The sequence below is a fragment of the Molothrus aeneus genome, chromosome Z (assembly GCF_037042795.1).
Source record: "Molothrus aeneus isolate 106 chromosome Z, BPBGC_Maene_1.0, whole genome shotgun sequence".
Taxonomy (NCBI): Eukaryota; Metazoa; Chordata; class Aves; order Passeriformes; family Icteridae; genus Molothrus; species Molothrus aeneus.
Window position 1 is genome coordinate 2,008,302 of NC_089680.1, and position 284,834 is coordinate 2,293,135.

General features: G+C 44.4%; 8 protein-coding genes across 8 annotated transcripts; 3 read left to right on the forward strand and 5 right to left on the reverse strand.

Annotated features, from left to right (window-relative positions):
• Positions 1-2,326: 2,326 nt before the first annotated feature.
• On the reverse strand, positions 2,327-46,394 carry ARK2N (arkadia (RNF111) N-terminal like PKA signaling regulator 2N). Its single transcript, XM_066569621.1, has 5 exons — positions 46,293-46,394; positions 30,986-31,796; positions 12,535-12,717; positions 8,311-8,437; positions 2,327-4,722 (listed from the first exon to the last, which is right to left on the reverse strand). The coding sequence occupies exons 2-5, from the start codon at positions 31,704-31,706 to the stop codon at positions 4,539-4,541; spliced, it is 1,215 nt and encodes a 404-aa protein (XP_066425718.1). The 5' UTR covers positions 31,707-31,796; positions 46,293-46,394; the 3' UTR covers positions 2,327-4,538.
• An 8,610-nt stretch (positions 46,395-55,004) lies between these two features.
• On the reverse strand, positions 55,005-63,956 carry HAUS1 (HAUS augmin like complex subunit 1). Its single transcript, XM_066569115.1, has 9 exons — positions 63,788-63,956; positions 62,543-62,717; positions 61,436-61,571; positions 60,307-60,441; positions 59,229-59,352; positions 58,601-58,666; positions 57,340-57,411; positions 56,207-56,254; positions 55,005-55,257 (listed from the first exon to the last, which is right to left on the reverse strand). Exons 1-9 carry the CDS (start codon positions 63,839-63,841, stop codon positions 55,198-55,200), a joined length of 870 nt encoding a protein of 289 aa, XP_066425212.1. The 5' UTR covers positions 63,842-63,956; the 3' UTR covers positions 55,005-55,197.
• Positions 63,957-67,934: 3,978 nt separating this feature from the next.
• On the forward strand, positions 67,935-75,468 carry ATP5F1A (ATP synthase F1 subunit alpha). The gene is made up of 12 exons (XM_066569113.1): positions 67,935-68,072; positions 69,177-69,255; positions 70,258-70,427; positions 71,182-71,355; positions 71,433-71,599; positions 71,729-71,877; positions 72,795-72,946; positions 73,076-73,300; positions 73,405-73,512; positions 74,046-74,190; positions 74,418-74,568; positions 75,215-75,468. The coding sequence occupies exons 1-12, from the start codon at positions 68,013-68,015 to the stop codon at positions 75,294-75,296; spliced, it is 1,662 nt and encodes a 553-aa protein (XP_066425210.1). The 5' UTR covers positions 67,935-68,012; the 3' UTR covers positions 75,297-75,468.
• Positions 75,469-78,449: 2,981 nt separating this feature from the next.
• Positions 78,450-98,425, forward strand: PSTPIP2 (proline-serine-threonine phosphatase interacting protein 2). The gene is made up of 14 exons (XM_066569496.1): positions 78,450-78,482; positions 87,243-87,343; positions 88,919-88,996; positions 89,847-89,881; positions 91,346-91,452; positions 92,156-92,218; positions 93,075-93,173; positions 93,998-94,043; positions 94,433-94,512; positions 96,282-96,380; positions 96,876-96,972; positions 97,269-97,350; positions 98,044-98,078; positions 98,376-98,425. The coding sequence occupies exons 1-14, from the start codon at positions 78,450-78,452 to the stop codon at positions 98,423-98,425; spliced, it is 1,005 nt and encodes a 334-aa protein (XP_066425593.1).
• A 4,730-nt stretch (positions 98,426-103,155) lies between these two features.
• Positions 103,156-157,968, forward strand: EPG5 (ectopic P-granules 5 autophagy tethering factor). Its single transcript, XM_066569164.1, has 44 exons — positions 103,156-103,203; positions 106,814-107,731; positions 109,864-110,107; positions 110,954-111,090; positions 111,664-111,771; positions 112,738-112,811; positions 114,518-114,626; positions 114,940-115,054; positions 115,555-115,705; positions 116,604-116,759; positions 117,113-117,270; positions 120,731-120,885; positions 121,444-121,584; positions 121,791-121,955; positions 123,108-123,227; positions 125,047-125,306; positions 127,143-127,283; positions 127,675-127,819; positions 128,624-128,821; positions 129,548-129,658; positions 130,470-130,589; positions 132,000-132,166; positions 132,358-132,582; positions 134,454-134,577; positions 135,494-135,635; positions 136,703-136,874; positions 138,023-138,185; positions 138,765-138,907; positions 140,169-140,325; positions 141,312-141,506; positions 142,438-142,651; positions 143,460-143,620; positions 143,737-143,944; positions 144,704-144,779; positions 145,597-145,700; positions 145,898-146,073; positions 146,548-146,733; positions 148,218-148,427; positions 148,583-148,727; positions 149,729-149,971; positions 151,707-151,926; positions 153,507-153,722; positions 154,825-154,939; positions 156,042-157,968. The coding sequence occupies exons 1-44, from the start codon at positions 103,156-103,158 to the stop codon at positions 156,222-156,224; spliced, it is 7,719 nt and encodes a 2,572-aa protein (XP_066425261.1). The 3' UTR covers positions 156,225-157,968.
• Positions 157,969-159,974: 2,006 nt separating this feature from the next.
• Positions 159,975-168,187, reverse strand: SIGLEC15 (sialic acid binding Ig like lectin 15). The gene is made up of 5 exons (XM_066569729.1): positions 168,136-168,187; positions 165,923-166,306; positions 162,663-163,022; positions 161,565-161,595; positions 159,975-160,075 (listed from the first exon to the last, which is right to left on the reverse strand). Exons 1-5 carry the CDS (start codon positions 168,185-168,187, stop codon positions 160,003-160,005), a joined length of 900 nt encoding a protein of 299 aa, XP_066425826.1. The 3' UTR covers positions 159,975-160,002.
• A 16,190-nt stretch (positions 168,188-184,377) lies between these two features.
• Positions 184,378-198,825, reverse strand: SLC14A1 (solute carrier family 14 member 1 (Kidd blood group)). Its single transcript, XM_066568919.1, has 9 exons — positions 198,729-198,825; positions 193,464-193,626; positions 192,550-192,739; positions 191,985-192,113; positions 190,711-190,903; positions 188,957-189,104; positions 188,239-188,373; positions 187,259-187,308; positions 184,378-186,255 (listed from the first exon to the last, which is right to left on the reverse strand). Exons 2-9 carry the CDS (start codon positions 193,609-193,611, stop codon positions 186,079-186,081), a joined length of 1,170 nt encoding a protein of 389 aa, XP_066425016.1. The 5' UTR covers positions 193,612-193,626; positions 198,729-198,825; the 3' UTR covers positions 184,378-186,078.
• An 11,568-nt stretch (positions 198,826-210,393) lies between these two features.
• On the reverse strand, positions 210,394-222,822 carry LOC136568746 (urea transporter 2-like). The gene is made up of 8 exons (XM_066568918.1): positions 222,657-222,822; positions 220,566-220,755; positions 220,029-220,157; positions 217,046-217,238; positions 215,652-215,799; positions 214,034-214,168; positions 211,942-211,991; positions 210,394-210,663 (listed from the first exon to the last, which is right to left on the reverse strand). Exons 1-8 carry the CDS (start codon positions 222,820-222,822, stop codon positions 210,394-210,396), a joined length of 1,281 nt encoding a protein of 426 aa, XP_066425015.1.
• Positions 222,823-284,834: the final 62,012 nt, after the last annotated feature.

The following is a 284,834-nucleotide window of genomic DNA, read 5'->3' on the forward strand; positions in this document are numbered from 1 at the left end:
CAAACTTTCAGCCACAGAATTAGTCTGCATTGCAACTAATTCACTGGGGGAAACACAATACAAAAGCTAACCTGGTTCTGGGTAGTTTTCATCAGTTTTTGTGTTGCCCAAAAATAGCAATTCCCACAAAGTCAAGTGGCTCCTGCATAAGGAAATGCCAAGGGCCACAGGAGGAATTTCAAGCTTTCCATCCAGTGTACCCTGAAGCCTACACACTCTGGGCATCTCTTGGTGGTAGAGAAGAAAAAATTCAGCAGATATTTTATCTGTCCTCTTCCCACATCTGCACCAAACTCCAGGGCTCTGTTCTCCCTCAGCTGCTGATAAACACAAAATAAAATCTGAGATTGGTGCCCACCAGGCACCAATGACCACCAGGCCCAGATTTCGTATTTTCAGGCTCCACAAATGCCAAGAACTCAGTAAGGCTGAAAACCATTCTACCTTCATTATCCATATTGGTACTTAAAATACATGGATAAGTGGCCTTATTGATTTGCACTGGGAGCTTTCTCATGTGATAAATACACATAAAACACAGCAGAGGTACTGAATTATAATCATTATTAATTTTATTCCTATTCCCATTTCCATTTTGCCTGTGAGGGGGCAGGCAAGGCAGCAGGACTCCACGTTCAGCACAGTGCAGTTGTCCTTTACCATCCTCCTCTTTCCTTGTGGCTCCAAATTCCTCCATACAATTTTGTGGTTCTCTGAACACCTGGCACCACCCCCCTGGCCAGAGAGGAGCTGCCCTGGAGCATCGGCCTCTGAGCCAGGCAGGGCCACTGAGCAGCAGAAGGTGTCTGGGGGGATGGCACAGGGGATGCAGTCAGAGGAATAATGGTGGGAAGGTTGCTCAGACACCTGAAGGACTCAGGCGTGTGGGGAGGTGGAGGCTGTGCTGAAATTGCATCCCTGGAGGGGATTCTGCAGGGCACAGTGAGCCCCACAACAGGGAGGGCAGGGAGCTGCTGCAGCCAGTGCAGAGGAGGCCACGGAGCTGCTGCCAGGGCTGGAGCCCCTCTGCTCTGGAGCCAGCCTGGCACAGCTGGGGCTGTTGAGCTGCACAAGAGAAGCTCCAGGGACACCTCAGAGCCCCTGCCAGGGCCTCCAGGGGCTCCAGCAGAGCTGCCCAGGGACTGGGGACAAGGCCTGCAGGGACAGCACCCAGGCAATGGCTCCCACTGCCAGAGGGCAGGCACAGATTTTGGGCTCTTGGCAATTAGGAATTGCTGGCTGGGAGGGTGGGCAGGCCCTGGCCCAGGGTGCCCAGAGCAGCTGTGGCTGCCCCTGGATCCCTGGCAGTGTCCCAGGCCAGGCTGGATGGGGCTTGGAGCAGCCTGGGATAGCAGAAGATGTCCCTGCCCATGGCATAGGGGGTGCAATTGAAAGATCTTTAAGGTCCAACTTCCAACCCAAACCAAACTGTGCTGGGAATCTGTGATGGGCAGCAGCCACTTGTCACTGGTACCTGCACATCCCCTGGCACCAAGGCTACAGGGAGAAGTGTCAGTCCTGCCCTGGTCTGAGATAAAAGGAAGGTTTTGCAGCCAGGAAATCACTTCAGCATTCTGGAAGTGCAAAATTAAATGTGTTACAGCAAGAAACAGTGCTGAATTTCAGCAACTGTAACCCAGAATTTACAAGTTTAATTTGTAGATGTGACAAACAGCAGCATATTTGATGGAAGTGGAAGGAAAAAAAACCCCAACAAATCAATATTGTTTAAATAATACACTCTATTTTATTTTGTCTTAAAATAGTTTAACCTTTATGCTACAGACTTGTTTCAAAAAACAGAAGGTCTCATCTTGCACCAAAAATATATATATTTATATATATATATATATAACACTCTGTTTTATTATTATTTCTCTCCGAAGACCATTAAATAGTAGATGGAAAATGAGAACTAAATAGTGAGTGTCGAGAAGAATCGAATTTTATTTTTAACTAGAGCCGCACATTTTAAACATTTATATTCTGAGCAGTGATTTGTCTTCACTACAGAAGATTCCAAGTTCACACTCCAGCAATTCAGGAAAACTGCTAAACCCTGAAGGGCTCGAGCCAATGCACACTGAGGTCGATGGGCAGCCCCACACCGACCCCAGTGGGTTCTGGTCCAGGCCCCAAGTGCATTGGTTCACAGCCATACAATGGCTAACTTTTCTCTTTCCTGCTGAGAAGAGCAAAAACCACCCAGGCACGTTTTTGCTCTTTAAAAAAAACCAAAACAAAACAAAAAAAAACCCAAAAAAAACCAGAAGTTAAAAAAAAAAAAAAAAAAAAGGAAATAAAACCAAACTATTTCCTACCTATATCCAGTGATTGCTTTTTTCAGATCACTAGCCTTGAAATTTGTTAAGAGAAAATACATAGTGTTTTAAATAAAAGAAAACCTGCATCGGACTACCATACATGAGCTGTTTAAACAAACACAGTGCACAGTTGGAGGAAGTTTGGTTAGGAGGCAGTTGTTTTTATGTACACGTGGAAGTCACATCATATACAAACTGAAAAACAAGGAGAGACAGTTTGCATTTTTTCACGGAAGGGCTGCAGACGGGGTCCCTGCAGCTTTCTTCACAGCCACTCTTCAGGAGACTCTGTGAAACGGGAAGAAGCAGCCACAGGAGGTGGCTGTTCCAAAGTTACCTTTACAGCAGGAGTGTGAGCCCACAGCTGACGGAAAGACCAGAGAAAGGACGGGCAGAGCAGCACGGAGCCTCTCCCTGCTGCGGGGCCAACAGGATCCATCCATGCTCCCCTCCCTCCCTCCCTCAGGAAGGAAGGAAGGAATTGGTCACTAAAAAACACCACAGGTTTTTCTCGGGCCATGCAAGACACTTATGTTCAATGTTCTAGAAAGCTGGAAATGGGAATATCAATCCTTACCTAGCTGTTCTGTAAAGTGCAGCATGAGCTGTTCTGCTTATGGAAGAAACAGATGTTTGTTACTAAAGATACCCCCCTGCTGGGCTGTTTTGCCTTTATGTGACAACACAGGTAACTCTATTTTAATTTTTTATTTTGCCCACAGATAAAATTAGGGGAAACCAAATAAATTTTGAAAACCAGCCGACACAAAAGAAAAGCAGAACATCCCATGTCCTGACCACCCTTGTTCAGCTTTAAATAGTGAAAAATCTAATGGCAGACCTGTACAAAATTCCCAAGAGAAACTTCTGGAATATGAAGGAATGTTTCAATTGCACAGTAGACATTTAAAATGAATAATATCATCTTGTTAAAGTCAAATCTTTGGTTTTTGCCTTGGGAAAGACTCAAAATGACAGATGAGGGACAGGAATTTCCATGTACACCACAGAAACTGCAGCCCGCTAAAGTGAGTTGTTCCACTGATTTTGGTAAATATTCTGGTAGAAAGTGTTTCCTGAATCTTGGAATTCCCAAAACTAGCAGGAGAGGCATGATTGAAAGCCAGGGAAATGGTGCAGATTACTAATTAAAAAAAAAAAAAAAGTTAAAAACCATAACCTTAGTTTCTGACCCTGATCCTGCAACATCTTTCAGGACAGAGTTTTAAGCACTTGAGTGGCCCCACAAATTCCAGGAACAGGTCCCAGCTGACCACCCTTTTGCCAGACTGGAGCTTTGGAATTTGCTTGGGATTTGTTTTTTGTTTTCTGAGATGGTGAATGACACAAACAAGCAGCAGTAGAGATGGGGACTGTGAGCAAAACGTTTAATTCCTCTTCTTCATCTACTCCAGGCAAAACTCAGATAGAGGTAATGATAATAAGCTATAATTAAAGAGGAGAGGGATGCTGGGCCTTTTTATTACTTTTTCCTGTGCTTTTGCAATGTTCAGCTGTTCCTAAGTCACTACTATTACTATTTTAGCCATTCCAAGCTGTGGGAATTGACCAGCGAAACACAGTAGTCAAGTGGACAGAAGACTCAGCACTGAAGAGTATAAACTATAAATTACATTGAAAATAAAAAAATGTTTTAATTAAAAGCTGTTCAGTGCATTTTTTATGGGCCATTTGCATTAAAGACAATCCCTCCTGCTGGTAACATAACCAAATCAGTCTGGGTAAAAATACTCCTGGCCCAAATTTTGGAAGTGTTGAATACCCCCCAGTTCCACTGAAATCAGTGAGGACACAGCATTTCTCAAAATCACTGATGCTCACACAGCAACACACTAACTTCTACTAACAAACTCAAGATACTGATAAATTAAAAAAGTCCTGGAGTCGGGAGGTGGGGAGCGTGGGAGGACGTAAGTTTGCACGCAGTTATTTCGTTAGGTATACACGCACACGTTAGTAACTGCAGATGTGTTTTAAATTTGGTGCTGTTAATTCTGGGCAGGAATCCTCCTCGGAGAAGGCAGAACCCTCTGAAGTGATACTGAAATCAGACTACATTCCTGTGTGGAGGCGGAGAAACGCCGTGGGTTTGGGTTTCTTGGTGCCAAGGACGGGGCCTCTGGAGGTGATGGTTTCACCGCTCTGTGCCAGGGAGGGCAGGAGGGGAGGGGGCAGAGCACAGTGACAACGGCCTTACAGGAGGTATTTGCGCCTGGTGTCCTCGTCCAGAGTCAGATCCACCACTTCTGGGGGCGAGGACCAGTTCTGCTGGGGAGCCACTGCTGTCCATGGCTGCGCGGGCTGGGCGCTGCCGAAGGGCGAGCCGCGCTTCCAGGAGGCCACGCTCTGGATCACCCCTCCCCTGGGATGCACACACCTGCAGCCAGGAGAGGGACACACACACACACACAGCGTCAGGGACACTGCTCAGCTCAGACACCACACCCCCTCCTCCAGTGTTCCATCGTTAGCTGGTGAGCGCTTCCCTCTCCAAACTGGATTCTCCGCTTGTAGAGCCCGTGGCATCCCAAACACCCAGTGAAATTTAAATTTGGGGATTAAATTATTCCAAAGGAATGCTAGTAAGTGTAACGTGATCCTCCTTAAAAAACATGTGCATGGATCCCAAGGATCTTGAGGAAGCCTGCCCCACCATGTGTAGTACCATGCACAGTTTCCTGATGCAGCTTTACCCATTGGACTTTCTAAAAAGAGAAAAATCTGCAGTGAGGCTGCCGAAGAGAAAATTAAAAGCTATACTGCAATATTAAATCAAAGCCATATTAAAACAAGGAGGTAATGATACTTTCATTACAGTAATTGCAAGAGAGATCTTGCTAATTATGTTATTACAGTCGTTATGCCTGACTTTTTTTTCCTTTTGGTCTTTTTAACTGAAAATTACAAACACGCTGGGAAATGCTCACTGACAACAGTTCAGCCCCACTTCAGCAAAACATTTCAGCTTTAAGTGACTGCAGCCAATGAGACTAAAAGGTGTATCTGAAGATAAGGCTCCAGTGCCCTGCTGAAGCATGATACACAGGTACCTTTCACATAGCATTTTTACCTATTATATCCATAATAGATACATGACAAATGAAGCTCAGGTTAAGAGCAATTAGAAAAAAATAAATGCACAGCGAAAGGTAGAATAATTTTGTGTATGATGAAGTGATGACAGGAATTTATTAGAGGCTTTAGGATGATCACTCAATTTCCAGCTGTAAATCCTGCACAGGCACTAATAAAACTTGATACCTAGGGCTCCAAAAATTGTTTTGCTCTTGTAAGCACTGGTAGTGGCTGCAGCTCCTCCTGGCTGCATGGATAAACACGAGGTGCTCTGGCTGCTGGGGTAGCCTTTTCCCATTTCTTTGTGAAGGCACGTGTATTTCAGGAACTCCAATTTCCTGCACTGATCAAATATCCCTGACATTTACGTTTTATTTATTCCAATTTAAGTCTGTGCTATTTATTCTCTCCAAAACTACTTAGGTTATGCTCAGATCTCTTGGTTCTGGTTGGAGTTTTGTGAAATAGAATGAAAAATCTCATTCTCTGAGCTGTAACTTCTCTGAATATAAATGTCTCATTGCCTTCTCAGATACGCTGCTTAGGTTTAGATGTGATGTTCAGAATGGCTCTTTTATTACTTCTTCTGTCATAAAAACACATACTTAAAGTATGTATCTACAAGGAATCAGCAGTAAGACCCTGGAAAATGTATGGGATTTCTTTCTTTTAAAGCTTTCTTTTAAAGAGAAGTATTTTTAAGCTTAACTGGCAAGAAAAGCTTGTAGGCAGAGCAAATTAAATATGATGTTTGGTCTTAGGGACTGTGATGCACCATTCTGAGAACAGTCCTCAAGTGTTTAGGCAAAGCTAAGACTAACTTTTCTTCCTGAAGATTATGAAAACAAGCCATAAATTACCTCACAAAAAAAAAGATACCTCTGAAAAGTAAAACTGTTTATCCTCAAACTAGTCACACAAGCAGCCAACAGCAAAACATTGAGTCAAACATGAGCTCAGAACATGCTTCCAGTCTACAGCTAAGGGAAGATACCAAGTAGAGGCAATAAAAAACCCAAAAAAGCTCCTAGGAAAAACTAGAGGAAAACTGGTTTGTATGCATGTATGATTTAAAAAAATTCTACTGGTGAAAAATTAAACAAAACTGAAAAATATGACTTGGTGTCCTAAGTAGATGCCAAGGAATATCCCAATGATGAGAAACAGCACCAATTCACTCAGAATCTGAAGAACTACAAACAATGGACAAACTCCAGGGTGTCACAACTCACACCAGACATGGAATTGAGAGCATGACAAAAACCAGGATCCAAACACCACACTAACTAAGCATGCAGAAATTACTGATCAAAAAACTAACTCTTGTCCAAACAACAAGCCCTGCCAGAGGCCCATCAATACTTCATAACTGCAAGCCTAGACCTGCAAGAGAAATAAAACTCTAAATAGGATTCAAACAACTGAAATGTGTGAGGGAGTATTCCAGGGAGGCAGTAAACACAGGTCTGCAGGAGATGGGTACAGGAACAAAGGAAAGCACAGGAGAGTGCTTTTAGGCTGATTTGCTGAAATCATTTCAGTTCTTATCTACTAAAACTCATTTTAAACAGCAACTCTGCATTTAGCTCATGTTTCCATTCCCACAGAGAGTGAGTATTATTGAGGCAGCAGCACGGAAAGCTTTCAAAGAGGGGGCAGAAGCACAAGGGTCCTGTGTGCAGTGCTGCACAGATTTACAGCAGCCAGTGCTGGAGGGTGGATCCACACCCCTCACCATCAGCACAAACACCCTCCCAGCCCTGGGTTCTGCTGCATAAACAGCCAGGAGAGCTGCTGCCTAAGGAATTACCATCCTCCAAAAGAGTTGGCCATGCAAGGACTAGGACTTTTTCCACTGTTCTAAAAGCTAAGACTAAATCCCCTTTCTGGACCTGAAAATTCCCTTTTTTTCACATCCAACAGCACTGGGCTGCGCTCACATTATCCATGAAGTTTCCTGCCTGGGAAATTGGGTCCTGAACTTTTTCTTTCTTCCTTCCTCAAGAAATATGCAGTGAAAGGACAAGGAACTCTCTTCCATGTTCCTCACACCCTTTTCTGCCTCCAAGCACCCATGAGGCAGCAGAAAATTTTAGAAGCAGCTTGCCTGTGTACTGTTTTAACTTGGTTTTATTCCACCAAATTCACACTCCATACTATTAGAAAATGTCAGTTTTGCTTAACTGCTTCATAATATTTTAAGCCAAGGAAAGACCACAGACTAAAAATGATGAGTAACATAAAAAAATACCTACCAGGAAGAACAGCTGCACAGGTTTCTGACTGAGAGAGAACCTCTGGCACCCCTACCCCCATCTACACCTTGACCTCTCTTGAATCTTGAAATAAACCTAAGATTCAAAATGATCTGATTTTTAACCTAAAAGGGATATCTTATGACATCAGCCATTGAAAAAATGATAGTATTTTTACCCCTAATAACTAATTAAATAAAGTGGAAGCTGTTAAAAAAACTTAATATTTTGAAAGGAAATAAGAACCCACATAAAGATTTTCCCTTAATTATTTGCATATTTTTGTATCCTTAAAATCTGAATTTCTGATGTATGATGTATAAGTATCTCAATATTTGGTATTTTTATACTACATATCTTTTAGCCAGTTATATCTTTTAGCAAGTTAATGTTTGATATTGAAACACAACTTTTTCTGAATAACTATCGAGTTGGTCACTTTTAAAGAAAAACACATTCCAAAATCACCATGACCAGCAAAACAGAAAAGTGCAACATTTGCTGCCTTTTGGGCATCACTCATGGATGGGTAACTAGAGAAGTGAAGGTCAGTAGTTCTTTCTTTATTGATTTTGGTATCCCAGACATTCTGATAAAATTAAATCAATATTAGAGCAAGAAACAATAATTCATACCTGGCATGTTCCTGAACTCCAACAATCTCCACTTCGCTATCAGAAGAGGCAATGTTAATTTCTTCATTGGCCTGGGCATTTCCACAAGAGATTTTGTCACCTGGAAGGAAGCCTGGATCCAAACGATCTAGAGATGGGAAAAATGGGAATACAGACAGTGTTTAACAGCTTACATGACCCAGAAATCAGCTGGAAAAGGAGATTCCCAACCTAACAAAAAACCCAAGTTTTTAGATCAAATTTTTCAACTTACAATTCATCACCTGACACAGGAAAACTACTGGATTTAGCCAGTGTCAGCAGCTCTGGTGATGGTGCTGTCACACAAATGTGAACAAAGCCTGACTGTTGCAGGAAGAACAACCAGAATTTCCCAGCTGAAATGTTATGGCAGTCAGAAAGACTCTTATGATAAGAGTCAGACTGTCCCTAAACCTTCTTGACATTGAGAAACAAAACAATCTAAGCAAACATAATGATCCTATAGCAAAAAAAAGCCAATAGGCTGGACGGAAACATCCACGCATCAAGGAGAATTGATTTAATTTCTTTAAATAAAAAACTAGGGGAAACTGGTCAGCAAAAAAACACAGCAAAGCCATCCATTTCTGGCAGTGCTGCTTCACACATCTGCTCTAATATTATTAAAAATACTTGAAAAGTGGTTTATTTATGTCCCATATGCAGCAGGGCTGTTTTTGCATTACAGTTCCTCAATGGCATCCAGTTTGTCAGTCAATCAAACCACAAACCCCCTCTAAATACAGCAAGTGTGGCACATTTTTGCTTTTTCTGCCAACTGCTGCTAAGAAGGTTCTTCACCCCAATTAGAGAATGTGTTGAGTCATATAGGATACTACTTACATGGGAAACACAAAGCAGCTGAAATTATTATTTCTCCCACAGAAAATAGATTCCTTAAAAAATCAGTTAATTAAAAGATATGACTTCTACTCTTTTTTTTTTCCCTCAGGAAAAAGAGAAAATTATTAATTCCACTGTCTCTCTTTATCATTAGCCTGAGGGATGCTGGGCAGCCTTGAAGTAGCTGATACTGCCTACTTCTAAAAAACCACTTGGTCAGCTGTACTACACAGGGAAAGAGTCATTTGTTGAGCAGGAAATTTGAGAGTACGTGAATATTTTATGTGTGTCTAGTTTGAGTGGACACCTCCTCAAAGATGAGAGGAGGAGGAGAAGCAATAATGAACCACAGGATTTCAAAGGTGTGTGAACAAGCAGAACTGATTATACCCCCAGGGACATTAAAAGGAAACAGAAGAAATTAAACTTGAAACAAGCGCCAGGGAAACTTTCTAATGACTGCTTTAAGCAGGTGGGAAAGATGCAAGGAAATAGAATCACAGAATGGTTTGAGCTGAAAGGGGCCTTAAAGCGCACCCAGTGCCACCCCCCCTGCCACAGGCAGGGACACCTCCCACTGTCCCAGGCTGCTCCAAGCCCCATCCAGCCTGGCCTTGGACACTGCCAGGGATCCAGGGGCAGCCACAGCTGCTCTGGGCACCCTGGGCCAGGGCCTGCCCACCCTCCCAGCCAGCAATTCCTAATTGCCAAGAGCCCAAAATCTGTGCCTGCCCTCTGGCAGTGGGAGCCATTGCCTGGGTGCTGTCCCTGCAGGCCTTGTCCCCAGTCCCTGGGCAGCTCTTGTGCAGGAGCAGAGACCATGCTGCATGTGCCATTTCTGGAAAGCCAAGACCCTTGGTCACTGGATCAGGGTTAGCAAGGGAAGGGAACACATGCCCTGCAGGTACCTGAAGGAGGAATTTCCACCTCACAGGACAAAAACATATTGGTCAGCTGAACTTAAAACAAATTAATAGCCCACAGATAGTCTCTTCCCAGCATTGCAGTTGAGCTGAACATTTATTGGCAAACATCACTGACTGCCAGAAAGCCCAAAGTGGGTCATGGGTACTTCTTTAAGTGGATGGGCAGACTGTGAAACATGAAATGAAAGTGCTCAGAGGCTTTAATTCACTTCCCAGGGGCTTCACATTGCCTGAGGGGAGGGTTGGATTGGACACTGGGGAGAAATTCTTCCCCATGAGGGTGGGCAGGCCCTGGCCCAGGGTGCCCAGAGCAGCTGTGGCTGCCCCTGGATCTCTGGAAGCGTCCAAGGCCAGGCTGGATGGGGCTTGGAGCAGCCTGGGACAGTGGAATGTGTCCCAGCCTGTGGCAGGGGGTGGAATGGGATGACCATGATATTCTATAATATAATAAAATAGCTATTAATATAATAGCTATCATTTTACTGCCTTCATTATCTTGTCAGGGTAATGTCTGGCAAAGGAGCAAAGCAGACCAGCTCCTAAACAGTCCCAAAAAGTATCCCCAAAGGTATAAATTTGCGTCCTAAAAGAGCTTCCACATATTACCACAGCTTTAAGTTCAGACAACAAAAAGACAATTACCAGTAGCAAAACCATGATTAGCAGAGTAAATACTGCAAGAGTAGCTGAGTATTAATCAGGATTATAGCACAGACAGACAGATTTACAGCCTCTGGCCATACAAATTTCATGCCCACACTGTTAATTTCTTTGCACAAACATTAGGATGACGCCCAAAGTGATGTTTTGTTTGCCCTACACCACCAGAGCTTGCAAAAGAGCCCCAAATATTTGCCCATGCACAAAGATGTGATAGTGTAATAAGATTCTTCACTTTGATAGAGCTGCTGATGTTGCTATTTTCCCATGGGAACACATTCTTTTAAGTCTGCTAAACAAGATGCTGGCTGAAGATTACACTTGTGAACCACATGCAAGATTTGAAAATTCTGCTTTCCCAATGTGCAACCCTAGACCTGGTAGGAAAAGGGCAGCACTGGCAAAGGTGCAGTCAGATGTGTACTGAGGCTGCAGGGTAAGGTGTATGCATGAGCAAACAGAGATTCATCCTTTCAGCTGCTGACATAGCCATAGAACCAGGACCAAATCCATATCAACATTCCCAGGGATGAAGAAGTCTCTTGATGTTTCCAGTTTTCTTTTACCTGCAAGTCCCCTTGGATATACATGGAGGAAGGAAAAAAATTCCTACCTGCACTGCAGCATTTTAAGAGAAAAGTGGAAGAAAGCTTGGTAAGAAACATTACCTTTTATTTCCTTATATTCATTTGGTGTACTTATCCATTAGTGCTATGTAATACAGGTGATTTCAGCTGGTCTAATTGTTTAACAAATCCCTTAATAAAGAACTGGGATTTCAAGAGGTCAAATAGCTATCAGTCAGCTGCTGTCCTGCAAAAAATAGCAGTGAGCTTGGAAAACAAAGGCAAGCTTCAAAAAGGCCTGGAACAACATCCAGCCATGGACCACAGAGAAAATAATGCACAGAGATTCTCATACTCAAATTGTGCACTTGGAGACTCCATAGTAATGGAGCATCTCTTTACCAAGCACCACCTAACTGTGTTTCTTTAAGCCTTAGAGACAGTGAAAAGCAGCTCAGAGCCTCCACAACACTCCCCATGTGGGTGCCCTGTAGCAGGAGACCTTAGGGAAACAGCACGAAACACAAACCTGTTGTGCTCCACCAGGCAAGACTTATGTGTCTAATGCAGCCTGAAATCCTAACATGGGAGTTAAGAAAAGGAGTGGAAGGGAAGTAAAACGTTGGTATAAAAAGCTGTGGGATGAAGCTGATAGAGAATGATCCCTGCGAACATCCAGAACACTGTCCAATTTTCTAAGGGGTATTGGAAATGCAGATGGAATATGGGAAGAATTAACAATTGTATTTTAGAGATACAAAGAGACAAACAAACAAACAAAAAAAAAATTAAAATAACCCCCATACACAGGCAATCCCAATCCTAAAAATGAGATTAGGACCAGTTGACTAGCTGGTGGCATGGGTTGTCATAATCAATCATTCAAGATTAGGTCACTTTCATTAAAAAAAACCCCCACCACTAAAATCCCAGATCTAAGCTCCCTGTATTAATTAGAAGGAAAAGAAGAAGAAGAAAAGTAGTTAAGAAAATTAATGTCAAAAATATATTGCAGGAATATTTGTCAATTTTTATTATTTGTATTTTGGAGTAAGTGTCAGACCTTTTTAATAAGCACCTGTCCTATTCTCTCACAAAATCCACACAGAGAGCTTTTACAGCTGTATAAACTATAAAAACATTGAAAGCAAGAAAGGGAGGCCCACCAACTGCAATGCAGGCAAAAATGTCAGAGAATTTAAACAAACCTGTATCAGCACTCATTTCATTCAGCAGCCCTCTGGTTCTCCAGGCAGATCCTGAGTCTTGATTTCCTAAAGAATTATTGTGCTCTTGAACTACTGCAGCCGCCAACAGATTGTCCACATTTACCACTTCTGGGTCTGAGTTTGTGTCTGATATATCATAGTGAGCCACCACAGGGGGTCCATCTGCAGGGGAGAAAAGCAACATGGGTTAGAAACCAGCACAGACTGAAAGACACCCCAAAAAGTACAAATAATTTTGTTTAAGGATTAATGCAACATTCTACATGAAGCTCTTGAAGTTACATAGTGGTAAATTATATGAATTATTAAACTTCAGTTAATGAACATAGCCTGAGATTACAGAGACATTTTGACCTTTGCATACACAGAAAACACAAGTGTCAGAAACACACGTTTATCAGAGTATCAGTTATTTGTGTACTGTCTTTTACATTAACACATAAACATCTCCATATCTGACAATGTTACATTTACAATCTTTAAAGGATAAAACCTCCCGTTTAAAAAAAAAAAAAAATCAATCACAGGACATTAAATTGGGCAGACAAGATATTTATCTAGAGAATTTTACAGAAGTCAAATGACAGCTTACATTATTATAGGGTTGATTGAATAAAACTAACTTTTTCATAAAACTGATCCAGTGACAATGAATTTAACATTAGGCAACTTTCTTTTCATAACATTCACCTGTCAAGAACAGGGAAATTTTTAAAAATTGCAATGTTTTTTGGTGGTGTTTGTCGGGGTTTTTTGTAAGATCAAGAATAACAAGAAACAAAATTATATTGTACAGTGATAAATATGCTTTTCATTCAACATGATTGTCATATGAATTTTTGGCACCATAATGAAGGAGAAAGAGGGAGATAAAACTGCTTACATGATTCTGTCCTTGAGGAATAACAAAAAGCTATTTTTGATCTATTTTGTTAGGACCAACTAAATTCTTTGTGATGCTTGAAAGTAACTTTTAACTGGAAAGCATGCTAGAAACAGAAGAGGCTCAGGAAAAAAACAGGCAAATTCAAGACAAAGATTGATGTGGAAGAAGAGAGAATGGGTAAATAATGCAATTCTGAGAGGGTGCGAGTGTTTTAGCTCAAACGCCTTGCCCCATCTGCAGCTCACTGACTCAACATGGATGAAGGTGGTTGGAGCTCCCCCTCCCCAGATGAGAGGATCAAAACTTTCTTTGGACCAAGGCTTCATCCACACAAATGAGCAAAATGGGCCAAAAGCACAAATGGGACAAAGCTCAGCATCTTTGCAGTTCTTTAACTCCAAGGAGATTCTTGGAGTTCTGCAGCTGAGCATCTGCAGGACCTTTTGTTATGGGTGTGATACATGGAGGGTACAACTTGTATGGGATAATATAAAATAATCATAAACTCAGAATGTGTTCAGGAAGACAGGACTTTCAGAGTTACAAAATGACTAATGAAATATTTTGAAGTGATAAAGAATAAAATGAAAAGCCTTAGGAAAAACTGGTTTCTTTTCCGAGTTTTGAGTAGCTGTTGAAGACAGAAAGAACATGATGAATTAGAAGTTTCAAATTTACTTCTCTGAAAAGCTGTTCTTCTGAGGTTTTAGAGCAGATTTTGGTTTTAGGGTTTTTTTTTGGAGGGGGGTGTTTTTTAGAAACTTACTGCCTGAAATAAAACTCAACTGACTATTTTCAGAAACCCCTACTTTGTGATTAGCAACACAGTTCATCAGAGAGTGACATTTTGCTTAAGTCGTACTAAAGATCAGTTTTGCAACAAGGTATGAAGAAATTCACAAAATATTTCAGACCTGCCTCCAAAACAACAATTCCATGAAACAATGTTACATTACAAACTTAAAACAGACCCAACAAAAATAAATGAGTAGTTAAATGCCAATGTATTAAAGACCAAACTGTTCGCAACATGAAACACTGATGATTATGACTGGAACAGAATTCCTGATAATTAACTGGAAGGCAATCTTTGTCTTTTTAAAAGGCAATTACAAAATAATGGAATACCGAGTTCAGAATTAAGCTGGCTGATGTTCAGTTAATTATTTGTGACAGCTGATGATTAAATTACATGCAGAAGTTAGGGCTGGACTGAATCATGGGAGGCATGTTTTCTTTCAGTCTTATCATCAGAGTTCAGCGTGAACATATATAATGTGAGCTGTAAAAATAAACAGTCGAGTGCAGAAGATACGAGGGTCAAGTACAATATTGACTATTTGACCATTTTTTCAACAGGTTATCTAAGATTTCAGGAGCTTGGGACTGTTCCTTCAGGCCTTTGTTTCTCTCGCTTCTGACTCAGACCTCCAAAAGCAGAAGCGAAATTTGATTTTTAGATAGACGTGTCCACACGAGTAAAATTGTATTTGGACAAAAGGCACCAATAGTCTCAAGTCAAAATTGTACCACTCCTACATGTATAATCATGCAAAAATGTATAATAAATGTATATACATGCAGAGTGATATTCTCATCACCTACCCATAGAAATAACTTGTGTGAAAGTCTTCATCAGTAGGAAATACAAGCATAAACTTGTTATCTGTAGCTCCACTCTTGTATCTTCCACACTTCCAAAGAGCACACCTTATAACTTAGCTTAAATTCAGTATACATCAAACAGACAAAAATATTTTCAGTATAATTTACACACTGTAATTATATTTGTCAGGGTAATAGCCACCAATTTAACAATCTGGAAAAAAGAACCCCAAACAAGGTGCCTATTTACAAAGCAAGCACAGCAGAGATCTATTTTTGCAGTTCTCAGCCTTGCCTTTCAGGATCAGATCTGGAAATTTGGAAAGGCCCCCAACACCAGGTTTATCCATACCTATCATCAGTAAATGACTAACAAAGCCAAGATAATGGCCACCAGACTGCAACAAATCCTCAGATTCCCCATATTTACAAAAAAATAAATAAGCATAAATGCTCATATGTGTTTAAAAAAAAAAATCAACAAAAACCAAACAAAACCAAACAATAAAGAAGTTGCAGGCAACAACAACTAGATGGAAGTTGCAGCAAAGGCATATTTAAAAAAAAAAATCTTAAAAAAATCCTCTGTTCCCAAAAGCTGTTTCCTTTTCAGGGCTGCATGGAAGGGACAGGAGTGGTTAAATTTGGAAATAAATAATACTTCCCTAGCCAAGTATGTGATCATCCAGTGATGTGATGCAAAGTGAATGAATGGTACCAAGAAATAATGACAATTGACTTCAGCTAGGAAATAAAGTGAAAAAATGCTTTTAGGTTGAAAAGGTAAAAAGGATTAACTACAACCACAGGTAAAATTCACCATCTTTTCTTTATAATAGAGACACTACACGTAATTACTGACCCTAACAGAATTTCAAAAGATTAAAAAACAGACATCAAGACAAAGCATGCCAGAATCAAAACTTAATGTAGAACAGTCAGGAGGTTCCCTGGTCAGTAATTTAAAGTATCTGCTTTAGAAAAATTACATCTTTTGAGAACCCAAGGTAGCTGGAAGAAGTACATTTCCCTGGTGACAAGCACTAATTCATTTCTAAAGCAATAAATGCTTGAAAAAGGAAAGGCTGAAAGTTAATAAGTACCAGCAGCAAAATACAGCTGTTGACATTTAATGCTATAAGGGGGGAGGGAAAGCCTGCTTTCTTTTTCTCTTCCCCAAAGAATTCAGAGGCAGAGGTCATCACGGGGACAGCATTTCCAAGTGTCCAACTCTCCCTTAATTTACACAGCTCATCACAACTAATTCCACTCTGAACAACTGAATCAGAACTCCCATACACAAAAATCCAGGTCTACACAAACCAATTCTCATTTTAAACTTGCAACACAGAAAATTAAATCACTTCTCATCTGCTACCTGCTCCCTTGCTTTTCTTAGAGCCACATCTCAACACTGAGCAGCCTAACCCATGCTGTAAGGTCCACACTCCTATTATCCCTTACTTCATTATAATGGCAGCACAAGCCAAAAAAGGGGAACTCAAGCGTAAAATTTCAGCTGTAGGTTAAAGGCAGCCATTCCATAAGAAGAACTGTCCCTTTGCACTGCATGGGCTACTTGTCATTGCAAAGGAAACACAAGATATTAGCTGGCAGAACCTGAGTGGGGAATTAAGTCCTTGAAATTTGTGGAGACAGGCTGAGAGCTGCAGGTGTTTGGACTCCAGGGACACCTCAGAGCCCCTGCCAGGGCCTCCAGGGGCTCCAGCAGAGCTGCCCAGGGACTGGGGACAAGGCCTGCAGGGACAGCACCCAGGCAATGGCTCCCACTGCCAGAGGGCAGGCACAGATTTTGGGCTCTTGGCAATTAGGAATTGCTGGCTGGGAGGGTGGGCAGGCCCTGGCCCAGGGTGCCCAGAGCAGCTGTGGCTGCCCCTGGATCCCTGGCAGTGTCCAAGAACAGGGCTTGGAGCCACCTGGGACAGGAAGGTCTCCCTGCCCATGGCAGGGGATGGAGTGGATGAGCCTTAAGGTCTCTTTCCACCCAAATCATTCTATGATTACAAGTCATTATTTCTCTTCACCTTTCTTATATTTAGGCATGCTGAGCAGAGCTCATCACCTAACCTCCTTCCCACCGCAGCCAGAGAGAGAAAGTTCAGAGTCAGATAAGCTCAGCCTGGAAACTGCAGCTTGGAGCATCAAGAGCACAATCTCCCCTCATTTCCCAGCAAACAGAAAAAGCTTAGACACCACCTCAGCCCAAGCACCTCAATTTTACAGTGCTCAAGTTCCACAAGATGAATTCCAGCCTCGGGGATGGGACTTAAAATTTGCAATGTTTCCTCTATAAGTAGAGGAAAAACCACTGAATTCTCCAGAGGACCATCTCGATTAAAATAAATCCAAATTAAACCCCGAATTTTGGTGGTCTGAGCTGCTCATTAGTGTCCCTGCAAGGAAGAGACATGGAGCCATATTTAGGTATGAATATCACCCCAAGTTTTAAGACACACAGACCAGTACAGTAATAAAAGCAACAATAATTACAGCACTTTGTTCTTACAAAAAGCTCTCCATTGGTGTATCCTGGAGAACTCCGAGGTGGTTATTAACCTCCTTTGTCCACGAGGGAAACTGAGGCAGGCAGCAGCCTGCAGCTTGCTCAAGGCTAAGGAGCAGAGGAGCTCAGCGTGGCTGAAAACAACATTCCCCTCCAATTACTGGGCTATTTTTAACTGCTGAATGTTTGAGGAGTTTAGAAGCAGTGCTTAGGAATGCTTTTGGGAAAGGTGCAAATGCTAAAAGGGCTGCACACAGAGCCCTGGGAGACACAGCCTCTGCCAGCCTCACCTCCACCTCCTGGCTGTGAGCACGGGCACTGATGGTCGCAGCCTCACTACTCTAACTGAATTCATTTCTATGGAACAAATGAGAATACTGAGATGTTTTAAAGTAAATAAAGACCTAAGAATGCCCTCATTTACACTGGATGCTTAAATTTAACAGATAACTCCCATTTGCTTTCAGATTACACAAAACATAAAATGGACTTTATAACCTACATAATTTTTAAGGGCAGATGACCACAATCAAAATAATATACTGATACAAAAACTGCAGGGTGAAGTGACAGCCTTTTTGTTTCAGATAAGCAATACAAACCTGGTATTAATTAAAACATGACCCAAACCTGCCATTTCAAAAGTATGTGCAGCTCAAATGGCACAAACTACCTGAACCCTCAAACAATTCCCAAAGGGGAGTGGGAGCTGGAGATTTGTGCTTTCTTTTGTTGTTTAGCAACATGAAAGACTTCATTGCTATTTAGGTTTATTTATTTATTCCAGTTACAGTAGTTACATGTCAAAATTTACAGGGTTAAGCAAATAATACATTGTAAGTACAATAAAAAACAATAGCAGTGTAACAACATTCTCTCTAAAATCATAAAGTGAACTTTATCAGTGAATCCACTTTCCTGACATTTCCTTTGTTTTACACAGTAAAGCTTTTCTGTTTGGTGTTTCTTTTAACCATAATAATAAAATAAAATCAAAACAACATGATCAAATTATTATCAGTTTTCAGACTGGATACTTTTTAATATATCACAAGAAAAGAAATCCCAAAAATTCAAGTCTTGCTAAATAACATTCATACTTTCAGGCTTTTTGATGACTGGATGGAAAATATCTTGGATTTAATTTAGCAAATTATGAATGAAGATAACAAAGCATTTTTCACTGTGCGTTAAGCAAAGGCACATGGAATATGGCTATGGACTGAGAATACTGGGAAGTGGAATTCACTTTGTATCTCACTACAGGAGTTGTCTTCTGTGATGCTGCCTAACAATGCAATAATTATGGTAGCAGGTATATCAACCAGATCTCTTCCCCAGTTTTACTTGGAGAAGTGTCTCAGGAGGGTTTTGGAAATCGTTAGTCACATCCTTACATAGCCATGGTAGTTAAAGAAAGTAAACAATTCCCTGTGTTAACACAACTTCCATTAGGAAAAGGCAGATAACATGCACCCCTGCAGAATATATCATATTTTCCCCAGCACAAACTGCACCTTTCCATGGAAGGACTGATACAGCCTCTGATGGTCCAGACTAATCCCCTGCTCCATCGCTCTGCGCTTGAAACCCCTGCTAACTTAACAAGCCTATTTTCCCATGTGCCTTCATTTTGCTGACCTAACACCAAGAGACTAATGAAATTTGTGAGAAATACCAACTTCTGGCTTCGTCTCTCGCAAGGTACTGTCCATCTCTATCAATCAGCCTGATTATTTTGGCTTCTAAGTACAAATCACACAGTGCATTTGTTCTAACACATGTAACTGCAGTGGTCACAGTGCAGACCCTCATTATTTCAAAAACATCTACTCAACTGGCCTGAATTACACACCCCCATCAGGCAAAGGCTCCCCTCAAGGTCAGCTGGAGGATTCTCTGGACAAAAAAAAAAATGCAGAATGAGTTCAATTTTTAATGAGATTAAATGCCAGCCCCATTAAAACCAGTAGAAATTTTCTACTACTATCAATGGGGCTAAAGTTTAATTTCTTAATGCCCCTAAAATATTATTTATAAATTTATCCACATACAGTATGTGGATACAGAAAGAGACAAAATACATTAAAAGAGAAAACATTGATAATAAATATGTTCCAATTTGTAACGTAACTGTCAAATATAATCCCCTTTCATTGAAGTTAAGATTGGTTTTTCAGTCCTTACCCCAGCAGCTCAGATAAAATAACCCAACAATCCTGCACAAACACTAAAAGACATTGAGCTTAAAAAAATAAATGTGTATTTCTGCCTGAATTGTTTTGTCCTAGTACTGTTAAAAATGACAATGAAAGTTTTAGATTTTGACTCTTTTTTCCCTGCACTGTTATATTTGCAATAGAAAATCTGAAAAAAAGTTTCATTGCCTTGAGTTTGTTTAATGTTGTATGTAAATTTTTTACCTAAATAAAACCTGACCATTTAGATATTTATCCTTACAGACCTTCTTCACCCCACTGAAAGGAGCATGAATGCCTTGGGAAGAATCTGCAGGCAAGCCTGCAAAAACACTGCACACTGAAGCCCCTGGACTTCCAGGAACTCGTAAAAAGGGACTGATCCTAGAAGGAAGTCCTTTTACTGCAATGTCATTTTGACATTTAGTGAAATTTAAACTGAGCCTTTATATAAAGGCTTACTTCTTGTGCACTTGCACAAAAAACATAAAACCAAAACCACTGTGTTTCACCTGCTGCTAAACTCCAACTCTGGGGTTGTAAAGGTGCTCCATTGTGCCCAGGCTGGAACAGCTGCCACATTAAAAAACACATAATTCAATATTTTAAGTGGTAATATAGCAGCTGAACCAGAGCAGCTGTGGCTGCCCCACCCCTGTCAGTGTCCAGTGCCAGGTTGGACAGGGCTTGGAGCAGCCTGGGATAGAGGAAGGTGTCCCTGCCCATGGCAGGAGGTGGGGGTGGATGAGCTTTGAGGTCCCTTCCAACCCAAACCATTCCATGATTCTGTGAACAGGCCAGTTAGGTTTAAACTGGCACAACCATCCCTGGAATTACACCAGTCTACACCAGCTCACCTGACTCGATGCATCTGACCTTTCCAAACCATAAGTAAAATTCCTTAAAGGAACTAAAATGTTTCTTCACACCATTCTGAAGTACAAATCCTGGGGCAATTAGAGAAACTCTAAATTATCTGTGGTTCTCCATGTCTGTGCAAAACTCGTACTGATTTCTACTTGTTAAATGTGGTGGTTTTGAAGTAGTTTGATGAGATGTGAGCATGAACACACATTCAAAGTGTAACTCAGGGTTGAAAAGTGGATGAGCTTTCTTCCAATAGTCCTAAAGTAATCTTAGAGAAGTCAGACTGTTTCCATGAGATACAGAATGGGTAAGATAAAAATTTATGTTAAAATTTCATCTGAAGAAATTTTAACTCCCTGAGGGTTTCTAGTCGAAGCCCTTTGAAAATAAGAGCTTATAATGGAAATTGTGACAAACTCAACTGCAGCCATGTCATAAAAATATAGAGAAAATATTCCCAGGAGGCAAAAAATATAAAATCTGAAACTATGTGTTGGGAACCTGTTTTCTCAAAGAGATGCCAAAGACTGTCACACACAGGTAAAACACAGATTTATCACTAGTATTGGTATCTGGAGGTTGGTTCCTCCTGGATTCGGAATACAGAGCAAGAAGAGAATTGCTCCTGTTTATGGGCAAATCCTTCACCAGGCAGGTTATGCTACACCTGAACTACAGAAAGGTGGGGTTCCTCTCTCAGCTTCAGGGCAAACACACTTCCCCACGTGGAAAACCAGCTCATGGAGCAGTGGAAAACCAGCTCATGGAGCAGTACCCAGCTGTGCACACTTTTCAAAGGAGAGGGTTTGTGACAAAGCTGAAGATTTGGGTCTGGTCGTGAGCCAAGTGGAAAGAGTGAGGAAAGGAAATATTATTTATCATTTACAAAACAATTTACAGCCACTGATCTTGCAGAAGTGTTTTTAGCCTTCAAATAGGTAGCTTTTGTGGGGAAATGAAGTTGAAGTTGTATCTAATAGGAACTATTCCCCCAGTCTTCTGGAAGCCTTGAGATAATTTTATCCTAGAAAGAGTACAGCTTTAAAGTTTGTATGTTCAACTTCTGTCATCCTCTGCTTGTTCTTTTATGTTCACAGCTGTTTGCATTGAAAATAACAGTTAGCAGTGATGGAAAAAAGAAAATGTTTAAATTTTTGCCTCCAGTAACCAAACACAAATTTTTATCTATTCATACACTGAATTATTTCAATTTTTTTTTCTTTTTTTTTTTTTTTTAAGAACAACCTGACTAAAACATTGAAAATTTGCAGAAATTTCACTGGCTACATATGTAATTAAGTTATTATCCATTTATGAGATACATATGTAAAGGTGTTTCAGTCTGAGACATAAATAAGTTCAACTGAACTCCTTACACAATTTGTTCTGAAATACCTAATTGTTCCATTTATACTATTTTACAAAAAAATACTATGGGCATGCTTACAGACATACACATTAAAATAAACCAGTCACTGCAAAAAGCTGCTTCTGCATGCATGGGAAGATTTGTAAAGTTGTCATGCTTTAGAATATTCTGCTCTTATTATCATCATAAAGAGATTTTTTAATATATATATATAATTATATATTATATATATATATCATCTATGAACACCAGACGGATCCACTTTGGTGAGGGCTGTTTTATCAGCAAACACTCTTCCCTGAAGAATCTTTTTAAACAGATGAGGACAAGCTTTTAAATTGCAATCAAACACAGAACAACTTGTTTAACTTTCACCTGAAATGCACACAATTTCAGACAAGGGAGTTTTCTAACAAGTTCATATCAAAATCTTTGTATCAAAATTATGCATGAAGGTGATCTGAAAAGACTTTATCCCAGTACTTAAAAATTATCTCCTGCATAGTCTTTCAAACAGATACTCTGAAAATAACACAGGTCTCTAACCTAATTTTTTTAATGAAAGCATCATATACTTTAAAAAAAAAGTCAATCTAGGGCAAGAAAAATGTTAAAATACCAGTGTAGATATTATACTGATAACAAAAAGTATTTCTGGAGTTCCTGTTACAGGTTTGATCCAAACTGTCACATAAATTGATGGAAAAACTCCCATTGACTTCAGGGAGGGTAAAAAAAGCCTGACCTACAGAAGATACTGTGGTTACTCCCAACAGGAGGAAAAGAAAGTAAACTAAAATAATTAGGGAAAAAGTGACTGTGGTTTAAAAAGCAGAGTAACTGAGCTAAAGGACACCTAAGCGTTTTCTTTACTTAAACTGTGGGCTTTCATTTTCCATTGTAAAAATTTTTATTTAATTTTCATTAGAAACTTCTATCAAGTTCTACCTGATTAAAAATATAAATTTTTTTGTAGCTACAGAGAAGTTACTTCACATGAAGGAAGGCCTTATTGGAGAGGTGACCCAAAAATCCCTGTGTGTGTAGCAATAATAGTAAGAATTAAATATTTCTAATATATAGTTTAAATTAATCCTACTTTAAACATCAGTTTCAAGCCTGGATAACTATTAGTACAAAAAAAAGAACCCACAAAACAGTAAATTCTTGCCTCACTTAAATGAACCTGATGCTGTGGCATTCCCCATCACAAGTAAAGAAGATTTCAGTGGTGTTCACGCGTGGTCCTCCAGTGTGACCCAGGCCAGCAGCTATCAGACCACCACGGTGTTTGCTTATCAAGCCTTCCTTTAAATTCCTGTGCCAAGGCTCAACCCATCCCCTGATGGCTGCTTATCTGAGGGCAGACAGGATTGTTTTTATTCCAGTGTGAAGGATGTGGCTGGGCTGCATCCACAGGAGGAAGCGGCAGCTGCTCTGTGTGCACAGGTTGGGGTGACTCATCTCACCCCAAGTTATCTCTTAGGGACCGCTGATAAGCCAGGTTAGGGACAACTCATGGGAGAGAAAGACACTGCCTGGAGGCATCCTCGGTGAGCCTTATCTCTTCCCACTGAGACCCAGGGAAGAGCAGAGCAGGCACCTGGAATTGGTGCAGATGACCTGCACACAGAGCCGTGTGTGCAATGTGCCTGTGCGTGCACACAGGTTAAGACAGGCACCTCCATAAATACACCATGTGCAACACAGCAGTGACACTGATGAAAACCCCGGACAGAGACTGAGCTGCTGAATGGGAGACAAAAAGGAATTCAATCTGCTGTGCACGCTTGCTATGGACAGCCAAATTTTTAGGGTACGGTTATTTATTAGTTCTGCCTAAAAATCAATAAGCTAATGTGTGGCAAGGTCAAGCTGCAAATCTTGAGAGTAAACAGAGAGTTAAGGAAATGTCATGGGCCTGGATCTCTAGGGTGCTTTATCTCTTTAAATATAAAACTTATTTCCTTATACAAATGTTTTAACATGCAAAAAGGGCATCTGGATGAATACCCTGAATGCTCCTATTGTAGCAAATACAGCCCTACTGCTTTTGGGATATCTAGACATGGATTCTAAGTTATATTGTCCCAAGTTTGGTGATGAAAGCTTAGGGTGGCTCCCCCCCCACACCTTTAAAGGTGTTTGTTTATATGTGTGTACTGGCACATGCAGGTGGGTATACTGTGATTTTTTTTAAACTATGTATATTCGCTATAAATTAAGAAAAACAAACAATATCATGGCAATAAAACCCAAAAGAGAAAACAAAACAAACACATACAAAGAGAAAAGCAAACCTCGCTTTTAGCAGAATCCAAAATAACATCAAGATTGCAAAATCAGATTTATTTTTCTTTTTAATTTTTTCTTTTTTTTAAGTTTATGATTTATTCGGATCAGGCTCTGCCATATTCCCATTCTCTGGAAAGACTGGTGTAAAATTGTTATTGAAAGTCACTGGAAACTCCAGCGTGGCATCGGCATTTTGATAGCCCGTGTATGAATTAAAGGGCTGCTGAGGAAGCACTTGGCTATCAGGCATCTGCACGAAAGCCCCTGACTGGGTGGTAGGGGGGATTCTTTGGCCAACTAGTTGGATTTTAGGTTCCCTGGGCTCCAGTTGCTGCTTGCTTTCTTCGTCCGTGTCAAGGTGGGTTAGCTTTTCTATCCACATGCGGAATTTCTCCTCTGTCTGCCTCTGCATCTCGGCAAAGCAGTTCATGGCCTCTTCCAGGACATTGCCTATGCAGTTCCTATCCCACACGGTGCCCCTGTCAAGCAATCCTGGAATTTCCCTGGTCGCTCCTCCAGATCCCCCAGCACGACTGAAGCCAGCTTTAAAGACATTGAGGCCATTTGATAAGACATCATTAAGTAAGAACATAATATTGTTCATTAAGGCATGTTAACTGAGGAAAACAACTTTTCTAATTCTGCCCCTTGGATACGACAACAGGAGAGGAATTAGCATATATTAACCAACAGTATTACTCTTATAATAAAATTTTACACCCACTGAGGTTATAATAGAAATTTTGGCATCATTCTCAGTCTCAGACAATTCTGTCACAAAGGTCTCTTTTTTATCAATTACTCCAGTTCCCTTGCAATTTGTTTTGAATTCAAATGAAGGTGTCAAAAACATTATACAGTAACATGTTTAGTTCTATTAAGCTGCAATCCAAAATGCTATTTTTTAACAGACAAACCTGAATAATTATGTGCACTTTGCTTTCACATTTGGACCCTTTTATAAATGGGCTGTTAAACACAGGTGGAATTGGCCCAAAGCTCTTGGCCTGATTTTGGGAAGCACAGAGAATGAGGAGAACACAGGACACAAAACACAAGAACACGGGGGGTTATGTGAGTGCTATGCTGACACAGGAGGGGAGAGCATCCTCTGCCAGGAGTGATGGACACAGCTCCATCACAGCACAACCTGCACACCACGGAGCCCTGACCAGCCTCACACCAGCCAGGACCCTGCCCTGAGCCACCATTCCTACAGCCAGTCCCAGGCAAGGCAGAAAACAGGGAATGGTTGGAAGGAAACTGTTCTGCTTCCAGCTATCCATCAAAAGGACGGTGGAAGTGACTGGCTTTGGGACTATCAGGAAGAACTGCAACAGCCAGAAGAGAAGGCCAATCCTCATGGCCTTATTCTACAGATCAATAACAAAAGGCAGTGGAAATTATATTTTAAAGTCTAGAGTTCACTCAGGAATCATCTAGGAAGCAATAAACCCCAAAGAAAATGAGGCTATGTACCCGCTTGAGGAATAATAAACAGTATGTGCCTGCCATCCAAACACACAAATGTCACCTAAGGTAATACCAAAACAAGACAAGCATCACATTAAACTCCACAAAGGTACAGAAGATGGTAATTTAATATCTAAATGTGAAACTTGTGGCACTCTCTAGCCTAAGAATAATACAAAATACCCTAAGAATGAGAGAAATCATTGCTTGACCTAAGTAAATATTTACTAATAAAAACCTAAGGCACTAAATCTTTATTGGGATTTCACTGAGTACACAAAATTACAGTATCACTTAAATACCACATTCTTTTTAGGAACTGTTTAAATGAGGTATACACAGATCCTACAGGAACAGATAAACAAAGCCCTGGATTATTCCCCCATTTCTGAAGAGTAGTTTTTAAGTCTTTCTTGCCCATCTGTTTACCCATCAGACATGCTGGAAATTCAGCATTCAGGTCCTCTGCTAAAAATATTTACTTTATACTAATTTACATCCCTCCAACTGCATTTTAACCAAAACGAATTAAGTAAAATGGTACTTTTTTTTTCCAAAACATGGCTCCTTTTGTATGTTCAATAACTTTTTTCCTCCCTAAAAGAAGTATTTCTTCTGTTCATTTACCTCTAATACTGAACATCCAATATGATTCTGTGTATTTGTCTTTAGCCCAGATCTTAACTTAAATTCAAGGAACTAACTTATAATCTTTCTGATTTCCATAGACATACAAGTAAGTAATGTTAATTTTTAATTGCAATTTAAATAAAAACTATTGATGTTGATAAGTGAGACAATCTTTTCAAGTTTTTGAAATTAAGAATGAACTAGAATGGTCAAAGTTGACAAAACTGTTTTGTAAACTGAATAAAGTATGTATTGAAATATATATAGCCCTGCAATACAAATTTTAAAAGGCATCATAAAGTACGATGGAGTATCTCAAATTTACAGCAGCAGCAAAACAATGTTTTAAATGCTTCCTGTACAGTTACTACAACAAGTTGTATTCAATCTTTTCTTTAAAAAAAATCCCCAAGCCTAAAAATGCATTTTTACATATTAAAAATGCCAGTATTTATTTAATTGGTCCCTCTTCTGCCTATAAACTTTAAACTATAGTTTTCTAATTATGCTAAGTTTAAAGGAGAAGAAATTTAAGGTCACTAAGGGGTGAGAATCAAAGATTCCTCTCTCATTTTCAAGACGACACCTCCTGCAAAACAGCACCCAAGAAATGTCCCAATGTTGTCATTTTATGGGATCTCTTAAGTACAATCTAGGTAATAACCAAATCCAAAGTAATTTAATTTAGTAAGTCTGGCAACTTAACAATGTAAGATATGCTTCATCTTCATTCTAACTAGCAATGGTTGGTTCCTCTGTGTTATTCTGCTGCAGACACTTCCAAATTAGTATCTTACAGCAAATCATTCTTAACAGACTAATTATCTTTCCTATCTATTAACTATAATTGTCATTCTGAATTCATCCTTTGCAGATGCTTTATCCAAGATCTATGCACAGCTCTTAGGAGGAAGGAGCCTGTGCCCATCTCTTTGGGTTTAATGCATATTTAAAAAGACTTGTCTTTTTTTTTTTTTAACAAAGTGAGATGTGGCTTTTTCAACATTAAGACTCAAACTTTTTGACAGATTTTTGTGATAGCCTAAAATATAAGTCATCCCCATTTCAATCCAGATTTTTCTGAGTTGTAGAAACCACAATGGTAGTAAAATGCAAAATATTTTTGTATATTATTTGAATTTTTAAAAATCCCTTGCTTCTTCCAAAAAAGAAGTGTTTACATAGCAATAAATATTGATTCCCAGACTTGTTCTCATGCCAATTTCATTCAGAGTTAATATGCAACATCACATGGAAATTGTTTAAAGGAAAAACTTCCTACTACAGCAGGAAGCCTAGCAGAATCTATTTCAGGACTCCTATGCCATGTTTATGTGGTGTTGAAGAATGGCAAAATTTTAGATGCCAACAGAGAGGCTCAGTCATGAAAAGGTAAAAAGTTGCTCCTCATCTGCAATAATCCAAAAATCACAGCATTCCCTGAAACAAAGAGCCAAAGATTATGACTGCTTACGCCAGTGAAAAGGCTCTCAGGAGCATCCCTGAAGTTTAGACTGAACCTGTATTTTCAGGTGTAAATTAACACCACAGGATGCAGTCAGAATTCCGTAACTTGCACTGTGCTGAGCTCCTGTGCAGCACACAGTACTTGTATTGAAATATCACCAGTAAAATCTCAACTCTTCAGTCTTCCTTGAGGAGAAAAACAAGCCTGGCACTAATTTAATCCACAGTACCTTTAAGCTCAGCAGAGAGACCTGACTGTCTATTGAACAGCTGCTCTGTTTGTAACTTAATGGCGTCATCATCATCATCATGTATTTCACTGAACATTTTCTTTACCTTACAAATTTAGCCAAACCTATTTCAGAGCCAGTGATGTGGATGATTTTAAAAAAAGCTTTATTTAAACTATTGCACTATTTAAACTGAATAGTTCTAGTGACACAACATGAAAGGTTACTGTATTCTCAAATGTGGCAACTTAATTTTTCAGACCACACACAAGCAAACTGCCTGCTGTTAACACTACCTGTGTTGACAGCTTAAGAGTCTGTGTAATTTCTGTAATGAGGGCCAAATTACATGTCACTAAATTTTTTTAAAGCATCTCTGTTGGCAAAGCTGCTTTTCGGGCAACAGAAGGCTAAAAATGAAAACTATATGAAAATAAGTGATTAAGTAAGTAACCAAGACTGCAGCTGAATGTCCAGACACAGACTAAGGGGAACACAAGCTGCCTGTAAAAAACTCTTCTGCATCAATGTGTAGAGATAACTCTTTTAAAAGTAAAGGCAAAAGTTTCCATTCCTATGTCCTGACACTGAAGTCAAACCGTTCAACTCTCCAGAACACTGGCAGACTGAAATTCTAATAACGCTTTTTGACACCCTGCATTGTTTTCTATCTACACTCAATTCACTCCCTCAATTCTGAGGCTATTCACAGAGTTTTGCTAAGTGCCCTAAAATGGCTTTCTAGCCAGAGAAAGGAGCTGAGTCCTTTGCCAGCTCCAGGCAGAGGGATGGCAGATGGCCTGGGAAGCCACCGCAGCGACGGAGCGCTGGGAGTCCGACCGGACTCGCAGCTCCACCGCAGCTCTGACAACCACAGCGTCTCCCTCACCCAAGAGCAGCACAGGATGCGTTTTTTGGACAAACCACATCCTTATCTCTACAGAGGGTATTTTTCCCTCGCACTTGGGAGGCGTTTCCCACAAAGCAAAGCCATTTCTATTTAAAGGAAAACCGCAATGTGGCAGGTACACGTTGCACCCCCATTGCTCCAAGGGGCAGCTCAAACCTCTTAATGTTTTAAACAGAACTCAGCACCGAGCAGATGCTGTGAAATCAGAATAAATGTTACTGTCCCTCCCTCAGGATGGTTTGGCCACTCTTGCACTGCAGGTAAAGCTGGGCCTTGGTGTAACCATCACTAATAGTCAAGCTCTTCATGTGATGGGACCCTTCCACCAAAAGCATCTCATGTGTGGTCAGGACTGGGAGTCAAATAGAGAGGCACCCAGGGATACACAAAATATCCTGGAATGGGCCCATCAGGTCCCCACAATGGCCCTCAGAAACCTGAAAATACCATGTGGTGCCATTCTGGGTCACAAGGTACTTTTATGACTTAAAAAAAGAATGTGACCTGAGGGATTTATTCTGTGTGTTTTGGGGTTTTTTGAGAGGTGGGGAACAACCTGTCCCAAAAATCAGTGAAATAGTTATTCTTCAACAGGCTTTAAATTAGGATTGAATTGCCCAAAGTGTAAATATTATAAATAAAAAAGCAAAAACTCTGAAAAATACACTACTAACTACTAAATTGGTAAAAATAATTTTAGATTTCTATTAAAAGCTTACTACACAATAATTATAGGAGGATATTATGCCTTTTCTAGACATTCTAATAATAAACATTTACTTCCTTTGTACAACCTGCTTCCTAGCAGGTGTGGGAAAAATGCCAGTTTTCATGGTGACAACATCATCCACCATAATCAACACAGTTAAGTCAGTTATTTGTAAAATCTGCTGCAGTATTTTAAATAATTCATCTAGAAAGCATTAGTTCAGCAACTCAATATTGCAGTTTTCCTTTAAATGTTCTTGCCCTATGTAAGATGTTATTTTTCTCAAAAAGAAAAAACTTCTAGCACAACAGGCAAAAAGGCATGTAACCCAGTAAAAATTGGCAAGCAAAAAAAGTTTATTTTTATGTATTTTTATTTTTATGGATTTTTGATTGCCATATGATGATGGTTCTATGGTATAATATGCTGCAAGAATAATTCACACAAAATCCTGTCCACAGCACTTGGACTAATAAAATAACAAAGACTCGGCAGACAAAAACCTTGAAGAATTCAACTTTCTTTTGCTAATAAAATGACACTAATAAAATGACAAGAAGGCCCCTATAATTTGCTGCCTTCCATCTTAACACAGATGTGTCAGAAAGTTTAAGGTGTAGAAATTATTGATCCTAACGACATAGGAAAATGGTAACAACTTTGTCTAAAATATTGAAAATTTAGATGTGAATATAGCTTGGGCACCTGTGTAATCATATCTGTATCCTAAAATAGGTGACCAGCTGCAATCTGAAAGAACTTAGAATAAGGCTAAGCAGGTTTGTCATGCACTGACATGTTGAGCTGAAAGCACAGAATAAGTGCAATAATGGCCAGGGCCTTACTGTTACACAGGCAAGAGGTGTGCCGTGCCATTTCTAACACAGCTGCCAAGCTGTGGGCTTTTTATATTACAGCAAAGCTGGCCACTTATCTTAAGAATAAGATTATCATCATCTAAGGGGATTTGACAGCACTGACATGAGTTCATATAGGCTTACAAAGATCTGAAAAATCCAGAATTCAAAGGTAGTCCTTCCTCCCATTTACCATATCTACGCTTTGCTGGTGTGCAAAAGTGCACAGGAACCTCACAGAAGAGATTTTTTTAAATTTGCCCACGTCTTGTTATTACACTGCAGTCTTCAAATTTACACAGAGCTGCAGTTCTCCTGGGTTTTTCTCAAGTGTCACTCATCTAACTTAGCATGACAGCTGAGAAACGATGTCAGGCGCGTTACAGTTCAGTTTAAAAAACATCCTCTACCTGGTATCTCTGCAGTGATTGTCTTGCTGCTCCCTGAAACCTCCTCGTCGTCTGACGAGCTCGTGCTGGAGTCACAGGTCAGGTCACTGTCGCTGGTACTGCTGTCCTGCAGCAGGTTGTACTTCTTGCGAGCAGCCGCCTCCCGCTTCTGCCTCAGCAGCCGGATCCTCTCCTTGTGCTTTTGGCTCCGGTGACCCTTCACCTTGGGAACTCGGCCATTCTGCTTATCGCTAGACTGTCGGTTTTTCTTGGCAGCCATTGTTGAAGTCTCACTTTCGGATCTGGATCTCCTGGATTTCCTCCCGACCGCAGCTCCGGACACCGCAGAAGGGTCTCCCTCCGTGGCGGCTTCAGCTTGGCAGGGCTCGTTCTCCTCTGCGGAAGACAACGTGTCTGAGTCGGCCAAATGCCCGCTGGAGGAAGGGGAAAGCATGCAGTGGTTAGAAGAGTCACTCTCATAAACTCGGCCACCCGCTGGCTTGTCGCTCTCTGTAGATGCCAGCTGAGACTCCGAGGAGTCCCGCCTCAGCTCCATCAGCAAGCAAGGCATGGAAGAGAGCACTGCAGAGTCTGCTGCAGTGGGCACGCTGTCCTTCTGAGGTTGTGTCTCCAGTTCTATAGGCCTGTCTTCATCAGGAGCAGTCTCTTGCTTTTCAGAAGTCTTTGGTGGAATTTCTGAATCAACAAGTTCTTCTGCTTTTCCTACTGCCTCCATCTTCATTGCAGAGCAAGGTCCTTCCAGTCTCAAAGCATTGAGCACGTTGTCTAGGAGGCTGGGTGAGCTAGACGTGGTCTCCAGCAATGCAGCAGCCTGCACAGGAACAGAACAGTAGGAAAGAATTAGACAAGTAGCTCAGCCTGCTCTCCACAGTGTTACCTTAAACAACTCACTGCTTTTGGTTGCAGACAGAATGGGTTTACAGAGCCCCAGAGTGGTTCAGGTTGGAAGGGACCTTTAACCTCACCCAGTCCCACCCCCCGCCATGGGCAGGGACACCTTCCACTGTCCCAGGCTGCTCCAAGCCCCATCCAGCCTGGCCTTGGACACTGCCAGGGATCCAGGGGCAGCCACAGCTGCTCTGGGCACCCTGGGCCAGGGCCTGCCCACCCTCCCAGCCAGCAATTCCTAATTGCCAAGAGCCCAAAATCTGTGCCTGCCCTCTGGCAGTGGGAGCCATTGCCTGGGTGCTGTCCCTGCAGGCCTTGTCCCCAGTCCCTGGGCAGCTCTGCTGGAGCCCCTGGAGGCCCTGGCAGGGGCTCTGAGGTGTCCCTGGAGCTTCTCTTGTGCAGCTCAACAGCCCCAGCTGTGCCACGCTGGCTCTACAGAAGAGCATCTTACTGCTCAGCATCATGTTGGCTTTCTTAATTTACCTTTTCCTAGTGAACTCATCCTGTTACACCAAATTATTCTTTCATTTACACACTCATGAAAAATGGTACTGGAGTCACACTGAATGAGGCTGCCAGCAGAACCATTCTGCGTGGGAACCTTATATATCAAAGACTTATTAAATAAAGAAGTGCTACTGAATTGTCAGAGGCACAGCTACAGGCTCTGGCTCCAGAGGTGTCACACAGATTGCTCTCACCAGAGCACCACCATGCTGGTGAGTCACACAAAGATGTTTTAGGAATATCTACTACACCATTCAGGAAGTCCTTGATTGTCTCCCATGCAAGCCCTGTTTATATGAGAACCTCAAGGCTGATTTAGTTTCTCTCAAATCTGCCAGGAAAGAAGTATTAAATACTAGGGGCTGCAAGCAAAAAACATTATCTATCCACACCAGTATCCTACATTTTACTTCAAGTTATAATTTAATAAATTGCATTGCTTCAGTGCAAATAAAAAGACCAAGCTATTTATCTGATTGATAACTTGTACATTATCTACCCAAAACTACCTGAAGCAACTTCAAAGAAATCTTCTTGGAGAGATCAATAGTTACCATTCTGTCTTCATTATTCACACTTTGCCTTTCACCTGAATTTTCTCTTGGAATACAACACAGAATAAAGATCCTTCAAATACCACATTCACTTACAGATGAATGGCATGGAACAAATCCTTTACAGCTTCAGAAGTACAGTAAATTATAAATTTATGGCACTTCAAAAAACAAAGTGTAGGCAAGAAAACGCAGCAGTGAGATCTTATCTGAAAAACTACATTTCTGCAGAGGTGGCCAACCAGCACTTGAGCACCCTGAGGAAGCACGGATGGTTCAGAGAGATTTTTCTGTACCCTGAGAATCCTTCTTTGTTTTCTGATCCATCCCAAGCTGCCTGCAAGCATGTTAGTGTATACATACATGTATGTAATACATAATATAAGGGTACTTCCCTGCTTCTAAAGGCGCTGTGCCAAGCTCAGCACTGTCCTGTGTGCCCTAACCCACTCTGAAACTTCATTTTTAGAGAATACTAAAATAGAGTTCATGCTTCCTTCAGGCTAATGAATTAATTGCTGTATGGTGCAAGGAAATGACGAAAACACTCATGGGAGTGAAACACCAGCTAAGGAAAGAAGGATTGGTTAATATCAGACATCACAAGAAAGATGGAGATGGGCAAGACCAAACCTGCTACATATGAGGAAAAAAACCCACAAACCCGAAATCCTGAACAATAAACTCAGCATATCCCTTCCAAAAAACAGACTAAAATGTTTTTTAAACTAAATATGTTCCTGATATACATGTTCCTCCTTTCCACAATATTTTTAGTCTAAAAATATTTAGACCAAAAATATTGTGGAAAAGATACTTTCTGCATACTTTCGCTGAGTAACCCTCTCTTGAAAGCAGCTTCAAAGAAGACTTTCTGGAGACAGTAATTTCATGTAAGCAGTAAACATCATGTAGGAACAATTTATTTCCAAGGCTACTGCAGAGCAGCAACAACCCTAAAAGATGAATACACACATTCTGAGACATAAATGCATGTCAGTAAAATCAATATTTCTATGTAATTCACTCACAAACATGTACTATCAAATAATTCTCCTATTATACAGGTAAGTAAAACACAGATTTGATGATGGAATAAGTGGAATTTGTTTTGTACCTGCTAGTGCAGCTCCCAGCTTTCCTCTGGCCATGAACTTTAAATTGAAAAATATCTTCTCTGAGAGTTTTGAAATGTACACACAGGGAAAATATTGGTTGCTCAGACACAAACCAAAGGAGTATTAGCTTGGCCAAATGAAAACATACTTAAACATTCATACTAATAACTGCAGAAAAATTTCTGCACTGTTCAACCTTTTAGCCTGGGGAGCACAAAGAACAGCTTGACATGAAGCTAAAGGGCAGCCAAAGTCAGCTGTAGACTTTTTTCCACAAATGTCCTATTTGGAAACATAATTTACCTCACAGCTCCCAAAGGGGCTATAGCAACACCGGCACTTGCCTTTCCATCTCTCTGGTCTATCAGCCAGAAAAAAATATGTTTCATCTGCACACTGCCACCTTGCCAACAGCTCCATTAAAATTATTTTATTGGAGTTTTTTAATATTAAGTGGGATGTTTAACTACTCCAACCACACTGGTTTGATCCCTCACACAGTGACTTTCAGTGAGTTGGCAGTAGAGGAGGGAATAGTAATTTCATGATACTGATGTGTTTCTGTGTATATAGAAAAACCCCACATGTTCTGGTAAGGTTTGTACTCTACAGGTCCATTGAACTGGCTCTTTAGACATCATCAATTCCTTTATTAATATATATATATATATACCAGAGCTTTGCCTTTCTCTCAGTGGGAAAAAAATAACCGTACCATGACTCAAACAGACTTTGCTTCACAGAAGAATACAGTCCGTTTGGCAAAAAATATCTATGCCAAGGAAATCCTTGTCTCAAAGAAAGAAAAAAATGTCTGTATTTAGCTCCCTCTGAAAAATGTACAGAACAGCAAGAAGAGACTTTATTGAAAAACTCCCACTCCTTTCTTGCCATTCACCTTTCTAGTAACAGTACTAGAAGAGGGAATCTCAAGGTGGTGCAAGCAAAAGACCATTTTTCTACTGAAATGAGAACACAGCACTGAAAATAAGTTGTGATGCTTACAGACACAGATGGATACTTAATTAGATGTTGATCAGACATGGCATTCTCCTTTTATTGGTGAACAGATATTGCAACAAAAATTTTAAAAGGCAATTTTGTAAAAACTTCTGTGCTTAATTTTTCCAACAGAAAATGTTATTTTCCAAGTCACACAGACAACACCAGTGTGAGGAAGCCATTAAATTATCCTGGGAAATATTTTCAAATCATGGACTCATTTGTAAAGGCACACAATTTGTACACTAGGGAATCTGCACTTCAGGGAAGAAATCCAGAAGGATTTTGAAGGTCAGATTTGCAGAGACAGCCCAGCCTCTCTGGGTTTTGTCCCCATTCTTTCCCCACCTAACTGTGACTGCACCACCATATTCCCTCCTGTGCACAGAACTGGCCCACTCTTCTGCGTGTAGATTCCTTTCAATAAGCCAGCAGAAGTCAAAATGAGAAAGCAAGTGACATTTTCTGCCAGAGCTTGCAGGAAGGAGGGAAGGGAGAGCAAGCACAAATCATCCCTGTTAAAAAAAAACAGATCTGATTTAAAGCTGCTTGCTGTTTTGTATCATCACACCTTGAACTCACAGGTTCTGCCTAGAGACAGCAGAAGGTCCTGAGCATTCCTTCACGGTGCCCTTTGCTCTGGGAAGAGATTTTTGTAAATTTAAAAAAAAAAATTAAGAGCAAAAAGCCTCAGAGGTGATAGTAGCTTCCTAAAGAACAATTTTCATGTAATATGTACTACAGCACAAAGACTTATATTAAAGACAGCAGGTTTCCAGAGCAGAGTTTCAGGCATCAGATTATAAAAGTAAATAATTTAACAGAGTGTTAGAGCAGCAGATAAGCTGTGTGTCTCTGGAGAGGGACCCAGAACAAAGAAATCCCCAGGGAATTACAGAATTTAGGCACCTGCCCCTCACCCATCTTGCCTGCACCTCTCAGTTCACTGCTGATTTTTGGGGCTTTACAGCACCTTATTGGGTCCTTCTCCATGTCCAGGCAGGCCACCCAACCCATGTGGAACTGCAGCTGCTGCTGGTGGCTGTTGCCTGCTGATCTCTGGTTTGAGCTCCTGGTGCCTCTGCTCCGTGGCAGAGCACAGGGAACTACAAAAGCCCTCACCTAGGTAAGCAGTCCTCAGCAGCAATTAAAATATCCATTTGTTAGCCATGTCCTTCCCACAACACAGATAAAACAGAGCTCTGTATCAGCTATTAGGAAGATTAGCTGAATTACACAGCTTAAGGCTGAAGCGTTCATCAAATCCAGCTACTCAGGCCAAGCAATCAACATAGTAAATCATGTGTCATATATTAACAGCTAGAATGTTACTCATTCTATTTACAACTTACTTACTTCAGCTGAACAAGGAGTACCTCTCAAACAGCCTGTAATACTTAATAAACCCCATGACACCCTAACCTTAATTGGACATTGTCATTTTAGGTGTTATTGAGCTGACTAATGATAAAGAATGCCTACCTTGTATGCAGCAAACCAGCTCTTCTTTTTCTGAACCTATGGACAGGACAGATTCTTGTTTTGCAGGTACTAGTGTTATCACAGCAGCTTGCTGGAAAACTCATTTTAGCTTATTACTGACACATTTCCTCTTAATCACAGTCCAACAGACCACTTCTTTTCCCTTTCTAACCTTCTTATGCCAATTCTAGCAATTGTTGTAAGGAAAAAGAATTATCTAGCAGAACACTGCCTTTTAATGCCCTTTTAGTTAGTGCTGAAAGAAAACAATTTGAACAACCCACCTCCTCTCACCACTTACCATTCAACTGGAAGATACAGGTTTTTTTTAATGAGAAACTGTACTTATATTATTGAAGCAAATAACATCTTGTACATTCTTTAGGCTTTTGTGACTACATAAATGAAAAGTTAAAGCTGTATATAAGTTATTTGTTCAGAGTACAGAGTTAACTAGAGATCCTTCCAAATTCTTCCAACCTCACAGCTTCAGTGCCACAGATGTCAGTTATTTTCATCTAAATATGAATGTTTTGATATTTATAAGGAACTAAACGCTATAATGGCTCATTTCTAAACAATTATTTCCATCTCCACTGGGTTACATTATCTCACATTTACCCAACAGAGATGGAATAAATCAGAGGTGTGAGAGAGGTAACGACAAGCGCATAAAACAGAGGCTAATAAAATTATGTAAAACAGCTGACTATTTTTAAAAATGTAAACACACAGACAAGCTCATTAAGAACTCTGACTCGAACACTTGATAGACTGTGTGTCTGAGGAGGGTGGGCTGGGAAAGGAGAGAAGCTGCAAACAGCCCAGATACGGAAGAGTTGACTGTAATGCATGTATGCTTCAGAATACAGGATAAATTGTTGGCAAAAAGCAAAGTTAGGCCCTCTTCTGACAGAAGGATGTGTAACTCTGAAGATGTGAAGTGCTAATGAACCTGTCCACTTCTGAAGCTTCACCAAAACCCTCTGCCACTGTAGGGGTCTCAATCATGTTTTCTTTCTTCTCAAATCACCTTCCTTCCCATCAAAAATGAACAGTTAATCCAGTGAACTCACCATAGACATTTTAGTACAAAAAACACATAGAGATATCAGAGAATTACAGAATGGTTTGGGTTGGAAGGGACCTGAAAAGATGATCCAGTTCCAATCCCCTGCCAAGGGCAAGGACACCATCCACTGGATCAGGCTGTTCCAAGCCCCATCCACCCTTCCCTTGGACACTTCCTGGGACAGAGCATCCTGTGCCAGGGCCTTGCCACCCTCACAGCCAAGAATTTCTTCCTAATACCTCATCTAAACCTACTCGCTGTCAGTTTAAAGCCATTACCTTGCACCAGAGAGCAGAATGCTTGATTAACTAAAAATGAGTAAATTCAAAAAATCAGACATCTATCAGGAAAGACCGATCTGCACCCAGACAAATGTATAAATACCAACACTTTCTGGCTTCCCTCCCGAAGATACCACACATTCCTTTTCATCTTCTTTTAAGTCTTACACAAACCAGCGCACTTAAAACAACAGAAGTGAGACCAGCACTCAGTCAATTTAAGTCAAGACAGTTGACTCAGCTCTGTGTGGATGTGTGTGCACGATGCTCCACGGCAGATTTTTCATAACACCGAGCCGCCCCCACAGGGATACTGTGTAATTTATATAGCGTTCCTTTGAAAATGCTGCCCTAAAGCTGACTCACTGGCATGCGATTCTACCTAAGGCACATTTCTGGGAGTGGAGCTGGATCTTTATCAGATGATTCACAAATCAGGCCTGGTAGCAACCCCAAAGAATAGGACCCTTCGGAACAGGCAGGGTACGAGAATTGCAGTACAAAGCAAAAGAAGAAAGGATTAAACTAATTCTGTGTTTCAACTGGTTTTGCATAAATAAATGAAGGTTAAAAACAGGCTGCTCCTACTCAGTGCTCAACAGGCTGCATATACAAATTACCAAGGCCTGAATACAAATTACAAGTGTATGTGTTAATACAAAGCTTTGCGGAGCATCCTTTGCCATCTTGAAAGGCAACATTTTTTTATCCTACATAAGAAGTAAGACTGCACATTTAAATACAGGTTTTTGCATTGTAATGCTTTATGCACATATTCTGCCTCCTTCAAAGGACACGCAAGTACCAGCTAAGGTTTATTTCACAACTCCGCACACAGGCTTCCATAAACATTCACCAGCTGCACTTGGAACCCCACAATAAAAAAATCACAGTCCTTGCACACAGATAAAAGCACGAAGGGTTGGCTCCACTTAGCCTTCTAAGAATCTCCTTTCTTCCTCATAATGAAACCATTTTTCTCAAGGGCACAGCAATTTAAAGTCTACAAAGCTCTCTACGCTAAAAATTAGAGTGGGCATATCTTTATTACTACCTGGTTCTAAAACTTTAAATGACCCACTTTCACATTTTTTCTTTCAGTAAAACAAGTGGCAGAAATCAACACAACAAAAGTTCCCTTTTCCCTCTGGTATACATCAGTTTGCAGGAGATCACCCTAAAGAGGATCATCACAGGGATGGACCACCTTTTTCTAAGATACCGAGTTGAACAGGTTTTCCCACTTTACCTATCCATTTCTGTTTCTTGAATGAAAGGGGCTCTGTGCTTCCCCACTACATACAAACAGATGTCCTAAAGAAACGCTGGTCTGTTGTTCTACCACGATAAATGTAATGCTCACGTAAAAGCCACATTTTGAATTGCCTGAACACCACGTAACAAATTAATCCTAATTTTCAGAGCAGAAGTTAGGAACATTTGAAAGTAATCAACATTGTGTCATTTGCCAACAGCTCCAACTGGTAGATCAGGACAACTGCAATGTAACTTCAAAGTAGTAAATACATCTCAGCAGTGCCATATTCAGAGAATCGTAAAGGTAAGAAAATACCTCTAAAATCATCAAGTCCAACCTTCAACTCAGCACCACCACCATGTTCACCACTAAACCATGTCCTCAAGTTCACCACTAAACCATGTCCTCAAGTGCCACATTCCACAGCAATTTTCCAGCATCTCCACATCTCCCCAAAAGCTCATTGCACTGAACTAGACTTGCTGTGGGTTTAGGACAGCCCTTTAACAAAGACAACTTATGAGATACTAAGAAACTCTACAGTTTGTAAATATTTTATGGTCAGATGTTTTTGCACATCTTTGCCATGGTAAACAAACAAAACCAACTCTCAGGTATTTTAAAGTTTCAAAGGCTTTAATTCAACACCAATGACAGTTTTTGCCATAAGGTATAGGGCAGTAAGATTCCCATTTTATGGTCTGACCATCAGGTGACACATCCAAATTCTACAGAAAGGCTGAAAAGGAGCTGCAAGCCCCACAAGCCCTGATCTCAAACAAGTTTCTTATCCACATAGCTACTCACGGTATTCACTTGCTTCTTTAATTTCTGAGCTAGCAGTATCAAATCTAAATACTGCAATAGAGATTTACAGGAGGTATACCACAGAAAAATAAATGGTATCAGTACATTAAAGCAAAGTCATGTGGCATTCAAATGATGAAATTTAACAGCTGGTGGGATGCTCTTGACACCAAGAGGTGCCAGTTGATTTCAGCATCCACCAGCCTGCTAACAATCACAGCGCAGTCTTTACATGTCCAAAGTGCTCCTAAAAGAACAAAGGATTCACATCCCAGGTCTCAGTACGAAGCAAACACAGGTTGGCTCTACAAATGAACAAAAACTACTTTGGGCATTTAAAAAAGAAGAATGGACTGGGTCAAAAGCTAGTCACGTGTGTGATAACCAAAAATGCCTCTAGCATGGGCTTTATTATCTTTCTACAGTATTTACTTCCAGTTGGCAGAGGAGAAGAAATTTGAGCTCTACTTCAAGAGAGCAGACAGACCAGAATGCAGACCAGAATGCAGTTTCTTTCCCACAAGACACAAAAGACTTTGCATGTATTTGACTGCAGAAATTAAATAACAGTATGTAAGAAGATACCAAGTTACCAGCTACATAAAAAGAAAAAGAAAATTAAAAGGTAGTTTTCAGCAGAACCCTGCAAGCAAGTACTGTCAAGATTAAAAAAAAAAAAATTAAAAAAACAAACATTAATCGCCTCTTTCCCTCCCCTTCCCCAAAAAACTGCAAACCAAACAATCCTTAAAACGCATCTTTTACCCTAAAACGACTTCTTACATTATTATTCCTGTTTAGGAAAAAGTGGCTCAGCTGGCAGAACTACTGGTTAGCAACAGGAGACAAACTATATAAACAGCTTTCCCAGTAAAAGGGGAGATGGAAGAACAAAACCAAAAGAGCATGGAGCCTGGATTATCAATTCAACCTCTTTCCATTAATTCAATACAGCCTTATTGCTGCTGGAGCTTGGAGAGCTCCATTCAGACAAACAATGATATCCACTGCAGGTGTTAAACAGTAAAAAAAATATTTTGATCTTGTAAAACAAACAAGGGAAATCAGGTGTCTGTTATCAAACTCACTTTAGGTTGAGGTGAGGTTTATAAGTAATTATTGAGAGCTTATGAATCCTGGCAAGATATTCAATTAACTTCCTTAGCTCAGTTTTATTCAACAATTCCTCGATTTTCTTTATTACAGTGAGTGGATCCAAAGTCTGTATTTTGCATGTAAGATGACTTGCTGACAACAGTAAGTGGAACCATGAAAAATAGAACTTCACCATGCAGGCTTTCAAACCACAATACTCAAAGAAATACGTGGGTTTTTTGTAACTCCTCACAGATTCTGCACAGTGCTACCAAAAGGTGTTACCTCCTCTGGATGAACCTTAGTTATTGGCAACAGAAATTGCACTTACGGGCTCACAGGCACTACTATCCAAAAGACCATTCTTTCCTACAAGGGCAACTTCATTTCCAAAAAACTTCTCACCAAACACGACGAGGACCCCACAAGAATTTCATCCAACTTCCTTCATTAGGAGGCAGCCTTTAAATCACTGCATTTCCAACCACAAATAGACAGAATTAGTGGACAACTTTCCTGATCCATTCTTTACCAAGATTTTTTCCCGAAATTGCCAGATTACTTAGAAATGTCTTTCTGGCAAGACCTGGCATTCCAAGAGAGCACGAACCAGGAGAGTGAGCTGAGGAGCCAGGAGAATTACCAGCTGATGAGAAATCCAAAGTACAAGAGAAGGGCACTGGTGCAGCCCCACCTTGCTATCAGGACAACCTGATTTTTTTTTTTTTCTTCAAGTGTTTGAGCACCAGCCTCACACTGGAACCACCAAAATTAAATAGTCCCAGTGAAAAACAAATTACTGAAATTGTTTCATCATGCAGACAACTGATATTATAAAGTCTGGCTCTTAGTTATTCCCAGCTCTGTTACTGTGAGTCACTTGGCCTCTACCCATGTTGGATGAATGGAACTGAAATCTGCCTTCTCTAAAATAAGTTGTGAAATGATAACCATCAAGCATCATGAAACAAGACACTAGAGCAAAGAGGTAGCAAGAGGAACAATCAAAGTCTGGGTCTCCCTGCTCATTTTCAGGAAATTTTGAAGCATCACACAGAAGAGTGTCTTGCAGGACACTGCAGAATCCTCACTATAATGTCAAATCCATGATCCACACACACTGAAACAAGAAGGTGTGCTTGAAGGAGTCTTCAAAAACTTGCATTTATTTAAAAAGTGACCGCCTGTTCCACTTATGACTCAAAAGTTGTCAGATTGAGTATTAACAGCTTTCAAGCTGTTTTCTTGGAGACCAAATATCACAAGGCACGGTAAGGCTGAAGCCTGTACACTATTCTGCTACTTAGATCATTTATAAGTATTGGAGAGACAGACTGTGTGGTCAAATTGATACAAAACCCCTGAACACCTTCTTAAATAATGAGGTGAATCATTCTGAACGTAAAGCTGACACACCTCAGGACCTCCTGGAGCAGTCAGTAATGCATCTGACACAGAGTCACTGCAACACCTGCGCTGCTGAGCTGCATCTCATTTCCAGCCCTGCGTGAGTGACCCGTGTGTGCCCAGCTGCAGGAGCCAGTCACATCCAGGAGAAACTGCTACAGGCTGCATTCACGCTGATCAGACACCGGGAGAGGCAGCACTACCGGGTGGGAATGGGCAAGCACAGATTAAATTTGAATCCTTAAACAGTAAAACAGAGTAAGTGATGAGGTATCAGTCACAGCTTAGCTCAGAGACAGACTGCGTCCATCAGAGGAGGCAACAGCACAGGCTAATGTTTAGACCATATGCACATTTTGATTTACAGTCCCTTTCATCCAGTTCTCTTTTTGCTCAAAATTGCACATTTGTGGACATTGTGTTCTAAAGCTCGGGTAGCAGACTCAGAACTGCAATATGCATTAAAAACCTGGAACAAAGATGTGACAGAAAGTACTATTTCTGTGATTTGTGTTGTCCAAGTTCCCTGCAATTAACATCTGCTGCCACAGATTCCAGTATCATAAGTTTGGCTGTTCCTGAGTTAGAGTGATAAAGGCTGAACTCCCATTCATGCACTGAACATTTATTTTGGTTCTGGAAAACCAAAAGTTGTTTCCTTTCCACATAAGGTCATCCAGAGCAGCAACACACACTGTACCACACTTTATCTCAGAGCTCTTTCCCAGCACTATGCCTATCCCCCTCTCCCAGTGCTGCTTCATTTTCAGCTCCCATCACCACCAATAATGTTCAAGCCAGCAAAAATATTCAAGTTCTAGTAATTCTTTTCCAGAGTACAAGTTACATGCTGGCAATTATGATATTTAAATCTTTTACTTTGATCTAGTAAATGTGTTATTAAATCTGCTGCTCAGTTTCTGTCAATGCTTGCAGTTTTCTAAGCCATTCTGCCAACTGCAGATAAAAACACAGAAGCTGAGATTGACCACAGACCCAATTCTGTCAAAAAAGTACCATGAACAAAACAAGTTTGAAGTGTTATACACAAGTACGTGTAGGTTGCTTGAAACAATTCAGTCATTTGAAAAACTTTCCAAAGCTTTCATATCGCTAGATAATTGGTGGTATTTTGGTCAGAGGTAACCAGGGAGTTGGATAACTCAGCGTGCAGCCCCTTCCCCGTGTGGTGCATGCAGACCCCCCATCTCATCAACAGATGTTTCAGTGAGATGTTGATGTACAGGCAGGTCAAAGATGGCACATACATCCTTGGTGGTGCAGGGAGTTGATTTGATAATATACAAGGGAAAGGGAAGAAAGTGAACAGGATCCAGGCAAAGAATCCTGCATTTTAAAGGTAAATATACAGCGAGGAGAAGGAGGTCAGGACAGCCAAGGCAATTATTTCTTGTTGCTCTCATTGAGTTACACCAACTTATCTCCCTAATGTTTGATGTTCAAAGCCCCTCACGATAATCCATATTTACTCTTTGTTCACTCAACCTTAACTTACGCGATTAATCCCACCCCCTCCACAGTGCCCATTTGTCAAAGGCACCCAAACATCCTTCCTACCTCCTTCTTTATCAGCTAGAGCAGGGCAACATTTTCTGTGTGCTGTGGCTGTTCTCAACTGCCTTGTGGGTGGCTTCAGGTTCCTTCCCGTTTCCCCTCCCTCCACAGCACCCGCTCCTGGTTTGTGCTCTGTGATTCCCTCCAAGCAGGCAGAGCTGCGCTGCCACACACCTCACACGTCTGGATGTGCAGGGCTGCAGCCCTTCCTCCTGCCTGCACCTCTTCGCCACGCCAACCAGCAACTGGGCTGGGGAGCAAAGAGAAAATAGCTGACACAGTGTAATTAAAAAATTCGAGTGTTTCAAAATGAGTCAGAACTGTTGCCCTCATGTAGTCGAGCAGAAACACCAGCTGCCCAGACTCACACACTGCCTTCCATCACCTGCTGCCTCCCTGCCCTTGGTTCCCCAGACAGAGCACCAGTGTCCCTGGAAAGCCAGAACCACAGAAAACTGCTTTTATTGGCTTTCAGTAGCCACATAACCACCCCCTTTGGAGCTTGTCTGGACAGCACCAGCCTCCTCTAGATCACTGGAGGTGAGAAATACTCAGAAAATTACTCTTAAGAACAACTGCTGCTGGACAGATGAGCTCCCCACACTTCCTCTCACTGCCTTCCTACCGTGTATCTATTTATATTTATCTATCTATACATATGTGTATATATATTGGGGGGATGTCTGGGTTTAGCAAACGCATGGCGAGCACCTCACTGCTCCCCTGGGCGTTTGCTACAGACCTGTTTGCTCCACAGGGGCCAGGTTTCCCTCCTCCAGGGCAGCAGGGAAAGCTGTGCTGCCCTGGCAGCCTGGCTCCCAGCACTGGAACCACAGGAGCAGCAAGTGCAGGTGGCACTGGGGCAGGAGAGCCGCACGCTGGGGAGCTCAAAGGAGCACCACGCTCAGTTTCCACCTCAAGGTCAAACACTATGTTTTTAATAGATTTAAGCAACTTAGCATGCTTTAAGAGAAACATTTTAAATGTAGCATTTGTTTCCTGTTCCAAGGGGAGAGGCATTACTGTTTGTACTTAAATTTTTAGCTTGAAGAGTGGAAATAGTACAGCCCTTCAAGCTGTAAGTGAAATTATTATTTGATGCTTGGCAAGTACCAGAGAAGATCTAAAACCTAATAAAATCCCTGGGAGGGGGAATGAAAATAAATTTTACATTTTTAAAGGGATGCTCAAGAGTTCAAAGATTTACTTACTCATTCACTTTTAAAAGCTAGAATTACTTGTCAGGGGAAAAAAAAATGTCAAACAGGACTGACTTCTGCCATCTCGACACACAAGTTTTTTTTTCAGCTTTTGAAGTGCTGTTAGGTACTTTGTGCTGGTTTAAAGTGCACAACTAGTTACAACCACGACCTTGCTTAACTAAGTTATTACAGTTATAGATTCACCAAGGGATCCACAAACTTTGAGGCAAGCTGCCTTGTTACACGGCTAACAAACTAAGACATAAATACACTTCGATGCTACTTAAAAAAGGTGGAAGCAATGTAAACCTAAAAATAAATTTTAATTTTTTTAAAAACCGGGCAAACAAAACCAAAACAACAAGTCTTTCAGAAAGTGGCCTTTGTCGTTCAATAACCTCCAGGCAAATAAAGTTACAGTACTGGAACTACGGAAATTGTTAAAATATTACAAGTCCGCTCAGCCCACCTTGTTTCGCTTTTAAAAAGGAACCAGTAGCACAGTTAAGTTTTATATTCCCCTCGGATGGCTGTGCGGCTCGGAGCCACATCTGCAACCCATTAGATGTCAGGAGCCCAAGGGGAACCCGGGCTGGATACGCAACGAGCGACTCGAGCGTCCTTCCCATAGAAAACACATTTTCCCACCAGAGGAACACACCATCCAAGGTAAACGAAGACGCAAGGAAACCCCTGGAGAAGCACAGAAAGGACCCCTTGGAGAAACAAGGGCTACTCTCCAACTCTCCAACAGCTCGCACGACTTCAAAAGTCGTTGCAGGAAGAGCAAAAAAGAAAAAAAAAAAAAAAAAAAAGAGGCACGTTACAAAAGTCCCGGGAAAGACAAAGCGGCCCCCGAGCTGCTCCAGGGATCTGTGGGGAGTTTCGCCCCCGCGGGGTCAGGGCACAGGAGGGCGGAGGGGCCGGGGCTGGAGCAGCAGCAGCAGCGGCGGCGGCAGCGAGACCACCCTGAGGGGCGCAGCCCCCGCCCGCGCCCGGGGCGGCCGGGCCGGTACCGCCCCTCCCCGCGGCCCCCCGCCCGCACGGCAGCGCGCTCACCTGTGCGAGGCTGGGCCCCTCGCGGCCTGCCCGGCGGGGGCAGCGGCCGGGGCATGGGCAGCGGCCGGAGGAGCCGGAGCCGCGGGAGCAGCCGGAGCGGCCGCCGGGAAGCGCCGGGAATGTCACCGCGGCCGCCGCGCCGTCACTTCCGCCCGCCGCGCCGCGAGCGCCCGCGCGGGCCGCCCGCGCCCCGCAGCGACCCCGCGCGGCCGGAGAGGGAACGGCGGGAGCGGCCGGAGAGGGCGCGTGTGCGGCTGAGCGCGTCTGTGTGTCTGTCTCTGTGTGTGTGTGTGTGTGTGTGTGTGTGTGTCTGTGTGTCTGTGTGTCTGTGTGTGTGTCTGTGTGTCTGTGTGTCTGTCTGTCTGTCTGTGTGTGTGTGTGTGTGTGTGTCCTTCTATGTGTGTGTGTATGTGTGTGTGTGTGTCCGTGTGTCTGTGTGTGTGTCTGTGTGTGTGTGTGTGTGTGTGTGTGTGTCCTTCTATGTGTGTGTGTATGTGTGTGTGTGTGTCCGTGTGTGTGTCCGTGTGTCTGTGTGTGTGTGTGTGTGTGTGTGTGTCCGTGTGTCTGTGTGTGTGTCCTTCTGTGTGTGTCTGTGTGTGTGTGTGTGTGTGTGTGTCTGTCCATGTGTCTGTGTGTGTGTCCGTATGTCTGTGTGTGTGTGTGTGTGTGTGTGTGTGTGTGTCCGTGTGTCTGTCTGTGTGTGTGTCCGTGTGTCCGTCTGTGTGTCTGTGTGTGTGTCTGTGTGTCTGTCCGTGTGTCTGTCCGTGTGTCTGTGTGTGTGTGTCTGTGTGTCTGTGTGTGTGTGTGTGTGTGTGTCCATGTGTCTGTCTCTGTGTGTGTCTGTCTGTGTCTGTGTGTGTGTGTGTGTCCGTGTGTCTGTCTGTGTGCGTGTCCGTGTGTCCGTCTGTGTGTCTGTGTGTCTGTGTGTCTGTGTGTCTGTCCGTGTGTCTGTGTGTGTGTGTGTCTGTGTGTCTGTGTGTGTGTGTGTGTGTGTGTCCATGTGTCTGTCTCTGTGTGTGTCTGTCTGTGTCTGTGTGTGTGTGTGTGTCCGTGTGTCTGTCTGTGTGCGTGTCCGTGTGTCCGTCTGTGTGTCTGTGTGTCTGTGTGTCTGTGTGTCTGTGTGTCTGTCCGTGTGTCTGTGTGTGTGTGTGTCTGTGTGTCTGTGTGTCTGTGTGTGTGTCTGTCTGTGTGTGTGTCTGTCTGTGTGTGTCCGTGTGTCTGTCTGTGTGTGTGTGTGTCTGTGTGTCCGTGTGTCTGTGTGTCTGTGTCCCTGCGTCATTGTGTCAGTGTGTGTCCGTGTGTCACTGTGTCCGTGTATCTGTGTGTCTGTCTGTGTGTCATTGTATGTCTGTGTGCCTGTGTGTCCCTGTGTGTCCCTGTGTGTCTGTGTGTGTGTGTGTGTGTGTCTGTGTGTCCGTGTGTCCGTGTCCCTGTGTGCCTGTGTCTCTGTGTGCCTGTGTCACTGTGACTCTGTGTCCCTGTATCCCTGTCCCCATGTCCCCGTCCCCATGTCCCTGTGTCCCCATGCCCCTGCTGCCATGTCCGTGTCCATGTCCCTCTGTCCCTGTGTCCCTGTGTGTCTGTGTCCCTGTGTCTCTATGTCCCTGTATCCCTGTCCCCATGTCCCCATCCCCATGTGCCTGTATCCCTCTGTCCCCATGTGCCTGTGTCCCTGTGTCCCTCTGTCCCTGTCCCTGTGTTCCTGTCCCTGTGTCCCTGTGTCTCTCTGTCCCTGTATGCTGTCCCCATGTCCCCATCCCTGTGTCCCTGTGTGCCTGATCCCCTTGCTACCATGTCTCTATGTCCCTGTCTCTCTCTCTGTGTCCATGTGTGTCCGTGTCCCTGTCCCTGTCATTGTGTCCCTGTCATGGTGCCACTCTCACTGTGTCACTGTGCCCCTGTTTGCCCGTGTCCCCGTGTCACTGGGCCACTATCACCATCCCTGGTCACTGGGTCACTGTCACTGTGTGCCTGTGTCCCTGCCCCTGTGTCAGTGTCCCTGTGTCCCTGTGTCCCTGTCCCGGTGTCCCTGTCCCTGTGTCCCTGGTCACTGTCCCTGTGTCCCTGTGTCCCTGTCCCTGTGTTAGTGTCCCTGTGTCCCTGTCCACCTGTGTCCCTGAGTCCCTGGTCACTGTCCCTATATCCCTGTGTCAGTGTCCTTGTGTCCCTGTCCCTGTGTCCCTGTGCCCCTGTGTCCCTGAGTCCCTAATCACTGTCCCTGTGTCCCTGTGTCAACCAGCCCTGTGTCACTGCCCCTGTCCCTGTCACTCTGTCCCTGTCCCTGTGTCCCTGTCCCTATCGCTGTCCCTTATCACTGTCCCTGTCACACACATCCCCCAGCACCCCTCACACACTCCGAGCACGTTCTCCCTTCCACACCGATCCTGGCGATCCTGCACTCCCTGAGACCGCAGAATCCCGGGACCTTTGGGTTTGGGAGGCACCTCTGGAGACCCGAGCCCCGGGGGCTGCATGGGGGGGAAGCGTGCGGTGCAATCAGAGCGACATTGTAATGCCCTCTTTAAACACGGTAATGCACATTTTAATCATTGTAACGCACATTTTAATCACTGTAATGCACATTTTAACATTGTAATGCCCTCGTTAAAAACCGTCCAGGTGTTTCTGCACCCCGCCGGCTGTCCTGCACAGCTGCAGGTGTTTCCTGAGACTCGGAAAGGTGGAAGGAAATAATTTCAGCACAGTCTGAGTCCTGATCAGGGCTAGGAGCACCGGGGAAATTCAGGATTTAAGCATTCACCGTAGAGCTGCTCGTGGCAGGACTCAGTGCCAGGGCTGGAAATGTGTGGGAAATCCACCTGCACTACCACCCAAATCGTGGGCATGGACTTGGGAAAAACAGGCATCATGCCACCCCAGAAGCATTTATCATACCAGGAGAGATGGAGAGATGCAGCTGGAAGCAGAACCGTGCATTCAGGCTTCCACAATTATTTTTTAAACCGGTACTTTGAGAGGTACTTCTCACCAATATGTAAAAAAAAATTGTCTTGTCAAGGAAGGTGAGTGAATCATTTGTGGTGTCAGCACCAAGGAAAGCACTAAGGGGTGAATAACACCCAGAACCTGCATTTCCAGGAGGGAAAAAAACATCCAGAACCTGCATTTCCAGGGGGGAATAATATCCAGAACCTGCATTTCCAGAGGGATTTAACATTCAGAACCTGTATTTCCATGGGGAAATGACATCCAGAACCTGCATTTTCATGGGGAATAACATCCAGGGCCTGCATTTCCATGGGGGAAAGTATCCAGAACCTACATTTACAGAAGGGGGAGTAATATCCGGAACCTGTATTTCCAGGGGGGAAACATCCAGAACCTGCATTTCTGGGGAGGGGGACAAAACATCCAGAACCTGCATTTCCAAGGAGGAAGGGAGAAATAACATCCAGAACCTGTGTTTCCATGGGGAAATTACATCCAGAACCTGCATTTCCGAGGGGGGAATAACATCCAGAACCTGCATTTCCAAGGGGGGAATAATATCCAGAACCTGCATCTCAGGGGGGAATAACATCCAGAACCTGCATTCCCAAGGGGGAAATAACATCCAGAACTTGCATTCCCAAGGGGGGAATAACATCCAGAACCTGCATTTCCAGGGGTGGAATAACATCCAGAACCTGTATTTTCAGGGAGGGAAATAACATCCAGAACCTGTATTTCCTGGAGGGAAAACATCCAGAACCTGCATTTCCGGGGGTGAAATAACATCCAGAACCTGCATTTCCAGAAGGGGGAATAATATCCAGAACCTGCATCTCCAGGGGGGGAATAGCATCCAGAACCTGCATTTCCGGGGGTGGAATGACATCCAGAACCTGCATTTTTGGGGAACCATGTGCTTTGCCTCCTGAAAGACACCTGGAGGACACCACGCAGCTCACAAGCAGTCGCGAACAGTTTTGGATGGAGTACAGGAAAGCACAAGGACGCGGGTGGGGAGCATCTGCCTTGGATTTGCAGGAAGAGTGATACACGGGAAGGAGCTCTAAGACTCCGCGGCTGAAGGAATCGGCGGCAGGCTTTACAAAAAGAGAGGAAAAGGAATTCCGACTGCCTTAAGTACCGCGGAATTAGTGAACTGAGCAGGGAGACAGCAGCCATGTGTAAATGTCTGGATGAAGCAAGTGGCATCAAGGGAGAAGGCTGGGGATACATTAATTATTTTAATGGGGTGAAATTACAGAAGGGCATATCTAAGCTGGGAATCTGTGTGGAAAGCTTTTGAATGGAGAAGCACAGGCTGGAAAAATCGTCTCCCTAAGGGAAGTGGTGAAAGCTTTATTGCCTGAGATTTTAAATGACAGATTGGGGAAATACCAAGGGACTCATTCTGAAACATCAGGGAGATTGCACTGAAAGATTAGGAAGGGAAGAGGAAAGGCTGGAGGAGGTGCTGGCTCCAGGAATTTTGGGAGTACAGCCCAGCACATCTTCGAGGCTCCTCTGGCTCCACGTTATCATTCTTTGACTGTGTCTGCCAAGAGTGCAATGATTTCAGCGTTAGTTACCCCACAAGGACGTGATAAGAACTCCCCCGCCAGGAAGAAACGCGTTTGAGCAAAGGGAATCTCGGCGCCTCCCCAAGCACAATGGGAGGAAATCAGCTCAGTGCTGGAGCACAACCTTGAGCCACATTCTCTCGTCAAAGTAAAAGTTTGATGGTGAGAGCATTTTGGCCCACTAGGGCTCCCAGGCTGGCTTCTCTCAGCCAGCTCCTGGCAGCGGGACACTCAATCCCTCTGTCCCTGCTCCCCTCTCTTTCCCAGCCCCAGGCCAAATGCTTCCCTCCAGCTCCAGCCTGAAGAATGACTTTTCAAGGGCTCATCTCGGAGGCATCCATAGGCACATTACCAAGCATCCTCTGCAAAGGAAGCTTCACCTTCTAAGCCACATTTTAACAACATCCATTTTCCAAGTCTCTGAAATCATAAATGTGCTGCTGAGATCCAGCCAAGCCATCCCCCTGCTGCTCTTGAGGACACCCAGGCTCTCCTGCAGCCACAGCAGTGTCCAAACAGGGACCATGGAAAAGGTATCCAGAACACCACAGTGTTCATCCACCCCCAAGGTACAGCCAGAGTCCCTTTGGGAAGGAAAAGAAATAAAACATTTCCTTGCTGCTAGGTTTTATCAGCCAACATAATCTAATTAACCAGCACAGCTGCTTCGTTAGCATTAGAGGCATATTTATCAAGGGGCTACAGGAAGCATTTATTAGATTAGCTTGTATTTTTGCAGCTGCTGGATGGTTTTTTACTAGAGTTTACACAGTTCAGGACAGTGAAATGCTGAAGGACTTCAAGGCAGAGGGAGGCAGGTCCTCCCATGTAGGTGGTACCTGGCAAAGACAGAAGGACTCACAAGTCTCACTTTAAACACACTCTCATTGGTAAAAGCCTCTGTGGTGCACATGTGGTGTTGTTCTGTGGGAGAAATATTTGTGAATTGGAGAAGCAGAAACACAGCCCAGTGCTGAAATTCTTTAGAGAAGTGAGCATTTAACAAAATAAGAAATGTTTTCAAAATTGCTTGAAGTTACTAACAGTGACTGCCTGCTTGCAGGCAAAGTGAAGGATTTCCTGCAAGGTCACAGAGACCAGGATCACTATTGTTTCACTGCTGACCCTGTACTTTAAAAATTCAAAGAATAGCTTAGAAATACAAAACATTTCCCAGACCTCCAAGACCCATTCAGTTCTAAATGTAATTTGAAAGAGCTTTTACACACTTGCCATTTGACACATAAAATTTTGCTCATAAGTACCCAAAACAGCATTGAGTATCAAGCTATTTGGAGTGTTTTACTGGAGGTGGTACCAAATGCAACCAACTTACTTTTAAAATAAATCTTGAAACTTTTAACATTTTTAGTTACTTTTAATTAAAGTCCCATGTTAATATCCTACATCTACCAAAAGATTTATATAAATGAAAGGAGATTTCTGAATACTTTCAGTCAAAGGAAGATTGGAAAGGAATCACAATGAAATGTTTGCAACAGATGGAGTATTTCTATAGCACTAGCCAAAAGATACAGCCAAAAGAGATTCCAGCCCCACCTTTTGATTCAATGCATTTTAAGTAAAAAGATACATTTTTCAGCTTAGAAGCCCTAAATTTGCCTGATGGATTCTGCATTTCTCTAGCATTTTACTTTAGTTATTCTGGGTTTAGTATCTGAATGTTTTCTTTTAAATAGATTCACAATACTATGCTAGTCTGCAGATGATTTTTTTTTTCCTAAAGGAGTTATTATTTTCCATATTGGCCTGATAAGAACAGTGTGTCAATTTGTGGTAAAATGTGTATGAGTTTTTGCTTGAGGCTCATCCCCATTTTTCACATTGAATTCACAATTTTAATTACTCCTTTTTTGTGTGTGTGTGTTTGGTGAGTTTTTTTGGTGGTTTTTTTTTTTTTTTTAATTTTGTTTTATGGTGGAATCCCTCGTGCTTTCCAGGAGGAGAAATGAAGTGCACAGCAATAAAACACAAACACCTCTTGCACATTGTTGGGAAAATGGAATGTCTGCAGCTCAGCCTGGCCCTGCACCTGCTCTCATCTTGCAGGTGTTAACACAGGTGTCTCCAAAGCTCAGTCTGGGAGCTCAGAGGGGAGCAGCTGATGTGCCCTGCGGGGACAGTGAAGCAGTGGAGGCTCCCCAGCCTCACGTCTCCCTCTCACTTGGGTGATTGTTCCTTACCATCCAACAGCCGAGGGTCCAGCTGGCACCCACCCACTGTGACTCCCATGAAAACACCCAACAGCTGCCAGGGCAGAGGGGGGAAGCCCAGAATCAGGGGTTTTCTCAGCCAGCATGGTGTGCTCCTGTCTCAGCAGGACTTCAGCGAGCTGTTCTTCCTCCAGCATCCCATCCCTACATGGGAAAAGCCGGTCTGTTCCAAAACACCAAAGGAAAGGGCTCCCTTAAGGCACTCTGACCAAAGAGAGCTGAGAAACCTTCCCAAAGGGCTCCACAAATCTTGTTTATTTGACTTTTCCCGATTCCCAACCAAGAGCTGAGCAGTCAGACCTGACAGCTGCTTGCTGATTTATGCTGCGTGCGCCGAGGATGGCTCAGCTGCGACACATGGCTCGGATGCAGCTGCTAGGGATTTTTTTTTTTATTTTCCTCCTTGAGTTTCCAGTGCTAGGAAGCAACACGTGGCTGTGTTTGAGCAGCTCTCCAGACAGTCTGGCCCTGCTGCTCTCTGGATTCAGGCTCTTCACGTGCTGTGAAACAGCAGCCGGGGAGAGGTGCAGCTGCTCCGTGGGCGTGGGGAGGGGAGAACAGCCCCAGGCTTCACAACCAGTGCAGCATTTCATGATGAGGTGGAGCTATGGAAGTGCCACAGTCCCCAGGAAATCCTCCCAAGCCTGGAGTCATGGTTACACGTGTGAGATAAAAAGTCTTCCCTTAATCTTAGCCAAGTAAGTCTTGAGGCACTCATTAAAAAGCAGGGCTGGCAGCACCCTCAAGCCCTCATCTATCCCATCTTTGTATCCCAAAGAGTGATTAACACTCCCTCACATTTTAAATGCTCAAGCAAATCATTCCTAATTTGCTTTTAAGAGGTTCCAGTGATTAAGATTCCCTAATTGCCAGGCTATGACCTCCAGTGCCTTACATTGGCTTTCTTGTTAGATCATTCTTTGATGTCTACCCAGCCAAGTTCTGATGTCTTCCAAGACTACAACTTCTTTCCCCTACACAACAGGAAAATCAGATTATATTCTTGTTCTTTCCACGTTCAAACACCATTCCCATGGCTTTTGTGTGGGTTTTACTCATAAGCAGTAGCTGTACCTGTAATCATCCCTGCACTATACTGCCTGCTCCAAATTTCACATCAGTGACCCCTGAGGTAATTTCTCTTCAGCCAGTTTAGCCCATGAATTTTCCACTTGCTTTTGCCCTCATTTCCTACCCCAGAAGGAGTGAAAATAAATAGCCCCAAAACTAAGGCAACTCACCCTTTCCTCACAGCTTGATTTAAACACCTGGAACTAAACAGCAACTCCTTCTGCTGTATGAAAGAGGTTGGAGATTCCTATGGGCAGTAGCTCTCTGGGCATCCCTCTGTTCTTCCCCATCACAGAAAAAAAGGAGAGGACAGAGGTCACACTTGTGGGTTTTATTGTCAGCAGTGTAATTTTGAACCTCTCATCTTGCAGATCAGTGGAAAATCAACTTTTGCAATGAAGCAACAGCTCTCATGGCCGTATTCTCTTGCAATTCCAATTGCAAACAGATTGTCACTGAGACCACCACTATTTGCCTGGATGCTTCCCACAACAAACAGGCCCATCCATGCTCAATGTCCTCAGGTGCTACCACTCTTTCTAGGTTTTGCTTTTTCCCTCTCCACAGGAGATTTTCTGATTTTTGGCTTTGGAATCAAACGGTTTCTAAAAGCTGGCATATGCAAAACACTCCTGAAAGTGTGGAATGCTGGTGTGGTGATGGCATAGAAATAACAGAGCTCAGGGAACCCTCGTGGAAGATGACATTTGAGGTGGAATTGTTAAGGGCAATTGGACTTCAAAATCGTCATGTCCCACAGGGGTTCTTCAAAAATACTGTTTTTAGACCTAGAAAGGTCTTACTGTGTGGGGCTTTTATCTATAGAGCTGCTTTACAGGTGCGTATCACAGAGGGAAAAATAACTCATGAAGACAACAGCAAGTTTGGATGCTATTTAATGAAAAATAGGTGAAGCTTATAAACACAAGGCTGACAGAGAGAAGAACACAGCAGGAAGCTGCCAAGGTACAGGTAAGAGCTCTGAAGTGCATTGCTAGTGCAAGTAGGTAGGCAACAGAAGGAAGATCGTGTTCCAGGCAGGCCCATTCAGGTGAGCTGGGGTTTGCTGGGCTATGTCAGCTCAAAAGGCAGAGCCTCAATCTCCCTTGTGAGCTCTTCATCCAAGGCTTTCTACCAGGAGAGAAAACCAAGAGCAATCAGGGACCATGAGACAGCTTCCACATGCTGCTGGCAAACAAACATATATCTGCAGTGGTCAAACCCTGGGAGGCTGTCAGCAGTGATGGAATAACCCTGGTGTTGAGCTGGATGGACTTGCCCTCCAAACAGAAGGCTGGACAAGCTCAGCTGCCTTTACTTTGTGCCCAATGTGATTTTGGACATGTCCCAGCTCACTGGTCCCCCCCAGAGGTGAGCATTCTGACCTCAGAACAGCCTCAGGCTGGTAAGGGGAGCTTCTACTCCCTGAATCAAAAACAAGTGGTGAACCAACCCAGGCAGTCTCACCCAAAAATGTGCAAAATGCTCTTACCTATCTTAATGTGATTACCCTACTTATTGTGATTTTTGATCACAGGTTTAAGGCTTACCACTCGTGCTTATGAGCAAGCAGGCAGTAGCCCAAAGGAACAAAAACATGTTTTATGGGGCTCAAACGTGGCTCAGCTCACTCAGAAAAGCTACATATGAACTTCCCAAACAGATTTATGGTGTTTGGCTCAACAGCCACACCTGAAGATTACTCAAGCCTGGAGGAAATGGGCACTGTGTTTTACAGGGGAACATCCCCATTGCAGTCTACAAGGCAGATGTTGACTAAAATAAGCCTGGAGCCCTCTGAGAGTTCAGGAGGAGCAAGGAAGCTTCTGAGACCTACAGTGAGTGGATAAAGATTCCAATAGACAAAATTCCTGGGGATATAGCTACCTAATCTGCACTGATGTCACTGTGCCAGACTGCCTTTGCAGCTCAGACATCAGTCCACCAGTTCCCCTGATCAGTATCTACAACTTCTGCCTCACCAAATCTCCCCATGAGAACATTAAGACTACAGTCTAAGGTGGGTAAATCTGTAATCAATTAATATATGTAGCTCCTGGAAAGATAAAAAAACTCTTACAAGTTCTTTTCTCGCTTCTTCAACCTTCACTTGCGCCAGGGGAATGCTCTAATGAGAGAAAATGGCATAAAAATCAGCATTTCATCAAGAAACAAGAGTCCCTGCACCTTTACAAGAATCTAATGATGAGCCTCAGGTAAATTAATGGACAATTAATGAAGTTTTGTGTAGGTACTCCACATGCAGAAGGTATTCCCATTAAAAGTCTAGTATTGGCTTGGTTTGGGCAATCGTGTATTTTTCAAAAGTCTGGTATGGCCTAAAGTCTAAAAAAACCCCTTCATTTTAAGCAATTTTCCAAACCTACCAATCAAGGGACTTGATTTCAACAATATTTTTGCAAGACTTTTCCAAAGCACACTAAGTTTGCAAGGATAAACCTCCCTCCCCTCCTCCTGCCTGCACCAGGGGCTCTCCCTGTCTCCACTGACAGCAAGGCTGGAGGAGGGAACTGGAGAACCTAATCCCATTTGAATGTCCTGTTCCACTTGAGAGAAGGAGAATGCTGCCTCTTGGAGGAAGATGGATTAAACAGAGCAGCAGTCCCACTTTTCCAGCCACAGGCTTTTTTTTTTTCTAGTAGCAAGACATCAGTGTTTGTATGAGGGAGAAAAGAAACATGCATTTTCATAGAGCTGAGTACCCAGCACCCTCAAGAGAAATCAAAGAAAATGATGGAGCAGCCAGTTTACGGGACAAAACCTACATTTGGCTATTTCTTCAGGATCCTTAAAATCCTGTTCAGAGCTCCAAACTCTGCACCATGTGCTGTGTCCACTAATATGGCCCAACGAGCATTACAGCTAAAATACTGGTAAATCTAAAAAAGTTGGTTATACTAGGGGATTCCTTTTCTTCCATATTTCTTTGTCAAATTTCTAGCTAATTCACCTGAATACTAATTTACCCAGCAAATCTGTCTACTCTGTTAGAACAAAGTTTGCCTGACAAGGAAGCTTAACTTCTTGGCTTTGATTAATAAACAGAGATCAAGTCTTTGGTCTGCATCATTACCAGACCTGTAGGACATCTACCTGTCCACCAAAGGCATCACAAGGATATCCCTTACATTCTGAAGGCCACTAAAATTAACCTGATGGCAAATACAACATAAGAGTGGAACAAATAGTTACAGGAGGTAAATCAAGATAGGATGCCAGTTCCGTCTTCAATGGCTCCATTTCTTTACGCAGTGCAGCCAGTTCCTGCAGAGAGAGAAAGGCAGATCATATTCTAGGGAATTATTTGCAGAATTGATGGAAATGAGTGAGATAGTTACCTACAACATTTCAGAATTTGAGAGATTTCATCCTCTATAAAACACATGGAAAATCGAAGTTTTGCACACACAGTAGCAAAAAGACTCCTCCCCCTTATGCTTATCAAGTGGGAGTAATTTCTTTTTGGGGCTGCAAACTGAGCACCTTCCACAGTCCTGAACTCTTTTCAAATAATCAAAGTTATATAAAAAAGATAAAGCCATTTGTGCTGCCCATTTCACTGATGTCCTGGCAAAGCAGTTCTATAAATGTCAAGGAGTCAAACTGTACGTTATGCTTGGGATCTAGAAGAGGACAAGCCTAGAAAATTTGCCTGTGGCTTTCTGGATGCAATATTCCAATAAAAATTAGTTCTGGTCTCATGTAACATTGGGCAATGTGAGCACTGCCACCCAGTGCTGGTTGGTGAGAAGCACAACAGAGAAACCAGGAAACCTATTTTCACTGCTCCACTCAAAAACATAAAGGAAAAGATAGCAAAAGTAGTAAGGAGAAAGACTGAGTTCCCACTACAATAACAGCAAAAAACATGAAGATGTGTTGAGTGCACAGGACGTAAAATCTGTAGTTACAAACTCAAGAAATGTGCTTTTCTTGAAGATGTTCCACTAGGCTTACGATGAAGCTGAAAAATGTTATGTTTAAAGACACAGCAAAAAAAAAAAATAGCACACAGTGAATCTGAATTTGGGTTAATTTGACCTTATCTCCCATTTTTAAAGTGGAAGAAATTTGCTTCACACAAAGTAGCAAGGATCACATGGGTCATTCTATCAAGAAACTGCAATACACAGGTAGCCATGTAATGGGATATAGTCCACAGAATATCCACTCTGTTTATAACACAGATCAGAAATAAAGGAGGCAGATCTGTTTTCAGTGGCAGGGAATTTATTCTGTGGAAATTCTCCAGTAGATGCCTCTAGGAGAGACAAACCCACCCAAAAGAGCCCAGTTCATAGGAATCCACCTACAGGATTTTTATTTGTGTTTCCTTTGACCATTAAGATTTGTTCAGGCAGCCAAAGAGCAAACTACAATTCCTGAAAGCACCCAACAAGCAAGCCTGGCCTGTCCCACTGTAGCAACATCCCTCTTGTATCCAAAAACCTACCTCAGATGATTTCACCAGTGCCTCATGTGTCAGGGATTGGTCCAACCCCCTGGCAACAAGCTTAGCCTGCAAACAGGAGAGAGCACAAAATGCAACAAGGAGAAAGATTTCACCATTTCCTTCTGTTTAAATCTAAACAGGCAGGGAAGAACACAGGTTGTCCACAGCAGAAATGTGTGCTATTGGAGCCACAGCTATAGCTGGCGTACAAAATGAGGTGCTGCTAAAATTTGTATTAAGAATAACAAGTCTTTCCAGAAAAGCAGTGGGAGAAGTGCACACGGCAAGGCTAAAGAAAGGCTTCTCAGGAAAATGTCAGCTGTAATACAACACTTTCCATCCTGTGCTTGTCAAGGTATCAGGTATGGCTTGACTTTAGCCATAAAGTAACCTGCCAGAGTTTCTCAGGGAATGAGGAGACAGCACTGTACTGATCACAGGATGCACTGAGGAGAGATCAGCAGGGACAACTGAACTATATTCACATGCTGTCCTGTTAGCTCAAGAGTCCCCAGTACTGGAGTTCAGGAAGCTTATGGAATGTCTCTGTAACTACAAATTTGGGCTCAACCAACCACGGCTGTGTCATCCCATCACAGTGTCGTGTAAGAAAACTCCTTCCACCTACCTCAGCATCACAAATCCTTATCTTCAGATCCTTAGATTTATCTTCCAGGAACTTCAAATTCTTGGATTGAGTCTCAGCTTTGGCCTGTTGTATTCCCTGAGATTTCTTCAGTTCTTCAACATCCCTTAAAAAATAACACAGAAGGAAAAAGCTGTTACATTCAAAGATGTATCAGTATACAAATACTGTTACTTACCTACGCTCAAGCTAAACTCTGCAATACAACAAACACAAGAAAGAAGAAAACTGAGAAAACCCTGTATTTCCCTGTGAGATTTTCCAATGGAAATATATACAGCTGTTACCTCCAGAACCCCACAGACCAGGGAAAATAGAGGCAAAGAAGAAAGCCATATGCCTAAAAGCAAAAGGTAATAATCTTGTGCATAATTCTCTAACTCACTTAGAGACCTGTTACACTAAAGCTAAACCTCAGATCAAGGGGAGGCAAACCTGCAGAAATCACACAGGAATCTCGTTTACAAGGCAAATTACCACTTTAAATGACAAAAAAACCCCATTCTAGAAATAATTAGACTGGAAGGGAGAACATCTGGGCCAGCCCCCACTCAAGGCTGGGGTTGATTGTGCTGTGCTTGGCAAAGCCCTTCAGATTACATCCTCCAGGGAATGACTTGACACCGATTTTTTTTTTGAGTTATCACTATTAATATGTCTTCTACACACTGGTTAAGGGAACTTCTTACCTGAGAATGGTTTTTGTTTTGCCTCTCTTAATCTGACTACAGAGGCCATGCTAAATGTGCTAAGAAAATCAGATTTGTCTTCAGCCTCAGACAAAAGTAACTGGTGGAAGATGGAAACTTGTATCTGAAAACAGGTTGGAGATCACTTTTGCTTTAAAATAATTGGTTTGATGCTTTCCCAGATCTCTTTAGACTACTGAAAGTACCCATAACACATGGATTTTGATAGATGCTTCCAAATACTTTGAATTGGAGATGTGTCAAACCCCTAAAAATTCAGTTTTCCTTGTTAGTTACCATAACCAACATTGCCCAAGACAGAAATCACCAGTATTACTTTAAACTTTCCCTCTTCTTCATCCATTACTCACTTCTCTAACTGCTTTTCCACCATCAGTGCTGAAGTTAGTTTTTTCGTGAGGATCCTCAATTTCTGTTCCATTTCTTTGTTTTTTGATTTTGTTTTATACATTTCCAAGGTCATGTCATTGATGGCACTGTAGAAGCTGGTGAAGAGAGAATCAGTGGGAATGCTTAGGAATCAGCTCTTCTCAAAGTCAGAGTTGTTGTTATTCTTTTGTCCACACTTTAAATTAATGACTTAGTTTCCTCTTGATGTTATGGCAGGGGTAAATTTAAATAAGATATACTACGGGAATTTGCTTTCCATAACTAACACAGACTTCCACATGGAAGGGAAAACAGTCCAGCAACCTGAGTAAGTGAGCAAGTGAACAACACAATTGGCACTCTGGTGAATAAAACCACCACGTGCTCCACTCCTGGCTTGCCTCACTGTCATTGAGGGAAACTGTATTCAGTCCCTGAAAAGGCATGGTCACAAGATGTGCCCGGCAGCATCTGAGTACCCTCCTCTTCCCAAGTGGCTCAAAGCTCTTCCCCTTCCAGCTCAGGAAGAGAGATGTAAGTGCCAAGACCCTAAATATCACATAAAAATTGGGTTCCAAGGCAGACTCTGCCTCTTCTTTGCTGCAAGTGTTGCAGTGCCACGGGCCAAAGCCACGCTAGGGAGAGAGGCCCAAGGAGACCAGACTAGCAGATGCCATTTCCCTATGGCAGAGGGAATCTCCTCGCATGAACTGAGGCCAGATGAGACAGACAAGGATGAGGAGCTGAGGCTGGAAGACCAGTCACAGTTCCCCAGTCCTTGCCTAAGCAGTGTGAACACCACTGTAGCCTGGGATACCTGGCACAACAGTCCAACTGGCAGCAGCCTGCAGCCACTGACCACAAAAGCAGGAGAAAAAGGAGGGATTTAACTCCATCCCAGGCCCTTCTCAGGCTTCAGAGCCTTCCTGTGCCAGGATAACCTAGAGCTAGCATTTTTTGCTCAGTTCCCATGCACTCTAAAGCTGCCCAAGGGGTGAAAAATGAGCCTGACAAAGAAGATTCCTAGTGCAAAGTTTGGACCTGCAGATGTGGAAAAACAGAGGAAAACAGCAGAGACCCTCACCACGAATGCAGAGTGTGAAGAATTACCTGGTAAGAGAAGTGTCCTCCACGTCAAGTTCTATTGCACTTTGTACCAGGTCAGTGAGGTCATCGTTGGCCTCTTTGGACATACTGCCTTCCAAAAAACTCAGGCTTTCTCCAAGAATATCATGCCAGTAGTCAGCTGGAAAATATACAAACCAAAGCAGTGATTTTTTAAATATTACTGCTCTTCTATTGAACTCTTCAAAGCTAGAACCCAATCCCACACTGGAAACTTGGCTACCTGCCTGTTGTTGGGGGAAAAAAGACACTTTTAAAAAAGGCTTAAACATGCCAAAGTGCTGCCACGTCTCTATTTGTCAGATTCAGTGTATAAAGGGAGAAAGCACTGCTCCATTCCCTCCCTGACCAGTCTGTCTGACATCAGACAAACAAGAGCTCACTCCTGTGCTACAGCAATGAGCACATCCAGGTCACCTTCCCACAAAGCCCACAAGGCTGAGCCTTGTTTGTGGCAGACCCAGGAAGTCTGTCTCCATCATTTTTTGTTTGGTGCCAAGGCACTTGGAAGGAACAAAAACATCTTCATGTGTACCATGCCAGCCTTTGCACAGAAAAGTAAAATTCCTTCCTGAGAAAAGCCTATGAAGTGACAGTCCTTTATTATGTGTTTTAAAAACACACTATGGTCCCCTGAACCACTCACTAGCTCAAAAAAAACCCAAACAAATTAAAAAATAGTCACTCTAGGCAGCTTCAGCATGACATAATCATCTCAATGTTGTTTCAGGCTCCCCCAGGGCTTTCCTTAACAGTGGCTTAGCACCAGCTCAGACTCTTGAATGAGCTGCAGGGACATTTCCCTCTCTATCCAGGCAATATTTCCATGCTGTGCTATCCAGCCCAGCAGACTAGGAGGTTTTAGCAATTAACCTGCTTGTCCACATTTATGGCCTGCTCAAGATGGCTTAAAAAACTGTCCTTGAGCAATCTTACGTCACTGTAAATTGTAATAAAAAACGCATTAAAAAAAATCTGAGTCTGTTTCAAATACATATATTTATATATATTCCAAAGTTTTCAACAAATACAATCAATCCACTCAGAACAGCCTGACTCAGGTGGAACTGAGAAATGGAGTTTCAAACTCACCTTCTGCTTCATATTTACTTGTCCTGTCCTTCATGTCCTCTATCAGCAACATAACATCCTTGTCTCTCTCTTCATTGTTCTCCATAATTTCATGCAAAATATCCACTGTCCTTTCATTCACCTCATATTCTGGAATAGGCACACCCCCATATAATTTCTTTAGCCATAAAGTAACCTGCCAGAGAAGGGAGACAAAAGAGCAAGCAATCATGTGAAATGACAGAAAATAGCTGCTAGATGTGAAGAATGTAAACCACTGCAAACTCTGCACTCCTGAAGAGCAACTCCTACATCAGTCCAGGAGGCATGGGTGGGAAAAGGGGAGAAAAATTCCTTTCCCTCTTCTTTAAATACCCACCCTCTGTGGTCTAGAAGAAGACTATATGATATTCTTTTTTATCTCCCTCATTTCTTGGAATACCTGCTTATCTCCATGTGATAAAATGTTACCTTTTTATTCACGTGACCTGTTGGCTACAGACACAGTAACAACCCAATAGATGTTAAATAGGCGTTTGGAAAAATGGTGAACACCGTGTTAAAGTGTGTGGGATAAAAGTGACCGAGCCATCACTGGGAGCAGTCTCTCTGCAGGATAACAGGAGAGAGTCATCACAACGTGAAGCCAAAAGCCCTGCAAAGCAGTTGTACCATCAGAAACAAGGTCAGAAATAAGAGACCAACACAGTGCTCTCAGGTAGGTAGGGCTGTGATCGTGGAACCATGGAATTGTTTGGGCTGGAAAAGCCCTCCAGGATCATCGAGTCCAAGCATTCCCCCAGCACTGTCCAGCCCAACACTGACCCACGGCCCCAAGCGCCACATCCACACGGCTTTTAAATCCCTACAGGAATGGGGACTCCACCACTGCCCTGGGCAGCTGTGCCAGGCCTGGACAACCTTTTGAGCAAAGAAACTTTCCCTAATATCCAACCTAATTAGATTAGAAAGGTTAGATTATGACCAGTAATAACCGAAGAACATGGAAGTTCAACAGCATGTAACGAACATAAACACTTGCGTAAGCCTGACTAATTAACCTGACGGAGAATGGACTCAGCCGTATAACTTTAAGTGTATTTTTTCTCCTCCCTCATCCTGCTGCCGTACGCGTACACAGGCAGCGATGGAGAAAACCACCGCACCATAAGGCGCAAAAAGCACGAACGATGTGTCTGTGTGTGTGTGTGTGCGTGCGGAAAACTGTGAAGAAAAGAGAAAGCGAGCCCTGCCGGCCCCCGTTACCCGTGTAAGCTTCTCCTGGAACGAATCTCCGCCCGGTGTTCCCGCCGCCGCCATCCTGCCCGGAGCCTGTCGGGAGTGGGCGGCTGAGGGGCGGCACCGCCGCCGCTTACGCCGGAGAGGGGGGGAAATAGCGGTGGAAACGTGTTTAATAGTTACTCGGAGAGTTAAACGCCGTCTGTCCGTTAAGGGAAGATGTTAAAAAAACCGCCAAACGAACCCCAGCAACAGAAAAAGGAAACAGAAGAGATGCAGGAGGAAGGCATCAATAAGTACAGCAGAAAGATGTCTGGGGGTGCGGCTGGACATGAGCCCAGGGTGCCCATGTAGGTAATGGTCCCTGCGCTGTCCCAGCCAGGGTGTGACACAGCCCCAGTGTTAAAAATAGGTTAGAAACTGTTGTAAAATAGTTGATAGAATGTTAAGCGAGTACTGTTAGTTTGGTTATTGTAAAAGGGGTTAAAAGGGTAGTTATAGGAAATACGGTACTCAGCGTACCATATTATACCTAAGTAAAGTGCACCAGCCCCCAAGGGAAACGAGCCAGCCTGGACAGAACTGTAATGGACCAATCGAGAGCCTTAAACCTTCATGCAAATGAAGGATCCAAACAGAAACCAATATAAAGGGGCAAAAAAAGAAAAAAACAACAGGATAAAAAGGGGCTTCTGACCCACTGAACCTGTGCCGCTCCAGCTGGGGCATCGGGGATATCGCTGCTGAGCAGCCCCAGCGCCGGCGCTGCAGCACCCCCGACGGGAGCGCTCCTGCTCGGCCCGCCGGCCCCTGCTTTAGGCCTTTCTTTTTCTTATAATAAGTGCTGAAATCACTCTAGCACCGGGAGCTTGCTCTCGTTTTCAACACCAGGGCAGGGCCTGTCCCCTGTGCTGGCACTGCTGAGGCACCTCCAGTGCTGGGGACAGCTCTGGGCCCTCAGGACAAGAGAGACCCTGAGGGGCTGGAGCGTGTCCAGGGCAGGGAACGGAGCTGGGAAGGGGCTGGAGCCCCAGGAGAGGCTGAGGGAGCTGGGAAGGGGCTGAGCCTGGAGCAAAGGAGGCTCAGGGGGGATCTTGTGGCTCTGCACAGCTCCTGACAGGAGGGGACAGCCGGGGGGGTCAGGCTGTGCTCCAGGGAACAGGGACAGGAGCAGAGGGAACGGCCTCAGGCTGGGCCAGGGGAGGTTTAGATCGGATATTCAGAAAATTGTCTTCACAAAAAGGGGTCTGAAGTCCTGGCCCGGGGGGAGTGGTGGTGTTAGTTCTTAACATCCGTGTGGGTTTTATTTTTTTCCCCCCTCAGGCACTTTTACAGAAATGTAAGTGATTTCCGAAATAAGCAGCATGGAAAGAGTTGGTGAAGAATCACTTTTAGTACAACACATGCCAAAGTAGCTGAGGATTTTTCACTCAACCTTTTCAATTCCTAGAAGGGGAATCCACTGGAATCTGTGGCTTTACCAACCTCTCTGGATTACCAGAGGGACCGATCACACTGTGCCTGAGTTTCAGCACTTTCTCACTGCAGACCAAATCCTGTCTCACATGTGAGACATAAAATCATCCCCAACTGCAGACTGAGGGGTGCTGCAGGTGGGGGGATTCTGCCCCTGGGCTCAGGTGAGAGCTCACCTGCAGAGCTGCCCCAGCCCTGGCTCCAGCAGCACAAGGAGCTGGAGCTGCTGCAGCCAGTGCAGAGGAGGCCACGGAGCTGCTGCCAGGGCTGGAGCCCCTCTGCTCTGGAGCCAGCCTGGCACAGCTGGGGCTGTTGGGCTGCACAAGAGAAGCTCCAGGGACACCTCAGAGCCCCTGCCAGGGCCTCCAGGGGCTCCAGCAGAGCTGCACAGGGACTGGGGATATTGGGCAGGGATAGATGGGATATTGGGAAGGAATTCCTGTGTGGGTGGGGAGGCCCTGGCACAGGGTGTCCAGAGGAGCTGTGGATGCCCCAGCCTTGGAAGTGTTCTGGCCCTAAGTTGGATGGGGCAACCCTTTAGGGGAATGGAGCATCCAAGATTCAATGGCGGGGGCACCTTTAACAGATGACCTTCCCTGCCCTGGAGTTTACTTTCTCACTTTCTATGCAAATTTATAATCTGCAGTTCATTCTTCATTTCTTTCTGAAAATGAGTTGGTGGGCTTCGAGGGTCTCTGGTGGTCTTGATTCCCTGTACAGTCCTAGACTGCTTCTTGGCTTCATTGCTGTTCTGTGCTGTGTTTGTCTCCAGGAACTAGAACAAGGATGTTTGTCCCAGAAAAATGCTGCCCAATCTCTGAATGGCCCCTTTTCCAGCCACATCCTGTTCTTCCTCACAGCTGTGTTTTTACCAACAAACCTTGATTCTTGTTACCAACAATCTGTGGTTGGCTATACAATTATCCAGCTATTGGTGTTTGAGGCACACAACCTCTAATCTTCTGGGCTTCTATACTCAGGTTAATCAACCAGATTTAATCCATGAAACAGATAGCAGCTAACAAGCAAGCTCTGAGTAATGTCCATGCGTTAGAGAAAACAAATTACTTCTTGGTGGAATTGCCTTGTCAAGCTTGATATGCTTCAATGATGTCAGACCTAGGGGCAGGTTAACAAAGCTTGGGAAGAAAGGATGTACCACTGATAGCGGGCACAGAGAATGCAGAGTTTACAGGCAACAAGGACATCTGCTTGAACTTCCAAGATGAGAAAGAAACTAATAAAGTGAACCCAGCATCTGTGTGAAATCAGCTCGGACTGGGTAAACAATAATTCTGGCAGGGGGAATCTGTGACAACTGACCCAAGAAACCCACCGACCCAAAAGAAGAGAAAGACTAGGCATGAGAAACAGTAGAATCATTAACCAATACTAATTAATAAGAGAATTATGTAACATAGCCGCTGAACACTAGTTCCTCTGTATGCTAAAATGTATAAATCGTTAAGCATTTTGATTGTTCTAGAATACCACTGAGCACCCAGTCTTGCACAACCCTGCAATAAATAATCCATGTCTCTCTAGTGTGTCTAATTATTGGCTTATTGCACAACAGGTAAGGAATCAGATTTTTGCAGACAGCATTGTCACTGCCCTATCCCTTTTCCTGCCCCTGATACTGAGCCCCACCAGCTTTGCACCCCTCAAGATTTTATCAGTAGCTGTAGCAGGACAGCTATGACTAAGCAGCTGCATATTGTGAGCTTGGCTTTTTAAAGGAAATCAAGATGATTCCAAGAGGAATGGCTGTTTGGATGAGAGCCACGAGGATTGAAGTCAGCAGGACTGAGCAGTCAGTACCTGGGAGAAGAGTAATTCTGGCAGTGGGAGAGTGTGGCCAGCATCTCATTGACCAACAACTCAAAACAGACTAACTAAAATGAAAAGTGAGAGATTTAACTAGGAAAGAAGGGTCTGAGTGGTAATTAATTGAAGTGGTAGTTAATAGAATGGTACTAACTAACAGAGAAGTTATGAAATTTGTAAGCAATGAATGCTGACGCCTTTGGTTGCTGAAATGTATAAACAGAGTAACGTTTTGATGATGGATAACCTAGACACCCAACTACCTGCTTTGTGCTAACTAGAAAAAGAGACAGAAATACCTTGCCTCGGTGTGTGAAATGGTGCTGCACACCGGGGAACGAGCCCGCGGGGTAACCCTTCTGTCCCTGATTCTGTCACTGTCCCTGTCTCTGCTCCTATCCTTATCCCCGTTCTCTTCCGTGCCCCTGTCCCTACCCTTGTCTATGTCCCTTTCCGTGCTCCTGCCCTTGTCACTACCCGTGTCCCCGGCCCTTGTCCCCGGCCCTGCCTCAGTTCCTGTCCGTTTTCCTTCCCGTGTTCCTGCCCTTATCCCTATTCCTTCCCGTGTCTCTGCCCTTGTCCCATCTCCGGTCGCCCCTCGCTCCCCGCCCCTTCCGCCCGCTCAGGGCCATTTCAAGGACACATCCCGCAGCGGGCTTTTTTTCTAAAAGCCTCATTTAGTGTTTTATTTTGCTTTTAAAAATTATTTCTATCATTTTTATTGCCCATTCTACATATTCCTGTGTAGACGGACAGACAGGTAAATATACACACACGCATCCAAATCAGGGGCACGGGAAGCAGTTCCCTGGCGCTCCCCGCCCCCTGGGCGCGGCCTCGGCGCCAAAAGGGGCGTGAGGCGCCGCCGCCATTTTGTGTGCAGAGCGCGCGGCCGGCAGTCCTCAGCGTCCGCCAGCCTCAGCCTCCCCCGGGACCCGCCGCCGCCGCGATGCTCTCCGCCCGCGTGGCCGCCGCCCTCGCCCGCTCCCTGCCGCGGCAGGCCGGCCTGGTGAGCGCCATGCCCGCCCCGAAGCCGGCGGGGCTGGGGGGACGCGGCGCCGCCGCCATCTTGGGGGCCGCCGTGACATTGAGGGTGTGAGGGGGTGACTTCGGAGTGTGGGGAGGGAAGCACGGGGTGTGCTGTCAGCGCTGTGGGACAGACCCCGCAGAGGAACGGGGTGTCCTTGAGCGAGCTCGGGGTAGTGGTTTAAAGCTGTCAGGGCAAGGTCAAGGTTGTGGGTGTGAGGGGCTGAGGGGTTTATCCCTCTCACACCCCCTCAGTGTTTGTGAGGAAACGGAGGGTGGGAAGAGCCGTGAGGAACCAGTATTTCCAATGAATATGAACGGGGGAGAGGCCTTCTCGGGGTGCAGGATGCTGCCCTGGAAGCCTTGCTTAAAGTGCAAAAGCATGATCTTGTAATGCATTCATTATCACAGATTTTTTTCTTCTTTAGTGTTCAAAGTTGGCCATGAGAAGAGTTTCTTCTCAGGAAGGGTGATTAGGCATTGCAAGGGGATGACCAGGGAGGTGGTGGAGTTACCAGGCTCAGAGGTGTTTAAGGATATAATGCACTTGGTGCCATGTTCTAGTTGGCAAGGTGGTGCTTGGTCATAGGTTGACCTCAGAGCTCCTTTCCAAAGTAATTGCGATTCTGAGGTGTTTTTGGTATAGTGCTTTGTGTTTTTTTTTTTTTTTTCTTCTATGTGTTTAAACAATACCAATATCACTGCAGTTAGATTTGTGTTAGAAGACACAACCTTCTCTGTCTGCAGAGCACTGATTGGTGCAGTGATTTCTTTGTGCCCCAAGGTTCTCATGTTCAGCACAGAAATGACAGATGTGAGGAGGTTTCTCTTTGGGAGCTGCTGCAGCGATTGATGGTGACATCAGCGCACTGCAGAAAAATGCAGTGAAGGATTTGGAGCAATCTCCTTCATTATGTGTCCTTTCTTAATGGTGCTGGACTTGGTTCTATAGCTGTGAATGGGGTGCTGTGAAGCTTAGCTCAAAGCTGAGATGCACATAAGCAGCTCAAGATCAAAGATGTGTTAATCTCTCAGCAATTTTTTTGTGTGATTAAAGAAATCTTACTGAAACAATGGCTTATTTTAGGTTTCCAGAAACACCCTCGGTGCAGCATTTATTGCTACAAGAAACCTCCATGCCTCCAAAGCATGCTTTCAGAAAACTGGTGAGTCTGAGGAAGGTCTTGAGTGTGGTTTAAGAATTTGGTCTGTCAGACAAAAAAGGAATTTGAATACGATGAGTGTTAGTTGATGGGACTTCAGGACATTTATGTTCTGAGCATATTTAGGTGAACTGTTACCTGTTCACATGCAGCAAACTGCACTTTAATACCTTGACAATGCCCCCAGAGCAGGGAGTGGCTGTGTGTCAGCTGGCTTACACAGAGTACCTGCTTCGATAGCATTCCAGTCACCTGCAGCATTATTTGAAAAAAAATAGCCCCAGATTGGAGTCGCCTGCAGCAGAATGAAGGACTGGATGACTTCCCCAGGCCTGCCTGGGTTTGACCTTGTGTCCTTGAGCACAACTTTATTTTGCTGCCAGCACTCTGGTGTTTAGAGAAGACAGCTGCACTGTGTGGCATGTGTTTGGCAGTGCTTTATGCAAGTTGTTTTAAGGCGATAAAGGACATTACTAATAAGTAAGGTTTACAATGTTACTTACTGTTTCTTAACTGAGGAGATAACAAGCTGTTGGAAATCAAACTGAAGTATGGAGAATATGTTTTTATATCTTAGATCAAACTACTTGCTCCTGAAACATAACAAAATTCATTTACATATGTGTGGGTCTTGGATCACAGATTGTTTGGCAGGGTGTTCTGATATCCAAGGCTAAGTAGCTGCTCTGCCAGCAGGCCTGTTCTGCCTGGGCTTGGGCTGGTTAATTAATCTAATTGCTTTCTAGGGAGCAAGAGCATAGGATGTAATCAGGAAAGTGGATAACTACCAGGCCTGTTTTTGTTGAAGCTGCCTGGTGATGATGAGTTGAAGCTGCTTTTATTTGCTGGCAATACAGAGGCTGGTATTTATCTTACCCAAAGTAAAGGTGTTGCTAGCTAGACTGTGGAGCACAGCTGAGAAAAGGCACCTTGTGAATTTGAGGCAAGATTGCCGATTGCTCATTGTACCCTAAGATGCTAATCTGATTTGCACCGTCTCCCCAGGTACTGCCGAGGTATCCTCCATCCTGGAGGAGCGCATCCTGGGAGCCGACACCTCGGCCGAGCTGGAGGAGACGGGCCGCGTGCTCTCCATCGGGGACGGCATTGCCCGCGTGTACGGCCTGAGGAATGTGCAGGCAGAGGAGATGGTTGAGTTCTCTTCCGGGCTGAAGGTAAGCTGATGCCACTTAGCACAGTCTCTCTTTAGCACAGAGATATTAAAAAGACAGTTCTTTAAGGAGAACCTGAGACTATGCTTGGAGGCACCACTATGAGCATTGCATTGCAGCTTCATTGCAACTTTAGTACATAGTAATACATTTTTTTTTTAAACTTACGACACTGCTTTCAGTATCAGCATCTGATTCTCAGCCAGCATTTGAACATTTGAGCTGTCTTTGTCTTCATTTAGAAAGTAAAAGGACTAACCCGGCACTGGATTTTTTTCTTTGGTTTCAGGTTGTCTTTTCTGTTTGCTGTTTAGTATTGACGTCTCTGCTTCAATACATTATGCAGCTTGCTGGTTTGTTGTAGTCCTATCAGTGGGTTAAAACCTGTTCCAAGAGTACTGTAACAGCTCTTTGAGCATTTTTAGTGACCCATTTCACCTTGAGCAGAGAAGAAGCCAGTCCTTTTCTCTTGTCCAGCTTCTAGGCAAGGGAGTAACATACTTGAACCTTGCTTACCTTTTCTGTTCTTTTTAGAGAAACAATTGACTTGAGTGCTAGGCTGCTGGGGTATAACTAGCTCGTAAGTTGAAAACTTAGGCAACGTGGCTAGAGACACTTGTACATAAAAGCAGAAAATTGTCACAAGGTTGAGGTAGATCATGTAGGATTTTGTCCACAGTGAAATGATCATGTCAATATGAAAGTTTTAGTGCTTGTCGGTATGGGTTTTCTCAGAGTGATGTGATCTCTGTCCCAGGGCATGTCCTTGAATTTGGAGCCTGACAACGTTGGTGTTGTCGTGTTTGGTAACGACAGACTGATCAAGGAGGGGGACGTTGTGAAGCGGACTGGTGCCATTGTGGATGTTCCCGTGGGGGAGGAGCTGCTGGGCCGTGTCGTGGATGCCCTGGGCAATCCAATTGATGGGAAGGTAGGTGTAGCTGGGTGCCAAGTACCTCTGCTGTTACCTGTGTGATACAGACCTCAGCAGTTTTTTCTCTCTTTTAGGGTGCTATTGCATCTAAGACACGTAGGAGAGTTGGCTTGAAGGCGCCTGGGATCATTCCCAGGATCTCTGTGCGTGAGCCCATGCAGACTGGGATTAAGGCTGTGGACAGCTTGGTGCCCATTGGCCGTGGCCAGCGTGAGCTGATCATTGGTGACAGACAGACTGGGTAAGTTAAGTGCTCAAGCCTAAAATGTTCCTTAAACAGAGACTCAGGTGCAGTGGAGCTGGACATAGGATTGAGTAAGGGCTGGGAGAACCTTGGGCAGCTTAACTCACCAGCCTCTCTGTTCCACAGGAAAACTTCAATTGCAATTGACACCATAATCAACCAGAAACGATTCAACGATGGCACGGACGAGAAGAAGAAGCTGTACTGTATCTATGTTGCAATTGGCCAGAAGAGATCCACTGTTGCTCAGCTGGTAAAGAGGCTCACTGATGCAGGTATGAATTTTGGAGATGGTTGAGCCTGGCACCTGATGACATCCTTTTCTCATTGTAATGCTGTGACCTCTCCTGGCTGCAAGTGTAGACAGAATTCATATTACATGAGTAAATTACTTGACTTTATGAACAGGAAATCTCTATACCTTTCTAGGGGAAAAAAACCCTCATTTTTGCTGTATTGCAGTTAGGAAGACTATTTTTAGGCTCCCAAACTGCTGAATTGCTTCTGGAAAAGTTGCCCTGTGATTTTAGGGTTTTTTTTCAGCAGAGTTGGAAGCTTCATCTTGGCAGTCAGGCAGGCTTGGTGACAAGCTATGGCCTTCAAGTTGCCATTGACTTGGCATTTGTCCCATGTGCCAGTCAGTGTGAATGGCAGCTGGAAATGCAGTGAAGAGTTTTCACTGCCCAAACATAAGGCTTTAAATAATAGCATATCTTCAGAATCCGTGATTTCCATGACCAAGGCTCCACATTTAACAGACCTCGCAGGAGATCAGGCACTTTGACCTCATGCCTGGTGGTCCTGGCAGCTGTCATGGAAGAACCCACATGTTAAGGATGGTAATTTGTTTGACACTCAGGGAGGGTTGTACTGTCTTACAGCAGCCAGGAAACCATGGACTTTCAGTATGAGTTTTTTTAAGAAGAAAAATTTGTCTTCATCTTAAGCTTTGTTTTGAATGGGAAAGAAGTCTGCAAGTGTTAGATGTTAGCTGCCACAAAGTTGCCCTTGAGACTTCCTGAGTCACTTTTGCTAGCTGGTGTGTTTAGCTACAGCTGGTGTGCTGGGCTTTCCTGTAGCAACAGTGACACTGCCTGGATGTGCTTCAGCACTGGTCCTTCACACACTTGTGTTTGCTGATTTTGGGCATGATGACACAAGGCACTCAGAGGTGTTTCCAAATCCTTTCCAGATGCCATGAAGTACACTATTGTGGTGTCTGCCACAGCGTCCGATGCGGCCCCCCTGCAGTACCTGGCTCCCTATTCAGGCTGCTCCATGGGGGAGTACTTCAGAGACAACGGGAAGCACGCACTCATCATCTATGATGACTTGTCCAAACAGGTCAGCAAACTTTGGTTTTAGGCCTCGTGGTGTCGCATTGGTGTTTGTAGCTGTAAGAACACTCAGGTTTAGAGCTGTGAAACGTTCAGTGGGGTGCAGAGCTCTGAAGGCTGTCTCTGCTCCACGCAGGCTGTTGCCTACCGTCAGATGTCTCTGCTGCTGCGCCGCCCCCCTGGCCGCGAGGCCTACCCGGGCGATGTGTTCTACCTGCACTCTCGGCTGCTGGAGAGGGCAGCCAAAATGAACGACTCCTTCGGGGGCGGCTCCCTCACCGCCTTGCCTGTCATCGAGACTCAGGCTGGGGACGTGTCTGCTTACATTCCAACCAATGTCATCTCCATCACTGATGGACAGGTATGGCTTCCTCGCAGCCCAGCATCTCTGTGGAGCTTAGTGGCTGGTCTCTGAGGAGACCTCCAGGCTTCTGAACAAGATAATGATACAATTCTATCCTGCAGATCTTCTTGGAAACTGAGTTGTTCTACAAAGGTATCCGTCCAGCCATCAACGTTGGTCTGTCTGTGTCCCGTGTGGGTTCTGCTGCTCAGACCAGGGCTATGAAGCAGGTGATTAAGAAATTGCTGTTACTCCTCGTGCTAGAGATGAGTGGTGTGTAGGTGTGAGCAGAGAGGGATTAAAGCTTTGCATCTCTCAGTGTTACAAAATTATAAAAGAACAAACTTTAGAGATCTCTTTAATGCTTCCATTGCCTGCTGAGAAAGGCATGGGAGAAAGGGAAGTAGTGTCTGCATAAAGATGCAGGATTCAGTTTTGATGTGTTGAACTGGGTACTGATCACTTACAAAATAGAGAATGCTCTCTTAACTGCAGGCTTTTAGTCCAGACTAAATTATCTAGAATTAGACTAAATCTAGAATTAGAGAGATGTATATCAACAGTTGCTGTTTCCGCAGAGAAATAGTGTGGTTATGGTAGTGTGGGATTTTTGTAATGTTCGTAATCATCGGTTAGTTTTTAAATTTGACTTGTATGGAGTGCAAGGCAGAGCTGACTTGTAACACCAGTCAGCTGCTAGCTAACCTTCAAACTCCTGGGCACAGTTAGAGGTGGTGTCAGTGGCTGTGGCTGTGCCCTGCAGGTGGCCGGTACCATGAAGCTGGAGCTGGCTCAGTACCGGGAGGTCGCTGCCTTCGCCCAGTTCGGCTCTGACCTGGACGCAGCCACGCAGCAGCTGCTGAACCGCGGCGTGCGCCTGACAGAGCTGCTCAAGCAGGGCCAGTACGGTGAGTGCGTGCCCCGGGCTTGGCAGGGCTGCCTGCCACTGGTGCCCTGTGCTAACGAGGTTGGGCTTGGTTAGCATTAGTGGCTGTTCTGTGCACGTGGTACATGCAAATTGGCTTGCACTGAGCTGTCCCTGCGCGCTTGGACAGCTGTCCGTTCCAAGGACTCTGTAGTCTGTTATGTCCTGAGGGAAGAGTTCCAGTGGTGTGAGTGCTGTCTTTTCCTGCAGTTCCCATGGCTATTGAGGAGCAGGTGGCAGTCATCTATGCTGGTGTAAGAGGTCATTTGGACAAGCTAGAGCCCAGCAAGATCACCAAATTTGAGAGTGCTTTCCTGGCTCATGTACTGAGCCAGCACCAGGACCTCCTCTCCACAATCAGGTATGGTGGTTTACCTTGCTTTATCCCAAGGGTATTGATGTCTGGAGTGCAGATAATGGTCACTGAACTGTTAGTGTAGTGTGTCCTAGAACATCAGGCATTCAGCTGGCTGTATCAAAACTGGGGGTTAAATCAGCCTTCCTACCATCTGCCATCCTCAGCTTCAGCTCTTAGGAAAAGCAGCTGATGCTTAAAGTGAACCTTCTTGCAATGTGTCTCCTCTAACCTGTTCCTGAAATCTTGATTGATTCAGTTCCCCTATTGTGGACAGCTTTGAGCTGTTGGAGTGCTGTGGGTTAAGTGCTGCTGAGTGAACTGTTGGGGATTATTTCCATAGTCCTGTCCTGGAAACTGGTCCTGGCTTTTTTTGTCATGAAGACAATCATACGCCTTCTGTCTCTGGGGACCAGCTCTGTAGGTTGGGCCTCGTTGGAATTCAGATAGCTGTTCTGAATTAAACAGGACTGGCTCTTTCAGGAGAAGGGATATTCTGTCAGTGGGATGGCTTCATGCACCAAACAAGTGTGTTCGTTTATCTCCTGAATTTGTTAGGAATGGGGAGGTTTGTTGTAAAGCTTCTGTGTTTGTCTTGGGGTTGATGCTGTTTTGATTGTTGTGTCAGAATTTAACTGAACTCTTCCCACAGGACCGAAGGGAAGATCTCTGACCAGACAGAAGCAAAGTTGAAGGAAATAGTCACAAAATTCCTGTCTACTTTTGAGGCATAAACTCTTAAAACTAACAGACCAGACCAGGCTGGTTCTAGCAGACCAGACCAGGCTGTTGTGATCCAGTGTTCCAGCTCCGTCAAAGACGACAAAAGCATGTGCGACTTGAATGTACAGATCTCGGTGAGAATAAAGGTTCCCATGTAAAAAGGCTCTGTTCTGAATGTAAAAATACTGTGTTCTGAGTGATTTCTTTTTGCCTATACTTCTGGCTCGCTCTTGCGCCTGTAGAATCACAGATCTGAACTCCCCTGGACACAGCCCTGCTGGAGGAACGAAATCAGGGGTATCCTTAATAGCTGAGTGGGCAAACTCCCCTTACACAAGCCAGGAGAGTGATAGAGTTGAGGGACCTTCTCAGTGTTTATCGTTTGTGCCAGGCAGGCGTATCCTGCAGAGAGGGACATTGCAGCTGGGGGTCACAGGGATCACCCACTGGGCTTCACAGGAATCCCTTAACTGTGACACTGACAGAGCATTTCTTGGAATTGTTGTCTAACCCATCCTGGTGCCTGGCCTTTGGACTACTGGTCTTTGTGTCTCGGGACTATTGCAGGTGTAGCTGTCAACAGCAGTAATACCTGGAGATTTAAATCTGAGAATCCCAGAATGGTTTTGGAGAAGACCTTGAAGATTGTCTTGCTCCACCCTTCTGCCATGGGCAGGGACACCTTCCACTATCCCAGGTCACTCCAAGCCTTGTTCAGCCTGGCTGTGAGCACTTCCAGGGATCCAGGGGCAGCCACAGCTGATCTGAGCAACCTGTGCCAGGGCCTCACCAACCTCAGAGCCAAGAATTTCTTTCCAATATCCCATCTAACCTCGGCCTCTGTCACTATTAAGCCATTGCTCCTTGTCACTCCAGGCCCATGTAAATAATCTCTTCATCTTTCTTGTCAGCTCTCTTCAGGTACTGGAAGGCTGCAATTGGGTTACCCCAAAGCTGCCTCTTCTGCAGGTTGAACAGTCCCAATTCTCTCAGAAGAGCTGCTCCATCCCTCTGATCAAGTTGGTGCCTCTGGATTCCCTTCAGGAGCTCCAGCTCCTTGTGCTGTTGGAGCCAGGGCTGGGGCAGCTCTGCAGGTGGGCTCTCACCTGAGCCCAGGGGCACAGGGGCAGGATCCCCCCTGCCCTGCTGCCCACGCTGGGGCTCAGCCCAGGGCAGGGGGGTTCAGGCTGGGGCAGGACTGCTCTTGATACCTGCACAGTCCCAGGTTAACTTCCTGTACAGGAGTGTCCTGCATCCCAATCCAGCTGTGGAGTTACAGGCAGCTAGAAACATTCTCACACAGTTCAGGCTAACAAGCTTCTCTTGTTAATGGCCTGAGTTCTTTGAGAGAGTGGGCTCTGCAGTACCGGGCAAAAATATTCACACACTTGAAATCCAGAGATGGCAGATACCTTTTTCGGAACAGTTGGTGCTGTGCTCCGGGAGGAGGATCCTGTGCTCCTTCACCATCTTGTTACTTTTGTCCCAGGGCCCCAAAAGAGGTGGCTGAGGGGCCTTACAGGTGTGAGGGAATACTGCTGTGGAACATTTCCACTCTGATCTGCCCAACATCACGTTCATTCTAGGACAGCTTTTACAGCTTGTGACTCTCTTTCTGCCCAGTGACTAACCCCTTGTTACTACTTCATGTTGCTGTGCCATGTTTCATGTGCTGCTGTAGTTGGAAAGTCCTGAACTCAAAAGTATCTCAGTCCAAAACAAAGATGTATTGTTTTCTAGTAACATAAGATAAATGTTTCTGAGTGGTGCCAGGGGCTGGGGCTGGGAAGCTGGGAAATGGTGAGTGGATCACAAAATCACAGTGGTTTGGTTTGAAAAGGACCTTAAAGATCTGTGTCCACCTGCTGCTGTGTGCAGGGCACCTCATCCCAGGCTGCTCCAAGCCCCATCCAGCCTGGCCTTGGACACTGCCAGGGGTGGGGAGCCACAGCTGCTCTGGGAAACCTGTGCCCTAGCCCCACCATCCTCTCTGGGAAGTCTCTTCCCAACATCCCATCTATCCCTGCCCTCTCTCAGTGGAAAGACAATTCTCCCTTGCTCTGTTACTCTCTGCCCAAAGTCCCTCTCCAGCTCTCTTAGAGTACGTTTAGGTGGCATGGATTCATGCTGATGGTTTGTGCTCTCTTGTGTCAGGAGGCTGCGCACAGGGTTAGTATGCCTAAATCAGCCTCAGGTTACAATTGAACAGACTTATTTCAGTGAGTTGAAAATGCCTTTTTTTTTACACTACTGGAGTGTTTTAGCTGCCCCTGTGTTCAAGCAAAAACAGCAGTTGAGTGTGGTGGGTGTGATTGAGGCATTTCAGTACACAGTGTCCAATCTTTGCTTTCATATTTTCCAAGCATTGCTCAGAGCTCCCTCATGGAGTGCCTTGTGTCAGGCAATAGCCCCTAATAAAACTGTGTGACATGGGATGTGTGTGGTGAAGGAGGCTTGTGCGTGTTCAGGAGTGGCTGGGCAGGGGCTGAGCCTGGAGCAAAGGGGGCTCAGGGGGGCCCTTGTGGCTCTGCACAGCTCCTGGCAGGAGGGGACAGCTGGGGGGGTCGGGCTGTGCTCCCAGGGAACAGGGACAGGAAGGAGAGGGAACGGCCTGCAGCTGTGCTAGGATAGGTTTAGATTGGATATTAGAAAAGTTTCTTGACGTGCGGAGTTTTCCTGCCCTAGCACAGGCTTCCCAGGGCAGTGGTGAACTCATGCTTGGATTAAAAAGTCCTGTGGATGTGGATGTGTGGGACATGGGCGGGCTTGGTAGCGCTGGGCGAATGGTTGGACTCGATGACCTTGAAGGGCTTTTGCAACCTAAGCAATTCTATGATTCCATGAAACCTTCCCAAAGTATTCCTGGAGCTCCGAGGCGGGCGGGCAGGGTGCTGCAGGTGGCCTGGGCAGGGCTGTGCAGCCGCCGGCCGAGCTGCTCCGGCTCCGCTCCCTCTGTCCTTGGGGCGCCGCTTCGGCCCGCACGGGTGGGTTTGTCCCGCAGTGCCGAGCCTGCCTTCCCCGCCGGTCCCGCCCGCCTGCCGCGGCACGTCCCGCTCCTCCACCCGCGGGCATCCCGGGGCGGGAGCACCGTGCGTGGGAGGAGACTCGGCGGGGCGGGCCGGGCCGGGCAGGGAGCGGCGGAGCGCGGCGGCGGCAGCAGCAGGATGCGGGAGGCGCGGTTCAGGGACAACTTCTGGGTGAGCGGGAGCACGGCGGGACTGGGACAGCGGGGACAGAGCCAGCCGGGGCCGGGGGGCGCAGCTGGAGGTGGAGGGGTCACTGCTCTCTGGTCGGAGTTGGCTCCAAAGCCAACGATCGCGGTCGTGGGGTGACTTTGCTGGATGCTCTCGGTCGATAAGCACTGGCAGAGGGTACCCAGAGAAGCTGTGGCTGCCCCTGGATCCCTGGAAATGTCTAAGGCCAGGCTGGATGGGGCTTTGGGCAACCTGGGATTGTGGAAGGTGTTCCTGCCCGTGGCAGGGGATGGAATGAAATGTGCTTTAAGGTTCCTTCCAACCCAAACCATTCTGGGATTCTGTGATCCCCAGCGAGCACTGCCCACCATGCATGTCTTGAGAGTTGTGGCTTTACAGCCTGCCCCATGCAGCTCCAAAAGAATCCCAGCAGTGGCTGCTGCCTTGCTGGAGGAAGTCAGTGCCAGGCTGAAGGGTTTGATACCATTAATTTGCCATCAGTGAACTACTTCAAGACAGCTTGGTGAAAAATGTTCTCCTCTTGTGAGCTAATCCTGGATAGGAGCAAGTCACTTGGTATGATGCTGCTGCCAGCAGTTGAGCCATGGAGGAAAACCCACAGTTCAGGGAAAACCACAATTTATTCTTTTCAGTCTGAATTATGCTTTTATAAAAGGAGAAGGGCAGGAAACCCACATATCTGCTGCAAAGCTAAAACTCTGTGGCTACTCAGTTCCTCTTGTGGTGGATCTTCATTCTAGGTATTGGTGACCAGGAAGTAAATTACCAAATTTGGTCTTTTGGGGCTGAAAATCTTCATCTGTGAACGGTGCTGCTTGGGGTTTCCCAGATGTTGCTTGGAAGCATGTCCCATCTTGTAGGACATGGGAGAGAAGCACAGGCCCCAGGAAGAGCTGGCACCAGGTTTGGGGCTCCTGAGTGTTGAGGAATAAGTGCAGAGCCTCACCCGGCATCATTAACGAGTTAACTGGCATAGCGTTGTCAAACACGTAAATCCCACACAGGTGTCAAACCTGTTGTGGAGAGTAAAGGCCAACTCTGCATCTGGCAGCTGCTTCCCAGCTATTTGTTACACAGAAGTTTTCCACAGTGCTCCCTTTGCTTTGCAGACGTGCAGAGGGGAGGTTCTGAGGGTGCTGGAGGAACCACTGTGATGGCAGAAAGGCTGAGCAGGCAGGTGACACATGGGATTGAAGAAGAGCTCCTCACCGCAGGGCTGACTTTGGCTGTTTCTGCCCGCTTTGTTCCTCTCCTGCAGTGGTGTGGTGGTTTTTGAAGGAGGATCTTGGAGGAGGGGGCTCAGTGGGAGAAAACAACAGGACAGGAGCAGCCTCCAGCTCCCAAGACAAGGAGGATCTGGGGTGTTGCGTGGGGCGCTCACCCCTGCTTGACCACTTCCGAATAATCCCTGGTTCTTGCTGAGCCCCAAACCGCTGGTGCTGCCAGGGATTTTTCCAGGGTTTTGTCCTTTCTGAAGCCCGTGTGCTCCAAGCCCCCTGACTGGGGTTGGATGGGAGCGTGATGGATGTGACTCAGTGGAGAGTCTGAGGCCCTTCTGCGGTTGTTGGGCCCATGGAAAAGGCAGGTACCACTCCAAAGCAGCTGCCACACCACGTACTGGTGACTGTGCATCAGTTGGGAGGGCTGGGGAGGAGGGGTGAATAAGGATAGGAAGGGAAAAAAACAAATCAAGATGAAGTGTGGAGGGCTGCACATGCAGCTTCCACCTGCTGCTGAGTGCTGTGAGTGGGCAAGCACTTCCTCCTGCAATTTTCCTCTTAGATTGCTTTGCGTAAGGTAAAAAATAGAAGGAGAAGTCTTTGCTGAGGCAAGTGATTTCCTAGAATCATAGAAGCATTGAGCAGTTTGGGTTGGGAAAGACCTTACACACCATCTAGTCCACCACCCTGCTATGGTCAGGGACACCTTCCACGAGACCAAGTTGCTCTATGCCCTGTCCAGCCTGGCCTGGAATGCTTCCAGGGATGGTGTACCCACAGCTTGTGTGGGTAACCTCTGCCAGTGTTTTAATACCCTTACTCATAAACAATCCAAGCAATTCCTTCCCTGTATTTAATATGAATCTCCCATCTTTTTGTTTAAAACTGTAATTCCTTGTCTTATCATTACAAAGAGCTTGGTGAAGCACAGTTTTTGTCTTCTGTAGGTTCTTCACTTGTCAGACAAGGTGAGACCCAGAGGGCCATTGCTGCACGATCGTGGGCAGGTGGCAGATGCTGCCACACACCCACACACTGTTCTTTAGTGGTGATGATGGCTCAGCTTCAGATCTGCTGATCTGCTGGTCCAACAAAATGTACATGTCTTCTCCCTCCCCCCCCCCCCCAAATGAACTCATCATCCCATTCTACCTGCAGAATCCCTAAATGCTGGGAAAAATGTATGTTACTCTTGTGGGAGCAAATTTGGTTAGGACAGCCTGATGAGAAGGAGGAGACTACTCCAGGGGAAGTATGCTCCAACCGATGGGACAAAGTCTAAAAAAAGTGCAAACTCTCAAAACCTAGGCCAGTTTTGGTATTGGATCTTCCAGCTTTAAAATGTGACTGGTTGTGAGTGATGACCTCCAAATTTCTTTGTGGGGATAGGATGGTAAGGGTGAGGGTGGGCAGGCCCTGGCCCAGGGTGCCCAGAGCAGCTGTGGCTGCCCCTGGATCCTTGGCAGTGTCCCAGGCCAGGCTGGATGGGCTTGGAGCAGTCTGGGACAGTGGAGGGTGTCCCGGCCCATGGCAGGGGCTGGAATGGGATGAGGTTTAAGGTCCCTTTCAACCTTAACCATTCTTGGATTCTGTGATTGTAGGCCAAGCTGCAGCCCACCCTTTGCTCTGTTGGAATAGCAGGGCTGTGCTTCCAGCCTCACCTGGGGATTGATTAAGTTTTAAACCCCAGCAGTTGTGGTTCCTTCAGTGGGTGCTGTGTCTGCTTCTGCACTGGCTCCTGTTCCCGGCTGGAGCTGATGGTGTGATATTCCTGATGTGCTCTGGTGGGAAAGCACTGGCCCATTGGCTCTCTGCCCTGAAGTTTGCTCATGCGCCTAGGTCTCAATACAAGATGATGAATTTTCTTGAATAAAGATGTTTGCTCCCTGGCACCCCACTGCAGCTCCTGCTTGCTCAGGGACTGAAGTCCAGACATGCCTGAAGCTGAACATTTTTTGTCCTGCATGCTCTGACTCCCATGTCACTCACTCCCACAGGCCTGTGAGTGAGCTGTGCAAGACCAAAAATACCCCAGAGCTTGTGTCTGTTTGCCTTTGTCCTGCCTGTAGTGATTGCCACGAGTTGGGCAAGCCTGACATTTTGTTTTCATTTGTTTTTGCCATCTGCTCTTCTTCTTTCACTATGTGAGGTCTTTTCTTTCACTTTTTTTCACTTTCTTAGTACATGCCTTTTTTTCCACAAGCCTGTTCTCACACACATTTTGGGCAACCCAACAGCCTTGGTTCTCATCAGTGCACTTTGGTGTGGTAAAACCATATGGTAAAAATATAAAGTACATCAATGCTAAGAACCACTCTAATTCTGATCTGTGGGCTAAACAGGTTGCAGCTTGGGGAATAAAATTTTGGTAATTTTGCCTTCGACGAGGCAGTGCTCTGCTCCCTGTGGTGTTTTTAGCAATGTTGCTAAAACAACCCATGGCTGGGGGGATGCAGCCCTGGGTTCCTGGGTTTATTCCCTGGCTGCTGTCTGATGGTGGCTGTTTCACTTCCCCTTCCCCCTGCCTGTCCTTCTCTAAATGGGCACTGGCTTGGTGGAACTCGGCAGCAGCATTGTGAAATCCCCAGGTCATTGTTTCAAAGGAACAACGTGGGATTTGTGGGAAGAAGAAATTGCATCGAGGCGGAACAGTCCATGTCTTTTGGTGTCTCTGGGATGAGCGGGGATGGTGCTGGCGCAGGGGAAGGAAACTTCAAATGGAAAATTACTAATAAAAAAGCTGCCTTTTGCAGGATGCTGGTCCCAGGTGGGTGGATTTGCAGCAAGGCCTTTTCCTCCCTGCAGTGAGTTTGTCTGTCCTGTTATACCCTCCTGGTTGTGGGGACGAGCTGCAGCCTTGTGCAGCCTCTCCTCGCCCTGCTCCCTGCGGGCACCAGCATGAAGCACTTCTCTTTGTCTCAGTGGCTTCTGCAGGCACTGACTGAGCAAGGACAGCACAGCCAGCTACACTTGCACAGTGTTTCCAACTGCTTAAATAGTCACCAGCTTCTGTTGAGTTTCTCTAAGCACACAAGGCTGAGGAAACATACTGGGAGCTTGGAACATAGATCCTTCAGGAGATGGTCCATGAACAAGCGCAGAGCCCCAAACCTTTTGGTTTGGGAAGATTGGGACAGACGGAGGGCAGGAAGGCTCTGCAGAGGGCCCTGGACAGGCTGGATCCATGGGCTGAGGCCAATGGTGCGAGGGGCAACAAGAACAAGTGCCAGATCTTGCACTTGGGTCACCCAACCCCTGCAGGTCCCGGCTGGGCAGAGGGGCTGGAAAGGGCCCTTTGGGAAAGGCCCTGGGGGTGCTGGTGCCAGGGGCTGGACACGAGCCCAGGGTGCCCAGGGAGGCAGGAGGCCAATGGCCCCTGGGCTGTCCCAGCCAGGCTGTGACACAGCCCCAGGGCAGGGCCTGTCCCTGTGCCGGCCCTGCTGAGGCACCTCCAGTGCTGGGGACAGCTCTGGGCCCTCAGGACAAGAGAGACCCTGAGGGGCTGGAGCGTGTCCAGGGCAGGGAACGGAGCTGGGAAGGGGCTGGAGCCCCAGGAGAGGCTGAGGGAGCTGGGCAGGGGCTGAGCCTGGAGCAAAGGAGGCTCAGGGGGGCCCTTGTGGCTCTGCACAGCTCCTGACAGGAGGGGACAGCCGGGGGGGCCGGGCTGTGCTCCAGGGAACAGGGACAGGAGCAGAGGGAACGGCCTCAGGTTGTGTAAAGTGATGTTTGGATTGGATATTAGGGAAAATTTCTTCATGGCAAGGGTTACTAATCCTAGAAAAAGGCTGCCCAGAGCAGTGGGGGAGTCCCTGTCCCCAGAGGGATTTACAAGACATGTGGATGTGGCACTTGGGGAGATGGGTTAATGGTGAGGTGGGCAATGCTCGGGTTGGACTTAATGGTCTTAGAGGATTTCGTAATTGAAACATTTCTCCACTGTCATTTTCTTCACAGGGTGTGTCTGCAGGGGTTTTCCGTGTAAATTGGGGGTAGGAGATGGAAGTGTCAGGCTCAGCAGCTTGCTGTGACTCAGACAGGATCATGACGTGCTTTCCCATCCCCAGCAGAGCATTTTAGCCCTCCTTTTGGCTGAAAATGTAACCAAGCCCCAAAACATCACAAGCAGCACAGAAATTCCTTCTCATTATTGATTCCACTGGGCGCAAATCCAGGCAGCAGATCAGGAAGGCGGGGGGGGGGGTTCATGTCCTGTGAGCTTGGGAAACATCAGGTGCTGCTTTGTCACCTTGAAATCATCTGTTTGCAGTTTCCATGAGCTGTGCTCTGAATAGCATGTGGGCTCAGAGCTGTGCCCAGCAGGGAGGACCAAGACAGATGTGTGCAGGAGAATGGCAGGAGGGATCCTCATGCTCTGTTTGGGCAGGGCTTGGTGCAGCTCCCCATCTTTCATACTTGCCTTTGGGTTAGCTTATTATGGTTTTAAATCATCTTCTCTGTGCCCATGGCTCTGTGCTTGCCGTGCTGTACTTCCTCTTCCCTTGCTGTTGCCAGCCCTGCCTTTGCAGCCACAGAATCCCAGAATGGTTTGGGTTAAAAGGGACCCTGAAGACCATCTCATTCCATCCCCTGCCATGGGCAGGGACACCTTCCACTGTCCCAGGTGGCTCCAAGCCCCATCCAGCCTGGCCTGGGACACTCCCAGGGATCCAGGGGCAGCCACAGCTGCTCTGGGCACCCTGTGCCAGGACCTCACCATTTTCATAGCCAGTAATTCCTTCCCAATATCCCATCTGTCCCTGCCCTCTGGCAGTGGAAGCCATTCCCTGTGTCCTGGGAAGCCATTCCCTGTGTCCCTGTGTCCCCCCAGACCTTGTCCCCAGTCCCTGTGCAGCTCTCCTGGAGCCCCTGTGGGCACTGGACAGGGCTCTGAGGTGTCCCTGGAGCCTTCTCCAGGCTGAGCACCCCCAGTCATGCTGGTCCTTTTGAGTCTTTCTGTGCCAAACCTGCCCAGAAGGTTTCTGCAAAGGCTGGTTTGAGACCATAAAACCCTGCCCAGCTCCATCTGGGCTGGGAGTTCCTCCCATGGAAAACTCACCTGGAGGAATTAAAAAGCCATATAAATGTGGCACTCGGGTACATGGGTAGGTGAATGGTTTGGCAGTGCTGGGGAACGTTTAGACTCTGTGATCTCGAGGGTTTTTCCAACTTAAACAATTGTGTGATTCTGTGTTTCATATAACACCTTGCACCCTGAGGTCTGGTCCTGCCTTGCGTGCTTAGGAAACACACACGTGCTGGAATTAAATCCTTCTAGTGTAGGAGGAAGAGTGGTAAAACAAGGAGCTTAGTGCACATTACTGATGGGTACTCCCAGTTTTCCCCTTGACCCTTCTGCCTGGCACAGGCAGCCCAAGAGTGCCTGGCAGCAGAGCAGGATGCAAGAGCCTCTGGGTGCCCCTGGGCGTCCAGTGATCAGTGATGGGCTCTGAGCCTCCCCTGGACATTCAGTGATGGGCTCTGAGCCTCCCCTGGGCGTGCAGTGATCAGTGATGGGCTCTGAGTCTCCCCTGGGCGTGCAGTGATGGGCTCTGAGCCTCCCCTGGACATTCAGTGATGGGCTCTGAGCCTCCCCTGGGCGTGCAGTGATCAGTGATGGGCTCTGAGCCTCCCCTGGACATTCAGTGATGGGCTCTGAGCCTCCCCTGGACATTGAGTGATGGGCTCTGAGCCTCCCCTGGGCATGCAGTGATCAGTGATGGGCTCTGAGTCTCCCCTGGGCGTGCAGTGATCAGTGATGGGGCTCTGAGCTTCCCCTGGGCGTGCAGTGATCAGTGATGGGGCTCTGAGCTTCCCCTGGGTGTGCAGTGATCAGTGATGGGGCTCTGAGCCTCCCCTGGGCGTGCAGTGATCAGTGATGGGCTCTGAGTCTCCCCTGGGCGTGCAGTGATCAGTGATGGGCTCTGAGCCTCCCCTGGGCGTGCAGTGATCAGTGATGGGGCTCTGAGCCTCCCCTGGGCGTGTAGTGATCAGTGATGGGCTCTGAGTCTCCCCTGGGCATGCAGTGATGGGCTCTGAGCTTCCCCTGGGTGTGCAGTGATCAGTGATGGGCTCTGAGCTTCCCCTGGGTGTGCAGTGATCAGTGATGGGCTCTGAGCTTCCCCTGGGTGTGCAGTGATCAGTGATGGGGCTCTGAGCCTCCCCTGGGCGTGCAGTGATCAGTGATGGGCTCTGAGTCTCCCCTGGGTGTGCAGTGATCAGTGATGGGGCTCTGAGCTTCCCTCCTGCCTGGGCTTGCAGCTGTGCTTTGCATCCATTCTGTTTCCTTTGAAAGTGTGGACAGGAATTCAAGTGAGTGAATTCCTGATCCTGTGTTTTGCAAATGTGATGAAGCCTGACCCCAGTACAGTGTTTCCTTTTCACAGACCCGGTTAGTGAAGATGTGAACCTGAGAGGTGGTTGTGGGTTTATCAGTACCTACCTCATTTTAGAGGGGCATTTGTACTTTGTAAAGGAAATTTGGTTTCTGCTTAGGTCCTGCTCCACAGTCCTGTCTTCCCATGCAAAGCTGATCTGGGATTCCTGTGGATTTTCTGCCAGTCCCACTCCATCACATCTCCCGTTCACTTCTTGCTTTCTGGTCACTGACAGTCAAGTACTTGAATAGGGAATTCCACTTAATTAAACTGTTCCTTTATCACAGATACCAGCCTTGTTCCTTCTCCTTTATTGCACCAGGAATAAATTCTTGAGAAATGCCATCTTCTGCTGCCCACACTGCTGTGCCAGATCTCTGCATACTCTTGCCCTGGCTTTGAACCATTTCCTGAATCCCTCCATCCTGCCACAATCCTATTCAGGTTTCTTGGTAACCTTTCGTGGCTTTTGTTTCCTGTTGCTGAGTTTCATACCTGCTCCTACTATTGCTCCCTTTTCTGCAGCCATGCATAGGAATGGGGAAAGAACAGGGTAGACTAAGTCAGCCTACATCCTTGCTGCTTTTTTCTTTTTCTTTTTCTTTTTCTTTTTCTTTTTCTTTTTCTTTTTCTTTTTCTTTTTCTTTTTCTTTTTCTTTTTCTTTTTCTTTTTCTTTTTCTTTTTCTTTTTCTTTTTCTTTTTTTCTTCTTACTTCTTTCTTCCTTTTTCCTTTTCCTTTTCCTTTTCCTTTTCCTTTTCCTTTTCCTTTTCCTTTTCCTTTTCCTTTTCCTTTTCCTTTTCCTTTTCCTTTTCCTTTTCCTTTTCCTTTTCCTTTTCCTTTTCCTTTTCCTTTTCCTTTTTTTCTACATGCATACATGCAATATATGTTTTTAAGGAATAATTTGGAAGAAGATGACCCTTCAGAATCTATGGCAAGCATGAGTGGCATAGATGTACCTTGTCTCAAATTGCCACCACTGTTCTCATTCTGAAGCCTCTCCCACCCCTAAAATAACATATTTTATTTCATAAAGAGGCACTTAGACGCTTGCTCCCCCTGATCCATGGCCTGTGCAAATGCCTCTGGAGGTGGCAGGGGCCATGGATTGCACTGGCAGGGACATGACTCCTGCTCCTGTGTTTTCAGAGCACGGACCTGACCAGCACAGTTGGCTACGACAGCATCATTCAGCACCTGAACGATGGCAGGAAGAACTGCAAAGAGTTTGAAGACTTTCTGAAGGAAAGGTAGGGAGCTGCCTCTGGAGCGGGCTGGGTGGAGCCTGGGAGTGGTGCTGTGGCACTGCTCCGTCTCCTGGTGTTCCCAGTTTGATTTCTGCCACATTTAACTGATGCTAAAAGGCTGTCCCATGACGTTCACCTTGCTGTTTGCCTTGCAGAAGATCAGGTTAGAAGATCTTGACCCAGGAGAGCCATGGCTTTGTCCTGTCTTTGTCTCTGTGCATTATGAACACCCCACAGATTCAGTGTTAAAAAGTGGTAGGGTTAGGTACTGCCATTAAGAGGATATGACATAAGCAGAGGTTCTGTGGCTGGTGATGACCTGGCCATGTATTTTACCTTTGGGGTTAACCTGATTAGCAGTGGCTAAATATGAAGAGCATTGTAGAACACTCTACATTGAATTAATGTCATTTTGGTAACGACAGCTGGGGAAAACCAACCTCTGACTGCACAACTTGGTACAGAGCATCCTGGAACAAACAAAATGTGTATGAACAGGAGGAGAGCTGCAATTTAAAGTGTCTGATGCACCTACATCTGTTCAGGCTGTAATCCCACGTTCCAGGAAAATTTGGACCTTCCACATGAGGAAGTGGACCCTGAGAACCAAGTCTCGCTCATCAGTGACAATGCAGAGTGCCAAAAGCCTCCTCTACACCCTGTGCCCTCTTTGGCCTTGAAGGAGGTGTGGGTTGCCACTGAAGTGTCTGGCCAGGAGGAGATCAGAGGCTGGGCCTGGATTTTCCACTCTCTGGACTTGGCCCAGTTGTCCAGCAGAGTTCCAGCTATGGAAAATATGCCTGCTGGATGTTTTGTCTCAAACAAAGTTCATAGGAATGTTGCTAGGTATATAAAAAAAAAAACCAATCTATAATACTTTTTTTTTTTCAATTTCCCTATTAGCTTCTGGAGTTTTTAGAGTTAAGGTAGGTGAATTTCATTGCCAGACTCCAGAAATCAACCACACAGAGGTCTCCATGTGTGTTGGTAGTTAAGGCATTTTAGAAAGTTGTTTGTTTTATCCAGTGGATGTTTTAATGGCAGCCTCTAGCAATACTTGTTCCTTTCTGCTGGCCACATGGAGAGAACTACATTTGACCAAGCAATTCCAGCCCTGGTTGTCTGTAGTGATTTAAAAAAACAAAGAACTGGTTATTCTTACACTGCAGCACAGGAGCTCTCTTTTCCTCCTTCCTTTCTTCCAAGAGGGGGAGATAATATGGTCTCTCAGAGATGTTATTTATGTCACCTTACGAGGTTGGTCACTTTTTCAGATGCTTTCCCTAAGGATTATTGCCAGGTGCAGAGAGTACTTATTGCCACACATAGATGGGATGTAGGGAAGGAATTCCTGGCTGTGAGGGTGGTGGGACCCTCTCTGGCACAGTTTGCCCAGAGCAGCTGTGGCTGCCCCATCCTGGCAGTGTCCAAGGCAGGTTGGACAGGGCTTGGAGCACCCTGAGGTAGTGGAAAATGTCCTTGCCCATGGCAGAGGGTAGAACAGGATGAACTTTCAGGTCCCTTCCATCCCAAACCAATTGATGATTTCTCTCTTTGATGTCTCTCTTTCCTCAACAGAGCAATTATAGAAGAAAAATATGGCAAGGAGCTCATTAACTTGTCGAAGAAGAAGCCCTGTGGGCAGACAGAGCTGAAGTAAGTTCACAGTTGCTTTTATGGGTGTCCCTGAAGGAGGAAGAGAAGGAAGGAAGCTGTGAGACAAAACAGAATTGAAACGGGACTCAGACATTCAGAAGACGAGCCGAAATCATTCTCATGAATGAGCAGTGCTCAGTTGGGTTCTAATTGGCTTTGAGCTGGAGCCCACCAAGTTCCCCTTAGCCACAAATTAACCAAAGCACTGTTAGATGCTCAGGGGGATGTGGGCTGGTGGGTCAGCAGAAGGCTGGGGATCATGAGACCTTGGGTTACCTCCGGACAGGTTTTGTAGCCAGAGGGAAGTACAGGTACTTCCCTGACTCAAACCATGCACATCTTTAGAGCCCAGAATGCTGTGGCCACCACGGCTTGCTCCATTTCCCAAGTGATCCTCAGTGCCTTCTGCTTTCTCCTTTATTTCTGCACTTTATACACGCCCTGGTCATTTACTTACAGTTTCATACTGAGGTGTCACTTAAAATGTTTCTGCCATCTTTACTGTGCAATATTAACAGGAAGGAAAGCTCCCTATTTTTCCAACCACTGGCAACCACACCATGTTGAAATTATCCCAAATGATGGTTTTAGGAGGTTGCCAGAAGCATTTGTGAAACTTTGAATTTTTAATAGCATCCAGTGTACAGAAAGGTGTCAAACCAAGTGAACTATGTTGTACCTGCTGAGAGGGGAAAAAGCTGGAGGTACTAAGAGGAATAAATAAATGTGCTTTGAATTCTTTGGCCATTGTTGAGAGAGCTCTGTTTTGGAAGAGGTGCTATGCTGTGCCTGTGCCTGACTCTGCTCTCTGCTTCTCCACTCTTTCTAATGCCCTGCTTGTGTTTTTCAGCACGCTGAAGAGATCCCTTGATGTTTTCAAGCAACGTAAGTAATTATTTGTGTTTGCCAGGACAGTAAAGCCTGAAGGCAGCTGCTTGGGAAGAAAACAGCAGAGAAATCTCTAAAGCTGTGCAGTGCTGAGGCCAGGCAAAGGCTGTACTGCTGGCCTGGTTCATCCCAGTGTGTGGGGCTTGGGACAGAGTGAGCCAGCACATGTGTGGGAGAGGAGACCCACAGGGCATCATTTTGGGATCTCTTGGGCTTTCAGATCTGGCTGCAGCTCAGAGATCATGTTTATGTTATGCATAGGAAGCTGTGCACAGGAAACTCATCTAGAGTTTGTTGGACAGGCTTGTCCTCTTCACAAATACACTGTAACTCACATCTTGAACCTGGGACAGCTCTGGGCCCTCAGGACAAGAGAGACCCTGAGGGGCTGGAGCGTGTCCAGGGCAGGGAACGGAGCTGGGAAGGGGCTGGAGCCCCAGGAGAGGCTGAGGGAGCTGGGAAGGGGCTGAGCCTGGAGCAAAGGAGGCTCGGGGGCCCTTGTGGCTCTGCACAGCTCCTGACAGGAGGGGACAGCCGGGGGGGTCGGGCTGTGCTCCAGGGAACAGGGACAGGAGCAGAGGGAACGGCCTCAGTCTGGGCATGGGGAAGTTTAGATTGAATATTAGGGAAATTTTCTCATGGAAAAAGTTGTCCAGGCCTGGCACAGCTGCCCAGGGCAGTGGGGGAGTCCCTGTCCCCAGAGGGATTTAAAAATGGTATACATGTGGCACTTGGGGACGTGGGTCCGTGGTGGCCTTGGCAGTGCTGGGGGAATGGTTGAACTTGGGGATCTTAAGATGGCTTTTCCAGCCTAAATGATTGTGTGATTCTAAGTGGAGCATCTAAAAGATGGTGCTTTGCCCACTGTACATTGTCACGGTCACATCCTGCCGTGGTACCGTCAGACAGCCCCTGGAGGATGAGCACTCTGCTGTCCTGTGCCCAGTCCATCCCCTGCCTGATCCAGGTTTCTTTGCTGCCCCTGTGGGCCTCCCTAACAGGGCTCTGCCCTCACCACTGCTGACAGTTCACAGCTGTGGATTTGGAGCAGCTTTGGGGGCTGAATCAGGAGCTGCCATTTGGCTCTGCTCCCTTGGTGGATCCTGAGGGTGTTTCACAGTGTGGCCACCTTGCCTTCAGCCAGAGGAGCCTGAGGTTGTTTTAGCCTTCATTTTTCTGTGCTCCAAGCTGCTGCCTGCTGGGCCTGGGGCAGAGCAATGTGTTGAAACATGCCCAGATTTACCTGTGTGAGGGGGAGAGTTTTCTCAAACTGGGGAGCAGGTCCCAGCAGGACTGATCCTTGCATTGGTGAGCGCTGCTTGGAGGCTGCTTCAAACAAGCTGGAGCTTTTTCACATTTCTGAAAGGGGACGTGTGGTGTGCTCTAAGTTGACTTGAGAAACAGTCTCTTTAGGAATATATATATATATATATTAGTAATGAATTTGTTTTCTCTTTGCAGAGATAGACAATGTGGGACAAGGTCACATCCAGCTGGCACAAACCCTTCGGGAGGAAGCAAAGAAGATGGAGGATTTCAGGGAAAAGCAAAAGCTGCATCGGAAGAAGGTCAGGCATGGTGGGAAGATGTGCCTTCCTGCAGGGTGTTGATCCTGCCCCAGCCAGGGGCTGATCCCGGTGCTGTCTCATGCCGTGTCCCAGCCCCTGCCACACCCCCAGTGCCTGTGCTGCTGGGAAGTGCTCAGCTCCTTCCTATGTGTTGTAACTGTGTTGAACTGTGTAGTAACCTCCAACTTCCTTCTTCTCACTTCCACATCTTCTTCGTGTGTGTTTTGGGGCCAGCCACAGCACTGGAATGTTTTTAAAACATTTGTTTATAGGGCTGTATGATCTCCACAGGGGCTGCTAAAATGGCCAAGACTTTTAACTTCTTCTGGCTTGAGATGGCTTTGTCTAGAAAACCAGGGAAAACTGCTAGAACCAGGGACTGGTTTGGACCTAGCAGAGAGGAGTGGGCTTCCCAGTTTTGCCAGAGTCTGTGAAGATGGTACAGTGCTATATATTGCTAGGATTTAGTTTGTAGAGCTCCTTTGCATACACAAAGGCTACAGTTGCCTGCAGTTCAAGGCTCAGGCAGAAGCACAAAAGATGTGTTTTGTGAAGATGATTCGGGTGGATGAAGGCCTTTAAACACATCTCAGTGTGGTGTGTGGCTCTTCCACTTGTAAGCCACGCAGTATGTGACTTCCATCAAAGTCCTGGAGCTTTGATGGTCAGTGATGTGCTGACCGCAGGTCTGTTGTCTTCACAGATAGAGCTGATAATGGAGGCCATTCACAAAAACAGGAATCTTCAGTACAAGAAGACCATGGAGGTAAGGCAAATGTGCTGCTGTTTCTTGCCATATGAGTTAATGCTGCTCCACACACAGACACAGAGCACTGGGACAGGCTTAAATGAGAGGGGTTTCCTCCTCTGCTATGACTCTGTGACTCTGCTGTGTCTGTGTGAGTGGTGTGCACGGTGTGCTCAGAAACAGTGAAGAGCACACCAAGGACAAGGCCAGTGGTAGCCTTGCAGGGTTGGATACAAATGGTTTAGAATCAGAGAATTATTTAGGTTGTAAAGCCTCTAAGGTGCTTGAGTCCAACCATTTTCCCAGCACTGCCAAGCCCACCACTAACCTGTCTCCCCAAGGGCCACATCCACACCTTTTTTGAGCACTTCCATGGATGGTGACTGCACCACTGCCCTGGGCAGCCTGTTCCAGGGCATGAAAACCCTTTCTGTGAAGAAGTTTCTCTGAATATCTACTCAAAACCTCCTCTGATGCAACTTGAGGCCACTTCCTCTCCTCTTGTCTCTTGTTCCCTGGGAGCACAGCCCAACCCCCATCTGACTGTCCCCTCCTGTCAGGAGCTGTGCAGAGCCACAAGGGCTCCCCTGAGCCTCCTTTGCTCCAGGCTCAGCCCCTGCCCAGCTCCCTCAGCTGCTTCTCATCACACTCATGCTCCTGCCTGTTCCCCAGCCCTTCCCTGAACATGCCCTTGATTGCCAGGAGCTTTTCACCCCAGCCCAAGAGCAGCCTGCCTTGCAAGGCTTTTCCCAAGCTGCAGGGCACCTTTTGTGCCGTTCCCTGCTCTGCAGGCAGGCTGTTCCCTTGCAGGCTGAGCTTTTTGCCCCGGAGGTGTGTCTGCATCAAACATCTGTGTGTGTGGTGTCTGTCCCAGGCCAAGCGTCTGTACGAGCAGCGCTGCCGCGACAAGGACGAGGCGGAGCAGGCCGTGCACCGCAACGCCAACCTGGTCACGCAGAAGCAGCAGGAGAAGGTATGGGCAGGCATTCAGCCCTGTAAGAGCCTGAATGAGGGGTGCAGGACTCCAGGCAGCTCTCCAAAATGCAGTTTATTCCATCCAAGAGGTTACAGCAGTCCAGGGTCGTGGGTGACAGAGCTGTGCCCACAGCTGTCAGCTCCAGCTGCAGGCAGGCCTGGAGCCCTTTGGTTTAGGTTACAGTGCATTATAGACTTTTCTTTACTGAGCATCTTAATGCAGTAGAACCAATCTATACCTTAACTATTATCTATAGCCTATCATAACTACTATAATTACCATATTCATGTTACTATTCTCCAATCACTACAAGTCAGTACATTACAGTTTCAGCTAGATGTTTTTCAGTTTTCTTGCAGTGGAAAATTCTGAGACCTTTTTTCTACTTGAAACATTTGCTGACTTGTTTGCCTGTGCTATCTTTCTGCTTGGTAAAAAACATTTTCTTATTTGAAGTGGGTTTGTCCTTTGCTGTAAGCCATAAAACCCCCTTCTAACTAACACACCCTTTGCCTCCTTGGTTAGCCAGTAAGACTGGCTCAGCAATTCTTTTCTTCTATATCAAAACTTGCTTCCATCTCTACTCCTTCTTCAGATTCTACATTTAAAAATTCTTCTGCTAAGCACTCATATCTGTGAGACTTTCTTGTCAAACTTTCATCCTTCCCAGCAGGCCGTGGCGTGGGGGGGGAAAGGGATGTCTTTTCTTGCAGCTTGCATGCCCCAGCTCTTGTTCCAGTTCTGGGTTTGGGGTGAGATGGGGAGGCTGGTGATGCACACAGCCTCTTCTTCACCTTCCTTGTCTCTCCCGGTTTTGGCAGCTGTTCCTGAAGCTGGCTCAGACGAAATCAGCACTGGAGGACACTGGTGAGTGTGGAAACGCCATGTTGGGAAGGCGAGGGGCAGGGGGTTGTGAAACTGTGGCACAGCTCGTGGATGAGCTCCAGCTCTTGGGTCAGGCATGACTCCTTGGGAACACATTCCCAAGATAGCAGCAGTGGGCAATGTCCCTGGAGAAACCTGCATGATCCCACTAAAGCCATGTCCTTCTGCTTTATCCCTGATCTCCCACCCTTTTCAGCCTTTTTCCCAGCCCTAGAATTACCTTCTAGCAAAGGGATTTTTTTAATGAATGTTAATCACGGAATCACAGAATCATAAAATTATTTGGTTTGGAAGGGACCTTAAAGGTCATCTCATTCCAACCCCACTGAAGGGCAGAGGCACCTTCAGCCAAAATATGATTTGTCTCACAGACAGGAGTTACCAGCAGAGTGTGACCACAATGGAGAAGATCCGGGACGAGTGGCAGAACGAGCACATCAAAGCTTGTGAGGTAAATGCCCCTAAACACCTCCATGTGGCAGCGTGGTCCTCTGGGTTTGCAATCCTGGCTGCAGGGCTCAGGGACAGTGCAGATTTCCTGGTTTTGTATTCCCCTGGCAGTGAAGCAGCAGGATGTATTGCAGCCAACCCTGTGTGTGTGTGTCAAGCATGGCTTCTGGATTCAAGGCCCCATTGCTCCAAGGTTTCTGCTCTCATTTTATTATTTTTATTTTTCCCACCATCTTCTAAAATTGACAGAGTCAAGGTAGTGACATTTTTGCCCACTACCTGCTTGCATGGGTGGCATGGCTGTCATCTTGGAGAGCTGTGGTCACCTCTGCATACTCAGTAACCCCAGGCCATATGTCCTGGAGCCTCAACAACACCTTTGTTGCTCAGAAGACTGAGCAACTGTCTGAAACTCTAGAAGACTTTACATGACTTTTCAGCAGAGGCTGGTGGTGGCTGGGGATGCAGGTGAAGCCATCTCCACATGCACACTGTGCCAAGAGCTCTTCACCTGGTGTCTCACAGACCATGCAGTAGTGTGGGAACCTCTCTGACAGGGTATATCAGCTGAAGCAGACAGCCTCACAGGGAAGTGGTCCAGCAGGGATTTCCAGCACACGCTGGGGAATTCCAGACTGGTTACAAGAGGGCTGAACAGCTGCTCTGCTGCTGGCCTGTGATCTGTGACCAAGGGGTGGACAGAGACTGCAAAGACAGATTTTATCTCAGATCTGCTTCAGGCTTGCAACCAGCTTTCCCATGCCCAGCTGTGCTGATCCCTTCCAAGTTACCTCTCTTCAGGCTGCTATTCCAATTTTCCCTTTTGAACTGAATTTTCTGTCTGTTCTGTGTGGTGTGCATGGGTGTCTCTGTGCTGGTGTGCTTTTGGTGTCTTCTCTGGAAGCCTCTAGGATGGGGACACAGTTTAGTGGTGGCTTGGCAGTGCTGGGTTAGTGTTTGGACTCAATGCTCTTAGACAGCTTTTCCAACCCTAATGGTTCTGTGGTGGGGAGTGGAAAGCAGCAGTTTCACTTTTGCAGATGGATGATGTGGAAGTTTTCCCCTCCATGTGTTGCAAAGGTCATAAGTGGTAACAAGTGTGGATGTTCATGGGAATGTGTAAAAACATGTGAAATTGATTGAGGTGTACCAGACAGCAGATTTCAAAAGGAAAAGGGACTGCTTGGAAAAGGGCTAGGCAGGAAAGAGACAGAAACACCTCTGTTTTCATACATCCTCTTTGTTTTTTAATTGCTCCATATCTGGAACATGGAAATGTTAAAAAAACCCAAACATGTACATGTGACACCTGGGAGAATGTGTTAGTGATGGCCTTGGCAGTGCAGGAGTAATGGTGAGATTTGATGATCTTAGAGGGCTTTTCCAATCTAAATTATTCTGGGATTTAAGGGTACCCTTGGTAAGGGAAGTGGGCTGGGACCACAGGGGCACAGGATACTTTGGGAACCTGTACTGCCTTTAGGAAGCTGGCTTGGTCTCCCCAGAGATAGAAGTGTGCTGGGTGGTCCCCTCCACATTAGTCTTGCAGATTTTCCAAGCCTGGTACATCACCTGGATGCATAGAGGGATTATTTCTGCTCTGGACAAGCTGGAGGGCTCACAGCTTCCTTGCTTCCTGCAGAAGACCTACACCAACTCCACCTGGCAGTTAGCTTTGTTGTGGCATGTGGGGGTGGGAAGCAATCAGGACAGAAGAGATTTGCCCTCATTTTGAAGATGTTATGGACAGTTTTGTCTGTGCTGTTTCAGTTCTTTGAGACTCAGGAGTGCGAGCGGATCAACTATTTCCGTAATGCCCTCTGGCTCCACGTCAACCAGCTCTCCCTGGGCTGTGTCCAGAATGATGAGGTACCTCAACTCAAAACCTTCATTTTTCTGTGTAGAAAGCAAAGCCCAGTTTGTTTCCCTGTGCACCAGGGTGGGTTACATCTGAGTTGGCCCTTGATTGACCACAGACACCAGCGTGAGTGGGGAAAAGCAGAAGGATTGGCCAAAACTCTTGCAAATGAAGTTTTCTCCGGGATTTCCACACTTTTTGAGGGTGGGCAGGCCCTGGCACGGGTTGCCCAGAGAAACTGTGGTTGCCCCTGGATCCCTGGAAATGTCCAAGGCCAGGCTGGACAGGGCTTGGAGCAACCTGGGATAGTGGAAGGTATCCCTGCCTATGTTGGGGTGGAATGGGATGGGCTTCAAATTTCCTTTCCAATCAAACTATTCTGGGATTCTGTGATTCCCCTGATGCTGGAGTGAGTACTGGGCTTTCACCCTATGTGTGGTAAGCAAAGGGAAAAACCTTGTTTTTTGACCTGATGTATACAAATGCACTTTATTTCCCTTTTGCAGAAATACGAGGAAATCCGCAAGAGTTTAGAAATGTGCAGCATTGAGAAGGATGTTGATTTTTTTGTAAATTTACGCAAAACTGGAAGTTTGGCTCCAGGTAAGAGCTTAGTAGAATCTCAGAAAGTAGTGCTGACTGCTCTGTACTCCTCATGGAGCTGGCTGCTCTGGTCAGCATCATTTTGTGTGCAGAAAACACTCATTTTGCATTTCATTCACTGCCTTGCAACACTAGTCTCTGCCACTTTTGACAGCCCCTGGAGATCATAGTCTCAAATTTTTTTAGTTTCCTATCAGGCATTTTCTCAGAGAGGGGAAAGACTTAGCAGCTGAATGTTGGTAAAGTATTTTATGTCTGTGAGAGGCTTGTATTTTACTACTGTCAACTTTTCCTAGCTCCTGTTGTTTATGAAAACTACTATAATGCCCAGAGAAATGTGACTCCTGCGAGAAGTTCAGCTCCTGTGCCTATATCAAGGTGAGGTACAACTGCAATTGTTATTGCAGATGATTCTCACTCTCCCAAAACAGGCATAATTTGTTCCTTTCAGTCTATTGGAAACTGGACTTAAAGGTATTAGAGGACAATATTTGCTTGCATGGCTCATGATGTGACATGTCACCAAGACAGATCACAGGAGGAGATCTGAGGAGAATTAAAAGCATTTGTGGGTGGAGGGAGAAACTTCAGAGCTGGATTCACTCTCGTGGGACGGAAGCTGGGCAGGGAGGACATGGTGAAGGGTTTTTCTGTCAGGGGCAAGATGATGACTGGGGCCAAGACTCATACTAAGGATGAATTGCCACTTTGACTGCCCCACTGAGAGAGGAGTCATGTCCAATTACGGCTTCCTGATGTCTCACTCTGAGCAAAGGCACGTTAAAAGACATGCCCTGAGGCTCACTTGCCAATTTTTCCCTGAGTCAGTGCTTTTTGGTTATTTTTTCCTCTTCCTCACTGTGTCAGGTTCAATTCCTGTGTTTTCCAAGTGGGCTGTGGGTGGTGAGCCCACCATGACTTGCCTTGTCAGGTCTCCATAAAGCCCAGGCTGGCCAAACCTCCTTCCCTCCCACCAGCTCTGGGGGGACAGCTGGAGGGTGCAGAACCAGGGCAAAGGGAGTCCCTTAGCCATGCAAATCCTCAGCTCTGTGTTTGTTTCCTTCTGTGCAGGAGGGGACCTCTGCCCACCCCGACCAATGCACCAGGTGAGTTACTGCTTCATGGGCTTTCTGAACGTGGGAGCTTTCACTTCAGCCCTTGCCCAAAATCCCTTTCCAGCTCCCTTAAACCCCCTTTAGGCACTGGAAGGAACTCTCAGGTCTCCTTGGAGCCTTCCCTTCTCCAAGTGAACACTCCCAGCTCTCCCAGCCTTGCTTGAACCTCATTCACTCATTCACTTTAACATGGATGGCCAGTGTGTGGTGCTTCTGCTCTGTTTAAAGTCACATAATGAGCACTTCTCATAGGAAACCTGAGGGGATTTTTTGTGCTCTGTGTTTCAGGGGAGCCTGATTATGCCACAGTTGATGGCTACAGCTTGGTACATTTCTAACAGTCACAGTGAGTACCCACTTTTGATGAAATGAGGCTTAAAAGAAAGAGGGAAAGGAATTTTTTACCTGGGCAGATAGTAATATGACAGGGGAGAATGATTTATACTAAAAGAGGGTAGATTTAGGTCAGCTAGAAGGGAGAAATTCTTCCCTGAGAGGGTGGAGAGGCCCTGGCAGAGGCTACCCGGACAAGCTGTGACTGCCCCATCCCTGGAAGTGTCCAAGGCCAGGTTGGACAGGGCTTGGAGTAATCTGGGCTAGTGGAAGGTGTCCCTGCCCATGGAATTAGATGGTCCTGATGGTCCATTCCAACCCAAACCATTCTGGCATTCTGTAAGAAAGGATTTACTATGAGATGAAGCTACACAGAGGAGGGACTAGAGAAAAAAGGCCATTGGTTAAGGAATGACATTTTGAGGTGACTAATTGGAAGTGACACTCCTGTCAGCCCTCCCATCATTTGTCTGAGCTGTAGCTGTGGTTTAGACACTGCTGATCCTGTTCTCTAGGTTTTCCAGAAGGCAGAAGACACTGTTGGTCTGACCAGCGTGGCAGAGATGGTGTTTTCAGTTATTCCCAGACACACAGAGCTGAAGTGCTTCTGCTTTTCAAGAGAATATTTGAGGACTACGATAATTATTTGTACATTCAGAAAGTGCTTACTAAAAACCTGTGCCTTTGATCAGCAAGCTCCTTGGATGGATCTGCACACTCAGAGGAGGAAAAGGACCAGACACAGGGGTCACCTGTGTCGGAAGAAGGTTTTGATTGGAAGTTCTTCTAAAGTGTAGCCATCTAGAAAGTCTGGGGCCTCCCACTCTCTGTATAACTAAGAGGTTGTCTGTGCTGAGAGGAGTCCTGCACGATGCTTTGGGCACGCTGGCTTGTGTCTAGGGTATGTGCATCCCTCTCAGATCTCAGGTTTTGCCTGTTCCTAAAGGCTCTTGCCTGTACCTAAGGTCTTTCATTAGTGGGGATTAAACTTTAGGTGAAATTTAGGTAAAATTTTAGGTCATTTAGGTGAAATTTTACTCATATCTCTCAGAAATCTTACTTAGAGGGGCACCAGCAGTTGCACCACGTATCTGGCTTAGGTGTAGCTGTGCTCCAGGCTTAAGTGGAAGCTGCTTTGCATCTACCCAGGGAGGGGCTGTGTCACATCCAACCTGCTGGGAGGTCCCAGGAAGGTTCTAAGGAATTTATTCAACTCTTCCAGCCACCTCTCTGATGAGGGTCTTGTGGGTTTTTAGGTTTATCAGGTTGCTCCTGGTAAGCTCTGGAGACCAGGCTGGATGGGGCTTGGAGCCACCTGGTCTAGTGGAATGTGTCCCTGCCCATAAGAGGGAGTTGGAACTGATGCCTTTTTGGGACTACCTAAAAACAGAGTCCAGACAAAATTAAGGGAATAAAAAGTTATATTTATTGAAGGACCTTCAGGAACATTTTGGGCAGACAAAGCCCCCCAGAAAATGGACAGTGGGTCATGGGTTTTCACATTTTTGTAAGTTTGGTCTGTTTGCATATTGGGGGTTAATCTTCCAATTACAGCTTCAGGTAATTAAATCATTTACCCCAAGTTTGCTGCCCCTCAACTCACTTTTGTTTATGTTTCTCAGGGCCTGAGACAGTAAGGAGTCCTTGAGAGGCCTAGAGAGGAATTGTTTTGTCTGAACAAAATGGAAAAGCAGTAGCTAACACTCCATATGGAGTTTAGGGTTATACACTAAAGAATTGCAGGATTACAAATATTTGCAAAATATAAAAGGTAAAATCCTAAGGCATCAGAACTAGGTGGTCTTTAAGGTCCCTTCCAACCCAAACCATCCTGGGATTCTCTGATTCTATGATTTAGTTAACTTCTGTGATTCTCTAAACTCTGAACTTGTTCTGACTATGCACCACTGGAAACAAACCTATCTACTACCAGAGCCATGAAACCTGTTTTTCTGACCACTTCTCCTGAAAGTTCCTGCCCTTGTTGTTACCACAGATATAGATATGATTATGGCTTTGATTCAGAAGCTTACATGCCTCGGGGCTGCTGGTCTCTCTGATGTCCCTGTGTGCAGTGCTGCTCCACTGCTCCTTGCTGCCTTATTTGACTGGATACAGGGACAGGACATGGGGATAAACACACAGTTTACCTGTCTAAACCTGGTGCCAGGTCACTAACCTGGAGCAACGGGATTTGCTGTTTTTATGATGTTTTTCAAGTTGAATCTGCATGGCTTCAGCATGTGCCTTAGCCCACCAGTCCTTGGAGTTTTCACTGGATTTATTTGTGTGGGGAAGATGACAATGAGCTCCAACATCTGCCCTGCTGCCTCACAGTCAGCTGTGCACAGTGCACATGGCAAGGAATCAGCTCTCCTATTTATTTCTGAAAGACCAAGGATAAAAATACTCTTCTGAAGGAGCCTGCTGTAGTCTTAGTTCTATAAATACGTATTTTAAAAAATAAGTTCTGAGTCTTGTGTTCTGGATATCGTTCTTTTTTAAAGTTGTTGTGTTCACTTTCTGTTGGGGATGGGTTTGGGATCCATGCAAAGCATCCTAGTCTCTGCTGGATGTAAACCTACAAGATCACATCCTTTATTTCAGTCCTTGCTCAATACCAACACAGCAGTGGGAGAAAAAACTCTAAAAGAGAATGGCATGAGAAGTGCTTATCATTAGCCATGAACTGCAGACCATGCAGGGCTGTTTGCCCTGGAGGAGTGTTTGCTCTGCAAAAACTTGCATGGCTTCTCTTCTGGGATTTTTCCACTGATTGAGCACAATAGATGCTGTTTGGCTTTTCTGGATGTAGAGGTGCCCAGTGAGGCTAAAACTTGGCTTGCACATTTACTAAAAGCACAGAAGTAATCCCAAAATTGGGGTGCTGGGGCAGGTTTCACCCTACACCCACGTCCAATTTACCTTTCCCATAGGTACTACAAATTCCAGGTTACACTAGTAACACAAAGACTTCTCAAGCCCTAGGTACAAGGTCCCAGGGAGAGAACAGTGCCTGTTCAAGGCCAATAACAGGCTGTGATGTGCCACTGAGCTCTGGGTGGGCTCATCCTCCTGGGCATCGGGAGAAGTCCCTCCTGCTCCAGCTGTGGCTCCCTGGGGATGGCCGGGTGCCAGGACAGGGCTCTGGGGGACAGCAGTTCCTGCTGTGGGGCTGAGCCAGCATTCCTGCTGTGCTGGAGGTGTCTCACGCCCTGGGGCACACAGAAGTGACCTCACACTCCCCATCCTGCTAGTGGGGGTTTGGCTTCTCATCCCACATTCCCTGTGGCAGAAGCTTGGGGTGGCCCTATGGATGGTCTTTGAGTCCCTATAGCAGTCTCTGCTTCGCTGTGGACTCTCTGTGAGTCCCTCTGGGCAGTGTGTCCCTGTGGAAGGTCTGTTTGTCCCTATGTCAGTCCCTATGGATGGCCTGTATGTCCCTGTGGATGATCTCTGGGTCCCTATAGTGGGCCCTGGTCATCCATGCAGTGTCTGTCAGTCCCCATGGACAGTCTGTGTGTCCCTACGGCTGGTTTCTGCAGATCCCTACAGCAGATCCCTCTCGCCTGGGGCTGGTCTGTGGGGTCCCCACAGATGCTCTGTGTGCCCATGGACACTTTGTGAGTCCCTGTGGATGCTCTGTGTGTCCCCATGGATGGTCTATCAGTTCCCATGGCTGCTCTGTCAGTCCCTATGGATACTCTGTGTCCCCTTGGATGCTCTTGTGGGTCCCCATGGATGGCCTGTGGGTACCTATGGATGCTTTCTGTGTCCCCATGCATGCTTTGTGTGACCCCATGGATGGTCTACGTGTCCCTATGGAGTTTCTATGGCTCATTATGGATGGTCTAAGTGTCCACACAAACATTCTGTGTGTCCCCATGGATGGCCTGTCTGTCCCCATGGAGTGTCTGTGTGTCCCCACAGAGTTCCTGTGTGTCCCCACAGAGTGTCTGTCTATCCCCATGGAGTGTCTGTGTCCCCATGAGTGTCTGTGTGTCCCTACAGTGTTTGTGTGTCCCTATGAAGTGTCTGTGTGTCCCCACAGAGTGTCTGTCTATCCCCATGGAGTGTCTGTGTGTCCCCATGAGTGTCTGTGTGTCCCCATGGAGTGTCTGTCCGTCCCCATGGAGTGACTGTCTGTCCCAACAGAGTGTCTGTCTGTCCCCATGAAATGCCTGTATGTCCCTATGAGCGTCTGTCGGTCCCCACAGAGTGCCAGTATGTCTCCATGGAATGTCTGTGTGTTCCCTACGGAGTGTCTGTCTGTACCCATGGAGTGTCTGTCTGTTCCATGAGTGTCTGTCTGTCCCAAGAAGTGTCTCTGTGTCCTCATGAGTCTCTGTCCGACCCCACGGAGTGTCTGTCCGCCCACACGGAGTGTCTGTCTGTCCCCAGGAAGTGTCTGTATGTCCTTATGAGTGTCTGTATGTCCCTCTGAGTGCCTGTGTGTCCCCACAGAGTGTCTAAGTGTCCCCATGGAGGGTCTGTCTATCCCCACCCACGCTCTCTGGCTCCCCCGTCCCTCCGCTCCCTCAGCCCCCTAGCCCCGCCCCGTCCCACCCTCACGGCCGCGGCCCCGCCCCATCTCGGCCTCGCCCTGCGATTGGTCCGCGCGGCGGGGGCGTGTCCCACCGCCCATCGCTGTGTGTGATTGGGCGGTGCGGCGGGGGCGTGTCCCGCCGCCCGTCCCTGCGCGGCCCGGTGCCGCCCGAGCGCGGGGAGCGGGGCCATGGCCGAAGCCGTGCGACCCCCGCGCCGCGCCCGCTCCCGCCCCAAGGTAATGGAACCGGCACCGGCACCAGGGGGGCTCGGGGCGTGCTCCGCCGCCGCGGGGCCGAGGGAGCGACCCGCGTGTAGGGGTGGCCGCGCCAGGCCGTGTTTACATCCGTGTTTGTGCGGCCTCTAATGGTGGAGGGTGGAGAGTGGGGGAGCGTGTCTGGGTGATGTTGTTGTGGGTTTTTTTTTTTTTTTTTTTTGTTCCGTAAAAAGATTCCTGCTGTTCTGCACTCCGTATCTGTGGGTTTGTAGTGTTTACCAGGCGCGTGAGGATGGTGACAGGCCTTGTGCTGTAGCAGGGTGTAAACAAGGTTTTTATTACGTTGTCCTGCGGCCTCCTCGGGGGTCCCGTGTCCTGTGGGAGAGCCGGGGCAATGGAGCTCGCCCGCATTTACAGTATTCTACTGTAGTGTGGGCAGACAGTCCTGCAGACAGAGCTGGGGCTGTTGAGCTGCACAAGAGAAGCTCCAGGGACACCTCAGAGCCCCTGCCAGGGCCTCCAGGGGCTCCAGCAGAGCTGCACAGGGACTGGGGACAAGGCCTGCAGGGACAGCACCCAGGCAATGGCTCCCACTGCCAGAGGGCAGGCACAGATTTTGGGCTCTTGGCAATTAGGAATTGCTGGCTGGGAGGGTGGGCAGGCCCTGGCCCAGGGTGCCCAGAGCAGCTGTGGCTGCCCCTGGATCCCTGGCAGTGTCCCAGGCCAGGCTGGATGGGGCTTGGAGCAGCCTGGGACAGTGGAAGGTGTCCCTGCCCATGGCAGGGGGTGGAATGAGATGGTCTTTAAGTTCCCTTCTAACCCAGATCGTTCAGTGAATCTGTGATACTCCATCTTGTCTGCGTTTGGCTTTGAAATGCTGAGAACATGATGCTGTGTGTAACACATGATAGTGCTGCTTCTTCATGACTTGGTGCTGCAGTTTTTAAGTATCACTCTTCCTAGGTTTTTATTCTGAGTGTGTTTTTTATTCATTATATTAGTACTGGCAGTTTTCTGAAGGCTTTATTTTCTTTACAGAGAATATTTATGGGAATGATTTGAACTACCTTACAAAGTGGAAATGTTTTCCTTGGTTTCTTGACCTCTTTCTTGTTGTCCCTATGGATGCCCATATAGAGCAAGGACACTGAAGTCATGACTGTCAAAGCTCTTTGAAAACACTGAATTAATCGACCAGTGTTCTGTAAAACCAGGGTTAAATCTAAGTGTCAGGTGTGGGTGTGCTTCCTGAAGGGAAGGCAAGCAAAGATTGCAGGGAAAAGCAATCCCAGAAGAATTACTGTGTCTTTGTTTTGGTTTTGATTCAGCCCCCTGTCGTGTGCAAGGCAGTCAGACCTTCAAACTGCTGCCTAAGAGAATTGGTTCCCTGCAGGAAGGTGGTGAGTCATGGATGACACTGCTGTTTCATTAAGGACATGTGTGTGGTGACTCCAGTCTTTAGCCATCCCTTCCAGGTGAAATTCACTGTGAAACAATTCACTGGAGGTGTCACATGTGAGAACCCTGAATTCTCCAGTGCTGCACATGGCCCATTTCTGGTATTTCTGTTGCTATTACTCTGCTCACCTCTGTTAATACCTGGGCGTGCCTGAGGATGCAGTTTGCAGGTCAGTCACATTAAGGACTTTTCCATTCCCATGCCACAGGAAAAGCTGTAATGCAATCCTTTGAAAAGCTGGAATTCTTGTGAGCTGAGAGAAAGGCTGGCTCAGCTGCAGAGCTGCCAAGTGGTGGAATGGAGCCCAGGGCTTTCTGACAATAGTAGCCCCAAAGTTAAACTTGTGCAGCACCAGCAGCATTGGGCATGGGGCAAGGCTAATGAGCAGCTGCCATTTTCCCATCCCTGGGAGTGTTCCAGGCCAGGCTGGACAGTGCTTGGAGTGACCTGGTCTAGTGGAAGTGTCCCTGCCTATGGAAAGGGTTGGAATGAGATGGTCTTTGAGGTCCCTTCCAACCCAGACCATTCTGGGGTTCTTTCATATGTGGCTTAAGTAGCATTTTCCTCTGTGTTAGTTCAGAACTTGATTTCTTTCATTCTTTCTCAGATGAAACCTCTTTTAATGATTGTGCCATTTATTTTGCCTAGGAGAGTGAGAACTGAAAGGCACATCACAAATTTTAAAAAACAGCTGGGTCTGGGAGGGATGCAGGCTGATACTGAGAGATAAAGGGAGTTTATTCTGTACGAAGAGTGCAAGAGGAAACGTTGAGATTGTAGAGAGGAGAGGACCAGCATGTGTTTGTGAAGTATGTGGATCAATACACTGTATAAATATGATTTAGTGATACAGTATCCTATGGACGTTATTGACTTCGCGGTAATTGTCAGGAGATGCTTATTATGACAAGTCCTGGCTTAAAGAATTGCACTGATGTATTTTTAGCCTCTCACCTGCAGCTTTAGGTAGTGAGTCAGAGCTGTTTTGTGATCAGAAGTGTTTACAGGTTTTAATACACCAGAAAACAGTATGAAACCCAAGCCAGAGTAATTCCTGTTTTTTGTAAAGGACCTACGACCATATGTTCAGAGTAAAATTAGCCTTGAGATTGAGGTGTTCTTGATCAATAGTGCCTTGATTTGGGCTGTTTTCATTTATGCTTTCTCTTAAGGCAAAACCATTCAAATATTTAGTAAAATTATATGAGATACTGCAAGCAAGTTTCCAGAACTGTCGTCTTTTTCCCATTATTATTTCCCCAAATTAAAAGCTTGTACTCATTTCACCTGTGTTCATTGTTACATTATCTGGGTTATCCAAAACTGGAGCACTGTGACCTAACTCCTCAGTTTTGCTCCTAATAAAGTGCTAGATCTACACAATTTACAGATTGGCTAATTCGCTGTGCCAATTTTTTGTTTTACGAGTTGGCAAATGATTTACAGATTTTCAGAATCTTAGTTCATTTCCTATGCTGTGTTTTTGGAAAGGAAGCTAATCTACAGTTTAGATTAGATTTATGGAATTATTGAGCCTTAAACTAATGGTAATTTTAAATTGATTTACAGTTTTAATGGCACTGTTAAGTTTTTTTATGTCTCCAGTGTGTATTGCCTGCTGAAAATAGGTACTTCAGTAATTGTTCAGATGTTACCATGGTTTTAGAATGTAGCTAAGGGTTACATTCCAGATTGCTTTCTGAAATTACTGTTCTGAAATTACTGTTTTGAAAATATTTCCCCAGTCACTAAAATATTCTGTAAAACTTAAGATGGATCTGGATCACAGAGTAACTTTTTTTTTTTTTTTTCCTGTCGATAGGTGAAATTGAGTAACTCTTCTTAGGTGTCAGGGACCTGTTATGTTGATTGTTTTCTGTGTTGATGAAACAGTCTGTCCTGTGATATTTATAGATTTTTGCTTAGAAATGTTGAAGCTTTGTGCAAGAGCACAAAACGACACACTGGTAGACAGTCTTCATAGGGCAGCTGAAGAACAGAGATTTGTTTGGTATATTTGTTTTTATCTTCAATATTATGAAAATTAATATGTTTAAAAGGGCTTTTGGAGTCATAATGCTGACAAATACTACTTTTGGTGTTGGTGGGATTTGGGATGCAAGACGAAGAGATTCACTTGGCAGTGACACTGTTAATTTTTTGTTTTCTTAGGAAAAAAAGAAAAGAAGTAACGAGGAGCCCCAGGTACAAGAGCCTGATGATGTTTTCCTGCCTCCTGTGGCAGAAGGGTCTTCTCAAGCCAGGAGAGTGCAAGTGGAACATCCTGGAGAATTCACAGAAATTCAGCTCAGAGATGAAGAAGAAAATAGGAGAACTATAAATTATGTGTCTGACACCCCCCAAAATCATTTATCTTCAGCAAATGAAGGGGCTCTGGCAGCAGCTCTGGAGCCTCCCAAAGATGCAGAAGAGGTCAAAGCTGATCCTTCCCAGGAGGAATGTGTGGGGGATGTTGAGAAGAGCAAGTTGGACAAACTTCAGAGCCCTGTGGAGGCAGCTGCTAGTGGATCTAGAAATCCCGGCTTACTGAGTAGTACCTTTCAGTCCAGTACTGCTCCCCCTCTGTCAGTGATGGGCTTTGTACAGGGCAGAAGAGCTGAAAACCGACAAGACTTGAGGGATCCTCTCTCCTGCTCTTCAGAGAAGCTTCCTCCCAGCACCTCCCAGCGCCCTGAGCAGTCCAAGGCGCGCGTTCCGCGGCCGGTTTATCCAGACCTGTCCTTGGAGCTGTCCTACGAGAAGCCCACCATCATGGCAGTGAAGCCCCTGCTGCACCACGAGAGGCTGTACCCAGAGCTGCCCTCCGAGCCAGAGCTGGTGCCTTTCACCAGGGAGCAGCTGAAGATCTTCGAGCCCTGCTCCTGGCTGGAGAACGTCGACTCCTATGCCGAGGAATTCGAGAGTGTGGCTCACCAGGACAGGCACGAGTTCTACGAGCTGCTCCTGAACTACATGCGCTGCAGGAAGCAGCTGCTCTTGGCTGAGGCAGAGCTGCAGGCCATGACAACAGACTGCCAAAATGTGAAGGGGAGATTATGGACTTTCAAGGAGCAGCAGAAGACTGTGCAGGTGCTGTTGCTGAAGCTGCTTTTGAACCCAGACTATTAGGAAATTAACTTTATTTGCCAGGTTTATCATAGTTAAGGTGTTTTGTTGTAAAAGAATCACAGAATGTTAAGGGCTGGAGGGGACTTTAAAAATCATCTAATCCCAACCCTGCTTTCTATGGGCAGGGACACCTCCCACTAGGCCAGGTTGTTCAAGGCCTTATCCAACCTGGCTCTGAGCACTGCCAGGATTGGGGCATCCTTCCTGGGCTGCCTGTGCTAGTGTCTCACCACACCCACAGTAAAGATTTTTTTTCCTAATATGTAGCCTAAATTACCCCTTGTTTCAGTTACTCCCTTTAGTCCTTGTCCTGTTATTACAGTTCCTGATGAAGAATCCCTGTCCAGCTTCCCTGTAGGCCCCTTCCAGATACTGGAAGGTGCTGTGAGGTCTCTACACTCCTCTAGGCTGAACAGCCCCACCTTTCTCAGCCTGTCTTCATAGGGAAGGTGCTCCAGTCCTCTTACTGACTTCTGTGCTTCCTCTGGACTTCCTCTAGCTCTAACAGTTCCATGTCCAGAGATTATTGCCTTTGCTTTCTGTCTCTCCACTGACCCCCAGTACTTCAGAATATCATCCTCTTGAGACTTAAGACAGTTTTTTTGTTTGATTTTTAACCTCTGACGTGTCCAGGGCAGTGGGATATATGTTGGTGATTTCCTTTTGTTTCAGAAAGGATGAGCTGTGTACACCCAGTTATGTCCGTGGTGTCAGGTGAAGTTTCCCAGCACTCCAGGCAGAGTGGGGGACAGTGGTGGAGTGACTGTAGCAGTGATGTCCCATCTGGCCTGCTGCCAAGTGTAGGGGCAGTTTCCATTGATGTCATTCCTGCTGCAGGGAGCTCGAGTTGTGCTCAGGAGCAGCCCTGTAGCTCAGAGGGAGCATTAGGGCCATCCACTTGCACTAACTTGTTCCCTAAGTGTAGCTGTGGTTTTTCTTACCTCCAGAATGGGCGTGGTACTCTGTAACATTTTTGCCTGCAAACCAGAGAGGTTGATGGAGCTCTTTGTGGCGCGCATCAGAAAAGCTTTCCCCCAGACTCCTTCTGTGACACTTGCCTTGGGAGCTCAGCATCAGTGGGAGTGAATGAAATTGTTCTGATACTGTTTATAGCCCACACATCATCAAAATTGTCCAAAGATGCTGAACACCCATGCGTAGGGTAGGTTTTACTGTTTCTGTGAGTGCAGTTCACCAGAGTTGAGGAACTGAACATATCTGGATACTTTCCTTTTTCTTGGGGAATAACACTGAGCCTCACTGGATTCTAAGGTTTGCAGTGATCATTTTCTGTACCAAAAGCAATTTTGGCTTCACTCTTGCATCTTCTAAGGCCATCATAGAGTTGTGTAAGATTGCTACTTGCTTTATTTCATCCCAATTCACTATATATTTATTGTGTGTACAGAATATTTGTTGTCTTTATACCAATTTAAAATTCTTACTCTACTAATTTAGGAAACACAGGGATGCTTTCACGTTAAGCTTTCACAGTGCTGGTTCTTAAGAATGTTTTCTGATTGCACAGAAGATTGCCAGGAATGTTATTTATTGTAGGAATAGCAAGAATATTATTTATTGTATTTTTCTTGTGCTGAAGAAGTAGAGATGAGGCAGAGGAAAACATTTTGAACATGCAGTAGGAAATTGCTGCAAATTATTAGTCTTGGGAGTTTGGGAAATATTTATCTTGTTCCAGTGAATGTTTTAGCTTTAAAATAGCAGGTCCAAATATATATGGAGATCTGTAAAATAAGAAGCAGGTGCACTCGCTGGGAGTGAGGCACCTGGTTTTGTTCACATTCTCTCAGTGCTGCAGGCAAGTAACTTCTGGCTGTTTCCAAACATGAGTTACTGAGGGTTCATGAAATATTTTTTTCTTCAGAAATCAAGGATATGAACCTCCAGGGGTTGGTACCTCTCAAAAGCGCATAGGACATTGCCAAATATTTGTCTTTTCCATTTATGAAATGTCCCCTTTTATGAAAGCCTTGAAATCTGTTTAAGAGAGGGTTATATCGTGATCGATTTCAGTTAGGCTGATCCAGCAAAATGTCAGAGCTACTGACATGGAATATTTGTTCTCTTTTCAGGGTGTGTGTGCAGATCAGTGCAAGGTGACAGGCCACCACCGCTACCAGACGGTGGAGCTGAACGAGAGCGTGCTGGGGGAGCTGAAGAAGCTCTTTGAGGCCAAAGCAGAGCACGTGCACCAGACCCTGGCACTGCACTCCTACACCTCGGTGCTGTCCCGCTTGCAGGTGGAGTCTTATGTTTACAGGCTGCTCAGCAGCTCGTCCCTGCTGAGATCCGTGGCCCTGCAGCAGCAGGAACAAGGTGTGTTTGCTGGTCTGGGCTGCTCCCAGTCCTGGTCAGGGTGCCAGCACCTTGTGTGGCTGGAGTTTTGGGCTCTTGTGGTGAAATTTGTGTACTGGAGTGTTTCTCCTCTGTTAGAAAAAACTGTTGGTCTTCTGTAGGGAATCAGTGAAACTTTTTTCTCAGAGGAAAATGTCCAATTGTCTTGACTTTATCACGTGGGCAGTAAAAGCTGAATGTAGAAGTGACTTCTGCTGTCCATGCTGCAGACTGACACCGATTACTGCACTGAAACACTGTGTGGATGGACACCTAAATTCCCAATATTTTGTTGTCCAAGGCAATATCTGATACAGTTCTTTTTCCCAATTCTAAAATGAGCTGGATATTTTTCCTTCTTTACTTCCTCTTGGAAGGTCTTTTGAAATCTTAAATTCTTAATATTTAGAATTATCTTTTTGGTTTTCATCCTGAGTGTTTTGTTTGAGCTTGTGCCAATATAATCTTTTAGCTAAAGTATTTCTCCTCCTCCTGCCTGAGATACTTTTCTTTCTTATTGCTCCTCCCTTTGCACTCCACCTCTCAGATAGTTTATGTGCATGGTAAATGGTGGTTCTTAAAAAGCTGATGTTGAGGGAAGGCGTTTTGTGAGAGTAACCACAGTATATTCTTCTTATAATTAGTGTCCAGAGCTTAATTACAAGATTAAACAAAGTGCTCTTAAGTATTCTCTTCTGACAGATTTAGTGTTGAAATGTCTTGCTGTCTGCTCTCATACAGAGAGCAGTTTTATGTCCAGGCCCAAACCCATTTTTTCATGCTGCTACTTCTTGTCAAAGCTTCATTAATTCTGTTTTTAATTTACAGTTTCAAAGCAGTCAGAAAATCTCTCTTCAGACTTGAGCCACTTGAAGGAATGTATCAGTGTCCTTTTCAGCTTCACTCGCAGGGTTATTGAAGATCCTCAGTTTCACAGTGACCTTCTCATGTGGCTGCAGAGACTGGTGAGGGAGTAGACATGGATATATCTGATCCAGCACACAGGATGAATTCAGGAATAATTTCTGGAAGTGTTACTGTTTTGCTTCCTGTCTCATGGGCAATGTTTTTTTTTGGTGGGGTTTGTTCTATTTGTGGAACAGAATCTCTTAGCAGATCTTTAGAATTGATTCCCTTGTCTGAAAAAATCAAGTATCATTAGTGAGGATTGGCACCTGAGCAGCCAATACTACTCACAGTGAACTTAATAATACTCATTGTGCTTTTAATTATTTTGAAATTAGAGCTGTTCCGACTTGCCATGTTGGAGAAACCTTGGTTCTTGCCAATTTCTAAATAAATTAGATTTTAATGTAGTTGTAGAAAAAACAGTTACTTTATGCCAAAAAAATTGGTTTGTGGCAAGGCAAGGCAATAAGGCAAGCAAACAGATTTTAAATTTTGTTCTCCTGTAACATGCTCTGAAAATTCAGGTTTGTTAGAAAGGGTGAGAAGTGAACAGTATTTCTCTAGTTAGCAGGACTGTAAGGAAATGAACTTCAGAGTTATTTAGTTGATTTCAATACACTTCCCTCTAGGTGTCTGTGCTGCAGAGAATTGGCTGTCCAGGTGACCATCTCTTCCTCTTCAACCACATCCTTCGGTGTCCAGCTGGCATCAGCGAGTGGGCTTGTCCATTCATCCAGGTGTGAATGTTTAATTCTTTACTGCCAGCAGGTTGGAGTGGGAGTGGCCTGGGTAGGGGAGGAGAGTGTCTTGTGCCTGCTTAATCCCTCATGACTGCCTTTCCAGATGTGTGGGATCATGGTGGCAGTGAGGGGTTTGTCAGGGAATACGTTAGGCCAACCATGTGCAGGTTGACAGGGGAACACACTTAACTCTTGACTGGAGAGATTCCGTGGAAGGGAGTCAAGGCCTTTTGCACCAGGTTTTGGGAGTGTTCTCCAAAAAGTGGAAGGCATATTTAGACTTGAAGCAGCAGCTGTATAGAAAAAGTGAGATTGGAGTCAGCTCTGTGCTGTGTAAGGGATCAGGAGGAACAGATATTTTAATATCCTATACGTTGAAGTGGGACTGGTTTCCCTGGAAAGTTCAGGGACAAAGGGTTCACTTTGTCTTGTCAGATGGATTGTGGATATCCAAAGGCACCAGGGTGTTTTTCAAAGAACATATTTGCTCTTCTAAGAGGAGGAAAACATTGGAAATCTAATCACAGGAAAATTACACTAACAGGAAAGGAAAACAATGCAATAGAAGTATAGAATAGAAAAGATTAGCTTGGGAAAGACCCTTAATATCATTGAATCAAATTAACCTAATGTGGTAGGATTTTATCTTCCCTTGTGCTCAGTGTCTGAATTACCCCTGGTGCCCAGACCTACATGTGGCACAAGAGAGAGGTTGTCTTTTTTTTGTGCAGTTTTTGATCTGGGTTTTTCCTCTCCCACCCCTCCTTTAGTTTTTTTAAGTAATTCTTTTGGACAAGTCACAATATTTTGCCATGTCAATACTTTGTCTAGGGTGTGGGTGCTGTCTTTTATGGATTATTCTAAGGCTTAACAAAAAGCTAATGAGAAATGTGAATTTCTCTGCTGAGAAAAATTTCCCCTTTGCTTATTTACATTTACTTAGATTTTTGCATTTAATTTCAGATCAAAGTCTTGGGTAACCCGTCGGGTGTCTTTCACTTCATGCAATCTCTTGCCTTGCTTATGTGTCCTGTCAAGTAAGTATGAACATGATTTTATAAATATGTTCTGATTATTTAAGAATAGAAAACACAACATACAATCTACTTGTAAAACTCTGAAAGTTCATTGCAGGCAAAGTCATAAAAGTGGGCACAAATAGATTCACAGTTTAATTCAAGCTCTTTTTACTCATTCATCTTAAAATTCAGCCTTGGCAGCACCTCCTTGTGCTGTACGCAGTATGATGCAGCTTTCTTTCAGCTGTGAAATAGCTTGTGGAGACTGACAAACCCACACATTTTGTTACTATGGCTTCTGAAATCTCTCTTGCTTTGCACCATGGCCTATTTTCTATACTGTCTCTGCAACAGAATCCGCCGAGTAAAGGTGTTGAGAGGGTGTACACACTGATTGGATGTCTTGATATATTTTTCATCCTTTAAAAAAAAAAGTAAAAAAAAATCTAGTAGGAATGTGGTGCTTGGAGAAGGTAGTTAATGAAATCAGTCACGAGCGAAAGCAGTTATGTTCTCCAGATAAAATACATCACTTGCCTCTCCCTCTGCCCAAATCTTGAGGTCAAAGAGTCAAACTGCTGGTATTTAGGGTTGTCACTGTGATCTTGATAGCTTGGGTTTGAGTTAAGTGGGAGCCTTGTTATTGAAAACTGTTATTTTAAAGGGTATCATTTTTACATTTAATTTCTAGAACTGCCTGGGAAAACCAGTGTATCCTGAGGGAATGTGTGTTGCCAGTGCCTTTTGGTACTTGTGTTTGGAACAAGGGCCAACTTAATGTGTCTGGGGTACTGCTCTAAATGCTGATACCAGAACTCAGAGCCTCCACAGGGTCTGCTCTTAATGGTAAAAGAGCTGAGGCTTATCAGTTACAGCTCCTGCATGTCAGGAACCAGATTATCCCAGAGTCATTTACAATCACAGGATTGTTTAGGCTGGAAAACACCTTTAAGGTTGTTGAGTCCAAACCTTAACCCAGAGCCACTGTGTCCACTGCTGAACCATGTGTCCTCTGGTGCCACATCCACAGGCCTCCTGAACACTTCCAGAGATGTTGACTCCTCCACTGCCCTAAACAGTCTGTTGCAGTGCCTGACCAAGTTTCCATGAGAAGATTTTTCCCTAATATCTAATCCAAACCTCCTTTAGTGCCACTTGAGGCTCTTTATGGTCCTGTCATTTGTAACTGGGGAGCAGAGTTTGATCTCCCCACAGCTGTCCCCAGGGGAGCACTGCACTCCTGTCAGGAGCTGTGCAGAGCCACAAGGGCCCCCCTGAGCCTCCTTTGCTCCAGGCTCAGCCCCTTCCCAGCTCCCTCAGCCTCTCCTGGGGCTCCAGCCCCTGCCCAGCTCCGTTCCCTGCCCTGGACACGCTCCAGCCCCTCAGGGTCTCTCTTGTCCTGAGGGCCCAGAGCTGTCCCCAGCACTGGAGGTGCCTCAGCAGGGCCGGCACAGGGACAGGCCCTGCCCTGGGGCTGTGTCACAGCCTGGCTGGGACAGCCCAGGGGCCATTGGCCTCCTGCCCCCCTGGGCACCCTGGGCTCGTGTCCAGCCCCTGGCACCAGCACCCCCAGGGCCTTCTCTGCCAGGCATCTTTCTGCTTTGCTTATTAATTTCTTCCTCTTGCATCTGGATTTTTTAATATCTTCCCTAAACTGAAAGATTATTAAATTCAGAATTTTTACTTTTCTAATTTTTTACACTTGATTTTTCACTTTAAACCAGAAATCGCGTGGACTTCATGTGCCATATGAAACCAAGTGAAAGGAAAAGTTCTTCTTCTTCTGGGAAGGAATCTGGGAACTGGACTCTGGTAGATGAAGGAGGAGAAGAGGTACAGCAGATGACTTCTTTTGTTTCTCTTTGTTTTGTCCTTTATGCTTTCGTTCAAGCTCATTGATCTTTGTGAAATGGGTGAAGAAAATCTGACTTGTTAAGTTAAAAAGCATGATTTGAATTTGCTTCTATTTTAGTCTCATTTTATCTCTGTGGTATAACTGTAGAGTGGAGTTTCCAGTAGTGAGTATTAGCAGAGAGAATTCAAATATTTCAGTTACTCCTAACAAAACTGTACTTAGTACAATAGTTAGTCCCTTTACTACTGGTTTTACTGTAGAGACACTGAAAATACCTGTATTTATCTATAGGATGAGGATCCTGAAACAAGCTGGATTCTGCTCTTGGAAGATGACTTGATTGCTCTGTTGTCACAGTTCCCATTTCACGAGCTCTTTCAGCAGTTCCTTGGGTTTACCTCTGAAGGTAAATCAGTTGCTAGATGGTTATTCTTCATTCTGTTTATGCTAATTATATTAATGACTGCCACTGCCAAGAGTGCTACTGTACTATGAAACTCTCTGAGAAAAATAATAATGAACCTGTGCAGCAGCTTGCAGGCTAAAGGGATGAGCTGGAAGTATATGCCATGTGTACGGGATAAATAAAAACCTCATAGCAACATGCAAAACGTTAGAGTCTTTTCCCTTAGTTTGGGTTTGGCTGTCAGTTACTTTCCAAAAGTGCTTTCAGAGCTCTTTTTCCCCCTCACCTTTTAGTTGTAATTGCTTTCCAGAGATCTTACTACCTGCATGGTTTATATGCACTTTTGTACTTAGCAGGTATTTATTGTTCATTTCATAAACAAAGCATACATTCCAGTTCAAAATATTGTGAATTGTTGCTTTGAGTGCTTGTTAAGTTGCTTAAAAATCCAGAATTCACACTCTTTTTTTTTGACACTTATTTTTGTGTCTCTGTCTTAGGTGCTTATTTTCCTGAAAAAACATCTCCCCAGAAGATGATGAAGATTTTTGCCTTTGCAAACTCCTTAGTGGAACTTCTGTCTGTGGGATTAGAAACATTTAACAGAGCACGGTACCGACAGTTTGTGAAGAGAATTGGTCAGCTCATCAAGTAAGAGATTTTTTTTTCTCTGTGGTGTGATTGAATCTATTTTATACATACATTAGATATTCAGAGCTGCTAAAAAATCCCAGAACTGACCATCAAACAACCAAAAAAATCCAAACCCCACCCAAACGATTCTCAAGTGGGTTTTGCTCTGACATTTGGTCAGTTCAGTGTTAGCCAGTCTGGGAATCTGAAATGGGGAATTGCAAAATCTAAATGCTGTGGGTACAGAGGAGCCAGGTGAGCTGTGGGACATCAGGCTGACTTCCATTATGATGTTGTTAAGCTTGTCTTGGGGAGTCACTGAAACCTAACTAACAGGAATTCCTTGAATTTCCCCTCCCAATGTTACCAATGTTACTGCTTTATTTCTGTTGTTACCTAGAATTGTTTTGGGGTTTTTAGTTTGCTCCCTGCAAATTGTCCTATTGTTGCGGTAAGTAAATGTATTTGAAGCCTAAATGCTGCTCTTTATTTTTAAATCTCTGGCATTTACTCTACATGGCTTCTATGAGTGTATTCTCAAGGGGGAATACAGTCAATTCAGAAACAAAATCCATCTTTTTCTTTGTGTTATGGAGGCAGTAGCTTTCTCAGTGTAATTATTCCCCTATGAGCTTTCTGCCATTTCATCCTGTACAGTTACCTTCAGGCTCCAAAGGTCACACACAAGCTAATTTGTTGTAACAGAATATTGTGCCTTTTGAGCTTGCAAAACCAAGGAAAGAGAACACAGAAATTTGACTGATACAATTTATATAGAAACCTCTGGAACAGAGAATGCAAAATGTTGGACATGTCTCTCGTGGCTAGACTCTAATCTGGTTGCCCTTGTCTGTGTTTTCCTGTGATGGTGACATACTTAATGATCCTTCTTTGGCTTGTTTGCTCTGCTGTGTAGGATGACACTGTGTCATGTGAGTGACCACTGGGCCCAGTATGTTAGTGGCAATAAACAATATGGATCTGTAGAACACCCCTACTCTGTGGAAAAATTGCAGCTGGAGTTTGATGAGCTGTTTTTTAGAGCTGTTCTACACGTTCTAAAGGCAAAAAGGTGGGTAATCTCTTCACTGGCTTAGTTTTGGAGGAGTTGAATGCTTGAAACTGTGATTTGGAGTAACTTTAAATATTTAATGGTTTAAACAAGACTGAAATAAGTAGGATTTTTCAGTGCATTGATAGCATCAAGGTGGGGAGGAATTAGGCCATGAATTGTAGCAACTGACAGAAGCTCTGAAATCTTGGTAAGTTCACAGTGAGGTTGGCTCAGAATCTGAGGTGCTAATACAAATCCTCACATTCCTAATTGTGTTACATAGCAGAGGTGTGGGCCAGAGATGTCTCCTTTCCAAATGCTGGGATTTATCAGGGTGGAACTGTTCCTAAGTGCCTCTTCAAATCCAACAGGTTGGGAGTCTGGCTGTTCATGTCTGAGATGCCTTATGGAACCTTGTCCAGCAGCATGCTTTGGAGGCTCTTCTTTGTCATGCACTGTGCTGAGAACGAGCACCTGGAGCAGCTCTGCTCTACTCTTCAACCTGCTGACTACAAGCAGAGACTCAAAGGTAAAATTCCCCCACACAGAACCAATTCTAATCCATTCAGCTGCTGCTGCATCAGCTGCGGGTTTAACTCTCTGCAGGTTGCTTTGTTAAATGCACCCCTGGCAGCATGACTGGTCCATTGGCTGCTGAAATGTCTTGCACAGGTTTTCCAGTACCTGTTTGCCCAAATTGTCATTTAACAGCAACTGATAGATTTCCTGTCCTGGTTTTCTCTGTGGCTGCCTCAGAGCTGCAAGAGTGACATGCAGGAGGTACCTCTTGTGTATTTTTATATGACTTCCCGTCTTGACCTTCAACAGTATTTGGAGAGTGAGGCTCAAATCCTAAAGTACAGACTTCTGTATCAGTTAGGGTTGGTGTGGCAAATTTTTGAATTTGTTTTTTGTTTTTTTTTTTTTTTGGTTTTTGGTGACTGATTGACTGTTGAGCTGCTGGTAGTTTTAGAGTCCTCCTTTTTTGCTAATTTTGGCTTTAGTAACTCATATTGTGGGAGACTGATTATCATCCCCACCTATGTTTCCTTTATCTCAAGCCTTCTTTTCATGCATTTCTTGTCCTCAGTGGCACTTTATTTTTATTTCCTCTTGACTTTTGTCCCATGTTGATCTCCACAGTGAACGTGGTGTCTTCAGCATTAGCAGAACTATTTAGAGGCCAGCTGGAATGCTAGTTTCCCTCTGCTGCTGCATTCATGGATAATATTTCAGGACTTGATTGACAGGGGGCCAAGTAAACAAACAGTTTACTGCTCCCTACTTTACAGCTTCTTTGCTGTCTTCAGGGAGAGCAGATCTCATTTTTGTCAGTTTTACTTCTCAGCTGGCTGGTATCCCAGGTAGCTGTTACCCCATCCCATGTACCCAGTCTTGGTGGAGAAGCAGGAGAAAATGGTGATTCTGAGAGGTTACTGAGTATCTTGACTCCGTGCAATCTCAGGTAGCATTTAAGGCGATTTACACAGAAAGGGAGAGAGATACCAAGATTGTAGTTGTGTAGCACTTGATGAGGTGCCGATCTGATAAACACTTGCCAGCCAAAATAACTGTTACACTGTGTCAGTAGAACATCTTTATTTTTGGTTTTGCTAGAAATTTTTTACTGCATCTGTTATGGGTTGCAGTAACAAACACAGATTTAAAAAAAAAATATCTTTTTCAGGCATTGTTTTGCTTCTAGCTAACTTTTATGTTTCAAAGTCACTGGCATGCTGATTCAAGATTTCTTTATCCTCTTCATCCTCCTCAGTGAGTTCTGTCAGCATAATACTGTTTTCCACCAGTGTCTAGACCTAGACAGGGAATATCAGCAGTTCTTCCAGTGAAATCCATCTAATCTTCTGAAATATTTTATTTCAACGGACACTTAACAAATTAATGCTTAATTTCCTCTAATTTGTACCCTGGAAGATCATGACATTAACATATTTTTGGGAGATAACCTTTCTTATTGATTTCCTCTCCCAAATTAAGCATGAGAAAAGGTTGGTGAACCTACAGATGGAAGCAAGCCTTGGTAATTGATGGAAGCTTTAGGCATCAAGTCCATAGGAGTGGGAGTAATGCATTTTTGGGATTACCTAAAAACAGAGGCCAGATAAAATTAAGGCAATAAAAAGCAGTTATATTTATTGAAGGGTCTTCAGGTACATTTTGGGCAATCAGAGCCCCCCGCCAAGGGCTGCACCCATTATATGGACAATGAGTCATGGGTTTTCATACTTTTATAAGTTTGGTCTATTTGCATATTGGGGGTTAATCTTCCAATTGCAGCTTCAGGTAATGAAGGCATTTACCACAAGTTTGCTCTCCCCCAACTCACTTTTGTTTACATTTCTCAGGGTCTGAGGTAGTAAGGTTGATTCCCATAATCCCTTGATTCCCAGGCCTAGAGAGGAATTGTTTTGTCTGATGAAAATGGGAAAGCAGTAGCTAACTATATATGGAGTTTAGGGTTATACACTAAAGAATTGCAGGATTACAAATATATGAAAAATATAAAAGCTAAAATCCTAAGGCATCGGGAGCATGGTTGCTATTCTAGTGAGTAGCATCCCTGCCCATGGCAGGGATTTTAATCTAGGTAATATTTAATATCCCTTTAATCCAAGGATACTATGATTTTATTTGTGGTCACAGTTTCCTTGCTGCCAGTAACAAGGTTTGAGAAGTTTGGTTTTTAGGGCGTCCTGAACTTGAGTTATAGTGTGATTAGAGGAAAGGAATAGGGTCAAGTACCAAGTTGGTGGTGAAGATGTTACTTCTCCACTATGAGAAGACAGGATTTAGGGGGAGTCTCTCTGCTTCCCTTAGACCTTGTCCCCATCTTCAGTCCCAGACTATGGCTTGGTGTGGGTTTGAGGTCAGTGTGGAGCCCACAGCTCAGCCCTTCTCCTTCCTCACTGTCACCCTGCTGTGCCTTTAGATACAATAATGATGTGGTCATTTTTAATGTCCTTCTGCATCATGTTAAAAAAAACCCAAACCCTGAAGGGGAAACAGAGTTGTCTGTAACTTCTGCATTAAGGATAAAGAATAGCATTAGGAAATGGAGGTGAGTAGATGAGGCCCCCCCTGTTTGCCTGCTGTATCTATCAGCAGTGTGGTTTCTCCTGCTGTTTGGAAGAAGCTGTTTTCTTGAAATTGCACAATGCTCTAGCATGCTGTTCCATGAGCTGTTTTGCCTGTACAGGCCTGACCTTCTCAGCTTGGAGTACAGTTGCAAAATTCTTGAAAGCCCTTAAAATAGAATGTAACCTAAGTGCAAGTGTTTGATCACAAGCACGCTGAGCACATGCGTGTCCAGGTTAGGTAGCTGAGTGCACAATGGATGCTTTTTCTGTATATTCAGCTTCTATGATAAAATCACTGTAAACAGTGTTTGTTGACATGTTGTGGTTCACAGAAGGCAGGCAGTTCACTCTCCAAAACTTTTTACAGCTCACATGATGTTTCCAGTGCTTGTTTTGCTGCACAGACTCTGTTTAAGGTTGTTTGGAAGAAATAAAAAAAACAAAAAACACTTTAAAGCACTGTACAGATATCTTTGTATCATTACCTTCCTGTTGTCCCACACCCTGAGAAATGGAATGTTTATTTGCTTTTAGCAATATCTCTTTTGGTTTTAAAGAGGAAACTTGCCTTGAATTTCAGTGAAAGAGTATTTTAGCCTTCCTGCTTGTGCAGATTCAGTTCTCTGTTTTTAGAGATAGATTCCAAACAAGTGCATCCAGTGTTTTTTCTTGTATTGTATTTGGGAAGCTCAGACTGGCCTTTCTTTGTAGCTCTTGGGTGTAATCAAGACCTGGGACTAGATACTTGCAGAATTTTATTTGTAATTGGCATGGAATGGTCTCCACAGATCACTTCTCTGGGATTTTCAGTGAATAACTATATAAATGCTGCTGATGTGTGTCCTATTGCACTTATATCATGTTTCTTTCACTTGACTTTTTTTTCCCTAGATCCAGAGCACCTTGCACAGTTTGAAAAGTATCTCCAGTCAATGAACTGCTCAGAAGAAATTTGTCTGCTCACCACATTTGCTCAGATGGCACAAACCAAACGGGCTGACGTTGATGAGGATTTCATCAAAATTGTTGTTTTGGAGATATATGAGGTGAGTAATGTTACTGGTCCATTCAGGAAAAGAATGAAAATGCTCTTTTTATTTGTAACAGTGGAAGCTGTGAAGCTCTCATGGCTTCTGTAGTTTGTTCTTCCATGGAACTAAAAAAGTGCTACTAGTTCAAAAAGCAGTGAATGAAAATTGCCTGAAGTTCTTGTTTTTTCTGGGAACAAGAATGGCTTTTCTGTAAGCGAAGCCAGAATGAAACAAATAAATAAAAAATACATTTATTTTGTTTCATTTTTCTCTTGCAGGCCTAACTTGTAGCTCTGGAATTCCTTATGTGGTGTTTTTTTCCATTGTTTTTGCTGGGATTTTTTTTTTTTAGTGCCTGTGGCTGTTGTTCCTGTGTTTAGTTTTGGACATTATTTTGGCAGTGTGACACAGAACTTTCCTGGTCTTTTAGGGCAATCAGTTTCACTTTCCATATGGGCATTTATCAGCTTCGTCTGCGATGCCCAAGAGCAATTTATTTTCCAAAAGACATTTTATTTCCCTGTTAGTGGAGGTCAGCCAGAGGCAATAACTTCTCCCTGCTCATCTTCTCAGGTGTCCTATGTTAGTCTTTCCACAAGGGAGACGTTTTCCAAGGTTGGTCGGGAGCTCTTGGGAGCCATTGCCAGCATCCACACACAGATTATTTCTGTACTGCTGGATCGGATTAGAGAGACCATTGAGAAGGTGGGGATGGTAAGTGCTGATATCTATAATTTAAATAATTTAAGTCTGACATGCAGTTAAACCTAGAGGCCATACCAGGTTGTTATGACTGGATGTGTTAAAGAGCTCTCTCTGGGGTTTTTTGGTCATACCCCCCTTTCAGATAGCAGGGCACAGTGCTGATTATTGTTGTGTGCTGAGTAGTGATTTGCACTTTTTGCTCTCTTTCCTCAAAGGTTTCTTTATATCTGTTCAAAGAACTGCCCCTGTACCTGTGGAAGCCTTCTTCATCTGAGATAGCCCTGATCCGTGACTGGTTGTTAAATTACAGCCTGACAGCAGTGGAGAATAAACTGGCTTGCATTATCTTGGAAGGGCTGAACTGGGGACTTGGTGAGCATGTAGGTATTGAGAACAGGAGCCTTGAACCTTCTCACCTTTTCAAAACAAAAGTTTAACTCAGCTTGGGAGTAGAGCAGAATTTGAAAACAGTTAATTGCATGCTTTTTATATTATGGCTGTACACCTAATGGCACAAAATGGGAATGTTATAATAATTTTACAACACTGCCTGCTGACAGGACAATTTTTTATGAATCACATGATTAAAATGCTTTTAGCATTTTAAAAAGCAATGCTTTTTAAAAGCAAATGCTTTTAGCAGAAATAGATGTTGAGGAATCAAAAATGTTGAGGAAACTGGTGTGACTGTAGTTCACATGTTGGTATCTAGGTATGTTTTTCACTGTGCAAGAAAAGTAATGATTGAAATGAGACATTTCAAAACACTGAGCATCGTCTAAATGATGGGGAATTATTCCATAATATTGGGTTGCTCCAGGAGCTCCATGAGTTCAGGATATAATTGAGAGTGAATGCTATTTCAGAGAAAAACAGAAATAGATTGGGGCAATAATGTTGCCTGTATTCAGTGATTTAGTTCAGCATTGCATTCTGTGCATTTGGTAATGCTGAACTCTTCTCTTTGCCATGCTGATGGTTGTACATCGCTGTTGACTCACTTTTTTCTCCCTCTTTCTTGTAGACATGTAAATAAAAATGAATGTTAGGGAAAATTAACAGAATATTCTTTGCTGTGCAATAGCCGTGCCATTTCTGTACCCTTTGATGTGGGGAAAAATGGTTCTTTAGTGTGGCAAATTGATAGAGGAATTGCTGTGTTTTCATACAAAAAACATGGTGATGGGATTTGGTTTTGTTTGTGCAAGAGTTCAACTGTTTGTATTATCTAATTTAAAATGGCATCTGTGGATTTTTGGATTAATTATCATATGTTCATAAAATGCACATGGAAAGTCAATATTATGATGCCTTTTAAAAAACTAATCTAGTTCTTGGGCTTTGTATTGCCCAGTGTGAGCCTGGTACTCTTAATATTGAGCTGAAATTTTTCACTGGGGAAGATTTTTGCCTTGATATTGCAATAATTAATTTGAACAGCCAGAAAACTTATTTCTCTGTGATGCAGCTGTACAGTTGTAGAGACCTCTTAAATGACTCAAGGTTTTGTGTTCTGACACTGTTTTTAGCAGAATACTCTTCACTTGGATCCAGCTGTCCATTCTGAAGTTGCATTGATGGTTCTGGAAGCGTATCAGAAATATCTCTCCCAAAAACCATATGCTGGGCTGCTTTCTGAAAGCATAAAACAGGTATCCCTTCTTCATATTTAAATGCAATACTTAAATGCAATAACTTATGGATGGCTATAAATGGGAAAAGCTTCAGGGCAAGACCTTGTTTTCACTTTTTTTTCCCTTCTTTTTAAAGCTGTTCTTTGTCCAACTACAATTTCGTTACGTACCAACACTCAGTGTTGTCTGCACCCACAGAACTATTTGAAAATTCTGTAAGGTTTCTGTTGAGCCTCTGTGTGAGAATCACAGATTGATAGAATGGTTTGGATAGAAGGGACCTTAAAGATCATCCAGTCCCATTGCCTGTCATGGGCAGGGGCACCTTCCACTGTCCCAGGTTACTCCAAGCCCTGTCCAGCCTGGCCTTGGACACTTGCAGGGATCCAAGGGCAGCCACAGCTGCTCTGGGCACCCTGTGCCAGGGCCTGCCCACCCTCACAGGAAAGAATTTCTTCCTAGTATCTGATCTAAATCTACTCTCTCTCAGTTTGAAGCCATTCCCTCTTGTCCTGTCACTCCATGCTCTTAACAATCTCTCTCCATCTTTCTTGAAACACATTTTAATTTTGACCCACTTGCAGGTTGGTGAATAGTCATGAACTGCTCCTCCTTTACTCGTGCAGAGGTAGACAGTACTTGCTGTAAAACAGAAAGGCTATTTTTCATTACTGGTGAGCATAAGAGAACTCACTCCAGCTCTTATCTTATTTGAAGACTCAAGTGTTAATCCCTTTTGGAGCTTTTCAGCAGTGGGCAATGTTATGTGACCTGAACACACCACATACATCTATTAAATTGATTTTATAGCACACTGGATTCAGGAGGGGATAGCTCCAAGTTACAGAATGCAAATGAAAGGATAGAAAGATCAAAGTTAAAAAATCCCTGTGTTGGATATTTAGTCCAAGAGGTTTTGGGATGGGCTTTGTCTTCTCAGTATTTTTTGTACCGTGTTTTCTCCTCCTCTGTATTTTTCTCCCCAGCTTTTTCTTCCCACACTCTGAATGTTCTTTGTTGTCTCTGCTCTGTTCTGACTTGCTCCTTTGCACTTACCCATGGGTTGTTGTCTTGTGCCAATCAGATGAGTTCTCTTTTTTAAGCCAGTGTCAGCCCTAGTTGCCACTTTTGCTGGTGAATCTGTCCTGACTTGCTTGAGCCTATAACTAGAATTTGAGAGAAAATAGTGCTTAGGTTCTTGTACCCCTATTCAGAGAGGATGAAATATCTGCATTACCCTCCAGCTCTGCAATTTACACTGTTCTGTCAGAACATGTACATATATTTTTCTCCAGAGATTTATAATTCCTTGTGATCTAGACATGGTCTCTGTGACAGTGGGCTCATGCACATGTGATTCTGGCTGTCCATATACAGGTTTTTTTCTGAGGAGAGCCTGCCAGGTTTTAGGCCTTTTGTTGACAGATAATACTTTTGTATAGATTTTTCTGTTTCCTTTCACTAGCAGTCTTAAATGTTTTAAACATTATTGAAGGTTGTGACTGGATTTTTTTTTCCCAGTATTAAAATTAAAATTTAATTCAAGGTCAGCATATAGCTTGGAAAAATTTAAGCAGACAGTGTAAGCTGATAACCTTTACTTAAAGGGATGGGGGAAGGAGAGGGAGGTAGAAATTGAGGCCATAGGAAGGGAGTGGTTAGATAAACTACATGGTATGTCTAAAAAATAATTGTTGTTGGTCTAATGCTAGGGGGTTTGGGTTGGAAGGGACCCCAAAGATCACCCAGTTCCCCTTCCATGGACCAAGTCCCATTCCAGTGCCACACGTGCTGTGTCATGGCTGTGCTTCCTCTCATTCCTGCTGCTCTGTTCCAGGTCTCCTACCTGGCCAGCATCGTTCGCTACGGGGAAACCCCGGAGACCTCCTTCAATCAGTGGGCCTGGAGTTTGGTTCTGAGGCTGAAGCTGCACAGGAACGACCGTGGGGTGCAGCAGAGTGGGCTGGCTGTCCCCGTGTGCGACAGCGCGCTGGACACGGCCGAGTCGGTCACGCTGCACCCCCTGCTCAAGGCTGTCAAGGCAAACGTCCCCATCGGCTGCTACCTGGCACTGGCGATGACCACCCTGGGACACAGGTGAGGCTTTTTGGGTGTTTGCCTCGGGTGGGTGGCCCCAAGGACTGAGCAGCCTCCCTGATGCTGAGCTGAGGGTTGCTAACGGCTTTCTGCCTGTTTAAAAAGGAAAGGGCCTGTGATGCAAGGCATCGAGCAGCTTGTCATCTCTCTTAGGAGAAGCTGAGCCTGGGCAGTCTGGAGAAGACCAGAAGGGGGGATCTCATTAATACTGATAAACATCTCAAAGGCAGGTGTCCAGAGAATGGTGCTGGACTCTTTTCAGCAAGCAATGGGCACAACTAAAACACAAGCAGTTTCACCTCCGCATGGGGAAGAACGTATGTATGCTGAGGATAGCAGAGCCCTGGAACAGCTGCCCAGGGAGGTCATGGATTCTCCCTCTCTGGAGACATTCCAAACCCACTTGGACTTGTTCCTTTGTCTGCTCTGGGTGACCCTGCCTTGGAGGGGTTTGGACTGGATAATCTTGAGGTGTTTTCCAACCCCATCTTCCTGTGATTCTGTGATTGTAGTTTCACAGAATCCCAGAATCGTTTAGGTTGGGAAAGACCTCCAAGGTCATCGAGTCCAACCTTTGACCAATCCCCACCTTGTCACCCAACCCAGAACACTGAGTGCCACGTCATTCCTTGGACACCTTCAGGGCTGGGGAGTCCAACAGCTCCCTGGACAGTGCTTAATAATCCTTTTTTTGTGAAGAAATTATTCTTGAATTCTTTCAAACAACCTGCTATTTCCTTTATTTTGCTAATAGTACTTTTTTTGCCTTCTGCACTTTTGGGTTCAGTCATAAGAAATAATACTGAAACTGGGGCTTAGCAGTAATTTCTCTGAACCACACTTACTGAAAGGGTTGCTCTAGAGGTAATTTCTTTTATTGGGGCAGAACTGCATTCAGAAAATAGTGAGGAGAAAAAACCCACTCACTCTGGGAATGGTGAATAAAAAGCATTATAAGAGCATTGAGCCTCTTAGCCCTGACTGTGTTCCAGCACAGTCTTTTCCAGTGCTTCTAGCTGGTTTGTAAACTGGTAAGGCTTTTGGATGTAATCAAGTGTTCTTGTTTGACATACAGTGCCACACAAAATCTTATCAGTTCTCTGATACTCTAATACACCAGAACTCTTCCCTGAGTCTGTGATCCCTTTGGTTATGTGCTGTGCTATTCAAGATTTCCACTAACTTGTTTTCAATATATAATATTATGTTACTCTTTTAAGGAAAAATTACCTGGCCTTTTTTCTCCTTCCCCAAGGGAGGAGAAGAATCATTGCTTCATAATCTTATCATTGTTTCACAATAAGATTATGCCATAGATACTCCAAAGCACTGGGGTAATTTGAGATTGATATTAAGGTTATTTTGGGTTGAGAGTGGAAATTTTTCCAGAACTCTGAGCATGAAATAAAAAACCAAAGAACCTCTTTAGTCTGTTCCCCTGCACCTTCTCTGTTTGGCCTTTGGCTCTTTTCCCTGGAGAGGGAGGTGAATTGTCCAAGTTGGGCAAGAAGAGTGAGTTTAAAGCGATAGAAACTTGCATCTCTAGTGATTTCTGGAAGATGGGACACTGATCTCCAGAAAGGGATTTGTGAAGGAAGGAGATACTTAGTAAATATTTGAGAGGGAAATATTCGGCAAATCTGTCAGCTATTGAATGACTCTTATAGTTGAAGAAAAGACCTCTGTATTTAGCTATTTAGATTTTCAAAGATAAAGTGTAAAGTTATGAATGTATTTGCATCTCAGTTAGTAAAAACTAAATCAACACCTTGTTTCCCTTTCTGCTGATAGTGAAGGTGTTTTTCTTAATTTTTTTTTTGTTTTGTTTTCTGACAGCATCGAGAAATTCTGTGCTGAAGGGATCCCTCTTTTGGGTGTGCTAGTCCAGTCTAGACATCTGAGAACAGTAGTCCATGTGCTGGATAAAATTTTACCCTTGTTTTACTCTTGCCAGTATTACCTCCTGAAGAATGAACAGTAAGCATTATATGTTCATAATATGTTAATTTTAAAATTTTATACATTTGTTTACCTAGTTTATTCATAGTTGCAGTAAAATAATCTTCTGGTTTAGACACCTGACAGTCTCCCAGACAAATCCTGAGTAAGATTTGGGTGTTGATGTAGATCAAGAACTGGTATTTATTTCTGATGAGCTGCCTTGAATTACAGGCTAGTGTGAAATGTTCATACTGTGCCCAGTGTATGGCTGAACTGGAGCAGTTAAATCTGCATTGTGGTTGTGAATCAAAACCTTTCTGTACATGTCTCACTGGTGCTGTTGAGCTGATTTTAAATTCTCTAGAAGCAGGCTTTCTATTTAATATGGAGTAAAAGGTATTTTAATTCCATTTGTTGACATCCCTAGGTTTTTATCTTATGTGGAACTGTTCCTTCATCTGGACAGTGGAGTCCCTCAAGGCGTGACCCAGCAGGTTACCCATAAAGTGACACAGCACTTGACAGGAGTGAACTATGGAGAAAATGTTAAGCTGCTCAGTAGTATGATACAGGTAAGAAGATTATTTAAAAAAGAAAGGGGTGAGAGAGTGTTTAAAACCAAGCTTATTTGACTGGGTTAGTGTTAAAGGTTAGAAAGGATGCTGAACCTAGCAGCTCAGTCACAGAGTACCCTATGTCAGGCATTGGTAGTTGGGTTTGGTTTCTTGAAATGCTCCTGCTTAAACTTGCCTAAATCTGGCAATGCATGTGACACTAACAGCAATATTTACCTTTCAGACTTCTTGGAAAATTCATTTTCCCACACCAGGTCAAAACTGTTTAAAAAAGGAAATGTAAAATGCAGCACTCCTTTCTTGTCTGTGTTATTTGAGGAATGCAGCAGAGATATTAATGTTTGCAAGTTCAGCTTTTTACCATTAATTTAGGGCTCTGGAATGGAAAAATTTTCTTGAGTTAGGGAGCAGTAGTGTTTTTTTTAAATACAGAGTGGTCAAAACCCAGGGCCCTCTAACATTAGAGAGGAAACAGACTTACTCTGGGAAGGCCTTTTGCAGGAGCAGCAGCCTGAACTTTGGGAATAGGTGCTGTTTATGCCTGCAGGTGTCCTGCTTAAGGCTTCTGTGTCTGTTTTTGCTGAATGCACAAGATTCTCTGCTCTCCAGAATCTTCAGAATCTGCAGAAGTTTGGAGGCTGAAGGTGACAAAGCTGTCCTTACTTGGGTATAGAGAGTGTTGTTGTAAATGATTTAACTTAAGGATAGCCCCACAACCTCAAGCAAGTCAAACAGTCCTCCAGTAAATTCTAAAGCTCAAAGCCGCGATCCGTTGACCGATTTTACCCTTTAATTTGTCAGACTCACATTTTCCTAAGTGACCATCCGAATGGAGTGGGGCCAGCTGCAGTCCTGGAGTTCTGGGTGCAGGTCCTCACCAGCCAGCAGCTGTGGCACAGGGACCGGGCCACGCTCTGCCTGCTGGATGACTTGTGCAAAGCTGCTTTCCAGTACAGCCAGGAGGACTGCGTGCAAAAGCTGCTTTACCAGCAGCACAAGGTAAATAGACAGCTGTGGTGTTTCGGTGTGGCTCTTGGGTAAATGGTCAGCTCATCTGTTGCACAGTCGGATTTTGATGGGAATGAATTTTCCTGAAGTGCAAGAGCGACTGTGAAGTCCTAGGGTGGTTTGGGTTGGGAGGGACCTTTACAGCCCATCAAGTTCCACTCCTGCCTTGGGCAGGGGCACCTTCCACTATCCCAGATTGCTCCAAGCCCTGTCCAAACTGTTCTTAGAACTTCCAGGGATGAGGCAGCCACAGCTTCTCTGAGCAGCCAGTGATGATGATGAGTGATGAATGGAGTTATCTGATTTTTTTCTGAGTTGCTCAAGAAATTTTTTTTCTGAGTGGGTCAAGATTAATGAAATGTCAGATATTTTAATAATAATGATAATAATTACTACTAAAACCAGTTTGGAACAGAGTTTTTGTTTCATATGAGTTCTGTTGTTGTTTGTCTTCTTTGCATTTCAAATCTTTGATGGAATGTTTATGACTAAAATGGAGCTCCCTCTCCTGAAAAAGCCAGACACAGTTACTGCAACAGAATTTTTTCACTGAAATAGAAAGTCCAAGCAGGCATTTCAGTGGTGCCTGGCTGAGCTGAGGTTAGAAAGTAGCAACAGGAGGTGGAAAGGAACCTGGATAAAAATTGAGCAATCCACCTGTAGCTTCTAAATCACCTGGTCATGAAAAAAACCCAAATGTTTTCTGTTTCTGTGCAGAATGCTTTGGGCTATCACTGTGACAAGGGAATGCTGTCTTCACTGGTCAGCTGGATCGTGGCAGGCAATGTCACACCATCCTTTGTGGAGGGCAATGCCAACTCCTCTCAGGTGAGTGCCGTGATGGTGCTTTGTGGTGGGAAAAGTAGCAGACTGGTCTAGGGTGTTGTTTTTTTTCTATCTCTGTTTTGCTTTTTGAGGGTTTTTTTGTGGGTGGTTTTTTTTTTTTTTTTTTTTTTTTTTTTTTTTTTTTTTTCCTCTTGGTCACTTTTTCTTCCTGCCCTAGAGTTTTCTTGTGATAAAATCCCAGTTTAGCCTAAGAGAGTGCTGTGGGTTTATTGCACTAAAAGGAACATGGATATTTTGCTCAGGGAGAGTTGGTTTAATCTGCGTCCAAGAATTCATATAATAGGACTTATTAGTTAAATTTTCTAGTAACCTACTGTTGTTCTTGATCTGTTTAACAAGACAAAATCTGTAAAGCCTGACTTTTCTTTCAGATCAGTCTTTATCTGATAAATATTTTGAATTTGAGTTACTTTCTCTCTGCTTAAGTGATCTCCTTATTCAAGCAAAAAGGAAAAAAAAAAACAAACCTCACAATACCCCAGACAGAGATGTGTAGTGCAGGTGGAAGAGGGGAGATCTTATTTTACTGAGTTTGAGAAGGTTGTTTCCTCCAGAGTTCCCTGGGTGATTCTGTCAGTTTTGTCTACCTTTCTCCTTCTTTCCCAAAATTGTACAAAGGGGAAGTTTGAATTTAAGGATAAAGAAGTTTTGTTGTTGAGATGTGATAGTGCCTTTTGCAGCTCTGCAATGAGAATCCATCAAACACTTACTCCTCTTAAGAAATCATCAAGCTTCCTGATCCTGCCCCCTGCCATTTTGTTAACAATATTTCTGTCATTTCTGTGTTGTGCAGGTCTGGTTTGCATGGACAGTGTTAAATATGGAATCAATATTTGAAGAAGATTCACAGCTTCGCAGAGTTGTGGAGGGGGAGCTGGTTATCAATGCTTTAACTCCTGATCAAGCTTTGAAGGTGAGAGAACTGGTCATCTCTTTTCATTAAAATTAGAGAGAACTGCTGGAGAAAAGCGTTCCCTTGTATAATTTAGTTTTTCTCTTATGTACTGCTTCCTTAACAGGATAAATGTATAAATAATGCTTTACTTGGCTGTGCAGGAGAAAATATACTGCAGGGAAATTTTCATTGACATTTTGAGTGTATTTGAGTTCTTTTGCATTTAAAAGCTTCAATGAAAATACCTGATTTTACTATATCGATATTTACAGAAAACTAATTTGTGCTTTTGCATAATTTTCTGGATCACTTAATGCCTCACAACCTTCAGTGGATTTATTCTATACCCCTGATATGGGGAGTGCTTACTTTTCAGGTGGGAAAATGTGTCTGTATTTCAAACAGATGATTTCTCAGATGACCTGAATTGGTGCAGAAGACTGGCCTTTGTTTTTCTCTGCTTTCTGAATTATTTTCCAAGGCTTTCAAAACTATTTAGGTCTCTCCTTTAACAAGGCACTCAATGAGCTGCACTTCAGGCTACATTGCAGCCTTTTCCAGCTTCTTTGCCCAAATTCAGTTAGAAATTCTGGAGAGAAGCAAGTGGAAACCAAAGTTGTCCATTCTCAAAGTGTAACTTTTGGCCCACCCTTCATCTCAGCAGTTTCAGTGAGTTTCAGTAAAGGAAGTGGCCCTGTAAAAATAGGTTTGCTTGGCCTGTGACAAGTACCTGTCTTGCATCCTTGGAGCTGCTCTGGAGAGCATTTGTTCTTTGGCTTGCATGTCTTGATTTAGCTGGAAAACGAAAAGATTGTGGGCAGTGTGTGGAAAAGAGGTTTGGTGTAGGAGATGAGGAAATGCCAGGGTCTGCTCCCAGTCTTGGGAACTCAGAAAAGCCTCCCGTTCAGGCACAGTCCAGAGGAGCTTGGAGTGAGACTGTTTAATGATTTAGTGTTTCTTTGGTGTTGCTAAGATGGGATGCTGCTACTCATAGTTTGCTTTGTTTTTTGTTCTGCTTTTGCTTCTGTGTTCCTTCTTCACATTAGTTATACTGTGAATTTTGAATTTTCACTAGAGCTGTATTAAATGTAATCTGGAAAAAGCTAAAACTAGCATGCTGGAGATCTAAACCAGGGACATCTACTTCTGTGAGGAAGAACAGTAATTAACTGTAATTAACACCAGGGCCCATATGTTTTCCTTGTGTCAGAGCCATCACACTGGGGTTTTGTAAGCATCAGAGGTGTAGGTCTGCTCTCCAGCATAACTGTGAGATGGGCAGCTCATCCTTCAAGGCCTGTAACAAATTGTGACTGCTTCCAGAGTTTTCTCCTCTGTAATTACCAAGTGTTCACACTGTGTTAATCTGCTCAGTTAACCTGTTACAGCACTTTACAGCACCACACTTGTGTGGAAATGTTTCTACAGAAAGCCCAGACCCAGCTGAAGCTGCCCATCGTCCCTTCCCTCCAGAGGCTCATGATTTACCGCTGGGCTCACCAGGCCCTTGCTACCCCTGCAGATCACCCTCTCATGCCACTGGTCTGGCAGAAATTCTTCCTCCTGTATCTTCACCGACCAGGACCACAGTATGGGTGAGTCTGACCTGCTCCAGCAGATTATCAAGCACTAATTAAGTGCACAGCAAGCAAGAGTCAGTGCATTACACTGACTGCTCCCGAAAGTAGTGGGTACCAGCAGCTTCTCTGGTGAGCCAATTTATCTGCAGAGATGCTGATTTGACATTTGCAACAAGACTTAGTAATGCTTTTTTGTTCATTTTTAGATTACCTGTAGATGGCTGTATTGGAAGACGCTTTTTTCAGAGTGCAGCTCATGTTAACTTGCTAAATGAGATGAAGCAGCGGCTGACAGAGGTGGCAGACTTCCACCATGCTGCCAGTAAAGCACTGAGAGTGGAGAGTCCTGAGGGCAGTGACAGGTCACCAGAGAAGGCCAGCTGCTCACCTGATTACCTGACTTCACCTGAGCTGCATAAGGAACTTGTCAGGTAAAAAAAAAAAACAAACAAAAAACCTGCCAAAGTTTCATGTTAATCAGTGCAACTGCCTGAGTAACTGCCACAACACAGCTGTGGTTGTGGCTGTGTGAGGAATGAAGGGATGTGACCTTAGATGTAATGCAGGCACTTACTAAAAGCATAAAATCATAGAACATTCAGATTTGAAAAAGCCTTTCAAGGTCTCATCAAGTCCAGCACTTAACCCAGGCCTGCCAAGGCCACCACTAACCCATGTCCCCAAGTTGGGCTCAAATCCATTCCTCTGTTTGCATAACTTGTTTAGTTTGAGAGGGGGATGGTTTTACTACTAAAAATCAAACATTGTTGATAGGTTTGTCACTCCCTTTAGGGGAATAGCTTTGCTTTTTAATGAATGGTAGCCCCATGCTGGCAAAATATTTATTGTTTAGGCATATCTGCTACTCATATGTACATTACCAGCTATAAATGTAAAACGCTAGTTGGTGTGTAAGTATGTCTGTGACATACATACACCGTGACAGACCAGAGCCTGAATTTATGTCTGAGTAAGATAACTTCATCAGTGTTTTCATAATTTACTGTCGTCTTAAGCACATAGTTCAAGCAGTTTGGTTGGTTAGTGACCTAAAGGTTAGCTCTGCCAAGTGTGTTCTGTGTCACCCGAAAAGTGGTAAATCTCACCAAAACCTCACCACAGGACTCACTTTTTGTCTTGGAGTAGGCTAAGAAGGGAGACACAGCCACTCAGTGCTACTCAGCTGGTGAATTCCCACTTTTGTGAGGGATAGTAGCTCCTAAGAGATATCTATACCACATGTACTCTAAACCTGAGAAAGTATGTGAATATTGCTAGGAAATGGTTGAAAGGATTATTTGAAATAATTGAAAAGAGTTCCTTGTTCAAGGGCCCTGGATGTGTGGAATCAGAGCTTCTGCTCAGTGCTCCCCTCAGCAGTCAGTAGGTACTGTGCAAACAAACGAGGGAGATCATAAATCCCACTTGATTGTCTGTGAAGAATAATCCAGAGATGGTCGCAGGGTGAACTTGATTAATATTTGCAGTCTTTGATTTCAAATAAGTTTCCTGCTCCAGCAGAAAACCAGAGTACTCTACGCCCAAATAAATCTTATACTCAGGAAGTTTAATGACCTGTCTGGTTTCCTAGACAGGAGGGAAATTATTGGTAGGGTTTATAGTGGCTGATTCTTGGAGCTGGTCTACTTCCATTTTTTCACCAGTGACACTGATGAAGGAAGCAAGAGTTTGCTAGTGATATTTAATACCACAGTGTGAAGATTTAATGGCATTCTAGTGCTTCCTTGTCAGGAAGGCTTGGGTAGTGTGACTGTGAAAATGGTAGCAGTTGGTGGAATGATGTCAGCTGAAAAAATGTGTATTTATGTTAAAGTTTTAACAAAGGAGGAAATGAGAATGAGCTAGTCATTAATTTCTGAAAAGAAATTAAAAGATGTGACTTAACTCAGGCATGACTTTTTGGAGCAGGCACTGCAGAGAGGTTCTGGGGTGAGGAACCAAACTGGCTCATTTGTACTCCGTTTATTTTCTTGGTCTTCCGACTGGGATTGTGGTGATACTTTCTGACCTAAGAGGTTATTCCAGTCCTGGGTCTTATGCTAGTTTGCATAAATGTTTTCCTTTTCAGAATTTGTCCTCTTACTCTTTGTTACTGTCCTTCATATTTTTCTAAGTACCTCCTTTCCACTGTGGGTCTTTAACTTGGCAGTAAATGAGTGAAAATGCACCTGAAATATCTTTTTTTGACTATGACACCTTGCAGTATTATTTGTTGCCCTAATTCCAACTGCAATCAAATTCACGCTGATATTTTTTCCTTTTTTTCTTTTTTTTCCCTCAGGCTTTGTAATGTTTTAATTTTGTGGTTGGAAGAAGAGAGTTTCCAGAAAGGAGATACATACATTCCCTCTTTACCAAAACAGTATGATGCACATAGACTTGCTAAAGTCATGCAGAATCAACAGGTGGGTTGCCAATAACACTGAAAATCTGATATCTAAAGTCCACTTGCTAAAATGAGTCTTTGAAATCAGTGAGAGAGTTCTGTTACTGGTCTTAAATGCACATACAGCATGTATGATACCTTCATAGCTCTAACCTTTTGTTCTAAAATCCTATGCTATCCCAAACTGCCTTCCTTTATGTTTGAAAGAGGACTCAGATGTAGATTCCTTGCATATCTGTCATTTCTTGCAATAAAATCCTTTTTCTGTACTGCTCTGTAATTCTTTTTATGTTCTGTATTAGTGTTAGAGGATTATTTAAGTTGCAGCTTTAAATAATTAAATACTGGAAGCCAAAACCTGCTTGTGTTGGTAGTCTGTAAAATGTCAGGTTCAACTATAACTTAGTGAGTGTGAATTATTCTATTCTTCAATTATTCTATTAATTCTATATAATATTATTCTATTCTTCAAGCCTAAAGACTTATTTTGGAAGGGGATTTCCTTATACTTGCTTTGTTTTCACTCCTCCAGTGTATGTGACTACTGGAAACGCAGCCTGCTTTAGCCTGGCTGCAGTTAATCATGCCATGATGTTTTAGACTATCTTGGTCTCTTGTATTCCCTTTTTAGGAGCAGATTTTTAATAATCTGTCTTTCCCTTTGTCTCTTATGTGTTAGAAATGATGCCATGTGTCAAGTTTAATCTCTAAATGTCACAAATGCTTTTCAGTAGATCTCTATGTATGTAATAAAAATAGTTCAGTGTTTTTCTTCAGTTTAGTTTTTTTTGCCCTTAATAATAAATTTCCTGTGATTTAAAACTGCAGGGTATATATTTTATGTAGTTACTTTAGTTTCACAGCTACTAGAATGGGTGGACAGCACATGGTGCTGACCAAAACAGAGATGATAATTTAATTCTTTTGTGCTCCAGGATCTGTGGATGGAATATGTCAATGTGGAGCTCATACACCATGAGTTTCAGGAAGCTCTGAACCTTTGGCTGCAGGTTCAGCTGGAATCACATCCAACCTGTGCTTCTACAGGGGAAACAGATTTCACCAACCCTTTGTCAGGTAAGAGATAAAAATACTGGTAAGGAAACTGTGCCTTAAAGAATTACTGGGATGTCAAAGCCCTGGTTTCTTTAGGAGCTTGATGATGCCTGTCAGTAAAGATATTAATATGGTTTGTTTTCTGTGGGTGCACTATTTTCCATGAAGTTGTCATGGTTTTCTCACTCATATTTTCATGATGACATGAAAATGATGACATTGATGCTTTTTGGCTTCAAGTTTGCTATGTCGCACAGCAGAGCTTGGGCATCATGGGTGAGCTCCCCAAAAGTTCCTCTGCACAGAGTGTGCTCCAGACATTTTCCCAAAATTTAGAGAGAGACAGGTGAAAGCAAAAGTAAAACCAACTGTACTTGAAAACATTCTCTGGGGTTTTTTTAATTTAGTTTAGTTAGTTAGTTTGTTTTTTGTGTTGTTTTTTCCCTGTGTGTTTTCTTTGGAATTTTGGCATAGTGAAAGGGTTGTTCTAGCACAGAAGGGGTGATAGTCACAGCTGATACATTAAGGATGTAGAGAGATTGGATCTGGAGCTGATCCAAAGAAGAAGGAGTGAGGGAATAGAAGGGAACTGGAATAGTTTCGTAACTGTTTGGACAAGGAAACTGAATGGAAATCAGCAGGAGGAGAGGGCTGACCCAGAGAGAGGCTGTGCTCTGAGAAGGAATTGACACTGACAAGACTACTGGTGAGGATCAGTTTAGGGAAAGGAAGATGAATTTTGCTTAGAATTTTGTCTGGGTGCATGTGTCAGATGAGTAAAATAAATGGAGTGACAGGAAAACTGGAAGTTAGGAGTGTTTGGGGAAAACACAGAAACGAGTGGGTCTTTTGATCCTAATCTTTGTGTGATGGAAGAGCTGGTCATGAAAATTAGCTGTGTGAAATAAAGTTTGACAAACATGAGAATATTATTTGAGTGATTTTGTTTAAAAGGGGGAAACCTGAGAAATATTTGCCTGCAGTTAAAAATGCTTCATGCAAGAAAAGGAATGTTTTTGTTCAGTTTCTCCTAAACTTCTCTTACTGACCAAACTTGCTTCTGCTTTTTTTTTAAAACCTTTTTGTAGCCAAAGTGAGGATCATGAATAATTTGAAGAAGCTTGATACTCCCAAGCCCCCTCTGCCTCTGCAGACGATGAAAGCTCCTGTGCCAGTGATTTCCTCTGCCACCCTGGTGAGCCAGAAAGACGCGATCCAGCTCATGCGCAGGGACCTGAACATCTTGCAGCAGCATGCCAAGTGAGTCATGTCTGTGCTCCTTGTGCCTCTCCAGTGGGTCCAGCACTGCCTTAAAATTATTGTGGAGTCACAGAATTGGGTTGGGAGGCACCTTAGAGCTCAGCCCATCTTACCCCTGCCATGGGCAGGGACACCTTCCACTGTCCCAGGCTGCTCCGAGCTCATCCAGCCTGGCCTTGGGCACTGCCAGGGATTCAGGGGCAGCCACAGCTGCTCTGGGCACCCTGGGCCAGGGCTTCCCCACATTCACAGGGAGCAATTTCTTCCTAAAGATGGCCTTCACAGCAGCCTCATTTATGGTGTTAGCCCAAGACTGTCAGTACTTCTGCTTCTTGTCCCATTTGTTTCCTCTCTTCTGATCTATCAGGTTATTATTCTACTTCTTCAACTGACATAAGAGTGCACAAGTCTTACGTAATGACTGAGATTACATCAGATGGCATCTAATTTACTTTCTCATTTGGCATATTTCCTGATCTAAAGCCTCCTTTTGGGCTAGATTTGTTGACAATGACTTATTTAACCCTTTTGCACTAAGGTAGTAGTTGCAATATGAAGCACCCAGGAGAGAAATCTGATTTCTGGTTCTGGTAGCTTTGTTAATGAAAGAGACTTTCTGTTTTTAATATTCCAACTCAGATAATCCAGCTGAATTGTTTCCAGTCACAATTGATCAATCTATAGCTGTTCTTACCTAATGTAGTAGTTTAATAACAATATTTTGAACCAGAGCAAAAGCTACTAAGCCCATGAGAGGCTGTGTCTAAACAACTCCACTATCAATTCTAGGTGGGTTCTCTTTTTTCTGTTTTCTGGTTTGTTTTGTTTTTGTTTTGGTCTGGTGGAAAATTGCATTTCCTGTAGAGATTATTCTGTTCAGTTTCCTTCCAGGTTGTCATATCAAGTAATTCAAAAGAACTCACATATACTTGAGCAGTTTTGTTCTTATGAACCTGGTTTATTTTTACTTTGAAGTGCTATTACTTTGAAGTTTTAGCTCAGTTTTATTTAATAACCTTTTATGTTTTCCATGGAAATGTCATGAGTCTTTGTACAGCACATTAAATTGAAGTCTCCTATCTTATAAATTCTCAGCATTGCTTTTTTCAGGAAAGATTTTGGTAATTTTATTAATAAATGCCTTTCAGAACTGCAGCTCTCTGGGAGTCTCAGCATGTTGCTCTGAACAGTGAGATCCTGGACACAGTGCCTAAGCTGTATGTCAACAGGGAGGAGCAGATCACTCTCCACCTGGAGTGCCGGGGAACTTCAAATAAAAGCTGCCAGGGAGCAGCTCAGCTCACCATCCAGGTCAGAGGCACGGCACCACCTCTGTTTTGGGGCTGGTGAACATAGAGGATTAGTATTATAAAAGTGGTGGCATTTGATTGAATAATCCACACACGTATTAGTGATCTGAAATACCTCATGTAATGGTCAAAAGGAGAAGCAGATCAAGAGTTGAAGAATAAGTTGTTGCATGATTTGCTTTGCTCGTGGCATCCATTCTAAACTGCTTCCCAGTGTATGGATGTGGGAATTTGCTTGCTGATAGGAATAGAAGCATGAAAATGTTTATGGAAATACTCCCATGTTGCTTAGTAAATTAATTTTTTGATCCCCTCTAAGTTTCAGTCCCTGTGGATTAAAAGCCTTAGATAAAAGACATGAATTCTATTAGCGTGTGTGATAATTAATTAGGAACATGACCAAGAATGTGTGTTTGGGCACGATGTACTAAATCTGATGAAAGCTCTCAGGGGGAAAGCCATCCAAATTCAGAGTTCTCTGACTGGACTCTGCTTAGTTTTTGGAAATAGCTGCAACATGGAAGTGTTCTAGCAAAACCGTGTTAATTCTTCAATGAATGTGTGTCTTTTTGTCATTTAGTTTGAAGGGAAGCACAAAAATGAAGCAGTGAGCCAGCAGCTTCATGCTTTGCGTAAAGAAGTGAGACAGCTGCAGGCAGAAGCCATGAAGCCACCTTCCCTGGGTGTTGTGGAAGCAGCTGTGCACGTGGAGAATTTCATAACGTAGGTTGCCCAGATGCTGCTCTGGGTAATGGTGTTTGTGATTCCATTTTGGTGTGTTAGAGTTTAAAATGTGGAACCTGTTAGTGTGTTTTCCCTCGTGCTCATCAGCTTGGGCCAACAACAGAGCTGGGATCCTGAGACCTGTGTGTTTGTGACACGGTAATTCCTATTATCACGGGGTCACTCAGGCTCAGCAGGGCACACAGCATTGTACTTCTGTTTATTGTTTTCTACTTCTTTTGATTGTTCTGTGCATTATAATAGCCCTCCTGATGCTGTAAGAGGACACTGAGTGATGACAAGGATGCTGTGCTAAACTTTAGGAAGTGGCAAACTTGTACCACAGCTGTCTCAGCCATAGGCTAAATTACATGGTGTGAATATGACTCTCTATGGGTTTTTCTTCATTATAGCTCAGGACATAAATCTTTAATAGAATGCTAAAATTTTAAGTAGTTTTTCCATAGGTGAAACAAAATGGTGCAGTGGAAGCTGGCTAGATAATAGCACTTTTTTGGGGGTTGGGTGTGAATAAAATGGGGTCGTCCAAGGCTCTCTTCCTCACTTTTACAGTTTATCCCAGAAGTCCACTTTAGCAACTTTATCCTCAATCTTCCAGATTTCTGCTGGGATTCTCTTAGTGTAGCTGGTTTACTATAGAGTGTAATGATTGTACAAGTAAAAGGATTTGTGTACTACTTCTGCTTGTTCATTCTTGATCACTAACCTGAAAAATTCTGTGGATGAACTAGTTCTTGGGATTTACATCTGTGGAATTGCATCTTCTTCACCTGATTTAATTTAGATTTAATGAAGACAGGGGTTTGGTCTCAATGAAATGTTTACTTGGCAGTGCACAAGAAAAGACTGATTCTGTTTTAATTCTTTTCTTGTTGAGCCTGTGAAATAAAATGGGGTAGGTTCTCTTGCAATACAAGGCAGTTGAGATGCCATCAGAATATGAGGAGTACATGATTAAAGGAAGAAATAATCCATTGGAATGATGCTTTAGATGTTTTTCAGTGTTCACTTGCTGACTGATTATGGAGACTTTCTAAGGTTTGGAAGTATCCATTTCAGGCAGCAGAAGTACATGAGCTAAATCCGTGACTTTTCAGTCTGGATATGAGAAGGAGGGATACTCAGGGAATATCACAAATACTCATCTCAAGGCTGTATATTGGCAAGAAACCTTTCTTTATTGTCACAGGTTATTCTCTGTATGTAAAATTAATTTGCCTTGTTAACTTATTTTTTTTAGGGCCCTGATAAATATCTACAAGGTGCAGCCTATGCCTGCAATCAAGAAAGTTGGAATTGGTTTGTTTTTTACATTGGTAGAATATGTGTGTGATGAAACTCAACGTAATCCTCCCACAAGGCAGTTCTTCACATCCTGCATTGAGATTCTGGGCCAAGTGAGTTTATTTCTTGAATCTGAAAATATTTTCTAAATTTTTAAAATTTGATTTTTGGTGTTTATTCTTTCCAATTTCACTGTTGTTAGTGGGGGGGAGGTGGTCCCAAATGTGTTCAGAAGCTTTAAACTTAATTTCTGAGCTTCTATCCCATTTTGTTTTCAGCTAATTGTGTAATGTGCACAATCTTTAGGAGAGGTGAAGTTTATATTTAAGCAAAATAAAAACTTGCTCTGTGGTGTCTCTGCTTAGTGTTAACAAATTGTCATTGTGTTAGTTAATTTAAATGCTGGCGTTTTGGGCAGGTAACTAAGGTTTGGATACTTTCAGTTCATAAAAATGTACTTCAGCATAGACTTTGCTTTTACCTGTCGCTTTCTGGTTGATGCACACCTTATCAACCTCTGTATTTAGACTAAACCTTTCTAGTTATATCAGAAGTTTGCTGGCAGAGAAGACAAGTGCTTGGTGCTGGTGCTGGTAAGGTGTGCTGTGCTTGTGCTCTGAGAAAAATCATTAGCCTCTGCTTTGGGTCCGGATACTTACTTTTATCTTAAATACAGCTTATTTCAATGTGCAGCTGTCCTTGAGCACCTCTAACAGCTGAAGTACTGAGAAGTTCTTCACAGCTGTAATTCTGTTAAATTTTTCCTTTTATCAAGCAGGGCTGGTGAAATCAGGATTCATTTTCTTATGCTATTCCATCAGAAAAAATAGTATTTCTGGGTATTTTAGACAACATATGTTATCACAAATGCTAGTCTAAAGTGAGCTAGGAAGACATCTTTGTTTTGTGTTATATCTTGTGGAGTAGCAGCATTTAGATGATGTTAATCTTATAATCTCAGCCTCTTGTTTTTGAGAAAAACTTCCCTTTTTATAAAAGGACCAAAACTGTGGGTGTCTCAACAACAAGCCTAAGAGGTTTATTTTCCAGTTGGCTGGTATTTGGCTGTTATTTTTTCCACCATTCCCACTTCTCTCAGGTGTTCATCAGTGGGACCAAATCAGAGTGCAAGCATCTGCTCCAGACCATCCTGCAGAACCGGAGGCTCTGTACTCTTCTCTCCCCTTACTTCACTCCTGTAGCCTCTCCCAGTGAATTTGTGACTTTGTACGAAAAAGTCGTGGCCTTTCTGAGTGAGGATAACAGCGATGTTGTCTTCATGCTGCTGACAAAGGTGGGTGTTCTTTGCCTAAAGACCATGTCCTTAAGCTAAAGAGGAAAGAGGTGCAAATCTGGTACATTAAAATAGCATTGACAGGTTCTATAGAGCTGTGTTGGTCATACTGAGTGGTAAGTGTTACATTTAAGCTCAAGAGGGGCTGGAGTCAAAAGCAAATAGCTTAAGTAGCCTTTTCTAGCCTAGATAGTATCAGTTTGTGCTTCCCAGGCTTACTGCTGAAATTAAAACCATCTCTTGATGACTTCTTCTGCCTGGTATCTCTGCAAAGACATTCATTCAATAGCCAGTGAATGCCAGGTGTCTAACAATCAAAACAAAATTTGGGACAGTGTCTGCATTTTCCAGCTCTTCTTGGCATCCATGTCCTTTCTGCCTGTCCTAAAACGGACAGAATAGGTAATAGAGCAAGATGTGATTTGCACATCTCATGATACTGCCAGTGGAGAAATCAGTGTAACACTTGGCCTTTGATAATGCTCTGATTTTCCTCTTCCTTACAGGGAGCAGCAGGCAGTCTGTCCTGGGCAGGGCTCTGGGCTGTCCACGGTGGCACTACTGGCCCTGCTGACCAAGGTCTGAGCAGGTGCTCAAGGGCTACAAAAGCTTTGCTCCTCTTCCTGAAAATGTATGGGCTGTGGGCATCAGTCCAGTTTAATGCTTGTGTGGAAACTCAGACTCATTTTTATGAATCTGAGCCTCTCGGCCAAGGGCTGTTCCTTACATCTAGAGACTTCTGCAGTACGCTAAATCATTGCCTTTGAGACTGAGGTTGGGAGTTCGGGCTAACAACATGCAAGTTCATGTGGTTTTTCTTAGATACATAGAAATATCATTATTTAATTTCCCTGGTGACTTCTCCCTCCTCCCAAAGGTGTAGTGTCTGCTGAATGTCCTGCTCACAGACGCTGCCTGTGCTCTGTTGCAGTTCGACCTGACGCAGTGGTTGAGCGTGGCCAAGCCGCCTCTCGCGGAGCGCGCCCAGCTCCTGGAGTCCATTCACCTGGCTCTCAATGCATGTGGCCTGGAACCTGAAGAAGATATTTTGATGCCATTTAATATCTTCTGCAAGCATTGGACTAACCTTCTCCAATATCAGTTCCCTGACCACTACAGTGATTTCTTAAGGTTGTTTGTGCAAAGTGAGTATCTGAGGTGATGCATCCTAAGCCTTTGTGCAGAACCCTTCTGGCTTAAAAATATGAACCCTGTGCAGTAGAGTTAAACTGCAGAATGATTTACACTTCCTTAGGTTTCTACCTTGGGTGTTTTTATGTGCCTTGCTATGTAATGTAGTTTTTTTTAGACATATTGTAGCTCTTCTGTGGGTCAAGGCATACACATCAGTGACAACAGATTTTCATCCCATGTAGCAGCAGAAGGATGGAGGAGAGTCTTCTGTTAATGGACTATTAGTCCATATTTAGCACCAATTAGGCCAATATTAGCACCTATTAATGATGGTTGTGCCATAGTCTGAAATGCAGAACCCTTGTTTTTGATTACCCTTCAATGTCAGGTGGAGAGCTGGAATTATGATAATGTGTAACTGATGCTGAAATCTGCTGAAAATGTCAGCAATGGTTGACATTTGATGCCACCCATATTCTTATGTGCCCCTCAAATGAGAACAAAAGTGCTTCTCTTTGTCAAACCATACCTGCTGAGGGAGCAGCTGTCTCATAGTGGGTATTTGCAGCCAGGGATTTACCAAGTGCTTGGGAAGTTGTCTAAGAAGAGAAACATGTAGGTGCCAGAAGGAAATGTTGAGTTGATTTCATTTGCAAAGTAGAGATGATCTCTCACTCTTAAACTTGGGGCTTTCAAACCCTCACTTTACTTAATTTTTCAAGAAGCAGGGAGCTCTAATTTCAACCTTGTCTGACTTGTTTGGGGAAAGGGACTAACATCTTTTGGTTTTCACAAATGCATTCCCTTCTTTCTCCTAAGGCTCATCAGAGCAGCTTCTAAGCCCTGACTGTTGGAAGGCATCACTTCAGGCTTTGGGGTGTGATTCAGCAGTGGCTGAGCAGAGCAGTTTCAAGAAAAGTGATTCTGCTGAAGGTCCTGTGGTGAGGGATGCTGCAAAATCTCTGCTCTCCACAGAACAGGTGGGTGCCTCTTGGGTTGATTTATGTTTTTCAGGTGATACAGATGCCCTCCAGTGACAGATAACATTGCTGTGCAGGCTTTCTGCAGCTGATTCATAGCTTCCTTCTTTTTACAGGTCAGAGAGACAATAGAATGGCTTTCTACATCCTTCTGCAAACTCCGACTGGCCTCGGTGGACTTCAGGACTTTTGGCCTGTTTTCAAAATGGACTCCTTATGTGGCTGCAGTGAACACATTCCTGGAGTATCTCATTAAACGACTGATTGACAATGAAGTTGCTAATTTAGCCCAAGAGCCTGTTGGCAGTAGCAGAATTTTAGCAGGTAATGTGTCTTAAAATCAAATTACTTAAGAACAGACACCTGATTTCTCCAATTCCCTCTGTTAAGGGCCATTTAAATATACAGCAAAATCTTCTTACTTTGCATTTGTGCAATAGTGATAATAGTAAAATACAGATGGGAAATGTTGCTGCTACTTCATGGCCATGTAGGGCTTTATGCTTTATAATCTGAGAGGAAGCTTTTTTAATATTTGAGCTTCCTTCAAGATTATTTTATGAGGCGATTGTACTTTCTTAAGAAAAATAGAGTCTTTTGCACTGAGCAGAGGTTTGGAAGGAGACACTACTGAATTTCATCATGCATGATTTAAATCTGGAAAAAGTCAGCCTTTACTTTTTTAAAAACTAATTTTAATTTAAATATTAATTAACACATTTTAATATGTGCGGGTTTAAAGCAAGAATGGTTATTGCCCCCACAATCTCTGGTGTGTTATTAAAAGTGTATTAATAAAACATCTTAACAATGCAAAATGCTTATGATGGTTGTTAAAACAGCCCTATTGTTAACTTAAGCTATTATTAAGCATATTGTATTTTAAATTTTTATTTGACCAGAAAGAACTGATTGAATGGTTGGACTCAATGATCTTAGAGATCTTTTCCAGTCTTGATTATTCTATAATTCTGTGAATGTTAGAATGAGAAACGGATATTATATCCACATTTAGAAAAGTGTAATATTTTCACTGGTTTTAATTTGAAGGAAAAAAAGCAACTTTGTTTTGTTTCTTTATAGCATTGCAGTCCTTGTACTCAGTCATTGCTGGACTCTTTAAACCATGGATACTAGTCCTGGAGAAAGAAGATGCAAGGTATATATTGCATTTTAAAATTAAATGAATTTTTGCTAAAGTAGAGGCTTTAGTCCTGTAAGAATGGCTTTCATTATTACCTGGTTTTCAATAATTTGTGACTGTCTTGCCTTCCATTTAAATAGCTCTCACTTTGTCATTTCCTTAATAATTACAGAACTATTTCATGACCTACATAAATTTTTCCAAGATTTAGATAAAATAATTATTTTAGATATGAGAAAGATCTTGTAATAATACAAGCAAGGCTTGATTATTTGAAGGGTTTCACTCAGTTTAAAAAACACTGAAACTTGAATTTCGGATTCAAGTTTCTTAACTTCCATAATATCTGTAATACATGTTTAAAAGAAAACAAAAAAGCCAAACAAATACAACCCCAAATTCCAGTGGTATATAAAGAAATTTTAGGCTAAATGAATGCTGTGATGAATCAATTGCCCTGTGTACTTCTGTCTTCACATGAAAAGTTACTTATGCTACTATACATTCAAATTTTGCTTTCTTTCAAAATTTAAAGCTTTTGGAGTTGTGAGTGTAGCCTTCAGCACTGAAGGTAGAAGGTTGTTTGCAGTTGGTGAATAATTTTATTGAGAAACTCTGTTGTTTCAACTCTGTTATGAAATATCAAACAAGTAATTTATGCTTACTCAGTGGATCTTCTATGCAGCTCTTCTAAGGAAGAAGAGAAGAGTCCCAAAAAGCTGAAACTGGAAGGACTGCTGATACCTATCCTTCACTGCTTTAGAGTATCTAAATTGCAAATATTTATGCTCAGGAAACTGAACACTGAAATTTGTGTTGTGCTTCTTTTCAGTAGCCAGCCCTGCTACCCTTGGCTGGAGAGTGACACTCCTGTAGCCTCCACTGTGGTCAGTCTGTTTGCAGATTGCATCAAGCTTTTGCATGAGAGCTTCAAAGGTGAGCATGAAATCCTAAGCCTCCCCACTTGTTGAGTTGGAGGAAAAAAACACTAAAGTTTAGTGTGCATTTTTCTCTTTGAGTGTGATTTAGTGTAACTTACAAGTTTTTAATCTTCAAAAATAGACTTTTTGCTGCAATCAAGTTATATCTGAATTTTTTTCTGTTGTTAATTCAGCCATTTTCTTTGATTCTAGAAAAGCTGTTGCCAAGCCACCATGGGGCTCTCTGGTTACACCTAATGCATTACTGTGAGTGTTGCACAGCCCCCAAAATGCCAGAGTTTATTCTCTACGCTTTCCACACTGAGTTCAGAAGGCTTCCATGGAAGGAAATGCATCCAGACCAGATGCTTATGGAAGAGTTCTTTAAAGTGAGTTCGTGGCATCTGTTGAATTAAGTTCATAGTCAGTGCTGCCCTTGAAAATAGCTGGAGATTAGCAAGTAGGCTTTTAAAGCAAAGTTTGTTTTTAGCATTCATAGCTGCTCAATTTGTGGTGGATTTTTGTGAAGGAGTGCTTTTAAGTCTTAGACAAAGTTGTGGGGGCTGTACAGCTCCCTCTTTGTTGATCTGCTGAGTGTCTCATTTATTGCATATGTATTTAATGTTTTCAGTTAGATTTAATATATTTTGCTATTGCCGTGTTGTTCTCACTTCCAAGTCGTCTGAGACAAGGTAAAGCTGCAAGAGGGAGAAGGAAATGATGGAGAAAAGACATTTGTCTGCTCCTCTGCTGACCTAAAGTGCTGCTGTAGATTTACAGCTGGCTAAGGAACTGAAAAATATTAAAGGACTTATGTCTGACATTGTTTTATGCACATGTCTTTTTCCTTTTCTCCTTCCTAGATCGAAAGAGGCAGCCCCAAGAGTTGTTTCTTGTTCTTGGGTTATGTTTTATGTGAAGTAAACTGGGTCAGTGTGCTCTCTGATGCCTGGAATCCCAACCCTCACCCTCAGACTCACAGCATGATTGTCTGTTTGCTGTACATGATGGTCCTGCTGGCCAAGGAGGAACAGCTTATAGGTGAAGAGGTAATTTTTGTGACGGTTCATACCCATCTCTTAAAAGAAAAATAATCCTACTAGAAAGGACACGAGATCTTGTGAGTAAATCCACTTCATTGTTTCTGGAGGACTCTTCAGAGGGTCTTGATCATCTTAAAAAGTCCCATTTCACATCTGTCAGCTTTCTTCCACTTGCAGAATCTTCTGCTCTCCATTTCCTCTGAGGCATTACAAGATGCTGCACCAAGATGTTACTGGCTGCCTTTGACCATCGTTGTATTTCAGTTAGGAAAGTTACCAGCATTCTGTGCTTTGACCCGAATGTGTTTGCTTATCAGAAGCTTCTCAAGCTTCAGAAGATAGCTGTTTGCACACAGTGTGAGTCAGCCTCAGGAATTCCCTCCTTCCCTCCAGCAGTGTGTTAAACTGACCCACTGTCAGGAGGATTTTTGCCTCCCAGAGCACTCCTGTGACACCTTGATCTAAATCTCAGACTTTCTGAACCCTGTGTTCCAGGGCCTGAGCAACCTGAGGAGTACTTGTTGTACCAGCGTCACATTCCTGTAGAAGTAGTATAATTTGGGTTGGTTCTGGATTGTCCCCACAATTTCAGCATTTGTTCATTCTAAAACCTGTAGAAACATAGAATAGGATATAGAATATCCTTAGCTGGAAGTAATCATTGAGTTCAACTCCTACCCCTGCACAGACCCCCAGCAATCCCACCCTGAGCATCCCTGGCAGTGCTATCCAAAGGCTCCTGGAGCTCTGGCAGCCTCAGGGCCGTGCCCATTCCCTGGGGAGCCTGGGCAGTGCCAGCACCCTCTGGGGAAGAGCCTTTTCCTGATACTCAGTCTAAACTTCTAACAAAGCTCTGTACCAGTTGGTGTTTCTCTGTGTCCAGGGGGCTCTTTTTCACTGCAGATGTTTAAGAATAGATGGGAGCTGCTCATAGACAGAGAGGCTTTTACATCTGCTGACTGGCACTGCCTGTGTGAGCTGTGGGGCTGCTGTGTTGTTCAGGGTGGTATTTATGAGAATAACAACATGAGGAGTTCCTAGGTTGGTGGATGACTCACTAAATGGAAAATGAGGGGGACAGTTTCTCCTGTGAACTTGCATTAATGTATTTTCAAAAATAATATTTTAATGCCTCTTTTAAACATGTACTGAAGTGACTTTAACTTGAAGGGTCTCCATATATTTCTGGCTGTCTTTACATGTTTACATGTCAAATCCTAACATTTTTCACAGACTTTTGTTAGAGCTGCTGCAATAGTCTGAATACAGTTCTGCAAGTGCTGGAGATGAAGTACATGTGTTAGCTTACTGCTTGAATAAGGAATTGCTTTTCAGACAGACTCCTTAAGGTTATCTATTTCTGTGGGTTTTCAGCTCCATCTCCTTCAAATTCACTGAAGCCAGAACTTCCTTCCAATATTGAGTACTGTGAGTATGAATTGAAAACTGCAAGGAAGGTGAAGCTTAAACTGATGTCTTTAAATCTGCAGGAATCTCCACTCATAAATCTTCTTGGACAGACCAGCTCCCTTCCTTGGCAGCTTGTGGGCATTTCATCCTATGAAAGCATCATCAGCTACTGCAACAGTCACTACCCTCCCTCTGTTATCCTTGCTAAGGATGCTGGAGCTGAACTGATCGTGAAGCTCCTGAAAATCTCAGCAGGCTTTGGGGCATCTTCAGATAGTCACATCCACCTGGTGAGTTGAACTAGTTTTGAAGCATCTCCTTGCTATTCTTGGCTTTTGTAAAGTTATGTTTGTGTATATTACAGAATATTGAAAGAGTTCTAGGTGTGGTTTTTCTCTTTTTCAAAATTTTTTTGTCCCTAATTGATTTTAATTTTGCTTGACAGGATGCAACACTGAAGTGCCGAGTGTACATTCGCCAGGTGGTTCAGTTCCTCAGCACCTTAGAACAAAGTGGAAAGATAACCCTTGCAGTTTTGGAACAAGAAATGGCCAAGTTGCTAGATGATGTGGTCATCTTTAATCCCCCAGGTCTGTGTTGAGGAAATGGCAAACTACTTTAAGCTGTCAAAATCCTTTATTCCACAGAGTGGATTGATTAACGTGTTTGATGGTTTAATTATTTGCATTACTGTCACATCTCCCTTATGGGCAGCAGGGCATGGTACTTTGGTAATGTGTACATAGGTGGTATATTAGCACAAAGCAAAAATATGAATCTTGCCCTACAGAGCTGTCAGGACTGATAGAACCAACATTAAAAACAGGGGTTAAGTTTTGGAGTAAAACTGTCTGACATACAGGAGCTTGAACGATTCATTTCTTTGTCATCTGGCGGTTTGGGGTTTTTTCTAATTTTTATTTTACTTGTCATTTACCTCTTTTTTAAAGGGAAGAAGGGCACAAATCCATTCTCTTGGTCCTGAGGGATTAGGAGCAATGGGTACAAACTGAAATTGGGAAGATTATGTTAGGTATTAGGAAGAAATTCTTACTGTGAGGGTGGTGATACATTGGCACAGGCTGCCCAGGGAAGCTGGGGGTGCCCCAACCCTGGCAGTGCTTCAGGCCACACTGGGAAAGGCCTTGAGCAACCTGATCTAGTGGAAGTGTCCGTGCCTATGGCAGGGAACCTACATGGTATTTGAGGTCCCTTCCAACCCTTAATTTTCTGTGATTCTGTGACTCAAGAAATGGTTCCAAATTGTAAAACCAGGAAAACTTGACAGTGTTGAAGTAGAAGCAGTATACTGATGTACCACAGTGGTATAACATGTCCAGACATCCAGGATTGCGTGGTGAGATCATCTAGATCTCATTTTTAATACTAGTACCATCTTGGGGTTTCTCTGTCAATCTCTGCGTTCAGGTGAAATCCGTGTCTCACTGTACTCCCCAGAAATGGTTGTGAGGGGTCGTGTCTCTCCCTGCCCACGGGTGTGTAACGAGGAAGAGGCTTTTCCCAGTGGTAATTAACCCCAGTGGGTTCCAGTGTCTGTCACTGAAAGGGTTCTATGGTTTCTGCCTGGCAGACATGGATCTGCAGACGCGCCACCTGGCCCTCAGCAGCCTGTTCATGGAGACGCTGATGATGCTGAACAACTCCAGCATCACCACGGCCGAGTCCTTGCGGGGGAGCCTGCGCCGCTGGATCGAGGGCAGGGTGCAGGGGCTGCTGGCCATGCCCCTCCTCACAGCTGCCTGCCACAGCCTGGCCTCCGTGCGCCACATGGCCGAGACCACCGAGGCCTGCATCACCTCCTACTTCAGCCACGGTAGGAGCCTGTCTCTGCCTCTGGGCGCTCTGGGATTGTGGGAAATGGAGCTGTGGAGAGTTCTCAGGGCCTGCTTCTGGCTGTGAGGGTGGTGATGCACTGGCACGGGTTGCCCAGGGAAGCTGGGGGTGCCTCAGTCCTGGCAGTGCTCCAGGGCACACTGGGTAAGGCCTTGAGCAGCCTGATCTAGTGGAAGTGTCCCTGCCTATGGCAGGGGGGGTGGAACCTAGATGGTATTTAAGGTCCCTTCCAACCCTGAATATTCTATGATTCTGTGACTCAGAAATGGCTCCAAATTGTAAAACCATTCTACTTCTTGAAGCAGAAGAGGTATACTGATGTACCACAGAAGGCCCACACAGTGTGCATCTGTATGCAAACCTTGAGATAAGATATGCTGACTTAGAAATGCCTTGGAATAGGACAGACATTGTTGAGAGAGAAATGGAGCTAGAAACAAGTTTCAAAGGATGGCCTTGCAAATAAGACTAGGTACTTGAAATGGAACTATGAAAGATGCATTGTAGTGGGACCCACAAGGGGTAGTTTTAGATGATTGGCTTTAAGGCATCTACAGCACGATATGGCAAAAGCTGAGAGGCCAAGAAACACTTACAGTGCATTGTAATTAGGAAATAGTTGGCTTCTGATTGTGATGGCATGAATTATAATAGCTGTACTGTCTCACCCTTCACATGAGACTGAAAATGGAATAAAAGTTTTTAAAATGCCTCTCAGTTGCCCCATCTCTGGGTCAGAAAAGGGCTTAATCTGACAGGGTATGCCACTGAGTACAAATTGTCTTGAACTGTGGACTGGTTTGGCTTGGAAGTGTCATTAAAGATCACCTGGTTCCAGCCCTTCTGCTTTGAAGAAATGGCTTCACACTGGGTAGATGGGGTATCATAGAGAAATTCTTCCCTTTCAGGGTGGGAAGGCTTTGGAACAGGTTTCCCAGAGCAGCTGTAGCTGTCCCTGGATCCCTGGAAGTGTTCAAGGCCAGGTTGGATGGGGCTTGTAGTAATCTGGGATAGTGGAAAGTGTCCCTTTCCGTGGCAGGGGATGGTATAAGATGATCTTCTATGTCCCTTCCAACCCAAACCATTCTGGGATTCTGTGACTGTGGTTTGGGTCTTACAGCTGCCCTAACTGTGTGTTTTATTAATATCCATACCCATCTCTGTGAAAACTGATTTGCTCTGTGTAGTGTTGCCATTTTTCCTGATAAAGTGGTTTTACAAAAAAATCACCCCCAGAGAACTGAAGACATTTTTCCTTCCTCATTTTCCCTTCTCTAGTGTTCTGTAAGCTAATTTCAGAAAAAAAACCACTCTGGCTTGGTAAAACTATGAAAGTGTAGGGTGCATGATTTTATGTTTTTTTTTTCTTTCTTTCTTCTTTCTGTTTACATAATCCTTGTAGAACTACATTTTTATTTCTTTTACTGTGTGGAAGATTTCAGTACACCTGAGGGAAATACTTCTAATTCCATTGCTAAAATGTTCAAATTTTAGTCCTGGCTGAATGCTGGGAAAATATCTCACCTTGACCTCAAGGAGGTGCCCTATGATAGTGGAATCTTCTGTTCTCTCCATCAGAGTTGCATGGCATGCTGATTACCTTAAAAACAGCTTAACCAGCCCAGATTCTCTTAACTAGGAGTTCTGGTTTTTAGGTTTTACCAAGTGCTGCTTTCTCACATGCTTTCTGTTCTTTCCTTCTTCTTTCTTCAAAGATTCCCCTCACCACCAGGAGTTAGGCTGGGGCCCTATACTTGCTTCCCTCCAAGTTCCTGAGCTAACCATGGAAGAATTCCTGCAGGAGTGCCTGTCTTTAGGAAGTTACCTGACCCTCTACGTCTACCTGCTGCAATGCCTGAACACTGACCAAACCCTTACCAATGAAATGAAGATCCTGCTGACCATCAGCAAATGGCTGGAGCAAGTGTACCCCAGGTGTGAAACTTGGAGCTTCTGAATGGGCCTGGACTTTTGAAGAAATAATAATAATAATAATAATAATAATAATAATAATAATAATAATAATAATAATAATAATAATAATAATAATAATAATAATAATTTATATTTAAGTTTATTTAGGGCTGTAAAGCTTGTATTATTAGGTAGCCCTGGTTAATTAAGTTAATTGCAACAGAGTGCTGGATGAAATTGCCTGTCCTGCTCTATCTACTAATACAGGGTCTGTCTATCTGCAGTGGTTAAATGGAAGAAGGAATTTAATCCGCTAGAAAATTAGTGAGTTTCAGTCATTTTTCAGTCAGATTAGCTTGGTTTCAATGACGGCCTGGATTTGTGTTCTGTTAAAATGACTCAAAACAAACCCTGAATGACTGTGGGTTACACTTCCCAGTGTGTCCACAAGGTGGGATGAGTTATGTGCTGAATATTCAGTCTGGCACTATGAGAGACCTTGTGTTGAAAGCTGCTGGTTGGGGACTGAGCAGCAGCTCTGAACCAAACCTGGAGCATCTGATGGGATGCCCAGGGTTAGCAGCCTGTGCTGCTGCAAAACATCTTAGATAACTTTAATTTAGATTGTTACTGTTATTGGGTTCTGAGGGGAAAGGATGCATTGCTTTGGGGTCTAAATAGAAATATTTAATGCATGTAGCAATGGTAGTTAGAGTTGCTCCTGGTATTGCCAGGATTTAGTAAACCTGATTATTATTTTTCCATGTTAATGTTGATAATGTTCATATTTTCTTAAAAGAACAATTTGGAAAAATGTATGTTCCCACTGTTCTCTTCAAATTCAAAAAATACTTTCACTCTGGTAGGTGTTGTAGTAATTTCATTGCCAAGGTATGAAGGAGACAGCAAAGCCACCATGTAAAGCAGATTAAACCTTGCTCTAAACATCAGATCTGAGATTGCCTGTGATGGGAAACGACTGGGAGGAGGAATGTGAGGATAGTCTGATGCAGGAAACTCGTGATGGTGCTTTATGTGGAAAATCTGAGCTTGTTAACTTAAACTGCCAACTGTTTGGGGAAAGATTAAAAATAGCATAGGGGGAACTTCACTTTGGGCTTTACTCAACAAAAAGCTTCAATGTTTCCTTTTCTCAAGGGTCATATTAAACATCTAAGTTGTTGTGGTAACAACATCCCGTGCTTCCTAAAGTGTTTTATTGGTAAGTAAAGAAAAGAACAAACGAGTGGAGATACATCTTCATTCCTTTTGTGCCAAGTCTTAGGCAAGATTAAATCCACTTATGACTGCAGTATCATTTATTTTCAGTTGTAAGGCTTAAAAGGAAGCACTGTTCTTTGTCCAGTTACAGGCCCTTAAAATCTGCTAGCTGGTGGATCAAATCCATAACAGTAGCAGTCACAGCAGTACAATAACTGGTGGGATAGTACAGTTATGCTATCCTCATGTGATAAAATTAGCTGCTGTTAATTAACAAGCTTCACAGACCTAATGGGGAGGGGAATAAACTTCTTGACCTATGCGCTGACTCTTAAATTTTTATTTTCTCTTATTTTTTTTTTTTTAAATTTTACCTAAAGCTCAGCAAAGGAAGAGGCAAAGCTGTTTCTCTGGTGGCACAAAGCCATGCAGTTATCCTTGGTGCAGCTGGAGCAGGATGACCCCGTTCTGATTGAATCTGTCGTCCGGATCCTGCTGTCCATCCAGGCCCGGCAGAGCCAGCTGGCTGAAGAGAGACTCACTTCTGGAATACTTGGTGCTATTGGGCTGGGCAGGAGGTCTCCTTTGTCACCCAGGTGAGGGCTGGAGCTGTGGGGAATTAATTGGTTTGAGTGATGGTATTTAAAAACCTGGGTGTAGCATGCCCAGTCTGGGTCCAGCGCAGTGTTAAAAGGTGATCAGAACCCACATTGCCCCCAGATCTGTAATGTTCTTTGGGCCTGTCACAGAAATAGCACAGTGGGTGTGTTAATCAGCTTAAGAAGCAAGTATGAACCTCTGCAAAGGTTCTGGTGGAAAAGGAAAGAAAATGCAGTTCTGAATCTGACTTAATGTCCCCCTTAAGCAAAGTTTGTAGGCACTGTTGGTCAGAGGAAGGTACTTCCACCTGGTCTTTAGAAAACTATTTCACTTGACTTCCCAAAATGTTGTATAAAAACAGACACATTAGAATTTCTGTCCTAATCTAGAGGTATTGGAAATGTTAAGTGATGCACAAAGGAGCATTGTGATTCACTCTACCTTCTAAACAGAGACACCAAGTTTGGTTGTTAGGTGTCAAAATCAAGTTCACTCGGGAAAGAATACTGAGGAAAAACCCCATAAATGTTTGTAGAACAGCAACTAGACTCTGCACCTAAACATAACTTCATGTTTTTAAAGACCTTCTGGGATGCATTGCTGTTCAAATTGCCCTGAATTCTTGGTGTCATTCAACTCATCCCTTGATTTGGGTGATAGTAATGTTTTACATTCTGTCACCTGAGGAGTATTTCAGCTAGGCTTGAAACAGATGCAGGATTTCCTATAGAGGTATTACATTATCTTCTAGTATGTGTTGTGTCCTATAGTGTGTATACCCAGAGAATACCTAGTATCCCCTTCCACCCCTGGAAGTGTCCCAGGCCACATTGGATGGGGCTTGGAGCAGCCTGGTCTTGTGGAAGGTGTCCCTGCCATGGCAGGGGGTGGAACAAGGTGAGCTTTAAGGTCCTTTCCGACCCAAACCATTCTGGGGTTCTGTGACACTGAAGCGGTTTCTGATGCGTTGGAATAGATCCTCTCAAGCCTTTACTTTGTTCCTCATACGAGAGATGCCTCGTGGGTAGCTCTTACCATGTGCCTGCTGTTGAGACTTGCAGATCTGGTGTCACCCTGCCCCTCGGTCTCTCCGTGCAGGTTCCGCGTGGTTGCCCGCAGTTTGTCCGCCTTCCTCCTGGCGCAGATCCCCGCGGAGAGCCAGGTGCGCCTCAAGGCCGGCTCGGAGCCCAGGCTGTCCCAGAAGGCTCAGCAGGTGAGGTGTGCCCATCTCTGGCTGCTTGGCATGCCCTGTCTGCATGCTCGTTTAGCTTTTGGGGTGAGCTTTGTAAGAGTCACAAGTATTTGTGACTCTTACCCAAGAGTCGCAGTATTTCTAAGTATTTCTTCAAGGTAAATCCTGCTCTCACTTTGCTGCTAAACTTTGGCAGCAGGAATGTGTGTTTGACTCTGTCCTAAAGGTGATCCTGGTAAAACTTTATACAATGTTCTGTGTTAATATGAAGAATTCATTCTTTTTCAAAAATTCATTTTTGAATCTTACACGTTTAAAAGGGGCAGATGAACTCACATCTGTAAAGCCCGACTCGGAAAGTTTGGAGTGTAGCAGGTAGAAGGAATTTAAAACAAACAGGAAAAAACAGTGCTGCTAGTGATTTGCACTGCTTTTCAGTGATAAAGCAGGGCTACACTCACGCTGACATTTGTTTATGTGAGGTCAGGGCTTAAAAGGCCTGTGACAAATAAACATTCCCCCTTTAGCATGTGCACTGACCATGGTGTTCTTTCAGTAAGCACTTGAGAAGAGGAAGGAGGAGTTGGTTAGAAACCAAAGTAAAGTAGCTTGGTACAGCTTGTTTCTCTAAGAAAAGAACAAAACTTGGTCAGAAATATTTTCTACAGCTGCCCTTGCTAGTCCTGCCAACATACGATTTTTAATGTGACAGTTAATATTTAACTTTAATACTATAAATAGGAGCAAAACAATACTTCCATGAAAGTCAGTATATTCATAAGAACAACCTAAAGTGAAGATTTAAGTGTGTTGCAGCATGTAGTTTGACATAATTTCTGTGAAACCGTTCTTGAGTTCATGAAATAGATATTTGACAATATTTGGGTTACAGAATCCTAGGAAGCAATAATAGGGCAGTTTTTGTGTTGAACGTGGGGAGAGAACAGCTTGAAAAATAAAAGTTGACATGAAACACTGTTAGGAGATGACAGTTTGCAACTGTTTTGTTCTGAGTACTCTATGTTCTGTAGTAGGTGAGGATCCTTTAGGGGAATTGTGCACATGGTGTTGTGTTATGGACCAAAATACACAAAACTAACAGAATTTTCCCTTTTCCCCGTAGGCACTGAGTGCTCTAGAAGCCATGTCATCCAACAAACAATACATGGATTACCAGGAGCAGCTCTCCCAGGCCTCTGTGTTCATCAAGCACCCTGAGCACTGCCTTCAGGATGGCAATAACCTCCTGTCCCTCCTGGTGAACACGCTGTACCCAGAAGTGCATTTTTTGGACAGCATTCGGTAGCAGCGCTGGGTGGGCAGTGGCTCTGGTTTACAGTGTCCTTATTGCACAAATGATTTTTACCTTCAGAGTTCCACTTTAATTAAGTCAGACCTGCGAATAAGAACAACTACACAATGACAATTTTCTCCACTTCAAGGTTTTCTTGCTTTCTGTTTGAGTTTTAGGCCTGTGGAATTGCTTAATGGTTTGCATTTTGGCGGGGGGGCTTTGGTTTTATTTTTATTTTTTTTGACTGAAAGCACTTGAATATCTTCTGTGTGTGGTGCCCTCTGGAGAGAAGGGTGCCTGGGGATAGGTGTACAAATCACTAGTCAGCACAGCTCACTGTAGTGTCTGAAGTTTTTGCTTGGTGCCTTTTTTTATTTTCCAGTGTGTCATCATTCAGGCCAGTTCAAATGTGAGTGGAGGGTTGTGTGTAAAAGAGGTTTGACTTTCTTAACCAGGATCCCTCTGAGTCTTACCTGATGTGTCTAGCGATTTTTGTGAAATCCCTGTATTTGAAAGGATGGTATTTTAAGTCTTGACTTTTTTGCTATCCCACAGAAATCTGTAGTTTAGAGGCATGCCTACAATCTTTACCCACTCCTGTAAATATCAGCACAAATGGGAACTAAGAACATTGTTTTTTCCTGTTTTCTAAACATTGTGTGTCTGCATCTGTATTGATTGATTAAATGCAAGTAACTTCTAGCCAAGTTCAAGGGGATTTAAATCCAGAGACATATTTTCTGGATCTCCAGTGTCTGAGAGGGGAACAGTCAGTTACGATCATGTTAAATAGGATTCCTTAATTCCTTAGTCTGGTTGTTTAGGAAATGTTCAACCACCACCACCACTTAAGCTTATTTTCTTCTGCCTGGCTGGACATGACATAACGGGATTTTAGATGACACTGTGAATAGGCATTTTTGTTGTATTAAATTTGGTGATCACTTGTTAAAATTCTGTTGCCAAAGCATGAACCATGAGCCTGTAAATCTGTTGTTTCAGCTGAATGATCACTGGTTTTGTTGCCTTGTCTGATCACAGGATGCACTTTTGTTTAGGAAAAGCAGAAGGCAAATTTTTCCTGGTGCTTGTTTGATGTCCCTTTAATCACTGGTGTGTTTGAGCTGGCCCAAGGTCCTGCAGTCCCAGTCCCTACAGCTCTGTGAAGGAACTGATCACTTTTTCTCCTCCATTAATTGTGCCTTTGTGTTTTTGACATGGTTGCACGTTAAAACATGAGTTCTGGTCAATAGGGGATAGAAATGTGCTACCTACTGGTCAATGATGCTTTGAGCTGTTGCTCTTAAACCGTGGTTCTGGTGCTAGAGGACAGATCACCTTTTCCTTCTTGGCAGGTTCTGCTAATTATGCCAGCTGGGTCCTTAGATCACCATCATTTTAATGTGGTCTTAGAGTTCTTTGCTCTATCTGCGAGCCTATAAATAAATATATATATGTACATCCCTCTGTATAGTAACCAGATACCAATGCAGCATGGTTTTTAACAGACTCTTTTGGAAAATTCATGTCTGGAGGAATACATTCTGCTGCTTTCCCCCCCAAAGACTTAAAAGCACTGGGTTTATTAGGTTAAATGTTATTGATCAGTTGCCTATAAATGTGAAGAAGTCAGAAGTACGTGTTTGACATGCACTTTCAAAATGAGGAATTGTCTCAGCTGTTGAGTTTTTACAAATGTTGTATTTATAACATGCTCTGTCTGCAAAGACCATGCAAAATAAAAATGGAAAATCAAGCAGTTGGTGGCAGACACTGTGATGTTTTCAGCCTGGTAGAAGGATCCACATCAGACACCACATCGTTGCTGTATGTGCCCCCTGCAGACCAATCTTCTGGCAGTGGCTGAAGCCTGAACCTGTATTGCACTTCTCTGTGCACATGTGAACTCCACAGCTTGGGGCCTTATTTTCCAAGTGGTGCACAGCAGATGGAGTTTTTATTCCTTCTAGTTTTACTGGAAGGGCTTTGGCATTCCCTGCACTTCCCAGATGAGTTCAATACCAGAAGCATCCTGGTGGGTGCACTGCTGTGTTTTGTGCCTCCAGTTCATACGGGTTTGAGTGGGTGTTTGATTCTCCCATGAGGACCAGGGGGAACCAGTTGGTTTTGGGACACGAGGTCTGATGCTTCTATTTGGACCCAAACTACTTGAGTTAAAGAAGTAATTTTTTGGAGAAAAATTCAGAAAGCCAAGCCTAAATCCCATGCACAAGGAGAAGTGAGTTCTCATTACTACATGTCTGTAAATCATAAGGGCTCAGAAATCCAATTCAGTTTGTTCAACTGATATCTCTGAGGTATCTTTCCTCTGTGACACCTGTGAATCTGAGCTTACAGGTCTGTGACTACACTGTCTGCTGTAACTTCCCTTCTCTTTGCATCTCTTCTTATTTTTTATTAAATCTGGTTTTGTCACTGCTGGAATTTTAAGCAGGGATTTAAAAGATCAGGTTCAAATATATCCTCCCATTTATTTTTTCTTTCCCCCTTATCATTCTGGCCAAGTAATTTAAAATTCTGCTTTGCTTTCCCGGTGCAGATCTTATGAAGAGGTGAACTTTAAAATAATGGTTCCCAGCCTGGGGTCGAGTTTGCAAGCTTGATGGTATTTCAGTAGCAGTTTGGTGGTTGTTACCAGGAGCAGGATTGTCTGGGGAACAGTGTTGGAGCTGCTGCACTGGGATGGTTGCACAGAGCATCAAATCCAGCAGTGTAAATGTGAAAGTGAGTTCAAGCCACCTGCTCTTTCTTAATTCTTTCTCCTCCTCCTCATCTAAGCCAGCCTGTTGCTGTCTCCAGCCCTGTCCTGGGCCTCTGCCTGCCTCTCCAGGACTCCAGGTTGACCCATGTTGCCCTATACCATAAGCTGGATCTGTTCACCTGATTTTGGAGGAGGTTCACAGTTGGGTAAGAGATTTGTCTGTGGTTGGCCTTTGTGACTTCGTGGCCTTTGGGATTTTGCAGTAGTGACTTAATCTCAGAAGAGAGGGATTTAAGAAATGAGTAGTCAGACCTTAAAGAAACTCCTTTGTGTAACACAGGGATGGAAATGGTTTTGAAACATTTTTTTAGCTATTAAGAAAGAAACAAAAGCCCAACAATTTTGTGTATTGAAACATTTATCACAAAGCTCTGAGTTTCAGGAGCTGAAGCAGAGTTAGAACACAGACTAGTTTAGACTTCTCATATCCTGCTTTCAGCTCTACCAGTTTTTGGAAAACATCTTTTTGCTTGGAGTCCTCTTTAAAGTTAAGGTTTCCTTTTAAACTCTAAAATAAACTCTTCTGGGCATTTAGGAATAATAGTAACAATAATTTTTTTAAAAAAGGAACAAGCCCCATCAGAAATTCCAGTAGTGTTTTGCCACAGCAAGGATTTCCATCATGTCAGTAGCCCACTTGGATGTGGTTGGAGAAGTGGAGTGGTGAAAATGCTTTTCAGAGCAATGTTTGGAAAATACCAAAGCAAAAAGCTCTGAGGCAATTTTATACTATTGTATACTATTGCCTGCTTGCTTAAATATTTGATAGGGGCTAAAAACACAGCTAAGTTACAATTGACCACTTTGTGCCCTTCCAGCTCCATCACTCTTCTCTTTTCCCCATAAAGGCTGCCGTCACTTGTGAGGAGAAGCAGGGCTGGAGCTCACGGCATGGTGGAAGGGACCTTAGAGATGATGGAGTTCCATCCTCCCCGAGGCTGGTGTGATCCCCTGTGCCTCAGCCAAGGCTGGCTCTGTGCTCCCTGGGGCAGGGCATCCGTGGCTGCCTCAGCTGCGCTGGGGCCGGCTCTGGCTGTGCCTGTGCTCGCAGTTCTCGTAGGTGCACTCCGGCTGCTGGGGCCTGGCAGGGGGACAGGTGGGAAAGGTGAGGGCGTTCCAGGCTACTCTGGGATTTGCCAGTGGCTCCAGTGGAAGCGTCTGTGACACTCCGAGACAGAGCCTCTTCCACTTGACAGTAGTCTCAGCTGCAACTGCTGTTTTACACCTTAAAGCTTTTACATCTTAAAGCATGCAGAGCAATCTCCTGCACCTTTAGCATCCACTGTCTGGGCCACTGTCCTGCCCAGAACCTCGTGAGGTTGTGACAAACCAACCTGCACCAAGGGAAATATTAGGAAAAGGTTTTTACAGAAAGAATATGATAAAGTTCTGGAATGGTCTGCCTGGGGCAGTGGTGGAGTCACCATCCCTGGATGTGTTTAAAAAAGGACTGGATGGGACACTTGGTACGCTGGTTTAGTTGAGGTGTTAGGGCATGGGTTGGACTGGATGATCTTTAAGGTCTCTTCCAACCCAGTGATTCTGTGATTCTGTGAACTCTGGGAAACCTCTCCTGAGCAGGATTTTCTCATGTAAGTGTTTGGCTTTAAGCCTTCCTATCTGTGTAGGTTTCTATCCAAATATAACCAAGGGTACGATGTGGTTTAGACCTTGATAAATCAGCAAAACTGGTTTTTAGTAAGAAATTAGAGATTTGAATGTAGGATTAAATTCCTTGTTTCTTTAGCTGTGCCCTGTACATTTGACTGTCCCCCATCCCTTTCCCTTGGGTGGATAATCCATTGTTGGTTTAATGTGGCATCACAGAACCATGGAAGGGTTTGGGTTAGGAGGAATCTTAAAGCTCACCCAGTGCCACCCCCTGCCATGGGGTAGAATGCCACCTTCCACTTCCCAGGCTGCTCCAAGCCCCATCCAGCCTGGCCTGGGGCACTGCCAGGGATCCAGGGGCAGCCACAGCTGCTCTGGGCACCCTGGGCCAGGGCCTGCCCACCCTCCCAGCCAGCAATTCCTAATTGCCAAGAGCCCAAAATCTGTGCCTGCCCTCTGGCAGTGGGAGCCATTGCCTGGGTGCTGTCCCTGCAGGCCTTGTCCCCAGTCCCTGTGCAGCTCTGCTGGAGCCCCTGGAGGCCCTGGCAGGGGCTCTGAGGTGTCCCTGGAGCTTCTCTTGTGCAGGTGATCATCCCCAGCCCTGCTGTCTGCAGCCTTCCAGCCATGCTCTGGGCCTATGGCATATCTAAACTTCTGTCAGCCCTTTGCTGGTGCAGCAGCCTCGTGCTCTGGTCTCTCAAATTGCTGCCCAGTCCCTTCTCCTCACTCCACCGGGGTTTCCTCTCAGCTGTGCCCAAGCCAGAACTCCTGGGGGCAGTGTCCAGCCCTTGCTCCCTCACCCTGGCTCACCTGGCCATCAGCTCAACCCTCTCCTTGCCCCAGCAGCCTGCTCTGAGGCCAGGAAATTGCTACCAAGACTAAGGACACGCTGCATTTCTCACCTGGGCCATCCTCACTCTCCTGCAGGATAACACGAGTAGAAGGCAAGACATCCTTACCTGGCCAGGCTGGGTGGAGCAGAGGGGGGACCTGTGAAGTGGAAATGATGATGTGGGTTAGCCATGAGGTCAGAGTGGGCTGGGGGAGCCAGGAGTGCCCTAGAGCTGCTGGGAAGCTGCACTGGAGGGTGGTTGTGACACTACAGTGAATGGGAAGAAGCCCTGATGTTTGGTATGTGGTCCTCTCCATGTGCTTGGGAATTAGGCACCGGAATGTAAGGAGCAAAGCGTTTTTGGTTGGTCTGACAACTTCTACTGTTCAAGACAAGTGGTGGCTTCCATGAATGTCAGACTCTCCCTACCATGAGTCACAGTGATGTGACATCTCATTCTTCTCAGTCCCCTTCTGTGCATGTCACCACTCAGCAGCACTGGAGGGCTGGGGACCAGCTGGGGACCTCCTGGCTGCTTGGGATGTGGTATCCCTCAGCCCATGGGTTTTCCCAAAACCCTCTAATTCCTATCTGCTGTGAGCTGGGCACTCCCTGCTCGCACAGCCTGGAAGGTGGGGTTTTACAAATGCTGGAGAAGTACTGGCTGCTGAGGCCCTTGGGGACTGACAGGGGCGGTCTCTAAAATGAGGATGTCCATCCCAGAAGATTAAACATGTGTGGGATGCAGCAAAGGTAAATCCTGGCTGTGGGCTACAGTGGAAGAGATAGTAATTAGCCTGCTTCAAGGGAAAAAAAAAATAAAAAAAATCAGGTTATGTAGGCAGTGGTCTCTCCACTGATTTCCCCTCAGCTGGTTTATTAACATTTCTTCTTGGGCACTAAGGGAAATTCCTGCTCCCTCTGAATTTCCAAAGGAAATTTCCAAATTTCCTCTCTCAGCAGGCCGTGACCAGCCAGCCAAGAGCTCTTGGCTCTTCTTGGTTTTCCTGCTAGAACCGTCCTTCTCCTAGGGCAGAAAATCATGAAATCATTAACACTCCCTCCCCTCAAAAAACCCCAGTCCCTGTTTATCGACAGTTCTGCTGTCTCTAAAGCCTGCCTTTTGTAGCTTTCCCAAAACCCTCCAATTTTACAAATCCCCACACCTCCTGCCTGGTTTGTCTGCGCATCCCTCCCTGGGATGGAGGCGCGTCAGGACACTGACCTTCTCTGGAGAAAGCAGCGAAGCTCAGGATCACCAGCAGAATGACCACCTTGATTGCCAGCGGGACGAAGATGAGGATGAGGAAGGAGGAGCTGTCGGAGGCCCTGAATTTGTAGAAGTAGACGGCCCCCTCTGCCCGGCCGTGGCTGTTGACGGCGGTGCAGGTGTATTTCCCGTCGTGCGTCAGGGAGCGCAGCTCCTTGGTGACACGGTGGCTGGAGCTGCTGCTGGAGCTCAGGTTGCTGTAGGGGGGTCCTGTCCAGGTCAGGGCAGGCGCTGGCTCCCCCTCGGCCGTGCAGCGGGCCTGGAAGGTGTGATCCCTGCTGGAGCTGACCGTGATGTTAATGATCCTGGGGGCGGCTGTGGGAATGGCAATGGGGGAGGGAATGCGAGTCAGGCTGCAAAGGCAGATCTGGTGTAAAACAGCTGCAATCAAGATTTGGTCTTGGTGGAGCCTCAGCTTTGTTCGGTCAGGGTAAAGTTGGGTAATGGTGGGTGAGAGCTGGACCTGCCCTAGCCTGAACCCCCCTGCCCTGGGCTGAGCCCCCAGCGTGGGCAGCAGGGCAGGGGGGATCCTGCCCCTGTGCCCCTGGGCTCAGGTGAGAGCCCACCTGCAGAGCTGCCCCAGCCCTGGCTCCAGCAGCACAAGGAGCTGGAGCTGCTGCAGCCAGTGCAGAGGAGGCCACGGAGCTGCTGCCAGGGCTGGAGCCCCTCTGCTCTGGAGCCAGCCTGGCACAGCTGGGGCTGTTGAGCTGCACAAGAGAAGCTCCAGGGACACCTCAGAGCCCCTGCCAGGGCCTCCAGGGGATCCAAGCAAAATGGGGATAAATTTTTTAGCAGGACTTTTTGTGACAGGACAAAGGTTGTTTTGAAGCTAAAAGAGTAGAGATTTAGATTTGATGAAAGGAGGAATTTTTTTGAAAAGAGGGTTGTCCAGAGCAGCTGTGGCTGTCCCTGGATCCCTGGAAGTCTCCAAGGCCAGGCTGGACAGGCTTTGGAGCAGCATCATCTAGTGAAAGGGGAGTTGGACAAGATGAGCTTTAAAGGTTCTCTTCAACAGAAACTATGTAATGACTCTCTGGATGTTGGGATCAGCCCTCTCCTTCCTTGTTTTTCTTGGCACTATCTTCTAGATTTCCTCACCCAGCCTGTGTTGGATAGAGGGGCAAAAGGGTTCCCCCAGCAAAGCCTGGATGCAAGGATGTGTGCTCTGTTTGTTCTATCCCAGCAATGGCTCACACATTTTCCTGAACTTTGCCCAAATTCAGCTGCTGTGCCCTTCCTTGTTGGCAGAAGGCAGAGAAGTGCCACTCACCATTGTAGGCACAGGTGCAGCTGGTGACATTTCTGCACTTGGCTGCACCTCCACGAGGTCCAGGACATGTCACCCACAGTGTTCAGCACAAGCATTTTGTGGCTGTTCCTTTGATCTCTGACCTCCAGAGTGCATGTGAGGCCTTTGCTCAGTGCCTGAGACTTGCCAGATTTGGCAGGTTAGTTATAGGGGAAATATCTGCTTCTGGCCACAACCTATTTTTGATTACCTTTGTTTCAGCCCCAGAGTTACCAGGTCACTTTCAGGTAGGACATTAGGAGAAATTTCTTCACAGAAAGGGTGACTGGATATTGGAAGGGGCTGCCCAGGGAAATGGTGGAGCCCTTATCCTTGGAAGTGTTCAAAAAGGTGTTATGGAAAGCAAAGGGCACTAAATGAGTGTCCTCACAGAGAAAGAGCAGAATTTTTTTTTTTTTTGACTAGACAACAAAAACAGAGTTTTCAACCACCTACTACAAGTTGTCCTCTTTGTGCACATAAGTGCAAGAGTAATCTGAGTCTGTGTGTCGTGGTTCTGTGTGTTTTGGTGTTTAAATTAACCTTTCAAGCACTAATTAACCCCTCCCAATCGCAGTGTCAGGGCCCATTCCCAAGCAGGGTACTGTATCTCTGTGTGTTATCATTCCTCTGGTGTTAAAATCCAGGAAGCCCCTGAGAGACAGGTCTTGCTGCCATCCTGCCCTGGTCCTGCTGTGTGTGGGTGTCAGGAGCTGGTGCAACTGAAGGAGAGGCTCAGCTGTGCAGAACTTCTCAGGAAAGAGCCAAGCTCATCCTCAGGTCCCATCTGGACACCCACACTGCACAGCAGGCATAAGCAGTTTCCCTCTCAAAACCAAAATCATCCAACCTCAATGGCCTGGGTAAGATCTGAGTCTGCTTCTGAGGCCTCCTGTGTCTCCTAGCTCCCCCTTGATCTGTGAGCTTGCCCTGGAAAGTGGGATTAGCATTTGACATTTGTTGCTCTGAGCTGGTTTTCCAGGAAAAAAAAAAAGGTTTCCAGGTTTGTGTTTCGTGCTCCAGAGGATTTTGGATTTATTGGCACCTGGGCACCAGGTATCTTGTCTTTCCAATCCCTGTTACCACCTGGGCCCTGTAGTGCTAACACCTGTGAACTTGTGCTCAGCACCTGGGCTGTCCAGTTCAGGGTCTGATGGAGTTTTAACAAGATGTCTTTAACCCCAGTTTAGCTAACCCCAGTTTGCCTCTGCTGCCTGCCCTGATCCTGTGCTGCAGGGATAAGGTGGGATGCACAACTTTTGGTGGGCTCTCACCCCAGCTGCCTGAGCCTCAACATTTCTTTACCAGTTTTGTTCCTATTCCCTTCCCTGCATTTTGCTCACTGTCTTGTGTTGGAAGACTGAGGAGGACAATGAATTTTCCCTGTTATAATGGAGAAAGAAAACTCAACCCTTTAGAAAACCAAAACTGAGGAGGACAATGAATTTTCCCTCTTGTAACGGAGAAAGAAAATTCAGCCCTTTGGAAAACCAAGACTGAGGACAATGAATTTGGCCTGTTGTAACAGAGAAAGAAAATTCAGCCCTTTGGAAAACCAAAACTAAGGAGGACAATGAAATTGGCTTGTTACAATGGAGAAAGAAAACCCATCCCTTTGGAAAACCAAGACTGAGGAGGACAATGAATTTTCCCTGTTATAATGGAGAAAGAAAATCCATCCCTTTGGAAAACCAAGACTGAGGAGGACAATGAATTTTCCCCCCCTGCAATGGAGAAAGAAAACCCAATGCTTTGGCAAACCAAGGCTGAGGAGGACAATGAATTTTCCCTGTTATAATGGAGAAAGAAAACCCAGCCTTTGGAAAACCACCTCAGGTAAACTTGTGCTGCCATTTGTCATTTCCCACACCCTGTGGCTCTTCCCTCGACGGTGTCTTTGCCTCCTGTGCCTCTCAGGCCCTCTTACCAATCACGTGCAGCCTGATGCCATTCCTGCTCTCGTACTTGTCCTGGCTGTCTCCAGCCAGCTCCACCCGGCAGAAGTACCTCTCGCTGTCGCTCCAGGTCAGGTTGTCCACCCTGATGGACAGGTCCTTGTGCCGGGGGTTGCCCAGCAGCTTGTACTTGTTCTTGTGGCTGATGGCAGTCCTGCAGAGCTCGCTGCTGCTCTGGCTCACACACTTGAAGATCACCGTGCCGTTGTAAGGCTCCTTGATCCTCCAGATGGCCGTGAGCGCCCGGTCAAATGTTTTGTAGGGGTGTGTGAAGGTGCAGGGCAGGATAACCATCTTCCCAAGCTCTCCAGTGACGTCAGATGGGACATGGACAGACCAGCCATTGCACTGCACACCTGGAGGGATCATGGAATTGCACAATGGTTGGCTGGAAGGGGCCTTAAAATTCATTTCATTCCACCACCAGGGACAATTTCCACTAGCTCAGGTTGCTCCGGGCCCCATCCAGCCTGGCCTTGGACACTTCCAAGGATCCAGAGGCAGTCACAGCTTCTTTGGGCAACCTGTGCCTGGGCCTTACCACCCTCACAGCCAAGAATGTCTTCCTAATATCTAATCTAAATCTCCCCTCTTTCAGTTTAATATATAGACGTGTCTGCCTACCCACTGTTCCGCTGCTATTAACAGCTGTAGCAGCAGACTGTGGCTTCAGAAACACATCTGTGCCTCCTGTCTCATGAAACTCCATTAGATCAGGGGCTCTCAGTAGCTGAGAATACCTGTAAAATGTAAATGTACGTATTTCCACCCATCCCTGGTCTCGTTGGCTTCACCATATGGGCATTCAGCTGTTGGATTACTCCTGTAGACTCAAAGATCAGATTTGGTTTTTGTTCCTCTATCTGTGGCCCATAACACTTGACAAACACCTGCGTGGCAGTGCAGCTTGTATTCACCTATTGTGTGTTACACAATGGACAAAGGCCATCCCAGAGCCAGTTCCCTGCTCAGATATTTACACAGAGTCAGCTCCAAGCCAGTATTTTGATTACTGAGATCTGGAGTCGTGCTGCCCTGTCATACACAACAATGGTATGAGCACCTTTTCCAGCCCAGGTAATCTAATAAACAATGCTGCAGCACTGCAGGAGCTTCATGAAGCTCATGGGGTTTGAGCACAAAGATCTGGCACTGAAAACAGTAATTGCTATTGCTTTCTAGCTTATTTGCTCTTGTTTTAGTTATTTTGCAGCATGTCACTGTAACCTTTACTTTAGGAGAACTGTAGATTGTGTGCTTTTGAGTATGACTTGCTTCTCTCTGCTACCCCTTTGATTAGCTTTTTTTTTTGTTTTCAATCTTAAGCAAAGAACACTTTTTTTTTTCCTAGCACATAATCCTCCCTTGCCTTCCAGATGAAAAATAATGTTAAAAATAAGTGCTTTTAATGTTAGCATCTCCGCCCATTTCCATGGAAACACAGTTTGCCTAGTTATGAGTGGAGGGAGCTGTCAACTTTCCCTGTATAATTTACCCTTGACTCTAAAACCTCAGCGTGGCAGGTCTTTCACATTCCTTTTGTTAATATCCAGCCTCCATTTGCTAATGGAACTGAAGCTCTCACAAGGAAGAGAGAGGCAAACAGCTTGCACACCTTGCAGAAAGTAGCTTCCAAAAGGAGTTGTCAGGTCAGTGTTGCTGCTGGTGGTCAGTGGGAAAGGTCATGAGGACAGCAGCAAGAGCTGGGGACCAGCTCACAGCTACCCTTGCCCTGGCCAAATGCTGTTTGGCAGTGAAGCTAAGCAAATCCTATGGAGTTTAATGGAATTTAAGCACATATTTGAAGTAATGCGATCAACGGAACTTAAGTGCTCAGTGGAACTAGAAAACATTGTGTCTGTTGCATAATAACTTCTAAGGAATATGAAGCGGGGATGAAAATGCTGCATCCACCTGACAAAGATGGGGAAAAGTCAGACGGACTTCCTGCTCATGTTAGGAAAACAGAAAAATGCAAAAAAAACCCCACAAACTGAGGGCCCCTCTGAACTGCTAAGCCTGAGTCTTCACACTGTTGTCACATGCACTTGGAATGTCAGGATAATTTTAAGCAACATGATGGAGAGTGCAGTTTCTGTAGAGTTTGCTGTAGCAGGCAAACTTGGGCTGGGGTGAGAGGAGGATCTGTGAGCAGACAGGGGCTGGGAGCAGGCTCAGGACTCACCCTTCCTGGAGATGCGGAGGAGGCACAGGAGAACCAAGCTGAGCTCTCTCATGCTGCTCGATGTCCTCCCCTGAGGGGCATCAGCACAGCAGAGCCATCTCCTCACATCTGAGCTGCTGGCCCTGCAGTGACAAAAGGTTTTTCCAGGGGGTTGGAGAAGTTGTGGTTTTCTTCTCCCCGGAGGGAATGAGTTGTTTAGCTGAACCAGCTCTGGGCTCAGGTATTAATAGTTCTGCGGTCAGTCATATGAAAATTACACCAGAAGGAATCACACTGTTAACCACTTTCCAGCTAAAGGGAGGGAATTGCAGACTGGAATTGCAAACATCCATGTGTGTGATGGGGCAAGAGCGGATGGCTTTTGCTACCCACTTACCAGCCTAGAGGAAATCCTTGCAATCAGCCTGAGGTTGTGACAAGCAAGGCTCTTACTGTCCTGTCTTCCTTCTCCTGTACCTGGAGCCTTCAAACCAACTGTGCTTTACCCCTTGTCATCCCTAGGTATAGAAAAAAACCCCAAACCACTCTTCTTTTGAAGAAGAAGTGTGTCTATTCCGAGGTTCACTGGTGGATGAGTGGTTTGGTGTCCCCTGGCACCCTGCTCTGTCCACTCTCACATGACCCCGATGAGTGATGACTCATTCCCTCCTCAGAAATAAGATGAATTTCAGTTTTTTGCCCAGCACCTTTGTGCAAATGCTTGCTGCTTTCCTTCTGATTTAGTTTTAGCAAATTAACTGTGCAGTTTGCTCATCTGCAGAGCCTGTGGGGAGCTGATCGTGTTTTCCCCTTGCCATCTCCCTTATGGCAATCTTGTGCTAAGTTTAACAACCCTGGGGTGTGAATTCCCTGTCTGGGTTCACCTTGAGGTTTGCTGCCTTTGCTTCAGGCCACAGGTGTGTGCCTGAACGATCTCACCTTGTCCAGGGTGCTGCTCTCGGATGGTGACAGGGACAGAGCACCCGCAGGACTCACTTGGGCAGGGCTTGCAGCATCCTGGTCCAGCCGAAGGTGTCCCTGACCATGGAGGGATGGGATGATGTTCCAGGCGCCTCCCATCCAAATCATCCCGTGATTCCCGCTGCAGCAGCCGCTGGAGGGCTCCCAGAGCCAGGATAAGATGCTGCTGGGTCGCTGCTGCCGCTGTCCCTGAGCCCGGAGCCAGCGCCCACCCGCAGGAGCCACGGCAGGGCTCCCCTTGGCCCTTCATCCCTGCTCCTGCGCCTCTGCTCCCTTCTGAGTGAGAGGAATAGCGGGATTGTCTTTACAAACCTGGTAGATAAAACCAGCACTGGGATATAAAAGAAACAATGGGAAGGAAGGATTCCACTGATTGATGGAATGGAAAAAGATGTTTGCTTTTGCAAATAAACTTTAGGTTTGTTGATAAATGAAATTAGACGTTGAAAGATGAAAGAAACAATGGGGAAGAAAAACCCCTAAATTCCATAAGAATTAAAAATTAAATGGGAGGGGTATACATTAGAGGGAAATCTCTGGTATCAGGTGTTTTGGGAAGTCTGTACCTCTCAAGTACCTCAGCCAATGGGGAGAGAGAGAAGGGAAATGCAGCTGGGAAACTGGGATAAAAGGGAGGCTGTGTCCTCCAAAAATTTGAGAGACACCAGGGGAATGCTCCATGGCCTCTCCCTTTATTTGAATAAAGCAAAAAGGACTCCTCTGTCTCCTTTTTGGATAAACCTCTGATGTTTGTGGATTAATTTTCCTAACATGAGCTTGAGGAAAATCTCCTAGGAGAGGGCCCTGAGGTGTGGTAATGTGCAGTGTGTTCACTGCTTCCTGATCCCTTGCTTCCTCCTGTTTACAGTGTTTGTGAAGGGAGAGATTTCTGTCTTCCCCAGGCTTTTCAGGGGAGGCTCTGAGAGTACCCAGCTCTTATTTAGGGTTGTTTGCACCTGTTGCCACACAGCCAAGGGTGTTAATTTTTCAAATACCCGCTTAGATCCCTGCCCTGTCCCCTCTGCATGTCATCCTTGAGCAGGAGCATCAGGACCAGTGATCTGGTTACTTTGCAAACTGCCCTTAGTAGCTGTTAAACATAATTCATGCCACCAGCAGCTGAGAAACCTGAGGGTGAAGGTGGTGGAAGCAGCAAGTAGAAGACCTATAATCCCTATCACATCTGTGATATGTGCCTTTTCTGTGTACCTCCCCCTTCCTCCCCTATGTGCAGTTTGATTTCATCTATTTGAGATGTAAAGTTTGTGGTGGTGTGACTCTTTTTAAGCCTTTCACCACTCATGGCACAGTGGGACTCAGTGGGCTGAAGTAAAAGATTAAAGTGAAATCCATGTTAAAAACATCTTGTTACAGATGCATAAATGATTCATGTAAAGAATAGCTGCAGTTAACATCAGTATGATCCTCTTCCTCTTTAATGTTTTACTGCAGCATCTCCTAGAAAAATATCTGGTAAATCAGAGCAGAACTACAAATCCTTTGAGTTTTATCTGTGGACTGATTTCCTTCTTGGACCATGGTTGTTGGAACGAAGCATTTTGGTGTTTAAAATACAGAGTTGGTAATGTATAGCTGAAAAGATTTGCAGTTATTTGAATCAGCCAAAAAATTTTGTAAACAAAATCCTCCATGGCTATGATGATCCACAGACTCTGTGACCTTTTTTCCCTGGTCTGTGATTAAATAGTGTGTAAGATTTCAGCATGGAAGCCTGCTTCTGGTCCAATACCAAAACCAGGATGCTGTCCATATTTATGAAATAATGGTTTTGGTACTAGTAAATTTAAAGGCTGCGAATAATGACATTTCTCCTGCCTCCCAAAGAAATTCCTGCAGTGTTTTGTGATGAACTGGATGGTTTCAGAGGGCTTTTCAACCTAAATGGTTCCATGGGTCTGTGGTTGGGTGGTAATGATCTGCACCCAAATTGAAACGTGTGGCTGGAGATGAGCACGGCAGAGCTCATCCCTCCTGGTCCCAGGTGCATCACTGAGGACCAAAGCAAAGAGTTATTTGTGTAGCTGTACCTGTGCTGGCAATTCACCCACTTACTCAGGGGCCAGAGTGAGGGCAGGTGTTCCCCCTCCCTCCCTCCCTCCCTTTAGGTCTTAGTTTCAGCTCCAAGGTTTTACACTTCAATTATTTCAGCATCATATGTGTTCCTAGTCCTCTGAGAGTGCCAGCCTGCACACATTCAAAGCAAATTGTCGTGTTTTGTCACATCTGGCTCTCCTCCCTGAAGGGACTGGCTCTGTGAAGTACTGGGGTATGGAGCTGGGAGGACAGAGGGGTTTTCCCTCTGTCTCGTCCCTGTCAGCAGCAGAAAGTGGAGCCATGCTCCCCTTTTTGTGAAGCTGCTGTAGGCTCCCCATCTTCCCTCTGTGTCCACTTCATCCTCAAAAAGCAAGAGGCAGAAAAAAAAATATATTATGGGTGAACCTACAGAGCAGGAAAAGTAGAAAGGGATGGAGGGTGTAAAATGCAGGCACCATTATTGCTGGTGACTGATCCTGTTTCCTGGCTTTGAATGTTGCTGCAGAACACTGTCACCACTGCTTCAAGCTCCTGCTGATCTGGTTTGAAAGTCTGCAGGTTCAGTCTCTTGCCTGTGGTGTCTGCTCAGCCCCTCACCAATGCTCCTGACCCGGGGAGCTCTCCTGCCTGCCATCCCATTGCTCCAAGTCTGGGGCTGCTCCAGCACCAAAGCTGGGTTGGCAGACAGAGGGAGCTGGAACACCAGTGCTGGTGCACCCTTCTTGCCTCTGGTGAGGATCAGCCAATGTAGCATTGTGTGTTTAAAGATATTTATACAGGTTTTGTTGTAAAGTTGGTTATTTTTTATAAATTGAGATTATGGTTTGATCCTCGGTTCCCCCCATGTTCCTCCCTCACAATGGTTTGTCCCTGACTTGTTTGTGCCTTGTTTTCCCGCCAGTGGCCTGTCCGTCAAGGTGACCGATCCCCTAGTCCTTCCCTTTATGTCCTTATAAGTTTATCTCCTCCCTGCTGGTGCTGCCCAGTTTCCCTGTCCATCACTGTAACCAACACCCTTTGTTTCGAGAACCTTCTATGTCAGTTATCCCTTACTTAAGATATGATGCCAAAGCAAATTAAGTGTATAATTGGGTAATTTGCACCTAGTGGGCAATTACTGCATGAAAACCAGCTCGTGTTGTGGGCAGTGCGTGGCAGTGGAAAAAAGCAAAGGAAGTGTCTCTCTCCAAGCTGTCTGTGGATGTAGCTGGATGTTGTAACATCCGTGGAGGTGGATGAGCTGCTCTGATCTCCCAAACTTCTGCTTTTCTGCCCCTGCTGCTGCCTGTGCTCATCCTGTGCCCTGCTCTGAGCGTGGCACACCTGCAGACAGGCAGAGCCGTGCTGCTCCCTGCTCTGCCCACACCAAGGCAGGGCAAAGCCATCAAGGGATGATCCAATTCCAACTTTAACAGAAAGAGAAAAGAAACCAAGAACCAACACTCATCCTTGCTCAAGGGATGATCCAATTCCAACTTTCATCCAAGTCCAGTTCCAACTTTTCATCCTCGTTCAAGGGATGATCCAATTCCAACACTCATCCTTGTTCAAGGGATGATCCAATTCCAACTTTAACAGAAAGAGAAAAACCAAGAACCAACACTCATCCTAGTTTCTTCTTTCATTCAGAGGTGTGAGCAACAGGCAAGATTTCAGTGATTTAGTTTGAGTCTGCTGGAAAACAACAGATATTTCCTCTTACCTACTCCTAAGTTAGTACCAGCTCAGGGTCACTGAAGCTGGAAAAAAGCTCCACCGAGGACTGTGGTCCCAATGGTAAATAGACATCATGAAGTTCCACACTCATCTCCTGGTTTCCACAACAGGGCTGCTGCTCCCTCCTGCAGACTGCTCCTGCTGCCCATGAGCAGTCAGAGCCAACAACCACAGCTCTGTGCTGATGTGGCCACTCGCTGCAGGAGCCCCAAGAGACCTCTGACTCACAGGGCTTCTGCAGTGACTTGCTAAATGGCAGCTGTGGAATGTTTTAGGACTGCCAGCCCTCCTCAGACCCATGTCAGCTCTCCAGGGCTGAGTGGCCCCTCCTGGCCTGGCCATTCTGCCACCCAAAAAAGCACAGAGGGTCTGGCTTGGTCTCTGTGTGATGCTGGGATTAGTCTGAGCCAGCTGGCAGGGCAGAGGCACCACACATTCCTGTAGACTAATCCAAATTATATGTCTGATCAAAGGCATTTGAAATGCCACCAGAACAGAGGTCCCTGCCTACCCTTCCTACTGAAAGTGAGCCTTTGGGGATTTATTTATGTGCTCGGTCTCTCCCTGCTGAATGGGCACAGCTGGTGATTTAAGAGATTTATGCTCCTCTAGTTGTACATTTCATAGCCCTTCTCTGGGGTGAGAGCTGCTCTCCTTTGGGAAGCAGTGTGGGCTGTTCATTCCCACCAGGCCACACAATATCTGAAGCACATCCTGAACTTTCCCTTGACAGAACACTCTTGGCCAGTGAAGGGGCCATGATCCATGACCTGAGCTTTGCTGCCTCGCTTCACAGGCTCCAAACAGATTGAAAATCACTCAGAGTGAGGTCTGTGGTATTGAATGTGGCACCTCTCTAGGATGTGCCTCTGGAGAATAACTCTGCACCTCTTGTTGTCACTCACCCACCCACATCCTGCCTTGCCTGAGATCCTGTGCCCTTTGGAGTGGTGTGGCATCTTCTCTGAGAAATGTTCCATCCTCTTGTCCTTTGTCCTTCCTAAGCTCTGATAGCTCTGTCGTGTTTTCACTGATTTAAATGCAAACTTTAACCAGAATACTGTCATGGTTTTTGTTTGTTTGTGTTTTTTTTTGTTTGTTTGTGGGATTTTTGTTTGGTTTGGGTTTTTTTTTGTTTGTTTGTTTGGTGTTTTTTTGTTTTTGTTTTTTTTTTTTTTTGTAACTGTGGTGGTTAAACCTGGACCGTTTAGCCATTTCCCCTGGTTGGTGAACTTCAGCTGAATTTCTCCACTTGGCATTGCCTGTTGCTGTGTGGCTCCAGAGGTGCTTTGACTGCTCCTCAGCATCTGTCAGCATCATCCACAGGTTTCTCACCTTTCAAGGGCACCCCAGTATCCCCTCTACTCTTAAATATGGCCCAGCATGAGTCTGAAACTAATAAAGGCCAGAGGATACCACTGTGTTGGCAAATCTGTTCTGCTATGTAATTTCTAGTGTGGCACAGAGGGTTTTCATCCATTTTCTCCTGATCTGAATTCCAAACCTTGGGTTTGAGCTGGGTGCTGAGTTACCACAGCTCCCAGAGCCCCTGCACTGGGCCAGTGTGGGGGCAGAGCTGCAGCTCTGTTGAGATAATAAATGAGGCAGGGCTGAGTGATCACTCTTGCCCACCAGCTGTGTCCAGAGGCAATATTCACTGACAGCCTTGACCTGATTGTCCCAGGATTGTCTGTGCTGCAGTTAAATCTGCAGCTGAGTTATAGGCAGAGGCAAGAGTGTTTTAATGGCATTGTAGATACTTGTGCCTTTAAGGAGACGACAACAAATAATTTCTGTAGGTAGCACATGACCTGGGTGAGGAGCAAGCAGTTCTGAACTGCTGTTGGAACAGGAGACCTTGACTTGAATTCTTGGCAGAGCCTCTCAGTGCAAGATCAGCTTCTTTCTAGCTGGGACAGGAATTATATGAGAGAGATGAAGGCAGCAACTTCCCTTGCCCTGAGGGAGGGATCTGCCTCTGGCAGAGACAAGAGCAGGAGTAATTTTTGCCCTGTGACAGGGGTTCCCCAGAAAGCAGTTTGGTGGTGGGCTTTTCCTGCAGTTTAACTTTCACTGGGTCTGTTCTTAGAGTTTGGTTTTCTCAGTAGGTGTGGTTTTCTGACTGATGCAGGCAGCAGCGCTTACAGAGGACTTACTAAATCAAAATCACAGAAATGCAGAATCACAGAGTCAGGGCTACGGCCCGTGTGTTTGCTCTTTACCTTAACCTCCACAGAAAACATTTCTGGTAGAGAATGGAACATTTAGTGGCAATAGGTGGCAAAATACATGTAAGTGTCCAAAACCTGCTGTTTCTGTGCTGTTGGTCTGCTGGATCAGAAAGTACCAAAAATGGAAGTAATATGTGAATTGTAGCATGTAAAGGAATGTGTAGAATCATAGAATGGGTTGGGTTTGAAGGGGCCCTAAAGATCACCTATTTTCAACCTCCCTGCCATGGACAGGGACACCTTCCACTACCCCAGGTTGTTCCAAGCCCTGTCCAGCCTGGCCTTGGACACTTCCAGGGATGAGGCAGCCGCAGCTGCTCTGGGCACCCTGTGTCAGTCAGTACCTCACCACCCTCACAGGGAAGAATTTTTTCCCAATATCTAACCTAAACCTACTCTCTTTCAGTTTGAAGACAACTTTCCTTTTTTACTTTTGCTTCCTCCGATCTCTGACAGCACAGAAGTGTTCCCAAAAAAGCCGGTGCTAACCCTTTCAGGCCAGCATAACCTTTACTTAATTGCAAGAGTGACATAACCTCATGTGGCTCTGGAGATGCAGAGTGAGATAAGGCCCCTGCCTAGGGGAGCTCGCTCTCATTAACAGTGATTGATGGTGGCATTGACTCCTGGGATTAAGATCGGGGCTGATAAGGTGGAGGAGAGGTGCTATGGGGAGTGCATTGTTCATATCACCTCTCCCTCATGCGGGTTGGAGCACACAATCGATAATTTACATTCCTCGGTGCTTCCCGCCCACAGCCCCGTGTGCACGTTGCTGCTGCTGGCAGGGCCTTGCTGGGAACCCAGCGTTCCTGTCTAGGCAGGATTGGAAAGGGAAGCTTCCCCAGAGGACGGAAGATGTTTGACACAGGGCTGGCAGGGTGAGGGAAGCTGAGGAATTGTGGTGGGAAGGGGCGATGGAGGAGAGGGGCAGCCTGGGGCTGGGCAGAGGTGATGCTGCAGTGTCAGAGGAGAGCAGAGCCACGGAGCTGAGGGCAGGAGGAACCCTTGCATGAGGATATTTCATGGAATATCCTGTGCTGGGAGGGACCCCAGGATGATGGAGCTCACAGCCCTGCACAGACACCCCAACAATCCCACCCACAATGAGAGCAGTGTCCAAGCACTCCTGGAGCTCTGCAGCCGTGGAGCTGTGCTCATTCCTTGGGGAGCCTGGACAGTGCCAGCACCCTCTGGGGAAGAGCCTTTCCCTGATATCCAAACTAAAACCTCCCCTGGCACAGCTCCAGCCATTCCCTGAGTGCTGTCCCAGCAGAGATTGCTGCCTGCCATTTCCATACAGTCATTCCTCTTCTCTCCAGCCCTGAGCCCCCTTTATGGATTGTGACCTTTGTGGAGAGGCTGCCTTAAAGCACAGAGGGATGGGATGGAGCCAGGCCATCAGCACGATGGCATTTGGTCAGGCTGCAGGGCAGATAAAACACTGGGGGACTGAAGCTGGGATCAGGCAGAGCAGGTGGTGAAGGGACTGTGCTGGTTGGGAGTGGACATGATGGATGGAGAGAGCATTAATGGCACTTCTTGGCAGCCAGGGCAGGCAGGCTTTGCTCTCACAAAGCTCTGCTTCTCATGTGACATCCTCAGAGACCTGGGGCAGCTAACTGAGAGGCCCTGGAGGCAAGCTCTTCCTGGGCTTTCCACAATCCACAGGGCTGGGCTGACCTTGGGGTGTTTGAAATTCACTCTGCCGTGTTTGTAGCATGTCCTTAAGCATGCAAAGGGTTAAAAACATGTGGCCCTGGATTGCCCATGTTGTAGTTCCCAGCATGTAAGGTGGAAAGGAGGTTTCTCTTTCTGTTGGGGTGAATAAGGCCATCCACAGGCAGGCTTGGAAGGAGCGGAATGCAGGTCATAGCATCATAAAATACTTTGGGTTAGAAAGGACCTTTAAAGCTCATCCCATTTCACCCCCTGCCATGGGCAGGGACACCTTCCACTATCCCAGGTGGCTCCAAGCCCTGTCCAGCCTGGCCTTGGACACTGCCAGGGATCCAGGGGCAGCCACAGCTGCTCTGGGCACCCTGGGCCAGTATTGTCATAGAGAGAATTTCTGATTAAGCCCATGTTGATGAAACAGAGCCAATTTCTTGTAGACAAAGAGCATTGTTTTGTTGCAGATATTCACACTGTGGAAAGATTAGCCCATGATTTAGCAATGAGAGGAAGAGCAGACATGCACATCCTCTGAGGTACAATCACTCATTTGTCTGTCAGGTTCAGTTATTTTGAATAGTCAGGGTTTTGCCCCTTTTCTCTGAGTATATAAACAATTCCGAGTTATCTTCTGAATGCTTTTGGATAAGTTCCCAGGAGAACTTAAGTCTTGTAACATGCCTGTAGGCAGCTGTCTTCTCCAGCCCTGGTTTGTGGTTAGCCCTCCTGTGACCAGTGGAAAATCTGGTTATTGTGTACATGAGGAGCAGCCCCTCGTGTCCAAGCCAGGCTGTTTGGGTGCTTTCCTTCTCTTGCTTTCTCACAGCTTCATCTGAAATCACATACTTCTGCAAGTCTTACAAACAGCCATCATTCTTTGGAAGGAAAATTGAACAAAGGAATGTGCAAAAATTGCTGGCGTGATTATCAGTCACATCACAAATGGGGCTTCTGTTGCCTCCTTAGATTTATTACCTAAACCTGCAGCACACAAGCTAGCAGGCTCCTCTGGGAGAGGCATTGTATTCCTGTGGACATTCCTCCTCAGCTGTTTGGGCTCCCAAATCCCCTGGCCTGCCACGTGCTCCAGCTTGAAGGGTGGCACTGGTTTTGCCTGGATGGAGTGTGCAAGCCTGGTGGGTTCCTTGCAGAATTCCCACCCTGGGAGGCAGTGATGTGCTTACAGCTGAGATTTCCAGCACTGGGAAGGACCTGATGGATGGTTTGATTTGCTGTGAAGGACCATCCCACAAAGTCTCAGCAGAGTTTAGGCTGGAGCTGTGCAGATTGCATCCCTTGTGTGCAATTCCTCTTTTGCTGAGGATGAGGGACAAGTTCTGCTTTCAGCAGGCACGAGTCAGGGGGGAAAATATTCTTCTGGAATTTCCATTGAAGGCAAAATATGAAAAAATAAATGAACTCTTCTGTGATAATGAAAAAAGCTTTTGATATTCAGTGGGTGAAGCCTGGATGTCCCAGTCTCACTCACCCTGTGTCTGGAGCAGGACATTGGATGTTAGATGTCACTAATTTCTGTGACACCCCTTCACTGCCTCTCAGCACATCTGCAAACCCCTCAGGGATAAGCACACATCTCCTTTTCTTATTCCCCAGCAGGACTTGCAGCTCACAACATAAAATCATAGGCTCATTAAGGTTGGAAAAGAACTCTGAGATCATGGAGTTCAGCCCTTAACCTGAATTAGCACTGAATTCAGCACTCAGCCATGTCCCCAGGTGCCACATGCCTTTTGAACACTTCCAGGGATGCAGATTCCACCACCATTCCTGAGCAGCCTCTTCCAGTGCCCTGACCATCTTTTCTGTGAAGAAAAATTTCACAATATCCAGGCTAAACCTCCCCTGGCACAATTTGAGGCCATGTCAAACATCTCGCATTTTGTTTTTTAGGGGAATTTGCCCTTTCAAAACTTTTATATCTCCTCTCTCTGCCTTGAATAAGCATTCACCTTTGTCTTAGTAAAATAAAAAACTATATCATGGCAAATTAATCCCAAAGCTGTATCACTCATGTTTGTAATCTTGTGCTCTCTTATTTAAAACCTCATTGTGTTTTGGTCTTTTGTTGCACTGCTGTGTGCATCCTTTCTTTCTTGAATCTGTTTTTTGTTTTTGTATTTTCCAGTTAATTTTTTTTTTTGTATTTTCCAGTGATTTTTTTTTGGTTTTTTTTTTTAGTTAAATGTAATCTAAAAGTGTCGTCTCTGTCATGAGATTGAAAGGTGGTCAAATTGCACATAATCTGCCCTTTCTGAATGCCTCAGTGATGGTTTTGTTGATTTCCCAGATCTTTGGTGTTGATCCTGCACCTGGATGGAGTAAGTTGCTGGAGCTGTGGAGCCTTTTGTCAGGTTATATGTTTATTATATTATTATACCTATTTATACAATATAACAACAACAACAAACAACAACAACAACAACAACAGCAACAACAACAACAATAATAATAATTTATACAATACATATTTATTATTCTCCATCCCATAGAAATGGAATTCTGTGTCTTTGGGGTCTTTTTTTCAGGAGAGAAATGGATGGTATGTACTTTCCATGAAGCTGTTGAGGGCAGCTGGGCTGAGGTGAGCTTCAGTGAGGGTCCTGCTCATGGATGACTGCGGATGGACAGTGAAGGAACAGGGGTGCAAGGACACACTGAATGAGCTCTGGTAGAAACTGGAGGTGCTGTGGATAAAGAATGTCAAGGATTAGTGGATTTGTGATGTTTAGAGGTGTAGAGAAGTCAGAATTCTTTCCCAGAGGGGTTGGTGACCCTGTGCACCACCACCAGTGCACTGTGAGCAAACAGGACTGGGGAAATGGAAAAGGGAGTGATGGCTCAAAAAGCTCAAAGAGCCATTCACGATGGGACAGCCAAAACCAGGAGGTGTATCTTGGGGCAAAGAACAGAAATTCAGTGTTCCTCAGGGGATTTGTTTGTTCCATGGACAAAGCTGTTTAGTTTGTGTAGGAAGGTTGCTCACTGCTCATGGCTCCTGGCAGAAAAGCTGCACACAGCTGCCTCTGGTTGCTGAGCCACCACCACAGGACGTCTGCTGTTGAGCAGTATTTCTCTCTCTGGGGAGGGAGAGTTTGTGTTTTAAGGTATTTTGTGTGTGGGCTGGGCTGAGTCACCCACACAGTTTAGATAAGGGTGAGTTGGAGATAAGTGAAGTGTTGGGTTATGCTGGAGTGAATCCAATGGGAGAGACCATCCTGGATCCTCAGGCTGGGGCATCCACAGCTGCTCTGGGCACCCTGGGCCAGAGCCTGCCCACCCTCCCAGCCAGCAATTCCTAATTGCCAAGAGCCCAAAATCTGTGCCTGCCCTCTGGCAGTGGGAGCCATTGCCTGGGTGCTGTCCCTGCAGGCCTTGTCCCCAGTCCCTGTGCAGCTCTGCTGGAGCCCCTGGAGGCCCTGGCAGGGGCTCTGAGGTGTCCCTGGAGCTTCTCTTGTGCAGCTCAACAGCCCCAGCTGTGCCAGGCTGGCTCCAGAGCAGAGGGGCTCCAGCCCTGGCAGCAGCTCTGTGGCCTCCTCTGGACTTGCACTTTCCTACAGTGTCACACTCTCCCCCACCAAAACTACACCGTGCAATGAATTTTGTAGCTGCTTTGTGACTGAGGCACCAGGACTGTTTGCTGGAAAATTCCACTTGAAAAAATTCTTTCTTTTCCTTCTCAGTGCACCATTCCAGGGGCACGCTTTTCCAAGAATTATTTCTCTAAGTGTTCTCGTTAGCAAATCTGATCCTTAACCTCCCACTGATCTCAGCCTTATCCGATTAAACTGATGACCAATCCAAGAATGTTTAATCTAAAATGAAGGGATTTGTAGTTAGTCAGTTTCCTAAGACCATGGCTTCTATCCATTTTCTTCTAATCTATATATTTTCATTAGCAGTAAAAGGAAAAAAAATACACTTTCTAAAAAACTGTTTGCGTTTGAACTTCCATTTTTGCAACTGCACATATGTAGTTTTATTTTACTCAAAAAATTACTGTTAATGACATCACTGGTCCTAAAAATAAAAGCAATTGCTCCAGCGTTCCAAGTGCAACTGGTCTGTATTTTCCCTCAAAGGTGCTTCTGTTTGTTCATAGGATTGATTTTGTTGCTCCCTTCTAAGAGTTTGAATTTGTTGTGGGAAATCCTCATGGCAGTGATCTTAGAGGTATATTCCAACCCAAATGGTGAAGATTATGAGGTTTTTTTTTTTTTTTAATTTTGCTTTGAGGAAACAGCCTCAAGATGTACCAGGGGATGTTTAGGTTGAATATTAAAGAAAAATTTCTTCACTGAAAGGGTTGTCCAGCCCTGGGTGGTCCTGCAATGGTGGAGCCCCCGTCTCTGGAGGGATTTAAAAGCTGTGTGGATGTGGAATTTGGAGACATGGGCCAGTGGTGGCCTTGGCAGTGCTGGGGGGAACTTGATGATGTTTTCCAACCTTAACCATTCTGTGATTCTATTCTATGATTCTGCTATGCACTAGAGTGTAATAGCAAGTCAGGGGGCCTCAGCCTCAAGGTAAGTAATTTAACCTTCACAGCCCCTTTGCAAGTAAAGCACCTTTGGGGTCCTAAAATGGTCCTTCTGACCCACATCCCTGAAATATTAAGGCCTCCAACTCCTGTTTAAACAGTTTCTGTTTCAATATATGTGAAACTAATTGCCATGGTCTGTCTGTGCCTCTGAGAACATGGAGAGTGAGGGCCCTATGTCATGGAGGTGTATTTGCTTTGAGAGTTGTTCAGTTTCCTCATCTCATTCCAAATCTGGGAAAAGCTCAGCTGCTGGTGACAAAATACCTTACAAGACTGCCTTACTACCTGAAGGCAGTTTTCCATGGCAAGACAAAGAGAAACTTCAGAGAGGTGTTAATTTGTGCCTAACAATTCACCTGTCGTGCAGTGAATGAGGGAGAGGGAAACAATCAAGCAATAATCAAGAGTAATCTTTTCAATGCATAGTCCTGCTTCCTCGTGGGTAGCATCTTTCTTAGCAGGTGAATTATGCCCAGCTAAGGCCAAATTCTATGTCAATCCCTTCTCACTTAGTGTCAAGATTCAAAAGATTAGATAATTATCAACACCAGCATTCTTCATACTGTTTATATTTCATGTGCAGCTCAGTAAAACCAAACAGAACCTGCAGCAGTCCTGGAGGATCAGATAAAGGACATTGCATTGTTGCATTTCCCCAGATTTGAGCGCTTGACATCAAACTGGTAGTCTTGGGGGAGATTTATGCACATCAGACATCATCAATGAGAGCAGCTTAGGAAGTGGCAGTCAGGCACTTGAGTCAGACTTTTGGGTAAAATGTGACTCCCAGCAGATGTGTCCCAGTAGTCAGGGTTTTTTAAAACTTTATTTATTTATTTATTTTAAAATTTATTTATTTTTAGGGTTTTATTTATTTATAGCTTATTTATTTGTAAGTTATTTATATAAACATTACTTATTTATTTATTTTAGTTTTTGTGGTTTTTAAAAAAAAATGTTTTTATTGATTTCTCCCCCACAAATTACTTTCAATAGCATTTACTTATTTTACTTATATATGTATTTCTTTTCAGAACTGTAAACACAATGGCATCTCTTTGCTGGCACTGGGAGGGAGGTAGTCCAGGAAAATACTCCAAAATTTCTGCCTAGTGTGTTTCTTATGTGTCTGGCATCACCTGTGTATCAGAAACAACACTGAAAAAAGAATGCTTGGAAAAGAGGGGTGATCTGAATAGTATTTATTTGATGTAAAGACAAAAAACAAACAAACAAACAAAAACACACACAAAAAAAAGAAGACCAAACAGCCAAAAAACCCAGTTTCAGTAATAAGATAAATTAGTCCTGTTAGCAAAGACAGTGTTTTGAACGATAATGGGAAAAAGCATAATATAATATGCATGTTCTGACTGACTTACATGTCAAATTTCCAAATAGCTGTTATTTCCTGAGAGGTGATGGGAAGAATAAATTTGCTGGATAGTGTAAAATGTAGAATTAATTCTGAATGATGTGCAAAATATTTCTAAATGGCTGGGACATAGCCTTCATCTTTTGTTGTTTTTCGGTTCTGTGTGTATGATTTCTTTATGGTAGTGCCAAAATGTCCCTGTTGCTCAGCAACAGCAGGCTGGAATAGCACCAGTCAGAGGAAATCTACTGATTTACACTGGACATAAACTGTGTTCTCTTGCTCAAGTGCATATTTTGACAGAAGGGTGAAAGCAGCCTCTGTTGGTTTGCCTCTCTGGAGCACTCGTGGTCCTGGGTGGGGAGATCTCAGTTCAGGCATTAAAATACCCTTTTACACTACAATTTGATAAATCACAGAACCAGGGAATGGTTTGGGTTGTGTTGGACACCTGAATTTCATCAGCCCAGCCCCCTGCAATGGTCAGGGACATCTTCCACTGCACCAAGTGGCTCAGAGACCTGCCCAACTGGACCCTGACTTTTTCCAGGGATGGGGCATCTACCATACCTCTGGACAGTGGGCCAGTGCCTCACCGCCCTACCCACGAAAAATTCCTTCTTTTTATCTGGTCAGAATCAATCCTCTTTTACCTTAAAACCATCAACCCTCTTCCCATCGTCGCGGGCCCTGATAGAAAGTTTGTCCACATTTTTCTTAAAGAGATCTTCAAGTGCTGAGAGGCCACAAAAATATCTCCCCAGAGCCTTCTCTTCTTCAGGTGAGCACCTCCAGCTCTCCCAGCCTGGCTCCAAAGCAGAGGAGCTCCAAGCCCCAGAGCATCTCCATGGCCCTCTGTGCCTGCTCCAGGAATATTCTGGAAAAACCTGACCTCATCTGGCCCCAGTCTGGGGCCTGGTCAGCATCTCCCCTAGGAATGAATCCCTGCCTGGTCTGGAGGAGGTTTCTGTAGCTCTGTTGACCCAGTGCTGTCCCTTGGGCTGATTGTGCCTCCTGTACAGAACCAGGCTTTGCACTTGCAGGTTTAAGGAGGTTTGATGCCAAAGGACTGCAAAATGCCAAAGGACTGAGAGAGCTGGGGCTGTTCATCCTGAAAAAGGCTCTGAGGAGGACTTAGAGCTCCTTTGAGTGCCTGAACTGGCTCCAGGAGAGCAGGAGGAGGATTTTGGCTGTCTTGGGTAGCAGGACAGGGGGAATGGGTTTACACTGCCAGAGGGTAGGGATGGGATAGGTGGGATATTGGGAAGGAATTCTTAGCTGTGAGGCCCTGGCATCAATTTCCCGGAGCAGCTGTGGCTGCCCCTGGATCCCTGGAAGTGTCCAAGGCCAGGCTGGATGGGGCCTGAGCAACCTGAGATAGTGGAAGGTCCCTTCCCTTGGCATAGGGGATGGAACAAAGACCCTTAACCCAAACAATTTTGTGATTCTGTGATTTTGTGATTCTGTGATAAGCACAAAGAGCAGAATTTAAAAATCTCCTCTGTATCCCACACACACTGATTTAAAAATTTTATTTTCCATTGTCTTCTATGCTACTTGTTTAAGAAGTAACCTATCTTTGGAAGAGCTTAATGATAATAAAGAGAGAGGAACTTAAAGCAAACTCAAAAAAGCATGAATGTTTGTTTTAGAAATTGACTCTGCAGAACATTATGTAGATATTTATTAAGTAAATCATGGAAATGCTACATTTTACAAGTGAGTGTCAATCACACAGAAATACTGTTGAACATCTGAAATCCTAGAACTTCACCAGAAGACACTGCCAACCGTTCATCACAAATATTTTACACTCAGGCCTTTGTGATGTTTGCAAAAATACATGGTTTGGTTTTTTTTTTCCCCCTCCCAAACTCAGAAATAATGCTAGATTGTATTTCATTTGCTACAAGGAAAACAGGTTTTGGTTTGCTTTTCCTGGTGTGACACTAATCCATGCAGGCTCCTGTCAGCTGAAGGACCTGAGCACATGGAATATTTTTGGTGAAGATATGAGCTTCAACAGGAGACAGAGTATGTCAGTGAGCCAGGCAGAAAGGTTGATGCCTGTTCGGGTGATCCACACTGCTGGGTGCAAGGACAGCCCCCCTCTTCCCTCCCTGCACACCCTGGGAGCCTGGGCACAGGTGGCACCTGGCTGGTGCCCTGCAGAGCTCTGCTGGACTGACCTCAAATGTCCCCTTCCCACTGTGGGGCAGAGAGGAAGGCAGAGCAGCATCTTCACAGAACCACAGAGCTGCTGCCAAGGCCACCCCTGACCCTGTCCCCAAGTGCCACCCCCACAAGGCCTTAAAACCCTCCCAGGATGGGGACACCACTGCTGCCCCAAACAGCCTCTTCCTAGGCTTGATAACTATTTCTACAAAGATATTATCCCCAATAATCCAATCCAATATTATCCCAAATAATCCAATCCAATTTAAACCTCCCCTGGCACAACTTGAGGCCATCCCCTTTCCTCCTGTCCCTGTTCCCTTGGAGTTGTCCCTGGCTGTCCCCTCCTGTCAGGGAGCTCTTCAGAGCCACAAGGTCCCCACGAGCCTCCTGAGCTTCAGCAGCAGGCTGGGACAGTGCCACATTTTGCTGTTTGATATTCCTGGGCTGAGTGGGACAGTGTAGGGAGAGGAGTTCAGAAGTTCAGCTCAAATGAGTTCTATTTGTGCACTGACTGAACAGAGCCCTTTTATTGCATAGGAAAGGGAGAGCGATGAGTTTCTTGCTGCCCCCTACTTTGCTAACCCATCACCAAGTTCAAGTATTAGAAGAAATCATGAGATTAACACAAAAATCACAAAAATCATGTCTATTTTATGTTTGTTGATTGCTAATGAACATCTCCCTCCATGGGGTTTGAGAGGTTCTCCAGGTAGAATTCTTCACAACCTATTTTCTACTTGGCAAGGAGTGCTCTTTATTTCCTTTCTCTGCTACAATGAAACTCTCTAGCATGCCTCCTATTGCTGTCATAAGATATTTAGCCATTAATTTGAAGTCCCCTCATATGCTGAAAGATGCTCTTTATTTCTTTACATTTGATTTCGGCGTCTTCAATTTCACAGAGAGATTTTTCTTTTCAGCTTGTAAGTAATTTTCCCATTGCTTATAATTCAAGTGTCTTTTCAGACATGTGTGCTTTGAAATCATAACAGGTTGATACTGGGAAATGGTCATTCCAGCACAGCCCAGTCCTACCTAATAGAAATCACCTGAATAGAACAAACAGATGTGGTGGGAAAAGTTTCTCCACGCAGAAGTAGTGTTGGACATTGTAGCAGACAAATCACATTCTGTTGGGCAAATACCTCGTGTTCTTGCCTTGAAATGAGCTGAGTTTCTCTCTTCTTGGGTCTCTATGCCTCACAGCAAGACTTCTCATGTTTCTTCATCATCAGGTAATAAGCTCTGTTGGCTTCTGGGTAGGTGACTTTGGAGAGTGGCAGCCTGCAGATCCCAGAGTGGTTCGTGGTCATTAGCAGGAAGGTCAGGGCAGACAAGCAAAAGGGCCAGGTTCCAGATGGCACCCCAAACTGCAAAGAAAAACAACAAACCACCCATTTGCTTCGTGTCTTTCTTTTATTAGACTAACACCCACAGCCAGACACCTTGGAACAAGGTTTCTGGAAGAAGTCTAGACTCGGTTTTGCTTTGAGTCTTTCCTTAGGGAGGCTGGGTTTCTTTATGATGTCTTGACATTGTGCATCAGCCTGAGACATCTACCAGCTCTGGTGAGAGGGCTGCCTCATCTGCCGTGGGGAAGGTTTCTTGGGTGCATGAGGTAGGAGAGGGTGACAATGAGAGAGGAGAGCAGATACCAGAAACATTCAGCTCTTCCCTGGGCTGTGGTACCTACTGACTTTTGGCAACTGAGAAAAGAAGTTAACCCAAATTTAATGTTTCTTTAGCATGTGCAGGGCCCTTTTTCCAATTGCTTCTGGCATGAAGTAAATACCTGAAAGAGGGGAGATATTCTAGCAGCCTGCCAGCGCCTAAAGCAGGTCCAGGAGAGCTGGAGAGGCACTTTGGGGAAGGGCCTAGACAGGATAAGGGGGAACGGCTTTCCACTGACAGAGGGCAGGGTTAGATTGGGTATGAGGAAGGAATTCTTCCCTGTGAGAGTGGTGAGGCCCTGGCACAGGGTGCCCAGAGAAGCTGTGGCTGCCCCATTCCTGGAAGTGTTCAAGGACAGATGGGGCTTGGAGCACTCTGGGACAGTGGAAGGTGTCCCTGCCCATGGCATAGGGGTTGGAACTTGATGAGTTTTAAGGTGCCTTCCAACCCAAACCATTCCGTGATTCTGTGATCTCACAAGTGTCTGGAGCTGAGCTGTGGAAGTTCATGCAAACTCTGAGGATGGAAAGTGGCAAGTGATAATTCCAAGTCACCTTTTCCAGTGGGAATCACACCAACCCCCCTGGGCAGATAGTAACCCCTCTCCCAGACCATTTCTGCCTTTGGCTGAGTTTTTCTCCACATCTTGGTGTTTTGTCTGACAAGCCAGGGAAATCAGCCCTTAGCTGATACACTACTTACCACAGACAACATGTGGGTCACTGCTGCTCCCAGGTAGGCACTGAAGAGTGCTGTGGAGGAGAAAGGCAGTTCCTGGTGAGTTCAGCTGCTCATGGAGTACAACAGCAATGACAAACATCTCTCCTTCTGCCTCGGGGAGCTCAACCAGTGATTATGACCCTGTCTGGGCACAACCCTGCTAAACCCCTCCCTGTGTCCCCTCCAACCTGGAGCATATGGGAGGGGCAAAACAAACAAACAAACAAACAACAAAACTGGACTGATGAAAAATGTGCATAATGGGCTTTTGAAAAATGCACTGACGTGGAAAGTATGTAGCTTGATGGATGGGGTTACATAGGAAAATAACCCACTCTCATCTGTCCTGCCTCCAGGGCTTGAAGGTGGGTCAATGACATTCAGAGCTAAATCTCTCTTATATGACCACTGAATGAGCAATAGTTTCACTCCCAGCTCGCTCTGATATTGAAATTTCATATGGAATTGCCTTATAAATAATTCTTCAACCCTGCTGTGTTGCCCAGCTCATGCCTTTGATCCATTTCAAGAGAATGGGGAGTGTGTACTGTCTAACTAGAGCAGAGCCCCACTCTTCTCAAAGATTAGCATGTCCTTCTTCAAAGAAGGAATTTGAGCCGGTATCTATGGCTGGAAAAAAACCACCCGTGATTCATCCAGCAACGAGCGAACAAACACAACTAATGACTCAAAACAAAGCTGATTTGATTTCAAAGACCTCAGTTAACACGTGCCCACCGATCACAGCTCTTTCTTTAAACACAGCTCTTGGCCAAAAATGAAAGCACAGAGTGCATGAAAGCCGTGGCTCCAACACGCAGCCCCACCACTCGTCAGCCTCGCCTACATCCATCTGCCTGCCTGGGGTGCCCATCTGGCTCCAGCCCCCCTCTGCTGTGAGGAGAGGTCTCTTCTCATCCTGTCTCACTTCAAGGGGAGGTGAAAACCTGCTGGGTACCTACCACAGGCCATGGCCAGGAGGTGTGTCTGCCAGGTGAGAGCCAGGAACATGCCCCCGATGGCAGCGCAGGACAGGGCGCTGTTGTAGCCCCACAGCCCCAAGTAGATTTGGTTAAACGGTGTTGCTAAGCTTAGCCCTGGAAAATAAAGCCAGAGAAATGTGTCATTCCTTGGCCAAAGGGATGAAAGCGGTGGAGAAGTGGCATGAATCCAGATTTTCAAAGGTTCTGGCCAGCACTTGTACATGGGGCTGTTTGTAATCCTGTTGCTAGGGTCTAAAAGGGAATCATGGCAGAATTTTCCTGTTGCTGCTGAGCTGGCTTTAGTGATTTCATTTCAGCAGAACACACATGAGTGGATGAGCCTACATGTGAACCTTAAATGAATCCCTGAGGCCTGCACGTTCAGGCTGATGGCTATGACTTTCATTGATCTGCCCCTAAACCCACCAGGATACACCCAGAAATTAAGTACTTTGTGGTAAAAATTAATCTCAGCACAACAGACACTTTTTTCTTCTGAAGGTTTCCACCCTCATAAAACAAGGTAAGAGAATGGGGAAGTGAATCAAAAGAATTCTTAAAGCAGAAGTTTGAGCACATTTTGTTTCCAATTAGCCATTCTCCGCTGGGTTAAACACTTGTGACTTTAATTGCTCCACTTATTGTAGTTCCTGTTTTACTCTCCATGCTTTTATACAAATCTGGATAAAACCATTACCTGCCAGCATCCCCGCTGCTGAGCCGATCACTGTGTGGACACAAATGAGTGGAGAGGAGATAAATAAACCAATCAGGAAAACTCCCCCAGTCCAGGGGTTGTCACAACCATAAACCTGGCCCACGCCGACTGGGATGGATTGCAGGAGCTGTAGAAATTAACAAACCAAACAAGACAATTTGTTATCAGCTTTGTAATTTTTTTTTTAAACCTATTTTTCTTGGCCAGGCTTACATTTGGCATTTATTGGATACAGTCTTTCTTTTTAATTGGAATATTTGGACAGGTCTCAGGAGACAGCAGGGCATTTCCACAAGGTTTCCCTTCAATGAAAATGAGTCATAGCTTGCTCCCTTGCCCTGAGCTCCTCTGCCAGGTTTTTGCTCTAAGATAAAAGGTAAAGAGTTTGTGAAAGGGTTTAATCATCCTCTTTGCATGTGCTGATTTTTGCATATCCATAGGGACCATGAGAGTGAACTTAGGGGATGGTTGAGATCCACTAGGAATATGAGCAAGAGTTGCTGGGCTGGTGGGACAGAGCCCAGCTTGGTCACAGCTTAGAGATGGTTTTGAGGCACTTTTTGTATACAGTCGCCATAAAACTATGTGCCATGGTAAATGTTCTTTGAGAAATGTCACTTGTGGGTTTCTATTTAGTGTCAATTAACTTCCTTTTCTTAATCACTCCCTAGGAAACCCTTAAAATAGTCAGCTGAGCCTTAGAAGAAAATAGTTACTCTGGTATCTGTATTGTTTATGGTGTAATCCAGGAGAATAAAATGTTCCTTTGGAAAGGTCCCACTTGAATATAAATTAAAAATGTGTGAATGTGCACCTGCGCCCAAGTTTTTAACCATTCCAACACAGTTATATCTGCTTGCTCATGTCTAATCAGAAAGATGCAATTTTATAAACAGCCTGTATCTGGAAAATTAAAATTACCCAGTGAGCTAACTGGAATTCTCAGCACAACCTTAGCTATGGGGAGATGATCAGTATATGCATAGAAATAGAAATGGGTAATTAGATTCAAGAGAGTATTTGAAGATTATAATCTATACAATTGGATCCAACTGCACATGAAAAGATTCTCCTTTTCAAGCTATCCAAAATGTAAATTCCTAGAGTAGAAAAAGTATTATATTTTGGATAATAGTTCTCTTATAAATCAAATTTTGTACTGCCAGGCCATAAAGCAGCAAAAAAGGAGGTGGACCCACTGGAGCCAGCGCAGAGGAGGCCACGGAGCTGCTGCCAGGGCTGGAGCCCCTCTGTTTTGGAGCCAGCCTGGCACAGCTGGGGCTGTTGAGCTGCACAAGAGAAGCTCCAGGGACACCTCAGAGCCCCTGCCAGGGCCTCCAGGGGCTCCAGCAGAGCTGCCCAGGGACTGGGGACAAGGCCTGCAGGGACAGCACCCAGGCAATGGCTCCCACTGCCAGAGGGCAGGCACAGATTTTGGGCTCTTGGCAATTAGGAATTGCTGGCTGGGAGGGTGGGCAGGCCCTGGCCCAGGGTGCCCAGAGCAGCTGTGGATGCCCCTGGATCCCTGGCAGTGTCCCAGGCCAGGCTGGATGGGGCTTGGAGCAGCCTGGGACAGTGGAAGATGTCCCTGCCCATGACAGGGGGGGTGGCACTGGATGGTCATTTAAGGCCCCATCCAACCCATTCCATAGGAATTTATAAAGGAAGAGAATACATTTCGGTAGTGTTTTTAACTGTAAATGAAGGGGACTGTGACCCTTAAGACATCCTACCATGGTGATTTCAGCATCTGCCCAGGTGATGTTCGGTGTTCCCATTGCAGGACGAATCACAGTCGTGGGGAAGAAGAGGTTGTGTGGTCCTGAAGCAGCCAGGTAGAGGGTCAAGGCCAAGTTGAAAGGCAGGGTGAGAACAGGCAGGTCCCACTTAGAGAAAACTGCACTTAAAGCACTGGTGAAAATAGGGCTGAAAGAAGAGCAAAATGAAGCTTGTCAGAGGGGCAAACTATAAACCCAGCTGCAGAAAATTTGGTCTATTTAAAACAAACAAAAAAACCCAAACCAAACCAAACCAAAAAAAACCCTTCTCCTCCTTCTATCTGTTTAATTTCCTCAATCTTTCTGATCAAATCAGAGACAGAAAGGGTCACTCCATAAATTTGCTACCCCACCAAAGGCAATTAACAATGTACAGATTCCTGTCGTGTTATGTTAGTATGTATGGTGAATTTGCTAAACGTGAAGGAGACAGGATCCAGTGCTTTAATGGAGTTATTCCCCAGCTCAATCTCAGAGTTTATCTTTTATTTTTAGCACCTGAAGTGGAGTGAGACTGTGGTACCCATGCTGGGTCTGAGTGAACTGTGAATGAGGCTGTGTGCCCTTGCTCAAGCTTGTGCATCAGCAGTAAAAGCTGACATCAAAGTGACTGTAACACCACATGAAATTCAGGCAGACAAATTACAGGTGTGGTTTTAGCAATCTGCAGCTAGACATTTTGGAGTCAAAGACCAGGCTTCAAAATTTTTTGCTGGCCAAATACCTAGTGGATTATGGTGTCATATATACGAGTAAAAAATATTAGTAGTTGTTTGTTTTGATTAGTGTCAACCATCATGTCTTGGGACCACTGAACAGCTTCTGTGCTTGGAGAAGTAAATTTTCATGACATTTTTATATGGTGACTTAAATAGATGAAACACTTGTGGTTGATGATGGTAGGAAATAGTGAAAATAATGTTCCTCTTGAAACAGAAATGAATTGATGCATCACAGCAATATGACTCACGTTCAGAACATTGAATTACACATGATCAGCCACTGATTTTTGTTTTCCCCACTGGGATTATTTGTGATTATGTGTGTATTTTTATTTGTTTCTGGATTACATCTGAGTTTAAAAGTGTAAATAACAGCACAGGTTTAACAGTACATATGTGTTAGTTGTGTTGCCTTTCCACTGCTGGCTGTATACAAGTGCAGCAGCTCAGACTCATGTGTGGGGGCTCTGGGGCTGGAAGGAGGAGCAGAGGAACCATCTGTCTTACCAGGTCATGGACACCAGTGCCACAGGCAGGAGGAGCCACCAGTTGTAGTCTTCATCAGCAGAGAAGACAGCCATCAGCAATCCCACCAGGACCCCGTTGTATCCGTACAGGCCTGCTGCTATGGCTGATCTGTGGGGAGGGAACAGCTGTCCTGAAGCCCTCTCCCCTGAGGATGCTTTGCTGACATCAGCCCTCCCTCCCCACCCAGCTGTGGCTCTGTTTGGGGATGACCTGCTGGAACTCAACCACTGAAATTCGATTTTTCACACCTGGCTCAGCACCTCCCCCCCGCTTCTGCAGGTTTGTCCAGTTTGTCCCCCTGCACCAGGTGCAGCTGCTGGGACATCTCTCTGGCCCTAGCAGACCAGATTCATGCCCAGTCAAGGCTGGATCACACAATCATAGAAGGTTTGGGTTGGAAAGAACCTTAGAGACCACCTTGTTCCAACCCTATGCCATGGGCAGGGACCCCTCCCACTAAATTCAGGCTCCTCATCCACACCAAACATCTAACACATAAATCAGCACTGAAGTGGCCACCTGAGGGGGAAAAGCATGGACTTACCTGTCCTGACCCAGAATAAGTGCTGTTAAAGTTGAGACAAGTGTTCCCACACATCCTGTGAGTGTCCACCATGGGTTCTGCATCAGGAGCCCAGTCAGAATGACCAGCCCAGAGAGGGGGTTGTTGACAAACATCACCTGGGATATCCCACGCAGCACCCAGTCAAGGAGCTGGATCACGAGGGGTTTGTCTGGAAAAGATCAAATCCAGCAATAAAACAAGCCCCCTAAAGTCTGCAGATGGTACTGATTTGGGATGTATTTTTGAAACTCAGGAAAAGTTTTGGCAGTGGGACTTGGCACCACGGCTGAAGCAATGAATCAACAAGACTGTAAAACCTGACAGGGATTTATTATGGTCCACAGTGAAGGCTTACAGCTGGAAAACTGAGATGAGCAGTGAGGTTGCCAGAACCCTGTGTTATAAAGTACCCTGGACCAGATTCATATGAACCAGCTAATTTATGATGTCTGTGGCTCAGATGGCAAATCGTGTGTGTATCCCACTGCTGATTTATCACAGGGACCAAACACACCTACCTATGTGTAATTTAACTTCACAGTGGCATTAGGCTTGACAGAAACTGCTCAGCTGAAAGGACGTGGAGTGTTAAGAAGAATGGCAGAGTACAGAATAACCATCCAGGGCTATATTCTGTGGGACTAAATTCACTTTGTACATGGCATGCTGGGAGGTAAATGTCATCTCAGACATCCCCAAGATTTAAGCACTATGTGGATCTCTGCACAAAGCTGATTTTTTCCCCTACAAAACGGACATAAATCAGGGTAGAGGTAGTTTCTCTACTACTCTAACTTGAATCACATCACTAAGAAGTTAGTTATTACTCCTTTGATATACTTTTTTTTTTTTTCTGGAATCCGCTGTCATTAGTCATGATGAAGTAGGTTTACCTTTCAGCCAGGTTCCAAAATCCTTCATGTCTCCAGTGAGGTAACCCACAGCTCTGCAGAAACTCTTCCCACCAGTGCTCAGTGGATTCTGCTTTGTTGGCATTCTTTCCCCCATGGTTTCTATCTTGACATCAACACAGTTTTCCATGTTGATGTTCTGAACCTTTGGTAAAATTCAAGGGAAAAGAAAAAAACAAGAGTTCATTACAATGTCTCTTTCTGATCCCTGCTTATTCTCCTTGCCACATTACTGCTCACCACATGGTACTTTGGAACCAGAAAGAGGAAAATCCTTACTCTGAGCACCTGATTCTTTTGTGTCCATGAGCACATTCCCTCTTCACATTCCCTGTCCTCCCAGACTTCCATGCAGTTATAAGAATATGTCTCATTTATTAAGCTTCTCTGCTGCTTAACCCATACTTCCAGTTTGAATTCATCCATCAGCCATCAATAATAGGTACCTAAATTCAGTTTTATAATCATCTATTGGGATCATTTCACCCTTCTTGTGAGCACAGGCTTAGCCTGGGGTTGTCCATGGTGCCTTATTCCATAACTCACTTGCATTCATACATTCCTTTTTCTCATTTGAACTGCACTTTAGGCTGACCAAACTTTAGAAGTACCCAGCATTGACTCAAGAGTTTGATGCCAGAATTCACCGTTCTTGCTTTCCACTCTGCCTTAGTCATGTTGCTTTTTTCTCTGCTGAGACAGTTTTGGGGACTGCATGTTGGAAGCTGTAGTAAGAAACCCTCAGAGACGAATGAAAATACACTCATTAAATTTACCTAGTGCTATAAAAAGTTTAAATAAGGTAGGGTACTGTTACAGGCCCAGCAAAGGTGTTTAGGCCTAAATAAGGTGTTTGGGATGCAGGACTGGGAGATGGGGTCCCCTTTGGGACATACACCCTTTGCATAAGGGGTTGCTGGAATAACCTTTGGCACCTCATACAGCCTAGACAGCATTATTCAGGCACATGGATCAGAGGCTTACACCTAACATTAAAAATCAGTGCCTATAGCCAATTCATTGTTTGTCTAAGAGCCAATTCTAAATATGAAGTCACCAAATAAATAAAAACTCCTGTGCCTGGAGCATAGCTTGTTTCCTGAACTAATTCTTGGTGATTATCAAGCAAACACCAAAGTGTGTTGCTGTGTGAATACAGAACCAGTGGTGCTTCAGGTCTCACTGGTGAGTGCCAGCTTGTGCAAGAAGTAATGAATTTATATTAGGAGCTGATAGTCTAAATAGGGTGATACGGACACATCGGTCTTGTGTTAGTTCTTGACTCTCTCAAAACTTCATTAAAGGCCTTGTAAACGTGTGGGGAGAGAACCCATAGCTCAGAAACACAGGTGCTGAGTACTTAAGGTGCTTCACCCCTGGGCATTGCACTGCCAGACCCTCCAGTGTGGTTAAGCAGCTCTGAGTCTGTGTAGGGGAAAGCCTGGTCAATGCACCATCTGTTAATCCTGGCCATTTTCTTGTTCTTGTGGTACAAGAGGGATGGCGGTGACATTTCAGGAAGGAATAAATATTTGCACAAATGAAAAAATGGGCATTTTCTGCCTTCTGGAAGAGCTCAGCTAATAAAAGGATAGGTTCTAGATGAGATGCTGATTACAGGACCAGTAAATACAGAAGAGTATTGAGTTTGGCTTTGTGTAGGACATGAAGGTAAGGACCTGGAATAAAAAGGCTAAGAAAGAAAAGAAGAGGAGGAAAGAGTGGTGCTAGGAATGGTGTCCTGATAACGGGACACCATTCATTAACCATCGCTTTTTTCATACTTTATTCTGGAATAAGTGAATGGAATATACTTTCAGTTAAATCAGAATTTCCACCCAAGATAAACTCTCTCCATTTGGTGAAAGTGCAGATCCTTTCCTGAAAGTGAAAGATCCTTTCTTTTCAAAGGATCTCCCTCTTTATCAGCTTGGGCTTTCCCTGTTGCTAACCTGTAAAATGAGGTGCTGCTGCAGTGCAGAGCAGTGCTGTGAGACCCTGGGTGTTCCCCTGCACGCTGAGTGAGGAGCTGTTTGCACTCAGGGGTCTGCAGAATGGGATGCAATGTGCATGTGAAGTGTTGCAGTCACTGTCCACTCCACTTGTACAGTGGAGATAAAAAAATGGAAGAGGCTGAGGGCCTGAATTCACCAAAAAATGGACGTATTGCTTTGCCATGTAAAGGCAAGAGTGAGCTGGCAGTGCTCCTCTGCCCTTTCCAGGGGCAGAAATGAAGCCAGCTCAGTGCAGCTGGCACGGCAATCAGACCAGGTGACCTGGTGAGTCACTTGCACTAACCTGTTTCCAACTTCACACCCAGTGAATGCCCAGCGAGTCCCAGAGCATTCAGAGTCACAGAGGCTGCAGGGTGATCCTGGTTACTTTCTGTCCTGCAGGGCTGCTCAACCCGTGTTCATTATGTCACAGAATCATGGAATACTTTGTGCTGGAAGGGACCTTTAAGGCTCACCTATTCCAACCCCTCAGGCACTCCCATTTGAGCTAGACATGGTCTCTCTCTAGAGGGACCAAAGGAATTTCATCTGTTCAGTAGAGCTTGTGGTGAGTGACAGGACAAGGGGCAGTGGCTTCAAACTGAGAGAGGGCAGGGTTCGATTAAACATCAGGAAGAAATTGTTCCATGTCAGATTCCCTGTCAGAGATTGCCCAGAGAAGCTGTGGTTGCCTCTGGATCCCTGGAAGTGTTCAAGACCAGGATAGACAGGTCTTGGAGCAAACTGGGATAGTGGAAGGTGTCCCTGCCCATGGCAGGGAGGGGGACTAGATGAGCTTTAAAACCCCTTCCAACCCCAACCTTTCTGTGATTTTTTATGCTAAGAGAGAATGAAACCATTATTGAACAGCCTCCTCACCTGCAGAGCAGCCAGGTGGGAAGTGGGTGTAGGCCAAGAAAACCTTTGGTTTGGGATGGGGTCCTCATGACACAGTGAAGACCCAGATCCAGCCCCACTGGTTTCATGACTTCCCTGAATCCCATGCCAGGCACTGTGCGGGGGCTGCATCCTGTCTGAGTGAGTTTTGTTGTCACCACAGCCCTGAGACTTGTCCTGTCTATTCAGAAACACAAAGTATGAAGGATTTGCACTACTTCTACTGAGTTTTCCAATAGGAGCATAAAGAGGTAGTGAAACACTTGGAAACTGGCACCAGCAGGCATTTTTTAGGCATTTTTAGCGATTTTACAAAGCAATACCTACCATACATATGCATAGATTAATGATTTATTAACACATTGTGTTGCTCCAGGGAGTAGGTGATAGCAGGTATTTAGGAAAGGAGAGAATACAGAAGGTGTCTTATCTCAGAACTGTGGATATGCTCAGAGAATTTTAGCACAGTGATATCTGAATAATAATGCAGACCAAAGTGTACATGTTCTGATGGGGATTTCATGTGTGCTGGTCTGCAGCAGGTCTTTTGAAGACCTGCAGCTGAAGTTATGCAAACACATGGTTTTCACTGAAAGCGTTATTTTTTCTTAGTGCACAAAGGAAGGAAATGGAGATAATTGCAAAAGGAGTGTTCTGCTGGAACAGACTGCTGGGCTTCTGCAGGGAGGTAGGTTTGGTAATTTTTTTATTCTTGATTTCTATTCTAGTCCAGGGGAAAAAAAAATAAAATTAAAGGCTAAGTTCTGTTCTCAGGCAGCTTGGAGCACACTGCCTCGTCTCACATAAACTCTTGAGAGGTGTTCCATCCCTGCAGTACAAACTCCCAGTACTGGTGTGTGACTGGTGAGATACAGGAGCAGCAGCAGAACCCAGGCAGAGCCAGTCTGAACACACTTTTCATCTCAGTGCTGCAAGTGCAAGTGGTTTGTAGTGTGCTGTAAGTGCAGAGAAACTACTGAAACCATTTTCATGGGAAGTGAGAGCTTCCCATGAAACAAAGCAGAAAACATAGAAGATGTTTCTCTTTTATGAAGATGAAATCATCACAGGGCCGAGATGTTAATCTACCGTGCTTTTTAATCATCCTTTCAGAGTTAATAAATGTCCTGTAGCAAAGTGCTGACGTTATGCAACCCCGTGTCTCCCTAAATCAATTTTCCTTCCACTGGTGTGCACTTCCTCCCTGTCAGGCCGTACCCACGGCATCCCAGTCATGCCTTCTAAAGCTGGGGCTGCCCTCCTGCAGCACCTGGCCCTGCAAACACTCCTTTATCCACCTGCTGAGGACGAGACAAGCCTGGCCACAGGTTGGTTTTGTGTTGTGCATGCTAAGAGCAGTGTTGTGCTTGCAGCTGGGAGAGGGACAGAGTTTTTAGTTTGGCTGATTAATATTCCAGGTAATGGGTGCTTCCAAGCTTGGACAGGGAGCTTTTACCTGTGGAAATGCAGCAAAGCTATCTAGCACTTTCTCTTCTTTCTGGAATTTTCCTCTCTCCCTGCCAAAATCCAGGTTTCTCTGAGGGTTTAATTTATGGTGAGGTGTTTGTTTGTGCAAGGACCTGCTACCGCACAATCGCAGCCATTGTATCTTGCATTCTCTGAATTGTTGCTGTGAAGTCTGCGGGCAGCCAAGCTCTGTGAGCAGCCTGTTTTTAGAGGAATTCCTGCATCCAAGCACAATAGGAGGAAAGGGCCAGACTCTCTGCAGCTCTAATTCCAGCAGAGCCCGTGTGATGTTACCAGGGGTGTAGTAAAGCTGGATTAATATTGTGTTAGGCATAGGAACACACGCAAGCACAAGCACAATCCTTGAAACAGGTTATAATGCACTTGACCCTCACTGGAAGAAAATAGCTCAGGTTCTCCCATAGAAGATATATTTCAAAGTATTAGATCAAAAGAAAGCTTACACCTCAGATTCAAATATTCATTAAGCTCACATGCAATTCAGTTTTCAGAGACCTCTCTCTCAGGGACAGAGAAATACAGAGACACTATCTCATCAGCTGTGTATTATTACTATGTGGGCGTTTTCATTTGGCAGAACGAAAGGCAGTAAAAGGAAATGCTAAAGAGTTCTGGTTATTTCTTTTAAAAATTTATTTCTTTTCTCTATTTCCTGCAAGGCTCTGCCACCTGGCTATGCAGTACTAATAAATCCTCACCCTGCTAGAAACTGCTTGATAACTCGTATTCTTGTGCTCCTCCTGAGCCTCAGCTGCTCTCCTTCAGCAGGGCTGCTCAAATGCTGCTTGCCAGGTGTTTTGAGGGAGAGGAAAGACCCAGGTAAGTCAGTAACAGGGTGCATTAAAAGGAAAGAACAGAGTGCTCTTACCTCTCAGACGAGCTTGGGAGGAGCTGTAGGTTTGCTGGTTAGGCCAGAAGGAAAGTAGGGAAAAAGAAAATGTCCCACCAGCTTATATAGGCTAGCATGGCTCCTGTCCTGATATTACTGATTTGTTTCTCCTCCCACTTAGTGAGCTCCAAGTGAATGTTAAGAAAGTTCCCCTTTGAATTCTCCACCTTTCCTCTTGCTCTGTCCTGGGTCTCTTGCCAACAATCTATCCAAATGTCCTCTTTCCTGCTGGATTTTTTAAGTTTTTTTTTTTTTTTGTTTAGTTTTTTAAATGATTTTATTTTTACTTTTTCCTTTTTTTTTAAAACAAATTAATTCTCCTTTAACTTTGTCCTTTCTCCTTCTCTACCACTTAAAATAAAAGAAGATTTTGAAATGGACTCTCAGTATACCTGGGTTGACCTCAAGCTCATCCTCAGCATTATCTTCCTTATCCAATGCAACTTAGCATCCTTCCCTATCAAAATTCTGACCTGGGAATGTGCAACACAGCATTTTGTGTTCGGCAGCCTATCAAGTTTTCCTCTTTCTGGGTACCTTTCAGAAGCACTGTTCTGTTAATGAAATGCAGTGGAAGACCGGGTGACCTTCCAATGTTTAATTGCTTTTATATATTATTTGAGAAATTCAAGGGGTATTTTTCTTTCTTTTTCTTTCTTTTCCTTTTTTTTTTTTTTTAAACCTATCCTCCCCATCTCACTGGAGGAATCTGAAATATCAGAAGTGTTGCATATTTGAGAGGTTTATAGGGCTGTGAAAGTGCTGCAAGTGACAGAGAAGAGGCTGGAGAGGGAAGTCTTGAATAGTAATGCAGGAGAAAGGGCAGAGAAGAAGATGGTGAACTTAAGGGACCTTATAGGCTAATTTAATCCATTGTAGAATTCTCTTTAGGACTCTTTCACAGTGATGGCTGAGAGAAGCAACCTTGCAAATTGAGCTGCGTGCTGGAGAGAATGGTTTATTGTTAAAGCAGAACCCATCGAGCTTTGTGACTTTGCTTCCCCCAGCCCTGTGGAAACAGCCTCGGCGAGCACATGAGCTGGAGGGGTGTTATTGTCCCTGCACTCATTCCCAGGGTGCATCTCTTTTGATGGAGGTGTTTTTAACAGCAGACTGGTTTTTTTTCCCCCCTCAGAGGAGGGCATCTGATATAAGCTGTCAGCTTAGCATTGCTGCAAGAGCTAGCCTTCCTCTGATCAAACAGGCAGCAGCCCCTGTGAGTGAGCCAGACACTGCCATCCTACGCCTTTGCACCCAGCAGAACATGAAATTTTGCAGGGGAAGCTGCCTCACTCTAGTGCAGTTAACATATTTTCCCTTTTCCATTAATTTCTCCTCAGGCTGCCTTTGCTTTCTGACTGGTGAAATGAATCCTTGCATGTCCAAAGAAGGGATATGCATTGGGTGATTTGGATGGCAGACCCTCACACACAAGGAGTGTGTTCAGACTGAATTTTGATCTTCACACCTCTCACATTCCAGGGATGTCCAGGCCTGGCTTCAAATTATTTCAAGCAACATCTCTTCAGCTCTCCCTCCAAGGCGTGCAGCACATGGGGCAGGCAGGGCTCACTCCTGGGTTGATCTGTAGGGTATTTATTCCCTCCAGGGAATCACGGATTCCCAGAATATTCTGAGTTGGAGGGGACCCACAAGAATCATCGAATCCAGCTCTGAAGTAAAAGGCCCATAGAGGGAATGAACCCACAGCCTTGTCCAAATTAGCAGCATGCTCTGGCCAACCGAGCTTTTCCCATTCCAGGGTGAGGAGATGGGAAATGAGGAATTCCAGGTGAGTTATTGGGAATGGGAGTGGGAAACAAGAGGATGTTACTGGGAATGGGAGTGAGAAACACGGGAATCTGAAGGAGTTACTGGGAATGGAGAGGGAGAAATGAGGATTTAACTGGGAATGGGAATGGGAAATGTGGAATTCCGGGTGACTTCCTGGGAATGGAAAACGCGGAATTCTGGAAACTGGGAGTAGGGGAGGGAAATAGGAAATTCTGGGTGAGTTCCTGGGAACGGGAAATGAGAATTTGGGTTGGTTACAGAATCCCAGAATGTTTTGGGTTGGAAGAGACTTTAAAGCCCATCTCATTCCACCCCCTGCCTTGAGCAGGGACACCTTCCACTATCCCAGGTTGCTGCAATCCCTGCCCAGCCCAGCCTGGAACACTTCCAGGGATGGGGCAGCCACAGGCAGGGACTGTGCCAGAGCCTCCCCACCCTCACAATCTCTTCCTAATACCTGATCTCGACTGCTCTCTGTCAGCACGAAGCCACTCCCACCTGTGCTGTCACCACCCGTACAAAGGAGCCAGATTCAGGACTGCTCTGTCTGATTCTGGTGCCTTAATGAGCTGCTTGACAGGTTGGAGCGACACACAAAGAAGCCAGTGGCTGGCGGGTCAGTGATGGATATCTTGGAGTGGAGCATTGTTCGGATTATCAGAGCTGGTTAATCAGTAACAGGATCACAGCCTGCTGATGGGAGTGAGGCCCCTGGCAGAGCCTGCTCTGGGATGGAGAGCAGGGAAAGCCTCCAGTGCCATGTGACGGGGATCTCTGGATCCCAGGTGCAGCCAGCTGCTGGAGAGGTGGATGCAGGAATGCCTCCCTGCAGCTGTGTGCCCTAGGAAAACCTTCCTGGTTGCCCGAGGGCTGAGATTCCCCCTGTATAGGACTGGTGTAGAAAGGTGGGAATGATAGAAAACCCAGGTGTGACTCAGTGCCAGTTCTGGTGCCCAGCACTAACCTCCAGTGCTGTAAGTGATGTAGGTATCCTTTGGGGTTCAACGTGGGAAAACTGAACTTGCAATGGCCATTCCTAGGCAAAAGGATTGAGATGTGCGCGTTTGTCATGTAGCTGTCACTTACCACCTGCCTGGGAGTGGGCCACCAGCTCTGGGAGATGAGGTAAATGTGTGCAAATTGATCATGCAGGTGACACAGGGGACTAGAGAGTTTCCTATTGATTTTAGGCATGTGTGAAGACCACTTGGTGCTGAGGACAAAGCAGCTGGTGTTGGTGTCTGACAGCTAAGCTCTGTGTGATTTAGGAGGTCTAAATCTGTGACTTATCTCACCAGCTCTCTGCTGGAGAAGATGCTTGATGTTCTTGTGTGCTCTCTGGGAAGGTGTCTCTGAGAAGAGACACCTTGGACCAAGACCAATGCTGGACGTGGTGAGAACCATGTCACCACTGGATCTCAACCAGACACAGCACCAGAAAAAAGCTGAATGATCCCTGACTGGTTTAGCTCGCCCGGCAGGAGCTGCCTGGCTGCATCAGCTGGGTACAAAGCTTGAACTGGTCAGCTGTGCCAGGAAAGATTCTAATGGCCCTAATTCAGCTTCACACACTTTGGCTTCACTCCTTTCTCAAGCCTAAGTGGCCTTGAAGTGGTGCATTAAAACCACTTGGTAGCAGATTGGCTTTTACTGCTGTTTTTGGCTGCACTCCTTGACTTGACTTTTACCGATGGGAATAGGCCTGCTCAGGGAGCTGCATCAGCTCCTGGACTCCAACAAGTGCTTTAAAACGGTGTAAATCCATTTATAGAGCTTTGCAGGTGGCTAAACCCCAAGTCTTGGTCTGCTTTTGCCAGGCTGGGGGGTGGATATGTGATACATGACCAGTCTTTGGGAGGGAAAGGGAGGGATCCCTTCCCTGGAAACGCTGACAGAATTCCTCCTAATGCAGCCCACAGAGAGACTGGCTTTCTTGCTGCAAGGACACCTTGCTGCACTGTGGTCACCTTGGTGACCACCAGGACCCTCCAGGCCTCTTCTTTTGCTGCTTTCCAGCTGGAGGGCCACCAGCATGTATGGATGGAATTGTTCCTCCCCAGATGTGGGACTCCACACTTCTTCGGGAACTTGAAGGGGTTCTTGTCAACCCATTTTTCCCAGCCTGTTGATGACCTCCGGATGCCAACACAGCCCTCTGGTATACCCAACTCTACTTCCAGTTTTGTGCCTTCCCCAAATTTGCTGAGGGTGCTCCAACATACTGATCTTTAATTAAGAAGTAAACTTATTATGCCTGGCTTGCACCACTAATGACTGGGCTCTACGTGTAATTTGTGCCACTAATTATAACACTTTGAGCCCAATTTTCAATCCAACTTTCTTCACATTTATTTAGCCCATACTCCTTTAACTTGTCTGTGAGGATGTTATGGGACAGGGTGTCAAAATAAGGTGATGCTCCAAATTTGCTACAGGGAGGTAAGGGACTTTTGCAGCTCACCTGGGCTGGCAAACCTAATGTTTCACTTCCAGAAGTGCTGCCAGTCTGTGGTTCTTCTGAGGTGTGTGGAGAGCTGGCAGTGGTAATGGAAGTGTGGCAGGAGTGAGAGAGAGCCCATGTCCTGGCTGAGGACACGGCTGCTCTGGCCAGCTATGATCTGTCCTGTCCCACAGGCTTGAGGAGCAGGTCAGCCCCCACCAACATCTGTGGCCACTTTGCTTTTCATCATCTTGTTTTTAGGAGTGAGTAAAGAGTGGAAAAATCTGTTTCAGCACAGAGCACCACAGGGTCTGTCACAATCTTGGACTTGTTTGCTAAGAGCAATAGTTTTGGGTTGATACAAAGCCAACAGCCAAATGGGAATGGGAAGCTTCTATCCCTGCATTTTGGCCTGTAAAACTCTCTAGAGAAAGCTGCTGTTTGACATTCCCCTGCGGGCAGTGGGATGGGGCTGGGTACAGACCGTGCTCTGCTCCAGTGTCCGTCTCCCTCTCGTGGTGTGACTCCAGCACAGCCACATGTGCAGCTGTGGGAATCGCAGCAAATATTCACATCTCCAGTTTCAGAGGACTCACAAACAGCAGTTCCCTTGCCCTGGCACAGTCCAAACTCTGTGTGCTCTATCTGCTGCTCTGTGCACTGCTCTTAATGATGAATGGTCCCAAAATTTTCAGTTCTCCTAATGCATCTTAATGATGCACTTATCTCCTCTTCCTTCATGCTCTGGAGACCCACTGTCCTTTCTGTCCACCTGGACATGCTCTCATGGCTCACCTTCTCAGTCCATGCAGCTCCAAGGGTGCATAAATGATACCTGGAAACCAGCTTATTGATTAGGAGTGGCAGTCTCCGTATCCTGGGAAAGGAGTGGGGCAGGAATCTGTGAAGAGCAGGTTGTAGCTGTCCCATAGCTACAGCAGTGTGTAAAAAAGCTCTGCTCTGCCATGGCAAAATAAGTGGCAACTTCAGAGAGAGGTGCAGACTCTCCTCTTGCAGGCTGGTGCTCTGAGTCCTGGGCTACAAAACAACTCCTCTGTTTCAGCTGCAAGTTTTTCAAGGTATTTATTCAAAATGTTGCTGCTAGTGGGAGGGGGGAATGGTTTGGAAAGGCACCAAGGCCCTTCCAAGGCCACCACATGCCAAAGACTGCAGTGGTGGTCCAGCAGGTTGGTGATGAGGAGCTGCCCCCTGGCACCATCCCATTCACCAGTGCCAAGATTCCCATGGTGTCCAGCTCAGGAAATGTGTCTGAGGCTCCAGGAAGGACCAAACAGTCATGTGTGTAATGAAACCCAGTGAAATACAGGTCAAAGAAAAGTCCAGTGCGTTGTTCTGGCTGGTTCCCCTTGTTTGGCTTTGTGTCCCTTTCCCTTTTCCAGTCAGCTGGATAATTTTTCCTGGAGCAATGGACATTTCTCCAGTCTTGTCTGGCTGTCTGTGGTGATGAGATTGAGTAGCAAGTCCTGGGACTCAGGAGCTGAGAGGGAGAAAAGCTCTCTGGTTCATGCCTGAGTCTGAACCTCCAAGGCTGTTTCTCTGGTCATCTCTAGCATGGCAGACTGGATCATCCACTTTAGAATCACAGCATTATAGAACAGTTGTTCAGAGAAGAGCTTTGAGATGATTGAATCCAACCATTATATTGAATCAGTCTGAAATACTGGAGGGGTTTGAAGGCCTGAGGTTGACTGTGTTGCTGTATTTCAGAAAAGATGGGACACTGAAACTGAAATAATTCTAAGTTTCAGCTTCAAACCTTTCTCCTGCTCTCCTGGCTCCAAGGAAAAGCCCAAATTCAAAAAGGCTCTTTTTCTAAACCTACCTCAAGACAGCAGGATCCTGTTAGAACTAACAGAACTGGCCAGACTTACCTCTTTTTATGACACAAGGCAAAATGTTTCTCTGCTTCTTCATTTACTATTGCAATTTGAGAGTCAATTCACTTCCCTGCATCCACTCTCAGCTTAATAAACTTCCCTGCCCCTTCTGCTTCCCTTGCCCTGATGGCAGGGCAGTGAGGCTCACCCAGGGTATGGCTGCTTCCAAGGAAATAATTCCTTCTCACAAAGCTGTGTGTTGTAGGAATATATGTGTTAGGCCTTAACATAGAGCAGAATGCAATAATTTTTCCAGCAAGAAACTCTTCCAGCCTATAAATCCCAGTGATTACTACTTTCTTGCCAAGTAGTTCTTACTAAAAGTGGAAGATGCTGTACACAGCATGGGTTGCTGATCAACAAGAGAAAGAGGACTGGTAGCATCCAGAAATGAAGCATCAGACAGTAGGAACAAGTGAAAATTAATAGTCAGTGCAATGGATAGAGGGAGAGTTACTCTGGCTGTGGGTGGTTACGGGATTTTGCAAGCAGTGCTACAAAGTGACATTTTCATGCACAAGCACAAACAGGTAAAAATCTGTTTGCAAAAGATTTCACATTTTGGGGTAGGAAAAGAAAAAAAAAGTCATATCTATTCGGTAACTCAGTTTCTGTGAAGGTAAATGTCCTAAATGTGATTTAATTTGCACAAGTGAATTAAGCTCACTTGGCAACAGCAAGAAAGCATTGCTGGCTGACAGTTTGTCATCACCTCTGATTTTTTTGTTTTCTCCAAAGACAGGAAGTCTATACCTGATTTCTGGCTGAGTGGTTCTGCAGAGTAGAGATTTTTGGAAGACAGAGCAATGGACCTGTCAGCACTTGGCTGAAATGAAGGAAGTGTGGAAAAGCAGTGCCAGCTACAGGACAAAGTGTGCCGGGGGAAAAATACTCCAGACCATCCTGGGCACAGGTCAAGGATGCTCTTTGCAATTCAGCGCACAGCACACCTTAATTTGCAGGGGCTGGGATGTGCTAAACAGCCCCAACAACTGTGCATTTTGCGTGGTGATGTAGCTGGATGCTTTTGGAAGGGCTTCTGCACACACTTGGTGCTTCAACCCTGCTGTGCTGTGTGAAGATGCACATTTTGGGAGCAGGGATTTGTGTCTGCCTCAGCTGTCTATGCAAAAAGCTGCCCCTGGAGGTGGATGTGAGGATGCAGCTCCATGAGACTTTAAGCTCTTGAGTGCACAGAGGTTACTGAGTGCACTCAGGAGCTGCTGAATGACAAGTCAGAGATACCCAAGCTCATTGCTGGGCAAAATGTGGTGGGAGAAACCTTTGCTTCCCACGCAGCCTTCCCATGTCTTATCCCACCACTGGGATGTGTGAATTCCAGCTGTGGCAACAGCAGTAGGAATCTGTAAAAGCCCCCTGAGAACTGTAAAATCAGCTGCAATCAAGGGCTTGTTTCCTGTTTGAACTGCTTCCATCTCCCAAATTAAAACTGATGTAGAGGAAGAGAGAGTGAGGGAAAGCATTCAGCAAACAGGTTTCCCCCTCAGAGTGGGGATATTTCTGCAACCCTGGCAAATGTGATCTACAGAAAACCTAAATAATTCTGCAGTGTTGGACAAGATGTCTGTCTTTGCAGACTGGAGATGTCTGGCATGGACAGAGCACACAGCAACTCCCCAGCAGCTGGATATTTTTAGGAATTATCTTATTCTGATAAGTTTTGAAGTTTTGGGTTTTTCAGCTTATAGGAAGGCCCCATGTTGCTTGACTGCCCCTCTGGAATACAGAGCCCTTCCTGGTATATTCTGCTGCCTGCTGGGATGCAGGCTGGCTCCCTGTGCCAGCAACCTAGGTGCTGGGGAGAAATGCACCCTCTCCTGTATCTGATGATTTCAGGCTCCTGAATCAGTGCAGGTCTGCACTGATTGCTTGCAGGTATGGGAAGAAAAGGTGTCACATTGCAGAAAGGCTGAAGAAAAGGAAAATATTTATTTTAAGTTCACAGCAATGTTGAGTGGAGCAAGGGGTAGGGCCCAGGCTCATCAAAGCCGCTCTGGTTGCTTGAGAGTAGAGTCCAACAGGGAAATCTGTTCATCAGACTTTAACCCACTGTGCTTTGCTGGCCTGTGAGTGCCAAGCAGTGATGCAGCCACTTCTCCCCATCACTGTTTGGAAGCACAGCACTGGGTTTTCCAGGTCTGCACCTCCCTGGTGCCACCACCTCCTGTTGTGGTCTCCTTCTGTGCTGCTCTTCCCATCAGCTCTTCACCCCTGATTTTTTTGTTTTCTCCAAAGACAGGAAGTCTCTACCTGATTTCTGGCTGAGTGGTTCTGCAGAGCAGAGATTTTTGGAAGACAGATTAGGTCTCAAAGAAGATCAGATGATGGAAACCAGTTTTAGAGTGGAGATCAGGAAAAAATTCATTATGGAAAGGGCTGTCAAACCCTGGCACAGCTGCCCAAGGCAGTGATGGAGCCCCCATCCCTGGAAGGATTTAAATGCTTTGTGGGTGTGGCATTTGGGGAACATGAGCTACTGGCAAGTTTAGCAGTGCTGGGGGAATGGTTGGAGTTGAGGATCTTAGAGGGCTTCTCCAGCCTGAAGGATTCTGTCCTTCTGTGAATCAGGAGGGAAACTTTGTGCTCCAGCAATGAGGATGCTGCAGTGCAGGTGGCAGTGTGGCTCTGACCTCTGCTGCAAATGTCCACGGGGAAAGCAAATCCCTTCCCTCCACCTTCCCTCCGTGCAGCTTTGCTAATTACTCATGAGGGGTCATTACCAGGTCAGTCATCCTGGAGCCACCAATGCTCAAGCCAAGACATCTAAATGGCTTGCCCCAGCTTTTTCTCTGAGTTCTCTGACTGGTCTTACTAACAGAAGAACATATGTCTATGGGAGAAGAGTTGAGAACTTCCTCTCACAGAGCAAAGTTTCCTTTTTTTTTTTTTCCTTTTAGGGGGTATGAAGCAAATGCAAGAGTTTGAAAAATGATATTTGAAGGAATAAAGTAAGCATTTTTCTTGGAACTGCATAGTGTATTTACTATTTTTTACATTGAGCTCCACTTAGAACTGTCTTAATTCACTGGGAAGTTCTCTTGCAATTCCTTCACTTTGCTAAGTTTATTCTGCTTTTTAAGTTTTTAAGGCAAATTTTTAGGAGGTTGGTTTTTTCATGTGCTATGGCTAGGCCAGGTGTTGGTTTGTATAGGAACATTTATTTAATGCTGTTTAAGGTGGAGGTGAGCTGGGTGGAATGATGACTCTAACTGCAGAAGAAACTTTTTTTCTCCTTTAATGGTCGTATTTGTTTTATGTTAGACCTCTGGGAGCTGTCGCAAAATTATTAGTCCCACTGAACACTGTACATTTTTTCTCTCTTAATGAAAATTTTTATAGAACTCTCTAGGTATCAGACTGCTGGGCTACCACTGATAGCTTCAGTTAGTGCTTTTATTGTCTGCTGTTCCCTTGCAGGAGACACTTGATTTGTCTTGCCTGTTTTCAAGAATTATTAGTACTGGCTATAGTTACTCAAATCTTTTGATTAGCTAGAGACTTAAAAAAGCTGTTTATACTCTATTTTTTATGGAAGGCTTCAGCTCTAGAAATTGCTTTACTAATTGATTTTAGGATGGATTTTCTTGTGGCTGAGGAATTAATGCCTGCAGTGGCACTTAGATGACAAATCCTTTCCAATAGCCATATTGTGCCTGGGCTTCACTGTTATTTTTAGGAAAACAAACAATATGTTTGGCATAACTAACTGCAATTGTGGTTTTTCTTCACATGTATGGTGAAGAAAAGCATTATTTTGCAGTAATTTTCCCAGTAACCTTGCATTTCTAGTATTCAAATATTTCTCTAATGCTGTGCATGAGCTAAATTAAACTGTTCATGAATAAGCTCTCCTAGTTTCTGTGTGCTTCATATTTCATTGACTGCTGTAGAGAGAAGGTCTTCAGACAGTTGTGTGTCACCTCTTGTGTTATTCTGCCTCTCTTTGTCTCTCTCTACAGCAGCAGCAACAGGGGGATGTTCCCGATCTTGCAGTTTGCAGTGATCTCAGGAGACTGCTTTGGTGCTAGCATTAGTTTGCTGATATCATGGCTCAAAGGATGTCTTGGAAAAGAAGGGAGGAAGTAGGACCTAAATATTACCAGAATTCCTGGAATGGCCTCCCTTGTTTAAAAAAACCCAAACATCTGAACATAAACCAAAAATGTTTTTTTGTCTTCCAGGATGAATTCATTCTTGGATGCTGTTCTGTGGGACATTTAGAGGGGTGGCAGATGCTGGTGCTGCTGGATTTAGGTGATTAAGGCACAAATAATCCCATGAGCACTACCCAGGCTCACCTTTTTAAAAAGTGGTTTTTGGAGGTGGGATCCCACCTGTTCAGAAATACTCGCATGGATCTGCAAAGCAGTCCCTCATCGTGAGGCAGAGAGGACATCTTCTGGTCTGCGTGTTTGTGGTTGCATAATCCCTTTGGATTTTAAATTTTCACATCCCTTGGGTCTGTGATTTTAAACTGACCTGGTAAAACAACTTTAGAGTGTGGAAGCCTTTCTGTCAGGCCTTCTTCACAGAGGTTTTGGCAAAGGTTCCTGAGAAAATCCTCCTTAGGGCTGTTGGAGCTTCCCTGCTGTAAGGATTTTGAGGAGGCATAAAGTGGCAGTGGTAACCTTTGACTTGTTAATTTCTCATGGTCTAATGGAAAGGATTTGCTCCTCTATGAAAGGGAGAGAAAGAACTGCGACCAGCAGTAAATGTTTATCCCATTCTTTATATGGAGTTTTTTATTTCCCAGTGGATGTGTGTAGGGATTCAGACTTGCCATCCTGCAATCAGCAGGAGAGAGAGATCTTCAATTTGCAAGACAGAAAATTATTCAAGGAAAAGAAGAATGTTTGATCACTGCTAGCTAGTCGCTCTTCTAGACTGATTAAAGCATATATATTCATTGCCTTGGCACTTAATGAGGAGGCAGGAGATGGCAACAGAAGTGCTACAGGATGTACTCTGTAAGAATATTTACCTGTGTGTGTTGTAGCTGTTAAGAGGTATTAAATGGGTTAGACATTGACGGCACACAAGAAAGGAAGAGAACAGTCTGTTTATTTCACTTTCAAATATACATGCTCTTAATTTGAAGTGTAGCTCTTGACTTAGTTCTTACATTATTTATTATTATTAGACACCAATGCCTTCTCAGCATATTTATTTTGTTAAATTACACCTCTGAAATTAAATGCAGCCTCTTGTCAGCTTTAATGTTCTTCTGCCTATTCTTATAATTATTATTGATAAGAGGTGACTTTCAAGTTAACAGCCAGTGGATGGATAAGGCAGCTGTTATTATGTTACCTGAGTGCTTTTCGGAAAGCTTAGCTCAAGGGCAAACCGTGATTTCTCCAGTGTGGAATGCTGAATCCCCAGCCTGCATACTGCTGGCTAAAGTGGTGTTTGTGGCTGTGCTGTGCCTGGGTGATGTCTGAGAAGCTGCCCCCAGTCAGCCCCCAGGCTGCAGAGTGGTGGGTACCTGCAATCAGTGAGCGTGGCGGCTCTTGGGGATGCACAGGGGGGTGCCCCCACTGTTAATTCCTGAGCCGTCAGAGGGTTTCTGCTCCCTTCGCTTCTGCTCTTCCCTCCTGCTCTCTGAGGCCCTCCTCCTCATCCTCAGGTAGTAGATCCGGTTGGCTTCTGGGTGGGTGACTTGGCAGAGGGGCATTTTGTAGATGGCTGGGTTCTGGGAGGTGATCAGCAGGAAGAGGAGCGCCGAGAGGCAGAAGGGCCAGGTGCACACTGGCAGCCCGAGCTGGCAGGGGGACACAACACACACAAACACCACTTTGGTACCATTTTTGGTCTCTGTGCTTATGCCTGCCTGTGGCTAAACTCTTCCATGTGGGAAGCTGGGAGGGCCTTGGATTCCCTGAAGACACAGTGGGCACCAAATGCCAATTCAGCTGGCCACACAAAGGTCTGCTTTTCAGCTGGAGGGCTGGGGCTGCACAAAGCACCTGACACTGCAGACCTCAGTCCTGTCAGAGATGCAGCTTCAATACCAGTGGATGGAACCTGGCACCAGCATTGAAACAACTGAATCAGGCTCCAGAGATCTGATCACTTCAATGAAAGCCAGGACACCCAGCTCACACATGGACACTTGAATTCTCTAACAGAAGAGCTAAATTCTACCCTCTCTGTCCCGTAAAATATGTATGGAGAGTACTATTCACGCATATTTCCTCTCCCCAATGACAATATGATGCTGGCATCACATCCAACCCTCAGCCCTCTCTGTTCTCCCACCTCTGGACCTGAATTGAGGTCTTCCAAAAGCAAGACCATGGGGACAAAACGTGGATGTCCTTTTTCCTGATGCCTCCCAAAAGCAGGTGTGCTTAAAGCAGCCCATATGTGGGGACCTACATAGTACTGAGAGGGTGCCAGATGAAAATGTTCAGTGCATGAAGCTGCTAGTTCTAATATTTTTTTTCTTTTAAGTTAGTAAATCAATTTAATTAAAATATGGTTTTGCTTTAATCTCTTAGATCTTAAAGAAGAAGCAGAGTCTGGCATTTCTGTCTTCACTCCTTTCTTGATTTGTCCAAATATAATAACTTTGTACTTAAGAGACCAGTCTCCCCCTCATTTTAGTTCTCATACCCAGTTCAAACATCAATAGTATCTGTGGGCAGTGTTGGAGAAAGACCTTGAATGAAGAAAATGAAAATTTAGATCATTTGGAATTGCTGAAAGATAATATTCAACTAAGTATTTAATCTCAAACCATATGCTGTTGCTGTAATTCACATATACATGCACAGCCCTGTTGAGCCCTGTTGTGGATAACATGCTCCAAAGGTCTTTGAAATCTTATTATCAGATATAAAGTCTTCAGGGGCACAATTCAGCTGACACAGGGTTTGTACAAGACCTGCCAGCTGGCTGCAGCATTCTCATTTCAGTGTTGTCAAAGCTGACATGGAGAATTTTGAGGCATTTCCTTAATGTTATATTTGAACAAATCAAGATGCAGTTAAAAAAATAAGAAAAAAACCTCAGGTAAAACAGAAAACCCCACACTTACCACAGAGAGTGCATTAGCAAGAGCTGCTCCGGAGTAGGCACAAAATAATGCTGAGAAGAGAAGACCAAAGAGAGCTCAGGATGAGGAAAACATTGTTCAATTCTCAATTCTCAAAAAAAAAAAACCCAACAAAACAAAACAAACAAAAATAAAAAAACAACAACCAAACCACCAAAAAAAAAAAACCCAAAGGAAAAAAAAACCAACCAAACAACCAAACAACGTCCAAAAGCACAGCAAAATATCCTTCCTGGTACCTAATGTGAGGATCATTGCTGGAGTTCAGCAATCAGTTGAAATGTCCCAAGAGAAAATGGCCTAAAGTCTCACCAAGGAAGATCTAGGTTGAATATTAGGGAAAAATTTCTTCACAGAAAGGGTTGTCCAGCCCTGGCACAGCTGCCCAGGGCAGTGGTGGAGTTCCCATCCCTGGAGGGATTAGCAGCTGTGTAGATGTGGCACTTGGGGACATTGGCTAGTGGTGGCCTTGGCAGTGCTGGGAACACAGTTGGACTTGATGTTCTTGGAGGTATTTTCCAACACAAATGATTCTGTGACTGCATTTTGTCCTATCTTCTCTGTAGAGATGGATGGTGAATGAAGAACACGGTTTTGTCAAGATGAAGCAATCGTATATTTCTTTTATCTTTAATTTCTTTTTATCTGGCAATACCTGACCCACATGCAGTGGGAATTGCTGAAATTCTCCAGCAGGGCTGGACTTCAGAAATTCTCTGCCCCGTGGCTTCATACCACAACCAGTTACCAAAGGGTCTCTTTGCACCAGGATGACAGAACAGGAGGCAAGGTCAGGCACCCAAGTGTTAAATTAAGGAAGGAAAAGCTACTGAGAAATCCAGAAACTGTGCTCAGGACACTGAGATAAAGATAATTGTAGCCTGGGCATATCTTCACAGGAATGTCGTAACTGGAAAATTTCTCCGACTGTTCCCATAGTGCCTGGTTTTGGCTGCTGTTGGATGTGGGGTCTTTGGGCGGATGGGTTTTAAACTGACCTGGTGCAACAGCTCCCTTCTTATGACACATTTCCCCCAGTGATACATGTATAATCAGGAAAAGGCTGCTTCTATGAATCTGTTGAGTTGCTAACTGGTTAAACATGCTCATGGATTAACTTGAGCTCATGCCACAAATAGTACTTCCACCCTTTCTAGATGTTTCCATATTATCAGGGTCTAACACTTTTCCCTCTGTATTCATACAATCAAGCCCAATGCTGATGCTACCAGAGAAACGGGTCTTGCACAGTACCTATTTTTTGGGACAGACAGAGTGATTTAGGACAGACAGAGTGATGACTGGCTCTAAACCTGTGCTCCTGTCTTAGGCTGGAAATGCAAGATGTGGCTGGGGGTGTGTATTCTATCACCAGCTGTTAGAGGTGGGGCAATTAATTGGGCCACCTGTCAAAACCAGGTGGGGCAGGTTTTTTTTAATCTCTTCCACAACCAATCCTGCCTCCTGAAAATATCTTCTGTTAATGGGCCAATGAGTGTCCCTGCATAGCTGATAAAATTCCATCATCCCATGGGGAGATGCTCTGCCCAGGGGGAGGAGCCAAGCATTCCTACCTGGATATAATCTGAGGTTTGGAGCACCACAGCAGCCTCTGCCCACTGCATTCCCAGAGGAAGACCAGGCCCACCTACAGGACCCTGGAGCTTCAGAGGAAAACTCCCCCCTTGTGCAGGATCCCTGCTCCAGCAGGACCACAGCGGGCACTGCAGGAGGGCTGAGCCACCATGGAATGGGGCTGTTACACCCCCCTGACACACAGGGGGACAGGTCCTATTCTGACTTTGTCAGTGTTGTTTTGTATTACTGCATTTTATTTTTATTTTTCTTTTAATTTTTATTTTTTTCCTAATGAAGAACTGTTACTCCTACTCCCATATCTTTGCCTGAGAGCCCCTTAATTTCAAAATTATAATAATTTGGAGGGAGAGAGTTTGCATTTTCCACTTCCAGGGAGGCTCCTGGCTTCCTTAGAGGACACCTGTCTTTTCAAACCAAGACAGCTCCTCATAAGCTGCCCAAATTTTTGCCTTCCCTTTATGTAAAAGATACTCACCACAGGCAAGTGAGAGCAAATGTGTCTGCCAGGTCAGGGCGTAGAACATGCCCCCGATAGCAATGCAGGCCAGGGCACAGTTGTAGTTGTGTAAGCCAAGGTAGATGCTGTCAAAGGGGGATGCAATGCTCAGAGCTGCAGGACAAAGGCAAGGCTGTGAGCTCAGGTATGAGAGGAACATGCAGGAGGGATCTGTCATCTCTTCCTCATAACATCAAGGTGGGTTTGTCTGTTCTCACACATGCACACGCAGGAAAAGGAGGGTGTCAAAGGAGGCTTGTTATTTTGGAGCTCTGATAATGTCCCTGCAGTGGAATTTGGCCCAGTCTCAAAGGTTTATTTCAGACAAAACTTCCTGTGTATTCGCTGAGTGTGTTGTATCCACACACACAGGCAGAGGATCCAGCCAGAGTGTGGGAAAACCTTCTCACCTGGGTGTCCTCCTGGCAGGAAGCTGTGCTCACACACACACTGTTTACAGCTCATATTTACCCTAATTTTGAATATCAGAGGCACAACTGCATGTCTTTTGTGGGAACAAGCAGAGTTTTCCATTTTTTCCTAGTGACCTTTGTGAGATATGGCCTAGTTACAAGAGGTGGTCACTTCACCTGTGCATTCTCCATGGGGATGGATGGGAGCTGGGGGGTCTGCCCCAAATTTGACCTCTCAGAAACTTCTGCAGGATTTCTCACAGGCTTCAGGAGTACCAGTGAAAAGGAGAGTTCAATATGTAGTGCACAGACCACTGGCAATATTAATGCATTTCCTTCTATATTGTCCTCATCTGTCCTCTGTTTTTTCACCATGCTTGTCCCAGAAACTTTCCCCTGACCTTTCCCTTCTAGATTAAATGTCATGCCTCTACAAGACCTGCCATATGCTCTTAGCCATACAAATTGTGGACAGTTTTGTTTAAAATCCTGAATATAAGATAGCTACATCATGTATAAAGTGCTTCAGAGCACAGAGAAATTTTTGGATCACTGCCTTTTCCAAGGAATCAGACTGCACTTATTCTGTCATCTGTATTTATTAAAATTGGTCTCTTAAGTGGCATAATGTTATCTAACCTCTAGAGTCTGCTTCATGTCTCTCAATATTGTTTTTCTGGTTAGTAGAGAGACAGGACATTTTTAGTGGCATTCATTTTGGTATTTTGACAAATCCACAGCAGGGCTGAGCAAACTGCATCCCAGAAAAGTCTGTTTCTCTTCCTTGGCTGGTTAGTTCTGGGGCAGACCTTTGCTTGTGGTCATCATTTAAAGCAATTGTGATAGCAAGAAATCAGTTCTGAAAGTCTTTCTCCAGATTTCCTTATGATCTCCATGGGATTTATCACATCCAGTGGCTAGAGAGTTAAGTAAGGTGGAACAAACTACCTGTCTGAGTTACAAATCTAACAAAAAATGCAAATTTTAAAGAAAACCTGCTTCTGTTCTTGCCTGCACTCTGTTCTGTGACCTTTGCTAAGAGCTTTCAAATTAAGAGACAGTTTGAAAGAATGAGAGTGTTGTCCCAACTACAGCCAAGCTGAAGCAACTTTAAAGTCTGGACATAATCTGGCTTGGATCAAGATCTCTTGATTGAAAAAAATAATTTGGTCAGTATTTCTTACCTGCAAACATCCCCACAGCTGATCCAATTGCAGCATGCAAACAAATCAGTGGCGAGGAGATGAGCAGAGCCACAAGAAAAATCCCTCCAGTCCAGGGGTTTCCACAACCATACACTTGACCAATCCCAACTGGGATGGATTGTAAGAGCTGCAGCAGATGGCAGAAAAGGGCTTGTTATTTATTGTCTGTCTATGCCCTGAGGGACACAGCAGATGTTCTGTCCAAGATATTGGCTGAAAAGGGAAGGAAGAAACCCTGGCTCTGAGTTGGAGTCTGAGCACTTCATAGAATCTCAGAATGGTTTGAATTGGAAGGGACCTTAGATCATCTCGCCTTATTTTCCAGGCTGAATAAACCCAGTTCTCCAAGCCTTTTCTTATAAAAGATGTGCTCCATCCCTCTGATCACCTTGCTGCCTCCTCTGGTCTCCCTCTAGCAGCTCCAGCTCCTTGTGCTGCTGGAGCCAGGGCTGGGGCAGCTCTGCAGGTGGGCTCTCACCTGAGCCCAGGGGCACAGGGGCAGGATCCCCCCTGCCCTGCTGCCCACGCTGGGGCTCAGCCCAGGGCAGGGGGGTTCAGGCTGGGGCAGGTCCAGCTCTCACCCACAGCACCCCCAGCTCCTTCTCCCAGGGCTGCTCCCTCTGCTCAGCCCCAGCCTGGGTTGATCCCAGGGGCTGCCCTGGCCCAGGTGCAGCTCCGGCACTCGGCCGTGTTAAACCTCATGAGATTCCCCTGGGCCACTCCTGCAGCCTGTCCAGGTCCCTCTGGATGCCATCCCATCCTCCAGGTGTGTCAGCTGCACCTCTCAGCCTGGTGCCATCTGCAAATCTGCTGAGGGTGCCCTGGATCCCTCTGTGTGTGTCATTAATGAAGATATTCAATAACACTGGTGCCCAGATGGACCCCTGAGGGACCCCCTGGGACCCTAAGCCATTGACCACAACCCTCTGGATCTGGTACCCTGTTCTCCTCTGGGAAGGTGACCCTCCAAAGCTAGATCTAGACATGAGGCGACTGGATATAAATGAGTTTCTGTCACTTTGAAATCCTGATGTTTCCTCTGAATTTTCATATTGCCACTGACAGTGTTGCTGATGTTTTTTTTAACCTGGACAGGAGGAGTTCATATCCAGATGTGTGCTGGATGTACACTCAAGACTAGTTTTGGGCCAAGCCAAGTTTGAGGGGAATGAGAGGCTCAGGTTCTCTGCTTCCTGAGGCTCCACCAGCCTTTCTGCTGGATGAACCAGGACTGTCCCTAGGGATTCTGTGGCACTGAACCAACCCCTGTCCTTCTGTGAATTTTGACCCACATAAAAGCATCACCCAGAGGAGAAGGCCTTCATGCTCACCTTCTCACTGAAATACCATAAACCTGTTGGTGTGAAGCTTACCAGTGGCACATTGATGTCAGACCAGGTGATATTGGGCACTGCAGCTATGGGTTTGATGAGGGTTGTGGGGAAGAAGGGGTTGTAGTGTCCTGTAGCAGCTAGGTACAGGGTCACCACAATGTTGAAGGGCAGAGTGAAAACAGGAAGGTCCCATTTGCTGAAGATGGATCCCAAAGCACTGGACAGAACTGGGCTAAGAAAAGGAGAAGAAATAGAATTATAACTTGCTCATCACAATTTATAGTGGTGAGACAGCCTGCCTCTTTGGTCACAAAATGATAACTTTGGCAAATAAAGGCCAATACAGTTCCTTGTAACAATGCCAGGTGGTGAATATCTTAATAATAATACCTTAATACCTTAATCTGCATCAAACAAAGAGTTGTCGAAAGTTGTTTGTCTTTCTGAAGAAAATAATGTCCCATCCATGTATGCATCCAATACAGGATTTGAGCATGGACAGAGACAGGCAATCTGACTTACTATTCAGTTGAAAATTTGAATAAAAAGCAGTAAAGGAAATTTTAGGAATGTCACGTGAAGAACTGGGGAGAACTTTAGATGGTCTAAAAAAGCTGCTGTCTAGAGGAGGCAGGAGGGAATTAGAAATTATCCAATTTGCTTTTTTTTGGCCATTTTTGTTTTGTTCTTGTTTAAACAGTTTGAAGGGTATCATGAGATGGGTCTGGAAGAGAAATAAAGCAGAAGAAGTGATCAAAGGCAGTGGAAAATCTTCCATTAAGAAAGATAACAATATTTACTATGCTGGACACTATTTTTAGGGACTCTGAGGCCCAACAGAGTGCAAGATGAAATCATCACTGTAGCAGAGCTGGGCAAGGTGTTGGTACCAGACTTCACTCAGACCCTGACTGATGTAATTTTGTGCTGCTTAGGTATCATCTGAAATCATACACAGTTTCCTGAAAACTGAGACTTATTTTTAAGTAGCTTGATTGAATATTTTTAGCATGTAAAGTATTTGGGGTGAGACTCAACCTTAAGTCAAAACACAAAAACCATATAAACCTTGAAATACCATGGCCTTTCCCAAAGTTCTTGTTTGTAGAACCTAGGATATAATCTTTGATCTGCTTTCCTCAGGACATTTCCAGACTCTCTGATTTCCACTTGAAGTGTGTTTCCTACAGGAAGGACTATATGGGAGCATATTGGCAAGGTAATATCTGATTTTTATGCGTCCCAGAAAGTTCAAGGAAGAGAAGAAATGGCCAGTCCTTTGTGCAAATGGCCAGTGTTCTCCTTCCAGCTGAGCTCTTCTGCTACAGGTGAGCTGAATAGCTCTTATGGTCTACTCCAACTAGCAGTGAACATTGCAGTTTATAAAAAATCAATTTAAAGACTTTAAGTTTTTCAAGGAACTGGATTTGAGCCCTAGAAGGTCATTAAGCTGGTTATAATAAAAAACAACTCCATCCAAGTTATTTGACATTTCAATAGCAACATCTTGTGTCCTGCTGTACTATCAGTGGGAAAAATGCTTTGTTCTCCCTGTGTAATCTCAGATGAAGCCTATTCTTTTTTTGACAAGTTTGGTTCCCAAAGGAGTTTACAGATTTTCTTGCTTGCAGCTGTAGGGAAAAAAAATAAATCAGTACTTCAGTGAAAATGGTGTCCTAATTTCTGTGCTGAAATACAAAGCTTCTGTCACTTACACATCTTGTCAGGAAAAAAGGAAATAGTTAAATAAATGCTGACTTCTAAAGCTGAAAGTCAAAGTATCGGTTAAAAAAAATCACTGAAGTGTCTGATTTTAAAATATTTCAGCTCTGCCCTCAAGACTTGTGAACTAAACAATGAAGAAAATTTTGAACAAAAGGCCTCAAGGAATTCTGGCAGATGAGACAAAGTAAACATTCTTGCAACATGTCCTGGGTTTTGAGAGATTGTTATAAAATGACCTTTGCTGAGAATGACTAAAGAAATAAAATATAAAACAAATCTGATCTTAAAAGCAGTGAAAATCCAATAATGGTTTGCATCTTACTGCTTACAGTGATAAAATGTACTATTAAATTAATTTCAGTTAAGGCTGTTAAACAGATTCTGCAGTGCTGTTCAGATCCATATTCAAAAAAGGCAAAATTTAATCCTGGAAGCACATAGCCTGTCCTTTGGAGCTATTTGGAGGAATTAATTCTGCTCATGACTGGTTGCACATCCGAGAAGGAGAATATTGAATTCAGCCCCAAGATGAGCACAGGGTTGATTCAGGGCCTGGATGAGGAAGAAGCCTTGCGGTGTTGGGTGCAATGACCTCCATCCTGTGTGTGTCCTGCTGCTGAGGGCCATTTTCAGAGGCCTGGGGTGGGGCTGCTTTGCCTGTGTGCTACAATCAGTGTTTCTGTGCCCTCAACTCCTACCATGTCCCTCACGAGCTCTGTGAGGTGACAAACACAATCCTTCAGTGCCATCAAGTCTGGAGTCACTGGCGCAGGGCAGCGGGGCCCTCAATGCGCCTGAGCTGCTTTTAGCCAGACCCATCCTTTGGGAATTGTCCCTAGGAGGAGTGATGCCTCAGGTTTTAGCTTTTATTTTCAGATCCTGTACTTCTTTAGTGTGTACTTCTGAGCTTCATATTAGGGGACAATTAGCTCTCTTCACTGACCAGGGAGACAAAACAATTCCTTCTCTAGCTGGGGACCAAGGACAAATGATCCAAATTCCAGGCCCAAGAGCATAAACAAGTGGGCTGAAGAGAGAAAAGCAAGAAAGATGGGCCTTGGACAATTAACTTCAACATGCAAATGGACCAAAACTTATAAAACTGTGAGAACCCATGACTGGTCATCCATTTTGTGACCATTTTGGGTTCACCTGGGGTGTAGCACTGGCTGGGCTCTTTTGCTGCCTGAGGTGTATCCATTGAGGCCTTCTAATAAATCCCTGCTTTTTTCTTTAGCTCTGCCTAGTCTCTGTTCTAAGTCAGCCTTCAGAAGGCATGAGGAGCAGTGGCACTTACCAGGCCATGGAAATCACAGCCACGGCAGGCAGAAGCCACCAGTAGTAGTCCCCCTTGTCAGAGTAGACGGCCATGAGCAGGCCCACCAGGATCCCATTGTAGCCGTGCAGCCCAGCCGCGATGGACGACCTGCCGTGGAAACAATTGCGAGGCAGAAAGCTTTGCTGAAGGCAGCCCATCTCTGGGGCCTGCAGAAATGCAATTTGTAAGTGTCCTGCCCTTGTGAAAAAGCAGTGAGATTACTCATGTACTGCCTTGCACTGGTGTGTGGGAGGGGGGAAGTTTGGGGACTGCTGGATGATGGAGGGGGAATCCTTGTGACTCAAAGGATCTACATAGTTTGAGGACGGCTATCAGGGAGAAAGAACTGTGTGTTTTCAGGAAGACAGACAGCCACAGGGACAACTCTTGGGCACAACTCTGTCTTCACCTGAGTATTCTGTCTCTAACAAGGCGCAGTGACCCATCAGCGAGCTCCAAATAATATCACAACCATCAATTTTTATTAAGTGCATGAGGACACGAGGTGCCACCTACCTGTCCTGGCTGAGGGCCAGCGCAGTTAATGTGGACACAGTGGTTCCAGTGCAGCCCGTGAGCATCCACCAGGGGCTCTGGATGAAAAGCCCCACTAAAATGATCAGTCCACTGAGAGGGTTGTTGACAAACATCACCTGAGAGGTCCCTCGCAAGATCCAGTCCACCAGCTGAACCATTAAGGGCTTGCCTGGACGAGATCAAGACAAAACACTGTTGGAAAGGCATCATTTTAGCAAAGCACAATCTTTGCAGCCCCTTTCTGGGCATAGAACAGAGGTGAAATATTAACATTTCTGTAAAACAGGTCTCTGATTGATTGTTGTCTTTGCGTATTATCTGGCACTTGAGAATTAAGAGGGATGAACTGGGCACTTCTATAAAATTTATGGAGGGACAAACACACAAGTGACTTATTTATGGTTGTCAGAGAATAGTCAAAGGATTATTTGCATAGTAGATCACTTTAGATTCTGCTGTAAAATCAATAATGAGACAGACTCTTTTTGGTGTATAATTCAAATGCAGAGGGGGACTCTGAAAATACTTTGTATCTATATAGGGAAATACAGGAAAGGAAATTATTTTGCTGTTTTAGGAAGAAAATCAGTAACCTTGAGCATGAAGGTATGGTGTATATAGCAGATGGGGGTCAAAGGTTACTAAAAAGTATTTTGAGAGCTGAAGAACCTAAATTAGAAATCAGTAATTATAGGTTGGACAGTACTCAGGGCAAAGAGGCATTTCCAGAGGACAAAGAGTTATTGCTCTTTGGAGAAGGTTATTGAACATGGACAGAGTAAACAGACACCAAGCACAGATACCTCAGGTGAGTGCAGGGGGAATGTGGGATGAAGGCACTGCAATAACATTTTGCTGCTTGTTCTCCTACTGAAAATTGACTTGAGTTTTTACTCTGCCTCTCTTCTGGGAAAACTGCAACCATTTCTAAACTGCTGGGTGTTATTAAAGGATGATGCAAGGAGAATGGATGGGAAAGGGGAGCTACTTCCATGTACAAGATGTTCAGATGTTCACACAATGTCCATATGCAGCTTTTATCTTCAAGATTTATCTTCAAGATTTAGTCATCTTAATTTGATTGTTCATTAGATGCAGCTTAAGGTCTTAGGGTATTTTCTGAATATGGGCAATAACTTATTCCTAGGAATTCCTTTCAGGCAGGGTTGAGGAGGCAGAACAAGGAGGAGGAAGGAGTTCCTTAGAGGAAAATGACCAGGCTTGTCTGAGCTAATCTTAATATTTGGTGTTGAGCTATGCAACAGGTATCAGCAATACACTTAGTCTCAGACACAAGTATTAGCTGTAAAAGTTCAAAGATAACAGAGGACAGCGGCCAAAGCTTTCCAGAACACTGAATAAGAAAAGTTGTTGACAAAGCATGTACCACTGGAGTAAAGAGAAAGCAGGAGGAGATATTCCCCTGTGTCTGGGGATAACACTGGCCTGGCCATAAATGGATGCCTCCTTTTTCTCTCCCATTGCTGGAGGTGTACTGCTAACAACCTTAGCCTTGACAGAGGACCCACAGTCTTACACAGCCTCTCAATCCCCAGTAATTATGGGTATCTTGGACTGTCTGCTCATGCATTGCTCCTGTCTGGACAGTGAACCTTTGAGATCAGTCCTGGCTTCTATCTTACGGCATTGTAACACCCTCTCAGTGCTTATTGCTCCCCCAAGGCGGGGAACTCAAGAGCCTCTGCCTTTATCAGGAGGCAATTCCCCATCATCAGCCCACAGATGGATGAGAGACAGTGGCTAATCCAAGGCAGGAGACTCAACCCCCAGCCCTGCTGTGTGATTCTGGCACTGCTATGTGAGACCTGATGCTAATGACATGTAACTGAGTGTGAAAGACATCTCAGGACTGTGCCAAATTTTGCCTGCTGACATGGTGATGGCCAGAGGATACAGTGAGATTGTCTTCCTGAGAGTGATATAATTAAAAGGCCAGAGCTTGCAATGAGTTTGGACCGTGCTGCTTCTGCTCTGCCTCAGGGGTGAAACACATTTCACTGGAAGTACTGATGGTGATATGGATATCCCCAAACACATCCTTCTCCTTACTTTTCATCCACTCTCCATATTCATTCATTTCTCCTGTGAGATACCCAAAACTATGGTGGATCCAGTTTCCACTTCTCCACAGCAGGTCCTGGGCTCTTGACATCTCCTTGTTGTACAGCTCCCTCTCATTGGAATCTTCAGTCACAACGATCTCTCCAAGCTCCATCCCCTTTTGGGTGATGATAAAGGGTAACTGTAAATCACAGAGACAATGTGTTAGAAAAATATTTTGGGTTGGGCTCTGACAACAATTGGAACCCAGTGGTGATATCTTTTATAAAAGATGGGATGTTTATGGAGAAGAGATCTGCCAGATCCACAGCTGGGAGTGGTATGTGCTGCAGTGGTGTCTCCTCTCAGGGATGGGGACCAGGCAGTGCCCTGCTGCTGCTGTGGGGCTGTGGCACACACACAGAGCTGCAGGGGGAAAGAGAGACATGGCATGGGTGCCTTGCAGCATCCCACCCTCACTCCAGCTCCTGATGCAGCCTGTGGCAAGCTGCTGGCTGGACATGAGACGTGACATCTGCCAAGAGACTGAGAAGCACCTGTGTGCTGACCATGCTTGGCTGAGTGTAGCTACTGCGGCAGGTGCTGAGAGGGGAGCCTGCTGAAGTTTGTCCAGCAGTGAGCTGGAAGCAAGCAATGCAAATTGCCAGAACAGCAGCAGAGAGTAGGGGACAAGAAAATACAAGAGGAGAGGCTGAAGTGTGTGTCCTTTTTGATGTTGTGAGTTGGTGCTTTTGTGTATCACCAGGTATCTATGATACTCCTCATCCCACATCTGCCTTTGATAGACCAGCAAGAGCAACCTGGGGTAGCATCAAAGCATTGCACAGAAATCAGCACCCACATGTGGCTTTTGACGAGGACAAGAGCATTGGCTCAGGGCTGCATGCTTAGTTAGCAGGTGAATATTCAGCAGGAGTAGGGGTTTATTAATTTTCCAATTACAGTTGTGAGGCTTTGCTCATTAAAAATCTATTACCAATGAACATGAAAGAAAAAAAAATACATAAATACACTGCACTGTAGCCCGGTGAGCTACGCTGCAGGTCACACCCTCAAAATTGCATCCCTGCTGCCTGAGGGAGCCTGGCATCAGCTGTGGGATTTGCTCTGGTGATTTTGGTATGGTGTGGCTGGGTTTCCTCCTGGTGTTGCCCCAAAGCGGACAGTGCTGTATGAAGGGCTTGCCCCCTGTTTTGTGGAATATGGGCACCATCTTCCGGTGGGAGCCTGCTGCCGGGTGGCGCGGCGGGGCTGGCTGTCGGCGTGGCAGCCTGGAGCAGCAGCAGGGAGGGATGCTCGGCTGCAGGAAAGGCTGCTCTGCACTGACGGGAAGACGGCAGAGACAGCTCCGGCTCTAAACGCCCTCAGAAGAAGGTCCTTGAGAAAGGAAAGCTGGTTTCCCCGCAGCCCCTGGCAGCCCGATGCTGGGCGCAGCCCGGCACACGCGATGCGCGGCGCCTGTTCCCAGCGCTCTGGCTCTCTCTGCCGGCAGCTCTTCCCCATGGCACTTCTTGGGGTGACCTTCACCGTCGGCGTCAGCCTGGGCAGGGCTGCACCGGCAAGAGAGGCTGTTGTGTGGAACCGTATTAACAAAACCTGGGCGTCACTCGGTTTGTTGGAGGCAAACGGGGGAGGATTATTGTATTCTATAACACTATAGAAGGTATTAAATGGTCTAAAAAAATACTGTGGTTGTGCAAGGAATAGACACCTGCAAACCTTGAATCAGATAATTGGAGATTGATCTAGGTGGGAAGGGACCTAGAAGCCCGTCCCATTCCACCCCCTGCCATGGGCAGGGACACCTTCCACTAGCCCAGGTTGCTCCAAGCCCCTTCCAAACTGGCCTTGGACACTGCCAAGGGATGGCGCAGCCACAGCTCGGGGCAACCTGTTCCACAGTCTCACAGCCAAGACTTTCTTCCTTACATTTAACCTAAATCTCCCGTTTTAGTTTAAAACCATTCCCCCTTGTCCTGTCCCTCCATGCCTTGTCCCCAGTCCCTGTGCAGCTCTCCCGGAGCCCCTTGGGGCCCTGGCAGGGGCTCTGAGGTGTCCCTGGAGCTTCTCTTGTGCAGCTCAACAGCCCCAGCTGTGCCAGGCTGGCTCCAGAGCAGAGGGGCTCCAGCCCTTGCCCAGGGGCTGTTTCATGGAGTTGTTAACAAGGAGGTTTTGAGGTTCTGCAAAGCTGTGCTCAGTGCAGGAACAAACAAGGAGCAAAAGAAAAAAGAGGGGTTGGTTTTACTATCCCGCTTTGTTTTCTGGTTTGTAAATTCATTCTGTCCAGAAGTTGAGTCCAGTTCCTGGTTTCAGTTTAAAGCATCCTTGGTGGATGCCTTTTTTGGCTATTCCTTGTGGTTAGCCAGGAAGACTTTGATGTAGGGAACACTGAGCTGGAATTCCCCTTCTCTTCCCATGTGTCCTCTAAGCTGGGGGAATTTGCAGTGGTTAGATATTGTGAATTTACATCCCTCTGAGGCAGGAAGAGACCAGATTCTACTGGAAAATATTTGTGCCTGGTTACATCCCATGTGCAGTGGGGCTTTGTAAGATGTACAGTTTTCTTGGGTGTCGCTTTGGGTGCCTTCAGATGGAAGTCAGGGCATCTGAACCCAGGGCTGCCAAAATAAACTTCCTGCTATTCCCATGGAGAGCTCAACCTGGGTGCTCTAGTGAGGCACCCAATAATTTTTGGGAAGGACATGGGGTCTGAAGTCAGCAGCACAAGCAGGGAAGAGATTCCAGAGCAATGCCAGGCCAGCACCTGGCTGTCACAGAGGTTCACAGCCATATTTAGCCATTGATCTGCTAACAGAGATAACTCTCTGTTGAACACTGGAACAGGCTGCCCAGGGCAGTGGTGGAATCATCATCCCTAGAAGTGATCAAAAGCTGTGTGAATGTGGCACTTGGGGACATGGGTTAGAGGTGGCCTTGGCAGTGCTGGGTTATTGTTGGACTTGATGATCTTAGAGTGCTTTTCCAGCTTAAACAATTCTATGCTTCTGTGATCCTATTCCATTTTGTCTGCTTTGTTTATTTGCTCATGTTCTCCCTGAAGTGTTTTCCAAAGGATTTCAAGGGCTGAGGTGGGCTCAGCGAGCTGCTCTGGATCCATGTAAGGAAGACTGGTATATGCCTTACGGTCCTGAAGTTTTTTTGGGATGCATTATTAAAGAAAGGTGAGTGGTCCCTTTGCGGTGAACAGTAACCTCCATGAGCTGTGCAGTACAGCTGTTACCAGCAGGGAGAATAAATGCCAAGGGGCTGTGTCTAAGTCATCACAGCATATGAAAAGCTTATGCTTATTTTAAACCCCACCAGGAAAAATTACTTGGGGGTTTTACAAAGCAGAAACATGACTTCAGAGCTCCTAAACCCTGTACTTACAAGGCTGCATAGCTCAATTCCCTCTGAAATGGAGATGTGGGACCTGTGTATTTTTAAAATTCTTGTCTTGCTCACATCATTTAACTGTCAGGGGTCAAGGGCAATGTCGTCATATGAGACCCCTTTCCAGTCAATTCCTCTCTGTAGGGAGACGTTAATATCTCCAGAGAGTGACTGGTATCTCTTTTTCCTAACATACCTAGCTGAATTGTGAAAAAGGAAAAAAAAAAAAGGGTGTTCTGCCTCTCTTTTTCCACTGGCTGCAGAGGGAGCCTGGTGGCTGAGCTTTTAGAGGTCTGTTTGCAGGCAAGAAAAGTTCCAGCCTAAGAGACTTTGCCAAGGTCAACCCTGAGTATTTTGGGAACGGGATCTGTAGTCCCAGGCAAGTGCTTTTAAATCACTGAGCCATCTGCAACGAGCCTGTAATCGACATCAAGTCAGGCATTGAAGTTCTGGGGCTAAGAAAACTGCCCCAAAACTTGCCCCTTTTTATGATTCCTGCTTGCCTTCTTCTTATGGATTGGAAGGGAACTAAGTCTCATCTTGGATGGAGCACACTCACCCTCCTCTGATGGGAAAGCAACTTGGGACATTGCTGGAGGAGAAGGCTGAAGAATTACCAAATTTGGGGGGAAAGAAGTAGTGAACAAAGAATATAAAAAAGATATTTGGGGGCGCTGAAAGCCTCTGAAGTGCTGCTGTGGTGAATTGCAGGGCTTTATGTAAGAACAGCCCAAGGGGCTGCAGCAGCTGGGTAAGACCCTGGAGGGTTGTGAGGGGCACAGTGATCCCTGCAGGATCATTCCACCCTGGGAAAAAACACCATTTCTTTGCAGGGAACACCTGTCAGTCTATCGATGGGCTGGTGCTCAGTGGTACAGGCTGCATGAATAACAGAGAAATCATTCTAACAATTATCTAATTAGGGCTAATGAGAGCCTGAATCACTTATGGCACACCTAGGGCTGATGAGGAATTCCTTGAGAAAGGGCCTTTTGTTAGCAAACACCAATTCATCAGCGTGGTAATGAGCAGTCCTGCTTGTTAAGAACATTTTTCCAGACTGCAGGGTAGTGCCAGGTGGTTGGGACTCACCTCCAGACCTACCTGTGCCTGCTCATCCCCAGCAGACAGCTGCTGCAGCCTGCTTTTGAGGTACAGGGAGCTGACAGCACAGAGATGTGCATTTTTAAAGCCTTTCACATCAAGCTCTGGGTTTCTCTTTGGCTTGTGCTGCTAAAGAAAACGTTCCCAGCATACCAATATCACAAAGCCTTCAGTGATCTGGTGGCCTCATGCAAATTAAAAAAAAAAACACACCAAAAAAAAAAAAAAAAAAAACCAAACCAAACCCAATTTTTTGGTCAGGACAGCGAGATGGTGCATGACCAGCGTGGTGGGTGACCAGTATCACTTGAGCCAAATGTTCTACAGGGCTGCTGTTTGTGTTGGGAGCTTGGCCATGTGTTAAGGTACCTGAAGCCAAGCCTGGATAAATTATCTTTCCACTTCTGTGCTGAAAGCACAGTCATCAGAAACGCATTGACTTCAAGGGACGTGGCCTCACAAGGGCCTTGAAAAGAAACAGTTTGCAAAAGCACATTTCTGTCATAAGAAGCCATAAAAGAATAGAGAAGAAATACCATGTACAGCTAGAGGGAAAAAACTTTGGGATGGTGACAGAACGCTTGGCTGAGTCGTAATGACTTTGCCAAGTGAGGCTCTACCAGGGATCAACCTGTGATGTTGAAAGCAAATGAAAAAATCAGGGCATTTCAGAACAGTTGCTGAGGATGCATGCAGCACAGTTTCTGAGAATAGTTTCTGAGACATTTAAAATAAGAAAAAGAGAACAAAAAACCAAATAACGAACCAGCCAATTAAAAAAAAAAAAACACCCAAAAGGAAAAAAAAAAGGTGCTCAGGTGACCTTTTTTCCTATCACAGTCATTAAATGAAGTCACATCCTGCAGCAGTTCTATCATATCTTTACAAGAACAGCTACAACAATTAGCAGTTAGGGTAGTTTAATGGAGCTAAATATGATTCTTACATCCTTATTTAGATAATTGGCTTTTACAGTGTGGTCTTGGGAGTCTTTCTGTGTCTTCCTTTCCCAGTCTCTGTACTGTGTAATGCAATACTTTGCTCCAAGGCGAGAGTTTACTACTTCTCCTTTCCCCCTCTGCTGCAGCAGTATGTCCCATTCTGCCAGTGGAGGCACAGAGTTTATTTAATGGATTTTATTGGTGTCTGTGGTAGGAGCTGTGCTGGCACCATTTGTATTTGGAATGTCTGTACAGCCACAGTCACACACACACACACACATGTGCACATGTGTGTAACTGTGAAGGAGGAGGCTTTGGCTTCCTTACCAAAGATCTCCTGAAGAGTGTTGCTAGAAAGGGATTCATGGGCTCATAAAGTGGTTTGTGTTGAAAGGGACATTAAAGCTCATCCTCTCCCACCCCCTGCCATGGGCAGGGACACCTTCCAGGCCTAAGACACTTCCAGGGATTGGGCAGCTACAACTTCCCTGGGCAACATATGCCAGGGCCTCATCCCCCTCAAGGGAAGAATTTCTTTGTAATATATTATCTAACTCTAGTTCTATTCCTCTTGACTCCCTATAACCATTTAAAAGCTTTTCATTATGTTGCCTCTCCATGGCTGACGTGGAGATGATCAGTATCATCTCCAGGGAGCTCACCTGGGTGTGTGGGACATCATTGTTGGGATGGGATGGATTCACTCCCAGAAGTGGTTACCTCATCCTTGCAGTGACACAGGGAGCCTGAGGTGGGACCTACGAGGGTTGGCGTGTGCAGTGTGGATGTCTGTACCTGAGCATCTTGCCTTGACTTCCAGTGAGGAGCTGGTCAATGTATGCATCTAAAGCATGATTCACCCTCTCCCATCCTACACAGATGAATCATGTCCCAAATGCTGTCACATTTTCTGTCTATAATGGGAAAGACAGACAGCTCAGATGCACACAGCTGCACCACGTGTACGCAGGGAGAGGCGTGATGAGTCTCAGCTAAATGACTGTCCTAAGGTTATTCAGGAAATCTGTAGCTCACTGGGATATCCAACAAGTACACCTTCATGTTTGAACCAAGTGCCTTATATGTGAGGAATTTTCAAAATGCTATCTGTTTTTTAGTAATAAAAGTAGTCAGGTCAGGTAGATATTTTAAGACACAAAAATCCTGTTTTCCTGCATATGGTTCCAGTTATAAAACCAGAGGGGAAAACAAATAGAGAAAATATGAAATATAAAAACCGTAGCTTCTAAACAGAATGTTTTTCAAAGGTTTCCATGAGGTGTTGGCTGTTCAGCAAAGCAGACTGTAAAACAATTTTACAAGCCACATTTATTCTAAGAGCTCCACTTATTGAAGTACAATTCAAACTCTTGTTCTGCCGGCCAAGTTCCATAAATTAAACACTTGTCCAATAACACATACCTCTCCTCTGTTTCTTTTTGGCTTTTTGTGTTTGTGAGTCTCTCTCACTCTTTTTTTTTTCTTTTTTTTAATCCTTTGCAAATGGAAACAAAAAGGGTTTGCTTGTTTTAGGAATGGATTTAAGAAGCAGAGCAGTAAAAGTAAAAATAAGGCAAGGAAAAAGAAAACAGGTCAACAGACTAAAATGAGACTTTTGTTCCATTATTTTGCATCCTGCTGACACTGATTTACAGTGAGGGCTAAATCTGTGGTGCGAAGCTGTGTGATGTCAAACATTCAACTAAAGTTGTGCCTCTGGATATTATGAGAAACCAGCCAGGTGACCTGACAGGTAGGAAGGGAGGTTGGATGTTTGCTCTGCCTTCAGAGAGAACCCAATATCCTTCCCTTCCCTAGAGCATTATGCCCTTAGATATGTGACCATCACCAGGATCAGCCTTTTCTTGCAAGAGAGGGGACAGGGAAGTGTGAGATATCCTGTCTGATCTGGAGCAGGAATGGACCTGCAGATATGTCAAGGAAAAGCCCTGCCAGTAGTGCTCCTGGGCTCACTGTCCCTTCCCTGTCCCACCTTTTCTCCTGTTTCTCTCTGCTGTCACTCACCTTCAGTTCATGCTGCTCCTTCAGTTTTGTCTAGACCCTCATTTTCAGGCTATGTCTAAACCTTGCATTTTCTTTCATTGGAAAGGTTGGAAAAACCCTCTAAAGTCATCAAGTTCAAACTTTGAGGAATCCCCACCTTGTCACCCAGACCAGAGTACCAGTTTTTCCTTGGGCACCTCCAGGGGTGGGGACTCCAATGTTTAGCAACCCTTTCCATGAAGAATTGCTGTGTCCTCTTGTCCTGTCATATCTCTTCTCCTTTGGCACAGGATCTGTCCTGATGGTCACACCTGCCTTGTTGTGTCAGCATCTTCCTGAGTTTCACTTTGATGTTTCCCTGTCTTTCTCCTCCACACCGACCCTGAGCTGCATGTCTTCATTTTCAGAACCAGTCACTGCTCCGTCTAATCAGGAAGAAAAAATTAACTCCCACATCCTATAACACTGCCTCTACTTGTCAGAAGCATTTCTAAAGATCCTCTCCTGTGGTGCAAAGCTTAGGCATCCTAACATGAGCTCCAGTGAAATGAATGCCTTCTTTTATCCAGAGAGTAGCGAGGTGGGAATAATACAGCAAGGAACTGGACAATATCTCTGCTTTCTTATTAATTCACAGTGAAAACTTGGGCAAGTCAGCTACTGAATATCTCTCATCAATTCAGAGCTGACCTCTGAAATGAGAATAAATCCTTTTAACTCACTATAGTGATTCAGGGTCTTGCTCTGTAAGGCTTGAGTGTGACAGACATGGGCAGCCAAATGTGAATCAGTTTGGAGCTGCCAGAGAAATTACTGTTCTTTGTTGAGGGCTACCTTCTGCCTGGCTGAGATACTATAACTGATGGGTGTGAAAGAGAGGACAAGGAAGGAAATGTGCCTTAGGACATTTTAGTATGGAAGAAGGCAGATTTAATTTAGCTTCTGCTGAAGGTGATTTTAGGCAGCCTGCTCATTCTGCAGTAAGGTTGGAGGAAGTCTTGTGGTAAGTCTCAAAGGCTGGGGAGTGACCAAAAGATGGCAGGGACATTAGCTCCGTCAGAGGGGCAGTGGATAAGGGTGATGGTTCCTGCCTCAGCTGCCCACCCAGACTGCAAGAGCTCAAAGAGGGCTTTGAACAAGGAAGCTTTTCTGGTTTTCTGTGTGGCTGCTTAGGTGGTGCCATGTGGTTTTCTCATGCCAGGGAGCACAAAGGGCAAGGCAGGGTTGGAGCATCCATGACTCCATCAGTGCTCTGCAGACAGGTGATTGGTGGTCTGCAACACCTGCGCTCCAAGACCAAATGGCTGATATTAACATACACTGAGAAACCTTGTTTATTCTATGCAAAATTACCTTGTTGTTAAACCTTTAAGCTCTTCATCTGGGCTTGGATATCCTGTACAAGCCTTGGGGAGCTGGCAAAACCCCTTCAATTTGGTGTGAAATACATTGCTTTTTTTTTTTTTCTAGCTTAGGCTAGCAAAGCTTTGCTTGTAAATATTTTAACTGCAAACACAATCACCTGGTGTCTGCTGTTCCTGGGCTGATCCAGCTGAATACTGGGCTGTCTTTAGGAATGCATGGTAAACCACAGACTGTAAAGTGCTAGGTGCTGTTCACAGTGGATTAAAATGTCAGAGCATGGCCATTATTTGGTTAATCTTGGGACAAAGCACTCAGCATTTTAATATGGAAACTGTAAAGGCATTTCTCCATATAGTACACATTGCTTGCTCCTTAATAGAAAGTTAATGGGGATTTTCTTTTTCAGATAACAACAATTTATCATGTGTTTCCCTGGTAACTACAACATCATGAACCTTCCTTGAAAACTCCATTGGGATTCCTGCAATGTTTCTGAGCATAATGAATGGTAAGTGTAAGGCAAACCCATTGAATCACTTTATTTTAAATTCTGGCAGAGACATAATTTCCCACAGTTCATAAACATTTACAAAAAAGGAGTTTACATGAAGGAAAACAGTTGTTTTTATCACTCAGATCAAAGAATGCATTTATCTGGATGTATGGATGCGTTTTCTGCCAGCTTTTGATAAACTCAGGTGACAGTCTTTAAGAGGCTTCACAGACTAGTGCAGAACCTTTGAAGTCTGCAGCTTTGCTCACCTGAAAACACAGACATCACTTCTGCTCTCTGTTCCATGTGAGCCTGAAGTTTGCACTTCAAAGATTGTAAACGACAGGACAAATTTCCCAAGCTGCTGGCTCCAAAGTTATTGGAATAAAATGGTAAAGCGTGGTGGCATGTTGCAGGATACTCAGGAGCAGGTTGGATGGGGCTTGGAGCAACCTGGTCCAGCAGAAGGTGCCCCTGTCTATGGCAGGGGGATTGGAACTAAAATACCTTTAAGGTCCTTTCTAAATCAAACTTTTCAAGGATTCTCTAATTTAGGGTATTGTCTCCACACCCCTGTTGCAGCTTATCTGCTCCTGTGCCATGGGATTGGCATTTGTGCACTGGAGAAATGCCTTTATGTCTTTTGGAAGTGCAGTGCTAGGGATTCCCCTAATGTTCATGGTCTTTTCATTAGACCTAAGATGGGAGAGATGGAGAGGAGTGAGGGCTGCAGATAAAAACTTAGGTGATGGAGTCTGGCTGTCATCTCAGGTTTTATCCCTCTGTAGTTAATAAAACATCACTTATATAAGTGAGAGAAGGGTCATATCCATCAGTCTCAGTGGAACTGCTCTGGATTCTTGTTGTTGTACATAAAAAATGTTTCTAATGCTGTTTGCAAGTGAGGACTTGTTTACTGCAGGATAGAGCAAGGTTTCTCTTGCTCTTCCTTTTGCTGAGGATTTTGAAGGGGTGTACAGGACAAGCCCGTTCCTTTACAGAAATTTTTAACAAGAAAAAAAATTAAAATGGCTATAATATATTTGTTTTAAATTTATATATTTCAAAATGTTTAATTTTGCTTTGATTTTTTTAAAAGCTAAAATTCTTTATCTACAATATCACATGTAAATGCGCCCTGTGGCTGCAGGGTGAGTGGGGAACATTGCTGGCTCATTCTGAGGCTCTCTAGAGTTGTGTCAAGTGTTGTCCAAGGTTCAGCCTTACCCACCAATGCAGGTGGTGCTGTCTCCTCTTTCCAAACATGTTTCTGGTAAAGAACTTCAACTCAGACCAAAATCTACCTTCTGTCTTCTGAAGACTGACTGAATTTATGGATTTAGAAACAGTCTCAGGGTTAAGATTTGTGAACTTCAGCACAGCACATGCCAGTGTATTGATTTATTTTCTTTTGTACAGAGAGCATTTTTTACCAGCTTCTCTTGGCTGTGGTGGCAGCTGGGGCCAGTCGATGCCTAGTCCACATCTAGCGTTGGGAATGGGAATTAGTGCCCATTGTATAGGGGATAAATGAGACTAAAATCTATAAAATCAAATATTTTATGTGAAATGCCCATGCTCATGAGGAAAGGAAAGGCAAACAAAAAAGAAAGAATTTTGCCAGATCTCCTTCTGTTTATCATTTGCAAGTATGAGTGCTGTGAATTCCCCAGACAAGGCTTGGAGATATACTCAAATTGAGCTTGGAGGTCCAGGGGAGGTCAAGGTTTGGCTCTTGACCAGAGGAGAGGAAAGGAGGGACTGAGATATAGGGACAAATTGGACTCTTTGAAATGGGGAAGTGGAGACAAAGTCATAGTCAATTTCTGCAATTAACACCTACTTCTTCAAGTGGAAAGGAGGTGGAAATGTGATATTGGTGTCTCTGAGTCAAGGTACTCCCAATTTCACGCTGTGTGTGAGAATAACACTGGGTTCACTCTCACAGCTGGGTAGGTGAATGAGTTGGGGGATCACCTTTAGGCTGAGTTGAGTACACTGCCTGAGGCTGGGAGTTAGTTGCAGGTGCAAAGTGATTTGGAAGAACATGGAGATAGGTACTAGGACTTTAAAATTTAAATTTATTTGTTGGAGATTTTTTTTTAAATTTTAAGAAATATCAGAGTTGTAGAATTGGTTCAGGCCAATTTGTACAGTTTGGGCTTTTTAAAGAAAGGGTTGCTACTTTTTGTTTAGCAGTAGGAGCATGTAAGAAGATACTGTTCAGGTGGGATTATGAATATGAAATTATTTGCTGCAGAATGATGGTTAGGGTTGAATTTTGTTCACCCCATGGAAAAAAGCTGTGTGCTGGTCTCAGTAGATTTGGCCGCCTTATTCTGAATTTTTTTTTGGTATGTATTCCTGCTCTGTGAAACTAGTGACTACAGAGCTACAGTTATTTTCAATTTGCAAGTCCTGTGATGGAGATGTCACTCTGAATACTTTAAGCTCTAGCCTCTTGAGGTGCTTTATGCCTTTTTAATTCTCTGTACTATTTGTACGAGTTATTTTTACAGGATTTGAAAGATGCATTGCAGAACCTTGCTGCTGAACTTTGGCACAGCGGTGAAGGAAAATACAGAGTTTGCATCAGCTTGTTTTACTCACAGTAAATTTTCACCCTGAGGGATATGCCTTATCTGCAGCCAAGGTTACATTTAGAGCTGGGCTCTATTGTAATGCTCAAAATGAAACATTTTGTTTCAATGAAGGCTTCCAGTTATGTGGAGGAAACATCTAACTAGTGTGAGTTATTTAAATGCCACACTCTTAGTCTTGTGTGACCCTGAGTGCTTTCTGCATAGCCAGTTCTTGGGTAATATAGGATTTATGAGACCGAAGGAGGCTTAATGAGGCTTACAATATAAATTTGCCAATTGTACTGAGTCCAGTGCAAAGGTTGGGATTAGTTTGGAGGTCATGAAAAGTTGATTTGGAAAGCCAGGGGTTGGCTGAAGCTTTCCTGATGCGAAGGGAAGAGCCAAGGGCTGCTTCCACTTGCTTTAAGTCCTTTAGTCTGAACCTCATCTGAGGTGAGGTTATGCTTGGGAAGCACCCCAGGCTCCTTGCTGTGAACCAAAATACCTCTCCACAAGGCTGCTCTGGGATTTCCTGTTTCCAGGAAGAGCTGAAATGCTGTGGTGACATAGTCACTGAAGAAACACACTTTAAACAATTTTGCCCTTAACATTAGATATGTCACTTCTGTGCCATGGTTATGTTTTCCATGGCTGCAGCACAAGTCAAATCCCATGGCTGATTCCAATGCCCCACCATGAGTAAATACTCAGTTTTGCTCTATAAGAGAGGAAAAGGTTAGATCTCTTTCTGTCTTTGGATATAAAAGAATAATTTTAGAGAGAAAGATGCCTTTTATTGCTAAAAAAGCAGTTTCAGGTCACTCCACATCCAGAAGTAACAGCTGTGTTTAGCAGAGTACTTTGTCAGAAAAAAATACAAAAAGATCAAATGCAGAAAGGGAAAATAAAAGAGTTACAGTCTGCATGTATTAAAGTCTAGTTTAGCTAAATTCGATGATAATTTTTCAAAGGAGAAAAGTACTGCAATAAAACATTTATTGTGTTTTTGTGCTTGTTGTCATTCCTTTGAGAAAAATGAAGGTTTTAAGACTCATTCTATACTAATTTTTTTTAGTTTTTCAGTTCAAGCATTAAACAACAACAAAAAAGAATTATTCACACAGTTCTCATTATAGATTTTAATGGAGGAAAAAGTCGTAGCTTTCTGGATGGTCTGACCCATTCAAGAAGTCATCATTTGCTTTAAATGGACATTGGCAAGGTCCTTAATAAGGATATGAATGATTAAGGAAAACCAGATATTTGGAATTGAAATGAAGGAAAAAAAATCTGAGTATAAAAAACCCTAAAATACATGTGCTAGGAATAACTCATCTACATGACTTGTGCTCAGATCCATTTGGTGGAGAATTGTTGAAGCCTGAGGCAGAAAAAAGGATGTTTGGGCAGCAGAAGCCAACTTGGAGGCTGTAAAGCGATTTGTTTTTATTTCCTTCTATCAATTTAAACAGTCAAATCAGCTTTACAGCTCTGAAATAAACACAGTTGGGAGTTTATGTGAGTTCAGAATGGTGTAACTGTATGGTTTGGACATGGTGGGGAAAGGATAAGAAACATTTGCATCCAATTTGCCAACATGTTCCTCAACTGACATATCAACAAGCTGGTTGAGGTAATGGGACAGATCAGTATTTTAGGTCGTAAAAGTTTAAGAAGCTAAGAATGTGGAAAAGGGAATTAATTTTGAAGTTTAGCAGTCATTCACAGCCAGATACATGGGATGGTGTGAGGGGACCTTGGGCACTGCTGTTCCTGCCTTGGTCCTTGACTTGGTGCAAGGGAATTTTGACTCATTGGAGAACGGATGTGCATGAGGCAGAGGACAACGACCTGTGGGCTGCATTCAGCCTGTCAAAACATCATCCAGCCTGGTAGCTGCCTCTCCCTGACTCCTGTCCCAGGCACAATGAGCTGCTCCACCTCTGCTGGCAGCTGGCTCCTGGCTGCTCCTGTCCTGGGATGCGACTTGATCAGAAAATACTTCTCCTAGTCTTCCAGCCAAATGTGGAAGAATGTTAGGCTTGTTGATTGAGCTGAAAATGAGGGTGGCTGAAGGAAACATCATTGTTTTATCAGATCTGCATTAAGTTCTTGCTTTTCTGCAGTAATATGAGTGCCTGAATTCTCTGTCCCCAATACGGTTGGTTGCCCAAGAGGATCTGTCCAAAGCTCCAACATTTGTAACTCAAAGACATGAAGTCCCTGTCCAAGCTGAAGTCAGGGCACACATGGATTGCACTGTTGTCCTCTCTGGATCAGGCTCTGGAACAGGCCACCTACTGAGCTAAAGCTTTCATCTTTTCATCAGTATAAAAAGTGATTGATATGAATTGTGATAATGACTGGTTTGTAGATCTTGCCTTTGGCTACCCACAAAGCTGCTTAGAGAATTGCAATCTTTATGTGACCATGGATATCTCAGCCATGTCACCGACCTCAATGGCAGCAAAACCTTTAGGGATTAATCAGTACAGAGAAACTCTTCCTGCTTCTGAAAGCCTCTTAAAACATTTTATGCAGCATAGACTTACTTATGCCTCCACTTTCTGAGCATGGTTCTTCCATTGCCTAAGGACTCAGTCAGCTCTAGAAATAACCCTGCCCTTGCTTTGGAAAAGTGGATGAAGTGCCTTGTTTCGTGTTTTACAGGTGGGGAGCCTAAGAGTAGGATCATTTAAGTCTGACATGTTTGCTTGTGATTATGGAAATATCTGTAATCAAACATTTTAACAGTCAGTGCTATTTTCTAATCTGTGTGTGTGCAGTCTGATGTCTTTTGAAGGCAGCAGGAGGCAGGAAGGCCTCACAACAGGGAAAATTAAGCCAATTATCTCTGAGTAGATGTAAGGACTAAATGCCCCAATTTTAACCTACCACTTCAATACCTCTACGATTCAGCCTTTCCCTCTGCAGTGAAATGGGAATCACGCTGCTGGGAGCTTGGGGCAGGACCTCAGGGAGGGAGGTGAGGGTTTAAAGAGCTTTTCAGCCCTTTGCCTTTTTTCTGACAACCCCTTCCAGCACCATAGGAGGTGTCATGATGTCACATGGATGGCATGGTGACGATTTGCCAGCCCAAGCAGGCTTTAGCTCTGATCACACAATCACAGAATGGTTTGGGCTGAAAGGGACCTTGAAGACCATCCCGTTCCACCTCCTGCCATGGACAGGAGCAACTTCTACTAGTCCAGGTTACTCCAAGCCCTGTCCAACCTGACACTGAGCACTTCCAGGGATGGGTTGGGGCTGGGCTGGTGGTGTGAGCTGCCATGGCTAAACCCTCTGCTGTGGGTGATCCTACCAGGGGTGGGCTGATGGGTGTCAGTCCTTTCCTCCTGCCCTCTCAGACTGCGACCCAAGATCCTCTCCATCATTATTAACAGCATGTTTTGGCCATAAGCCCTGTTCCTCCTGCATATAAAGTTTATTTCTGTATCATGGCTGAAGTACCTGATGAAATTTATATGACACAGAAGTTTATGTGGATTTAAATATCCAAGGAGTCTCTAGTGAAAGACTGATTTTCAGGGTATTGCCATTGGTTAAATAGATTTCCAGTCTTTATTATGCTATTGAAATACTTGAATCACCACTTGAACTAAATGAAAGCTTACTGTGTGTGCATATAATTGTTTTTCTTGCTACCTATTACTTGATTGGGGTTGAGTAAGGTTAGCAAAAGCATTAAATTAATTTTCTTGTAAAGTTATGCATTATGAAGTAAGAGGTATAAAAGTTACATTATACATGGCAAATGTCTTGAGGGTTTGGTTTATAGACTTGTTTATATTTTGATTTTAATGATTATTGCTTTATTTGTGTCATTTCCACTTTTGAATCTCCATACTCATTACATTTTTATTATCTCTTTTATAAAATAAATGGCAGCAAACCAGACAATTTCATTGTTGGAATAAATAGATCTGAATATATCTCTCAATAAATTAAATGTTGTGGCTGCAAAAGGGACCTTTCCAAAGTCACTAAATTGAAGGCAAAGCCAATTAATAGCTGGCCTTTCATTTTTATGGACCAGGGCATGCAGCACATCCATCTGACTTGGCAGATTTGAAATTATTCAAGAGATAGCTGAACTACATTGAAAGATATGTGAGCAACATTAGCGCTCATGGAAGGCAACAGATCAACAGCCCTAGAAATCAAATCCTTGTGAGCTGTGTGCAAACCCGACTGAATTGATTTTGAACACTTTCTCTAGACTTCAGGGAGTCCTGTGTGAGGGTCTCTGCCTCATAGGGTTTTTAGGAGCTAAGCAAACTTTAGCCACTGATTATCACTGTGGATCTTAACTGATTCATATTCCCAAATGCTGTGGGACCTGTAGGTGTAGCTTGTTCTTATTGGGAATCTTTGAAAGCACCAAGCAGAACTGTCTCTACTTCAGAATCACAGAATCACATGATGATTTGGGTTGGAAGGGACCTTAAAGATCATCTCATTCCACCCCCTGCCATGGTCAGGAATACCTTCCACTATCCCAGGTTGCTCCAAGTCTCATCCAGCCTGGCCTTGAACACGTCCCAGGAGCTGGAGATAGAAATTAGGAGTTTAATTTGTATATCTGCAGTACAAGTGCAATTGCTCTTCATAAGCTTGTGGGTGAGAGGGTCTAAAAAAAATGTCTCATGAGGAGCAGCTGAGGGAGCTGGAGGTGTTTGATCTGGAGAAAAGGAGGCTCAGGAGACACCTTCTCCCTCTCTACAACTCCCTGACAGGATGATAGAGTGAGGTAAGAGTCAGCCTCAGCTGCCATGTCCAAAGTGAAAGGATGAGAGGAAATAGCTTTAAGTCCTGCCAGAGGAAGTTCGGATCATATTAGAAAAAAAAAATTTTCACTGCAAGAGTGGTCAAGCATTGGAGTGAGTTACCCAAGGAGGTGGTGGAGTCACCATCTCTGGAACTGTTCAAGGGCATCTGGATTTTAGGGGTGATTATGGTGGTGGTTGATGGTGGGACTATCTGATCTTGAATATCTCTTCCAACCTCTGTGATGAATCTGTGATAAAATTAACTGGTACTTTTTAGTAATGTGTGGCCTCTGTTCTCTGTATTTTTTTTAATGTGTATAGATTTTGTTTTTAATAGCTTTTATTTTCTTAGTATAATTTTGCTGTTCTGAAACATATGTCTATGTAATTTTTCTCCTTTGGATCTAAAACTACAATTTATGCTGTATATACACAACAAGTCTTAGGATACCAAGTCCTCCTCCTGGTTGCCACCCATAAATCCAGTTTATAACCCCACAGACAAACTCTTTCTGCATCTAAGAACCAGCTGTGTTTCTCCCTGGGTATTTCAATGTAAAGTCTGTTCTAGAGCTTTGAAGAATTTGATGTTAATCAGTTCCTTCCTACTTTCTCTTGTTCTCCCAGTCTTCTTCCAGGCTCACTGGGAAATCGGAGCTGTGGTGGTGAGAATAATTGCCTTGTTAGGAATAAGTGAACTAAATGAAATCAGCCCAGTGGTGTGAGCAATAACATTTGGTAGCAGTCAGTCTCTGGTGTACTGAGCTCCTGCCTGCTCAGCTCACCAGGTTGGCCTTGTGTTGTGTTCATGTTTTCACATGTTTGTCTGTATCAAACTTTTCCTTTGTTCCATGTTTCTACCCTAAACTGTCTTGGAGCAGAGCCATCTTTTTGGACTGGGAACACATGGCCTAGTGGGATATATTATTATGGCTTCCAAAAGGAGCCCAATATGAATAGTAAGAATAATGTGAATAATACTGAAGAATATAAGCTTATTAGAACAGCTGACATAAGTTTTACATCTAAAACCAGAACACTAGCAAGACAGTTCAGATTAATTTAAAGTAGGTTTTTTTTTGTTTTTTTTGTTTGGTTTTTTTTTTCTTTTTTAATTTTTTTTTTTTACTGGGATTTGCAAGTGGATGGGGAATTGTATTTTACAAAACTGGTGTTTTACCTTATAAATTTTCTAAATGGGAATTTTAGGAAAAAAATGTTGAACTATGCCATCCCTTTTACTCCAGGACAAACACCCCTCCAATGTATAGTAATGATATGGTTGTTTTGGACTCTCTTGTTGGAGTTTTGCCTTGGGCAGCAGGGAAGGATTTGGAATCTGGTGCCTTGTGTGGTGGATAAAGCATTTAATTGCATTTAAGCAATAAGCAAAATGTTTCTCTTTACACAGTCTTATTGCTGTCGGAGAGGGGGAAGAGAAATTGTGATCCAAAAGCCTCTTAAATGGGATTTGAAGCGATGAATAGCTGTGGGTATAGAAATGAGAATTTATGGAGCCATTGGCTATTGCTGCCAATCCTAATGATAATGTTCTATCAGGTGCTGTTATTTGCATGGCAGTAAAATTTTCTGTGTTGGTCATAGAGCTGGGTGGACTGCAGTACACTACATGAATGCAGAACCAAGATATAGCCTTTCCAGAGGTAAATAGAATCCTGGTTCCTCAAAGAGACTTTGATCCAAATTCAAACCATGCTGGAATGAGGAGAGACTTTAGTTACAGAAGTGTGTAATCCGTTCTTTTTAGGGGGCTTTCTGTTTATTTTTGAATCCTGGAATCACAGAATGGTTTGGATTGGGAGGGACTTTGGAGACCATGCAGTTCCACCCCTGCCTTGGGCAGGGACACCTTCCACTAGACCAGGTTACTCAGAACCCCATCCAGCCTGACCTTGAACATCTCCAGGAATGCAGAGTCTACAATCTTCTTTTTCTGTCCCTCCATGCCTTGTCCCCAGTCCCTGTGCAGCTCTCCTGGAGCCCCTGGAGGCCCTGGCAGGGGCTCTGAGGTGTCCCTGGAGCTTCTCTTGTGCAGCTCAACAGCCCCAGCTGTGCCAGGCTGGCTCCAGAGCAGAGGGGCTCCAGCCCTTGGAGAATCTTTGTCACCCTCCTCCAGGCTTGCTCCAACAGGCCCATGACCTTCTGTATGCTTTGTTGTGTAAGTAAAGAATAACAGGGTTAAAGTCCTCTGCGAGTTCTGTGGATTGTGTTCCTCACCTCCATGACATCTCTGGAAACAATCTGTAAATCTGTGCTCATGAGGCTCTGGTCTGAGCTAGCTCACATGACTGGGGAATTTGGGAGCTCTGGCACTGCAAGGCAGGATGTGACCTCTTGATCAGAGATGGAAATGAGGGCACCAGGCATCTTTTTGTCACCTCAACTTCATGTTCTCTCCTGTGTCAGGGGGCTTTGGAATAGCAGGGACTCCAAGGCATGGACATGGTCATTGCCACCAAAGGTATCCCTGCAAGAGGTGTGTCCCTGTCAAAAGGGATGTGCACCCTGTGGTGATGGCTGTAACCAGCAAGGGCTGGCGTTGGAGTGTGGAGGCTAGGACAATGACAAGAGCATACCAAATCTTATTTTCACTCAGCTTGCTCACTGGATATCCAGTAAAAAATTCCCAGGCCATTTCTGTCTGTTTCTTTTAAACAATCTTCCTTGCCAGTAAATACACGCTTCCTGTAGCTGCCACTTTATATATCGAATTAGTAAAGCTTATTAAGTCCTCCATTATTTTGTTGCATGACGGAGAATACAGGTGTTTTTCCACATAAAATGTTCACATGACGCAGCAGGAGTAGCACTTTAAGCCTTAATGGCATGCACTTGGTTATCTAATTTTTGCACATTAATCCGTTCAAGATGTCTGTTAACACAAACCTTGCTAATTAGTGTTTCTTTAGTGTCTGCAAATGTATGTTTCAGTTTTTAAAGGAAATTGGAAGACCACAGAGCACTGTATTATGAATCATAATATCAATGACATTTAAAGACATGTGAAAAAGCTTAGCTGGTATGTGATATAGAATTATAAAACAGTCTAACCTCATCAATAAAAAAGTCATATCTCTGATACACCCATTTTTGTTTATGTTCTTAGACAATTACTGCCGTAGCAAGACTTGGGCAAATGTCTTTATTTCAATGTGTTTTTGTAAGGAAAAAAGAAGGGATTCTCACCCAAAACAAATGTCTAAAAAGACATGAAGGTCCAGAGAAGTTACTCTAGGCTTCCCTTTTTAGTAAAGATAAACAGGCACCTACAGAGGGTAAATCATCTAATCAAAACCTAAGAGAATTCACATCTAACCCTTATACAAACAACAATGTTGAAACAAGCTCAAGTTCAAAACTATTTATACCAAAAAAAGTGGGTACTTAAGGGACTTTAGGCATTCCTTTTACCTTCTTATTTGGAATGGGAAATAGCAGACATCCTGTTGTCTCTGTTTTTTGGCATATCTGAGGCCAGCAAATGTGTCAAACTTGCACTGTGGTCCTGAAATTTAAGCCTTTATTTCCATTCCAAAGGGATCTGGAATTTTAAAGTTACACAGACGAATTTCTGGATATTTGACTTGCAAAGCAATTTCTAGTCTTGAGTTGATTTACTGCTTGCAGTAACACTGTTCATCAGAAAATATGAACCTAATTAACAAGCATCCAACCTACATCTTTCTATCATCTACTGGCAGCAAATGTACACAACAAAAACGGAAAACCTTGTACCCAAATTATGAAGAGATATTCAAATATCATCACCATTTCAACCCAAAATCTTAAAAAACAATCTGTGGATTTGATGGAGCAGAACTTGGTAGAGACCATGTACAGAAAAGGATGCACATTATCACTATTTTTGCTTAAAAACTTCAGAGTTAAGACTCCCGTAGATAATCTTAACCACAGACATACAACTTAAATCCTCCTAAACCTCACGGCTTATTTATTACATGCTAATATTTTTAACAGAGGGACTGATTAGCTGTTGGAGCAAACTACCAGGGAAGGCAGTGGATCCCTCTTCTCTTGATGTCTTCATCTCAAAACTGGAAGTCAACATTGCTGCGCTCAATACAGCAGCTACAGGATGAAGTTTACAGTCAGTGTTACGTGGGCTGAATGCTCAAATCTCATATATGCTCTCTGGCCTTAGCATATATGAATCTCAGTGCTTCTAAAGTACCTACACATCCTTGAATAAAAGACACAGTTGGAAGTACAACGTATTTTATGGGAGAGCTCCGTCTGCCTCACACGGAGGTAAGGGAAACCTCACGTGGTGAGCTCAGGTACAGCCACATCTCATTAAACTTATTACAGCTTTCGGCCACGTGGGTGCCTAGACATAAATAAGCAGGGGCAGGCCAGCTTTACTAAAATACATATTTTTCTCACTCTGACAGTCATGCAAGGGGCCGCAACTGCCCGTGTCTCGAGGACAATTTTAACAGCAAGACCTTTCTCCTCAGGGGACTGCTCTCACTTTTTCATTTAGAAGAGGAGAAAGGAAACCCAATCCTAAACATATGATGATTTTATTATGTGAAACCCAATAGGAAATGAAGTAAGAATATCAGGCTGCTTTCAGTTTCCTAGCAAGGGATTTTGTTTTAAGTTGGAAGAGGGGCAGCTGTGTTGGATGCTCACTTCCCTCTGCCTAAACATCAGGACCTCTTTAATTGTTGGGGGTCGTTGTGTGAGTTGTGAAGTGCAAAGACAGAGGAGGCTTGGTGGGAACTCCTGAGCTTTGATCCAGACTCTGCTGGTTTGGAGAGACAGATTCAGCTGGAGAAGCAGAGGATAAAGGACTGCAGCAGCTCCTGGCTGTACTGTACCTTGGTGTGCAGGGATGCACTCTCAGAAATGCCTGAGTGTGTACGTGTGTGTGTGTGTGTGTGTGTGTGTGTGTGTGTCTGTGAGCACCATAAGCGAGCCAGCCAAATTCCATCTTCATGGACAGTTCAATGGAAAGTTAGCTTGAAAATGCAGTATATCATATTTCATGAATTTAATAGGGTTTTCATGATTTTACAAAGTGCTTCAACCAGACACTCATGGCTGGAGGCTGCACAGCAGGAGACCTAAAACACTGCATCTGTGTTTTTCAACTCTTGCCAGAATCCATTGAATTTGATCCGGAATGACTATGCATCTTTGGAATGTACATTCACTTTTCTCTTGCCTTATCCAAATAAAAGAGGGACATGGGGGGGTTGAGGGGGAGGGAGAAAAGAGTCCTGTGAGAATTCCATATGGAAACACTAAACTAGCATTATAAAGGATTTCCTATAAACAAAATTACGGTCACAAATTTTGGACTCGGACCACATTTGAAACAAAGGGCCCTTTGTCTCCCTCTTTTAATATATTTTTTTATCTATGTTAACACACACGTTTTTATTTTTTTATGGCAATAGATAAACAGATGTACATGTATACACTCATGCAAAAATGAATGTATATATTAGTTTGAGGTCCAGTTGCAATCTCTCTTAATTTTTTTTTCGACTGCAGAACTCCTAACAAGAGCAAACTTTAATCGTTCTGTGCACTAAATCCCTTGAAAATAAATATCCAGGGCAACTTCAAAAGCCCTTAATTAGAAGCACATGTGTGGTGTTACAAATTTCTGGCTGAGGCGGCTGAGTTGTAATTTAATGTTATGATCTGCCATAAATATTATCCATAATGAGCAGACTTCATGTTACACTTCTGTATGTCAGATAACTGCAATATTTTTTGTCTGCTTTTGTTCAATCACTGAACCTTAAGTGAAGTTTAAAATTAGAAGGAAAGGAAGAAAGAGAGAAAACAGTTTTCCCACCAGGAAGCTGAAAATTTCTGTCCTCCTAGCTGCAAAGAGAGCTATTGATTTTATTCTGTTTTCTTTGTTACAGTTTAAAAATGTGGTTAACAGATAATAACTTGGAGATGATGGGGGAAAGGGAAGGATAAGGTTTGGAAGTTGGTAAGATGATTGTTGCTGTTTTGCATGACTTTCTGATAGAAGCTTCCTGGAATATTTGCTGTGTTCCCCACTACCAAAGCAAACCCCCAAAACCCCATAAACTCATTTCTACATGAAAATCAAAATCATTTCTGCCCCTGTGTTGTACCCGAACCAAGTCTATCACTCTTCAGAAACTTGATGGCTGAGGATAAAATTTTCTGTGTTAATTTTAAGTGGTTTATGAATTGGTCTTGCAGCCTTGGCACAGACTGAGCACAGTTATATGTGCATGTGTGTATGTGTGTGAGTGTGTGTGTGGGTGTGTAAGGAGGGGGTAGTGAACCAGACAGTAAATTTACAGTGGAAATGTGCAGCTGTGGGGATTATGCACTGGTTGCTTAAATGTGTGTGAAGAAATACAGAAACAGCGTGGGGCTGCAGAACAAGTCCACAGCCTCATGACTTGAATAAAGAGGTGGTTTGGTTTGGACTTTGACCAAACACGTGGGCTGTGGGCTTTTTGCCTTGGAGAGTGCCCCAGGACCCTGTACCTATTTAAAAGGAGAAGCCTTATCTGGTGTTTCTGACTGCAGGTATCCAAGTTGTGCCTTGGCAGGCTGTCCATGTGGCCACAGCCATATCTTATTGCTCAGCCTGGAGAGGAGAAGGCTCCAGGGTGACCTTACTGTGGCCTTCAAGTACCTAAAGGAACCACAGGAGTGCTGGAAATGGACTTTGGACAAGGGCCTGGACAAGGGGGAATGGCTTCACCCTGAAAAAAGGCTGGGTTAGATGGGATATTGAGAAGGATTTCTTGGCTGTGAAGATGGTGAGGCCCTGGCACAGATTTCCCAGAGCAGCTGTGACTGCCCCATCCCTGGAAGTGTCCAAGACCAGGCTGGACAGGGCTTGGAGCAACCTGGGACAGTATAAGGTGTCCCTGCCCGTGGCAGGGGGTGGAATTGGATCAGCTTTAAGGTGCCTTCCAACCCAAACCATTGTGTGGTGATCCTTACAGCCTGGGTGCAGGGCCCAGGAGTGCTGCTCTCTCCTGGGATATCTCTCCTAGACAGAAGACATTGCATGTCCTCAGCCTTTCCTTCCTCCAGCAGAACAAGCATAACCTGACTCTTTTCCTACTCACCACCCTTCTCATTGGAACTGCTTTTCTGCTTGATCTTTTTTAAAAAATAATAATAAAAAAAATACTGCAAGAGTGAGTAAAAATCTCTGTGCAAGTGCCCAGGGTAGGGATGTGTCTCTATTGACTGCAGCATCTTGGCATAAAGTGTGGCTCCCACAGCTGCATGCTCGAGGAGCAATTCAGAGCAGGGAAGTGGTGAGCAGAGACACAACAGTTCCAAGCTGCAGGCACCACGGGCCCAGATATAAAGAAAATAGATGGCTAGAAGCAGCATGCTCTGTGGGCACGATGGCTGTGTGGTTTTGGTACCTGTCTGTTTGGTTTTGGCTGGACTCTGGCTGCTCACACTGCTGCTGGGGAGGACTGGCGTGTCTGGGGTTATAACTCCTCCCAGGAGATGTCAGGCTCTCATAGGAACAGTACCAATTTTTTGTGGCAGCAGGAGGAGCTGCAAATCCAGTTCTCCAGGGTATCCGCCTCAAGACTTTCTCTCTCAGCTTTGTCTCTCATTCCCAAAGTGCCTGTATGCAATTTTTGCCTCTGCTGTTGCAGAGCCTTGAGCTGGATCACATGCTATCAGTTCTCATAGCTCATATCAGATACAGCAAGCTGCAAGCCAAGCTGGTTCCCTGTGCTACCTCTCCTCAGCCCAGCTGAGTTCACAGGGATGGATTTGTACACCTCCTTTCCCTCTTTGGGTAGTGCAGAGTAGAAGCGAGGCTGTAAACCTTCCAGGTAACAGGTTATCTTCAGAAGGGCTTGCCAAATTACTTTATGAACTTTAGATATGTTGGGGAGAAGATAAAAGCTGTAATGTTGCCCTTCAGAACCCCATGATGGATGTGTTGTTCAGTCTCTGAATGTGCTGGATGTATCTGACAAAATCTTTCATTATGATGGAGGAAACAAAGTACCTCTAATCTCCCCCTTCCCTTCCACTTCTATCTCAAGTTTCTGGAACCACAAGTGACAGGAATGGAGAGTCTGTTGTCAAGGTGTTCCTAGCAGAGATGATGGAAATGCCCATTTCTCTGTGACTTCCAGCATCAGTCTGTAGTCAGGGAGGGTTCAAATAATGCTTAGAGATCTGCAGAGCTGTGTGTTTCTGAATACAATCAGCACTCAAGAGTCATATCCAGTAATGCTTTTGGAGGCACATCCAGTAGTTTGGACTACTTACCAAACCAAATTTAAACCAAATATATTGCGGGAGAAAAGTTTCACAGTCCTTAGTTCAAAAGAATATTTAAAAGTTCACATTTTGCTTCCAACCAGGGATCAAGAAGTTATTTAGAAGTATGAATCATTTCAGTGTTTCAGAGCAACCCCCTGAAGTCACCCACTGCCACCACCACCTCTGCCTGACCAGGGAGCCAGAGGTGACTTCCCCAGCATGGACTGGAGCAATGCAACTGCTGGAAGAGGAAATCTCTCCATTGTCACCTTACTTGCCATCAACTACTTGGGTGTATGCCACTCCAGGTAAGATGGGGATGGTCTGACACACTCCTTCAAACACGAGCACAGAAAAGCTGTGAAAGATGCTAAGAGACACTTGAAGTGAAAAAGTACTTGGCAATCAAGGTCAAACACTAGCAGTAAATTTGAGCCAAATAAGAGCTCAGATTTAATGTGGCTACACATCCTTTCATCTTCATTTCTTCACCTCTCTATAGTTTACACTGATTACCTCCTATAGGCTTTGGGACACCCTTCAAACCAAGTAGTCCGGTAACGATGCTATCAACAATTCTTCATTTTGGCCGGCTTGCATCCTGCTTTCTTAACTAAATCACAGCTCTCTGTCACAGCCCAAAGAGCTAATAACCAGCTAAACGTCCAGCTTGTCTGACCAGCTGTCCTGAGCCCACGGAGGTCAGCAGTGCCCCTCACAGCGCTGACCCAGCGCGGCGAGAGGGGCGGATGGGACAGAGCTGCTGCCCCGGCCGCTCCTTTTTCAGGATGTCGATAGATGGAGCTGAAGGAACAAGGCAGAGCGAGCGAGGGAAGGAGCTCATGGGTGTGTTTGCTTTTTTTAGAGTGCCAGGAAGGGATTGCACTTGTGAAATGGAAGAAGTGTGGCTGTGCGGTGAAGGGAGGGCATGAGGGACGCGAGGCTGCTGCAGAGGATGGTGGAGGAGAGGTGGAAAAGGAACGGGGGGCATAGAAACCTACACCTGGGACAAAATACCTTTTCTCTTGTCTACAGGCCTCTCCAGAGTATATTCTGCATATGATTTGACTTCTACACATACAGCATCAAAATAGACTTTATTTTTCCTGGTAAATCTTGCACAGAATGAATTCTAGCATATGATTTTGCATATCTAGCTTAGATAAGACAATCACTCAAGTGCTTTGTGTGTCACGAATGTCCAGCTTGAGATGATCTAGAACTCAGTTAAGTCAGGTCAGGTGCACCTAAACTGTCCCTTTGCCTAAATAAATCACCTTGTGGAAAAATCCTCGGTAGTCAGTGTAAATAAGGATTCTCATGTCATGGTTTGCTTAGTCTGCTAATCAAAACATGTAGCTCTGAGCACTTAGCATTTAGTGCAGCTTATGAAAATCAAGCATCATTATTGCTGTCTGATACATTATCACCAGCAGCCATATAATGGGAAAAATGTTCCTGGGTTGAAATGAGTGCAATTTATGATTCTAAATTGTTATGTATAAAGAAAGAAGAGTGCAGCTGGATATTCATTAGACACATTCAATTTAATGTATTGAAAACAGTAAAGAATATGTTTTAATTAATAAGCCAAGTGCACATGGCAATGGAATCTGTAAAGAGAGCCCACAGAGCTCTGCAGCTCTGTGGGCTCTTACTGGGAAGTGAAATGGCAAAGCTGCTCCTTTCTCTAGAGTGAGGTCACCTTTATTCATCTGCAGACTACAGTTCACCTGCTTTGGTTGTCTCTGCTCTACTGCCACACTTAGAGGATTTTGCCTCTCAGGCCCATCAGTGGTACAAAAGGAATCAGATGTTTTTTATGCACCCTACTGTTTGGAATTCCAATTTGCAAATCTGTTTCATGAAGAAGATAGCTTGCATATTCCAAAAATTAGGGCCTTTGGTGAAATTGCTTTCAAAAAAGGCACCTAAGAAGGGTTAAAAAGACACTAAAACCATTGCAAGTGTTGCCTCTGTGCTGCAGTGTTGGAAGGAATGAATAGGAAAAACCAGGACATCAACAACTGTGAGGTTCATGTCCCTAAACGACCCTCAAAATCAAAATGGCATCAGACATTTCCCCTGGAAGTCTGAAAATGTACTGAAGATATCAACCAAATAATCTATTTCTTGTGAGGTCTTCTTAAGAAGACCCAAAAATAGAAAAACAGTGGCATGAACAATTATTAAAGTTACTCTTTGGAATGGAACTTTCATTCTAGCTCAAAAATCTTGTTGAAGAAATTTTTGGCACCTGACATTTACCAGGTTTGTTAGAAGCCAGGAAGTGAATCACCTTGGAAAATCTGAACAAAATTTTCTTGGCTGCCATCATGCAAAGGCAGATGAAATGTATTTCCAAAAAATAATAAATTTTTAATGTGATTGCTAATTCATACCAACTAGATCAAAATAAGCCAATATTTGCAGTTTGTAATTTAAATAGAATCTTCTTGATTTTTCTTGAGTTGATAATTTGTTATTTGATAGAGTGGGAGGGGGATGGGCTACAGTGATATATTATTTATATTCATCCCTGGGCATGGCCTTTCCTAAGATAATCCACAATTCAGATGTGACCATTACCACTCACAGATTGGATCTCTCACTGAGTGGGGCCATATGCATCCCTCAGGGACTGACTGTAAAAGGTGAAGCCGTTTCTCCTGAAAGGCTGTGGGTTACACCCTCATGGAGTCTCTGCTGAAGGGAATAACCTCAATGCTCATGCCCTGCTTTGCCTTTTAGAGACGAAACCGTGTCAAGAGAAGCTCAACATGACCCACCAGTGTGCACTTGAGCCCTGAAAACCAACTCTGCCCTGGGCTGAGCCCCAGCGTGGGCAGCAGGGCAGGGGGGATCCTGCCCCTGTGCCCCTGGGCGCAGGTGAGAGCCCACCTGCAGAGCTGCCCCAGCCCTGGCTCCAGCAGCACAAGGAGCTGGAGCTGCTGCAGCCAGTGCAGAGGAGGCCACGGAGCTGCTGCCAGGGCTGGAGCCCCTCTGCTCTGGAGCCAGCCTGGCACAGCTGGGGCTGTTGAGCTGCACAAGAGAAGCTCCAGGGACACCTCAGAGCCCCTGCCAGGGCCTCCAGGGGCTCCAGCAGAGCTGCCCAGGGACTGGGGACAAGGCCTGCAGGGACAGCACCCAGGCAATGGCTCCCACTGCCAGAGGGCAGGCACAGATTTTGGGCTCTTGGCAATTAGGAATTGCTGGCTGGGAGGGTGGGCAGGCCCTGGCCCAGGGTGCCCAGAGCAGCTGTGGCTGCCCCTGGATCCCTGGCAGTGTCCCAGGCCAGGCTGGATGGGGCTTGGAGCAGCCTGGGACAGTGGGAGGTGTCCTGGCCCAAACCATTCTGTCATTCTGTGAAGCTCTGCTACTCCAGGGAATGTATGCACACAACTCTCCCCTCTCTGAGTAGTAACTGTAGTGAGAAGTGGTGGCTTTTTAGTGATGGCATAGCTCTTTTACCACCCCATTTTCCCTGTACCCTGCAAGGAATGAAATATGTTTTAATTTGGGGGAGTAATTGCTCCTTACAACATCCTGAAAGTGGACCTTGAGGCTGTCAGAACTATGGGGTGGACTGAGAGCCTTGCTATGGCCTGGATGTGTTCATGGTGCTGCAAACACCAAGGATCCTCCTGGTGTGCTGTCTGCCAGGGTGTCCTCCAGTGAGGGGGTATGGTTGGTTCTGCTTCCCTGAAGAGTTGAGAAACCACTTTGAAAAGCAGCTGGGAAGAAACTGCCTTCCCTGATAATTAAATGAGTTTCTGGCCTGAATGAAAGGGTCTGGCATAGCAGGGAGGTGAACAGCGTACTCAGATGAGAGAATTCCATGGGCAGGGAGACACACCCACACACACTCAGGGAGCCTGAACTCACCAGGGAAATGTGGGATGATCTGTCCTCTTGCAGAGTTGAGCCTGTCTGGTGCAGCCTGCAGTGTGTTGGTAACTGGGGATGGCTCCTGGTCACGTCTTCCTAAAGCAAAGAGATACAGGAGTCTGAAATGCTGGAGAGCCACAGAACAAGTGTGACAGCAGGACAATAACATCACAGAATGGTTTGGGTTGGATGGACCTTAAAAACCATCCAGTTCCAAACCTCCCTGCCATTGGCAGGGACACCTTCCACTATCCCAGGGTGCTCCAAGCCCTGTCCAACCTGGCCTTGGGCACTGCCAGGGATCCAGGGGCAGCCACAGCTGCTCTGGGCACCCTGGGCCAGGGCGTCACCAGTCTCACAGGGAAGAATTTATTTCCAGCACCCCATCTAACCCTGCCCCTGGGAAATGGGAAACCATTCCCCCTTGTCCTGTCACTCCAGACCCTTATAAATAGTCTCTCTCCATCTTTTTTATCAGCTCCCTGCAGGTACTGAAGGGCTCATTTAGGTCAACTTGAAGGTGCCTATTCTCCAGACTGAACAATCCCAGTTATCTCAGCCTTTCCCCAGAGCAGAGCTGCTCCATCCCTCTGATCACCTCCGTGGCCTCCTCTGGATTCCCTTCAGGAGCTCCAGCTCCTTGTGCTGTTGGAGCCAGGGCTGGGGCAGCTCTGCAGGTGGGCTCTCACCTGAGCCCAGGGGCACAGGGGCAGGATCCCCCCTGCCCTGCTGCCCACGCTGGGGCTCAGCCCAGGGCAGGGGGGTTCAGGCTGGGGCAGGTCCAGCTCTCACCCACAGCACCCCCAGCTCCTTCTCCCAGGGCTGCTCCCTCTGCTCAGCCCCAGCCTGGGTTGATCCCAGGGGCTGCCCTGGCCCAGGTGCAGCTCCAGCACTTGGCTGTGTTAAACCTCATGAGATTCCCCTGGGCCACTCCTGCAGCCTGTCCAGGTCCCTCTGGATGCCATCCCATCCTCCAGGTGTGTCAGCTGCACCTCTCAGCCTGGTGCCATCTGCAAATCTGCTGAGGGTGCCCTGGATCCCTCTGTGTGTGTCATTAATGAAGATAGTCAATAACACTGGTGCCCAGATGGACCCCTGAGGGACCCCCTGGGACCCTGAGCCATTCACCACAACCCTCTGGATGCAACCCTCCTACCAGTTCTTAATCCATCTAATAATTCTCCTATTGAGTCCATCTCAATTTAGATAGCAAGATGTTGTGGGGGACGGTGCCAAAGGCTTTATGGGAGATCAGTAAATAAAATGTGAATGTATTTATAGGGCAACACACCACCAACTTGTCTAGATGCAAGAAACCTTTGAGTAGCACCAAGGGCCCACGGGATAAAGGACCCAGTTGCGGGGACCACTGTGATGTTCTGGCAGCTACACCCCCAGGTGGTGAACAGGAAGTAATTCCTTTCTGCTGCGGCTTCAAAGGATCTCTCAGAGTCCACACAAAACTCCTTGGTGCCTTTCTTTGTGTACACCCAGCCTGCACTCAGAGGAGCTGTGGATTGCTGGCCCAAATTCTCACCGCTTGTATTTCAGCACAATGAAACAGATATATGCTTGTGTGAGGAGTCTGTTTGCATAGATGGTCCAGAAGAGTCACCTTTTAAAGACATCTAAAAAGTCTTTAAAAGGCTTTTTTTTTTTTTCTTTTGCTGTCAAAAGCTGATGACTTTTGGAGACTACAGTTTTAATGGAAGAAGTGTCATCTTTGCTAATATCTTCAACTAAAGATGTAAGTGGGAACAAGCTGTTCCATGAGAAACAGAATTAACAAAATCATGTTTCTTGGGCATGTGTGTCTCAGGTTTGAACTTTCTGGTTAAACTAGGGTGCCAATTTGAGATTTTCCCATAGCTGTGATATGAATAATGTCTCCACCCAACACAGATTCTCCACATTTTGATAAAGGGTAACTGGAGCCTCTCTTGTTCTCTCTGGTGCAACTAATCAAGTCCCTGTCTTCCCCCAGGCAGTAAATTTCCATGAAACATGTACAATTCTAACAAATTTTGTTGAAACAGGTTCAAAAGTTGTCAGGGGGACATGAAGAGATGAGACGATACACACATAAATTGGATCATGTAAGTCCTTGTTTTCTTTGGAAAGCAGGGCAGGAACGTTCTCCACAGGCAGCTTTTAATGCAGAAAATGGCTATTTATGGAAATCTTTACAGTCTTTTCTATCTTAGAAAGGGATAAGATAGAAAGGGATGCAACTTGGCTTCTCTCCTCTGAATTATTTATGACATATAGGAGAAGCAGTGTATAGAGGTAACCTATGAGGGTTTTTCAGCAATTGTCCTTCTTCCTCTTACAAGTTTTCTAAATTCTTGTTGTGTGTCCTTTTGACAAACAGAACCTCAACAACAGGCTTTCACATTTTCAATTCTAGTATTTCTCTGCTTGTCCTTGCTGAGACTTTCAGTGAATAATCTTTGAGCTGTTTTGTAAAGACCATGTGAATCATTTCAAGTGCCAGTATTTAAATTTTAAGACAGGTTTTCTGAAGACCAAAGGTTAAGCACTGGTGTTGTATAAACACTCAACAAAAGTTCCCCTTTCAGATACTTTACTTTTTCTTATCTTATACTACAGTAGACTTTCTGTCATCAGATAGTGCTTTAGACTAGACATAATAAAAATAGAAAATAAGATATTTTGAAAAACCCATCAGTTTTATATCTTTATATAAGAAAGAAACATCAATGATGCAAGCTCATTTACTCACTCACATGTGTTCTCTTTCTTACCTAAAGGAATGGTGAAAAACTTTGTATGCCCCGTCCCTGGAAGTGTCCAAGGCCAGGCTGGATGGGGCTTGGAACAGCCTGGGACAGTGGAAAGTATCCCTGCCCGTGGTAGGAGTGGGAGGGGGTGATCTTTAAGGTTCCCTGCATCCCAAACCATTCTGTGATTCTATAATAAAGCTTTGAATATATCATCTCAAGACAATGTCCTACTCAAAGCCTAGTTAGATTTATTTTTCTCTTCTTGTCTTTCTTCATTAATTCAAGACTAAAAAGTGATTAAAACATCAGTGTTTTGATTTTAAACAGGCCACTCTTCCTAGGAGCTGGACTTCAAAGCTCTGTGTGTCCTGGGTGGACTGCAAAGCCCAAACCCACTCCTTATAATTTCCGCTCTTTTGATTTTCAGAGGGGGTTTTTTTAGCCAGTCCTTGTTGTGGCCAGTACCAGTGACAAGGGAAATATTTATAGTGCTGAAATCAAAGGGGCACAAGGCAGTGCTAACAGCACTCCATCACTTCCTTTTTCAAGGGAGGGACGTAGCTGCAGACTCAAAGATCACTCATCACGATAAGAATATTTATCTCTTGGAAAGCCTTTGTGCTACAACTGCAGGGCAGTGAAATGAACACTGGGCTTTTTGCATGATTCACAGTTTTTCATTATCCAGTTTGAACATTGCTGGTTCAATCAGCACAGTTTTTTTGATGGACACCGTGGTGCACAGGGCTATTCCTCAGGTTTCTTCACCCATATTTTCTTGCGCTGTCTGTGCACTCAACCTTTTATTAACTTCTTATTTTATTTCTTTTTACACATTGCCTGTTTTTGAGGTCCATGATGGATTTTACACAGCAATTCTGTGGGGCAGCTCATGGCAGCAAGGAGAGCTGTAGGTACCCACAGCTCTGGTGCTTCGCTGTCCTGAATGGCTTCAGGCTCTGAATCTAAAATCAGAGGATTGGTTTCATCTATCCCTAAACTCCTCTAAATCTGGGTGCGTGACAAACACACGCACCCTTTGTCAGGAGAGTGACAAAGGCAGGGCAGGAGAGTTGGACACAAGTTGGGGTGGAAACGCTCTGGGAAACGTGGGAGATGCAGGCAGGACCTACAATGTGGATTGTCACCTGAGACTGAAATGCTCAAAGGTGCTCAATCTGCAGGGCCATATCAGCTTTTACTCCCTGACTCTCATTTTCCTCCTGTCCTCCTGCAGCAATAACGTGCCCAGGGGAGCTGCCTCTTTAGCCTGTGCAGGGAGCTGGCCCAGGCTGCACCAGCTGGCCATGGCTGCTTCCTCTCCCCTCTGCTCTAGCTGCTGAAGACCTGGCAACAGCTCCACGGAGTGATGGGAGCCTGACAGAGGGGATGTGAATAGCTCGCTCTTGATTGACAGCTCCTCCATGGAGTAGTCTGTCACATTAATTATCTGTACTTCAGAAATCCCTGGAGATCCCATCACCATTTCACAGGGTGCTGTGGAAACACATCATGAAGTTCCGGGCCCCTTTCCCTGAAATGGCAATCTGTCTCTAAGAGACAGCAGGTGAAATCAGCTTGTGGATGGCAGTAAGGGAAAAAAAAAAAGGCTTTTGAAGGGTTTGGGAAATACACAGACACCACAAAGTGGTGTTTCCCTTTGGCTCATGGCATCATCAGAGTTTCCTCGCTGTCCTGTGAAAATGGAGGTCTCCAGCAGCTGACCACCAGCCTGGGTCCTGTTCCCTATCTGTGTGGGTTTGCTCCAGCCAAAAGGTAGCACAGAGCATCATGTTGGATGAAGACCCAGAAATTTGGGCTCCAGTGCCTTAACCTGCAGATATTCACTCTGCTGATATAGAAATAAGGCTAAGATTTATCATTACTATTATTACTACTACCACTGTTATTATTATTATTATTGTTATTATTGTTATTATTGTTATTAATTCCCAAGCAGCTGTCAAAGCGAATTTGAGAGAAGGGACTTTTAAGTAGTGCTTGCATGAGGAATTACTCATGGAAAATTCCTCCTCTGAACTTTTCCAATTTCATTAACAAAGGAATGTTTATAAAGCAAAGCCCTGTGCTAGACACTGGTGTTTCTAAGTTTGAAATTGCTCTTGTAGCAGTTGAAATGAAGTTCATGCATCAGTTTGAGAGCAGGTACTACATCTAGGGGGAATAAGGACCTACTTGGGATAATCAAAAGAGAGAAATATTCCTTGTCAGACAATGGGAAAGCACTGAGATTATGAGTGAAAACATCTGAGCCTGGTGAAAGCAGTTCCTTGATCAGACTCTTTTCTAAAGTCACCATTACTTAACAAGAATAAATAATTATTTTTACCTTGAGCAAATATTGGCCTTCTCTAAAAGAGGGATGAATCATAAAATGATAGAGTTATGGAATGGTTTGGGCTGGTAGGGATCTTAAAAGGGGAAGGGGTCTTTAAGGATCATTCAGTGCCAAGCCCTCTGCCATGAGCAGGGACACCTTCCACTGGACCAGCTGCCTCCAAGCTCCATCCAACCTTGTCTTGGACATTTCCAGGGATCTAGGGGCAGCCACGGCTTCTCTGGGCAACCTGTATCAGGGCCTCACCATCCTCACAGGGAATAATTTCTTCCTAATATAATGAAATCAATCTAACCCTGTCCCCTGGCAGTGTTTCCTCTTGTCATTTCCCCTTGTACCACCACTCCATGCCCTTTCCAAAGCCCTTCTCCATCTCCTTTTCTCATGTGGTTTATGGATTGCCAGAGCACATTGATGGATATTGAGCTTCTCATCCATCAACACTCCCGAGTCCTTCACCTCCAAGATTCCCTCAATCCATTCTCTGTCCAGACTGTATTTTGGATTGCCCCAAAACAGGTGCAGAACCTTGCACATGGCCTTGTTGAACTTCATCAGGTTCACCCAAGCCCAGCTCTCAGGGCTGCCCAGCACTCTGAACGTCACATTGCTTGTTACCAGTAACTATTCAATGTCTGCCTTGAGGCAGAGGTTTGTTGTACAGAGACCAGATTCCTCATAGACTTCCCTGCTTATAATTGCACCCCCACTTAAGCTAGGCAATCATAATCTTTGTTTTCTTTTGTTTTCTTGCCTTTTTTATTTCAGCCAATGCCAAAACCCCCTGCTCTCCCTGTATCCTTCTAAATTATCTTGTTCTAAAAGCCAGCTAGCCTTAAGGATAGTCCTATGTCATTCATGGGCTCATGGTCCCTAAGGAGTAGGTTGAAGGTTTTCTTTTATAAAGTACCACATGCTACTCCTGGAACTGGGCAGTGATTTGAGCTTTCATATCAACTGTCACTGAAGGATGATGAGAACAATTCTGCAAACATAAGGACTCCTGTGCCCATTTTGCTAATGGATCATGGAGACTGAAGGGCTCACTGAGGCCACATGTTGATGGCGTCAAACACAGAATCACCACTTGCCAGCCTGGAATTTCCAGCTATTCCTGATCTCTACCATTTATCAGCTTCTAAAACTCACCTTGCCAAAGCATATCCAAATTTACAAGAAGTGAAGAACTGGATGACCTCATGTATTATAAAGAAACTCTTCCCTGTGAGGGTGGGCAGGCCCTGGCCCAGGGTGCCCAGAGCAGCTGTGGCTGCCCCTGGATCCCTGGAAATGTCCAAGGCCAGGTTGGACAGGGCTTGGAGCAACCTGGGACAGTGGAAGGTGTCTCTGACCATTGCAGGGGGTGAAACAGGATGAGATTTAAGTTCTCTTCTGAGCTGTTCTGTCATTCTATGATTTTAAAACTATGGGCCATTTTGATTGAGATTTGGTGTGGAACACACAATAACTCTGATTTCTAGTAGGGATGGCATAGCAGTCATGAGAGTAAAAATGTTTGGCAAAGTTTTTGTTCCTAGTACTTGTAGAAAATGGCAGGCAAGGATCTCCTAGAATGAAAAGCAGATAAATAGGCTTCAGGGAAAGAAAATTTCTCAATGTCACCTTCCTAAGAGAAACTTCTGAGACCCCCAAATACAGCTTACCCTGATGCTAATGCTATGCAGAAAGGCAGCTTGGGCTATGTCACCAAGGTACTCAGCAGTTCTGAGGTGTATATTTTAGAAGATCATGTGAGGCATTAAGCATGAAGATGCCATTTAATTATACATTTATGCACTTGCTTTTTTTTTTTTTTTTTTTTTAGAACAGACTCTTTGCTGAGCATTTACTTCTTTGAGTTAATGATAATAATTACATGAAAATCCATTTGGGCTTCTCAAGATGCTGAATTTGCAAACTGGCAATACAAATACTTTAATACTCATTTAAATACACTGTAATTGCACTTGATTCTAAGTAGTGGCATTTTAAAAGCTGTGCCATTTGTAAATATTAGATGTGCCCCTCCCCCCTTCACTTTAACATCAATCCTTAGTGTATCTGGTTGATGTCAGTCTTGATAAATTATGCTGTTGAAAGAGCTGACCATAAAGAATAACGTTTTCCATTAAAAATTAATATATTCCCATGCCACAGGTCCTTGTGTAAGTGCAATACAATGGTCTGTATTGTCTGTCTGTCAGCACATCCATGTCTGATTTGTGGTTTACCTAGATCCTACAAAGTCCTGAGAAAATTACAGTTTTGATACCTGTCATTCATTAGTAATATTTATATTACTAATGTACTACAATATTTGCACACTGACAAGTGACACCTGCAGTCTGGTTAGCTGTCAGCCAGGCTCACAACATGAAAGAAAAGAAATTACTTTTCCTCCTTATTGAATGAAAAGACAACACTTTTGCTGCCTTTCCCTCAGCACTCGGTTTTCCGAAGGGATTTCAGATGGCTCCCTGCTGGTTTGGTTTAGGATGGGCACAGCTTTCTGCAGCCCTGGGGAAAACTGGAGCAGTAGAAACAGAGCCATCAAGCACCATTCCCTACACCTCAGGTCCTGATTCACATCTCTCTGCTCAGAAACCCACTGGGTATCATGCCAAAAGTTGTTCGAGTTTCTCCCCTCACCTTCCTTTTGTCACGGTGGACATCCTAGGACCTGATATCCTGTGTGCATAGGAGGATGTCCTCCCTTCCAGACTGAATGCAGCCTTGGAAATTTTAATGTGGGTGAGGGTAATTTTTAAAGTTCTCCTTTTCTTGGGCAATGTTTTTCTTTCCTTTATATTACTTTTCTGTGTACCTAATTATTGTAAATGTGGACAACTGTTTCATACCATGTTTTCAAAGAACACTTTTTTGCTTATGTACACATTGTCTGTGTACATATTTTGTGCCAACTGTTTAGAAAATGCATTTTCTTTCTCCTTTCTGCATTTCAACCTGTTCAGAAAAGTCTAGTGAATGATGCCTCACCTGTGGAAGTGTTTTTGCTCAAGTGCTAACTTTGCAAAATTCACTTACTATTTTGTTTTGGTTTTGTTTCAGAGGGGTACCGAAGCAAGGTTCTAAGAAGTCTTTACTAATTTATTTGATTATTCCCTGCTTCGATTTTTCTAGTTTTGTGTTGGATGACAATATGCAAAAGCCCAAAAATAATGCAAAAGCCCAAGAGAATGTGATGCAAAACACTTCAATTTCCAGGAAACAGGTTTTTGATTATTTCTGTGAGGCTGTTCCCAGACAGAATGAAAACAGCTGCTGAGAAATTAAACATTTTGCAACTTTCCTTCTGTAGAAAAAGTGAGAGTTACCTATGAGGTCAGGCCAAATAAAAGAGAACTTTGTAACGAGCATCACCTAAAGATAAAGCTGATTTTCTCGGCCCAAGGATCCTACATTTCCCATTCTATTATGTTAATAGATATGGGACTGAAATATTTTCTCTCTTTCTCTTTCCCCCTTTTTTCCCTCCCTTCTCCTTTCCCTTTTCCTTTCCCACAAAGGATTTGTTTCTTTCAGGGATCACTAGCCCCTTCAGTTGCACGGTGTCCTGGACTTTCATTCTATATTTTTATATATTTAATTTATATAAATATAAATTAATATATATTTTTTATATTTATATATATATTTAATATGAGAGCAAACCAGAGTTAGCAGTCAGCCTTGCCAACATGCAGCTGAAGATCCATCAGATATTTTGTTGACAGAAAGTGCACTCTCTCTATGATTAAAATCTCCCAAAATTTCTTGTTGTGTGAAGCAGCTGAAAGCACTCTGTTTTCAAAATTCTGTTTAATCTAAAGAAATATGTTTAGCAATTAAAGTAAGCAAAAATGTGTGTTGTGTGGAAAATTTTGCCCAACAATCTTCCAACCCTTGCACATATGTGTATTTTTATTGGAGTACACCTGCCCTAACTCAGTGATCTCTAAAGGAGATCTGAAGAGGTCACGCAATAACTGAAGAACTATTCCAGGTGGGAGAAGTATCAAAATTGTATATTTCAGGACATATTCTTAAATCTTGATTTGCATAACTGCATAACCTTTGTGTATCTGTTGTAAATATGAAAAAATATGTGTACATCTTCTGTTAACAGTTATTGCAGTTTTGCACAGAAGTCATTCCTCTGGATGTTTATGCATATGCACCAGACACCCAGAAAAGTGTCCAAATATTCCTATTGCCCCCCATTTCTCATTCTATATTCTAATAAGAGAGTTTTCTGAAAGACTGGTTACTTTAGCAAAATGGAACACACTGATGTGACATGCTGATACCCCACAATTGGGAAGAATGAAACGATCTACCTTTGAGTGAGACCTCTTTTGGTAAACTCACATGCTTGAATGATTAAACCCAAGGATTAAAATATCTTTTACAATGTGTAATTTTTTTTTTTCTTTCTCTCAATAACTAACACAGGAAGGGAGGACAGAGGAAGAGAGAGAAATAAGCTTATATTCTTAACTTTCCTAACCCATATTTCATTCCAGAACTATAAGATGTGATAAAGATAGGTAAGCAGATTAATTTAGCAGACTTCCAGACTTCTGATGCAAAAGAGGGAGGCAGAAACATTTTATCATTTCTGACATATGGAGCATGTAGTTCTGACTGCAATATGGAATGGATGATCAAAGTCATGTTTTCAATAGATCCTAGGAACATTTTTAGCCTTAAAGTCATTAGTAAACTTCAATTTAGGAGCTGAACCCTAAAACCTTAATTTGGACAAAGCAGTCCTACTTGGAAGCGTAGCAACTCACTCACAGGTCAAAATTTAATATAATTCTTGAACCAGGCAGCTCAATGTCTTGGAGAAAATGACTAAAAAATACTTAGAAAATACCTTCAAGGTATGAGGATGAAATTGAGAGCTAAGCACAGGGAAAATAAGAACTAAGGCTTTCAAAGAAAATTGAAGCTTTGGAGAGCCTTCAACTATTTTGATTTATATTTAAACATTTTAGAGATTGGAGCTTTGATTAGCTGAGACCCTCTCCAATTCCCCTTCAGCTCTGATTTATGGGCAGGCTGAATCTCAGTAAAATGAAAGCTAAATGAGGTGTTCTTTAAAATTACCTTTGAACACTTAAAGAAGGTAAGGAAGAGGGCAACTTGGTTGGTGCTGACATGAAGGGGAATGGGATATGAGGGTGAGTGTTTTTAGGAGCTGAAGTATTTTGAATACTGGAGAGGGGGAAGGAGCAGAAAGAACAGGGTGTCAGGGTGTTTCTAATTGCTACATGTGATAGCTGTTATATATACATCACTTTTGACTGGGAGATGCATGAAACTAGACTTGTTAGCACAAACAAGGCTGTTTGTGCATATGTAAGACGGAATTTGGTGGGGGTTTTTTGTGGTTTATTTTTTGTTGGGAAGAATTTCTTTTCTCAGTTTACTGAAGAAATGGCTTTCTCATTTTGGTGTCTACAATAGATTGTCTCAGCTTATCCAAGGTTATTCTGATAGAAATTTTGCAGCTCCCAGGAAGCAGCTAGACACCTCCAGGTGAAACTGTGCAGGGGTGGTTCATGGGGAATGACCCCAGTGCCTCAGCATAGAATCATAGAATGGCTGGGGTTGGAAGGCAACTTAAGGATAATCTTTTTCCAAGGTCTCTGCCATAGGTAGGGACACCTTCCACTGTCCCAGGCTGCTCCAAGCCCCATCCAGCCTGGCCTGGGACACTGCCAGGGGTCCAGGGGCAGCCACAGCTGCTCTGGGCACCCTGGGCCAGGGCCTGCCCACCCTCCCAGCCAGCAATTCCTAATTCCCAAGAGCCTAAAATCTGTGCCTGCCCTCTGGCAGTGGGAGCCATTGCCTGGGTGCTGTCCCTGCAGGCCTTGTCCCCAGTCCCTGTGCAGCTCTCCTGCAGCTCCTTAAGACATCCTTTATTTCAGGCTGAGCAACCCCAACTCTCTCAACCTGTCTTCCTAAGAGATGTGCTCCAGCCCTCTGATAATTTTTGTGGCAATCATCCTGGACTAGCCTCCTTTAATAATATGGTGGATAGAAAAATTCTGTACATGACCATAATCTTCCCAGTCCTCCCCAGTGTTTTGCTTTTTGCCTTGCCATTCTATCTAATAGAGAAGAAAAATAATGAACACCAACATTATCAGAAGCCAGTGAGAAATGGCTAAAAATGCCCCTTAGGGCAGTATCCAGGTCTACAAACGTTCTCAGCCCTGCTCTCCTCACAGCTGCTGGCTGTGAGGAATTGTCTCTGCTCAAGGATGTGCGCTGTGTGACAGTGGCACACAAGGGGTCAGAGTCCCACCAAGCTGCTGCAGTTTCTCATCCCTGTAAGAAAAATATCAGGTGCAGAGGAAATTGCACATGACAATTGTTTGAAAACATGTCTCTTAAATGAAGTAAGGAATGTGTCATAAGCAGATGATCCCTGTGAGAGTGGTAGCTGCCAAAATTGTAAGTTAGGTCATGATGTTTGCAGAAGATTTTAATATTTTGCAGCTGGAATGTGCATATAACAATGTATTCCCACCCCACATTCTTGCTGAATTTGAAGGCACGGATACAAATGATTACTGACTGGCTCAAAAACTTCCTTGCAGATACCACGGATTTGTTTCTTGACAGCCTTTATCACGGCAAGAGGAACTGTTGAGGTATCATGAGTGCAAAAGATTGAGTCTGACTGTGGGGGAATGTTTAAGTTTTCCTAGTTAGTTAAAACAGCCGTAGGGCATCTTGGATTGGGTTCAGCTTCATAGCTTGGACACAGATCTCAGTTATCCTCTATTCTTGGCACTGGTCTTTGCTTGCCTGACAGCCTAGTGATGGGAATCCAGGATCTTCGACTGCATAAATCTGTTCCTACATAGGTGTCACCTCATTCTGCAGTGGCGTGCTCAGCATTCAAGCATTTCCCCTGGTCGTTTCTCACTGACAACTGTTTCTTCCCACTGGGGAGCAGATGAGCCATGGCAAGCCATTATCACTCCTCTAAGACGATGTTGAGTCAGCCTCAACATCAGTCCTGGAGATAACTGTGTTCTTGTGCAGCCAGTGGCTTGGATCTTTTCCTGCTTGCCAGAATATTGTCCCAGAAAGGCAGTCTCACCTTTTTCAACACAGATAGCTCACATGCATCCATCCCCTGGGATATGCACATGGGTGAGTAGAGGCCTTCCTGTGGTGTCTCTTGCATTTCTTGTAGGGTTTTTATTGCAGACGCATGCAACAATTTTGATGCCACTGATGTGGCTGTTTGCAGCCAGTTTGAGAGAGCCACTGTGGGCTGAGGTGCATAGTTACTATTTTTGCAACTACTGGCATCAAGCTTCTGGAATTAGCCAGATCCCACAGTTTTTCATCTTTATTCTTGAGACATTTGGTTTCCCCTGTCTTCCTAATCAGTTTCTCATGTGTTAAGTCAGGGTTGAGCCTTTCTGACGCAAAACACTCTTTCATGCACAACCCATAAAGTCACACAGAGTTTCATCATGCTTCCAGACAGAGAAATTGAAGCTTCTTAAGAGAATTGCATTGGGACTGAAACGTCAGTGCAGACGTTCCCCTTCTCCACAACCCCAGAGAGAGACAGCAAAGGCCCTAAGGAGGGCACCAGAGCTTCTTGCCTGCCTGAATAAGACCCATGGCTGAACCAAAGAAGGAGCTGGAGTAGAGGAAAAGGATCTGTGCAGGCATGAATCACCCAGCCACAGCAGATGAGGCTGCTCATCGTGCTCTCTCTGAATGGCAGGTGCCATTGGTGTTTCCTTTGGAAACACCTTGGTATTGGGGATATTTTGTGGTCAGTCCCAAAGGCGGTGCTGCCAATTCCAGGGAGAGCATTGCAAGTGGTGATGGGGCTGCCTGCAAATGGCAGCACTCTGGGACACCCTCATGATGGTGTTCCCTGTCCACCACCCACTATCATGCGCAGAGAATAAAGAGATGTTTAGTCAGATCCAGATCCACTTCCCCCGAAAACTGGATTGCTTATTTCTTTGCAAAGACAGAATAGGCAATAAAAGTATTGCAAAGACAGGATGGACACCATCAGTCTGTGGCTGAAGAGTGTGAACTAGGGTGTATTTTATGGCTTAACTTGTCATGCCATAAGCACTCGTGCAGGATAAATGGGAAAAAAGTAATCTCAAGGAATGGTTCTGAAGCAGCTCGCAGGTTTTAAAAAGGAGAAAGTTGTGCATTTCTTTGTCCCTTAGGTCCACAACTAACCTTGTCTATTTGCACTCATTCTCACTTAGGTAGCACCTATTCAGCAAAGAATTCGGCAATGTTTAAAACCATTACTGTTCAGCAATGTACGGAGACAAGTGTTCCATAAGAAATATTTACTGAAATCCTTCTCCTAGGAGTCTCCTTGCCAACCTGACCTCTGCATCCAAATTCTAGGCAAAACTGAGCTGATGACAGGGGGCTTTGGCCAATGGACATTGCTCAAAGTGGTATCACAGTCTGAACATGTATAACAACTGCAATTTGAACGTAGGACTGAACCTAATCTTTGATGCAGGTGCAAAATCATCATCCTTCTTCAACTACGGAAACCACCTTTACTGGAGTTTAACTAGTCAGGATTTCTGGCTAGTTTTATGCAGAAAAAACCAGAGTGATTTCTAAGGATCTCTGTTGCATTCACACTGAGTTAGCATAATGGAGGCTGTTAAACTGAAAAAAAAAAAAAAGGAAATACCTCATATCTGATCCTATGTGCAATTTCAGGTATTATATACTGTCAGAAGCTGGAATGAATGTCTGGATGTGTGGAACAAGGCTGCTATTGCAGCTTGTTACTGCCTGGGTAGTAAGGGACAAAGTGAGTACATGAAATGGGGGTATGCAGGCACAAAATCTAAATGCTTACAGTTTTGCAAAGGTACAGAAGTTTAGTCAGTGTAAATTGCTGCGGGAGTACCAAGCCTAAAATAACTGAAAATGGATTCCCACTTACTTTTGAAATATTCTGGTGAACTGATAGTTATTTTTTAATAGCTCCACGCCTGCTGAAGTCCAAGGAAGTCTTGATTTCAGCATGAGAAGAATGTTGCTGAGTAATTCTAAAAGATCACTCTCTTCTCAAATTCAAATTTTCCAAATGAACTGAGCACATTTCAGGTCTTTCTTTTCCCTGTTGATCCCTGTCCTGAAAGACAGAATCTACTGTGATATGCTGCTTGAAAACAGAAGGAGTCAAGTGGCAAAAAAAGGTGAAATCCTATTTTCAGAGTCTGGGATGTCAAAGATTAAGTGCACACTCAGTGTCAGCTATTTACATATTAGACTTTTCCCGTGATGGCTACAATCACCTTCAGACCAAACCTCCCTGTCGAGAGGGAACTAAAAATTTAAGATTTTCCAACAAGTAGCTCATAGACAGCAAACACATGCAGACCTACAACTCCTCTTCTGATATATATTGTTACTATATTCTATACAGTATATATAGAAAGTGTTTATACTGTAAATATATGTATTATATGGCTATGTTCTGATACATAGACTTAATTTCAGCCCTGAGCCAGAGGAATAAGCAATGCATCCTCCACCAATGACCACCTCATCTTCATGCAGCATCCACAAAAAAAAAAAAAAAAAGCCCCAAAAATCACAGTCTGAGCACCAGCCACATCTCTCTGGTGTGGTTTAAAGCTGTGTAACAAGACAAGCCTCTGATGTGACGGCCTGGGTCATGATGTCATTGTTACATGGCAATTATAACAATGAAATAGCAACAGCTAAATGCTATCCAGTGTCTGCACCAAGAGTAGGTTGACTGAAATGTAATCACTATGCATCATCATTAGAGAGCTTCTGAGTCTCAGAGAATCTCTTCTAATGAACAATTGGATAATCACCAGCAAACAACGACTTTTGCAATTGAATCTAAAAGATGAACTCATTGATACCATTGGATTATTAGGAGCTTATGTATTGATGTTCAATCATTTTAATAGATGTGCTGTCGTTATTGTAGAATATGACAGTAAAAGTGCTGTGAATAGTAATTTCCTAATAATAACCCTAATGATGCTAATAATACCATAATCTTATTTAATCTAATTTAAATACACAGAAAAAAAGGACCTACTTAGAGCCACTCATCTTTTGTTGATGGAAATACTCTCAATATAAAAATTACATTTCTTTCCAACTCCTTTGGCACACAGAAATCAAAGCCACTCACCACTTACAAATCAGGCAGGAGTCCCAAATCTGTAAAATCTTTAGGAAAGCACTAATGTGTTGTGTTTAATAGGGATGAATTTAAGCATCTGCTCACAGACTTTGCTGAGCTGAGCTTTCTCCGGCTTTTGGGCAGGGACTCAGTGCTGAATGAGATTAATTTTGCCTTCATGTTGGGATGTCTATTATTACCTGAGTCAATTTAATTCATAATGAAGGCTCAGCAAGTGATTGCATGAGTTAACAGAGAAGAAGAGAGTGCAGATGAAGGCACATGGCACAGACACAGCTGAAATCAACTGTCTGGCACAACAAACTCTGAGTGTATAGTAAATTGTCTTGACTCCACATGTACTTTTAAGCCATGTCAGAAAGAAATCCTCTGAGAGAATGTCACCCATGCATGGACTTGCCTCAACAGAGTTTAAAATAAATTCCATCATCAAGTATTTTCGTTTGGGTCCACCCTGAAGTTGCAATACTTTTGCTACATGTATAAACACTGAAAATTTGACAGAGGTAATCCTGTAACAGAAGAATTAAAAGCAACTCCTTTTTTGCTGCAAGCCCTGTTTCTTCTGTGTGTTATATGCATGGTTTTGTATTTCAGTCATATCTTCCTTTGTGCAAACAAAGTCAGGATTTCTGTGTTTTGCAGAGCTGACGTGTCCCTGGGAATAAGGGCTGGATTCTCTCATGGCTAACACTTCACTCCGAGAGAGAACTTCTTGTTGCAAAATTTTTATTGGTGGCAACGAGTGAGACAGAAGAAAAAAAAAGTCTTAAATTCTGGACTATTTGTGAGGCTGACAGCCAGGCTAAAAATACCTTTCCTGCTCAGCAACACAGATGAGTGGTCAAATAAACAAGGTAGTTGTCATTTTCTCTGAAAAGGTCCCTTTTCAGAATCAAAAAGTAATTTCAGGGCAAGCAAGTTTTACAAGGGAGGGTAAAATGCCATGTTTGCTGAAAAATTCACTGTTGCTGGCAGTGGTGTCTTGCAGGAGACACCGCAAGTGGACTCAGTGGTGACAATTGTGTGTGGATAAAAATGGGGCTGTGTGATTACAGGAAGGGAAGTGAGGAATGGTGCTGAGATCCTGAAGTAACTCAGCCCCAAAGCCCCCACTTTTCCTTCCTACCTGAGCTCCTAATGGTTCACCAGGAGGCAGGTTGGAGAGTGTTAATTCCAGAAAGACCTGGAGCTGGGCAAGCTTGTGCATTGTTAGTATTCAGGCTGGGGGTGTTTAGTAGGCAGGGTGAGATCTGGCTGTGTCCTTTTACACTGAAGGAGATGAAATTCTAAGTATTTCCAGCTGGAAACCTTTTACAGTGGGAAAAGAAGGAGGAACACTACCCTTTTCCCATAAAGAAACCCTTTTTCAACCAAGCAATTTTGGAAATAGGCGGGTGTATTATAAATCCCCACAATGCTACTTTTCTGGACAAGAGCACAGAATATGCAATTTTCTCACAGAAAGTCAACAGCTTTTTGCTGCTCTCAGTTTTTCAACCCCAGTGTTTGCCTGCCCACCAGCCTCAGCATCAAATGAGGAACATGCCCAAGTGCAGGAGAGGGCTGCAGTGCTGGTAGCAGGTTAGATATGGCTGTGCTCAGGTAAACCCTGTTCAGCTCTCCTTAAAGGTGGCCCCCAAAGTCACTGTGGGCAACTCCAAACTTGCTCTGACTTGTGCTGCCTGTTTGTGGTGTGAGTGCCCACGAGGATGAGCAGGATGTGAGGGTGCCTTGGGCCATGCCTGGAGTGAATGGAGTGTGGTGGTGATGGGACCTGTCACTGCAGAGTCCCCCTGTGAGCATCTCCCTCCCAGGGGGGTTTAAACAGACCATGGGATGATTGTACTGCTCAGTTTATCCCTGGGAGCACTGGGATTATGGTATTCCCAAGTGTCTTTGCTCCTGCAGGTTGTAGTGGAGAGGAATGTGCTCCTCTGGGATGCCCTTGCTACAGAGTGATCCCAGGGAGACAGACCGACGGAGTGTTAAAAATAAAATTAAAGGAAGACTGCAAATGACAGAAAAGTTGAAGACAGGACTTTCAGAGAGCACAGTTTGTCAGGAAGACAGCTGCTTTTTATAGCATGCCTGGCATGGCTGATGGCAGAGACATTTGACATTTCTCTCTGATTGAGTGGCAGGTGGGGAGAAGGCAGCCAGAGACAGTGTAAGCAAATGACTTGGGAAGCAGAATTAGGAAGGGGCAGCATTTGGGGAAAGTTGTGCAGGTTTGGCTGGACCCCCTGGCTGATTCACAGTACTTGAAGGGCAGGATCCAAAAGTCCCTTGACATCACTCTTCCATTCCTTCATGTAAGGAAAAAAAAAAAGAAACTCAAGGCTCCAGGAAAATGAGTTTCCTTCCACAAGGGTCTGCTTTCCTCGGGCTGTCAGAACTGCCTGTGTCCAGCTCTCCTTCCACAATGAGGCAGAGCAGGAGTTGGTCCTTGGGGGTGACAAATGCAGGGACAAGGGTGAAAGGACTCCAAGGGGGCAGTAGTCATTTCTGGGCTCCCCATCTTTTCCATTGAAAAAAGGTATTTCTGCTGTTGGAGAGAAAATGGGATGATATATGAGGCGAATGATAATTAAGGCTGTCATTCTTTCTCCTTGGCTTAGGAGAACCCAGCCCTGGCTCAAGAGTTTGAGCAACTGGAAAACTGTTGAAATGGAAGACGGAATTAGGGTCTTATTTTCTCCATTTGGGTACCAGCAGGGTACCCACATCCTGAAAATCCTCCCAATTCTCAAGGTGCCTTTGGAATTACAGAGGGCTAGGTATTTTTCTTACATCTAGAAGGGACTCACTCCCTGCAGGACAGCTTTTATTGTGACATTGAATGAACCCCCTTTGATTGCTACCCCCGAGCTGTTCATACATCACACTAGAGCCCTGCCAAGCACCTACAACAGGATAATACACAATGCTGTTTATCTCTGGGTGTTTGGATGCTTTCACCGTGTTTCCCACCCAGCTCTGATCTCTGATTCATAGGAAAAAATGTTGGTCACTGTGAACTGGGGAACCCCACAAAAAACTGAGAGTACCTCTCTTATCAGCTACTGCTTATCACACGGACCTACTGATATATTTGTTCCAGACTTCCCGGAGTTCCATAATTTAATTTACTATATTTATGAGGTCTTCCTTATCTCCAAATACATTTTCCTCTTATTTATTGTTCAGGAGACGCTTGGCAGAAGAAGTTAAGTACCTCAGTAATTTACAGTCATCATTAATTTCATGACTGCCAATTTATTACTGTTTACACCTTCTGTACAAGCAGGCAAAGGATTCGATACAGTAAATGAATTTATCCCCAAACATTTGTCAGGCTGTCTTTGTTAGAGTGAGTCTTTCTCTGTCAGTGCAAGGATAAACTATGGGATGGGAGAGGACAGGGTGAGCGCGTCTTAGACAATTATCTAGGATCAAAGATATGAGGAATTCCATCAGGAAAACCTTTTTTAACCTGTGTATGCCTGAAGATTTTTGTCTGGAACATCAAGACAGAGAATGCAAATTGCACTGAATGCTGTCTTTGGAAAAGAGAGAGATTTGAGAAAAGAAATGTTATTTGCTTGAGTATTTTCTTTTATATAAATAGGAAAAAATAAATTTTTATATATTTTTTATTTTTGTTGCTTTGAACTGAAACATTTTGAACTGTGGACCAGACCCAACATGGCTGAGGAGGAATTTTGTTTCAAACTCTGTTTGACTAAGGTGCTATGGCATTTCATGCAAGCTGTGATTTGAATATTCATCATCTCCCATAGGCAAAACTTCTCCCACCAGGTTTGTGGCATAGCTGCTTTTTCTTTTTCTCATCCATCTCAAATTCAAAGTGTTGAAAAAGTCCTACTGCAGGCCAGCTGTCTGGAGGCTTATGTGTAATTGTACTCCTGCTTCCAGCAGAGAGAAATCTGTGTAGTGCTAGGAATGATGTGTTGATGTTGAGTTTATACCTTGTCACAGGCTTAGTATGTATCTATTGGAAAATGCATCTACTTTCCTTATGCTTTTCTTTCCTTCTGAGAAGTGGGAAAAATAACTCTGGGCAGAAATTTCTTCCTGAATAATTTTTGGGGGTGGGGGCAGAGAGGCAGGATTTTGGTTTTATTATGATTTTCCACCCAACATATCATTTTAAATGAATTCAGCCCCCAAAATATTTTGAATATTGTGCCTCAGGGAGATTGGAGTTTACTGCTAAACCTTCTGTAATATATCATGATTTCTCTTCTTATTGAAGGAGGGTTGAACATTTGGGAAATCTCAGTGAATTGTTAAGGGAGGCTTAGTCTTGCTGGTGAGTCCAGCTTTCAGGTGAGAATGGGATGGCAGGCAGCAAAATACACCCCTGAGACCTTCATGACAATCTTCCTTCAGTAAAAAATATTTTAGGAGTGCTTCTAGTATAAAATAAATTTTAAAAAGCTCTATGTGGGAGAGAAACTAGTGTTAATTAAAAATTATTCTTGATGAAAGCATCACTTTTCTAATAATAGAATTGTTCAGGCTGGAAAAGCCCTCTAAGATCACTGTTAGCCCAGCACCTCCACCTTGTTTACCACTTACCCTTGTCCCCAAGTGCCACATCCAGACAGCTTCTAAATCCCTCCAAGGATGGGGACTGACCCAGCAGGCCTCTGCCAGGGCTGGGCAGCTCACAAAAAATTCTGTGAAGAATTTTGTCCTGATTTTTAATATAATCTTCCCCTGAAGCAGCTGGAGACCATTTCCCTCCTCCTGTCCCTGTTCCCTGGGAGCACAGCCCGACCCCCCCGGCTGTCCCCTCCTGTCAGGAGCTGTGCAGAGCCACAAGGGCCCCCCTGAGCCTCCTTTGCTCCAGGCTCAGCCCCTTCCCAGCTCCCTCAGCCTCTCCTGGGGCTCCAGCCCCTTCCCAGCTCCGTTCCCTGCCCTGGACACACCAGTGCAAAGACACATGCAGAGGAAATACATCTATAAAGCACTTGACATTACTACTTTGCTTAACGTTTTCTCTGCTCTTTGTATTTTGAATCCTGTAAGGACCTTGGTTTTCATTTTTGCATCTATTGTCCTACTAATGTCTTACTTTGATAAATAGTAATACTACTCCTACTGATATTAATAATGCTCCTTTGTCTGAGATGGACCTGAGAGCAGATTTTACCCACAGCAGGAAGGCCATGAATGGACATTTTGGTTGTTCTCCCTCCTGGGTCCCCCAGAGCTCCTGGAAAGGGCGAGAGTGCCCTGTGTGTGCAACATGAAGGAAGCCAGATGGGTGACAATGAGGAAGAGATTCCCAGGACAATAGATAGCTTCAGGAACATTGCAAAGCCCTCAAAGCCTTTCCTGAGGTCCTCCAGTTTCTAACAAAAATTATTGGCTTGCTGCAGGAATTACTGGGTGAAAACCCACACTCGCCATGATGTTAATGTAGGGACAGATGCTCCCAAGGGTTCCTTACAACTAAAGAATCCAAAATCCACTTAATACAGCTGTGTTTAGCCCAATGTTTACTCATAATAAAACATCATTAGAGAGACCTAGCCTTGCATTAGTGTTGGCTTTGTTCTGATGAAATCTGGCTGTACAAAGAGTATTGGGAGAGCCGCTCTGGCAGGAACACCCACCCCTGAGTGCTGCCAAAACGTGCTCTGCTTTACAGGCAAGGTCCTGCCCATGCCTGGGGAGCACTGAGGTGATGAATAAATTCACGACTTGCCGCAGAAACAGCTTATACTTTTTCTTTTTGCTCCACTGTGCAGAAAAGCCAGCTGGAGGCTGCAGCCAGTGAGGAAATCTGGGGTCATTCCTTGCTCTGGGCAGCGTGTCAGGCGGCCGTGGTGTGTGCTTGTAAGAGAGGTAACAAAGCATCCTGCATGGATGCTCCTGTGCAGGTAGCAGGGTTAGTTCAACACAGCAGAAATCCACTGTTCCCACCTCAGCTGCTCTGGCCTTGTAGCCTTCATTGTTTTTGCTACCTCTCTCAAGGCTTTTGTTGTTTTAGTTTTTTTTTTTGTCACTCATGGAAAAGAAAAAATAAAGAAAATCTCTCAGCTGGGTTGCAAAAACCTGTATCATTATCATCTTTTATGTTGGCAGAGGTCTGTTTATATTTGTGTTAACTACTTTTGTAATTTAGCTTAGGCCTGTTAAAAATAATTAATATTTTAAATGTAGACATGCTCACATAGGACATGACTCACCTTCTGTGGGAATTAATGAAACTCTGTGATTTAGACAGGTCATCTGAGAAAAAAAAAAGGAGGAGACTGAAGTGCCCACATCCTTTAAAGATTATTTCAATTGGAATGGGTCAAAATAAATATTGCAGATTGCACATCTTAGACTCCAACGAAAGTAAGCACCTCCCTGCAGGACAGAAAGCAGAAGCTATTTAGCATCATCAATAACTAAACGTGGGGAAGGGGGAAGGCAGAGAATATTTGTGGCAGATTTCAGCAGGTGGGATGGTTTCTTGCATGCAAGACTGTGGGAAGAGCATGCTGCTCTGAGATCTGTGTCCAAGTAGTCAGAAGAGAATCAATGGGGCTGGAAAAGACTTCCAAAATCTTCAAGTCCAGCCTTTGACTGATCCCCACCTTGTCAACCAGACCAGAGCACTGGGTGCCATGTCCGGTCATTTCTTGGGCACCTCCAAGGGTGGTGACTCCACCATCTCCCTGGGCATCCCCTTCCAATGCCTGACAACTTTTTCAGTGAAGAGATTCTGCCTTATGTCCAACCTGAACCACCCCTGGTGTAGCTCGAGGCTGCTCCCCTCAGTCCTTAACTGCCTGTGAGAAGAGGCTGATTGTATCTTTATCCCAAAGCACACATGGGGAAGGATTAAAACCTGAGTATTGATTGAATACAGGAGAAAAAGGGATCACATTTTTTGGAGAGGAGTGAAAGAGAAAGTTGTTGGAATTGCATAACCCATGATAAAATATTGAAGCAATTTTAAAGAGATTTTGGAATACTTTTAAGTGTGCCTTAATTACTGTGTGTTCTGCTTTGCATTCTTTACATTATATGTGGACAATTTTTGGAGGTGCTGAGGAGCAGCAGCATCCATGGCTTTGAGCTTGAGTTGAGAGATCCCAATATTGGGACAACACCAGGGCAAAGTGTGGCTGAACTGGGGGCATTTCCAGGAAAGGGCTCTTGAGCACCTTCACTAACAGACACATGCAGCATGTCACAAAGTGACCATCCTCAGCTCACTGCCGTCCTGAATCAACTACAAATGTGGCCAAGGTGGCCAAGATCACAGGGGTGTAGTAAGAAATGCTGCTCACTTTACTTGAGGAGGTTGTCCAAAGCAAGAAGAGTGCTATACCCAGAGTGTGGTTCAGCCCACTGTCATCACAAGGAGCCCATCAAGTTAAACCCTTAGGGATAATGCTGGTGCTTCTTGGGTTGCCTCCAGTTTGCACCTAGACTTTTCCTGGTAAACCTCTATGCATGTCTCACATCAGCTGGTGTTTTCCTGTCCACAAGTCATGGTGAGATTACGTGTTAGAGATGATATCACCTAACATCCTCCAGCCGGTACCATCACCGTCAACTCTTACATGGCTAATGTTAGATATTTTATGCAATGGAGAGCTTCCCTTCACCCCTGCCCATGGATGATATTTCTTCCTTCCATGAAGAATGATGGCAAACATTTCTGACAATAATTAATTTTCCGTTAATTATTTTCTATTTCTGTACAGTGTGTTCTTTTTATTCTAGCTCCCTTACAAATTTGGCATTGAGACCCCTTCACCCTTTCCATCGATTCAAGTACAAGGTTCCATTCTTCATTAGGGCTATTTTAAAATCTGCAAAGAACTGTTTTCCAGATGTGGATATGCACAGACAGTAATTGCACTTCATGATCACTTCCAGCTGCCCTAAATGCCTGCCAACAAATTCCCATAAGGAGTGCATGTTTTGTGCTGCAAATCAGGGAGAACATTGTAAAATGATAATGTGTTGCACACTGCAGTACCTACAAGAGTTATGGACTTTATAACTGAACTAATTGGAATTAGGCTTTACTGTAAAGGTCAAGAAAGTTGCAAAGAAGTACAATCTTAGTAAATTAATCTGTTGGGTTGTTTTTGAGTACTATTGAGCACCTGTTTGTTTGATAATTTTTTTTTATTTTGGTGAATTATATAGTTGAATACTTTGTGGATGCCTTATAAGCTTGCATAACATGGATAAGGCTATCTTGTATTTTGAATTGGACATGTAATTAGATACCACATATTCTTGTACCAAATAAAACATTTGCCTCCTGGAACTGTTCTGGTGTGACCAGAACTTATAGCTCTGGATCACATGTTCTGCTGGTGTTAATAGCCTCAGTTTCATTGATACCAGTAGAGATATGTACACACTACTAGAGCTGAACTCAGTACTGTATTTTTGTTATTTCAACAATTTCGTTTTTAAATAGGTGTTTATATAGTTCCATAGCAGTTTTCTCCCTTTTTACTTGCACAGCCTTATGATTCTTGGCTGAGGCACGGTTTAGTGAAAGAAGACCAGCAGAAGACATCACTTATAACCTCAGAGTGAATAATAACATCCTAACCAGCAGAGCAAGTGCTTTAGCAGTCTTAAAAAAAGAAGTCTAGCGGAAGGTGTTCCTGCCCATGGCAGGTTGGAACGAGATGGTCTTTAAGGTCCCTTCCAACCTAAACCATTCTGGGTTTCTATTAAAGCAAATAGTCATTCTTGAGCCAGGGATCTTCAATTTTTTCTGCCTTACTTTTTAATTTTTTATTTTGGCTTTTTTTTTTTCTTTTTTTCTTTGTGAAGATGTGGATAGCAATTTTTCAAAGTTCTGACAGCAGGTTTTCTTCCCCTTGGTCAGCTTTTCTCTTGCCATCCCCTTAGGTGTAGTTCCCACACATCCTGGAGATCACATGTTGGTAACCACTGCATGTCTCATGAATGTTTATCTCATAACTGCTTTCTACAAATACATTAAAACCTTACTAGAGATGTGTTTAAGCTGCAGTTCTTTTCTGGGAAGTAACTCACTGGCACTTTTCTGTGGTCTGGATTCCAGGGCTCGGGCCTCCCAGTAACCAGGAACATTATGGCTCAGGGTGCTTTCAGTGTGAGGTAGATGCAATATTTGTGTAGGCAGTCCCTGTGATTGCTCCTGATGAACACATATCTGAATACTTTGCTAGCTGAATGAAATGCCTTAGTAAAAAAATATATAGCTTAAGTGTCAGAACTACAATTAAGAGAAAAGGAGGTGAAAATTAGACTTCTGAATCCTTATTTCACCCAACCACCCAGAAAAGAAAAGAAAAAAAGAAAAGAAAAGAAAAGAAAAGAAAAGAAAAGAAAAGAAAAGAAAAGAAAAGAAAAGAAAAGAAAAGAAAAGAAAAGAAAAGAAAAGAAAAGAAAAGAAAAGAAAAGAAAAGAAAAGAAAAGAAAAGAAAAGAAAAGAAAAGAAAAGAAGTGGTAAACTTTGTAGACCTGGTGAGCATATGGCAAACCTTGTCCATGCAGGAATTAGTGGGTGCAGACAAAACTGAAAATTGAAAAATTAGGAAATATGAATTCTCTTAAGTTTCCTCAATGTGGTACTTAAAGCAGCTTAAGGAAAGGATATCATGCTATAAAGTTAATAAAAATCCATCAACCACATAGGGATCAAGTTTGTCAGAGTTCAAAGAGCATCTGGAAGATGCTCTTAGAAATGTGTTTCTGTTTTGGTAGTCCTGCAAGGAGTTGATGACCTTATGGTTCCCATACAGCTTGAGATGCTCTGGCTCTATGATTGTATTGTTTATTTTAGAACATGACAAGCAAAGGAGAGGAGATGATTTTGAAGTAGGTTGTAGCAGGGTTAGATACTGTAGAAAAGCCTACAATGAGTCTCCCTCTACTTCAATTCCCCTGCTGCTAGCAATGTCTTCCCCTCATCCATGTGCTCACCTTGTTCCTATTACAAAGTCAAAAAGCCCCTTTTTGAACACTCAGCCCCTTGGGTTTTCTTGGAAACTTCTCAAGCAAGTGAATCAGCCCCAGGAGTGGGTGACTCCTGTCCTGCCAGCTCAGTGCATAGGCAACATTTGATTGCCTGATGCACCTCACAGAAATATCCCCTACAAAGACAGAGGCACCTGTGGGACAATCCTGATTACGTTTTCTCCCGCTCTCATTAGACCATGCAACACCCCACAGCACTGGCACTTGTTCTCCTGAACAAGAACAGACCATGGGGCTGCAAGGGTCACTCTCAGCCTCCTGAAATGCAGGGGGAGTAGAATCCTTCCTATGAAGTCACCAGAATTTTGAGCACTTTTTGCACAAAATACACATACAGGCCCACCTAAAGGCATTATCTTCACTCTGACAAAGCATCTCTTGTTGTCCTCTTAATTTACTGAAGCTTTTAGTGATCTTCAATATATTGTATAGCAGCAAGATGCTGATTTTCCCTTTACCAAATGTGAGATCTTCATAATAGAAGATTATGAAGATTATGCTACCTGTTGGGTACAAAATACCTTTTCAAATGCACAAACAAATCTAAAAGGTGGTTGTCTCCATCTGAGCCATTCATCTTTGATTCATTTTCCCCCAGAGTCAATGGTGTGAGCTTCTGAATCATCAGAATTAAAATTAGAAGTATTGTCCTTTGGAGTGCTTCCAGTGAGTAGGGTGACCAGCCAGGATGACTTTTACATTTGAGACCACCTACATCTCAAGATAAGTTTCATCAATAGGAAAAAAGTGGTTAGAGTCCACCAGAAGCTTCTTCAGTGGTCCAAGGATTGGTGCCTAGGAGCAGGCAACTGGAACAATTTTATGTTTGATGTTAAAGTGGCTCCTCCAGTTATAAACTGACTGGTGTGACATCTCTGACAGCCTCAGCCAGCGGTGGTCATGGCTGGATGCCTGATTTGGAGCCCAGGGTGGTGAACAGGCTCTCAATTGACTATTTGTTGGATTGTATGGAGAGCCCTGTGCCTCCACGAGGCATTCTGAGCCTGACAATGCAGCTGCAGCAATCCTGTCTCACTGTAGGTGGAAGTCTCTGGCCAGAGCAGCCCTGTAGGCAGCACTTGTCACTTTCTAGACAAAAGAAAGTTCTTTACTTACCGTGGTATTTGTCTTGGTAGGTGGGAAAGCACTTGTAGCTGGGCACGGGGAAAGGAATAATAACCTTTTTGTTAAGAAGTTTTGTTATAACTGTGCCTGGTGTGTGCTCTGGGGTAAAAATTCTCCAAAAACATTATTTTATTGTGCCTTCATGAACAATCCTTCATTCACAACCGTCCCACACCCAGGCATTCACACATGACCAAGGTTCATAGCTGAAGATACTGACGCACAATTCATCAATGGCTCTTTTCAGCAGTGAGCCTCTCTGATGACGGATTTTTTTACTCTGCTCTCCAGCTGACCCAGCACCTCAGCTATCCCAGAGTCTAGCCCAGAATCTCTTGGTTTTCTCATCTCCCTTCTGTTTAAACATATCTATTTCTTAAAGTTAAGGCTTATTGAAATTTCAGGAGGAAAGAACTCCTGCCAAGAAATACAGTTTTGTCAAACCTAATTTTTGGCAAGAGAAGGTCAGGTCTACATCCATGCATACACAAAACTTTGCTGGTGAGAAATTCAACAGAACAAAACCATCTTGAGTGTTCATTTCAAAACAAGGTGAAATACTGTGTTACAGTACAACCTAAAATACCATTTTTTAAATTCTCGGTAAATGTCCCCCACATTTTTATAAATCATCATTTTAGTTTGAGATGTCAACCTGAGATAATTTACCTTTTGGGTTTTCTTGGAAACTTCTCAAGCAAGGGAATTTTTTTAAAGCCTACAATTCAGGACTTTTTTTCTTTTTGGGAAAATGTTTTTTCACTTGCTCTACTTCTAGTTTTCAGATTTGGTCTCAGGATTTTCCATATTATCCTTATACAGAGCTGCTCTTCACTACAGAGGATTTCCCTGTATCTCATATTCAATGTAACTAATAACTACAAGGGGAATATTTTATTTTACACTCGGCTAAAAGCAGCAAGCTAAATGATTTCGTTCTGGTTATGCAGAAGGCTGACATGGAAAAAAAAGCAAGAAATTTTGTGTCTTGGATGGCCTCAAGGGATGGAGATTTATTACTGGCTCAAGCACTCTTGCTGCAAAGTGCAGGGCATCTATCTGAGTGGAAGGACCACTTTAAAGCCTGGCTTTTATGAGGTTGATCTTCAAAGTGTGCTGCACCATCACAGTAATTCCTCTGCTGCTTTCCCACCTCCCCTGCCTGCACTTTTCTGATCATGCCCCACAGATCTGCTCGTCTCAGCACTGCTGCACAAGCCTTGCCAGGCTGCAGGGCTGTGCCAGGCTCGCTGCCTCTGTCCTTTGCAACTCCACACTACTTTAAAAAGCAGCTCTTACCCTTTGTAACCAGCCTGAAACACCTGAAAGGCTTGTAGTTTTAAAAGGGAGTTTAGACAATAGTTTTTTTGGTCTTTCTTGATAAACTACCCCCAGGCTTAGGTAAAAAAAACATCAGGGTCCTCTGTTTTTTTTGACCTTTCTCCCAAAATAATCAATATGTGCAGGTTGTGAAGTGTATTGAATGGTGTGGCAGTAGAGAGGATGTTTCATATACTCAGACCTCTTTTCCCAGCTGGAAAACCAAAACCAGGAGAGGCCTAAGGATCCCCTCAGAAGATTTCTGCAGGGCCCTGTGTTGCAGCAGTCTTCCACATCAAGGTATGTGAGGCTAATGCCCAAAATAACACCTCTCAAGCCATGATGAGAATCGTACAGAAAGCACTTACCACTCTTAAGCCAAAATCAATAGCAAATTTTTTTTCCTTAGCTCAAAAGGACAAAACTATTTGTTTCGCCATCACACCAGCAGGCCATTCCCTGAGATGAGCTGCTTCCATCAAAGGCAGCTGTGCCTGCAGAAACAGAATTAACTTCACTAGCCTCTAATCACAGAAGGATTAGGTAATTCTATCTGTTCAAAGTGGATAAACAGTTTCAATTGCCTACCATGATAAGTGGGTCTGTTTTAAATTTAGAAACCTTTCATAGCCTTTGGATTGTGTCTTTCTTGTGACCTTGAAAGCAGCAAAATCCCTTCTGAGGCCCTGCCCGAGTTTTGATTCTGCCTTATGGAATGATATTGAGAAGTTGCTGGGAGGTTGGACGTTTTTGCAAAGTGCTATGTCTCGATTAATGTAAAAACCTATCTGTAAAGTCAGCTGGGCTGCACTTTTGCATATTACTCCCTCTGGATCATGGTCTTCTCATGCACTCTGATGCCATCCTGTATTATTGCCAGAGGGGTTATGGCTGAGTTGGCTGAGTCTGAGGCTCCAGCAGAGATCTGCAGAACAGAAAGTGGGATGGAGGCAGAAAGGAGAGTGGTAAAGATAAGGAGCATGAGGCTGGGGACACCATGGAAGATGTGGCTGGAAGCAGATTTTCATGAACAGAACTTAATGTGTCACATTGCTCTAGCAAGGGAAGTATACAATTTAATCATGAGCAAAAAGAATACTAAAAAAAAAAAAAAAAAGAATACTACAGAATCTATTGTTTTGTCCTGAAATGGGTGTTGTTCAATTCCCCCACTGCTGTGCATTAAAAGGTGTACATATGTTTATTATTTCCCTTCCTTCCTTCCTTCCTTCCTTCCTTCCTTCCTTCCTTCCTTCCTTCCTTCCTTCCTTCCTTCCTTCCTTCCTTCCTTCCTTCCTTCCTTCCTTCCTTCCTTCCTTCCTTCCTTCCTTCCTTCCTTCCTTCCTTCCTTCCCTCCCTCCCTCCCTCCCTCCGTCATTTTCTCTCTTCTGCCTTCACCTGACACAGCTTTGTTTCCTTGTCTGCTCTCCAAATCCCTGTTCCCATTTCAACAGGAATCTTCCTCTGCACCAATCATGCCAACACGTTACTTTTTAACATCCAATCCTCATATCCTTCTCTTTACCATGTCTCTCCAAGAAATTGTAAATTATCCTGAATAGATTGCTGATATTACAGGTCCCAGTATGTTGGCTGTTGTGCAACTGTGTCTAAGAAATGGCCTTCACCAAGGGGAGAAATAAGAAAAATAAAGAATGAGAGGAACCGATGTTATTACATTCCTGGTTGAGATAAGGAGCTAAGATACTTCCTGGCTCAGGAAGCAGCTTATATCTCAGGAAGTGGGTGAGTGCTTGTTTAAGTTCTGTTAGAGTCTGTGGACCCTGAAGATGTATGTAAAAAACTTTTAAACTACTGCACTGTGAATTATCTCAGGTAGCAGAAGGGCAATGTGGCTGAGTTGGGAAATCAGTCCATGTTTCTAGTGACCTTGTCAAGTTTATCTAAAGACCACTTTTGGTTTAGCTTTTCTCTCTCCCTTTCCTTTTATTTTAACAAACTCAGTAAACTACTATCTGTAGGTGTTAAGATACCTTTGAACATTTCTCTGTTATTATAACTACTTTTTTTCTTTGTTTAAATACAGTATTTTGAGATTTAAAAGGGAGCAAAAAGTGCAGTCAAGAATAACATCTGCAATCACAAAAACTGCACAGATTTCCATAGTAAAAAAATTTATGACTCAGACAATGGGTTTCAATTTTAAAATATAAATTATAAACCCAATGGGGATAATTTTTACAGTGCAAAAATACTCTTTGACACTGCCGTGGGTTTTTATTAAAGAGTTTATAAAAGGTAATCTTAAATAAATACAGCTGGTTCAAGCTACAAGCAGGACTGGATTGTAGATGACAAAATTATTCAGATAGATGGATAGTCCCAAAGATCCCTTCTTGACAGAGTTTGTAATCTTGATAATAGGGGAATTACACACAGGAGTACCAAATAGAAACTGTGACTGGGGCAAGGGAAAAAGATGTGGGACACAGTCTGAAATTTTCAAGAGTCAGTGAAACAATCAGATGACACCAGGTTCAGTGGTGTTATTGACACTCAACCCTCTTTTTTTTTTTTTTTTTCCTTTTCTTTCTTTTCCCCAGAGATGTTGTGGATTCCCCCATCCCTGAAAGTGTCCAAGGCCAGGCTGGACAGGGCTTGGAGCCACCTGGGATAGTGGAAGGTGTCCCTGCCCATGGCAGGGGCTGGAATTGGATGAAATTTGAGGTCCCTCCCAACCCAAACCACCCTGGGATTCTGTGATTCTGTGACACATGTGAGGGATGGAATGCCATCCAGAGGGACCTGCAAATGCTTGAGAAGTGGGGCCATGGAAACATCAGGGTGTTCAACAAGGCCAGGGGCTGGGCCAGGGCAGTCCCAGAGGTCCCTCCAGGCTGGGGAGGAGCAGAGGGAGCAGCCCTGAGGAGAAGGACTTGAGAGTGCTGGTGGGTGAGAAGCTGAACATCACCTGGAAACAGGAAAAATGGGGACAAACTTTTTTAGCAAGCTTGTGATAGAACAAGTGATAATGGCTTTCTACTGAAAGGGGGCAGATTTAGACTGGATATGGGGAAAAATTTATCTATGCTGAGGGTGGTGAGGGCCTGGCACTGGTTGCCCAGAGAAGTGGTGACTGCCCTAACCTTGACAATATTCAAGGCCAGATTGGATGGAGTTTGAAGCAACCTGGACTAGTGAAAGGTATCACTGTTCATGGCAGGGTGGATGATCTGTTAAGCCCCTTGCAATCCAAACCACACTCTGATATTATGTTCATTGCATGTCAGGGTTTGCTACAAGCTGATGCTAAAGGAGCTGTCCATTGTGTGTTGCAACTATGGCTCAAACATCTGCTTGAGGGTGATGCAGCATATTTGTAATATTTGTAACCTTTTTGTTGTTGTTGTCAGTGGTTATTGATGTTATGATGCTTGTTTTCTGCAGAAAAAAAAAATTGTAATTTTTTCCCCCAACAATATATAGGACCCCAGAAACCCTGACATGTTTTCAAGACATTATTTTCTGTTTCCTTACACTCTTATTTTCCTCCACTATTTACTATTTCACACTGCAGCTGGGCCAGAGGTTGTCCTGACACAGGTTTCACCATAAAGTGAGGAAAAGGGAATGAGAAAAATGTACATGAACAAAATATGTTGGCTTTTCCAAGAGAATGGGAACAGGACAAAACTCTGTTATAGCTTGCTTTTTTCTTTTTTTTTGGCTTTGTAATTTTTCTTAAAAATTCATACTTTCTACAAAACCAGTAAAAAAGACTAAATCTTCTTGGACTTCCCTGTCTAAATTAGCTCTCTGCCTCAAAGTTTTGTCTGCTCTGGGACAAATTTGTGGCAAAACCAGTTCTTTTCCAGTCACCTGTTCACACTTACTAGCTCAATTATTATTCCCTCTTGCAAGCGGAAAATTCATTAATGTCTTTTCCAACAGCATTTCATTGTTGTTTCAATAGAAATATTTTTTCCTTTTCTTTTGTAATCAGCAAATGTACCAACTATTCTAGAAACTAACAGAGAATATTACAAAGAGTGAAATAAAATGCTGCATTCATTACTTAGGTTCTCACACCTTTTTCTGAAGCTCATGGTCACTGATGAAGAGAAACAATGCCTTGGGAAAAGCTGTGTGTCAAGATAAAAGTGTCCATTTAAAGTTTGATTTCCAGGCACTAAATTGCTAAAGTGAGTTTCTTAGGAACCACATAAAGACTTCCACATACAGCAACTACTTAGCAAACGAGAGAACAGCAAGAGTCAGAATGTAAAGTGTTTGTCATCTAGTCCAAAAGCAGAAAGAAAGCAAAATTAACTTTTTTTTTTTTTCCCTAAAGTGTACTTTTCCAGTGTTAGTCATATTGTGTTAAAACTTTGCCTTTCTCTAATTCTGGTAGTGGCAAAATCTGAAAGCATTTTCCTGACAGCAATCCCAGCAAACTACTAGTCTACAGAGATAAAATCATGCCTGGGACACAGCTTGTGCATCTCTATCCTGTGCCAGGTAAGGTTTTTTTCCCCTTCCTGCCCCTATAGATGCTGTGGATACTCCATCAAGGAAGACCACTCTTCATGTGGAATTCTCCCCAGACTTCAGTGGTTTGAAGAGTAAACTTTCACTATTTTTTTTCCCAAAGAGTTGCAAGTCAGACAGAGAGCCCAGGAGACACTTCTCCATTACTTTGCATGACTCTGTACCACATGCATGCTTCCTCACCTGAAATACATCCTCACATTCGAAATAGCAGGTGAAAAATTCTTCTTTTACCTTGTTTTTTTTTTGCCCCCTGATTCTTTGAGAGATAGGTCTAAGTGGAGTCCCTGCTTTACAGAAATAATCCCCCTTTAAGCACCCACACCAACCCACAAGTGCAACAACTGTGGTGCCCTTTCCCAAGGGGCCAGTGTTCACACTCTACAGATGAATTATTTATTATCTTGCTCCTCTCCCCCACCCTGCGCTGCTGCACTGTATTTCACACACCAAGCTCAGCACAAACCCCACGACAGCCTCAGAGTGTATCAAGGCTCAGAGAGGAGCTCTGAATTTCCTGATACTAAAGGGCCCATTTCGTGTTATTTATGACCTCGCTGGTGTTGGAGCAGAGACCTATAAATCATAGGCACAGGCGCACTAATTCTAGCAACAGCAAGTTTTAGTCACATGTAATTAAAACATCCCAAAGTCTTTCAGCCGTAATGTATTTCCAAATGACACCACTGGGACAGGGGGAAATGGGAAATGAAGGAATCAGCAGTATTTCAAAGCCATGGCCATTGTTAGCTTTTGGGCCTCTGTGCAGCGCTGGCAGTGCTGTCAAATCCACAGGTTTCCTGATGCTGTTTTCTATCACATACTTTAAGGATGATGTAATTGATTTCCAGAAACAGCAGAGGCATTCAGATTGCTGGGGTACCATCAGGAACTTCAGGAGGAACCTGATGTCCACACTGAAAAATAATACCAGCAAATTCTGTGATGGCTATCAACAAATTATGTGATGGTATCTCGGCCTGAATTAGATATACTAGAGAGGAGAAGATACTTTTAATTTTTC

Bases quoted from the DNA above. Each gene is read 5' to 3' on its own strand.
- ARK2N (XM_066569621.1), bottom strand. From the start codon at position 31,706: ATGAAGATGGAGGCAGTAGGAAAAGCAGAAGAACTTGTTGATTCAGAA. The intron at 8,438-12,534 runs GTTTGTTTAAAT...TCCCATCTCTAG, and splicing joins TGAAATGAGTGCTGATACAG to ATCGTTTGGATCCAGGCTTC. The intron at 4,723-8,310 runs GTATGAATTATT...TCCTGGCTGCAG, and splicing joins GGAGTTCAGGAACATGCCAG to GTGTGTGCATCCCAGGGGAG.
- HAUS1 (XM_066569115.1), bottom strand. From the start codon at position 63,841: ATGGCGGCGGCGGGAACACCGGGCGGAGATTCGTTCCAGGAGAAGCTT. The intron at 62,718-63,787 runs GTAACGGGGGCC...CTTCTCTGGCAG, and splicing joins TCCAGGAGAAGCTTACACGG to GTTACTTTATGGCTAAAGAA. The intron at 61,572-62,542 runs GTGAGTTTGAAA...TATATTTTCCAG, and splicing joins AAGTAAATATGAAGCAGAAG to CTGACTACTGGCATGATATT.
- ATP5F1A (XM_066569113.1), top strand. From the start codon at position 68,013: ATGCTCTCCGCCCGCGTGGCCGCCGCCCTCGCCCGCTCCCTGCCGCGG. The intron at 70,428-71,181 runs GTAAGCTGATGC...TCTCTGTCCCAG, and splicing joins AGTTCTCTTCCGGGCTGAAG to GGCATGTCCTTGAATTTGGA. The intron at 74,569-75,214 runs GTATGGTGGTTT...CTCTTCCCACAG, and splicing joins GACCTCCTCTCCACAATCAG to GACCGAAGGGAAGATCTCTG.
- PSTPIP2 (XM_066569496.1), top strand. From the start codon at position 78,450: ATGCGGGAGGCGCGGTTCAGGGACAACTTCTGG. The intron at 96,381-96,875 runs GTACCTCAACTC...TCCCTTTTGCAG, and splicing joins GCTGTGTCCAGAATGATGAG to AAATACGAGGAAATCCGCAA. The intron at 96,973-97,268 runs GTAAGAGCTTAG...AACTTTTCCTAG, and splicing joins AACTGGAAGTTTGGCTCCAG to CTCCTGTTGTTTATGAAAAC.
- EPG5 (XM_066569164.1), top strand. From the start codon at position 103,156: ATGGCCGAAGCCGTGCGACCCCCGCGCCGCGCCCGCTCCCGCCCCAAG. The intron at 123,228-125,046 runs GTATCCCTTCTT...GCTCTGTTCCAG, and splicing joins TTTCTGAAAGCATAAAACAG to GTCTCCTACCTGGCCAGCAT. The intron at 125,307-127,142 runs GTGAGGCTTTTT...GTTTTCTGACAG, and splicing joins ATGACCACCCTGGGACACAG to CATCGAGAAATTCTGTGCTG.
- SIGLEC15 (XM_066569729.1), bottom strand. From the start codon at position 168,187: ATGAGAGAGCTCAGCTTGGTTCTCCTGTGCCTCCTCCGCATCTCCAGG. The intron at 166,307-168,135 runs GTGAGTCCTGAG...TGATCCCTCCAG, and splicing joins CCTCCGCATCTCCAGGAAGG to GTGTGCAGTGCAATGGCTGG. The intron at 163,023-165,922 runs GTAAGAGGGCCT...CCATTCCCACAG, and splicing joins CATCAGGCTGCACGTGATTG to CCGCCCCCAGGATCATTAAC.
- SLC14A1 (XM_066568919.1), bottom strand. From the start codon at position 193,611: ATGGAAAACTGTGTTGATGTCAAGATAGAAACCATGGGGGAAAGAATG. The intron at 190,904-191,984 runs GTAAGACAGATG...CTCTTCTTTCAG, and splicing joins GCACTGGTGTCCATGACCTG to CCCTATTTTCACCAGTGCTT. The intron at 186,256-187,258 runs GTAAGTAGTGTA...TTTTCTTTGCAG, and splicing joins TGACCCACATGTTGTCTGTG to TTTGGGGTGCCATCTGGAAC.
- LOC136568746 (XM_066568918.1), bottom strand. From the start codon at position 222,822: ATGGAGCTTGGAGAGATCGTTGTGACTGAAGATTCCAATGAGAGGGAG. The intron at 220,158-220,565 runs GTAGGTGGCACC...TTTCCACGGCAG, and splicing joins CTGGCCCTCAGCCAGGACAG to GTCGTCCATCGCGGCTGGGC. The intron at 211,992-214,033 runs GTGAGTATCTTT...TTCTCTTCTCAG, and splicing joins TTTGCTCTCACTTGCCTGTG to CATTATTTTGTGCCTACTCC.